This window comes from Manis javanica, unplaced genomic scaffold, assembly GCF_040802235.1.
Source record: "Manis javanica isolate MJ-LG unplaced genomic scaffold, MJ_LKY HiC_scaffold_29, whole genome shotgun sequence".
NCBI classification, from domain to species: domain Eukaryota; kingdom Metazoa; phylum Chordata; class Mammalia; order Pholidota; family Manidae; genus Manis; species Manis javanica.
Window position 1 is genome coordinate 671,259 of NW_027332175.1, and position 288,358 is coordinate 959,616.

Genomic DNA, 288,358 nt, shown 5'->3' on the forward strand with positions numbered 1-288,358 from the left:
GACTCATACACAATCACTTATCCACAATCACACACTTTCACCGACAAACATATTCACACAGAGTCAAAAACTTTCGCAAACACACATACACAGTGGCGCACACGCACACTTAATGCCTCACACACACTCACACACAGACACTGTCACACACTTGCACACACAAACTCACAGGCACTCAGAGGCTCACATGCACTCACACACACTGCCACACACTCTCTCACACCTACACAGACACAAACCCACACACTCACATGCTCATATGCACTCACACACACACTAATGCCCACACTGACACATGCACAGACATACCCTCCCACACACTCAGAGACTCACATGAATTCACACACGCAGTCTACCACACACACTCCCCACCTACACACAGGGACTCTCACACACAAACACACACAATCACACAATCAGAAGCACACTCACACACTAACTCCCACATCTTCACTCCAGGAACACACTCACACACTCAGAGACCAACCCAAACACAGCCGAACCCAGTTTCACACAAACACACTCACACCTGCCATCACACTTAACTCACACACCACAAACCCATGCACTGACACACTGAAGCACACTTATCACACACAATCACACTCATATACACTTTCACACATTCACACACGCTCACATGCCTAGACTCTCATAAACATTCAAACACACTGCCACTCTGACACCCACTCACACAAAACACTCTCACACACTGACTCACATGCACTCACACACACACACAAAATGTCAGTCACACACCTACACACAGACACACACACACAAACGCACTCACACAAACTCACACATGTCACACACAATCAGAAGCATACAATCACCAACTCACACCCACAAACCATCACACACACACTCACATATAAAAATGAAAATAGCACCCAAACCAACACACCTAAACACACACACTCAAGCACACTCACACACAAACACGAACTCACACACATACAGGGACAGGGACACACAAACACAATCATGCACAGACACACTATCATTCTCATACTCCCAAACAATCCCTCTCAGAGAGACACATTCACTCTCAGAAACACACTCACACACTCTACCACTGTCACAAACCCTCACACAGTCACGCACTGACAAACACACTGACACAACTACACACAGTCACACACACTGTCAAGCACAATCACACACAAGCAAATTCATAAACTTTTATGTACACACAGTCACTTGCGCTCTGCCATCTACACACTCACATAGACACTCACACAACCACTCACACAGCCTCACACTCTCACCCACACACTCACACTCTATCCCACGCACAAGAAACCTTTACACACATACACACACACACTCATGCAGACACACACCTTAACAAACACAGTCACACGATATGTCACACATGCTTGCAAACGTACACAGGCCTAAACACACAGAAACTCACACACCACATCACAAGCAATCTCAAACACCTGCACACATGTATGCACACTCCCACACTACCCCTCAAATACCTACACTCTCACATACAATCTCACGTACTCACACACATTAGAACTCACCCTAACACACACACTCACAGACACATGCCCACTCTCTCACATGCAATCACCCTCTAGTATACACGATTACACTCTCTCCCACTCACACACCTACACTCTGAGAAACACACACGCACACACATGCTGTCACAGACCCTCACCCACTCACAGACTCTCACATGCCTTCACACACGTACAGACACAGATACACCAATGAACTCACTGTCACACAAGCACACGCACACTCACAAATTGTCACACACATTCACACACCTACACACAGAGACACACACATTCACAGACATACAGGCAAACACACACACTAATACAGATTCACATACATCCATGCACCAACACAGACACACACACCAACAGAAACACACACTCTAAGATATACACACCAACAGGAGCTTGTATACACACTCAAGATCTCACTCCCACTCACACACCTACACTCCAACATACACTATCACATACTCTCACATAATGACACACCCTCAAACACACACTCACAAACAGACGCAATCCCACTCTCTCACACAATCACACACACGTATACAAAAGTTCACTCTCTCCCACTCACACAACTGCACTCTGAGAAAGACTCTCACACACTCTCAAACACACGTCACACACACTCACCCACTCACAGACCCTCACAAACACACACCTACAGACACAGAATCACCACTAAACTCACTGTCACACAAGATCACGCACACTCACAAAATGTCACACACACTCACACACCTCCGCGAACATACGCATTCACAGACATACACTCATGCACACTCACAAATACGCACACACATACATGCACACACCCTCACAAACACCATCTAACACAGGGACCCACACACACATAAGCGCACAAACAGGTGCTCATATACACACTCAAGCACTCACTCCCACTCACACACCTACACTCTCTGAGGCACCCTCACATACGCACACCCACTCTCAGACACCCTCAATATCACACATTCACAAACTGACAAACACACACACAGACACTCACACACTCACACAGTCAGACACAAACACTCATACTCACACTCACTAAATCCCACACACTTACACTCTCACAACCTTACAACCTCACACTCATTCTCATACCCGCTCACAATCCCACCAATTCACACAATCTCACACATACTGACATTACACACACAGACATACTCACACACAAAGACTCACATGCACTCAAACACTGTGACTCACTTATGTAAACACACACACTCAATCCCACACACAAACGTACAATATCACCAGCATACTATCACACTCACAGTCACTAACACACCTACACACACAGAACCACTCACACACTCATGCATGCTCACACACTGCCACACACACTGACAAAATTATACATGCAGTCACAGGTACACACACGCTCTCACACACACTCACTCTCAGACTCATTCACACTCTGTAGCACACTCACACATTCACACACTCTCATACAACCTCAGTCAAACACCATTATACACACAGACACTCCTACACACACTGTCACCCACAGAAACACAATCGCACACACTCACAGAAATTCTCAAACATGTATAGACACACTCACACACACTCAAATACACTCATGTAGACACACACACATGCTCACACTGCCTCACACTCTGACACGCACACTCACACACTGTAGCACATGGCACTCCGACACACACAGGGACACTCACACACACTCACAGACCCGCCCTCACACACTCACAGAAAATGTTGCAAACACTAACACATGTACACAGACTCAAACACCCAGAGACAAACTCACACACACCATCACACACAATCTCACATAAACCTGCACACTTGTATGCACACTCACACACTCACTCCCACTCACACACCAACACTCTCACATACACACTCACACACACTCTTTGGCTCACCCTCACACACACTCTCACAGACACAATGCCTCTCTCACACGCTCTCACACAATCATAGACACAAGTACTCTCTCTCCCACTCATATACCTACATTCTGAGAAAGACTCACCCACTCACACACGCTCACAAACACTCACACAACTACGGACACAGATATGCCTCTTTACTCACTGCCGCACAAGCACACACACACGCACAATGTCACACACACACACACATACACAGAGACACACACTTTAACAGACATACAGTCACACACACACCAACACTCTCACAAACACACTAGCACACTCAGTCCCTCACACACCTACATCCACAGACATGCGCTCACACTCATGCATGCTCACACACTGTCGCACACACTCAAACATACACAGGCAGGCACACCCACAGTCAGACACACAGGTACATCCACAATCTCACACACCCTCACACATAGTCCAACTCATATGCACACACACACATCTACACTCAGACACATTCACTCCAGTAGCTCACTCACACATTCGCACCCACTGTCACACACCCTCACACCCTCACACAGTCACACATCCTCACCCGCTGACACACAGGCGCACCAACTGTCACAATTACACCACTGAATTAAGTTACGCCGGCACACACACTCACACAATGTCACACACTCACACGCCTGCACACACAAACACAGACGTTCAGTCATGCAGGCACACATACACACACACATAAACGCACAAACTGGCACACACCCACACAGACACAAACACCAGCAAACGCAGGGACACTCACACAAACACATACACATACAAACACACACTCGTTTGCTTACTCACACTCTCACTCACACTCACAAACCTACACTCTCTCAAACACCCTCACATACTTGCACCTACTCTCACACACCCTCACAGTAACACATTCACAAACTGTCACACACACACATCTACACACGCAGACACACTCACAGACGAACACACTCATACACACTCACTTTTATACCTACTCACGCACTCACTATAGCTCACACACAATCTCACAAACAACCTCACCCTCTCAAAGCCACTCAGATACCCTCTCATACACACATATACACAAACACTCAAACACACTACTGACACAGACACACACTCAAACTCACACACTCTCACACACTCTCACTCATGTATACACACTCACACACTCCAACACACACACAAACACTCTCACCAACACCGTTCACACTCTCACTCACACACCTACACCCACAGACATGCTCACACACACTCACAGATACTCACAGTCACACACACTCTCACACCTCTACATGCAGGCACACCCACAGTTACATATGCACGGGTACACAAACACTCTCACACACACTGACATGCAATCTCGCACTGTCACACACACTCACACACCTGCAGTCAGAGACGGAACACATCCCTGCAGACACACACTATCACACGCATTCACACACACAATCACACACACTCACACTAAGACACATTCACTCTTAGAAACACATTCACACTCTCACAACCACTGTCACACAACCTCAGTCACACAGTCACACACTCACAGACACACTCACACACAATTACCACGTTTATACAAACTCACTCACTCACTATTACTCACACTCACTCTCACTCACACACCAACGCAATCAGAAACACCCTCACACTCAATGTCACACACCCTTGCACACATACGCACACTCGCACACCCAATGACACACTTTAACACACACTCACATATTTGCACACACAGAGACAATCACACACATACACTCACAAAACACACCACACACACTCACACACGCACTCACACACAGTGTTGAACAATGTCACACATCCTCACACACCTACACACACAGAACTCTCACACACAGACACACATGCACTCAAACACACTCTCACACTGTCACATGCACTCACACCTACACACAGAAGCACACTCAGACACTCATATTCACCCACACAATGTCATACACACTCACACAATAACACACAGACACACTCAAGCAAACACACTGACACACCTACACCCACACAGCCACAAAAATTTCCACACACACGTACACAGACCCAAACACAGACACACTAACACAAAATAACACATCTCCCAGAACCCCACACACACTCACAGACACATGCTCACACACACACTTGAACACTGTCTCACACAATCACACACCCACACCCGTGGACAGTCACGCACATTCAGGCTCATGGGACCTCACACACACACTCTCTCACACACACTCACTCACATACACCCGCAGACACATCCACACACTCACAAGCTCATATGCACTCACACACACAGTCACACTGACACACACGCACACAACTTCACACACGAATACACCCACACTCAGTCTCACATGCTCAGAAACACACGCCATCACATGTACACATCTTCACACACAACTCAGTCTCACTACCACAAAAATGCGCAATCACACACTAATATACATACTCACAAATGCACTCCCAATCACACACCTACACTCTCACAATTACATTCACACATTCACACCCACAAACACATTTTCACACTCACACAGTCACTCTGTGACACACATTCACACAAGTAAACACAGACACATTCACACACACAAACACCTTCCCCCACAGTCACACAAATTATCACACATACACACACATACACAGACCCAGAGACACACACATGGCATCACAAAATCTCACCCACACCGACACACACAGACTCATGTGCGCACACATACATGCACACTTTCCCACACACACGGTCGTATGCACTTTCTCTCAGTCCCTCTCAGAGCCACATTCTCTCACACACTCACACATACACTAACAAACTCCTGCTAACACAAACACACAGAATAACATGTGCACACCTCTCACGTTCTCACACACACACAAAGACCCTAACACTCCTACACACTCACACACACAGTCCCACACTCACCATTATACACACTCAAATTCTGACTCATACACAATCACTTATCCACAATCACACACTTTCACCGACAAACATATTCACACAGAGTCAAAAACTTTCGCAAACACACATACACAGTGGCGCACACGCACACTTAATGCCTCACACACACTCACACACAGACACTGTCACACACTTGCACACACAAACTCACAGGCACTCAGAGGCTCACATGCACTCACACACACTGCCACACACTCTCTCACACCTACACAGACACAAACCCACACACTCACATGCTCATATGCACTCACACACACACTCATGCCCACACTGACACATGCACAGACATACCCTCCCACACACTCAGAGACTCACATGAATTCACACACGCAGTCTACCACACACACTCCCCACCTACACACAGGGACTCTCACACACAAACACACACAATCACACAATCAGAAGCACACTCACACACTAACTCCCACATCTTCACTCCAGGAACACACTCACACACTCAGAGACCAACCCAAACACAGCCGAACCCAGTTTCACACAAACACACTCACACCTGCCATCACACTTAACTCACACAACACAAACCCATGCACTGACACACTGAAGCACACTTATCACACACAATCACACTCATATACACTTTCACACATTCACACACGCTCACATGCCTAGACTCTCATAAACATTCAAACACACTGCCACTCTGACACCCACTCACACAAAACACTCTCACACACTGACTCACATGCACTCACACACACACACAAAATGTCAGTCACACACCTACACACAGACACACACACACAAACGCACTCACACAAACTCACACATGTCACACACAATCAGAAGCATACAATCACCAACTCACACCCACAAACCATCACACACACACTCACATATAAAAATGAAAATAGCACCCAAACCAACACACCTAAACACACACACTCAAGCACACTCACACACAAACACGAACTCACACACATACAGGGACAGGGACACACAAACACAATCATGCACAGACACACTATCATTCTCATACTCCCAAACAATCCCTCTCAGAGAGACACATTCACTCTCAGAAACACACTCACACACTCTCCCACTGTCACAAACACTCACACAGTCACGCACTGACAAACACACTGACACAACTACACACAGTCACACACACTGTCAAGCACAATCACACACAAGCAAATTCATAAACTTTTATGTACACACAGTCACTTGCGCTCTGCCATCTACACACTCACATAGACACTAACACAACCACTCACACAGCCTCACACTCTCACCCACACACTCACACTCTATCCCACGCACAAGAAACCTTTGCACACAGACACACACACACTCATGCAGACACACACCTTAACAAACACAGTCACACGATATGTCACACATGCTTGCAAACGTACACAGGCCTAAACACACAGAAACTCACACACCACATCACAAGCAATCTCAAACACCTGCACACATGTATGCACACTCCCACACTCCCCCTCAAACACCTACACTCTCACATACAATCTCACGTACTCACACACATTAGAACTCACCCTAACACACACACTCACAGACACATGCCCACTCTCTCACATGCAATCACCCTCTAGTATACACGATTACACTCTCTCCCACTCACACACCTACACTCTGAGAAACACACACGCACACACATGCTGTCACAGACCCTCACCCACTCACAGACTCTCACATGCCTTCACACACGTACAGACACAGATACACCAATGAACTCACTGTCACACAAGCACACGCACACTCACAAATTGTCACACACATTCACACACCTACACACAGAGACACACACATTCACAGACATACAGGCAAACACACACACTAATACAGATTCACATACATGCATGCACCAACACAGACACACACACCAACAGAAACACACACTCTAAGATATACACACCAACAGGAGCTTGTATACACACTCAAGCTCTCACTCCCACTCACACACCTACACTCCAACATACACTATCACATACTCTCACATAATGACACACCCTCAAACACACACTCACAAACAGACGCAATCCCACTCTCTCACACAATCACACACACGTATACAAAAGTTCACTCTCTCCCACTCACACAACTGCACTCTGAGAAAGACTCTCACACACTCTCAAACACACGTCACACACACTCACCCACTCACAGACCCTCACAAACACACACCTACAGACACAGAATCACCACTAAACTCACTGTCACACAAGATCACGCACACTCACAAAATGTCACACACACTCACACACCTCCGCGAACATACGCATTCACAGACATACACTCACGCACACTCACAAATACGCACACACATACATGCACACACCCGCACAAACACCAACTAACACAGGGACCCACACACACATAAGCGCACAAACAGGTGCTCATATACACACTCAAGCACTCACTCCCACTCACACACCTACACTCTCAGAGGCACCCTCACATACGCACACCCACTCTCAGACACCCTCAATATCACACATTCACAAACTGACACACACACAGACACTCACACACTCACACAGTCAGACACAAACACTCATACTCACACTCACTAAATCCCACACACTTACACTCTCACAACCTTACAACCTCACACTCATTCTCATACCCGCTCACAATCCCACCAATTCACACAATCTCACACATACTGACATTACACACACAGACATACTCACACACAAAGACTCACATGCACTCAAACACTGTGACTCACTTATGTAAACACACACACTCAATCCCACACACAAACGTACAATATCACCAGCATACTATCACACTCACAGTCACTAACACACCTACACACACAGAACCACTCACACACTCATGCATGCTCACACACTGCCACACACACTGACAAAATTATACATGCAGTCACAGGTACACACACGCTCTCACACACACTCACTCTCAGACTCATTCACACTCTGTAGCACACTCACACATTCACACACTCTCATACAACCTCAGTCAAACACCATTATACACACAGACACTCCTACACACACTGTCACCCACAGAAACACAATCGCACACACTCACAGAAATTCTCAAACATGTATAGACACACTCACACACACTCAAATACACTCATGTAGACACACACACATGCTCACACTGCCTCACACTCTGACACGCACACTCACACACTGTAGCACATGGCACTCCGACACACACAGGGACACTCACACACACTCACAGACCCGCCCTCACACACTCACAGAAAATGTTGCAAACACTAACACATGTACACAGACTCAAACACCCAGAGACAAACTCACACACACCATCACACACAATCTCACATAAACCTGCACACTTGTATGCACACTCACACACTCACTCCCACTCACACACCAACACTCTCACATACACACTCACACACACTCTTTGGCTCACCCTCACACACACTCTCACAGACACAATGCCTCTCTCACACGCTCTCACACAATCATAGACACAAGTACTCTCTCTCCCACTCATATACCTACATTCTGAGAAAGACTCACCCACTCACACACGCTCACAAACACTCACACAACTACGGACACAGATATGCCTCTTTACTCACTGCCGCACAAGCACACACACACGCACAATGTCACACACACACACACATACACAGAGACACACACTTTCACAGACATACAGTCACACACACACCAACACTCTCACAAACACACTAGCACACTCAGTCCCTCACACACCTACATCCACAGACATGCTCACACACTCATGCATGCTCACACACTGTCGCACACACTCAAACATACACAGGCAGGCACACCCACAGTCAGACACACAGGTACATCCACAATCTCACACACCCTCACACATAGTCCAACTCATATGCACACACACACATCTACACTCAGACACATTCACTCCAGTAGCTCACTCACACATTCGCACCCACTGTCACACACCCTCACACCCTCACACAGTCACACATCCTCACCCGCTGACACACAGGCGCACCAACTGTCACAATTACACCACTGAATTAAGTTACGCCGGCACACACACTCACACAATGTCACACACTCACACGCCTGCACACACAAACACAGACGTTCAGTCATGCAGGCACACATACACACACACATAAACGCACAAACTGGCACACACCCACACAGACACAAACACCAGCAAACGCAGGGACACTCACACAAACACATACACATACAAACACACACTCGTTTGCTTACTCACACTCTCACTCACACTCACAAACCTACACTCTCTCAAACACCCTCACATACTTGCACCTACTCTCACACACCCTCACAGTAACACATTCACAAACTGTCACACACACACATCTACACACGCAGACACACTCACAGACGAACACACTAATACACACTCACTTTTATACCTACTCACGCACTCACTATAGCTCACACACAATCTCACAAACAACCTCACCCTCTCAAAGCCACTCAGATACCCTCTCATACTCACATATACACAAACACTCAAACACACTACTGACACAGACACACACTCAAACTCACACACTCTCACACACTCTCCCTCATGTATATACACACTCACACACTCCAACACACACACAAACACTCTCACCAACACCGTTCACACTCTCACTCACACACCTACACCCACAGACATGCTCACACACGCTCACAGATACTCACAGTCACACACACTCTCACACCTCTACATGCAGGCACACCCACAGTTACATATGCACGGGTACACAAACACTCTCACACACACTGACATGCAATCACGCACTGTCACACACACTCACACACCTGCAGTCAGAGACGGAACACATCCCTGCAGACACACACTATCACACGCATTCACACACACAATCACACACACTCACACTAAGACACATTCACTCTTAGAAACACATTCACACTCTCACAACCACTGTCACACAACCTCAGTCACACAGTCACACACTCACAGACACACTCACACACAATTACCACGTTTATACAAACTCACTCACTCACTATTACTCACACTCACTCTCACTCACACACCAACGCAATCAGAAACACCCTCACACTCAATGTCACACACCCTTGCACACATACGCACACTCGCACACCCAATGACACACTTTAACACACACTCACATATTTGCACACACAGAGACAATCACACACATACACTCACAAAACACACCACACACACTCACACACGCACTCACACAGAGTGTTGAACAATGTCACACATCCTCACACACCTACACACACAGAACTCTCACACACAGACACACATGCACTCAAACACACTCTCACACTGTCACATGCACTCACACCTACACACAGAAGCACACTCAGACACTCATATTCACCCACACAATGTCATACACACTCACACAATAACACACAGACACACTCAAGCAAACACACTGACACACCTACACCCACACAGCCACAAAAATTTCCACACACACGTACACAGACCCAAACACAGACACACTAACACAAAATAACACATCTCCCAGAACCCCACACACACTCACAGACACATGCTCACACACACACTTGAACACTGTCTCACACAATCACACACCCACACCCGTGGACAGTCACGCACATTCAGGCTCATGGGACCTCACACACACACTCTCTCACACACACTCACTCACATACACCCGCAGACACATCCACACACTCACAAGCTCATATGCACTCACACACACAGTCACACTGACACACACGCACACAACTTCACACACGAATACACCCACACTCAGTCTCACATGCTCAGAAACACACGCCATCACATGTACACATCTTCACACACAACTCAGTCTCACTACCACAAAAATGCGCAATCACACACTAATATACATACTCACAAATGCACTCCCAATCACACACCTACACTCTCACAATTACATTCACACATTCACACCCACAAACACATTTTCACACTCACACAGTCACTCTGTGACACACATTCACACAAGTAAACACAGACACATTCACACACACAAACACCTTCCCCCACAGTCACACAAATTATCACACATACACACACATACACAGACCCAGAGACACACACATGGCATCACAAAATCTCACTCACACCGACACACACAGACTCATGTGCGCACACATACATGCACACTTTCCCACACACACGGTCGTCTGCACTTTCTCTCAGTCCCTCTCAGAGCCACATTCTCTCACACACTCACACATACACTAACAAACTCCTGCTAAACACAAACACACAGAATAACATGTGCACACCTCTCACGTTCTCACACACACACAAAGACCCTAACACTCCTACACACTCACACACACAGTCCCACACTCACCATTATACACACTCAAATTCTGACTCATACACAATCACTTATCCACAATCACACTCTTTCACCGACAAACATATTCACACAGAGTCAAAAACTTTCGCAAACACACATACACAGTGGCGCACACGCACACTTAATGCCTCACACACACTCACACACAGACACTGTCACACACTTGCACACACAAACTCACAGGCACTCAGAGGCTCACATGCACTCACACACACTGCCACACACTCTCTCACACCTACACAGACACAAACCCACACACTCACATGCTCATATGCACTCACACACACACTCATGCCCACACTGACACATGCACAGACATACCCTCCCACACACTCAGAGACTCACATGAATTCACACACGCAGTCTACCACACACACTCCCCACCTACACACAGGGACTCTCACACACAAACACACACAATCACACAATCAGAAGCACACTCACACACTAACTCCCACATCTTCACTCCAGGAACACACTCACACACTCAGAGACCAACCCAAACACAGCCGAACCCAGTTTCACACAAACACACTCACACCTGCCATCACACTTAACTCACACAACACAAACCCATGCACTGACACACTGAAGCACACTTATCACACACAATCACACTCATATACACTTTCACACATTCACACACGCTCACATGCCTAGACTCTCATAAACATTCAAACACACTGCCACTCTGACACCCACTCACACAAAACACTCTCACACACTGACTCACATGCACTCACACACACACACAAAATGTCAGTCACACACCTACACACAGACACACACACACAAACGCACTCACACAAACTCACACATGTCACACACAATCAGAAGCATACAATCACCAACTCACACCCACAAACCATCACACACACACTCACATATAAAAATGAAAATAGCACCCAAACCAACACACCTAAACACACACACTCAAGCACACTCACACACAAACACGAACTCACACACATACAGGGACAGGGACACACAAACACAATCATGCACAGACACACTATCATTCTCATACTCCCAAACAATCCCTCTCAGAGAGACACATTCACTCTCAGAAACACACTCACACACTCTCCCACTGTCACAAACACTCACACAGTCACGCACTGACAAACACACTGACACAACTACACACAGTCACACACACTGTCAAGCACAATCACACACAAGCAAATTCATAAACTTTTATGTACACACAGTCACTTGCGCTCTGCCATCTACACACTCACATAGACACTAACACAACCACTCACACAGCCTCACACTCTGACCCACACACTCACACTCTATCCCACGCACAACAAACCTTTGCACACAGACACACACACACTCATGCAGACACACACCTTAACAAACACAGTCACACGATATGTCACACATGCTTGCAAACGTACACAGGCCTAAACACACAGAAACTCACACACCACATCACAAGCAATCTCAAACACCTGCACACATGTATGCACACTCCCACACTCCCCCTCAAACACCTACACTCTCACATACAATCTCACGTACTCACACACATTAGAACTCACCCTAACACACACACTCACAGACACATGCCCACTCTCTCACATGCAATCACCCTCTAGTATACACGATTACACTCTCTCCCACTCACACACCTACACTCTGAGAAACACACACGCACACACATGCTGTCACAGACCCTCACCCACTCACAGACTCTCACATGCCTTCACACACGTACAGACACAGATACACCAATGAACTCACTGTCACACAAGCGCACGCACACTCACAAATTGTCACACACATTCACACACCTACACACAGAGACACACACATTCACAGACATACAGGCAAACACACACACTAATACAGATTCACATACATGCATGCACCAACACAGACACACACACCAACAGACACACACACACACTAACATATACACACCAACAGGAGCTTGTATACACACTCAAGCTCTCACTCCCACTCACACACCTACACTCCAACATGCACTCTCACATACTCTCACATAATGACACACCCTCAAACACACACTCACAAACAGACGCAATCCCACTCTCTCACACAATCACACACACGTATACAAAAGTTCACTCTCTCCCACTCACACAACTGCACTCTGAGAAAGACTCTCACACACTCTCAAACACACGTCACACACACTCACCCACTCACAGACCCTCACAAACACACACCTACAGACACAGAATCACCACTAAACTCACTGTCACACAAGATCACGCACACTCACAAAATGTCACACACACTCACACACCTCCGCGAACATACGCATTCACAGACATACACTCACGCACACTCACAAATACGCACACACATACATGCACACACCCGCACAAACACCATCTAACACAGGGACCCACACACACATAAGCGCACAAACAGGTGCTCATATACACACTCAAGCACTCACTCCCACTCACACACCTACACTCTCAGAGGCACCCTCACATACGCACACCCACTCTCAGACACCCTCAATATCACACATTCACAAACTGACAAACACACACACAGACACTCACACACTCACACAGTCAGACACAAACACTCATACTCACACTCACTAAATCCCACACACTTACCCTCTCACAACCTTACAACCTCACTCTCATTCTCATACCCGCTCACAATCCCACCAATTCACACAATCTCACACATACTGACATTACACACACAGACATACTCACACACAAAGACTCACATGCACTCAAACACTGTGACTCACTTATGTAAACACACACACTCAATCCCACACACAAACGTACAATATCACCAGCATACTATCACACTCACAGTCACTAACACACCTACACACACAGAACCACTCACACACTCATGCATGCTCACACACTGCCACACACACTGACAAAATTATACATGCAGTCACAGGTACACACACGCTCTCACACACACTCACACTCAGACTCATTCACACTCTGTAGCACACTCACACATTCACACACTCTCATACAACCTCAGTCAAACACCATTATACACACAGACACTCCTACACACACTGTCACCCACAGAAACACAATCGCACACACTCACAGAAATTCTCAAACATGTATAGACACACTCACACACACTCAAATACACTCATGTAGACACACACACATGCTCACACTGCCTCACACTCTGACACGCACACTCACACACTGTAGCACACGGCACTCCGACACACACAGGGACACTCACACACACTCACAGACCCGCCCTCACACACTCACAGAAAATGTTGCAAACACTAACACATGTACACAGACTCAAACACCCAGAGACAAACTCACACACACCATCACACACAATCTCACATAAACCTGCACACTTGTATGCACACTCACACACTCACTCCCACTCACACACCAACACTCTCACATACACACTCACACACACTCTTTGGCTCACCCTCACACACACTCTCACAGACACAATGCCTCTCTCACACGCTCTCACACAATCATAGACACAAGTACTCTCTCTCCCACTCATATACCTACATTCTGAGAAAGACTCACCCACTCACACACGCTCACAAACACTCACACAACTACGGACACAGATATGCCTCTTTACTCACTGCCGCACAAGCACACACACACGCACAATGTCACACACACACACACATACACAGAGACACACACTTTCACAGACATACAGTCACACACACACCAACACTCTCACAAACACACTAGCACACTCAGTCCCTCACACACCTACATCCACAGACATGCTCACACACTCATGCATGCTCACACACTGTCGCACACACTCAAACATACACAGGCAGGCACACCCACAGTCAGACACACAGGTACATCCACAATCTCACACACCCTCACACATAGTCCAACTCATATGCACACACACACATCTACACTCAGACACATTCACTCCAGTAGCTCACTCACACATTCGCACCCACTGTCACACACCCTCACACCCTCACACAGTCACACATCCTCACCCGCTGACACACAGGCGCACCAACTGTCACAATTACACCACTGAATTAAGTTACGCCGGCACACACACTCACACAATGTCACACACTCACACGCCTGCACACACAAACACAGACGTTCAGTCATGCAGGCACACATACACACACACAAAAACGCACAAACTGGCACACACCCACACAGACACAAACACCAGCAAACGCAGGGACACTCACACAAACACATACACATACAAACACACACTCGTTTGCTTACTCACACTCTCACTCACACTCACAAACCTACACTCTCTCAAACACCCTCACATACTTGCACCTACTCTCACACACCCTCACAGTAACACATTCACAAACTGTCACACACACACATCTACACACGCAGACACACTCACAGACGAACACACTCATACACACTCACTTTTATACCTACTCACGCACTCACTATAGCTCACACACAATCTCACAAACAACCTCACCCTCTCAAAGCCACTCAGATACCCTCACATACTCACATATTCACAAACACTCAAACACACTACTGACACAGACACACACTCAAACTCACACACTCTCACACACTCTCACTCATGTATATACACACTCACACACTCCAACACACACACAAACACTCTCACCAACACCGTTCACACTCTCACTCACACACCTACACCCACAGACATGCTCACACACACTCACAGATACTCACAGTCACACACACTCTCACACCTCTACATGCAGGCACACCCACAGTTACATATGCACGGGTACACAAACACTCTCACACACACTGACATGCAATCACGCACTGTCACACACACTCACACACCTGCAGTCAGAGACGGAACACATCCCTGCAGACACACACTATCACACGCATTCACACACACAATCACACACACTCACACTAAGACACATTCACTCTTAGAAACACATTCACACTCTCACAACCACTGTCACACAACCTCAGTCACACAGTCACACACTCACAGACACACTCACACACAATTACCACGTTTATACAAACTCACTCACTCACTATTACTCACACTCACTCTCACTCACACACCAACGCAATCAGAAACACCCTCACACTCAATGTCACACACCCTTGCACACATACGCACACTCGCACACCCAATGACACACTTTAACACACACTCACATATTTGCACACACAGAGACAATCACACACATACACTCACAAAACACACCACACACACTCACACACGCACTCACACACAGTGTTGAACAATGTCACACATCCTCACACACCTACACACACAGAACTCTCACACACAGACACACATGCACTCAAACACACTCTCACACTGTCACATGCACTCACACCTACACACAGAAGCACACTCAGACACTCATATTCACCCACACAATGTCATACACACTCACACAATAACACACAGACACACTCAAGCAAACACACTGACACACCTACACCCACACAGCCACAAAAATTTCCACACACACGTACACAGACCCAAACACAGACACACTAACACAAAATAACACATCTCCCAGAACCCCACACACACTCACAGACACATGCTCACACACACACTTGAACACTGTCTCACACAATCACACACCCACACCCGTGGACAGTCACACACATTCAGGCTCATGGGACCTCACACACACACTCTCTCACACACACTCACTCACATACACCCGCAGACACATCCACACACTCACAAGCTCATATGCACTCACACACACAGTCACACTGACACACACGCACACAACTTCACACACGAATACACCCACACTCAGTCTCACATGCTCAGAAACACACGCCATCACATGTACACATCTTCACACACAACTCAGACTCACTACCACAAAAATGCGCAATCACACACTAATATACATACTCACAAATGCACTCCCAATCACACACCTACACTCTCACAATTACACTCACACATTCACACCCACAAACACATTTTCACACTCACACAGTCACTCTGTGACACACATTCACACAAGTAAACACAGACACATTCACACACACAAACACCTTCCCCCACAGTCACACAAATTATCACACATACACACACATACACAGACCCAGAGACACACACATGGCATCACAAAATCTCACCCACACCGACACACACAGACTCATGTGCGCACACATACATGCACACTTTCCCACACACACGGTCGTATGCACTTTCTCTCAGTCCCTCTCAGAGCCACATTCTCTCACACACTCACACATACACTAACAAACTCCTGCTAACACAAACACACAGAATAACATGTGCACACCTCTCACGTTCTCACACACACACAAAGCCCCTAACACTCCTACACACTCACACACACAGTCCCACACTCACCATTATACACACTCAAATTCTGACTCATACACAATCACTTATCCACAATCACACACTTTCACCGACAAACATATTCACACAGAGTCAAAAACTTTCGCAAACACACATACACAGTGGCGCACACGCACACTTAATGCCTCACACACACTCACACACAGACACTGTCACACACTTGCACACACAAACTCACAGGCACTCAGAGGCTCACATGCACTCACACACACTGCCACACACTCTCTCACACCTACACAGACACAAACCCACACACTCACATGCTCATATGCACTCACACACACACTCATGCCCACACTGACACATGCACAGACATACCCTCCCACACACTCAGAGACTCACATGAATTCACACACGCAGTCTACCACACACACTCCCCACCTACACACAGGGACTCTCACACACAAACACACACAATCACACAATCAGAAGCACACTCACACAGTAACTCCCACATCTTCACTCCAGGAACACACTCACACACTCAGAGACCAACCCAAACACAGCCGAACCCAGTTTCACACAAACACACTCACACCTGCCATCACACTTAACTCACACACCACAAACCCATGCACTGACACACTGAAGCACACTTATCACACACAATCACACTCATATACACTTTCACACATTCACACACGCTCACATGCCTAGACTCTCATAAACATTCAAACACACTGCCACTCTGACACCCACTCACACAAAACACTCTCACACACTGACTCACATGCACTCACACACACACACAAAATGTCAGTCACACACCTACACACAGACACACACACACAAACGCACTCACACAAACTCACACATGTCACACACAATCAGAAGCATACAATCACCAACTCACACCCACAAACCATCACACACACACTCACATATAAAAATGAAAATAGCACCCAAACCAACACACCTAAACACACACACTCAAGCACACTCACACACAAACACGAACTCACACACATACAGGGACAGGGACACACAAACACAATCATGCACAGACACACTATCATTCTCATACTCCCAAACAATCCCTCTCAGAGAGACACATTCACTCTCAGAAACACACTCACACACTCTCCCACTGTCACAAACCCTCACACAGTCACGCACTGACAAACACACTGACACAACTACACACAGTCACACACACTGTCAAGCACAATCACACACAAGCAAATTCATAAACTTTTATGTACACACAATCACTTGCGCTCTGCCATCTACACACTCACATAGACACTCACACAACCGCTCACACAGCCTCACACTCTGACCCACACACTCACACTCTATCCCACGCACAACAAACCTTTGCACACAGACACACACACACTCATGCAGACACACACCTTAACAAACACAGTCACACGATATGTCACACATGCTTGCAAACGTACACAGGCCTAAACACACAGAAACTCACACACCACATCACAAGCAATCTCAAACACCTGCACACATGTATGCACACTCCCACACTCCCCCTCAAACACCTACACTCTCACATACAATCTCACGTACTCACACACATTAGAACTCACCCTAACACACACACTCACAGACACATGCCCACTCTCTCACATGCAATCACCCTCTAGTATACACGATTACACTCTCTCCCACTCACACACCTACACTCTGAGAAACACACACGCACACACATGCTGTCACAGACCCTCACCCACTCACAGACTCTCACATGCCTTCACACACGTACAGACACAGATACACCAATGAACTCACTGTCACACAAGCACACGCACACTCACAAATTGTCACACACATTCACACACCTACACACAGAGACACACACATTCACAGACATACAGGCAAACACACACACTAATACAGATTCACATACATGCATGCACCAACACAGACACACACACCAACAGACACACACACACTAAGATATACACACCAACAGGAGCTTGTATACACACTCAAGCTCTCACTCCCACTCACACACCTACACTCCAACATACACTATCACATACTCTCACATAATGACACACCCTCAAACACACACTCACAAACAGACGCAATCCCACTCTCTCACACAATCACACACACGTATACAAAAGTTCACTCTCTCCCACTCACACAACTGCACTCTGAGAAAGACTCTCACACACTCTCAAACACACGTCACACACACTCACCCACTCACAGACCCTCACAAACACACACCTACAGACACAGAATCACCACTAAACTCACTGTCACACAAGATCACGCACACTCACAAAATGTCACACACACTCACACACCTCCGCGAACATACGCATTCACAGACATACACTCACGCACACTCACAAATACGCACACACATACATGCACACACCCGCACAAACACCATCTAACACAGGGACCCACACACACATAAGCGCACAAACAGGTGCTCATATACACACTCAAGCACTCACTCCCACTCACACACCTACACTCTCAGAGGCACCCTCACATACGCACACCCACTCTCAGACACCCTCAATATCACACATTCACAAACTGACAAACACACACACAGACACTCACACACTCACACAGTCAGACACAAACACTCATACTCACACTCACTAAATCCCACACACTTACACTCTCACAACCTTACAACCTCACACTCATTCTCATACCCGCTCACAATCCCACCAATTCACACAATCTCACACATACTGACATTACACACACAGACATACTCACACACAAAGACTCACATGCACTCAAACACTGTGACTCACTTATGTAAACACACACACTCAATCCCACACACAAACGTACAATATCACCAGCATACTATCACACTCACAGTCACTAACACACCTACACACACAGAACCACTCACACACTCATGCATGCTCACACACTGCCACACACACTGACAAAATTATACATGCAGTCACAGGTACACACACGCTCTCACACACACTCACACTCAGACTCATTCACACTCTGTAGCACACTCACACATTCACACACTCTCATACAACCTCAGTCAAACACCATTATACACACAGACACTCCTACACACACTGTCACCCACAGAAACACAATCGCACACACTCACAGAAATTCTCAAACATGTATAGACACACTCACACACACTCAAATACACTCATGTAGACACACACACATGCTCACACTGCCTCACACTCTGACACGCACACTCACACACTGTAGCACACGGCACTCCGACACACACAGGGACACTCACACACACTCACAGACCCGCCCTCACACACTCACAGAAAATGTTGCAAACACTAACACATGTACACAGACTCAAACACCCAGAGACAAACTCACACACACCATCACACACAATCTCACATAAACCTGCACACTTGTATGCACACTCACACACTCACTCCCACTCACACACCAACACTCTCACATACACACTCACACACACTCTTTGGCTCACCCTCACACACACTCTCACAGACACAATGCCTCTCTCACACGCTCTCACACAATCATAGACACAAGTACTCTCTCTCCCACTCATATACCTACATTCTGAGAAAGACTCACCCACTCACACACGCTCACAAACACTCACACAACTACGGACACAGATATGCCTCTTTACTCACTGCCGCACAAGCACACACACACGCACAATGTCACACACACACACACATACACAGAGACACACACTTTCACAGACATACAGTCACACACACACCAACACTCTCACAAACACACTAGCACACTCAGTCCCTCACACACCTACATCCACAGACATGCTCACACACTCATGCATGCTCACACACTGTCGCACACACTCAAACATACACAGGCAGGCACACCCACAGTCAGACACACAGGTACATCCACAATCTCACACACCCTCACACATAGTCCAACTCATATGCACACACACACATCTACACTCAGACACATTCACTCCAGTAGCTCACTCACACATTCGCACCCACTGTCACACACCCTCACACCCTCACACAGTCACACATCCTCACCCGCTGACACACAGGCGCACCAACTGTCACAATTACACCACTGAATTAAGTTACGCCGGCACACACACTCACACAATGTCACACACTCACACGCCTGCACACACAAACACAGACGTTCAGTCATGCAGGCACACATACACACACACAAAAACGCACAAACTGGCACACACCCACACAGACACAAACACCAGCAAACGCAGGGACACTCACACAAACACATACACATACAAACACACACTCGTTTGCTTACTCACACTCTCACTCACACTCACAAACCTACACTCTCTCAAACACCCTCACATACTTGCACCTACTCTCACACACCCTCACAGTAACACATTCACAAACTGTCACACACACACATCTACACACGCAGACACACTCACAGACGAACACACTCATACACACTCACTTTTATACCTACTCACGCACTCACTATAGCTCACACACAATCTCACAAACAACCTCACCCTCTCAAAGCCACTCAGATACCCTCTCATACTCACATATTCACAAACACTCAAACACACTACTGACACAGACACACACTCAAACTCACACACTCTCACACACTCTCACTCATGTATATACACACTCACACACTCCAACACACACACAAACACTCTCACCAACACCGTTCACACTCTCACTCACACACCTACACCCACAGACATGCTCACACACACTCACAGATACTCACAGTCACACACACTCTCACACCTCTACATGCAGGCACACCCACAGTTACATATGCACGGGTACACAAACACTCTCACACACACTGACATGCAATCACGCACTGTCACACACACTCACACACCTGCAGTCAGAGACGGAACACATCCCTGCAGACACACACTATCACACGCATTCACACACACAATCACACACACTCACACTAAGACACATTCACTCTTAGAAACACATTCACACTCTCACAACCACTGTCACACAACCTCAGTCACACAGTCACACACTCACAGACACACTCACACACAATTACCACGTTTATACAAACTCACTCACTCACTATTACTCACACTCACTCTCACTCACACACCAACGCAATCAGAAACACCCTCACACTCAATGTCACACACCCTTGCACACATACGCACACTCGCACACCCAATGACACACTTGAACACACACTCACATATTTGCACACACAGAGACAATCACACACATACACTCACAAAACACACCACACACACTCACACACGCACTCACACACAGTGTTGAACAATGTCACACATCCTCACACACCTACACACACAGAACTCTCACACACAGACACACATGCACTCAAACACACTCTCACACTGTCACATGCACTCACACCTACACACAGAAGCACACTCAGACACTCATATTCACCCACACAATGTCATACACACTCACACAATAACACACAGACACACTCAAGCAAACACACTGACACACCTACACCCACACAGCCACAAAAATTTCCACACACACGTACACAGACCCAAACACAGACACACTAACACAAAATAACACATCTCCCAGAACCCCACACACACTCACAGACACATGCTCACACACACACTTGAACACTGTCTCACACAATCACACACCCACACCCGTGGACAGTCACACACATTCAGGCTCATGGGACCTCACACACACACTCTCTCACACACACTCACTCACATACACCCGCAGACACATCCACACACTCACAAGCTCATATGCACTCACACACACAGTCACACTGACACACACGCACACAACTTCACACACGAATACACCCACACTCAGTCTCACATGCTCAGAAACACACGCCATCACATGTACACATCTTCACACACAACTCAGACTCACTACCACAAAAATGCGCAATCACACACTAATATACATACTCACAAATGCACTCCCAATCACACACCTACACTCTCACAATTACACTCACACATTCACACCCACAAACACATTTTCACACTCACACAGTCACTCTGTGACACACATTCACACAAGTAAACACAGACACATTCACACACACAAACACCTTCCCCCACAGTCACACAAATTATCACACATACACACACATACACAGACCCAGAGACACACACATGGCATCACAAAATCTCACCCACACCGACACACACAGACTCATGTGCGCACACATACATGCACACTTTCCCACACACACGGTCGTATGCACTTTCTCTCAGTCCCTCTCAGAGCCACATTCTCTCACACACTCACACATACACTAACAAACTCCTGCTAACACAAACACACAGAATAACATGTGCACACCTCTCACGTTCTCACACACACACAAAGCCCCTAACACTCCTACACACTCACACACACAGTCCCACACTCACCATTATACACACTCAAATTCTGACTCATACACAATCACTTATCCACAATCACACACTTTCACCGACAAACATATTCACACAGAGTCAAAAACTTTCGCAAACACACATACACAGTGGCGCACACGCACACTTAATGCCTCACACACACTCACACACAGACACTGTCACACACTTGCACACACAAACTCACAGGCACTCAGAGGCTCACATGCACTCACACACACTGCCACACACTCTCTCACACCTACACAGACACAAACCCACACACTCACATGCTCATATGCACTCACACACACACTCATGCCCACACTGACACATGCACAGACATACCCTCCCACACACTCAGAGACTCACATGAATTCACACACGCAGTCTACCACACACACTCCCCACCTACACACAGGGACTCTCACACACAAACACACACAATCACACAATCAGAAGCACACTCACACAGTAACTCCCACATCTTCACTCCAGGAACACACTCACACACTCAGAGACCAACCCAAACACAGCCGAACCCAGTTTCACACAAACACACTCACACCTGCCATCACACTTAACTCACACACCACAAACCCATGCACTGACACACTGAAGCACACTTATCACACACAATCACACTCATATACACTTTCACACATTCACACACGCTCACATGCCTAGACTCTCATAAACATTCAAACACACTGCCACTCTGACACCCACTCACACAAAACACTCTCACACACTGACTCACATGCACTCACACACACACACAAAATGTCAGTCACACACCTACACACAGACACACACACACAAACGCACTCACACAAACTCACACATGTCACACACAATCAGAAGCATACAATCACCAACTCACACCCACAAACCATCACACACACACTCACATATAAAAATGAAAATAGCACCCAAACCAACACACCTAAACACACACACTCAAGCACACTCACACACAAACACGAACTCACACACATACAGGGACAGGGACACACAAACACAATCATGCACAGACACACTATCATTCTCATACTCCCAAACAATCCCTCTCAGAGAGACACATTCACTCTCAGAAACACACTCACACACTCTACCACTGTCACAAACCCTCACACAGTCACGCACTGACAAACACACTGACACAACTACACACAGTCACACACACTGTCAAGCACAATCACACACAAGCAAATTCATAAACTTTTATGTACACACAATCACTTGCGCTCTGCCATCTACACACTCACATAGACACTCACACAACCACTCACACAGCCTCACACTCTGACCCACACACTCACACTCTATCCCACGCACAACAAACCTTTGCACACAGACACACACACACTCATGCAGACACACACCTTAACAAACACAGTCACACGATATGTCACACATGCTTGCAAACGTACACAGGCCTAAACACACAGAAACTCACACACCACATCACAAGCAATCTCAAACACCTGCACACATGTATGCACACTCCCACACTCCCCCTCAAACACCTACACTCTCACATACAATCTCACGTACTCACACACATTAGAACTCACCCTAACACACACACTCACAGACACATGCCCACTCTCTCACATGCAATCACCCTCTAGTATACACGATTACACTCTCTCCCACTCACACACCTACACTCTGAGAAACACACACGCACACACATGCTGTCACAGACCCTCACCCACTCACAGACTCTCACATGCCTTCACACACGTACAGACACAGATACACCAATGAACTCACTGTCACACAAGCACACGCACACTCACAAATTGTCACACACATTCACACACCTACACACAGAGACACACACATTCACAGACATACAGGCAAACACACACACTAATACAGATTCACATACATGCATGCACCAACACAGACACACACACCAACAGACACACACACACTAAGATATACACACCAACAGGAGCTTGTATACACACTCAAGCTCTCACTCCCACTCACACACCTACACTCCAACATACACTATCACATACTCTCACATAATGACACACCCTCAAACACACACTCACAAACAGACGCAATCCCACTCTCTCACACAATCACACACACGTATACAAAAGTTCACTCTCTCCCACTCACACAACTGCACTCTGAGAAAGACTCTCACACACTCTCAAACACACGTCACACACACTCACCCACTCACAGACCCTCACAAACACACACCTACAGACACAGAATCACCACTAAACTCACTGTCACACAAGATCACGCACACTCACAAAATGTCACACACACTCACACACCTCCGCGAACATACGCATTCACAGACATACACTCACGCACACTCACAAATACGCACACACATACATGCACACACCCGCACAAACACCATCTAACACAGGGACCCACACACACATAAGCGCACAAACAGGTGCTCATATACACACTCAAGCACTCACTCCCACTCACACACCTACACTCTCAGAGGCACCCTCACATACGCACACCCACTCTCAGACACCCTCAATATCACACATTCACAAACTGACAAACACACACACAGACACTCACACACTCACACAGTCAGACACAAACACTCATACTCACACTCACTAAATCCCACACACTTACACTCTCACAACCTTACAACCTCACACTCATTCTCATACCCGCTCACAATCCCACCAATTCACACAATCTCACACATACTGACATTACACACACAGACATACTCACACACAAAGACTCACATGCACTCAAACACTGTGACTCACTTATGTAAACACACACACTCAATCCCACACACAAACGTACAATATCACCAGCATACTATCACACTCACAGTCACTAACACACCTACACACACAGAACCACTCACACACTCATGCATGCTCACACACTGCCACACACACTGACAAAATTATACATGCAGTCACAGGTACACACACGCTCTCACACACACTCACACTCAGACTCATTCACACTCTGTAGCACACTCACACATTCACACACTCTCATACAACCTCAGTCAAACACCATTATACACACAGACACTCCTACACACACTGTCACCCACAGAAACACAATCGCACACACTCACAGAAATTCTCAAACATGTATAGACACACTCACACACACTCAAATACACTCATGTAGACACACACACATGCTCACACTGCCTCACACTCTGACACGCACACTCACACACTGTAGCACACGGCACTCCGACACACACAGGGACACTCACACACACTCACAGACCCGCCCTCACACACTCACAGAAAATGTTGCAAACACTAACACATGTACACAGACTCAAACACCCAGAGACAAACTCACACACACCATCACACACAATCTCACATAAACCTGCACACTTGTATGCACACTCACACACTCACTCCCACTCACACACCAACACTCTCACATACACACTCACACACACTCTTTGGCTCACCCTCACACACACTCTCACAGACACAATGCCTCTCTCACACGCTCTCACACAATCATAGACACAAGTACTCTCTCTCCCACTCATATACCTACATTCTGAGAAAGACTCACCCACTCACACACGCTCACAAACACTCACACAACTACGGACACAGATATGCCTCTTTACTCACTGCCGCACAAGCACACACACACGCACAATGTCACACACACACACACATACACAGAGACACACACTTTCACAGACATACAGTCACACACACACCAACACTCTCACAAACACACTAGCACACTCAGTCCCTCACACACCTACATCCACAGACATGCTCACACACTCATGCATGCTCACACACTGTCGCACACACTCAAACATACACAGGCAGGCACACCCACAGTCAGACACACAGGTACATCCACAATCTCACACACCCTCACACATAGTCCAACTCATATGCACACACACACATCTACACTCAGACACATTCACTCCAGTAGCTCACTCACACATTCGCACCCACTGTCACACACCCTCACACCCTCACACAGTCACACATCCTCACCCGCTGACACACAGGCGCACCAACTGTCACAATTACACCACTGAATTAAGTTACGCCGGCACACACACTCACACAATGTCACACACTCACACGCCTGCACACACAAACACAGACGTTCAGTCATGCAGGCACACATACACACACACAAAAACGCACAAACTGGCACACACCCACACAGACACAAACACCAGCAAACGCAGGGACACTCACACAAACACATACACATACAAACACACACTCGTTTGCTTACTCACACTCTCACTCACACTCACAAACCTACACTCTCTCAAACACCCTCACATACTTGCACCTACTCTCACACACCCTCACAGTAACACATTCACAAACTGTCACACACACACATCTACACACGCAGACACACTCACAGACGAACACACTCATACACACTCACTTTTATACCTACTCACGCACTCACTATAGCTCACACACAATCTCACAAACAACCTCACCCTCTCAAAGCCACTCAGATACCCTCTCATACTCACATATTCACAAACACTCAAACACACTACTGACACAGACACACACTCAAACTCACACACTCTCACACACTCTCACTCATGTATATACACACTCACACACTCCAACACACACACAAACACTCTCACCAACACCGTTCACACTCTCACTCACACACCTACACCCACAGACATGCTCACACACACTCACAGATACTCACAGTCACACACACTCTCACACCTCTACATGCAGGCACACCCACAGTTACATATGCACGGGTACACAAACACTCTCACACACACTGACATGCAATCACGCACTGTCACACACACTCACACACCTGCAGTCAGAGACGGAACACATCCCTGCAGACACACACTATCACACGCATTCACACACACAATCACACACACTCACACTAAGACACATTCACTCTTAGAAACACATTCACACTCTCACAACCACTGTCACACAACCTCAGTCACACAGTCACACACTCACAGACACACTCACACACAATTACCACGTTTATACAAACTCACTCACTCACTATTACTCACACTCACTCTCACTCACACACCAACGCAATCAGAAACACCCTCACACTCAATGTCACACACCCTTGCACACATACGCACACTCGCACACCCAATGACACACTTTAACACACACTCACATATTTGCACACACAGAGACAATCACACACATACACTCACAAAACACACCACACACACTCACACACGCACTCACACACAGTGTTGAACAATGTCACACATCCTCACACACCTACACACACAGAACTCTCACACACAGACACACATGCACTCAAACACACTCTCACACTGTCACATGCACTCACACCTACACACAGAAGCACACTCAGACACTCATATTCACCCACACAATGTCATACACACTCACACAATAACACACAGACACACTCAAGCAAACACACTGACACACCTACACCCACACAGCCACAAAAATTTCCACACACACGTACACAGACCCAAACACAGACACACTAACACAAAATAACACATCTCCCAGAACCCCACACACACTCACAGACACATGCTCACACACACACTTGAACACTGTCTCACACAATCACACACCCACACCCGTGGACAGTCACACACATTCAGGCTCATGGGACCTCACACACACACTCTCTCACACACACTCACTCACATACACCCGCAGACACATCCACACACTCACAAGCTCATATGCACTCACACACACAGTCACACTGACACACACGCACACAACTTCACACACGAATACACCCACACTCAGTCTCACATGCTCAGAAACACACGCCATCACATGTACACATCTTCACACACAACTCAGACTCACTACCACAAAAATGCGCAATCACACACTAATATACATACTCACAAATGCACTCCCAATCACACACCTACACTCTCACAATTACACTCACACATTCACACCCACAAACACATTTTCACACTCACACAGTCACTCTGTGACACACATTCACACAAGTAAACACAGACACATTCACACACACAAACACCTTCCCCCACAGTCACACAAATTATCACACATACACACACATACACAGACCCAGAGACACACACATGGCATCACAAAATCTCACCCACACCGACACACACAGACTCATGTGCGCACACATACATGCACACTTTCCCACACACACGGTCGTATGCACTTTCTCTCAGTCCCTCTCAGAGCCACATTCTCTCACACACTCACACATACACTAACAAACTCCTGCTAACACAAACACACAGAATAACATGTGCACACCTCTCACGTTCTCACACACACACAAAGCCCCTAACACTCCTACACACTCACACACACAGTCCCACACTCACCATTATACACACTCAAATTCTGACTCATACACAATCACTTATCCACAATCACACACTTTCACCGACAAACATATTCACACAGAGTCAAAAACTTTCGCAAACACACATACACAGTGGCGCACACGCACACTTAATGCCTCACACACACTCACACACAGACACTGTCACACACTTGCACACACAAACTCACAGGCACTCAGAGGCTCACATGCACTCACACACACTGCCACACACTCTCTCACACCTACACAGACACAAACCCACACACTCACATGCTCATATGCACTCACACACACACTCATGCCCACACTGACACATGCACAGACATACCCTCCCACACACTCAGAGACTCACATGAATTCACACACGCAGTCTACCACACACACTCCCCACCTACACACAGGGACTCTCACACACAAACACACACAATCACACAATCAGAAGCACACTCACACAGTAACTCCCACATCTTCACTCCAGGAACACACTCACACACTCAGAGACCAACCCAAACACAGCCGAACCCAGTTTCACACAAACACACTCACACCTGCCATCACACTTAACTCACACACCACAAACCCATGCACTGACACACTGAAGCACACTTATCACACACAATCACACTCATATACACTTTCACACATTCACACACGCTCACATGCCTAGACTCTCATAAACATTCAAACACACTGCCACTCTGACACCCACTCACACAAAACACTCTCACACACTGACTCACATGCACTCACACACACACACAAAATGTCAGTCACACACCTACACACAGACACACACACACAAACGCACTCACACAAACTCACACATGTCACACACAATCAGAAGCATACAATCACCAACTCACACCCACAAACCATCACACACACACTCACATATAAAAATGAAAATAGCACCCAAACCAACACACCTAAACACACACACTCAAGCACACTCACACACAAACACGAACTCACACACATACAGGGACAGGGACACACAAACACAATCATGCACAGACACACTATCATTCTCATACTCCCAAACAATCCCTCTCAGAGAGACACATTCACTCTCAGAAACACACTCACACACTCTACCACTGTCACAAACCCTCACACAGTCACGCACTGACAAACACACTGACACAACTACACACAGTCACACACACTGTCAAGCACAATCACACACAAGCAAATTCATAAACTTTTATGTACACACAATCACTTGCGCTCTGCCATCTACACACTCACATAGACACTCACACAACCACTCACACAGCCTCACACTCTGACCCACACACTCACACTCTATCCCACGCACAACAAACCTTTGCACACAGACACACACACACTCATGCAGACACACACCTTAACAAACACAGTCACACGATATGTCACACATGCTTGCAAACGTACACAGGCCTAAACACACAGAAACTCACACACCACATCACAAGCAATCTCAAACACCTGCACACATGTATGCACACTCCCACACTCCCCCTCAAACACCTACACTCTCACATACAATCTCACGTACTCACACACATTAGAACTCACCCTAACACACACACTCACAGACACATGCCCACTCTCTCACATGCAATCACCCTCTAGTATACACGATTACACTCTCTCCCACTCACACACCTACACTCTGAGAAACACACACGCACACACATGCTGTCACAGACCCTCACCCACTCACAGACTCTCACATGCCTTCACACACGTACAGACACAGATACACCAATGAACTCACTGTCACACAAGCACACGCACACTCACAAATTGTCACACACATTCACACACCTACACACAGAGACACACACATTCACAGACATACAGGCAAACACACACACTAATACAGATTCACATACATGCATGCACCAACACAGACACACACACCAACAGACACACACACACTAAGATATACACACCAACAGGAGCTTGTATACACACTCAAGCTCTCACTCCCACTCACACACCTACACTCCAACATACACTATCACATACTCTCACATAATGACACACCCTCAAACACACACTCACAAACAGACGCAATCCCACTCTCTCACACAATCACACACACGTATACAAAAGTTCACTCTCTCCCACTCACACAACTGCACTCTGAGAAAGACTCTCACACACTCTCAAACACACGTCACACACACTCACCCACTCACAGACCCTCACAAACACACACCTACAGACACAGAATCACCACTAAACTCACTGTCACACAAGATCACGCACACTCACAAAATGTCACACACACTCACACACCTCCGCGAACATACGCATTCACAGACATACACTCACGCACACTCACAAATACGCACACACATACATGCACACACCCGCACAAACACCATCTAACACAGGGACCCACACACACATAAGCGCACAAACAGGTGCTCATATACACACTCAAGCACTCACTCCCACTCACACACCTACACTCTCAGAGGCACCCTCACATACGCACACCCACTCTCAGACACCCTCAATATCACACATTCACAAACTGACAAACACACACACAGACACTCACACACTCACACAGTCAGACACAAACACTCATACTCACACTCACTAAATCCCACACACTTACACTCTCACAACCTTACAACCTCACACTCATTCTCATACCCGCTCACAATCCCACCAATTCACACAATCTCACACATACTGACATTACACACACAGACATACTCACACACAAAGACTCACATGCACTCAAACACTGTGACTCACTTATGTAAACACACACACTCAATCCCACACACAAACGTACAATATCACCAGCATACTATCACACTCACAGTCACTAACACACCTACACACACAGAACCACTCACACACTCATGCATGCTCACACACTGCCACACACACTGACAAAATTATACATGCAGTCACAGGTACACACACGCTCTCACACACACTCACACTCAGACTCATTCACACTCTGTAGCACACTCACACATTCACACACTCTCATACAACCTCAGTCAAACACCATTATACACACAGACACTCCTACACACACTGTCACCCACAGAAACACAATCGCACACACTCACAGAAATTCTCAAACATGTATAGACACACTCACACACACTCAAATACACTCATGTAGACACACACACATGCTCACACTGCCTCACACTCTGACACGCACACTCACACACTGTAGCACACGGCACTCCGACACACACAGGGACACTCACACACACTCACAGACCCGCCCTCACACACTCACAGAAAATGTTGCAAACACTAACACATGTACACAGACTCAAACACCCAGAGACAAACTCACACACACCATCACACACAATCTCACATAAACCTGCACACTTGTATGCACACTCACACACTCACTCCCACTCACACACCAACACTCTCACATACACACTCACACACACTCTTTGGCTCACCCTCACACACACTCTCACAGACACAATGCCTCTCTCACACGCTCTCACACAATCATAGACACAAGTACTCTCTCTCCCACTCATATACCTACATTCTGAGAAAGACTCACCCACTCACACACGCTCACAAACACTCACACAACTACGGACACAGATATGCCTCTGAACTCACTGCCGCACAAGCACACACACACGCACAATGTCACACACACACACACATACACAGAGACACACACTTTCACAGACATACAGTCACACACACACCAACACTCTCACAAACACACTAGCACACTCAGTCCCTCACACACCTACATCCACAGACATGCTCACACACTCATGCATGCTCACACACTGTCGCACACACTCAAACATACACAGGCAGGCACACCCACAGTCAGACACACAGGTACATCCACAATCTCACACACCCTCACACATAGTCCAACTCATATGCACACACACACATCTACACTCAGACACATTCACTCCAGTAGCTCACTCACACATTCGCACCCACTGTCACACACCCTCACACCCTCACACAGTCACACATCCTCACCCGCTGACACACAGGCGCACCAACTGTCACAATTACACCACTGAATTAAGTTACGCCGGCACACACACTCACACAATGTCACACACTCACACGCCTGCACACACAAACACAGACGTTCAGTCATGCAGGCACACATACACACACACAAAAACGCACAAACTGGCACACACCCACACAGACACAAACACCAGCAAACGCAGGGACACTCACACAAACACATACACATACAAACACACACTCGTTTGCTTACTCACACTCTCACTCACACTCACAAACCTACACTCTCTCAAACACCCTCACATACTTGCACCTACTCTCACACACCCTCACAGTAACACATTCACAAACTGTCACACACACACATCTACACACGCAGACACACTCACAGACGAACACACTCATACACACTCACTTTTATACCTACTCACGCACTCACTATAGCTCACACACAATCTCACAAACAACCTCACCCTCTCAAAGCCACTCAGATACCCTCTCATACTCACATATTCACAAACACTCAAACACACTACTGACACAGACACACACTCAAACTCACACACTCTCACACACTCTCACTCATGTATATACACACTCACACACTCCAACACACACACAAACACTCTCACCAACACCGTTCACACTCTCACTCACACACCTACACCCACAGACATGCTCACACACACTCACAGATACTCACAGTCACACACACTCTCACACCTCTACATGCAGGCACACCCACAGTTACATATGCACGGGTACACAAACACTCTCACACACACTGACATGCAATCACGCACTGTCACACACACTCACACACCTGCAGTCAGAGACGGAACACATCCCTGCAGACACACACTATCACACGCATTCACACACACAATCACACACACTCACACTAAGACACATTCACTCTTAGAAACACATTCACACTCTCACAACCACTGTCACACAACCTCAGTCACACAGTCACACACTCACAGACACACTCACACACAATTACCACGTTTATACAAACTCACTCACTCACTATTACTCACACTCACTCTCACTCACACACCAACGCAATCAGAAACACCCTCACACTCAATGTCACACACCCTTGCACACATACGCACACTCGCACACCCAATGACACACTTTAACACACACTCACATATTTGCACACACAGAGACAATCACACACATACACTCACAAAACACACCACACACACTCACACACGCACTCACACACAGTGTTGAACAATGTCACACATCCTCACACACCTACACACACAGAACTCTCACACACAGACACACATGCACTCAAACACACTCTCACACTGTCACATGCACTCACACCTACACACAGAAGCACACTCAGACACTCATATTCACCCACACAATGTCATACACACTCACACAATAACACACAGACACACTCAAGCAAACACACTGACACACCTACACCCACACAGCCACAAAAATTTCCACACACACGTACACAGACCCAAACACAGACACACTAACACAAAATAACACATCTCCCAGAACCCCACACACACTCACAGACACATGCTCACACACACACTTGAACACTGTCTCACACAATCACACACCCACACCCGTGGACAGTCACACACATTCAGGCTCATGGGACCTCACACACACACTCTCTCACACACACTCACTCACATACACCCGCAGACACATCCACACACTCACAAGCTCATATGCACTCACACACACAGTCACACTGACACACACGCACACAACTTCACACACGAATACACCCACACTCAGTCTCACATGCTCAGAAACACACGCCATCACATGTACACATCTTCACACACAACTCAGACTCACTACCACAAAAATGCGCAATCACACACTAATATACATACTCACAAATGCACTCCCAATCACACACCTACACTCTCACAATTACACTCACACATTCACACCCACAAACACATTTTCACACTCACACAGTCACTCTGTGACACACATTCACACAAGTAAACACAGACACATTCACACACACAAACACCTTCCCCCACAGTCACACAAATTATCACACATACACACACATACACAGACCCAGAGACACACACATGGCATCACAAAATCTCACCCACACCGACACACACAGACTCATGTGCGCACACATACATGCACACTTTCCCACACACACGGTCGTATGCACTTTCTCTCAGTCCCTCTCAGAGCCACATTCTCTCACACACTCACACATACACTAACAAACTCCTGCTAACACAAACACACAGAATAACATGTGCACACCTCTCACGTTCTCACACACACACAAAGCCCCTAACACTCCTACACACTCACACACACAGTCCCACACTCACCATTATACACACTCAAATTCTGACTCATACACAATCACTTATCCACAATCACACACTTTCACCGACAAACATATTCACACAGAGTCAAAAACTTTCGCAAACACACATACACAGTGGCGCACACGCACACTTAATGCCTCACACACACTCACACACAGACACTGTCACACACTTGCACACACAAACTCACAGGCACTCAGAGGCTCACATGCACTCACACACACTGCCACACACTCTCTCACACCTACACAGACACAAACCCACACACTCACATGCTCATATGCACTCACACACACACTCATGCCCACACTGACACATGCACAGACATACCCTCCCACACACTCAGAGACTCACATGAATTCACACACGCAGTCTACCACACACACTCCCCACCTACACACAGGGACTCTCACACACAAACACACACAATCACACAATCAGAAGCACACTCACACAGTAACTCCCACATCTTCACTCCAGGAACACACTCACACACTCAGAGACCAACCCAAACACAGCCGAACCCAGTTTCACACAAACACACTCACACCTGCCATCACACTTAACTCACACACCACAAACCCATGCACTGACACACTGAAGCACACTTATCACACACAATCACACTCATATACACTTTCACACATTCACACACGCTCACATGCCTAGACTCTCATAAACATTCAAACACACTGCCACTCTGACACCCACTCACACAAAACACTCTCACACACTGACTCACATGCACTCACACACACACACAAAATGTCAGTCACACACCTACACACAGACACACACACACAAACGCACTCACACAAACTCACACATGTCACACACAATCAGAAGCATACAATCACCAACTCACACCCACAAACCATCACACACACACTCACATATAAAAATGAAAATAGCACCCAAACCAACACACCTAAACACACACACTCAAGCACACTCACACACAAACACGAACTCACACACATACAGGGACAGGGACACACAAACACAATCATGCACAGACACACTATCATTCTCATACTCCCAAACAATCCCTCTCAGAGAGACACATTCACTCTCAGAAACACACTCACACACTCTACCACTGTCACAAACCCTCACACAGTCACGCACTGACAAACACACTGACACAACTACACACAGTCACACACACTGTCAAGCACAATCACACACAAGCAAATTCATAAACTTTTATGTACACACAATCACTTGCGCTCTGCCATCTACACACTCACATAGACACTCACACAACCACTCACACAGCCTCACACTCTGACCCACACACTCACACTCTATCCCACGCACAACAAACCTTTGCACACAGACACACACACACTCATGCAGACACACACCTTAACAAACACAGTCACACGATATGTCACACATGCTTGCAAACGTACACAGGCCTAAACACACAGAAACTCACACACCACATCACAAGCAATCTCAAACACCTGCACACATGTATGCACACTCCCACACTCCCCCTCAAACACCTACACTCTCACATACAATCTCACGTACTCACACACATTAGAACTCACCCTAACACACACACTCACAGACACATGCCCACTCTCTCACATGCAATCACCCTCTAGTATACACGATTACACTCTCTCCCACTCACACACCTACACTCTGAGAAACACACACGCACACACATGCTGTCACAGACCCTCACCCACTCACAGACTCTCACATGCCTTCACACACGTACAGACACAGATACACCAATGAACTCACTGTCACACAAGCACACGCACACTCACAAATTGTCACACACATTCACACACCTACACACAGAGACACACACATTCACAGACATACAGGCAAACACACACACTAATACAGATTCACATACATGCATGCACCAACACAGACACACACACCAACAGACACACACACACTAAGATATACACACCAACAGGAGCTTGTATACACACTCAAGCTCTCACTCCCACTCACACACCTACACTCCAACATACACTATCACATACTCTCACATAATGACACACCCTCAAACACACACTCACAAACAGACGCAATCCCACTCTCTCACACAATCACACACACGTATACAAAAGTTCACTCTCTCCCACTCACACAACTGCACTCTGAGAAAGACTCTCACACACTCTCAAACACACGTCACACACACTCACCCACTCACAGACCCTCACAAACACACACCTACAGACACAGAATCACCACTAAACTCACTGTCACACAAGATCACGCACACTCACAAAATGTCACACACACTCACACACCTCCGCGAACATACGCATTCACAGACATACACTCACGCACACTCACAAATACGCACACACATACATGCACACACCCGCACAAACACCATCTAACACAGGGACCCACACACACATAAGCGCACAAACAGGTGCTCATATACACACTCAAGCACTCACTCCCACTCACACACCTACACTCTCAGAGGCACCCTCACATACGCACACCCACTCTCAGACACCCTCAATATCACACATTCACAAACTGACAAACACACACACAGACACTCACACACTCACACAGTCAGACACAAACACTCATACTCACACTCACTAAATCCCACACACTTACACTCTCACAACCTTACAACCTCACACTCATTCTCATACCCGCTCACAATCCCACCAATTCACACAATCTCACACATACTGACATTACACACACAGACATACTCACACACAAAGACTCACATGCACTCAAACACTGTGACTCACTTATGTAAACACACACACTCAATCCCACACACAAACGTACAATATCACCAGCATACTATCACACTCACAGTCACTAACACACCTACACACACAGAACCACTCACACACTCATGCATGCTCACACACTGCCACACACACTGACAAAATTATACATGCAGTCACAGGTACACACACGCTCTCACACACACTCACACTCAGACTCATTCACACTCTGTAGCACACTCACACATTCACACACTCTCATACAACCTCAGTCAAACACCATTATACACACAGACACTCCTACACACACTGTCACCCACAGAAACACAATCGCACACACTCACAGAAATTCTCAAACATGTATAGACACACTCACACACACTCAAATACACTCATGTAGACACACACACATGCTCACACTGCCTCACACTCTGACACGCACACTCACACACTGTAGCACACGGCACTCCGACACACACAGGGACACTCACACACACTCACAGACCCGCCCTCACACACTCACAGAAAATGTTGCAAACACTAACACATGTACACAGACTCAAACACCCAGAGACAAACTCACACACACCATCACACACAATCTCACATAAACCTGCACACTTGTATGCACACTCACACACTCACTCCCACTCACACACCAACACTCTCACATACACACTCACACACACTCTTTGGCTCACCCTCACACACACTCTCACAGACACAATGCCTCTCTCACACGCTCTCACACAATCATAGACACAAGTACTCTCTCTCCCACTCATATACCTACATTCTGAGAAAGACTCACCCACTCACACACGCTCACAAACACTCACACAACTACGGACACAGATATGCCTCTTTACTCACTGCCGCACAAGCACACACACACGCACAATGTCACACACACACACACATACACAGAGACACACACTTTCACAGACATACAGTCACACACACACCAACACTCTCACAAACACACTAGCACACTCAGTCCCTCACACACCTACATCCACAGACATGCTCACACACTCACGCATGCTCACACACTGTCGCACACACTCAAACATACACAGGCAGGCACACCCACAGTCAGACACACAGGTACATCCACAATCTCACACACCCTCACACATAGTCCAACTCATATGCACACACACACATCTACACTCAGACACATTCACTCCAGTAGCTCACTCACACATTCGCACCCACTGTCACACACCCTCACACCCTCACACAGTCACACATCCTCACCCGCTGACACACAGGCGCACCAACTGTCACAATTACACCACTGAATTAAGTTACGCCGGCACACACACTCACACAATGTCACACACTCACACGCCTGCACACACAAACACAGACGTTCAGTCATGCAGGCACACATACACACACACAAAAACGCACAAACTGGCACACACCCACACAGACACAAACACCAGCAAACGCAGGGACACTCACACAAACACATACACATACAAACACACACTCGTTTGCTTACTCACACTCTCACTCACACTCACAAACCTACACTCTCTCAAACACCCTCACATACTTGCACCTACTCTCACACACCCTCACAGTAACACATTCACAAACTGTCACACACACACATCTACACACGCAGACACACTCACAGACGAACACACTCATACACACTCACTTTTATACCTACTCACGCACTCACTATAGCTCACACACAATCTCACAAACAACCTCACCCTCTCAAAGCCACTCAGATACCCTCTCATACTCACATATTCACAAACACTCAAACACACTACTGACACAGACACACACTCAAACTCACACACTCTCACACACTCTCACTCATGTATATACACACTCACACACTCCAACACACACACAAACACTCTCACCAACACCGTTCACACTCTCACTCACACACCTACACCCACAGACATGCTCACACACACTCACAGATACTCACAGTCACACACACTCTCACACCTCTACATGCAGGCACACCCACAGTTACATATGCACGGGTACACAAACACTCTCACACACACTGACATGCAATCACGCACTGTCACACACACTCACACACCTGCAGTCAGAGACGGAACACATCCCTGCAGACACACACTATCACACGCATTCACACACACAATCACACACACTCACACTAAGACACATTCACTCTTAGAAACACATTCACACTCTCACAACCACTGTCACACAACCTCAGTCACACAGTCACACACTCACAGACACACTCACACACAATTACCACGTTTATACAAACTCACTCACTCACTATTACTCACACTCACTCTCACTCACACACCAACGCAATCAGAAACACCCTCACACTCAATGTCACACACCCTTGCACACATACGCACACTCGCACACCCAATGACACACTTGAACACACACTCACATATTTGCACACACAGAGACAATCACACACATACACTCACAAAACACACCACACACACTCACACACGCACTCACACACAGTGTTGAACAATGTCACACATCCTCACACACCTACACACACAGAACTCTCACACACAGACACACATGCACTCAAACACACTCTCACACTGTCACATGCACTCACACCTACACACAGAAGCACACTCAGACACTCATATTCACCCACACAATGTCATACACACTCACACAATAACACACAGACACACTCAAGCAAACACACTGACACACCTACACCCACACAGCCACAAAAATTTCCACACACACGTACACAGACCCAAACACAGACACACTAACACAAAATAACACATCTCCCAGAACCCCACACACACTCACAGACACATGCTCACACACACACTTGAACACTGTCTCACACAATCACACACCCACACCCGTGGACAGTCACACACATTCAGGCTCATGGGACCTCACACACACACTCTCTCACACACACTCACTCACATACACCCGCAGACACATCCACACACTCACAAGCTCATATGCACTCACACACACAGTCACACTGACACACACGCACACAACTTCACACACGAATACACCCACACTCAGTCTCACATGCTCAGAAACACACGCCATCACATGTACACATCTTCACACACAACTCAGACTCACTACCACAAAAATGCGCAATCACACACTAATATACATACTCACAAATGCACTCCCAATCACACACCTACACTCTCACAATTACACTCACACATTCACACCCACAAACACATTTTCACACTCACACAGTCACTCTGTGACACACATTCACACAAGTAAACACAGACACATTCACACACACAAACACCTTCCCCCACAGTCACACAAATTATCACACATACACACACATACACAGACCCAGAGACACACACATGGCATCACAAAATCTCACCCACACCGACACACACAGACTCATGTGCGCACACATACATGCACACTTTCCCACACACACGGTCGTATGCACTTTCTCTCAGTCCCTCTCAGAGCCACATTCTCTCACACACTCACACATACACTAACAAACTCCTGCTAACACAAACACACAGAATAACATGTGCACACCTCTCACGTTCTCACACACACACAAAGCCCCTAACACTCCTACACACTCACACACACAGTCCCACACTCACCATTATACACACTCAAATTCTGACTCATACACAATCACTTATCCACAATCACACACTTTCACCGACAAACATATTCACACAGAGTCAAAAACTTTCGCAAACACACATACACAGTGGCGCACACGCACACTTAATGCCTCACACACACTCACACACAGACACTGTCACACACTTGCACACACAAACTCACAGGCACTCAGAGGCTCACATGCACTCACACACACTGCCACACACTCTCTCACACCTACACAGACACAAACCCACACACTCACATGCTCATATGCACTCACACACACACTCATGCCCACACTGACACATGCACAGACATACCCTCCCACACACTCAGAGACTCACATGAATTCACACACGCAGTCTACCACACACACTCCCCACCTACACACAGGGACTCTCACACACAAACACACACAATCACACAATCAGAAGCACACTCACACAGTAACTCCCACATCTTCACTCCAGGAACACACTCACACACTCAGAGACCAACCCAAACACAGCCGAACCCAGTTTCACACAAACACACTCACACCTGCCATCACACTTAACTCACACACCACAAACCCATGCACTGACACACTGAAGCACACTTATCACACACAATCACACTCATATACACTTTCACACATTCACACACGCTCACATGCCTAGACTCTCATAAACATTCAAACACACTGCCACTCTGACACCCACTCACACAAAACACTCTCACACACTGACTCACATGCACTCACACACACACACAAAATGTCAGTCACACACCTACACACAGACACACACACACAAACGCACTCACACAAACTCACACATGTCACACACAATCAGAAGCATACAATCACCAACTCACACCCACAAACCATCACACACACACTCACATATAAAAATGAAAATAGCACCCAAACCAACACACCTAAACACACACACTCAAGCACACTCACACACAAACACGAACTCACACACATACAGGGACAGGGACACACAAACACAATCATGCACAGACACACTATCATTCTCATACTCCCAAACAATCCCTCTCAGAGAGACACATTCACTCTCAGAAACACACTCACACACTCTACCACTGTCACAAACCCTCACACAGTCACGCACTGACAAACACACTGACACAACTACACACAGTCACACACACTGTCAAGCACAATCACACACAAGCAAATTCATAAACTTTTATGTACACACAATCACTTGCGCTCTGCCATCTACACACTCACATAGACACTCACACAACCACTCACACAGCCTCACACTCTGACCCACACACTCACACTCTATCCCACGCACAACAAACCTTTGCACACAGACACACACACACTCATGCAGACACACACCTTAACAAACACAGTCACACGATATGTCACACATGCTTGCAAACGTACACAGGCCTAAACACACAGAAACTCACACACCACATCACAAGCAATCTCAAACACCTGCACACATGTATGCACACTCCCACACTCCCCCTCAAACACCTACACTCTCACATACAATCTCACGTACTCACACACATTAGAACTCACCCTAACACACACACTCACAGACACATGCCCACTCTCTCACATGCAATCACCCTCTAGTATACACGATTACACTCTCTCCCACTCACACACCTACACTCTGAGAAACACACACGCACACACATGCTGTCACAGACCCTCACCCACTCACAGACTCTCACATGCCTTCACACACGTACAGACACAGATACACCAATGAACTCACTGTCACACAAGCACACGCACACTCACAAATTGTCACACACATTCACACACCTACACACAGAGACACACACATTCACAGACATACAGGCAAACACACACACTAATACAGATTCACATACATGCATGCACCAACACAGACACACACACCAACAGACACACACACACTAAGATATACACACCAACAGGAGCTTGTATACACACTCAAGCTCTCACTCCCACTCACACACCTACACTCCAACATACACTATCACATACTCTCACATAATGACACACCCTCAAACACACACTCACAAACAGACGCAATCCCACTCTCTCACACAATCACACACACGTATACAAAAGTTCACTCTCTCCCACTCACACAACTGCACTCTGAGAAAGACTCTCACACACTCTCAAACACACGTCACACACACTCACCCACTCACAGACCCTCACAAACACACACCTACAGACACAGAATCACCACTAAACTCACTGTCACACAAGATCACGCACACTCACAAAATGTCACACACACTCACACACCTCCGCGAACATACGCATTCACAGACATACACTCACGCACACTCACAAATACGCACACACATACATGCACACACCCGCACAAACACCATCTAACACAGGGACCCACACACACATAAGCGCACAAACAGGTGCTCATATACACACTCAAGCACTCACTCCCACTCACACACCTACACTCTCAGAGGCACCCTCACATACGCACACCCACTCTCAGACACCCTCAATATCACACATTCACAAACTGACAAACACACACACAGACACTCACACACTCACACAGTCAGACACAAACACTCATACTCACACTCACTAAATCCCACACACTTACACTCTCACAACCTTACAACCTCACACTCATTCTCATACCCGCTCACAATCCCACCAATTCACACAATCTCACACATACTGACATTACACACACAGACATACTCACACACAAAGACTCACATGCACTCAAACACTGTGACTCACTTATGTAAACACACACACTCAATCCCACACACAAACGTACAATATCACCAGCATACTATCACACTCACAGTCACTAACACACCTACACACACAGAACCACTCACACACTCATGCATGCTCACACACTGCCACACACACTGACAAAATTATACATGCAGTCACAGGTACACACACGCTCTCACACACACTCACACTCAGACTCATTCACACTCTGTAGCACACTCACACATTCACACACTCTCATACAACCTCAGTCAAACACCATTATACACACAGACACTCCTACACACACTGTCACCCACAGAAACACAATCGCACACACTCACAGAAATTCTCAAACATGTATAGACACACTCACACACACTCAAATACACTCATGTAGACACACACACATGCTCACACTGCCTCACACTCTGACACGCACACTCACACACTGTAGCACACGGCACTCCGACACACACAGGGACACTCACACACACTCACAGACCCGCCCTCACACACTCACAGAAAATGTTGCAAACACTAACACATGTACACAGACTCAAACACCCAGAGACAAACTCACACACACCATCACACACAATCTCACATAAACCTGCACACTTGTATGCACACTCACACACTCACTCCCACTCACACACCAACACTCTCACATACACACTCACACACACTCTTTGGCTCACCCTCACACACACTCTCACAGACACAATGCCTCTCTCACACGCTCTCACACAATCATAGACACAAGTACTCTCTCTCCCACTCATATACCTACATTCTGAGAAAGACTCACCCACTCACACACGCTCACAAACACTCACACAACTACGGACACAGATATGCCTCTTTACTCACTGCCGCACAAGCACACACACACGCACAATGTCACACACACACACACATACACAGAGACACACACTTTCACAGACATACAGTCACACACACACCAACACTCTCACAAACACACTAGCACACTCAGTCCCTCACACACCTACATCCACAGACATGCTCACACACTCATGCATGCTCACACACTGTCGCACACACTCAAACATACACAGGCAGGCACACCCACAGTCAGACACACAGGTACATCCACAATCTCACACACCCTCACACATAGTCCAACTCATATGCACACACACACATCTACACTCAGACACATTCACTCCAGTAGCTCACTCACACATTCGCACCCACTGTCACACACCCTCACACCCTCACACAGTCACACATCCTCACCCGCTGACACACAGGCGCACCAACTGTCACAATTACACCACTGAATTAAGTTACGCCGGCACACACACTCACACAATGTCACACACTCACACGCCTGCACACACAAACACAGACGTTCAGTCATGCAGGCACACATACACACACACAAAAACGCACAAACTGGCACACACCCACACAGACACAAACACCAGCAAACGCAGGGACACTCACACAAACACATACACATACAAACACACACTCGTTTGCTTACTCACACTCTCACTCACACTCACAAACCTACACTCTCTCAAACACCCTCACATACTTGCACCTACTCTCACACACCCTCACAGTAACACATTCACAAACTGTCACACACACACATCTACACACGCAGACACACTCACAGACGAACACACTCATACACACTCACTTTTATACCTACTCACGCACTCACTATAGCTCACACACAATCTCACAAACAACCTCACCCTCTCAAAGCCACTCAGATACCCTCTCATACTCACATATTCACAAACACTCAAACACACTACTGACACAGACACACACTCAAACTCACACACTCTCACACACTCTCACTCATGTATATACACACTCACACACTCCAACACACACACAAACACTCTCACCAACACCGTTCACACTCTCACTCACACACCTACACCCACAGACATGCTCACACACACTCACAGATACTCACAGTCACACACACTCTCACACCTCTACATGCAGGCACACCCACAGTTACATATGCACGGGTACACAAACACTCTCACACACACTGACATGCAATCACGCACTGTCACACACACTCACACACCTGCAGTCAGAGACGGAACACATCCCTGCAGACACACACTATCACACGCATTCACACACACAATCACACACACTCACACTAAGACACATTCACTCTTAGAAACACATTCACACTCTCACAACCACTGTCACACAACCTCAGTCACACAGTCACACACTCACAGACACACTCACACACAATTACCACGTTTATACAAACTCACTCACTCACTATTACTCACACTCACTCTCACTCACACACCAACGCAATCAGAAACACCCTCACACTCAATGTCACACACCCTTGCACACATACGCACACTCGCACACCCAATGACACACTTGAACACACACTCACATATTTGCACACACAGAGACAATCACACACATACACTCACAAAACACACCACACACACTCACACACGCACTCACACACAGTGTTGAACAATGTCACACATCCTCACACACCTACACACACAGAACTCTCACACACAGACACACATGCACTCAAACACACTCTCACACTGTCACATGCACTCACACCTACACACAGAAGCACACTCAGACACTCATATTCACCCACACAATGTCATACACACTCACACAATAACACACAGACACACTCAAGCAAACACACTGACACACCTACACCCACACAGCCACAAAAATTTCCACACACACGTACACAGACCCAAACACAGACACACTAACACAAAATAACACATCTCCCAGAACCCCACACACACTCACAGACACATGCTCACACACACACTTGAACACTGTCTCACACAATCACACACCCACACCCGTGGACAGTCACACACATTCAGGCTCATGGGACCTCACACACACACTCTCTCACACACACTCACTCACATACACCCGCAGACACATCCACACACTCACAAGCTCATATGCACTCACACACACAGTCACACTGACACACACGCACACAACTTCACACACGAATACACCCACACTCAGTCTCACATGCTCAGAAACACACGCCATCACATGTACACATCTTCACACACAACTCAGACTCACTACCACAAAAATGCGCAATCACACACTAATATACATACTCACAAATGCACTCCCAATCACACACCTACACTCTCACAATTACACTCACACATTCACACCCACAAACACATTTTCACACTCACACAGTCACTCTGTGACACACATTCACACAAGTAAACACAGACACATTCACACACACAAACACCTTCCCCCACAGTCACACAAATTATCACACATACACACACATACACAGACCCAGAGACACACACATGGCATCACAAAATCTCACCCACACCGACACACACAGACTCATGTGCGCACACATACATGCACACTTTCCCACACACACGGTCGTATGCACTTTCTCTCAGTCCCTCTCAGAGCCACATTCTCTCACACACTCACACATACACTAACAAACTCCTGCTAACACAAACACACAGAATAACATGTGCACACCTCTCACGTTCTCACACACACACAAAGCCCCTAACACTCCTACACACTCACACACACAGTCCCACACTCACCATTATACACACTCAAATTCTGACTCATACACAATCACTTATCCACAATCACACACTTTCACCGACAAACATATTCACACAGAGTCAAAAACTTTCGCAAACACACATACACAGTGGCGCACACGCACACTTAATGCCTCACACACACTCACACACAGACACTGTCACACACTTGCACACACAAACTCACAGGCACTCAGAGGCTCACATGCACTCACACACACTGCCACACACTCTCTCACACCTACACAGACACAAACCCACACACTCACATGCTCATATGCACTCACACACACACTCATGCCCACACTGACACATGCACAGACATACCCTCCCACACACTCAGAGACTCACATGAATTCACACACGCAGTCTACCACACACACTCCCCACCTACACACAGGGACTCTCACACACAAACACACACAATCACACAATCAGAAGCACACTCACACAGTAACTCCCACATCTTCACTCCAGGAACACACTCACACACTCAGAGACCAACCCAAACACAGCCGAACCCAGTTTCACACAAACACACTCACACCTGCCATCACACTTAACTCACACACCACAAACCCATGCACTGACACACTGAAGCACACTTATCACACACAATCACACTCATATACACTTTCACACATTCACACACGCTCACATGCCTAGACTCTCATAAACATTCAAACACACTGCCACTCTGACACCCACTCACACAAAACACTCTCACACACTGACTCACATGCACTCACACACACACACAAAATGTCAGTCACACACCTACACACAGACACACACACACAAACGCACTCACACAAACTCACACATGTCACACACAATCAGAAGCATACAATCACCAACTCACACCCACAAACCATCACACACACACTCACATATAAAAATGAAAATAGCACCCAAACCAACACACCTAAACACACACACTCAAGCACACTCACACACAAACACGAACTCACACACATACAGGGACAGGGACACACAAACACAATCATGCACAGACACACTATCATTCTCATACTCCCAAACAATCCCTCTCAGAGAGACACATTCACTCTCAGAAACACACTCACACACTCTACCACTGTCACAAACCCTCACACAGTCACGCACTGACAAACACACTGACACAACTACACACAGTCACACACACTGTCAAGCACAATCACACACAAGCAAATTCATAAACTTTTATGTACACACAATCACTTGCGCTCTGCCATCTACACACTCACATAGACACTCACACAACCACTCACACAGCCTCACACTCTGACCCACACACTCACACTCTATCCCACGCACAACAAACCTTTGCACACAGACACACACACACTCATGCAGACACACACCTTAACAAACACAGTCACACGATATGTCACACATGCTTGCAAACGTACACAGGCCTAAACACACAGAAACTCACACACCACATCACAAGCAATCTCAAACACCTGCACACATGTATGCACACTCCCACACTCCCCCTCAAACACCTACACTCTCACATACAATCTCACGTACTCACACACATTAGAACTCACCCTAACACACACACTCACAGACACATGCCCACTCTCTCACATGCAATCACCCTCTAGTATACACGATTACACTCTCTCCCACTCACACACCTACACTCTGAGAAACACACACGCACACACATGCTGTCACAGACCCTCACCCACTCACAGACTCTCACATGCCTTCACACACGTACAGACACAGATACACCAATGAACTCACTGTCACACAAGCACACGCACACTCACAAATTGTCACACACATTCACACACCTACACACAGAGACACACACATTCACAGACATACAGGCAAACACACACACTAATACAGATTCACATACATGCATGCACCAACACAGACACACACACCAACAGACACACACACACTAAGATATACACACCAACAGGAGCTTGTATACACACTCAAGCTCTCACTCCCACTCACACACCTACACTCCAACATACACTATCACATACTCTCACATAATGACACACCCTCAAACACACACTCACAAACAGACGCAATCCCACTCTCTCACACAATCACACACACGTATACAAAAGTTCACTCTCTCCCACTCACACAACTGCACTCTGAGAAAGACTCTCACACACTCTCAAACACACGTCACACACACTCACCCACTCACAGACCCTCACAAACACACACCTACAGACACAGAATCACCACTAAACTCACTGTCACACAAGATCACGCACACTCACAAAATGTCACACACACTCACACACCTCCGCGAACATACGCATTCACAGACATACACTCACGCACACTCACAAATACGCACACACATACATGCACACACCCGCACAAACACCATCTAACACAGGGACCCACACACACATAAGCGCACAAACAGGTGCTCATATACACACTCAAGCACTCACTCCCACTCACACACCTACACTCTCAGAGGCACCCTCACATACGCACACCCACTCTCAGACACCCTCAATATCACACATTCACAAACTGACAAACACACACACAGACACTCACACACTCACACAGTCAGACACAAACACTCATACTCACACTCACTAAATCCCACACACTTACACTCTCACAACCTTACAACCTCACACTCATTCTCATACCCGCTCACAATCCCACCAATTCACACAATCTCACACATACTGACATTACACACACAGACATACTCACACACAAAGACTCACATGCACTCAAACACTGTGACTCACTTATGTAAACACACACACTCAATCCCACACACAAACGTACAATATCACCAGCATACTATCACACTCACAGTCACTAACACACCTACACACACAGAACCACTCACACACTCATGCATGCTCACACACTGCCACACACACTGACAAAATTATACATGCAGTCACAGGTACACACACGCTCTCACACACACTCACACTCAGACTCATTCACACTCTGTAGCACACTCACACATTCACACACTCTCATACAACCTCAGTCAAACACCATTATACACACAGACACTCCTACACACACTGTCACCCACAGAAACACAATCGCACACACTCACAGAAATTCTCAAACATGTATAGACACACTCACACACACTCAAATACACTCATGTAGACACACACACATGCTCACACTGCCTCACACTCTGACACGCACACTCACACACTGTAGCACACGGCACTCCGACACACACAGGGACACTCACACACACTCACAGACCCGCCCTCACACACTCACAGAAAATGTTGCAAACACTAACACATGTACACAGACTCAAACACCCAGAGACAAACTCACACACACCATCACACACAATCTCACATAAACCTGCACACTTGTATGCACACTCACACACTCACTCCCACTCACACACCAACACTCTCACATACACACTCACACACACTCTTTGGCTCACCCTCACACACACTCTCACAGACACAATGCCTCTCTCACACGCTCTCACACAATCATAGACACAAGTACTCTCTCTCCCACTCATATACCTACATTCTGAGAAAGACTCACCCACTCACACACGCTCACAAACACTCACACAACTACGGACACAGATATGCCTCTTTACTCACTGCCGCACAAGCACACACACACGCACAATGTCACACACACACACACATACACAGAGACACACACTTTCACAGACATACAGTCACACACACACCAACACTCTCACAAACACACTAGCACACTCAGTCCCTCACACACCTACATCCACAGACATGCTCACACACTCATGCATGCTCACACACTGTCGCACACACTCAAACATACACAGGCAGGCACACCCACAGTCAGACACACAGGTACATCCACAATCTCACACACCCTCACACATAGTCCAACTCATATGCACACACACACATCTACACTCAGACACATTCACTCCAGTAGCTCACTCACACATTCGCACCCACTGTCACACACCCTCACACCCTCACACAGTCACACATCCTCACCCGCTGACACACAGGCGCACCAACTGTCACAATTACACCACTGAATTAAGTTACGCCGGCACACACACTCACACAATGTCACACACTCACACGCCTGCACACACAAACACAGACGTTCAGTCATGCAGGCACACATACACACACACAAAAACGCACAAACTGGCACACACCCACACAGACACAAACACCAGCAAACGCAGGGACACTCACACAAACACATACACATACAAACACACACTCGTTTGCTTACTCACACTCTCACTCACACTCACAAACCTACACTCTCTCAAACACCCTCACATACTTGCACCTACTCTCACACACCCTCACAGTAACACATTCACAAACTGTCACACACACACATCTACACACGCAGACACACTCACAGACGAACACACTCATACACACTCACTTTTATACCTACTCACGCACTCACTATAGCTCACACACAATCTCACAAACAACCTCACCCTCTCAAAGCCACTCAGATACCCTCTCATACTCACATATTCACAAACACTCAAACACACTACTGACACAGACACACACTCAAACTCACACACTCTCACACACTCTCACTCATGTATATACACACTCACACACTCCAACACACACACAAACACTCTCACCAACACCGTTCACACTCTCACTCACACACCTACACCCACAGACATGCTCACACACACTCACAGATACTCACAGTCACACACACTCTCACACCTCTACATGCAGGCACACCCACAGTTACATATGCACGGGTACACAAACACTCTCACACACACTGACATGCAATCACGCACTGTCACACACACTCACACACCTGCAGTCAGAGACGGAACACATCCCTGCAGACACACACTATCACACGCATTCACACACACAATCACACACACTCACACTAAGACACATTCACTCTTAGAAACACATTCACACTCTCACAACCACTGTCACACAACCTCAGTCACACAGTCACACACTCACAGACACACTCACACACAATTACCACGTTTATACAAACTCACTCACTCACTATTACTCACACTCACTCTCACTCACACACCAACGCAATCAGAAACACCCTCACACTCAATGTCACACACCCTTGCACACATACGCACACTCGCACACCCAATGACACACTTTAACACACACTCACATATTTGCACACACAGAGACAATCACACACATACACTCACAAAACACACCACACACACTCACACACGCACTCACACACAGTGTTGAACAATGTCACACATCCTCACACACCTACACACACAGAACTCTCACACACAGACACACATGCACTCAAACACACTCTCACACTGTCACATGCACTCACACCTACACACAGAAGCACACTCAGACACTCATATTCACCCACACAATGTCATACACACTCACACAATAACACACAGACACACTCAAGCAAACACACTGACACACCTACACCCACACAGCCACAAAAATTTCCACACACACGTACACAGACCCAAACACAGACACACTAACACAAAATAACACATCTCCCAGAACCCCACACACACTCACAGACACATGCTCACACACACACTTGAACACTGTCTCACACAATCACACACCCACACCCGTGGACAGTCACACACATTCAGGCTCATGGGACCTCACACACACACTCTCTCACACACACTCACTCACATACACCCGCAGACACATCCACACACTCACAAGCTCATATGCACTCACACACACAGTCACACTGACACACACGCACACAACTTCACACACGAATACACCCACACTCAGTCTCACATGCTCAGAAACACACGCCATCACATGTACACATCTTCACACACAACTCAGACTCACTACCACAAAAATGCGCAATCACACACTAATATACATACTCACAAATGCACTCCCAATCACACACCTACACTCTCACAATTACACTCACACATTCACACCCACAAACACATTTTCACACTCACACAGTCACTCTGTGACACACATTCACACAAGTAAACACAGACACATTCACACACACAAACACCTTCCCCCACAGTCACACAAATTATCACACATACACACACATACACAGACCCAGAGACACACACATGGCATCACAAAATCTCACCCACACCGACACACACAGACTCATGTGCGCACACATACATGCACACTTTCCCACACACACGGTCGTATGCACTTTCTCTCAGTCCCTCTCAGAGCCACATTCTCTCACACACTCACACATACACTAACAAACTCCTGCTAACACAAACACACAGAATAACATGTGCACACCTCTCACGTTCTCACACACACACAAAGCCCCTAACACTCCTACACACTCACACACACAGTCCCACACTCACCATTATACACACTCAAATTCTGACTCATACACAATCACTTATCCACAATCACACACTTTCACCGACAAACATATTCACACAGAGTCAAAAACTTTCGCAAACACACATACACAGTGGCGCACACGCACACTTAATGCCTCACACACACTCACACACAGACACTGTCACACACTTGCACACACAAACTCACAGGCACTCAGAGGCTCACATGCACTCACACACACTGCCACACACTCTCTCACACCTACACAGACACAAACCCACACACTCACATGCTCATATGCACTCACACACACACTCATGCCCACACTGACACATGCACAGACATACCCTCCCACACACTCAGAGACTCACATGAATTCACACACGCAGTCTACCACACACACTCCCCACCTACACACAGGGACTCTCACACACAAACACACACAATCACACAATCAGAAGCACACTCACACAGTAACTCCCACATCTTCACTCCAGGAACACACTCACACACTCAGAGACCAACCCAAACACAGCCGAACCCAGTTTCACACAAACACACTCACACCTGCCATCACACTTAACTCACACACCACAAACCCATGCACTGACACACTGAAGCACACTTATCACACACAATCACACTCATATACACTTTCACACATTCACACACGCTCACATGCCTAGACTCTCATAAACATTCAAACACACTGCCACTCTGACACCCACTCACACAAAACACTCTCACACACTGACTCACATGCACTCACACACACACACAAAATGTCAGTCACACACCTACACACAGACACACACACACAAACGCACTCACACAAACTCACACATGTCACACACAATCAGAAGCATACAATCACCAACTCACACCCACAAACCATCACACACACACTCACATATAAAAATGAAAATAGCACCCAAACCAACACACCTAAACACACACACTCAAGCACACTCACACACAAACACGAACTCACACACATACAGGGACAGGGACACACAAACACAATCATGCACAGACACACTATCATTCTCATACTCCCAAACAATCCCTCTCAGAGAGACACATTCACTCTCAGAAACACACTCACACACTCTACCACTGTCACAAACCCTCACACAGTCACGCACTGACAAACACACTGACACAACTACACACAGTCACACACACTGTCAAGCACAATCACACACAAGCAAATTCATAAACTTTTATGTACACACAATCACTTGCGCTCTGCCATCTACACACTCACATAGACACTCACACAACCACTCACACAGCCTCACACTCTGACCCACACACTCACACTCTATCCCACGCACAACAAACCTTTGCACACAGACACACACACACTCATGCAGACACACACCTTAACAAACACAGTCACACGATATGTCACACATGCTTGCAAACGTACACAGGCCTAAACACACAGAAACTCACACACCACATCACAAGCAATCTCAAACACCTGCACACATGTATGCACACTCCCACACTCCCCCTCAAACACCTACACTCTCACATACAATCTCACGTACTCACACACATTAGAACTCACCCTAACACACACACTCACAGACACATGCCCACTCTCTCACATGCAATCACCCTCTAGTATACACGATTACACTCTCTCCCACTCACACACCTACACTCTGAGAAACACACACGCACACACATGCTGTCACAGACCCTCACCCACTCACAGACTCTCACATGCCTTCACACACGTACAGACACAGATACACCAATGAACTCACTGTCACACAAGCACACGCACACTCACAAATTGTCACACACATTCACACACCTACACACAGAGACACACACATTCACAGACATACAGGCAAACACACACACTAATACAGATTCACATACATGCATGCACCAACACAGACACACACACCAACAGACACACACACACTAAGATATACACACCAACAGGAGCTTGTATACACACTCAAGCTCTCACTCCCACTCACACACCTACACTCCAACATACACTATCACATACTCTCACATAATGACACACCCTCAAACACACACTCACAAACAGACGCAATCCCACTCTCTCACACAATCACACACACGTATACAAAAGTTCACTCTCTCCCACTCACACAACTGCACTCTGAGAAAGACTCTCACACACTCTCAAACACACGTCACACACACTCACCCACTCACAGACCCTCACAAACACACACCTACAGACACAGAATCACCACTAAACTCACTGTCACACAAGATCACGCACACTCACAAAATGTCACACACACTCACACACCTCCGCGAACATACGCATTCACAGACATACACTCACGCACACTCACAAATACGCACACACATACATGCACACACCCGCACAAACACCATCTAACACAGGGACCCACACACACATAAGCGCACAAACAGGTGCTCATATACACACTCAAGCACTCACTCCCACTCACACACCTACACTCTCAGAGGCACCCTCACATACGCACACCCACTCTCAGACACCCTCAATATCACACATTCACAAACTGACAAACACACACACAGACACTCACACACTCACACAGTCAGACACAAACACTCATACTCACACTCACTAAATCCCACACACTTACACTCTCACAACCTTACAACCTCACACTCATTCTCATACCCGCTCACAATCCCACCAATTCACACAATCTCACACATACTGACATTACACACACAGACATACTCACACACAAAGACTCACATGCACTCAAACACTGTGACTCACTTATGTAAACACACACACTCAATCCCACACACAAACGTACAATATCACCAGCATACTATCACACTCACAGTCACTAACACACCTACACACACAGAACCACTCACACACTCATGCATGCTCACACACTGCCACACACACTGACAAAATTATACATGCAGTCACAGGTACACACACGCTCTCACACACACTCACACTCAGACTCATTCACACTCTGTAGCACACTCACACATTCACACACTCTCATACAACCTCAGTCAAACACCATTATACACACAGACACTCCTACACACACTGTCACCCACAGAAACACAATCGCACACACTCACAGAAATTCTCAAACATGTATAGACACACTCACACACACTCAAATACACTCATGTAGACACACACACATGCTCACACTGCCTCACACTCTGACACGCACACTCACACACTGTAGCACACGGCACTCCGACACACACAGGGACACTCACACACACTCACAGACCCGCCCTCACACACTCACAGAAAATGTTGCAAACACTAACACATGTACACAGACTCAAACACCCAGAGACAAACTCACACACACCATCACACACAATCTCACATAAACCTGCACACTTGTATGCACACTCACACACTCACTCCCACTCACACACCAACACTCTCACATACACACTCACACACACTCTTTGGCTCACCCTCACACACACTCTCACAGACACAATGCCTCTCTCACACGCTCTCACACAATCATAGACACAAGTACTCTCTCTCCCACTCATATACCTACATTCTGAGAAAGACTCACCCACTCACACACGCTCACAAACACTCACACAACTACGGACACAGATATGCCTCTTTACTCACTGCCGCACAAGCACACACACACGCACAATGTCACACACACACACACATACACAGAGACACACACTTTCACAGACATACAGTCACACACACACCAACACTCTCACAAACACACTAGCACACTCAGTCCCTCACACACCTACATCCACAGACATGCTCACACACTCATGCATGCTCACACACTGTCGCACACACTCAAACATACACAGGCAGGCACACCCACAGTCAGACACACAGGTACATCCACAATCTCACACACCCTCACACATAGTCCAACTCATATGCACACACACACATCTACACTCAGACACATTCACTCCAGTAGCTCACTCACACATTCGCACCCACTGTCACACACCCTCACACCCTCACACAGTCACACATCCTCACCCGCTGACACACAGGCGCACCAACTGTCACAATTACACCACTGAATTAAGTTACGCCGGCACACACACTCACACAATGTCACACACTCACACGCCTGCACACACAAACACAGACGTTCAGTCATGCAGGCACACATACACACACACAAAAACGCACAAACTGGCACACACCCACACAGACACAAACACCAGCAAACGCAGGGACACTCACACAAACACATACACATACAAACACACACTCGTTTGCTTACTCACACTCTCACTCACACTCACAAACCTACACTCTCTCAAACACCCTCACATACTTGCACCTACTCTCACACACCCTCACAGTAACACATTCACAAACTGTCACACACACACATCTACACACGCAGACACACTCACAGACGAACACACTCATACACACTCACTTTTATACCTACTCACGCACTCACTATAGCTCACACACAATCTCACAAACAACCTCACCCTCTCAAAGCCACTCAGATACCCTCTCATACTCACATATTCACAAACACTCAAACACACTACTGACACAGACACACACTCAAACTCACACACTCTCACACACTCTCACTCATGTATATACACACTCACACACTCCAACACACACACAAACACTCTCACCAACACCGTTCACACTCTCACTCACACACCTACACCCACAGACATGCTCACACACACTCACAGATACTCACAGTCACACACACTCTCACACCTCTACATGCAGGCACACCCACAGTTACATATGCACGGGTACACAAACACTCTCACACACACTGACATGCAATCACGCACTGTCACACACACTCACACACCTGCAGTCAGAGACGGAACACATCCCTGCAGACACACACTATCACACGCATTCACACACACAATCACACACACTCACACTAAGACACATTCACTCTTAGAAACACATTCACACTCTCACAACCACTGTCACACAACCTCAGTCACACAGTCACACACTCACAGACACACTCACACACAATTACCACGTTTATACAAACTCACTCACTCACTATTACTCACACTCACTCTCACTCACACACCAACGCAATCAGAAACACCCTCACACTCAATGTCACACACCCTTGCACACATACGCACACTCGCACACCCAATGACACACTTTAACACACACTCACATATTTGCACACACAGAGACAATCACACACATACACTCACAAAACACACCACACACACTCACACACGCACTCACACACAGTGTTGAACAATGTCACACATCCTCACACACCTACACACACAGAACTCTCACACACAGACACACATGCACTCAAACACACTCTCACACTGTCACATGCACTCACACCTACACACAGAAGCACACTCAGACACTCATATTCACCCACACAATGTCATACACACTCACACAATAACACACAGACACACTCAAGCAAACACACTGACACACCTACACCCACACAGCCACAAAAATTTCCACACACACGTACACAGACCCAAACACAGACACACTAACACAAAATAACACATCTCCCAGAACCCCACACACACTCACAGACACATGCTCACACACACACTTGAACACTGTCTCACACAATCACACACCCACACCCGTGGACAGTCACACACATTCAGGCTCATGGGACCTCACACACACACTCTCTCACACACACTCACTCACATACACCCGCAGACACATCCACACACTCACAAGCTCATATGCACTCACACACACAGTCACACTGACACACACGCACACAACTTCACACACGAATACACCCACACTCAGTCTCACATGCTCAGAAACACACGCCATCACATGTACACATCTTCACACACAACTCAGACTCACTACCACAAAAATGCGCAATCACACACTAATATACATACTCACAAATGCACTCCCAATCACACACCTACACTCTCACAATTACACTCACACATTCACACCCACAAACACATTTTCACACTCACACAGTCACTCTGTGACACACATTCACACAAGTAAACACAGACACATTCACACACACAAACACCTTCCCCCACAGTCACACAAATTATCACACATACACACACATACACAGACCCAGAGACACACACATGGCATCACAAAATCTCACCCACACCGACACACACAGACTCATGTGCGCACACATACATGCACACTTTCCCACACACACGGTCGTATGCACTTTCTCTCAGTCCCTCTCAGAGCCACATTCTCTCACACACTCACACATACACTAACAAACTCCTGCTAACACAAACACACAGAATAACATGTGCACACCTCTCACGTTCTCACACACACACAAAGCCCCTAACACTCCTACACACTCACACACACAGTCCCACACTCACCATTATACACACTCAAATTCTGACTCATACACAATCACTTATCCACAATCACACACTTTCACCGACAAACATATTCACACAGAGTCAAAAACTTTCGCAAACACACATACACAGTGGCGCACACGCACACTTAATGCCTCACACACACTCACACACAGACACTGTCACACACTTGCACACACAAACTCACAGGCACTCAGAGGCTCACATGCACTCACACACACTGCCACACACTCTCTCACACCTACACAGACACAAACCCACACACTCACATGCTCATATGCACTCACACACACACTCATGCCCACACTGACACATGCACAGACATACCCTCCCACACACTCAGAGACTCACATGAATTCACACACGCAGTCTACCACACACACTCCCCACCTACACACAGGGACTCTCACACACAAACACACACAATCACACAATCAGAAGCACACTCACACAGTAACTCCCACATCTTCACTCCAGGAACACACTCACACACTCAGAGACCAACCCAAACACAGCCGAACCCAGTTTCACACAAACACACTCACACCTGCCATCACACTTAACTCACACACCACAAACCCATGCACTGACACACTGAAGCACACTTATCACACACAATCACACTCATATACACTTTCACACATTCACACACGCTCACATGCCTAGACTCTCATAAACATTCAAACACACTGCCACTCTGACACCCACTCACACAAAACACTCTCACACACTGACTCACATGCACTCACACACACACACAAAATGTCAGTCACACACCTACACACAGACACACACACACAAACGCACTCACACAAACTCACACATGTCACACACAATCAGAAGCATACAATCACCAACTCACACCCACAAACCATCACACACACACTCACATATAAAAATGAAAATAGCACCCAAACCAACACACCTAAACACACACACTCAAGCACACTCACACACAAACACGAACTCACACACATACAGGGACAGGGACACACAAACACAATCATGCACAGACACACTATCATTCTCATACTCCCAAACAATCCCTCTCAGAGAGACACATTCACTCTCAGAAACACACTCACACACTCTACCACTGTCACAAACACTCACACAGTCACGCACTGACAAACACACTGACACAACTACACACAGTCACACACACTGTCAAGCACAATCACACACAAGCAAATTCATAAACTTTTATGTACACACAATCACTTGCGCTCTGCCATCTACACACTCACATAGACACTCACACAACCACTCACACAGCCTCACACTCTGACCCACACACTCACACTCTATCCCACGCACAACAAACCTTTGCACACAGACACACACACACTCATGCAGACACACACCTTAACAAACACAGTCACACGATATGTCACACATGCTTGCAAACGTACACAGGCCTAAACACACAGAAACTCACACACCACATCACAAGCAATCTCAAACACCTGCACACATGTATGCACACTCCCACACTCCCCCTCAAACACCTACACTCTCACATACAATCTCACGTACTCACACACATTAGAACTCACCCTAACACACACACTCACAGACACATGCCCACTCTCTCACATGCAATCACCCTCTAGTATACACGATTACACTCTCTCCCACTCACACACCTACACTCTGAGAAACACACACGCACACACATGCTGTCACAGACCCTCACCCACTCACAGACTCTCACATGCCTTCACACACGTACAGACACAGATACACCAATGAACTCACTGTCACACAAGCACACGCACACTCACAAATTGTCACACACATTCACACACCTACACACAGAGACACACACATTCACAGACATACAGGCAAACACACACACTAATACAGATTCACATACATGCATGCACCAACACAGACACACACACCAACAGACACACACACACTAAGATATACACACCAACAGGAGCTTGTATACACACTCAAGCTCTCACTCCCACTCACACACCTACACTCCAACATACACTATCACATACTCTCACATAATGACACACCCTCAAACACACACTCACAAACAGACGCAATCCCACTCTCTCACACAATCACACACACGTATACAAAAGTTCACTCTCTCCCACTCACACAACTGCACTCTGAGAAAGACTCTCACACACTCTCAAACACACGTCACACACACTCACCCACTCACAGACCCTCACAAACACACACCTACAGACACAGAATCACCACTAAACTCACTGTCACACAAGATCACGCACACTCACAAAATGTCACACACACTCACACACCTCCGCGAACATACGCATTCACAGACATACACTCACGCACACTCACAAATACGCACACACATACATGCACACACCCGCACAAACACCATCTAACACAGGGACCCACACACACATAAGCGCACAAACAGGTGCTCATATACACACTCAAGCACTCACTCCCACTCACACACCTACACTCTCAGAGGCACCCTCACATACGCACACCCACTCTCAGACACCCTCAATATCACACATTCACAAACTGACAAACACACACACAGACACTCACACACTCACACAGTCAGACACAAACACTCATACTCACACTCACTAAATCCCACACACTTACACTCTCACAACCTTACAACCTCACACTCATTCTCATACCCGCTCACAATCCCACCAATTCACACAATCTCACACATACTGACATTACACACACAGACATACTCACACACAAAGACTCACATGCACTCAAACACTGTGACTCACTTATGTAAACACACACACTCAATCCCACACACAAACGTACAATATCACCAGCATACTATCACACTCACAGTCACTAACACACCTACACACACAGAACCACTCACACACTCATGCATGCTCACACACTGCCACACACACTGACAAAATTATACATGCAGTCACAGGTACACACACGCTCTCACACACACTCACACTCAGACTCGTTCACACTCTGTAGCACACTCACACATTCACACACTCTCATACAACCTCAGTCAAACACCATTATACACACAGACACTCCTACACACACTGTCACCCACAGAAACACAATCGCACACACTCACAGAAATTCTCAAACATGTATAGACACACTCACACACACTCAAATACACTCATGTAGACACACACACATGCTCACACTGCCTCACACTCTGACACGCACACTCACACACTGTAGCACACGGCACTCCGACACACACAGGGACACTCACACACACTCACAGACCCGCCCTCACACACTCACAGAAAATGTTGCAAACACTAACACATGTACACAGACTCAAACACCCAGAGACAAACTCACACACACCATCACACACAATCTCACATAAACCTGCACACTTGTATGCACACTCACACACTCACTCCCACTCACACACCAACACTCTCACATACACACTCACACACACTCTTTGGCTCACCCTCACACACACTCTCACAGACACAATGCCTCTCTCACACGCTCTCACACAATCATAGACACAAGTACTCTCTCTCCCACTCATATACCTACATTCTGAGAAAGACTCACCCACTCACACACGCTCACAAACACTCACACAACTACGGACACAGATATGCCTCTTTACTCACTGCCGCACAAGCACACACACACGCACAATGTCACACACACACACACATACACAGAGACACACACTTTCACAGACATACAGTCACACACACACCAACACTCTCACAAACACACTAGCACACTCAGTCCCTCACACACCTACATCCACAGACATGCTCACACACTCATGCATGCTCACACACTGTCGCACACACTCAAACATACACAGGCAGGCACACCCACAGTCAGACACACAGGTACATCCACAATCTCACACACCCTCACACATAGTCCAACTCATATGCACACACACACATCTACACTCAGACACATTCACTCCAGTAGCTCACTCACACATTCGCACCCACTGTCACACACCCTCACACCCTCACACAGTCACACATCCTCACCCGCTGACACACAGGCGCACCAACTGTCACAATTACACCACTGAATTAAGTTACGCCGGCACACACACTCACACAATGTCACACACTCACACGCCTGCACACACAAACACAGACGTTCAGTCATGCAGGCACACATACACACACACAAAAACGCACAAACTGGCACACACCCACACAGACACAAACACCAGCAAACGCAGGGACACTCACACAAACACATACACATACAAACACACACTCGTTTGCTTACTCACACTCTCACTCACACTCACAAACCTACACTCTCTCAAACACCCTCACATACTTGCACCTACTCTCACACACCCTCACAGTAACACATTCACAAACTGTCACACACACACATCTACACACGCAGACACACTCACAGACGAACACACTCATACACACTCACTTTTATACCTACTCACGCACTCACTATAGCTCACACACAATCTCACAAACAACCTCACCCTCTCAAAGCCACTCAGATACCCTCTCATACTCACATATTCACAAACACTCAAACACACTACTGACACAGACACACACTCAAACTCACACACTCTCACACACTCTCACTCATGTATATACACACTCACACACTCCAACACACACACAAACACTCTCACCAACACCGTTCACACTCTCACTCACACACCTACACCCACAGACATGCTCACACACACTCACAGATACTCACAGTCACACACACTCTCACACCTCTACATGCAGGCACACCCACAGTTACATATGCACGGGTACACAAACACTCTCACACACACTGACATGCAATCACGCACTGTCACACACACTCACACACCTGCAGTCAGAGACGGAACACATCCCTGCAGACACACACTATCACACGCATTCACACACACAATCACACACACTCACACTAAGACACATTCACTCTTAGAAACACATTCACACTCTCACAACCACTGTCACACAACCTCAGTCACACAGTCACACACTCACAGACACACTCACACACAATTACCACGTTTATACAAACTCACTCACTCACTATTACTCACACTCACTCTCACTCACACACCAACGCAATCAGAAACACCCTCACACTCAATGTCACACACCCTTGCACACATACGCACACTCGCACACCCAATGACACACTTTAACACACACTCACATATTTGCACACACAGAGACAATCACACACATACACTCACAAAACACACCACACACACTCACACACGCACTCACACACAGTGTTGAACAATGTCACACATCCTCACACACCTACACACACAGAACTCTCACACACAGACACACATGCACTCAAACACACTCTCACACTGTCACATGCACTCACACCTACACACAGAAGCACACTCAGACACTCATATTCACCCACACAATGTCATACACACTCACACAATAACACACAGACACACTCAAGCAAACACACTGACACACCTACACCCACACAGCCACAAAAATTTCCACACACACGTACACAGACCCAAACACAGACACACTAACACAAAATAACACATCTCCCAGAACCCCACACACACTCACAGACACATGCTCACACACACACTTGAACACTGTCTCACACAATCACACACCCACACCCGTGGACAGTCACACACATTCAGGCTCATGGGACCTCACACACACACTCTCTCACACACACTCACTCACATACACCCGCAGACACATCCACACACTCACAAGCTCATATGCACTCACACACACAGTCACACTGACACACACGCACACAACTTCACACACGAATACACCCACACTCAGTCTCACATGCTCAGAAACACACGCCATCACATGTACACATCTTCACACACAACTCAGACTCACTACCACAAAAATGCGCAATCACACACTAATATACATACTCACAAATGCACTCCCAATCACACACCTACACTCTCACAATTACACTCACACATTCACACCCACAAACACATTTTCACACTCACACAGTCACTCTGTGACACACATTCACACAAGTAAACACAGACACATTCACACACACAAACACCTTCCCCCACAGTCACACAAATTATCACACATACACACACATACACAGACCCAGAGACACACACATGGCATCACAAAATCTCACCCACACCGACACACACAGACTCATGTGCGCACACATACATGCACACTTTCCCACACACACGGTCGTATGCACTTTCTCTCAGTCCCTCTCAGAGCCACATTCTCTCACACACTCACACATACACTAACAAACTCCTGCTAACACAAACACACAGAATAACATGTGCACACCTCTCACGTTCTCACACACACACAAAGCCCCTAACACTCCTACACACTCACACACACAGTCCCACACTCACCATTATACACACTCAAATTCTGACTCATACACAATCACTTATCCACAATCACACACTTTCACCGACAAACATATTCACACAGAGTCAAAAACTTTCGCAAACACACATACACAGTGGCGCACACGCACACTTAATGCCTCACACACACTCACACACAGACACTGTCACACACTTGCACACACAAACTCACAGGCACTCAGAGGCTCACATGCACTCACACACACTGCCACACACTCTCTCACACCTACACAGACACAAACCCACACACTCACATGCTCATATGCACTCACACACACACTCATGCCCACACTGACACATGCACAGACATACCCTCCCACACACTCAGAGACTCACATGAATTCACACACGCAGTCTACCACACACACTCCCCACCTACACACAGGGACTCTCACACACAAACACACACAATCACACAATCAGAAGCACACTCACACAGTAACTCCCACATCTTCACTCCAGGAACACACTCACACACTCAGAGACCAACCCAAACACAGCCGAACCCAGTTTCACACAAACACACTCACACCTGCCATCACACTTAACTCACACACCACAAACCCATGCACTGACACACTGAAGCACACTTATCACACACAATCACACTCATATACACTTTCACACATTCACACACGCTCACATGCCTAGACTCTCATAAACATTCAAACACACTGCCACTCTGACACCCACTCACACAAAACACTCTCACACACTGACTCACATGCACTCACACACACACACAAAATGTCAGTCACACACCTACACACAGACACACACACACAAACGCACTCACACAAACTCACACATGTCACACACAATCAGAAGCATACAATCACCAACTCACACCCACAAACCATCACACACACACTCACATATAAAAATGAAAATAGCACCCAAACCAACACACCTAAACACACACACTCAAGCACACTCACACACAAACACGAACTCACACACATACAGGGACAGGGACACACAAACACAATCATGCACAGACACACTATCATTCTCATACTCCCAAACAATCCCTCTCAGAGAGACACATTCACTCTCAGAAACACACTCACACACTCTACCACTGTCACAAACCCTCACACAGTCACGCACTGACAAACACACTGACACAACTACACACAGTCACACACACTGTCAAGCACAATCACACACAAGCAAATTCATAAACTTTTATGTACACACAATCACTTGCGCTCTGCCATCTACACACTCACATAGACACTCACACAACCACTCACACAGCCTCACACTCTGACCCACACACTCACACTCTATCCCACGCACAACAAACCTTTGCACACAGACACACACACACTCATGCAGACACACACCTTAACAAACACAGTCACACGATATGTCACACATGCTTGCAAACGTACACAGGCCTAAACACACAGAAACTCACACACCACATCACAAGCAATCTCAAACACCTGCACACATGTATGCACACTCCCACACTCCCCCTCAAACACCTACACTCTCACATACAATCTCACGTACTCACACACATTAGAACTCACCCTAACACACACACTCACAGACACATGCCCACTCTCTCACATGCAATCACCCTCTAGTATACACGATTACACTCTCTCCCACTCACACACCTACACTCTGAGAAACACACACGCACACACATGCTGTCACAGACCCTCACCCACTCACAGACTCTCACATGCCTTCACACACGTACAGACACAGATACACCAATGAACTCACTGTCACACAAGCACACGCACACTCACAAATTGTCACACACATTCACACACCTACACACAGAGACACACACATTCACAGACATACAGGCAAACACACACACTAATACAGATTCACATACATGCATGCACCAACACAGACACACACACCAACAGACACACACACACTAAGATATACACACCAACAGGAGCTTGTATACACACTCAAGCTCTCACTCCCACTCACACACCTACACTCCAACATACACTATCACATACTCTCACATAATGACACACCCTCAAACACACACTCACAGACGCAATCCCACTCTCTCACACAATCACACACACGTATACAAAAGTTCACTCTCTCCCACTCACACAACTGCACTCTGAGAAAGACTCTCACACACTCTCAAACACACGTCACACACACTCACCCACTCACAGACCCTCACAAACACACACCTACAGACACAGAATCACCACTAAACTCACTGTCACACAAGATCACGCACACTCACAAAATGTCACACACACTCACACACCTCCGCGAACATACGCATTCACAGACATACACTCACGCACACTCACAAATACGCACACACATACATGCACACACCCGCACAAACACCATCTAACACAGGGACCCACACACACATAAGCGCACAAACAGGTGCTCATATACACACTCAAGCACTCACTCCCACTCACACACCTACACTCTCAGAGGCACCCTCACATACGCACACCCACTCTCAGACACCCTCAATATCACACATTCACAAACTGACAAACACACACACAGACACTCACACACTCACACAGTCAGACACAAACACTCATACTCACACTCACTAAATCCCACACACTTACACTCTCACAACCTTACAACCTCACACTCATTCTCATACCCGCTCACAATCCCACCAATTCACACAATCTCACACATACTGACATTACACACACAGACATACTCACACACAAAGACTCACATGCACTCAAACACTGTGACTCACTTATGTAAACACACACACTCAATCCCACACACAAACGTACAATATCACCAGCATACTATCACACTCACAGTCACTAACACACCTACACACACAGAACCACTCACACACTCATGCATGCTCACACACTGCCACACACACTGACAAAATTATACATGCAGTCACAGGTACACACACGCTCTCACACACACTCACACTCAGACTCGTTCACACTCTGTAGCACACTCACACATTCACACACTCTCATACAACCTCAGTCAAACACCATTATACACACAGACACTCCTACACACACTGTCACCCACAGAAACACAATCGCACACACTCACAGAAATTCTCAAACATGTATAGACACACTCACACACACTCAAATACACTCATGTAGACACACACACATGCTCACACTGCCTCACACTCTGACACGCACACTCACACACTGTAGCACACGGCACTCCGACACACACAGGGACACTCACACACACTCACAGACCCGCCCTCACACACTCACAGAAAATGTTGCAAACACTAACACATGTACACAGACTCAAACACCCAGAGACAAACTCACACACACCATCACACACAATCTCACATAAACCTGCACACTTGTATGCACACTCACACACTCACTCCCACTCACACACCAACACTCTCACATACACACTCACACACACTCTTTGGCTCACCCTCACACACACTCTCACAGACACAATGCCTCTCTCACACGCTCTCACACAATCATAGACACAAGTACTCTCTCTCCCACTCATATACCTACATTCTGAGAAAGACTCACCCACTCACACACGCTCACAAACACTCACACAACTACGGACACAGATATGCCTCTTTACTCACTGCCGCACAAGCACACACACACGCACAATGTCACACACACACACACATACACAGAGACACACACTTTCACAGACATACAGTCACACACACACCAACACTCTCACAAACACACTAGCACACTCAGTCCCTCACACACCTACATCCACAGACATGCTCACACACTCATGCATGCTCACACACTGTCGCACACACTCAAACATACACAGGCAGGCACACCCACAGTCAGACACACAGGTACATCCACAATCTCACACACCCTCACACATAGTCCAACTCATATGCACACACACACATCTACACTCAGACACATTCACTCCAGTAGCTCACTCACACATTCGCACCCACTGTCACACACCCTCACACCCTCACACAGTCACACATCCTCACCCGCTGACACACAGGCGCACCAACTGTCACAATTACACCACTGAATTAAGTTACGCCGGCACACACACTCACACAATGTCACACACTCACACGCCTGCACACACAAACACAGACGTTCAGTCATGCAGGCACACATACACACACACAAAAACGCACAAACTGGCACACACCCACACAGACACAAACACCAGCAAACGCAGGGACACTCACACAAACACATACACATACAAACACACACTCGTTTGCTTACTCACACTCTCACTCACACTCACAAACCTACACTCTCTCAAACACCCTCACATACTTGCACCTACTCTCACACACCCTCACAGTAACACATTCACAAACTGTCACACACACACATCTACACACGCAGACACACTCACAGACGAACACACTCATACACACTCACTTTTATACCTACTCACGCACTCACTATAGCTCACACACAATCTCACAAACAACCTCACCCTCTCAAAGCCACTCAGATACCCTCTCATACTCACATATTCACAAACACTCAAACACACTACTGACACAGACACACACTCAAACTCACACACTCTCACACACTCTCACTCATGTATATACACACTCACACACTCCAACACACACACAAACACTCTCACCAACACCGTTCACACTCTCACTCACACACCTACACCCACAGACATGCTCACACACACTCACAGATACTCACAGTCACACACACTCTCACACCTCTACATGCAGGCACACCCACAGTTACATATGCACGGGTACACAAACACTCTCACACACACTGACATGCAATCACGCACTGTCACACACACTCACACACCTGCAGTCAGAGACGGAACACATCCCTGCAGACACACACTATCACACGCATTCACACACACAATCACACACACTCACACTAAGACACATTCACTCTTAGAAACACATTCACACTCTCACAACCACTGTCACACAACCTCAGTCACACAGTCACACACTCACAGACACACTCACACACAATTACCACGTTTATACAAACTCACTCACTCACTATTACTCACACTCACTCTCACTCACACACCAACGCAATCAGAAACACCCTCACACTCAATGTCACACACCCTTGCACACATACGCACACTCGCACACCCAATGACACACTTGAACACACACTCACATATTTGCACACACAGAGACAATCACACACATACACTCACAAAACACACCACACACACTCACACACGCACTCACACACAGTGTTGAACAATGTCACACATCCTCACACACCTACACACACAGAACTCTCACACACAGACACACATGCACTCAAACACACTCTCACACTGTCACATGCACTCACACCTACACACAGAAGCACACTCAGACACTCATATTCACCCACACAATGTCATACACACTCACACAATAACACACAGACACACTCAAGCAAACACACTGACACACCTACACCCACACAGCCACAAAAATTTCCACACACACGTACACAGACCCAAACACAGACACACTAACACAAAATAACACATCTCCCAGAACCCCACACACACTCACAGACACATGCTCACACACACACTTGAACACTGTCTCACACAATCACACACCCACACCCGTGGACAGTCACACACATTCAGGCTCATGGGACCTCACACACACACTCTCTCACACACACTCACTCACATACACCCGCAGACACATCCACACACTCACAAGCTCATATGCACTCACACACACAGTCACACTGACACACACGCACACAACTTCACACACGAATACACCCACACTCAGTCTCACATGCTCAGAAACACACGCCATCACATGTACACATCTTCACACACAACTCAGACTCACTACCACAAAAATGCGCAATCACACACTAATATACATACTCACAAATGCACTCCCAATCACACACCTACACTCTCACAATTACACTCACACATTCACACCCACAAACACATTTTCACACTCACACAGTCACTCTGTGACACACATTCACACAAGTAAACACAGACACATTCACACACACAAACACCTTCCCCCACAGTCACACAAATTATCACACATACACACACATACACAGACCCAGAGACACACACATGGCATCACAAAATCTCACCCACACCGACACACACAGACTCATGTGCGCACACATACATGCACACTTTCCCACACACACGGTCGTATGCACTTTCTCTCAGTCCCTCTCAGAGCCACATTCTCTCACACACTCACACATACACTAACAAACTCCTGCTAACACAAACACACAGAATAACATGTGCACACCTCTCACGTTCTCACACACACACAAAGCCCCTAACACTCCTACACACTCACACACACAGTCCCACACTCACCATTATACACACTCAAATTCTGACTCATACACAATCACTTATCCACAATCACACACTTTCACCGACAAACATATTCACACAGAGTCAAAAACTTTCGCAAACACACATACACAGTGGCGCACACGCACACTTAATGCCTCACACACACTCACACACAGACACTGTCACACACTTGCACACACAAACTCACAGGCACTCAGAGGCTCACATGCACTCACACACACTGCCACACACTCTCTCACACCTACACAGACACAAACCCACACACTCACATGCTCATATGCACTCACACACACACTCATGCCCACACTGACACATGCACAGACATACCCTCCCACACACTCAGAGACTCACATGAATTCACACACGCAGTCTACCACACACACTCCCCACCTACACACAGGGACTCTCACACACAAACACACACAATCACACAATCAGAAGCACACTCACACAGTAACTCCCACATCTTCACTCCAGGAACACACTCACACACTCAGAGACCAACCCAAACACAGCCGAACCCAGTTTCACACAAACACACTCACACCTGCCATCACACTTAACTCACACACCACAAACCCATGCACTGACACACTGAAGCACACTTATCACACACAATCACACTCATATACACTTTCACACATTCACACACGCTCACATGCCTAGACTCTCATAAACATTCAAACACACTGCCACTCTGACACCCACTCACACAAAACACTCTCACACACTGACTCACATGCACTCACACACACACACAAAATGTCAGTCACACACCTACACACAGACACACACACACAAACGCACTCACACAAACTCACACATGTCACACACAATCAGAAGCATACAATCACCAACTCACACCCACAAACCATCACACACACACTCACATATAAAAATGAAAATAGCACCCAAACCAACACACCTAAACACACACACTCAAGCACACTCACACACAAACACGAACTCACACACATACAGGGACAGGGACACACAAACACAATCATGCACAGACACACTATCATTCTCATACTCCCAAACAATCCCTCTCAGAGAGACACATTCACTCTCAGAAACACACTCACACACTCTACCACTGTCACAAACCCTCACACAGTCACGCACTGACAAACACACTGACACAACTACACACAGTCACACACACTGTCAAGCACAATCACACACAAGCAAATTCATAAACTTTTATGTACACACAATCACTTGCGCTCTGCCATCTACACACTCACATAGACACTCACACAACCACTCACACAGCCTCACACTCTGACCCACACACTCACACTCTATCCCACGCACAACAAACCTTTGCACACAGACACACACACACTCATGCAGACACACACCTTAACAAACACAGTCACACGATATGTCACACATGCTTGCAAACGTACACAGGCCTAAACACACAGAAACTCACACACCACATCACAAGCAATCTCAAACACCTGCACACATGTATGCACACTCCCACACTCCCCCTCAAACACCTACACTCTCACATACAATCTCACGTACTCACACACATTAGAACTCACCCTAACACACACACTCACAGACACATGCCCACTCTCTCACATGCAATCACCCTCTAGTATACACGATTACACTCTCTCCCACTCACACACCTACACTCTGAGAAACACACACGCACACACATGCTGTCACAGACCCTCACCCACTCACAGACTCTCACATGCCTTCACACACGTACAGACACAGATACACCAATGAACTCACTGTCACACAAGCACACGCACACTCACAAATTGTCACACACATTCACACACCTACACACAGAGACACACACATTCACAGACATACAGGCAAACACACACACTAATACAGATTCACATACATGCATGCACCAACACAGACACACACACCAACAGACACACACACACTAAGATATACACACCAACAGGAGCTTGTATACACACTCAAGCTCTCACTCCCACTCACACACCTACACTCCAACATACACTATCACATACTCTCACATAATGACACACCCTCAAACACACACTCACAAACAGACACAATCCCACTCTCTCACACAATCACACACACGTATACAAAAGTTCACTCTCTCCCACTCACACAACTGCACTCTGAGAAAGACTCTCACACACTCTCAAACACACGTCACACACACTCACCCACTCACAGACCCTCACAAACACACACCTACAGACACAGAATCACCACTAAACTCACTGTCACACAAGATCACGCACACTCACAAAATGTCACACACACTCACACACCTCCGCGAACATACGCATTCACAGACATACACTCACGCACACTCACAAATACGCACACACATACATGCACACACCCGCACAAACACCATCTAACACAGGGACCCACACACACATAAGCGCACAAACAGGTGCTCATATACACACTCAAGCACTCACTCCCACTCACACACCTACACTCTCAGAGGCACCCTCACATACGCACACCCACTCTCAGACACCCTCAATATCACACATTCACAAACTGACAAACACACACACAGACACTCACACACTCACACAGTCAGACACAAACACTCATACTCACACTCACTAAATCCCACACACTTACACTCTCACAACCTTACAACCTCACACTCATTCTCATACCCGCTCACAATCCCACCAATTCACACAATCTCACACATACTGACATTACACACACAGACATACTCACACACAAAGACTCACATGCACTCAAACACTGTGACTCACTTATGTAAACACACACACTCAATCCCACACACAAACGTACAATATCACCAGCATACTATCACACTCACAGTCACTAACACACCTACACACACAGAACCACTCACACACTCATGCATGCTCACACACTGCCACACACACTGACAAAATTATACATGCAGTCACAGGTACACACACGCTCTCACACACACTCACACTCAGACTCGTTCACACTCTGTAGCACACTCACACATTCACACACTCTCATACAACCTCAGTCAAACACCATTATACACACAGACACTCCTACACACACTGTCACCCACAGAAACACAATCGCACACACTCACAGAAATTCTCAAACATGTATAGACACACTCACACACACTCAAATACACTCATGTAGACACACACACATGCTCACACTGCCTCACACTCTGACACGCACACTCACACACTGTAGCACACGGCACTCCGACACACACAGGGACACTCACACACACTCACAGACCCGCCCTCACACACTCACAGAAAATGTTGCAAACACTAACACATGTACACAGACTCAAACACCCAGAGACAAACTCACACACACCATCACACACAATCTCACATAAACCTGCACACTTGTATGCACACTCACACACTCACTCCCACTCACACACCAACACTCTCACATACACACTCACACACACTCTTTGGCTCACCCTCACACACACTCTCACAGACACAATGCCTCTCTCACACGCTCTCACACAATCATAGACACAAGTACTCTCTCTCCCACTCATATACCTACATTCTGAGAAAGACTCACCCACTCACACACGCTCACAAACACTCACACAACTACGGACACAGATATGCCTCTTTACTCACTGCCGCACAAGCACACACACACGCACAATGTCACACACACACACACATACACAGAGACACACACTTTCACAGACATACAGTCACACACACACCAACACTCTCACAAACACACTAGCACACTCAGTCCCTCACACACCTACATCCACAGACATGCTCACACACTCACGCATGCTCACACACTGTCGCACACACTCAAACATACACAGGCAGGCACACCCACAGTCAGACACACAGGTACATCCACAATCTCACACACCCTCACACATAGTCCAACTCATATGCACACACACACATCTACACTCAGACACATTCACTCCAGTAGCTCACTCACACATTCGCACCCACTGTCACACACCCTCACACCCTCACACAGTCACACATCCTCACCCGCTGACACACAGGCGCACCAACTGTCACAATTACACCACTGAATTAAGTTACGCCGGCACACACACTCACACAATGTCACACACTCACACGCCTGCACACACAAACACAGACGTTCAGTCATGCAGGCACACATACACACACACAAAAACGCACAAACTGGCACACACCCACACAGACACAAACACCAGCAAACGCAGGGACACTCACACAAACACATACACATACAAACACACACTCGTTTGCTTACTCACACTCTCACTCACACTCACAAACCTACACTCTCTCAAACACCCTCACATACTTGCACCTACTCTCACACACCCTCACAGTAACACATTCACAAACTGTCACACACACACATCTACACACGCAGACACACTCACAGACGAACACACTCATACACACTCACTTTTATACCTACTCACGCACTCACTATAGCTCACACACAATCTCACAAACAACCTCACCCTCTCAAAGCCACTCAGATACCCTCTCATACTCACATATTCACAAACACTCAAACACACTACTGACACAGACACACACTCAAACTCACACACTCTCACACACTCTCACTCATGTATATACACACTCACACACTCCAACACACACACAAACACTCTCACCAACACCGTTCACACTCTCACTCACACACCTACACCCACAGACATGCTCACACACACTCACAGATACTCACAGTCACACACACTCTCACACCTCTACATGCAGGCACACCCACAGTTACATATGCACGGGTACACAAACACTCTCACACACACTGACATGCAATCACGCACTGTCACACACACTCACACACCTGCAGTCAGAGACGGAACACATCCCTGCAGACACACACTATCACACGCATTCACACACACAATCACACACACTCACACTAAGACACATTCACTCTTAGAAACACATTCACACTCTCACAACCACTGTCACACAACCTCAGTCACACAGTCACACACTCACAGACACACTCACACACAATTACCACGTTTATACAAACTCACTCACTCACTATTACTCACACTCACTCTCACTCACACACCAACGCAATCAGAAACACCCTCACACTCAATGTCACACACCCTTGCACACATACGCACACTCGCACACCCAATGACACACTTGAACACACACTCACATATTTGCACACACAGAGACAATCACACACATACACTCACAAAACACACCACACACACTCACACACGCACTCACACACAGTGTTGAACAATGTCACACATCCTCACACACCTACACACACAGAACTCTCACACACAGACACACATGCACTCAAACACACTCTCACACTGTCACATGCACTCACACCTACACACAGAAGCACACTCAGACACTCATATTCACCCACACAATGTCATACACACTCACACAATAACACACAGACACACTCAAGCAAACACACTGACACACCTACACCCACACAGCCACAAAAATTTCCACACACACGTACACAGACCCAAACACAGACACACTAACACAAAATAACACATCTCCCAGAACCCCACACACACTCACAGACACATGCTCACACACACACTTGAACACTGTCTCACACAATCACACACCCACACCCGTGGACAGTCACACACATTCAGGCTCATGGGACCTCACACACACACTCTCTCACACACACTCACTCACATACACCCGCAGACACATCCACACACTCACAAGCTCATATGCACTCACACACACAGTCACACTGACACACACGCACACAACTTCACACACGAATACACCCACACTCAGTCTCACATGCTCAGAAACACACGCCATCACATGTACACATCTTCACACACAACTCAGACTCACTACCACAAAAATGCGCAATCACACACTAATATACATACTCACAAATGCACTCCCAATCACACACCTACACTCTCACAATTACACTCACACATTCACACCCACAAACACATTTTCACACTCACACAGTCACTCTGTGACACACATTCACACAAGTAAACACAGACACATTCACACACACAAACACCTTCCCCCACAGTCACACAAATTATCACACATACACACACATACACAGACCCAGAGACACACACATGGCATCACAAAATCTCACCCACACCGACACACACAGACTCATGTGCGCACACATACATGCACACTTTCCCACACACACGGTCGTATGCACTTTCTCTCAGTCCCTCTCAGAGCCACATTCTCTCACACACTCACACATACACTAACAAACTCCTGCTAACACAAACACACAGAATAACATGTGCACACCTCTCACGTTCTCACACACACACAAAGCCCCTAACACTCCTACACACTCACACACACAGTCCCACACTCACCATTATACACACTCAAATTCTGACTCATACACAATCACTTATCCACAATCACACACTTTCACCGACAAACATATTCACACAGAGTCAAAAACTTTCGCAAACACACATACACAGTGGCGCACACGCACACTTAATGCCTCACACACACTCACACACAGACACTGTCACACACTTGCACACACAAACTCACAGGCACTCAGAGGCTCACATGCACTCACACACACTGCCACACACTCTCTCACACCTACACAGACACAAACCCACACACTCACATGCTCATATGCACTCACACACACACTCATGCCCACACTGACACATGCACAGACATACCCTCCCACACACTCAGAGACTCACATGAATTCACACACGCAGTCTACCACACACACTCCCCACCTACACACAGGGACTCTCACACACAAACACACACAATCACACAATCAGAAGCACACTCACACAGTAACTCCCACATCTTCACTCCAGGAACACACTCACACACTCAGAGACCAACCCAAACACAGCCGAACCCAGTTTCACACAAACACACTCACACCTGCCATCACACTTAACTCACACACCACAAACCCATGCACTGACACACTGAAGCACACTTATCACACACAATCACACTCATATACACTTTCACACATTCACACACGCTCACATGCCTAGACTCTCATAAACATTCAAACACACTGCCACTCTGACACCCACTCACACAAAACACTCTCACACACTGACTCACATGCACTCACACACACACACAAAATGTCAGTCACACACCTACACACAGACACACACACACAAACGCACTCACACAAACTCACACATGTCACACACAATCAGAAGCATACAATCACCAACTCACACCCACAAACCATCACACACACACTCACATATAAAAATGAAAATAGCACCCAAACCAACACACCTAAACACACACACTCAAGCACACTCACACACAAACACGAACTCACACACATACAGGGACAGGGACACACAAACACAATCATGCACAGACACACTATCATTCTCATACTCCCAAACAATCCCTCTCAGAGAGACACATTCACTCTCAGAAACACACTCACACACTCTACCACTGTCACAAACCCTCACACAGTCACGCACTGACAAACACACTGACACAACTACACACAGTCACACACACTGTCAAGCACAATCACACACAAGCAAATTCATAAACTTTTATGTACACACAATCACTTGCGCTCTGCCATCTACACACTCACATAGACACTCACACAACCACTCACACAGCCTCACACTCTGACCCACACACTCACACTCTATCCCACGCACAACAAACCTTTGCACACAGACACACACACACTCATGCAGACACACACCTTAACAAACACAGTCACACGATATGTCACACATGCTTGCAAACGTACACAGGCCTAAACACACAGAAACTCACACACCACATCACAAGCAATCTCAAACACCTGCACACATGTATGCACACTCCCACACTCCCCCTCAAACACCTACACTCTCACATACAATCTCACGTACTCACACACATTAGAACTCACCCTAACACACACACTCACAGACACATGCCCACTCTCTCACATGCAATCACCCTCTAGTATACACGATTACACTCTCTCCCACTCACACACCTACACTCTGAGAAACACACACGCACACACATGCTGTCACAGACCCTCACCCACTCACAGACTCTCACATGCCTTCACACACGTACAGACACAGATACACCAATGAACTCACTGTCACACAAGCACACGCACACTCACAAATTGTCACACACATTCACACACCTACACACAGAGACACACACATTCACAGACATACAGGCAAACACACACACTAATACAGATTCACATACATGCATGCACCAACACAGACACACACACCAACAGACACACACACACTAAGATATACACACCAACAGGAGCTTGTATACACACTCAAGCTCTCACTCCCACTCACACACCTACACTCCAACATACACTATCACATACTCTCACATAATGACACACCCTCAAACACACACTCACAAACAGACGCAATCCCACTCTCTCACACAATCACACACACGTATACAAAAGTTCACTCTCTCCCACTCACACAACTGCACTCTGAGAAAGACTCTCACACACTCTCAAACACACGTCACACACACTCACCCACTCACAGACCCTCACAAACACACACCTACAGACACAGAATCACCACTAAACTCACTGTCACACAAGATCACGCACACTCACAAAATGTCACACACACTCACACACCTCCGCGAACATACGCATTCACAGACATACACTCACGCACACTCACAAATACGCACACACATACATGCACACACCCGCACAAACACCATCTAACACAGGGACCCACACACACATAAGCGCACAAACAGGTGCTCATATACACACTCAAGCACTCACTCCCACTCACACACCTACACTCTCAGAGGCACCCTCACATACGCACACCCACTCTCAGACACCCTCAATATCACACATTCACAAACTGACAAACACACACACAGACACTCACACACTCACACAGTCAGACACAAACACTCATACTCACACTCACTAAATCCCACACACTTACACTCTCACAACCTTACAACCTCACACTCATTCTCATACCCGCTCACAATCCCACCAATTCACACAATCTCACACATACTGACATTACACACACAGACATACTCACACACAAAGACTCACATGCACTCAAACACTGTGACTCACTTATGTAAACACACACACTCAATCCCACACACAAACGTACAATATCACCAGCATACTATCACACTCACAGTCACTAACACACCTACACACACAGAACCACTCACACACTCATGCATGCTCACACACTGCCACACACACTGACAAAATTATACATGCAGTCACAGGTACACACACGCTCTCACACACACTCACACTCAGACTCGTTCACACTCTGTAGCACACTCACACATTCACACACTCTCATACAACCTCAGTCAAACACCATTATACACACAGACACTCCTACACACACTGTCACCCACAGAAACACAATCGCACACACTCACAGAAATTCTCAAACATGTATAGACACACTCACACACACTCAAATACACTCATGTAGACACACACACATGCTCACACTGCCTCACACTCTGACACGCACACTCACACACTGTAGCACACGGCACTCCGACACACACAGGGACACTCACACACACTCACAGACCCGCCCTCACACACTCACAGAAAATGTTGCAAACACTAACACATGTACACAGACTCAAACACCCAGAGACAAACTCACACACACCATCACACACAATCTCACATAAACCTGCACACTTGTATGCACACTCACACACTCACTCCCACTCACACACCAACACTCTCACATACACACTCACACACACTCTTTGGCTCACCCTCACACACACTCTCACAGACACAATGCCTCTCTCACACGCTCTCACACAATCATAGACACAAGTACTCTCTCTCCCACTCATATACCTACATTCTGAGAAAGACTCACCCACTCACACACGCTCACAAACACTCACACAACTACGGACACAGATATGCCTCTTTACTCACTGCCGCACAAGCACACACACACGCACAATGTCACACACACACACACATACACAGAGACACACACTTTCACAGACATACAGTCACACACACACCAACACTCTCACAAACACACTAGCACACTCAGTCCCTCACACACCTACATCCACAGACATGCTCACACACTCACGCATGCTCACACACTGTCGCACACACTCAAACATACACAGGCAGGCACACCCACAGTCAGACACACAGGTACATCCACAATCTCACACACCCTCACACATAGTCCAACTCATATGCACACACACACATCTACACTCAGACACATTCACTCCAGTAGCTCACTCACACATTCGCACCCACTGTCACACACCCTCACACCCTCACACAGTCACACATCCTCACCCGCTGACACACAGGCGCACCAACTGTCACAATTACACCACTGAATTAAGTTACGCCGGCACACACACTCACACAATGTCACACACTCACACGCCTGCACACACAAACACAGACGTTCAGTCATGCAGGCACACATACACACACACAAAAACGCACAAACTGGCACACACCCACACAGACACAAACACCAGCAAACGCAGGGACACTCACACAAACACATACACATACAAACACACACTCGTTTGCTTACTCACACTCTCACTCACACTCACAAACCTACACTCTCTCAAACACCCTCACATACTTGCACCTACTCTCACACACCCTCACAGTAACACATTCACAAACTGTCACACACACACATCTACACACGCAGACACACTCACAGACGAACACACTCATACACACTCACTTTTATACCTACTCACGCACTCACTATAGCTCACACACAATCTCACAAACAACCTCACCCTCTCAAAGCCACTCAGATACCCTCTCATACTCACATATTCACAAACACTCAAACACACTACTGACACAGACACACACTCAAACTCACACACTCTCACACACTCTCACTCATGTATATACACACTCACACACTCCAACACACACACAAACACTCTCACCAACACCGTTCACACTCTCACTCACACACCTACACCCACAGACATGCTCACACACACTCACAGATACTCACACACAGTCACACACACTCTCACACCTCTACATGCAGGCACACCCACAGTTACATATGCACGGGTACACAAACACTCTCACACACACTGACATGCAATCACGCACTGTCACACACACTCACACACCTGCAGTCAGAGACGGAACACATCCCTGCAGACACACACTATCACACGCATTCACACACACAATCACACACACTCACACTAAGACACATTCACTCTTAGAAACACATTCACACTCTCACAACCACTGTCACACAACCTCAGTCACACAGTCACACACTCACAGACACACTCACACACAATTACCACGTTTATACAAACTCACTCACTCACTATTACTCACACTCACTCTCACTCACACACCAACGCAATCAGAAACACCCTCACACTCAATGTCACACACCCTTGCACACATACGCACACTCGCACACCCAATGACACACTTTAACACACACTCACATATTTGCACACACAGAGACAATCACACACATACACTCACAAAACACACCACACACACTCACACACGCACTCACACACAGTGTTGAACAATGTCACACATCCTCACACACCTACACACACAGAACTCTCACACACAGACACACATGCACTCAAACACACTCTCACACTGTCACATGCACTCACACCTACACACAGAAGCACACTCAGACACTCATATTCACCCACACAATGTCATACACACTCACACAATAACACACAGACACACTCAAGCAAACACACTGACACACCTACACCCACACAGCCACAAAAATTTCCACACACACGTACACAGACCCAAACACAGACACACTAACACAAAATAACACATCTCCCAGAACCCCACACACACTCACAGACACATGCTCACACACACACTTGAACACTGTCTCACACAATCACACACCCACACCCGTGGACAGTCACACACATTCAGGCTCATGGGACCTCACACACACACTCTCTCACACACACTCACTCACATACACCCGCAGACACATCCACACACTCACAAGCTCATATGCACTCACACACACAGTCACACTGACACACACGCACACAACTTCACACACGAATACACCCACACTCAGTCTCACATGCTCAGAAACACACGCCATCACATGTACACATCTTCACACACAACTCAGACTCACTACCACAAAAATGCGCAATCACACACTAATATACATACTCACAAATGCACTCCCAATCACACACCTACACTCTCACAATTACACTCACACATTCACACCCACAAACACATTTTCACACTCACACAGTCACTCTGTGACACACATTCACACAAGTAAACACAGACACATTCACACACACAAACACCTTCCCCCACAGTCACACAAATTATCACACATACACACACATACACAGACCCAGAGACACACACATGGCATCACAAAATCTCACCCACACCGACACACACAGACTCATGTGCGCACACATACATGCACACTTTCCCACACACACGGTCGTATGCACTTTCTCTCAGTCCCTCTCAGAGCCACATTCTCTCACACACTCACACATACACTAACAAACTCCTGCTAACACAAACACACAGAATAACATGTGCACACCTCTCACGTTCTCACACACACACAAAGCCCCTAACACTCCTACACACTCACACACACAGTCCCACACTCACCATTATACACACTCAAATTCTGACTCATACACAATCACTTATCCACAATCACACACTTTCACCGACAAACATATTCACACAGAGTCAAAAACTTTCGCAAACACACATACACAGTGGCGCACACGCACACTTAATGCCTCACACACACTCACACACAGACACTGTCACACACTTGCACACACAAACTCACAGGCACTCAGAGGCTCACATGCACTCACACACACTGCCACACACTCTCTCACACCTACACAGACACAAACCCACACACTCACATGCTCATATGCACTCACACACACACTCATGCCCACACTGACACATGCACAGACATACCCTCCCACACACTCAGAGACTCACATGAATTCACACACGCAGTCTACCACACACACTCCCCACCTACACACAGGGACTCTCACACACAAACACACACAATCACACAATCAGAAGCACACTCACACAGTAACTCCCACATCTTCACTCCAGGAACACACTCACACACTCAGAGACCAACCCAAACACAGCCGAACCCAGTTTCACACAAACACACTCACACCTGCCATCACACTTAACTCACACACCACAAACCCATGCACTGACACACTGAAGCACACTTATCACACACAATCACACTCATATACACTTTCACACATTCACACACGCTCACATGCCTAGACTCTCATAAACATTCAAACACACTGCCACTCTGACACCCACTCACACAAAACACTCTCACACACTGACTCACATGCACTCACACACACACACAAAATGTCAGTCACACACCTACACACAGACACACACACACAAACGCACTCACACAAACTCACACATGTCACACACAATCAGAAGCATACAATCACCAACTCACACCCACAAACCATCACACACACACTCACATATAAAAATGAAAATAGCACCCAAACCAACACACCTAAACACACACACTCAAGCACACTCACACACAAACACGAACTCACACACATACAGGGACAGGGACACACAAACACAATCATGCACAGACACACTATCATTCTCATACTCCCAAACAATCCCTCTCAGAGAGACACATTCACTCTCAGAAACACACTCACACACTCTCCCACTGTCACAAACCCTCACACAGTCACGCACTGACAAACACACTGACACAACTACACACAGTCACACACACTGTCAAGCACAATCACACACAAGCAAATTCATAAACTTTTATGTACACACAATCACTTGCGCTCTGCCATCTACACACTCACATAGACACTCACACAACCACTCACACAGCCTCACACTCTGACCCACACACTCACACTCTATCCCACGCACAACAAACCTTTGCACACAGACACACACACACTCATGCAGACACACACCTTAACAAACACAGTCACACGATATGTCACACATGCTTGCAAACGTACACAGGCCTAAACACACAGAAACTCACACACCACATCACAAGCAATCTCAAACACCTGCACACATGTATGCACACTCCCACACTCCCCCTCAAACACCTACACTCTCACATACAATCTCACGTACTCACACACATTAGAACTCACCCTAACACACACACTCACAGACACATGCCCACTCTCTCACATGCAATCACCCTCTAGTATACACGATTACACTCTCTCCCACTCACACACCTACACTCTGAGAAACACACACGCACACACATGCTGTCACAGACCCTCACCCACTCACAGACTCTCACATGCCTTCACACACGTACAGACACAGATACACCAATGAACTCACTGTCACACAAGCACACGCACACTCACAAATTGTCACACACATTCACACACCTACACACAGAGACACACACATTCACAGACATACAGGCAAACACACACACTAATACAGATTCACATACATGCATGCACCAACACAGACACACACACCAACAGACACACACACACTAAGATATACACACCAACAGGAGCTTGTATACACACTCAAGCTCTCACTCCCACTCACACACCTACACTCCAACATACACTATCACATACTCTCACATAATGACACACCCTCAAACACACACTCACAAACAGACGCAATCCCACTCTCTCACACAATCACACACACGTATACAAAAGTTCACTCTCTCCCACTCACACAACTGCACTCTGAGAAAGACTCTCACACACTCTCAAACACACGTCACACACACTCACCCACTCACAGACCCTCACAAACACACACCTACAGACACAGAATCACCACTAAACTCACTGTCACACAAGATCACGCACACTCACAAAATGTCACACACACTCACACACCTCCGCGAACATACGCATTCACAGACATACACTCACGCACACTCACAAATACGCACACACATACATGCACACACCCGCACAAACACCATCTAACACAGGGACCCACACACACATAAGCGCACAAACAGGTGCTCATATACACACTCAAGCACTCACTCCCACTCACACACCTACACTCTCAGAGGCACCCTCACATACGCACACCCACTCTCAGACACCCTCAATATCACACATTCACAAACTGACAAACACACACACAGACACTCACACACTCACACAGTCAGACACAAACACTCATACTCACACTCACTAAATCCCACACACTTACACTCTCACAACCTTACAACCTCACACTCATTCTCATACCCGCTCACAATCCCACCAATTCACACAATCTCACACATACTGACATTACACACACAGACATACTCACACACAAAGACTCACATGCACTCAAACACTGTGACTCACTTATGTAAACACACACACTCAATCCCACACACAAACGTACAATATCACCAGCATACTATCACACTCACAGTCACTAACACACCTACACACACAGAACCACTCACACACTCATGCATGCTCACACACTGCCACACACACTGACAAAATTATACATGCAGTCACAGGTACACACACGCTCTCACACACACTCACACTCAGACTCATTCACACTCTGTAGCACACTCACACATTCACACACTCTCATACAACCTCAGTCAAACACCATTATACACACAGACACTCCTACACACACTGTCACCCACAGAAACACAATCGCACACACTCACAGAAATTCTCAAACATGTATAGACACACTCACACACACTCAAATACACTCATGTAGACACACACACATGCTCACACTGCCTCACACTCTGACACGCACACTCACACACTGTAGCACACGGCACTCCGACACACACAGGGACACTCACACACACTCACAGACCCGCCCTCACACACTCACAGAAAATGTTGCAAACACTAACACATGTACACAGACTCAAACACCCAGAGACAAACTCACACACACCATCACACACAATCTCACATAAACCTGCACACTTGTATGCACACTCACACACTCACTCCCACTCACACACCAACACTCTCACATACACACTCACACACACTCTTTGGCTCACCCTCACACACACTCTCACAGACACAATGCCTCTCTCACACGCTCTCACACAATCATAGACACAAGTACTCTCTCTCCCACTCATATACCTACATTCTGAGAAAGACTCACCCACTCACACACGCTCACAAACACTCACACAACTACGGACACAGATATGCCTCTTTACTCACTGCCGCACAAGCACACACACACGCACAATGTCACACACACACACACATACACAGAGACACACACTTTCACAGACATACAGTCACACACACACCAACACTCTCACAAACACACTAGCACACTCAGTCCCTCACACACCTACATCCACAGACATGCTCACACACTCATGCATGCTCACACACTGTCGCACACACTCAAACATACACAGGCAGGCACACCCACAGTCAGACACACAGGTACATCCACAATCTCACACACCCTCACACATAGTCCAACTCATATGCACACACACACATCTACACTCAGACACATTCACTCCAGTAGCTCACTCACACATTCGCACCCACTGTCACACACCCTCACACCCTCACACAGTCACACATCCTCACCCGCTGACACACAGGCGCACCAACTGTCACAATTACACCACTGAATTAAGTTACGCCGGCACACACACTCACACAATGTCACACACTCACACGCCTGCACACACAAACACAGACGTTCAGTCATGCAGGCACACATACACACACACAAAAACGCACAAACTGGCACACACCCACACAGACACAAACACCAGCAAACGCAGGGACACTCACACAAACACATACACATACAAACACACACTCGTTTGCTTACTCACACTCTCACTCACACTCAAACCTACACTCTCTCAAACACCCTCACATACTTGCACCTACTCTCACACACCCTCACAGTAACACATTCACAAACTGTCACACACACACACCTACACACGCAGACACACTCACAGACGAACACACTCATACACACTCACTTTTATACCTACTCACGCACTCACTATAGCTCACACACCATCTCACAAACAACCTCACCCTCTCAAAGCCACTCAGATACCCTCACATACTCACATATTCACAAACACTCAAACACACTACTGACACAGACACACACTCAAACTCACACACTCTCACACACTCTCACTCATGTATATACACACTCACACACTCCAACACACACACAAACACTCTCACCAACACCGTTCACACTCTCACTCACACACCTACACCCACAGACATGCTCACACACACTCACAGATACTCACACACAGTCACACACACTCTCACACCTCTACATGCAGGCACACCCACAGTTACATATGCACGGGTACACAAACACTCTCACACACACTGACATGCAATCACGCACTGTCACACACACTCACACACCTGCAGTCAGAGACGGAACACATCCCTGCAGACACACACTATCACACGCATTCACACACACAATCACACACACTCACACTAAGACACATTCACTCTTAGAAACACATTCACACTCTCACAACCACTGTCACACAACCTCAGTCACACAGTCACACACTCACAGACACACTCACACACAATTACCACGTTTATACAAACTCACTCACTCACTATTACTCACACTCACTCTCACTCACACACCAACGCAATCAGAAACACCCTCACACTCAATGTCACACACCCTTGCACACATACGCACACTCGCACACCCAATGACACACTTTAACACACACTCACATATTTGCACACACAGAGACAATCACACACATTCACTCACAAAACACACCACACACACTCACTCATGCACTCACACACAGTGTTGAACAATGTCACACATCCTCACACACCTACACACACAGATACTCTCACACACAGACACACATGCACTCAAACACACTCTCACACTGTCACATGCACTCACACCTACACACAGAAGCACACTCAGACACTCATATTCACCCACACACTGTCATACACTCTCACACAATAACACACAGACCCACTCAAGCAAACACACTGACACACCTACACCCACACAGCCACAAAAATTTCCACACACACGTACACAGACCCAAACACAGACACACTAACACAAAATAACACATCTCCCAGAACCCCACACACACTCACAGACACATGCTCACACACACACTTGAACACTGTCTCACACAATCACACACCCACACCCGTGGACAGTCACACACATTCAGGCTCATGGGACCTCACACACACACTCTCTCACACACACTCACTCACATACACCCGCAGACACATCCACACACTCACAAGCTCATATGCACTCACACACACAGTCACACTGACACACACGCACACAACTTCACACACGAATACACCCACACTCAGTCTCACATGCTCAGAAACACACGCCATCACATGTACACATCTTCACACACAACTCAGACTCACTACCACAAAAATGCGCAATCACACACTAATATACATACTCACAAATGCACTCCCAATCACACACCTACACTCTCACAATTACACTCACACATTCACACCCACAAACACATTTTCACACTCACACAGTCACTCTGTGACACACATTCACACAAGTAAACACAGACACATTCACACACACAAACACCTTCCCCCACAGTCACACAAATTATCACACATACACACACATACACAGACCCAGAGACACACACATGGCATCACAAAATCTCACCCACACCGACACACACAGACTCATGTGCGCACACATACATGCACACTTTCCCACACACACGGTCGTATGCACTTTCTCTCAGTCCCTCTCAGAGCCACATTCTCTCACACACTCACACATACACTAACAAACTCCTGCTAACACAAACACACAGAATAACATGTGCACACCTCTCACGTTCTCACACACACACAAAGCCCCTAACACTCCTACACACTCACACACACAGTCCCACACTCACCATTATACACACTCAAATTCTGACTCATACACAATCACTTATCCACAATCACACACTTTCACCGACAAACATATTCACACAGAGTCAAAAACTTTCGCAAACACACATACACAGTGGCGCACACGCACACTTAATGCCTCACACACACTCACACACAGACACTGTCACACACTTGCACACACAAACTCACAGGCACTCAGAGGCTCACATGCACTCACACACACTGCCACACACTCTCTCACACCTACACAGACACAAACCCACACACTCACATGCTCATATGCACTCACACACACACTCATGCCCACACTGACACATGCACAGACATACCCTCCCACACACTCAGAGACTCACATGAATTCACACACGCAGTCTACCACACACACTCCCCACCTACACACAGGGACTCTCACACACAAACACACACAATCACACAATCAGAAGCACACTCACACAGTAACTCCCACATCTTCACTCCAGGAACACACTCACACACTCAGAGACCAACCCAAACACAGCCGAACCCAGTTTCACACAAACACACTCACACCTGCCATCACACTTAACTCACACACCACAAACCCATGCACTGACACACTGAAGCACACTTATCACACACAATCACACTCATATACACTTTCACACATTCACACACGCTCACATGCCTAGACTCTCATAAACATTCAAACACACTGCCACTCTGACACCCACTCACACAAAACACTCTCACACACTGACTCACATGCACTCACACACACACACAAAATGTCAGTCACACACCTACACACAGACACACACACACAAACGCACTCACACAAACTCACACATGTCACACACAATCAGAAGCATACAATCACCAACTCACACCCACAAACCATCACACACACACTCACATATAAAAATGAAAATAGCACCCAAACCAACACACCTAAACACACACACTCAAGCACACTCACACACAAACACGAACTCACACACATACAGGGACAGGGACACACAAACACAATCATGCACAGACACACTATCATTCTCATACTCCCAAACAATCCCTCTCAGAGAGACACATTCACTCTCAGAAACACACTCACACACTCTACCACTGTCACAAACCCTCACACAGTCACGCACTGACAAACACACTGACACAACTACACACAGTCACACACACTGTCAAGCACAATCACACACAAGCAAATTCATAAACTTTTATGTACACACAATCACTTGCGCTCTGCCATCTACACACTCACATAGACACTCACACAACCACTCACACAGCCTCACACTCTGACCCACACACTCACACTCTATCCCACGCACAACAAACCTTTGCACACAGACACACACACACTCATGCAGACACACACCTTAACAAACACAGTCACACGATATGTCACACATGCTTGCAAACGTACACAGGCCTAAACACACAGAAACTCACACACCACATCACAAGCAATCTCAAACACCTGCACACATGTATGCACACTCCCACACTCCCCCTCAAACACCTACACTCTCACATACAATCTCACGTACTCACACACATTAGAACTCACCCTAACACACACACTCACAGACACATGCCCACTCTCTCACATGCAATCACCCTCTAGTATACACGATTACACTCTCTCCCACTCACACACCTACACTCTGAGAAACACACACGCACACACATGCTGTCACAGACCCTCACCCACTCACAGACTCTCACATGCCTTCACACACGTACAGACACAGATACACCAATGAACTCACTGTCACACAAGCACACGCACACTCACAAATTGTCACACACATTCACACACCTACACACAGAGACACACACATTCACAGACATACAGGCAAACACACACACTAATACAGATTCACATACATGCATGCACCAACACAGACACACACACCAACAGACACACACACACTAAGATATACACACCAACAGGAGCTTGTATACACACTCAAGCTCTCACTCCCACTCACACACCTACACTCCAACATACACTATCACATACTCTCACATAATGACACACCCTCAAACACACACTCACAAACAGACGCAATCCCACTCTCTCACACAATCACACACACGTATACAAAAGTTCACTCTCTCCCACTCACACAACTGCACTCTGAGAAAGACTCTCACACACTCTCAAACACACGTCACACACACTCACCCACTCACAGACCCTCACAAACACACACCTACAGACACAGAATCACCACTAAACTCACTGTCACACAAGATCACGCACACTCACAAAATGTCACACACACTCACACACCTCCGCGAACATACGCATTCACAGACATACACTCACGCACACTCACAAATACGCACACACATACATGCACACACCCGCACAAACACCATCTAACACAGGGACCCACACACACATAAGCGCACAAACAGGTGCTCATATACACACTCAAGCACTCACTCCCACTCACACACCTACACTCTCAGAGGCACCCTCACATACGCACACCCACTCTCAGACACCCTCAATATCACACATTCACAAACTGACAAACACACACACAGACACTCACACACTCACACAGTCAGACACAAACACTCATACTCACACTCACTAAATCCCACACACTTACACTCTCACAACCTTACAACCTCACACTCATTCTCATACCCGCTCACAATCCCACCAATTCACACAATCTCACACATACTGACATTACACACACAGACATACTCACACACAAAGACTCACATGCACTCAAACACTGTGACTCACTTATGTAAACACACACACTCAATCCCACACACAAACGTACAATATCACCAGCATACTATCACACTCACAGTCACTAACACACCTACACACACAGAACCACTCACACACTCATGCATGCTCACACACTGCCACACACACTGACAAAATTATACATGCAGTCACAGGTACACACACGCTCTCACACACACTCACACTCAGACTCATTCACACTCTGTAGCACACTCACACATTCACACACTCTCATACAACCTCAGTCAAACACCATTATACACACAGACACTCCTACACACACTGTCACCCACAGAAACACAATCGCACACACTCACAGAAATTCTCAAACATGTATAGACACACTCACACACACTCAAATACACTCATGTAGACACACACACATGCTCACACTGCCTCACACTCTGACACGCACACTCACACACTGTAGCACACGGCACTCCGACACACACAGGGACACTCACACACACTCACAGACCCGCCCTCACACACTCACAGAAAATGTTGCAAACACTAACACATGTACACAGACTCAAACACCCAGAGACAAACTCACACACACCATCACACACAATCTCACATAAACCTGCACACTTGTATGCACACTCACACACTCACTCCCACTCACACACCAACACTCTCACATACACACTCACACACACTCTTTGGCTCACCCTCACACACACTCTCACAGACACAATGCCTCTCTCACACGCTCTCACACAATCATAGACACAAGTACTCTCTCTCCCACTCATATACCTACATTCTGAGAAAGACTCACCCACTCACACACGCTCACAAACACTCACACAACTACGGACACAGATATGCCTCTTTACTCACTGCCGCACAAGCACACACACACGCACAATGTCACACACACACACACATACACAGAGACACACACTTTCACAGACATACAGTCACACACACACCAACACTCTCACAAACACACTAGCACACTCAGTCCCTCACACACCTACATCCACAGACATGCTCACACACTCATGCATGCTCACACACTGTCGCACACACTCAAACATACACAGGCAGGCACACCCACAGTCAGACACACAGGTACATCCACAATCTCACACACCCTCACACATAGTCCAACTCATATGCACACACACACATCTACACTCAGACACATTCACTCCAGTAGCTCACTCACACATTCGCACCCACTGTCACACACCCTCACACCCTCACACAGTCACACATCCTCACCCGCTGACACACAGGCGCACCAACTGTCACAATTACACCACTGAATTAAGTTACGCCGGCACACACACTCACACAATGTCACACACTCACACGCCTGCACACACAAACACAGACGTTCAGTCATGCAGGCACACATACACACACACAAAAACGCACAAACTGGCACACACCCACACAGACACAAACACCAGCAAACGCAGGGACACTCACACAAACACATACACATACAAACACACACTCGTTTGCTTACTCACACTCTCACTCACACTCACAAACCTACACTCTCTCAAACACCCTCACATACTTGCACCTACTCTCACACACCCTCACAGTAACACATTCACAAACTGTCACACACACACATCTACACACGCAGACACACTCACAGACGAACACACTCATACACACTCACTTTTATACCTACTCACGCACTCACTATAGCTCACACACAATCTCACAAACAACCTCACCCTCTCAAAGCCACTCAGATACCCTCTCATACTCACATATTCACAAACACTCAAACACACTACTGACACAGACACACACTCAAACTCACACACTCTCACACACTCTCACTCATGTATATACACACTCACACACTCCAACACACACACAAACACTCTCACCAACACCGTTCACACTCTCACTCACACACCTACACCCACAGACATGCTCACACACACTCACAGATACTCACAGTCACACACACTCTCACACCTCTACATGCAGGCACACCCACAGTTACATATGCACGGGTACACAAACACTCTCACACACACTGACATGCAATCACGCACTGTCACACACACTCACACACCTGCAGTCAGAGACGGAACACATCCCTGCAGACACACACTATCACACGCATTCACACACACAATCACACACACTCACACTAAGACACATTCACTCTTAGAAACACATTCACACTCTCACAACCACTGTCACACAACCTCAGTCACACAGTCACACACTCACAGACACACTCACACACAATTACCACGTTTATACAAACTCACTCACTCACTATTACTCACACTCACTCTCACTCACACACCAACGCAATCAGAAACACCCTCACACTCAATGTCACACACCCTTGCACACATACGCACACTCGCACACCCAATGACACACTTTAACACACACTCACATATTTGCACACACAGAGACAATCACACACATACACTCACAAAACACACCACACACACTCACACACGCACTCACACACAGTGTTGAACAATGTCACACATCCTCACACACCTACACACACAGAACTCTCACACACAGACACACATGCACTCAAACACACTCTCACACTGTCACATGCACTCACACCTACACACAGAAGCACACTCAGACACTCATATTCACCCACACAATGTCATACACACTCACACAATAACACACAGACACACTCAAGCAAACACACTGACACACCTACACCCACACAGCCACAAAAATTTCCACACACACGTACACAGACCCAAACACAGACACACTAACACAAAATAACACATCTCCCAGAACCCCACACACACTCACAGACACATGCTCACACACACACTTGAACACTGTCTCACACAATCACACACCCACACCCGTGGACAGTCACACACATTCAGGCTCATGGGACCTCACACACACACTCTCTCACACACACTCACTCACATACACCCGCAGACACATCCACACACTCACAAGCTCATATGCACTCACACACACAGTCACACTGACACACACGCACACAACTTCACACACGAATACACCCACACTCAGTCTCACATGCTCAGAAACACACGCCATCACATGTACACATCTTCACACACAACTCAGACTCACTACCACAAAAATGCGCAATCACACACTAATATACATACTCACAAATGCACTCCCAATCACACACCTACACTCTCACAATTACACTCACACATTCACACCCACAAACACATTTTCACACTCACACAGTCACTCTGTGACACACATTCACACAAGTAAACACAGACACATTCACACACACAAACACCTTCCCCCACAGTCACACAAATTATCACACATACACACACATACACAGACCCAGAGACACACACATGGCATCACAAAATCTCACCCACACCGACACACACAGACTCATGTGCGCACACATACATGCACACTTTCCCACACACACGGTCGTATGCACTTTCTCTCAGTCCCTCTCAGAGCCACATTCTCTCACACACTCACACATACACTAACAAACTCCTGCTAACACAAACACACAGAATAACATGTGCACACCTCTCACGTTCTCACACACACACAAAGCCCCTAACACTCCTACACACTCACACACACAGTCCCACACTCACCATTATACACACTCAAATTCTGACTCATACACAATCACTTATCCACAATCACACACTTTCACCGACAAACATATTCACACAGAGTCAAAAACTTTCGCAAACACACATACACAGTGGCGCACACGCACACTTAATGCCTCACACACACTCACACACAGACACTGTCACACACTTGCACACACAAACTCACAGGCACTCAGAGGCTCACATGCACTCACACACACTGCCACACACTCTCTCACACCTACACAGACACAAACCCACACACTCACATGCTCATATGCACTCACACACACACTCATGCCCACACTGACACATGCACAGACATACCCTCCCACACACTCAGAGACTCACATGAATTCACACACGCAGTCTACCACACACACTCCCCACCTACACACAGGGACTCTCACACACAAACACACACAATCACACAATCAGAAGCACACTCACACAGTAACTCCCACATCTTCACTCCAGGAACACACTCACACACTCAGAGACCAACCCAAACACAGCCGAACCCAGTTTCACACAAACACACTCACACCTGCCATCACACTTAACTCACACACCACAAACCCATGCACTGACACACTGAAGCACACTTATCACACACAATCACACTCATATACACTTTCACACATTCACACACGCTCACATGCCTAGACTCTCATAAACATTCAAACACACTGCCACTCTGACACCCACTCACACAAAACACTCTCACACACTGACTCACATGCACTCACACACACACACAAAATGTCAGTCACACACCTACACACAGACACACACACACAAACGCACTCACACAAACTCACACATGTCACACACAATCAGAAGCATACAATCACCAACTCACACCCACAAACCATCACACACACACTCACATATAAAAATGAAAATAGCACCCAAACCAACACACCTAAACACACACACTCAAGCACACTCACACACAAACACGAACTCACACACATACAGGGACAGGGACACACAAACACAATCATGCACAGACACACTATCATTCTCATACTCCCAAACAATCCCTCTCAGAGAGACACATTCACTCTCAGAAACACACTCACACACTCTACCACTGTCACAAACCCTCACACAGTCACGCACTGACAAACACACTGACACAACTACACACAGTCACACACACTGTCAAGCACAATCACACACAAGCAAATTCATAAACTTTTATGTACACACAATCACTTGCGCTCTGCCATCTACACACTCACATAGACACTCACACAACCACTCACACAGCCTCACACTCTGACCCACACACTCACACTCTATCCCACGCACAACAAACCTTTGCACACAGACACACACACACTCATGCAGACACACACCTTAACAAACACAGTCACACGATATGTCACACATGCTTGCAAACGTACACAGGCCTAAACACACAGAAACTCACACACCACATCACAAGCAATCTCAAACACCTGCACACATGTATGCACACTCCCACACTCCCCCTCAAACACCTACACTCTCACATACAATCTCACGTACTCACACACATTAGAACTCACCCTAACACACACACTCACAGACACATGCCCACTCTCTCACATGCAATCACCCTCTAGTATACACGATTACACTCTCTCCCACTCACACACCTACACTCTGAGAAACACACACGCACACACATGCTGTCACAGACCCTCACCCACTCACAGACTCTCACATGCCTTCACACACGTACAGACACAGATACACCAATGAACTCACTGTCACACAAGCACACGCACACTCACAAATTGTCACACACATTCACACACCTACACACAGAGACACACACATTCACAGACATACAGGCAAACACACACACTAATACAGATTCACATACATGCATGCACCAACACAGACACACACACCAACAGACACACACACACTAAGATATACACACCAACAGGAGCTTGTATACACACTCAAGCTCTCACTCCCACTCACACACCTACACTCCAACATACACTATCACATACTCTCACATAATGACACACCCTCAAACACACACTCACCAAACAGACGCAATCCCCACTCTCTCACACAATCACACACACGTATACAAAAGTTCACTCTCTCCCACTCACACAACTGCACTCTGAGAAAGACTCTCACACACTCTCAAACACACGTCACACACACTCACCCACTCACAGACCCTCACAAACACACACCTACAGACACAGAATCACCACTAAACTCACTGTCACACAAGATCACGCACACTCACAAAATGTCACACACACTCACACACCTCCGCGAACATACGCATTCACAGACATAAACTCAACCACACTCACAAACACACACTCACACACATGCAAACAACCCCCCAAACACCATCTAACACAGGGACCCACACACACATAAGCGCACAAACAGGTGGTCATATACACACTCAAGCACTCACTCACACTCACACACCTACACTCTCAGAGGCACCCTCACATACGCACACCCACTCTCAGACACCCTCAATATCACACATTCACAAACTGACAAACACACACACAGACACTCACACACTCACACAGTCAGACACAAACACTCATACTCACACTCACTAAATCCCACACACTTACACTCTCACAACCTTACAACCTCACACTCATTCTCATACCCGCTCACAATCCCACCAATTCACACAATATCACACATACTGACATTACACACACAGACATACTCACACACAAAGACTCACATGCACTCAAACACTGTGATTCACTTATGTAAACACACACACTCAATCCCACACACAAACGTACAATATCACCAGAATACTATCACACTCACAGTCACTAACACACCTACACACACAGAACCACTCACACACTCATGCATGCTCACACACTGCCACACACACTGACAAAATTATACATGCAGTCACAGGTACACACACGCTCTCACACACACTCACACTCAGACTCGTTCACACTCTGTAGCACACTCACACATTCACACACTCTCATACAACCTCAGTCAAACACCATCATACACACAGACACTCCTACACACACTGTCACCCACAGAAACACAATCGCACACACTCACAGAAATTCTCAAACATGTATAGACACACTCACACACACTCAAATACACTCATGTAGACACACACACATGCTCACACTGCCTCACACTCTGACACACACACTCACCACACTGTAGCACACGGCACTCCGACACACACAGGGACACTCACACACACTCACAGACCCTCCCTCACACACTCCACAGAAAATGTTGCAAACACTAACACATGTACACAGACTCAAACACCCAGAGACAAACTCACACACACCATCACACACAATCTCACATAAACCTGCACAATTGTATGCACACTCACACACTCACTCCCACTCACACACCAACACTCTCACATACACACTCACACACACTCTTTGGCTCACCCTCACACACACTCTCACAGACACAATGCCTCTCTCACACGCTCTCACACAATCATAGACACAAGTACTCTCTCTCCCACTCATATACCTACATTCTGAGAAAGACTCACCCACTCACACACGCTCACAAACACTCACACAACTACGGACACAGATAAGCCTCTGAACTCACTGCCGCACAAGCACACACACACGCACAATGTCACACACACACACACATACACAGAGACACACACTTTCACAGACATACAGTCACACACACACCAACACTCTCACAAACACACTAGCACACTCAGTCCCTCACACACCTACATCCACAGACATGCTCACACACTCATGCATGCTCACACACTGTCGCACACACTCAAACATACACAGGCAGGCACACCCACAGTCAGACACACAGGTACATCCACAATCTCACACACGCTCACACATAGTCCAACTCATATGCACACACACACATCTACACTCAGACACATTCACTCCAGTAGCTCACTCACACATTTGCACCCACTGTCACACACCCTCACACCCTCACACAGTCACACATCCTCACCCGCTGACACACAGGCGCACCAACTGTCACAATTACACCACTGAATTAAGTTACGCCGGCACACACACTCACACAATGTCACACACTCACACGCCTGCACACACAAACACAGACGTTCAGTCATGCAGGCACACATACACACACACAAAAACGCACAAACTGGCACACACCCACACAGACACAAACACCAGCAAACGCAGGGACACTCACACAAACACATACACATACAAACACACACTCGTTTGCTTACTCACACTCTCACTCACACTCACAAACCTACACTCTCTCAAACACCCTCACATACTTGCACCTACTCTCACACACCCTCACAGTAACACATTCACAAACTGTCACACACACACATCTACACACGCAGACACACTCACAGACGAACACACTCATACACACTCACTTTTATACCTACTCACGCACTCACTATAGCTCACACACAATCTCACAAACAACCTCACCCTCTCAAAGCCACTCAGATACCCTCTCATACTCACATATTCACAAACACTCAAACACACTACTGACACAGACACACACTCAAACTCACACACTCTCACTCATGTATATACACACTCACACACTCCAACACACACACAAACACTCTCACCAACACCGTTCACACTCTCACTCACACACCTACACCCACAGACATGCTCACACACACTCACAGATACTCACAGTCACACACACTCTCACACCTCTACATGCAGGCACACCCACAGTTACATATGCACGGGTACACAAACACTCTCACACACACTGACATGCAATCACGCACTGTCACACACACTCACACACCTGCAGTCAGAGACGGAACACATCCCTGCAGACACACACTATCACACGCATTCACACACACAATCACACACACTCACACTAAGACACATTCACTCTTAGAAACACATTCACACTCTCACAACCACTGTCACACAACCTCAGTCACACAGTCACACACTCACAGACACACTCACACACAATTACCACGTTTATACAAACTCACTCACTCACTATTACTCACACTCACTCTCACTCACACACCAACGCAATCAGAAACACCCTCACACTCAATGTCACACACCCTTGCACACATATGCACACTCGCACACCCAATGACACACTTGAACACACACTCACATATTTGCACACACAGAGACAATCACACACATACACTCACAAAACACACCACACACACTCACACACGCACTCACACACAGTGTTGAACAATGTCACACATCCTCACACACCTACACACACAGAACTCTCACACACAGACACACATGCACTCAAACACACTCTCACACTGTCACATGCACTCACACCTACACACAGAAGCACACTCAGACACTCATATTCACCCACACAATGTCATACACACTCACACAATAAAACACAGACACACTCAAGCAAACACACTGACACACCTACACCCACACAGCCACAAAAATTTCCACACACACGTACACAGACCCAAACACAGACACACTAACACAAAATAACACATCTCCCAGAACCCCACACACACTCACAGACACATGCTCACACACACACTTGAACACTGTCTCAAACAATCACACACCCACACCCGTGGACAGTCACACACATTCAGGCTCATGGGACCTCACACACACACTCTCTCACACACACTCACTCACATACACCCGCAGACACATCCACACACTCACAAGCTCATATGCACTCACACACACAGTCACACTGACACACACGCACACAACTTCACACACGAATACACCCACACTCAGTCTCACATGCTCAGAAACACACGCCATCACATGTACACATCTTCACACACAACTCAGACTCACTACCACAAAAATGCGCAATCACACACTAATATACATACTCACAAATACACTCCCAATCACACACCTACACTCTCACAATTACACTCACACATTCACACCCACAAACACATTTTCACACTCACACAGTCACTCTGTGACACACATTCACACAAGTAAACACAGACACATTCACACACACAAACACCTTCCCCCACAGTCACACAAATTATCACACATACACACACATACACAGACCCAGAGACACACACATGGCATCACAAAATCTCACCCACACCGACACACACAGACTCATGTGCGCACACATACATGCACACTTTCCCACACACACGGTCGTATGCACTTTCTCTCAGTCCCTCTCAGAGCCACATTCTCTCACACACTCACACATACACTAACAAACTCCTGCTAACACAAACACACAGAGTAACATGTGCACACCTCTCACGTTCTCACACACACACAAAGCCCCTAACACTCCTACACACTCACACACACAGTCCCACACTCACCATTATACACACTCAAATTCTGACTCATACACAATCACTTATCCACAATCACACACTTTCACCGACAAACATATTCACACAGAGTCAAAAACTTTCGCAAACACACATACACAGTGGCGCACACGCACACTTAATGCCTCACACACACTCACACACAGACACTGTCACACACTTGCACACACAAACTCACAGGCACTCAGAGGCTCACATGCACTCACACACACTGCCACACACTCTCTCACACCTACACAGACACAAACCCACACACTCACATGCTCATATGCACTCACACACACACTCATGCCCACACTGACACATGCACAGACATACCCTCCCACACACTCAGAGACTCACATGAATTCACACACGCAGTCTACCACACACACTCCCCACCTACACACAGGGACTCTCACACACAAACACACACAATCACACAATCAGAAGCACACTCACACAGTAACTCCCACATCTTCACTCCAGGAACACACTCACACACTCAGAGACCAACCCAAACACAGCCGAACCCAGTTTCACACAAACACACTCACACCTGCCATCACACTTAACTCACACACCACAAACCCATGCACTGACACACTGAAGCACACTTATCACACACAATCACACTCATATACACTTTCACACATTCACACACGCTCACATGCCTAGACTCTCATAAACATTCAAACACACTGCCACTCTGACACCCACTCACACAAAACACTCTCACACACTGACTCACATGCACTCACACACACACACAAAATGTCAGTCACACACCTACACACAGACACACACACACAAACGCACTCACACAAACTCACACATGTCACACACAATCAGAAGCATACAATCACCAACTCACACCCACAAACCATCACACACACACTCACATATAAAAATGAAAATAGCACCCAAACCAACACACCTAAACACACACACTCAAGCACACTCACACACAAACACGAACTCACACACATACAGGGACAGGGACACACAAACACAATCATGCACAGACACACTATCATTCTCATACTCCCAAACAATCCCTCTCAGAGAGACACATTCACTCTCAGAAACACACTCACACACTCTCCCACTGTCACAAACCCTCACACAGTCACGCACTGACAAACACACTGACACAACTACACACAGTCACACACACTGTCAAGCACAATCACACACAAGCAAATTCATAAACTTTTATGTACACACAATCACTTGCGCTCTGCCATCTACACACTCACATAGACACTCACACAACCACTCACACAGCCTCACACTCTGACCCACACACTCACACTCTATCCCACGCACAACAAACCTTTGCACACAGACACACACACACTCATGCAGACACACACCTTAACAAACACAGTCACACGATATGTCACACATGCTTGCAAACGTACACAGGCCTAAACACACAGAAACTCACACACCACATCACAAGCAATCTCAAACACCTGCACACATGTATGCACACTCCCACACTCCCCCTCAAACACCTACACTCTCACATACAATCTCACGTACTCACACACATTAGAACTCACCCTAACACACACACTCACAGACACATGCCCACTCTCTCACATGCAATCACCCTCTAGTATACACGATTACACTCTCTCCCACTCACACACCTACACTCTGAGAAACACACACGCACACACATGCTGTCACAGACCCTCACCCACTCACAGACTCTCACATGCCTTCACACACGTACAGACACAGATACACCAATGAACTCACTGTCACACAAGCACACGCACACTCACAAATTGTCACACACATTCACACACCTACACACAGAGACACACACATTCACAGACATACAGGCAAACACACACACTAATACAGATTCACATACATGCATGCACCAACACAGACACACACACCAACAAACAGACACACACACTAACATACACACACCAACAGGAGCTTGTATACACACTCAAGCTCTCACTGCCCACTCACACACCTACACTCCAACATACACTCTCACATACTCTCACATAATGACACACCCTCTAACACACACTCACAAACAGACGCAATCCCACTCTCTCACACAATCACACACACGTATACAAAAGTTCACTCTCTCCCACTCACACAACTGCACTCTGAGAAAGACTCTCACACACTCTCAAACACACGTCACACACACTCACCCACTCACAGACCCTCACAAACACACACCTACAGACACAGAATCACCACTAAAAACACTGTCACACAAGATCACGCACACTCACAAAATGTCACACACACTCACACACCTCCGCGAACATACGCATTCACAGACATACACTCACGCACACTCACAAATACGCACACACATACATGCACACACCCGCACAAACACCATCTAACACAGGGACCCACACACACATAAGCGCACAAACAGGTGCTCATATACACACTCAAGCACTCACTCCCACTCACACACCTACACTCTCAGAGGCACCCTCACATACACACACCCACTCTCAGACACCCTCAATATCACACATTCACAAACTGACAAGCACACACACCGACACTCACACACTCACACAGTCAGACACAAACACTCATATTCACACTCACTAAATCCCACACACTTACACTCTCACAACCTTACAACCTCACACTCATTCTCATACCCGCTCACAATCCCACCAATTCACACAATCTCACACATACTGACATTACACACACAGACATACTCCACACACAAAAGACTCACATGCACTCAAACACTGTGACTCACTTATGTAAACACACACACTCAATCCCACACACAAACGTACAATATCACCAGCATACTGTCACACTCACAGTCACTAACACACCTACACACACAGAACCACTCACACACTCATGCATGCTCACACACTGCCACACACACTGACAAAATTATACATGCAGTCACAGGTACACACACGCTCTCACACACACTCACACTCAGACTCATTCACACTCTGTAGCACACTCACACATTCACACACTCTCATACAACCTCAGTCAAACACCATCATACACACTGACACTCCTACACACACTGTCACCCACAGAAACACAATCGCACACACTCACAGAAATTCTCAAACATGTATAGACACACTCACACACACTCAAATACACTCATGTAGACACACACACATGCTCACACTGCCTCACACTGTGACACGCACACTCACACACTGTAGCACACGGCACTCCGACACACACAGGGACACTCACACACACTCACAGACCCGCCCTCACACACTCACAGAAAATGTTGCAAACACTAACACATGTACACAGACTCAAACACCCAGAGACAAACTCACACACACCATCACACACAATCTCACATAAACCTGCACACTTGTATGCACACTCACACACTCACTCCCACTCACACACCAACACTCTCACATACACACTCACACACACTCTTTGGCTCACCCTCACACACACTCTCACAGACACAATGCCTCTCTCACACGCTCTCACACAATCATAGACACAAGTACTCTCTCTCCCACTCATATACCTACATTCTGAGAAAGACTCACCCACTCACACACGCTCACAAACACTCACACAACTACGGACACAGATATGCCTCTTTACTCACTGCCGCACAAGCACACACACACGCACAATGTCACACACACACACACATACACAGAGACACACACTTTCACAGACATACAGTCACACACACACCAACACTCTCACAAACACACTAGCACACTCAGTCCCTCACACACCTACATCCACAGACATGCTCACACACTCACGCATGCTCACACACTGTCGCACACACTCAAACATACACAGGCAGGCACACCCACAGTCAGACACACAGGTACATCCACAATCTCACACACCCTCACACATAGTCCAACTCATATGCACACACACACATCTACACTCAGACACATTCACTCCAGTAGCTCACTCACACATTCGCACCCACTGTCACACACCCTCACACCCTCACACAGTCACACATCCTCACCCGCTGACACACAGGCGCACCAACTGTCACAATTACACCACTGAATTAAGTTACGCCGGCACACACACTCACACAATGTCACACACTCACACGCCTGCACACACAAACACAGACGTTCAGTCATGCAGGCACACATACACACACACAAAAACGCACAAACTGGCACACACCCACACAGACACAAACACCAGCAAACGCAGGGACACTCACACAAACACATACACATACAAACACACACTCGTTTGCTAACTCACACTCTCACTCACACTCACAAACCTACACTCTCTCAAACACCCTCACATACTTGCACCTACTCTCACACACCCTCACAGTAACACATTCACAAACTGTCACACACACACATCTACACACGCAGACACACTCACAGACGAACACACTCATACACACTCACTTTTATACCTACTCATGCACTCACTATAGCTCACACACAATCTCACAAACAACCTCACCCTCTCAAAGCCACTCAGATACCCTCTCATACTCACATATTCACAAACACTCAAACACACTACTGACACAGACACACACTCAAACTCACACACTCTCACACACTCTCACTCATGTATATACACACTCACACACTCCAACACACACACAAACACTCTCACCAACACCGTTCACACTCTCACTCACACACCTACACCCACAGACATGCTCACACACACTCACAGATACTCACAGTCACACACACTCTCACACCTCTACATGCAGGCACACCCACAGTTACATATGCACGGGTACACAAACACTCTCACACACACTGACATGCAATCACGAACTGTCACACACACTCACACACCTGCAGTCAGAGACGGAACACATCCCTGCAGACACACACTATCACACGCATTCACACACACAATCACACACACTCACACTAAGACACATTCACTCTTAGAAACACATTCACACTCTCACAACCACTGTCACACAACCTCAGTCACACAGTCACACACTCACAGACACACTCACACACAATTACCACGTTTATACAAACTCACACACTCACTATTCCTCACACTCTCACTCACACACCAACGCAATCAGAAACACCCTCACACTCAATGTCACACACCCTTGCACACATACACACACTCGCACACCCAATGACACACTTTAACACACACTCACATATTTGCACACACAGAGACCATCACACACATTCACTCACAAAACACACCACACACACTCACTCATGCACTCACACAGAGTGTTGAACAATGTCACACATCCTCACACACCTACACACACTGATACTCTCACACACAGACACACATGCACTCAAACACACTCTCACACTGTCACATGCACTCACACCTACACACAGAAGCACACTCAGACACTCATATTCACCCACACTCACACAATAACACACAGACACACTCAAGCAAACACACTGACACACCTACACCCACACAGCCACAAAAATTTCCACACACACGTACACAGACCCAAACACAGACACACTAACACAAAATAACACATCTCCCAGAACCCCACACACACTCACAGACACATGCTCACACACACACTTGAACACTGTCTCACACAATCACACACCCACACCGGTGGACAGTCACACACATTCAGGCTCATGGGACCTCACACACGCACTCTCTCAAACACACTCACTCACATACACCCACAGACACTCCCACACACTCACAAGCTCATATGCACTCACACACACAGTCACACTGACACACACGCACACAACTTCACACACGAATACACCCACACTCAGACTCACATGCTCACAAACACACGCCATCACATGTACACATCTTCACACACAACTCAGAATCACTACCACAAAAATGCACAATCACACACTCATATACATAATCACAAATGCACTCCCAATCACACACCTACACTCTCACAATTACACTCACACACTCACACCCACAAAGACATTTTCACACTCACACAGTCACTCTGTGACACATTCACACAAGTAAACACAGACACATTCACACACACAAACACCTTCCCCCAGTCACCCAAATTATCACACAGACACACACATACACACACCCAGAGACACACACATGGCATCACAAAATCTCACCCACACTGACACACACAGACTCATTTGCGCACACATTCATGCACACTTTCCCACACACACGGTCGTATGCACTTTCTCTCAGTCCCTCTCAGAGCCACATTCTCTCACACACTCACAGATACACTAACAAACTCCTGCTAAAACAATCACACAGAGTAACATGTGCACACCTCTCACGTTCTCACACACACACAGAGCCCCTAACACTCCTACACACTCACACACACAGTCCCACACTCACCATTATACACACTCAAATTCTGACTCATACACAATCACTTATCCACAATCACACACTTTCACCGACACACATATTCACACAGAGTCAAAAACTTTCGCACACACGCATACACAGAGGCGCACACGCACACACAGACACTGTCACACACTTGCACACACAAACTCACAGGCACTCCGAGGCTCACATGCACTCACACACACTGCCACACACACTCTCACACCTACACAGACACAAACCCACACACTCACATGCTCATATGCACTCACACACACACTCATGCCCACACTGACACATGCACAGACATACCCTCCCACACACTCAGAGACTCACATGAATTCACACACGCAGTCTACCACACACACTCCCCACCTACACACAGGGACTCTACACACACAAACACACACACAATCACACAATCAGAAGCACACTCACACACTAACTCCCACATCTTCACTCCAGGAACACACTCACACACTCAGAGACCAACCCAAACACAGCCGAACCCAGTTTCACACAAACACACTCACACCTGCCATCACACTTAACTCACACACCACAAACCCATGCACTGACACACTGAAGCACACTTCTCACACACAATCACACTCATATACACATTCACACATTCACACACGCTCACATGCCTAGACTCTCATAAACATTCAAACACACTGCCACTCTGACACCCAATCACACAAAACACTCTCATAAACATTCAAACACACTGCCACTCTGACACCCAATCACACAAAACACTCTCACACACTGACTCACATGCACTCACACACACGCACAAAATGTCAGTCACACACCTACACACAGACACACACACACACACGCACTCACACAAACTCACACATGTCACACACAATCAGAAGCATACAATCACCAACTCACACCCACAAACCATCACACACACACTCACATATAAAAATGAAAATAGCACCCAAACCAACACACCTAAACACACACACTCAAGCATACTCACACTCAAACACGAACTCACACACATACAGGGACAGGGACACACAAACACAATCATGCACAGACACACTATCATACTCATACTCCCAAACAATCCCTCTCAGAGGGACACATTCACTCTCAGAAACACACTCACACACTCTCCCACTGTCACAAACCCTCACACAGTCACACACTGACAAACACACTGACACAACTACACACAGTCACACACACTGTCAGGCACAATCACACACAAGCAAATTCATAAACATTTATGTACACACAATCACTTGCGCTCTGCCATCTACACGCTCACATAGACACTCACACAACCACTCACACAGCCTCACACTCTGACCCACACACTCACACTCTATCCCACGCACAACAAACCTTTGCACACAGAGACACACACACTCATGCAGACACACATCTTAACAAACACAGTCACACGATATGTCACACATGCTTGCAAACGTACACAGGCCTAAACACACAGAAACTCACACACCACATCACAAGCAATCTCAAACACCTGCACACATGTATGCACACTCCCACACTCACTCCCCCTCACACACCTACACTCTAACATACAATCTCACGTACTCACACACATTAGGACTCACCCTAACACACACACTCACAGACACATGCCCACTCTCTCACATGCAATCACACTCTAGTATACACGATTACACTCTCTCCCAATCACACACCTACACTCTGAGAAACACACACGCACACACATGCTGTCACAGACCCTCCCCCACTCACACTCTCGCATGCCTCCAGACACGTACACTCACAGATACACCAATGAACTCACTGTCACACAAGCGCACGCACACTCACAAATTGTCACCCACATTCACACACCTACACACAGAGAGACACACATTCACAGACATACAGGCAAACACACACACTAATACAGATTCACATACATGCATGCACCAACACAGACACACACACCAACAGGACACACACACACTAAGCTATACACACCAACAGGAGCTTGTATACACACTCAAGCTCTCACTCCCACTCACACACCTACACTCCAACATACACTATCACATACTCTCACATAATGACACACCCTCAAGAACACACTCACAAACAGACGCAATCCCACTCTCTCACACAATCACACACACGTATACAAAAGTTCACTCTCTCCCACTCACACAACTGCACTCTGAGAAAGACTCTCACACACTCTCAAACACACGTCACACACACTCACCCACTCACAGACCCTCACAAACACACACCTACAGACACAGAATCACCACTAAACTCACTGTCACACAAGATCACGCACACTCACAAAATGTCACACACACTCACACACCTCCGCGAACATACGCATTCACAGACATACACTCACGGGACACTCACAAATATGCACACACATACATGCACACACCCGCACAAACACCATCTAACACAGGGACCCACACACACATAAGCGCACAAAAAGGTGCTCATATACACACTCAAGCACTCACTCCCACTCACACACCTACACTCTCAGAGGCACCCTCACATACGCACACCCACTCTCAGACACCCTCAATATCACACATTCACAAACTGACAAACACACACACAGACACTCACACACTCACACAGTCAGACACAAACACTCATACTCACACTCACTAAATCCCACACACTTACACTCTCACAACCTTACAACCTCACACTCATTCTCATACCCGCTCACAATCCCACCAATTCACACAATCTCACACATACTGACATTACACACACAGACATACTCACACACAAAGACTCACATGCACTCAAACACTGTGACTCACTTATGTAAACATACACACTCAATCCCACACACAAACGTACAATATCACCAGCATACTATCACACTCACAGTCACTAACACACCTACACACACAGAACCACTCACACACTCATGCATGCTCACACACTGCCACACACACTGACAAAATTATACATGCAGTCACAGGTACACACACGCTCTCACACACACTCACACTCAGACTCATTCACACTCTGTAGCACACTCACACATTCACACACTCTCATACAACTTCAGTCAAACACCATTATACACACAGACACTCCTACACACACTGTCACCCAGAGAAACACAATCGCACAAACTCACAGAAATTCTCAAACATGTATAGATACACTCACACACACTCAAATACACTCATGTAGACACACACACATGCTCACACTGCCTCACCCTCTGACACGCACACTCACACACTGTAGCACACAAGCACTCCGACACACACAGGGAAACTCACACACACTCACAGACCCGCCCTCACACACTCACAGAAAATGTTGCAAACACTAGCACATGTACACAGACTCAAACACTCAGAGACGAACTCACACACACCATCACACACAATCTCACATAAACCTGCACACTTGTATGCACACTCACACACTCATTTTCCACAACACACACCAACACTCTCACATACACACTCACACACACTCTTTGGCTCACCCTCACACACACTCTCACAGACACAATGCCTCTCTCACACGCTGTCACACAATCATAGACACAAGTACTCTCTCTCCCCACTCATATACCTACATTCTGAGAAAGACTCACCCACTCACACACGCTGACACACACTCACACAACTACGGACACAGATATACCTCTGAACTCACTTCCAAACAAGCACACACACACGCACAATGTCACACACACACATACACAGAGACACACACTTTCACAGACATACAGTCTCACACACACCAACACTCTCACAAACACACTAGCACACTCAGTCACTCACACACCTACACACACAGACATGCTCACACTCTCATGAATGCTCACACACTGTCGCACACACTCAAACATACACAGGCAGGCACACCCACAGTCAGACACACAGGTACATCCACAATCTCACACACCCTCACACATAGTCCAACTCATATGCACACACACACATCTACACTCAGACACATTCACTCCAGTAGCTCACTCACACATTCGCACCCACTGTCACACACCCTCACACCCTCACACAGTCACACAACCTCACCCGCTGACACACACGCTCACCAACTGTCACAATTACACCACTGAATTAAGTTACGCAGGCACACACACTCACACAATCTCACACACTCACACGCCTGCACACACAAACACAGACGTTCAATCATGCAGGCACACATACGCACACACACACAAAACACAAAAAATGGCACACACCCACACAGACACAAACACCAGCAAACGCAAGGACACTCACACAAACACATACACATACAAACACACACTCGTTTGCTTACTCACACTCTCACTCACACTCACAAACCTACACTCTCACAAACACCCTCACATACTTGCACCTACTCTCACACACCCTCACAGTAACACATTCACAAACTGTCACACACACACCTACACACGCAGACACACTCACAGACAAACACACTCATACACACTCACTTTTATACCTACACACGCACTCACTATAGCTCACACACAATCTCACAAACAACCTCACCCTCTCAAAGCCACTCAGATACCCTCACATACTCACATATTCACAAACACTCAAACACACTACTGACACAGACACACACTAAAGCTCACACACTCTCACACACTCTCACTCATGTATATACACACTCACACACTCCAACACACACACAAACACTCTCACCAACACCGTTCACACTCTCACTCACACACCTACACCCACAGACATGCTCACACACACTCACAGATACTCACACACAGTCACACACACTCTCACACCTCTACATGCAGGCACACCCACAGTTACATATGCACGGGTACACAAACACTCTCACACACACTGACATGCAATCACGCACTGTCACACACACTCACACACCTGCAGTCAGAGACGGAACACATCCCTGCAGACACACACTATCACACGCATTCACACACACAATCACACACACGCACACTAAGACACATTCACTCTTAGAAACACATTCACACTCTCACAACCACTGTCACACAACCTCAGTCACACAGTCACACACTCACAGACACACTCACACACAATTACCACGTTTATACAAACTCACACACTCACTATTACTCACACTCTCACTCACACACCAACGCAATCAGAAACACCCTCACACTCAATGTCACACACCCTTGCACACATGCACACACTCGCACACCCCAATGACACACTTTAACACACACTCACATATTTGCACACACAGAGACAGTCACACAAATACACTCACAAAACACACCACACACACTGACTCATGCACTCACACACAGTGTTGAACAATGTCACACATCCTCACACACCTACACACACAGATACTCTCACACACAGACACACATGTACTCAAACACACTCTCACACTGTCACATGCACTCACACCTACATACAGAAGCACACTCAGACACTCATATTCACCCACAGACTGTCATACACACTCACACAATAACACACAGACACACTCAAGCAAACACACTGACACACCTACACCCACACAGCCACAAAAATTTCCACACACACGTACACAGACCCAAACACAGACACACTAACACAAAATAACACATCTCCCAGAACCCCACACACACTCACAGACACATGCTCACACACACACTTGAACACTGTCTCACACAATCACACACCCCACACCCGTGGACAGTCACACACATTCAGGCTCACGGGACCTCACACACACACTCTCTCACACACACTCACTCACATACACCCACAGACACATCCACACCCTCACAAGCTCATATGCACTCACACACACAGACACACTGTCACACACGCACGCAACCACACACACGAATACCCCCACACTCAGTCTCACACGCTCACAAACACACGCCATCACATGTACACATCTTCACACACAACTCAGACCCACTACCACAAAAATGCACAATCACACACTCATATACATACTCACAAATGCACTCCCAAGCACACACCTACACTCTCACAATTACACTCACACACTCACACCCACAGACACATTTTCACACTCACACAGTCACTCTGTGACACACATTCACACAAGTAAACACAGACACATTCACACACACATACACCTTCCCCCACAGTCACACAAATTATCACACATACACACACATACACAGACCCAGAGACACACACATGGCATCACAAAATCTCACCCACACCGATACACACAGACTCATGTGCGCACACATACATGCACACTTTCCCACACACACGGTCGTATGCACTTTCTCTCAGTCCCTCTCAGAGCCACATTCTCTCACACACTCACACATACGCTAACAAACTCCTGCTAACACAAACACACAGTGTAACATGTGCACACCTCTCACGTTCTCACACACACACAAAGCCCCTAACACTCCTACACACTCACACACACAGTCCCACACTCACCATTATACACACTCAAATTCTGACTCATACACAATCACTTATCCACAATCACACACTTTCACCGACACACATATTCACACAGAGTCAAAAACTTTCGCACACACACATACTCAGAGGCGCACACGCACACACAGACACTGTCACACACTTGCACACACAAACTCACAGGCACTCCGAGGCTCACATGCACTCACACACACTGCCACACACACTCTCACACCTACACAGACACAAACCCACACACTCACATGCTCATATGCACTCACACACACACTCATGCCCACACTGACACATGCACAGACATACCCTCCCACACACTCAGAGACTCACATGAATTCACACACGCAGTCTACCACACACACTCCCCACCTACACACAGGGACTCTCACACACAAACACACACAATCACACAATCAGAAGCACACTCACACACTAACTCCCACATCTTCACTCCAGGAACACACTCACACACTCAGAGACCAACCCAAACACAGCCGAACCCAGTTTCACACAAACACACTCACACCTGCCATCACACTTAACTCACACACCACAAACCCATGCACTGACACACTGAAGCACACTTCTCACACACAATCACACTCATATACACATTCACACATTCACACACGCTCACATGCCTAGACTCTCATAAACATTCAAACACACTGCCACTCTGACACCCACTCACACAAAACACTCTCACACACTGACTCACATGCACTCACACACACGCACAAAATGTCAGTCACACACCTACACACAGACACACACACACACAAACGCACTCACACAAACTCACACATGTCACACACAATCAGAAGCATACAATCACCAACTCACACCCACAAACCATCACACACACACTCACATATAAAAATGAAAATAGCACCCAAACCAACACACCTAAACACACACACGCAAGCACACTCACACACAAACACGAACTCACACACATACAGGGACAGGGACACACAAACACAATCATGCACAGACACACTATCATTCTCATACTCCCAAACAATCCCTCTCAGAGAGACACATTCACTCTCAGAAACACACTCACACACTCTCCCACTGTCACAAACCCTCACACAGTCACACACTGACAAACACACTGACACAACTACACACAGTCACACACACTGTCAAGCACAATCACACACAAGCAAATTCATAAACTTTTATGTACACACAATCACTTGCGCTCTGCCATCTACACGCTCACATAGACACTCACACAACCACTCACACAGCCTCACACTCTGACCCACACACTCACACTCTATCCCACGCACAACAAACCTTTGCACACAGACACACACACACTCATGCAGACACACACCTTAACAAACACAGTCACACGATATGTCACACATGCTTGCAAACGTACACAGGCCTAAACACACAGAAACTCACACACCACATCACAAGCAATCTCAAACACCTGCACACATGTATGCACACTCCCACACTCACTCCCCCTCACACACCTACACTCTCACATACAATCTCACATACTCACACACTTTAGGACTCACCCTAACACACACACTCACAGACACATGCCCACTCTCTCACATGCAATCACACTCTAGTATACACGATTACACTCTCTCCCACTCACACACCTACACTCTGAGAAACACACACGCACACACATGCTGTCACAGACCCTCACCCACTCACAGACTCTCACATGCCTTCACACACGTACAGACACAGATACACCAATGAACTCACTGTCACACAAGCGCACGCACACTCACAAATTGCCACACACATTCACACACCTACACACAGGGACACACACATTCACAGACATACAGGCAAACACACACACTAATACAGATTCACATACATGCATGCACCAACACAGACACACACACCAACAAACAGACACACACACGAACATATACACACCAACAGGAGCTTGTATACACACTCAAGCTCTCACTGCCACTCACACACCTACACTCCAACATACACTATCACATACTCTCACATAATGGACACACCCTCAAACACACACTCACAAACACACGCAATCCCACTCTCTCACACAATCACACACACCTATACAAAAGACCACTCTCTCCCACTCACACAACTGCACTCTGAGAAAGACTCACACACTCTCAAACACACGTCACACACTCACCCACTCACAGACCCTCACAAACACACACCTACAGACACAGAATCACCACTAAACTCACTGTCACACAAGAACACACACACTCACAAAATGTCACACACACTCACACACCTCCGCGAACATACGCATTCACAGACATACACTCACGCACACTCACAAATACGCACTCACATACATGCACAAACCCGCACAAACACCAACTAACACAGGGACCCACACACACATAAGCGCACAAACAGGTGCTCATATACACACTCAAGCACTCACTCCCACTCACACACCTACACTCTCAGAGGCACCCTCAGATACACACACCCACTCTCAGACACCCTCAATATCACACATTCACAAACTGACAAGCACACACACCGACACTCACACACTCACACAGTCAGACACAAACACTCATATTCACAGTCACTAAATCCCACACACTTACACTCTCACAACCTTACAACCTCACACTCATTCTCATACCCGCTCACAATCCCACCAATTCACACAATCTCACACATACTGACATTACACACACAGACATACTCACACACAAAGAATCACATGCACTCAAACACTGTGACTCACTTATGTAAACACACACACTCAATCCCACACACAAACGTACAATATCACCAGCACACTGTCACACTCACAGTCACTAACACACCTACACACACAGAACCACTCACACACTGATGCATGCTCACACACTGCCACACACACTGACAAAATTATACATGCAGTCACAGGTACACACACGCTCTCACACACACTCACACTCAGACTCATTCACACTCTGTAGCACACTCACACATTCACACACTCTCATACAACCTCAGTCAAACACCATCATACACACTGACACTCCTACACACACTGTCACCCACAGAAACACAATCGCACACACAGAAATTCTCAAACATGTATAGACACACTCACACACACTCAAATACACTCATGTAGACACACACACATGCTCACACTGCCTCACACTCTGACACGCACACTCACACACTGTAGCACACGGCACTCCGACACACACAGGGACACTCACACACACTCACAGACCCGCCCTCACACACTCACAGAAAATGTTGCAAACACTAACACATGTACACAGACTCAAACACCCAGAGACAAACTCACACACACCATCACACACAATCTCACATAAACCTGCACACTTGTATGCACACTCACACACTCACTCCCACTCACACACCAACACTCTCACATACACACTCACACACACTCTTTGGCTCACCCTCACACACACTCTCACAGACACAATGCCTCTCTCACACGCTCTCACACAATCATAGACACAAGTACTCTCTCTCCCACTCATATACCTACATTCTGAGAAAGACTCACCCACTCACACACGCTCACACGCACTCACACAACTACGGACACAGATATGCCTCTGAACTCACTGCCGCACAAGCACACACACACGCACAATGTCACACACACACACATACACAGAGACACACACTTTCACAGACATACAGTCACACACACACCAACACTCTCACAAACACACTAGCACACTCAGTCACTCACACACCTACACACACAGACATGCTCACACACTCATGCATGCTCACACACTGTCGCACACACTCAAACATACACAGGCAGGCACACCCACAGTCAGACACACAGGTACATCCACAATCTCACACACCCTCACACATAGTCCAACTCATATGCACACACACACATCTACACTCAGACACATTCACTCCAGTAGCTCACTCACACATTCGCACCCACTGTCACACACCCTCACACCCTCACACAGTCACACATCCTCACCCGCTGACACACACGCGCACCAACTGTCACAATTACACCACTGAATTAAGTTACGCAGGCACACACACTCACAATGTCACACACTCACACGCCTGCACACACAAACACAGACGTTCAGTCATGCAGGCACACATACACACACACAAAAACACACAAACTGGCACACACCCACACAGACACAAACACCAGCAAACGCAGGGACACTCACACAAACACATACACATACAAACACACACTCGTTTGCTTACTCACACTCTCACTCACACTCACAAACCTACACTCTCACAAACACCCTCACATACTTGCACCTACTCTCACACACCCTCACAGTAACACATTCACAAACTGTCACACACACACCTACACACGCAGACACACTCACAGACAAACACACTCATACACACTCACTTTTATACCTACTCACGCACTCACTATAGCTCACACACAATCTCACAAACAACCTCACCCTCTCAAAGCCACTCAGATACCCTCACATACTCACATATTCACAAACACTCAAACACACTACTGACACAGACACACACTAAAGCTCACACACTCTCACACACTCTCACTCATGTACATACACACTCACACACTCCAACACACACACAAACACTCTCACCAACACCGTTCACACTCTCACTCACACACCTACACCCACAGACATGCTCACACACACTCACAGATACTCACACACAGTCACACACACTCTCACACCTCTACATGCAGGCACACCCACAGTTACATATGCACGGGTACACAAACACTCTCACACACACTGACATGCAATCACGCACTGTCACACACACTCACACACCTGCAGTCAGAGACGGAACACATCCCTGCAGACACACACTATCACACGCATTCACACACACAATCACACACACTCACACTAAGACACATTCACTCTTAGAAACACATTCACACTCTCACAACCACTGTCACACAACCTCAGTCACACAGTCACACACTCACAGACACACTCACACACAATTACCACGTTTATACAAACTCACACACTCACTATTACTCACACTCTCACTCACACACCAACGCAATCAGAAACACCCTCACACTCAATGTCACACACCCTTGCACACATGCACAAACTCGCACACCCAATGACACACTTTAACACACACTCACATGTTTGCACACACAGAGACAGTCACACAAATACACTCACAAAACACACCACACACACTGACTCATGCACTCACACAGTGTTGAACAATGTCACACATCCTCACACACCTACACACACAGATACTCTCACACACAGACACACATGCACTCAAACACACTCTCACACTGTCACATGCACTCACACCTACATACAGAAGCACACTCAGACACTCATATTCACCCACACACTGTCATACACACTCACACAATAACACACAGACACACTCAAGCAAACACACTGACACACCTACACCCACACAGCCACAAAAATTTCCACACACACGTACACAGACCCAAACACAGACACACTAACACAAAATAACACATCTCCCAGAACCCCACACACACTCACAGACACATGCTCACACACACACTTGAACACTGTCTCACACAATCACACACCCACACCCGTGGACAGTCACACACATTCAGGCTCACGGGACCTCACACACACACTCTCTCACACACACTCACTCACATACACCCACAGACACATCCACACCCTCACAAGCTCATATGCCCTCACACACACACCCTTTCACACACGCACACAACCTCACACACGAATACACCCACACTCAGTCTCACACGCTCACAAACACACGCCATCACATGTACACATCTTCACACACAACTCAGACTCACTACCACAAAAATGCACAATCACACACTCATATACATACTCACAAATGCACTCCCAATCACACACCTACACTCTCACAATTACACTCACACACTCACACCCACAAACACATTTTCACACTCACACAGTCACTCTGTGACACACATTCACACAAGTAAACACAGACACATTCACACACACAAACACCTTCCCCCACAGTCACACAAATTATCACACATACACACACATACACAGACCCAGAGACACACACATGGCATCACAAAATCTCACCCACACCGACACACACAGACTCATGTGCGCACACATACATGCACACATTCCCACACACACGGTCATATGCACTTTGTCTCAGTCCCTCTCAGAGCCACATTCTCTAACACACTCACACATACGCTAACAAACTCCTGCTAACACAAACACACAGAGTAACATGTGCACACCTCTCACGTTCTCACACACACACAAAGCCCCTAACACTCCTACACACTCACACACACAGTCCCACACTCACCATTATACACACTCAAATTCTGACTCATACACAATCACTTATCCACAATCACACACTTTCACCGACACACATATTCACACAGAGTCAAAAACTTTCGCACACACACATACTCAGAGGCGCACACGCACACACAGACACTGTCACACACTTGCACACACAAACTCACAGGCACTCCGAGGCTCACATGCACTCACACACACTGCCACACACACTCTCACACCTACACAGACACAAACCCACACACTCACATGCTCATATGCACTCACACACACACTCATGCCCACACTGACACATGCACAGACATACCCTCCCACACACTCAGAGACTCACATGAATTCACACACGCAGTCTACCACACACACTCCCCACCTACACACAGGGTCTCTCACACACAAACACACACAATCACACAATCAGAAGCACACTCACACACTAACTCCCACATCTTCACTCCAGGAACACACTCACACACTCAGAGACCACTCAAACACAGCCGAACCCAGTTTCACACAAACACACTCACACCTGCCATCACACTTAACTCACACACCACAAACCCATGCACTGACACACTGAAGCACACTTCTCACACACAATCACACTCATATACACATTCACACATTCACACACGCTCACATGCCTAGACTCTCATAAACATTCAAACACACTGCCACTCTGACACGCACTCACACAAAACACTCTCACACACTGACTCACATGCACTCACACACACGCACAAAATGTCAGTCACACACCTACACACAGACACACACACACACAAACGCACTCACACAAACTCACACATGTCACACACAATCAGAAGCATACAATCACCAACTCACACCCACAAACCATCACACACACACTCACATATAAAAATGAAAATAGCACCCAAACCAACACACCTAAACACACACACTCAAGCACACTCACACACAAACACGAACTCACACACATACAGGGACAGGGACACACAAACACAATCATGCACAGACACACTATCATTCTCATACTCCCAAACAATCCCTCTCAGAGAGACACATTCACTCTCAGAAACACACTCACACACTCTCCCACTGTCACAAACCCTCACACAGTCACACACTGACAAACACACTGACACAACTACACACAGTCACACACACTGTCAAGCACAATCACACACAAGCAAATTCATAAACTTTTATGTACACACAATCACTTGCGCTCTGCCATCTACACGCTCACATAGACACTCACACAAACACTCACACAGCCTCACACTCTGACCCACACACTCACACTCTATCCCACGCACAACAAACCTTTGCACACAGACACACACACACTCATGCAGACACACACCTTAACAAACACAGTCACACGATATGTCACACATGCTTGCAAACGTACACAGGCCTAAACACACAGAATCTCACACACCACATCACAAGCTATCTCAAACACCTGCACACATGTATGCACACTCCCACACTCACTCCCCCTCACACACCTACACTCTCACATACAATCTCACGTACTCACACACATTAGGACTCACCCTAACACACACACTCACAGACACATGCCCACTCTCTCACATGCAATCACACTCTAGTATACACGATTACACTCTCTCCCACTCACACACCTACACTCTGAGAAACACACACGCACACACATGCTGTCACAGACCCTCACCCACTCACAGAATCTCACATGCCTTCACACACGTACAGACACAGATACACCAATGAACTCACTGTCACACAAGCGCACGCACACTCACAAATTGCCACACACATTCACACACCTACACACAGGGACACACACATTCACAGACATACAGGCAAACACACACACTAATACAGATTCACATACATGCATGCATCAACACAGACACACACACCGACAAACAGACACACACACGAACATATACACTCCAACAGGAGCTTGTATACACACTCAAGCTCTCACTCCCACTCACACACCTACACTCCAACATACACTATCACATACTCTCACATAATGACACACCCTCAAACACACACTCACAAACAGACGCAATCCCACTCTCTCACACAATCACACACACGTATACAAAATTCCACTCTCTCCCACTCACACAACTGCACTCTGAGAAAGACTCACACACTCTCAAACACACGTCACACACACTCACCCACTCACAGACCCTCACAAACACACACCTACAGACACAGAATCACCACTAAACTCACTGTCACACAAGAACACACACACTCACAAAATGTCACACACACTCACACACCTCCGCGAACATACGCATTCACAGACATACACTCACGCACACTCACAAATACGCACTCACATACATGCACACACCCGCACAAACACCAACTAACACAGGGACCCACACACACATAAGCGCACAAACAGGTGCTCATATACACACTCAAGCACTCACTCCCACTCACACACCTACACTCTCAGAGGCACCCTCACATACACACACCCACTCTCAGACACCCTCAATATCACACATTCACAAACTGACAAGCACACACACCGACACTCAAACACTCACACAGTCAGACACAAACACTCATACTCACACTCACTAAATCCCACACACTTACACTCTCACAACCTTACAACCTCACACTCATTCTCATACCCGCTCACAATCCCACCAATTCACACAATCTCACACATACTGACATTACACACACAGACATACTCACACACAAAGACTCACATGCACTCAAACACTGTGACTCACTTATGTAAACACACACACTCAATCCCACACACAAACGTACAATATCACCAGCATACTGTCACACTCACAGTCACTAACACACCTACACACACAGAACCACTCACACACTCATGCATGCTCACACACTGCCACACACACTGACAAAATTATACATGCAGTCACAGGTACACACACGCTCTCACACACACTCACACTCAGACTCATTCACACTCTGTAGCACACTCACACATTCACACACTCTCATACAACCTCAGTCAAACACCATCATACACACTGACACTCCTACACACACTGTCACCCACAGAAACACAATCGCACACACAGAAATTCTCAAACATGTATAGACACACTCACACACACTCAAATACACTCATGTAGACACACACACATGCTCACACTGCCTCACACTCTGACACGCACACTCACACACTGTAGCACACGGCACTCTGACACACACAGGGACACTCACACACACTCACAGACCCGCCCTCACACACTCACAGAAAATGTTGCAAACACTAACACATGTACACAGACTCAAACACCCAGAGACAAACTCACACACACCATCACACACAATCTCACATAAACCTGCACACTTGTATGCACACTCACACACTCACTCCCACTCACACACCAACACTCTCACATACACACTCACACACACTCTTTGGCTCACCCTCACACACACTCTCACAGACACAATGCCTCTCTCACACGCTCTCACACAATCATAGACACAAGTACTCTCTCTCCCACTCATATACCTACATTCTGAGAAAGACTCACCCACTCACACACGCTCACACGCACTCACACAACTACGGACACAGATATGCCTCTGAACTCACTGCCGCACAAGCACACACACACGCACAATGTCACACACACACACATACACAGAGACACACACTTTCACAGACATACAGTCACACACACACCAACACTCTCACAAACACACTAGCACACTCAGTCACTCACACACCTACACACACAGACATGCTCACACACTCATGCATGCTCACACACTGTCGCACACACTCAAACATACACAGGCAGGCACACCCACAGTCAGACACACAGGTACATCCACAATCTCACACACCCTCACACATAGTCCAACTCATATGCACACACACACATCTACACTCAGACACATTCACTCCAGTAGCTCACTCACACATTCGCACCCTCTGTCACACAAGCTCACACCCTCACACAGTCACACAACCTCACCCGCTGACACACACGCGCACCAACTGTCACAATTACACCACTGAATTAAGTTACGCCGGCACACACACTCACACAATGTCACACACTCACACGCCTGCACACACAAACACAGACGTTCAGTCATGCAGGCACACATACACACACACAAAATCACACAAACTGGCACACACCCACACAGACACAAACACCAGCAAACGCAGGGACACTCACACAAACACATACACATACTAACACACACTCGTTTGCTTACTCACACTCTCACTCACACTCACAAACCTACACTCTCACAAACACCCTCACATACTTGCACCTACTCTCACACACCCTCACAGTAACACATTCACAAACTATCACACACACACCTACACACGCAGACACACTCACAGACAAACACACTCATACACACTCACTTTTATACCTACTCACGCACTCACTATAGCTCACACACAATCTCACAAACAACCTCACCCTCTCAAAGCCACTCAGATACCCTCTCATACACACATATTCACAAACACTCAAACACACTACTGACACAGACACACACTCAAGCTCACACACTCTCACACACTCTCACTCATGTATATACACACTCACACACTCCAACACACACACAAACACTCTCACCAACACCGTTCACACTCTCACTCACACACCTACACCCACAGACATGCTCACACACACTCACAGATACTCACAGTCACACACACTCTCACACCTCTACATGCAGGCACACACACAGTTACATATGCACGGGTACACAAACACTCTCACACACACTGACATGCAATCACGCACTGTCACACACACTCACCCACCTGCAGTCAGACACGGAACACATCCCTGCAGACACACACTATCACACGCATTCACACACACAATCACACACACTCACACTAAGACACATTCACTCTTAGAAACACATTCACACTCTCACAACCACTGTCACACAACCTCAGTCACACAGTCACACACTCACAGACACACTCACACACAATTACCACGTTTATACAAACTCACACACTCACTATTACTCACACTCTCACTCACACACCAACGCAATCAGAAACACCCTCACACTCAATGTCACACACCCTTGCACACATACACACACTCGCACACCCAATGACACACTTTAACACACACTCACATATTTGCACACACAGAGACAGTCACACACATACACTCACAAAACACACCACACACACTGACTCATGCACTCACACAGTGTTCAACAATGTCACACATCCTCACACAACTACACACACAGATACTCTCACACACAGACACACATGCACACAAACACACTCTCACACTGTCACATGCACTCACACCTTCACACAGAAGCACACTCAGACACTCATATTCACCCACACTCTGTCATACACACTCACACAATAACACACAGACACACTCAAGCAAACACACCGACACACCTGCACCCACACAGCCACAAAAATTTCCACACACACGTACACAGACCCAAACACAGACACACTAACACAAAATAACACATCTCCCAGAACCCCACACACACTCACAGACACATGCTCACACACACACTTGAACACTGTCTCACACAATCACACACCCACACCCGTGGACAGTCACACACATTCAGGCTCATGGGACCTCACACACACACTCTCTCACACACACTCACTCACATACACCCACAGACACATCCACACCCTCACAAGCTCATATGCACTCACACACACAGTCACACTGTCACACACGCACACAACTTCACACACGAATACACCCACACTCAGTCTCACACGCTCACAAACACACGCCATCACATGTACACATCTTCACACACAACTCAGACTCACTACCACAAAAATGCACAATCACACACTCATATACATACTCACAAATGCACTCCCAATCACACACCTACACTCTCACAATTACACTCACACACTCACACCCACAAACACATTTTCACACTCACACAGTCACTCTGTGACACACATTCACACAAGTAAACACAGACACATTCACACACACAAACACCTTCCCCCACAGTCACACAAATTATCACACATACACACACATACACAGACCCAGAGACACACACATGGCATCACAAAATCTCACCCACACCGACACACACAGACTCATGTGCGCACACATACATGCACACTTTCCCACACACACGGTCGTATGCACTTTGACTCAGTCCCTCTCAGAGCCACATTCTCTCACACACTCACACATACGCTAACAAACTCCTGCTAACACAAACACACAGAGTAACATGTGCACACCTCTCACGTTCTCACACACACACAAAGCCCCTAACACTCCTACACACTCACACACACAGTCCCACACTCACCATTATACACACTCAAATTCTGACTCATACACAATCACTTATCCACAATCACACACTTTCACTGACACACATATTCACACAGAGTCAAAAACTTTCACACACACACATACACCGAGGCGCACACGCACACACAGACACTGTCACACACTTGCACACACAAACTCACAGGCACTCCGAGGCTCACATGCACTCACACACACTGCCACACACACTCTCACACCTACACAGACACAAACCCACACACTCACATGCTCATATGCACTCACACACACACTCATGCCCACACTGACACATGCACAGACATACCCTCCCACACACTCAGAGACTCACATGAATTCACACACGCAGTCTACCACACACACTCCCCACCTACACACAGGGACTCTCACACACAAACACACACAATCACACAATCAGAAGCACACTCACACACTAACTCCCACATCTTCACTCCAGGAACACACTCACACACTCAGAGACCAACCCAAACACAGCCGAACCCAGTTTCACACAAACACACTCACACCTGCCATCACACTTAACTCACACACCACAAACCCATGCACTGACACACTGAAGCACACTTCTCACACACAATCACACTCATATACACATTCACACATTCACACACGCTCACATGCCTAGACTCTCATAAACATTCAAACACACTGCCACTCTGACACCCACTCACACAAAACACTCTCACACACTGACTCACATGCACTCACACACACGCACAAAATGTCAGTCACACACCTACACACAGACACACACACACACAAACGCACTCACACAAACTCACACATGTCACACACAATCAGAAGCATACAATCACCAACTCACACCCACAAACCATCACACACACACTCACATATAAAAATGAAAATAGCACCCAAACCAACACACCTAAACACACACACTCAAGCACACTCACACACAAACACGAACTCACACACATACAGGGACAGGGACACACAAACACAATCATGCACAGACACACTATCATTCTCATACTCCCAAACAATCCCTCTCAGAGAGACACATTCACTCTCAGAAACACACTCACACACTCTCCCACTGTCACAAACCCTCACACAGTCACACACTGACAAACACACTGACACAACTACACACAGTCACACACACTGTCAAGCACAATCACACACAAGCAAATTCATAAACTTTTATGTACACACAATCACTTGCGCTCTGCCATCTACACGCTCACATAGACACTCACACAACCACTCACACAGCCTCACACTCTGACCCACACACTCACACTCTATCCCACGCACAACAAACCTTTGCACACAGACACACACACACTCATGCAGACACACACCTTAACAAACACAGTCACACGATATGTCACACATGCTTGCAAACGTACACAGGCCTAAACACACAGAAACTCACACACCACATCACAAGCAATCTCAAACACCTGCACACATGTATGCACACTCCCACACTCACTCCCCCTCACACACCTACACTCTCACATACAATCTCACGTACTCACACACATTAGGACTCACCCTAACACACACACTCACAGACACATGCCCACTCTCTCACATGCAATCACACTCTAGTATACACAATTACACTCTCTCCCACTCACACACCTACACTCTGAGAAACACACACGCACACACATGCTGTCACAGACCCTCACCCACTCACAGACTCTCACATGCCTTCACACACGTACAGACACAGATACACCAATGAACTCACTGTCACACAAGCGCACGCACACTCACAAATTGTCACACACATTCACACACCTACACACAGGGACACACACATTCACAGACATACAGGCAAACACACACACTAATACAGATTCACATACATGCATGCACCAACACAGACACACACACCATCAAACAGACACACACAGTAACATATACACACCAACAGGAGCTTGTATACACACTCAAGCTCTCACTCCCACTCACACACCTACACTCCAACATACACCACACTCACAAATACGCACTCACATACATGCACACACCCGCACAAACACCAACTAACACAGGGACCCACACACACATAAGTGCACAAACAGGTGCTCATATACACACTCAAGCACTCACTCCCACTCACACACCTACACTCTCAGAGGCACCCTCACATACACACACCCACTCTCAGACACCCTCAATATCACACATTCACAAACTGACAAGCACACACACCGACACTCACACACTCACACAGTCAGACACAAACACTCATATTCACACTCACTAAATCCCACACACTTACACTCTCACAACCTTACAACCTCACACTCATTCTCATACCCGCTCACAATCCCACCAATTCACACAATCTCACACATACTGACATTACACACACAGGCATACTCACACACAAAGACTCACATGCACTCAAACACTGTGACTCACTTATGTAAACACACACACTCAATCCCACACACAAACGTACAATATCACCAGCATACTGTCACACTCACAGTCACTAACACACCTACACACACAGAACCACTCACACACTCATGCATGCTCACACACTGCCACACACACTGACAAAATTATACATGCAGTCACAGGTACACACACGCTCTCACACACACTCACACTCAGACTCATTCACACTCTGTAGCACACTCACACATTCACACACTCTCATACAACCTCAGTCAAACACCATCATACACACTGACACTCCTACACACACTGTCACCCACAGAAACACAATCGCACACACAGAAATTCTCAAACATGTATAGACACACTCACACACACTCAAATACACTCATGTAGACACACACACATGCTCACACTGCCTCACACTCTGACACGCACACTCACACACTGTAGCACACGGCACTCCGACACACACAGGGACACTCACACACACTCACAGACCCGCCCTCACACACTCACAGAAAATGTTGCAAACACTAACACATGTACACAGACTCAAACACCCAGAGACAAACTCACACACTCTCACAACTCTACATGCAGGCACACCCACAGTTACATATGCACGGGTACACAAACACTCTCACACACACTGACATGCAATCACGCACTGTCACACACACTCACACACCTGCAGTCAGAGACGGAACACATCCCTGCAGACACACACTATCACACGCATTCACACACACAATCACACACACGCACACTAAGACACATTCACTCTTAGAAACACATTCACACTCTCACAACCACTGTCACACAACCTCAGTCACACAGTCACACACTCACAGACACACTCACACACAATTACCACGTTTATACAAACTCACACACTCACTATTACTCACACTCTCACTCACACACCAACGCAATCAGAAACACCCTCACACTCAATGTCACACACCCTTGCACACATGCACACACTCGCACACCCAATGACACACTTTAACACACACTCACATATTTGCACACACAGAGACAGTCACACAAATACACTCACAAAACACACCACACACACTGACTCATGCACTCACACAGTGTTGAACAATGTCACACATCCTCACACACCTACACACACAGATACTCTCACACACAGACACACATGTACTCAAACACACTCTCACACTGTCACATGCACTCACACCTACATACAGAAGCACACTCAGACACTCATATTCACCCACAGACTGTCATACACACTCACACAATAACACACAGACACACTCAAGCAAACACACTGACACACCTACACCCACACAGCCACAAAAATTTCCACACACACGTACACAGACCCAAACACAGACACACTAACACAAAATAACACATCTCCCAGAACCCCACACACACTCACAGACACATGCTCACACACACACTTGAACACTGTCTCACACAATCACACACCCACACCCGTGGACAGTCACACACATTCAGGCTCACGGGACCTCACACACACACTCTCTCACACACACTCACTCACATACACCCACAGACACATCCACACCCTCACAAGCTCATATGCACTCACACACACAGTCACACTGTCACACACGCACACAACCTCACACACGAATACACCCACACTCAGTCTCACACGCTCACAAACACACGCCATCACATGTACACATCTTCACACACAACTCAGACTCACTACCACAAAAATGCACAATCACACACTCATATACATACTCACAAATGCACTCCCAATCACACACCTACACTCTCACAATTACACTCACACACTCACCCACAGACACATTTTCACACTCACACAGTCACTCTGTGACACACATTCACACAAGTAAACACAGACACATTCACACACACATACACCTTCCCCCACAGTCACACAAATTATCACACATACACACACATACACAGACCCAGAGACACACACATGGCATCACAAAATCTCACCCACACCGATACACACAGACTCATGTGCGCACACATACATGCACACTTTCCCACACACACGGTCGTATGCACTTTCTCTCAGTCCCTCTCAGAGCCACATTCTCTCACACACTCACACATACGCTAACAAACTCCTGCTAACACAAACACACAGTGTAACATGTGCACACCTCTCACGTTCTCACACACACACAAAGCCCCTAACACTCCTACACACTCACACACACAGTCCCACACTCACCATTATACACACTCAAATTCTGACTCATACACAATCACTTATCCACAATCACACACTTTCACCGACACACATATTCACACAGAGTCAAAAACTTTCGCACACACACATACTCAGAGGCGCACACGCACACACAGACACTGTCACACACTTGCACACACAAACTCACAGGCACTCCGAGGCTCACATGCACTCACACACACTGCCACACACACTCTCACACCTACACAGACACAAACCCACACACTCACATGCTCATATGCACTCACACACACACTCATGCCCACACTGACACATGCACAGACATACCCTCCCACACACTCAGAGACTCACATGAATTCACACACGCAGTCTACCACACACACTCCCCACCTACACACAGGGACTCTCACACACAAACACACACAATCACACAATCAGAAGCACACTCACACACTAACTCCCACATCTTCACTCCAGGAACACACTCACACACTCAGAGACCAACCCAAACACAGCCGAACCCAGTTTCACACAAACACACTCACACCTGCCATCACACTTAACTCACACACCACAAACCCATGCACTGACACACTGAAGCACACTTCTCACACACAATCACACTCATATACACATTCACACATTCACACACGCTCACATGCCTAGACTCTCATAAACATTCAAACACACTGCCACTCTGACACCCACTCACACAAAACACTCTCACACACTGACTCACATGCACTCACACACACGCACAAAATGTCAGTCACACACCTACACACAGACACACACACACACAAACGCACTCACACAAACTCACACATGTCACACACAATCAGAAGCATACAATCACCAACTCACACCCACAAACCATCACACACACACTCACATATAAAAATGAAAATAGCACCCAAACCAACACACCTAAACACACACACGCAAGCACACTCACACACAAACACGAACTCACACACATACAGGGACAGGGACACACAAACACAATCATGCACAGACACACTATCATTCTCATACTCCCAAACAATCCCTCTCAGAGAGACACATTCACTCTCAGAAACACACTCACACACTCTCCCACTGTCACAAACCCTCACACAGTCACACACTGACAAACACACTGACACAACTACACACAGTCACACACACTGTCAAGCACAATCACACACAAGCAAATTCATAAACTTTTATGTACACACAATCACTTGCGCTCTGCCATCTACACGCTCACATAGACACTCACACAACCACTCACACAGCCTCACACTCTGACCCACACACTCACACTCTATCCCACGCACAACAAACCTTTGCACACAGACACACACACACTCATGCAGACACACACCTTAACAAACACAGTCACACGATATGTCACACATGCTTGCAAACGTACACAGGCCTAAACACACAGAAACTCACACACCACATCACAAGCAATCTCAAACACCTGCACACATGTATGCACACTCCCACACTCACTCCCCCTCACACACCTACACTCTCACATACAATCTCACATACTCACACACTTTAGGACTCACCCTAACACACACACTCACAGACACATGCCCACTCTCTCACATGCAATCACACTCTAGTATACACGATTACACTCTCTCCCACTCACACACCTACACTCTGAGAAACACACACGCACACACATGCTGTCACAGACCCTCACCCACTCACAGACTCTCACATGCCTTCACACACGTACAGACACAGATACACCAATGAACTCACTGTCACACAAGCGCACGCACACTCACAAATTGCCACACACATTCACACACCTACACACAGGGACACACACATTCACAGACATACAGGCAAACACACACACTAATACAGATTCACATACATGCATGCACCAACACAGACACACACACCAACAAACAGACACACACACGAACATATACACACCAACAGGAGCTTGTATACACACTCAAGCTCTCACTGCCACTCACACACCTACACTCCAACATACACTATCACATACTCTCACATAATGACACACCCTCAAACACACACTCACAAACAGACGCAATCCCACTCTCTCACACAATCACACACACGTATACAAAAGTCCACTCTCTCCCACTCACACAACTGCACTCTGAGAAAGACTCACACACTCTCAAACACACGTCACACACACTCACCCACTCACAGACCCTCACAAACACACACCTACAGACACAGAATCACCACTAAACTCACTGTCACACAAGAACACACACACTCACAAAATGTCACACACACTCACACACCTCCGCGAACATACGCATTCACAGACATACACTCACGCACACTCACAAATACGCACTCACATACATGCACACACCCGCACAAACACCAACTAACACAGGGACCCAAACACACATAAGCGCACAAACAGGTGCTCATATACACACTCAAGCACTCACTCCCACTCACACACCTACACTCTCAGAGGCACCCTCACATACACACACCCACTCTCAGACACCCTCAATATCACACATTCACAAACTGACAAACACACACACAGACACTCACACACTCACACAGTCAGACACAAACACTCATACTCACAGTCACTAAATCCCACACACTTACACTCTCACAACCTTACAACCTCACACTCATTCTCATACCCGCTCACAATCCCACCAATTCACACAATCTCACACATACTGACATTACACACACAGACATACTCACACACAAAGAATCACATGCACTCAAACACTGTGACTCACTTATGTAAACACACACACTCAATCCCACACACAAACGTACAATATCACCAGCACACTGTCACACTCACAGTCACTAACACACCTACACACACAGAACCACTCACACACTGATGCATGCTCACACACTGCCACACACACTGACAAAATTATACATGCAGTCACAGGTACACACACGCTCTCACACACACTCACACTCAGACTCATTCACACTCTGTAGCACACTCACACATTCACACACTCTCATACAACCTCAGTCAAACACCATCATACACACTGACACTCCTACACACACTGTCACCCACAGAAACACAATCGCACACACAGAAATTCTCAAACATGTATAGACACACTCACACACACTCAAATACACTCATGTAGACACACACACATGCTCACACTGCCTCACACTCTGACACGCACACTCACACACTGTAGCACACGGCACTCCGACACACACAGGGACACTCACACACACTCACAGACCCGCCCTCACACACTCACAGAAAATGTTGCAAACACTAACACATGTACACAGACGCAAACACCCAGAGACAAACTCACACACACCATCACACACAATCTCACATAAACCTGCACACTTGTATGCACACTCACACACTCACTCCCACTCACACACCAACACTCTCACATACACACTCACACACACTCTTTGGCTCACCCTCACACACACTCTCACAGACACAATGCCTCTCTCACACGCTCTCACACAATCATAGACACAAGTACTCTCTCTCCCACTCATATACCTACATTCTGAGAAAGACTCACCCACTCACACACGCTCACACGCACTCACACAACTACGGACACAGATATGCCTCTGAACTCACTGCCGCACAAGCACACACACACGCACAATGTCACACACACACACATACACAGAGACACACACTTTCACAGACATACAGTCACACACACACCAACACTCTCACAAACACACTAGCACACTCAGTCACTCACACACCTACACACACAGACATGCTCACACACTCATGCATGCTCACACACTGTCGCACACACTCAAACATACACAGGCAGGCACACCCACAGTCAGACACACAGGTACATCCACAATCTCACACACCCTCACACATAGTCCAACTCATATGCACACACACACATCTACACTCAGACACATTCACTCCAGTAGCTCACTCACACATTCGCACCCACTGTCACACACCCTCACACCCTCACACAGTCACACAACCTCACCCGCTGACACACACGCGCACCAACTGTCACAATTACACCACTGAATTAAGTTACGCAGGCACACACACTCACAATGTCACACACTCACACGCCTGCACACACAAACACAGACGTTCAGTCATGCAGGCACACATACACACACACAAAAACACACAAACTGGCACACACCCACACAGACACAAACACCAGCAAACGCAGGGACACTCACACAAACACATACACATACAAACACACACTCGTTTGCTTACTCACACTCTCACTCACACTCACAAACCTACACTCTCACAAACACCCTCACATACTTGCACCTACTCTCACACACCCTCACAGTAACACATTCACAAACTGTCACACACACACCTACACACGCAGACACACTCACATACAAACACACTCATACACACTCACTTTTATACCTACTCACGCACTCACTATAGCTCACACACAATCTCACAAACAACCTCACCCTCTCAAAGCCACTCAGATACCCTCACATACTCACATATTCACAAACACTCAAACACACTACTGACACAGACACACACTAAAGCTCACACACTCTCACACACTCTCACTCATGTACATACACACTCACACACTCCAACACACACACAAACACTCTCACCAACACCGTTCACACTCTCACTCACACACCTACACCCACAGACATGCTCACACACACTCACAGATACTCACACACAGTCACACACACTCTCACACCTCTACATGCAGGCACACCCACAGTTACATATGCACGGGTACACAAACACTCTCACACACACTGACATGCAATCACGCACTGTCACACACACTCACACACCTGCAGTCAGAGACGGAACACATCCCTGCAGACACACACTATCACACGCATTCACACACACAATCACACACACTCACACTAAGACACATTCACTCTTAGAAACACATTCACACTCTCACAACCACTGTCACACAACCTCAGTCACACAGTCACACACTCACAGACACACTCACACACAATTACCACGTTTATACAAACTCACACACTCACTATTACTCACACTCTCACTCACACACCAACGCAATCAGAAACACCCTCACACTCAATGTCACACACCCTTGCACACATGCACAAACTCGCACACCCAATGACACACTTTAACACACACTCACATGTTTGCACACACAGAGACAGTCACACAAATACACTCACAAAACACACCACACACACTGACTCATGCACTCACACAGTGTTGAACAATGTCACACATCCTCACACACCTACACACACAGATACTCTCACACACAGACACACATGCACTCAAACACACTCTCGCACTGTCACATGCACTCACACCTACATACAGAATCACACTCAGACACTCATATTCACCCACACACTGTCATACACACTCACACAATAACACACAGACACACTCAAGCAAACACACTGACACACCTACACCCACACAGACACAAAAATTTCCACACACACGTACACAGACCCAAACACAGACACACTAACACAAAATAACACATCTCCCAGAACCCCACACACACTCACAGACACATGCTCACACACACACTTGAACACTGTCTCACACAATCACACACCCACACCCGTGGACAGTCACACACATTCAGGCTCACGGGACCTCACACACACACTCTCTCACACACACTCACTCACATACACCCACAGACACATCCACACCCTCACAAGCTCATATGCACTCACACACACACACTGTCACACACGCACACAACCTCACACACGAATACACCCACACTCAGTCTCACACGCTCACAAACACACGCCATCACATGTACACATCTTCACACACAACTCAGACTCACTACCACAAAAATGCACAATCACACACTCATATACATACTCACAAATGCACTCCCAATCACACACCTACACTCTCACAATTACACTCACACACTCACACCCACAAACACATTTTCACACTCACACAGTCACTCTGTGACACACATTCACACAAGTAAACACAGACACATTCACACACACAAACACCTTCCCCCACAGTCACACAAATTATCACACATACACACACATACACAGACCCAGAGACACACACATGGCATCACAAAATCTCACCCACACCGACACACACAGACTCATGTGCGCACACATACATGCACACATTCCCACACACACGGTCATATGCACTTTGTCTCAGTCCCTCTCAGAGCCACATTCTCTAACACACTCACACATACGCTAACAAACTCCTGCTAACACAAACACACAGAGTAACATGTGCACACCTCTCACGTTCTCACACACACACAAAGCCCCTAACACTCCTACACACTCACACACACAGTCCCACACTCACCATTATACACACTCAAATTCTGACTCATACACAATCACTTATCCACAATCACACACTTTCACCGACACACATATTCACACAGAGTCAAAAACTTTCGCACACACACATACTCAGAGGCGCACACGCACACACAGACACTGTCACACACTTGCACACACAAACTCACAGGCACTCCGAGGCTCACATGCACTCACACACACTGCCACACACACTCTCACACCTACACAGACACAAACCCACACACTCACATGCTCATATGCACTCACACACACACTCATGCCCACACTGACACATGCACAGACATACCCTCCCACACACTCAGAGACTCACATGAATTCACACACGCAGTCTACCACACACACTCCCCACCTACACACAGGGTCTCTCACACACAAACACACACAATCACACAATCAGAAGCACACTCACACACTAACTCCCACATCTTCACTCCAGGAACACACTCACACACTCAGAGACCACTCAAACACAGCCGAACCCAGTTTCACACAAACACACTCACACCTGCCATCACACTTAACTCACACACCACAAACCCATGCACTGACACACTGAAGCACACTTCTCACACACAATCACACTCATATACACATTCACACATTCACACACGCTCACATGCCTAGACTCTCATAAACATTCAAACACACTGCCACTCTGACACGCACTCACACAAAACACTCTCACACACTGACTCACATGCACTCACACACACGCACAAAATGTCAGTCACACACCTACACACAGACACACACACACACAAACGCACTCACACAAACTCACACATGTCACACACAATCAGAAGCATACAATCACCAACTCACACCCACAAACCATCACACACACACTCACATATAAAAATGAAAATAGCACCCAAACCAACACACCTAAACACACACACTCAAGCACACTCACACACAAACACGAACTCACACACATACAGGGACAGGGACACACAAACACAATCATGCACAGACACACTATCATTCTCATACTCCCAAACAATCCCTCTCAGAGAGACACATTCACTCTCAGAAACACACTCACACACTCTCCCACTGTCACAAACCCTCACACAGTCACACACTGTCAAACACACTGACACAACTACACACAGTCACACACACTGTCAAGCACAATCACACACAAGCAAATTCATAAACTTTTATGTACACACAATCACTTGCGCTCTGCCATCTACACGCTCACATAGACACTCACACAAACACTCACACAGCCTCACACTCTGACCCACACACTCACACTCTATCCCACGCACAACAAACCTTTGCACACAGACACACACACACTCATGCAGACACACACCTTAACAAACACAGTCACACGATATGTCACACATGCTTGCAAACGTACACAGGCCTAAACACACAGAATCTCACACACCACATCACAAGCTATCTCAAACACCTGCACACATGTATGCACACTCCCACGCTCACTCCTCCTCACACACCTACACTCTCACATACAATCTCACGTACGCACACACATTAGGACTCACCCGAACACACACACTCACAGACACATGCCCACTCTCTCACATGCAATCACACTCTAGTATACACGATTACACTCTCTCCCACTCACACACCTACACTCTGAGAAACACACACGCACACACGTGCTGTCACAGACCCTCACCCACTCACAGAGTCTCACATGCCTTCACACACGTACAGACACAGATACACCAATGAACTCACTGTCACACAAGCGCACGCACACTCACAAATTGCCACACACATTCACACACCTACACACAGGGACACACACATTCACAGACATACAGGCAAACACACACACTAATACAGATTCACATACATGCATGCACCAACACAGACACACACACCGACAAACAGACACACACACGAACATATACACTCCAACAGGAGCTTGTATACACACTCAAGCTCTCACTCCCACTCACACACCTACACTCCAACATACACTATCACATACTCTCACATAATGACACACCCTCAAACACACACTCACAAACAGACGCAATCCCACTCTCTCACACAATCACACACACGTATACAAAATTCCACTCTCTCCCACTCACACAACTGCACTCTGAGAAAGACTCACACACTCTCAAACACACGTCACACACACTCACCCACTCACAGACCCTCACAAACACACACCTACAGACACAGAATCACCACTAAACTCACTGTCACACAAGAACACACACACTCACAAAATGTCACACACACTCACACACCTCCGCGAACATACGCATTCACAGACATACACTCACGCACACTCACAAATACGCACTCACATACATGCACACACCCGCACAAACACCAACTAACACAGGGACCCACACACACATAAGCGCACAAACAGGTGCTCATATACACACTCAAGCACTCACTCCCACTCACACACCTACACTCTCAGAGGCACCCTCACATACACACACCCACTCTCAGACACCCTCAATATCACACATTCACAAACTGACAAGCACACACACCGACACTCAAACACTCACACAGTCAGACACAAACACTCATACTCACACTCACTAAATCCCACACACTTACACTCTCACAACCTTACAACCTCACACTCATTCTCATACCCGCTCACAATCCCACCAATTCACACAATCTCACACATACTGACATTACACACACAGACATACTCACACACAAAGACTCACATGCACTCAAACACTGTGACTCACTTATGTAAACACACACACTCAATCCCACACACAAACGTACAATATCACCAGCATACTGTCACACTCACAGTCACTAACACACCTACACACACAGAACCACTCACACACTCATGCATGCTCACACACTGCCACACACACTGACAAAATTATACATGCAGTCACAGGTACACACACGCTCTCACACACACTCACACTCAGACTCATTCACACTCTGTAGCACACTCACACATTCACACACTCTCATACAACCTCAGTCAAACACCATCATACACACTGACACTCCTACACACACTGTCACCCACAGAAACACAATCGCACACACAGAAATTCTCAAACATGTATAGACACACTCACACACACTCAAATACACTCATGTAGACACACACACATGCTCACACTGCCTCACACTCTGACACGCACACTCACACACTGTAGCACACGGCACTCTGACACACACAGGGACACTCACACACACTCACAGACCCGCCCTCACACACTCACAGAAAATGTTGCAAACACTAACACATGTACACAGACTCAAACACCCAGAGACAAACTCACACACACCATCACACACAATCTCACATAAACCTGCACACTTGTATGCACACTCACACACTCACTCCCACTCACACACCAACACTCTCACATACACACTCACACACACTCTTTGGCTCACCCTCACACACACTCTCACAGACACAATGCCTCCTCTCACACGCTCTCACACAATCATAGACACAAGTACTCTCTCTCCCACTCATATACCTACATTCTGAGAAAGACTCACCCACTCACACACGCTCACACGCACTCACACAACTACGGACACAGATATGCCTCTGAACTCACTGCCGCACAAGCACACACACACGCACAATGTCACACACACACACATACACAGAGACACACACTTTCACAGACATACAGTCACACACACACCAACACTCTCACAAACACACTAGCACACTCAGTCACTCACACACCTACACACACAGACATGCTCACACACTCATGCATGCTCACACACTGTCGCACACACTCAAACATACACAGGCAGGCACACCCACAGTCAGACACACAGGTACATCCACAATCTCACACACCCTCACACATAGTCCAACTCATATGCACACACACACATCTACACTCAGACACATTCACTCCAGTAGCTCACTCACACATTCGCACCCTCTGTCACACAAGCTCACACCCTCACACAGTCACACAACCTCACCCGCTGACACACACGCGCACCAACTGTCACAATTACACCACTGAATTAAGTTACGCCGGCACACACACTCACACAATGTCACACACTCACACGCCTGCACACACAAACACAGACGTTCAGTCATGCAGGCACACATACACACACACAAAATCACACAAACTGGCACACACCCACACAGACACAAACACCAGCAAACGCAGGGACACTCACACAAACACATACACATACTAACACACACTCGTTTGCTTACTCACACTCTCACTCACACTCACAAACCTACACTCTCACAAACACCCTCACATACTTGCACCTACTCTCACACACCCTCACAGTAACACATTCACAAACTATCACACACACACCTACACACGCAGACACACTCACAGACAAACACACTCATACACACTCACTTTTATACCTACTCACGCACTCACTATAGCTCACACACAATCTCACAAACAACCTCACCCTCTCAAAGCCACTCAGATACCCTCTCATACACACATATTCACAAACACTCAAACACACTACTGACACAGACACACACTCAAGCTCACACACTCTCACACACTCTCACTCATGTATATACACACTCACACACTCCAACACACACACAAACACTCTCACCAACACCGTTCACACTCTCACTCACACACCTACACCCACAGACATGCTCACACACACTCACAGATACTCACAGTCACACACACTCTCACACCTCTACATGCAGGCACACACACAGTTACATATGCACGGGTACACAAACACTCTCACACACACTGACATGCAATCACGCACTGTCACACACACTCACCCACCTGCAGTCAGACACGGAACACATCCCTGCAGACACACACTATCACACGCATTCACACACACAATCACACACACTCACACTAAGACACATTCACTCTTAGAAACACATTCACACTCTCACAACCACTGTCACACAACCTCAGTCACACAGTCACACACTCACAGACACACTCACACACAATTACCACGTTTATACAAACTCACACACTCACTATTACTCACACTCTCACTCACACACCAACGCAATCAGAAACACCCTCACACTCAATGTCACACACCCTTGCACACATACACACACTCGCACACCCAATGACACACTTTAACACACACTCACATATTTGCACACACAGAGACAGTCACACACATACACTCACAAAACACACCACACACACTGACTCATGCACTCACACAGTGTTCAACAATGTCACACATCCTCACACAACTACACACACAGATACTCTCACACACAGACACACATGCACACAAACACACTCTCACACTGTCACATGCACTCACACCTTCACACAGAAGCACACTCAGACACTCATATTCACCCACACTCTGTCATACACACTCACACAATAACACACAGACACACTCAAGCAAACACACCGACACACCTGCACCCACACAGCCACAAAATTTCCACACACACGTACACAGACCCAAACACAAACACACTAACACAAAAAAACACATCTCCCAGAACCCCACACACACTCACACACACATGCTCACACACACACTTGAACACTGTCTCACACAATCACACACCCACACCCGTGGACAGTCACACACATTCAGGCTCATGGGACCTCACACACACACTCTCTCACACACACTCTCTCACATACACCCACAGACACAACCACACCCTCACAAGCTCATATGCACTCACACACACAGTCACACTGTCAAACACGCACACAACTTCACACACGAATACACCCACACTCAGTCTCACACGCTCACAAACACACGCCATCACATGTACACATCTTCACACACAACTCAGACTCACTACCACAAAAATGCACAATCACACACTCATATACATACTCACAAATGCACTCCCAATCACACACCTACACTCTCACAATTACACTCACACACTCACACCCACAAACACATTTTCACACTCACACAGTCACTCTGTGACACACATTCACACAAGTAAACACAGACACATTCACACACACAAACACCTTCCCCCACAGTCACACAAATTATCACACATACACACACATACACAGACCCAGAGACACACACATGGCATCACAAAATCTCACCCACACCGACACACACAGACTCATGTGCGCACACATACATGCACACTTTCCCACACACACGGTCGTATGCACTTTCTCTCAGTCCCTCTCAGAGCCACATTCTCTCACACACTCACACATACGCTAACAAACTCCTGCTAACACAAACACACAGAGTAACATGTGCACACCTCTCACGTTCTCACACACACACAAAGCCCCTAACACTCCTACACACTCACACACACAGTCCCACACTCACCATTATACACACTCAAATTCTGACTCATACACAATCACTTATCCACAATCACACACTTTCACCGACACACATATTCACACAGAGTCAAAAACTTTCGCACACACACATACACAGAGGCGCACACGCACACACAGACACTGTCACACACTTGCACACACAAACTCACAGGCACTCCGAGGCTCACATGCACTCACACACACTGCCACACACACTCTCACACCTACACAGACACAAACCCACACACTCACATGCTCATATGCACTCACACACACACTCATGCCCACACTGACACATGCACAGACATACCCTCCCACACACTCAGAGACTCACATGAATTCACACACGCAGTCTACCACACACACTCCCCACCTACACACAGGGACTCTCACACACAAACACACACAATCACACAATCAGAAGCACACTCACACACTAACTCCCACATCTTCACTCCAGGAACACACTCAGAGACCAACCCAAACACAGCCGAACCCAGTTTCACACAAACACACTCACACCTGCCATCACACTTAACTCACACACCACAAACCCATGCACTGACACACTGAAGCACACTTCTCACACACAATCACACTCATATACACATTCACACATTCACACACGCTCACATGCCTAGACTCTCATAAACATTCAAACACACTGCCACTCTGACACCCACTCACACAAAACACTCTCACACACTGACTCACATGCACTCACACACACGCACAAAATGTCAGTCACACACCTACACACAGACACACACACACCACAAACGCACTCACATAAACTCACACATGTCACACACAATCAGAAGCATACAATCACCAACTCACACCCACAAACCATCACACACACACTCACATATAAAAATGAAAATAGCACCCCAACCAACACACCTAAACACACACACGCAAGCACACTCACACACAAAACACGAACTCACACACATACAGGGACAGGGACACACAAACACAATCATGCACAGACACACTATCATTCTCATACTCCCAAACAATCCCTCTCAGAGAGACACATTCACTCTCAGAAACACACTCACACACTCTCCCACTGTCACAAACCCTCACACAGTCCACACACTGACAAACACACTGACACAACTACACACACTCACACACACTGTCAAGCACAATCACACACAAGCAAATTCATAAACTTTTATGTACACACAATTCACTTGCGCTCTGCCCATCTACACGCTCACATAGACACTCACACAACCCACTCACACAGCCTCACACTCTGACCCCACACACTCACACTCTATCCCACGCACAACAAACCTTTGCACACAGGACACACACACACTCATGCAGACACACACCTTAACAAACACAGTCACACGATATGTCACACATGCTTGCAAACGTACACAGACCTAAACACACAGAAACTCACACACCACATCACAAGCAATCTCAAACACCTGCACACATGTATGCACAATCCCACACCTCACTCCCCCTCACACACCTACACTCTCACATACAATCTCACGTACTCACACACATTAGGACTCACCCTAACACACACACTCACAGACACATGCCCACTCTCTCACATGCAATCACACTCTAGTATACACAATTACACTCTCTCCCACTCACACACCTACACTCTGAGAAACACACACGCACACACATGCTGTCACAGACCCTCACCCACTCACAGACTCTCACATGCCTTCACACACGTACAGACACAGATACACCAATGAACTCACTGTCACACAAGCGCACGCACTCTCACAAATTGTCACACACATTCACACACCTACACACAGGGACACACACATTCACAGACATACAGGCAAACACACACACTAATACAGATTCACATACATGCATGCACCAACACAGACACACACCAACAAACAGACACACACACTAACATATACACACCAACAGGAGCTTGTATACACACTCAAGCTCTCACTCCCACTCACACACCTACACTCCAACATACACTATCACATACTCTCACATAATGACACACCCTCAAACACACACTCACAAACAGACGCAATCCCACTCTCTCACACAATCACACACACGTATACAAAAGTTCACTCTCTCCCACTCACACAACTGCACTCTGAGAAAGACTCACACACTCTCAAACACACGTCACACACACTCACCCACTCACAGACCCTCACAAACACACACCTACAGACACAGAATCACCACTAAACTCACTGTCACACAAGAACACACACACTCACAAAATGTCACACACACTCACACACCTCCGCGAACATACGCATTCACAGACATACACTCACGCACACTCACAAATACGCACTCACATACATGCACACACCCGCACAAACACCAACTAACACAGGGACCCACACACACATAAGCGCACAAACAGGTGCTCATATACACACTCAAGCACTCACTCCCACTCACACACCTACACTCTCAGAGGCACCCTCACATACACACACCCACTCTCAGACACCCTCAATATCACACATTCACAAACTGACAAGCACACACACCGACACTCACACACTCACAGTCAGACACAAACACTCATATTCACACTCACTAAATCCCACACACTTACACTCTCACAACCTTACAACCTCACACTCATTCTCATACCCGCTCACAATCCCACCAATTCACACAATCTCACACATACTGACATTACACACACAGACATACTCACACACAAAGACTCACATGCACTCAAACACTGTGACTCACTTATGTAAACACACACACTCAATCCCACACACAAACGTACAATATCACCAGCATACTGTCACACTCACAGTCACTAACACACCTACACACACAGAACCACTCACACACTCATGCATGCTCACACACTGCCACACACACTGACAAAATTATACATGCTCTCACACACACTCACACTCAGACTCATTCACACTCTGTAGCACACTCACACATTCACACACTCTCATACAACCTCAGTCAAACACCATCATACACACTGACACTCCTACACACACTGTCACCCACAGAAACACAATCGCACACACAGAAATTCTCAAACATGTATAGACACACTCACACACACTCAAATACACTCATGTAGACACACACACATGCTCACACTGCCTCACACTCTGACACGCACTCTCACACACTGTAGCACACGGCACTCCGACACACACAGGGACACTCACACACACTCACAGACCCGCCCTCACACACTCACAGAAAATGTTGCAAACACTAACACATGTACACAGACTCAAACACCCAGAGACAAACTCACACACACCATCACACACAATCTCACATAAACCTGCACACTTGTATGCACACTCACACACTCACTCCCACTCACACACCAACACTCTCACATACAAACTCACACACACTCTTTGGCTCATCATCACACACACTCTCACAGACACAATGCCTCTCTCACACGCTCTCACACAATCATAGACACAAGTACTCTCTCTCCCACTCATATACCTACATTCTGAGAAAGACTCACCCACTCACACACGCTCACACGCACTCACACAACTACGGACACAGATATGCCTCTGAACTCACTGCCGCACAAGCACACACACACGCACAATGTCACACACACACATACACAGAGACACACACTTTCACATACATACAGTCACACACACACCAACACTCTCACAAACACACTAGCACACTCAGTCACTCACACACCTACACACACAGACATGCTCACACACTCATGCATGCTCACACACTGTCGCACACACTCAAACATACACAAGCAGGCACACCCACAGTCAGACACACAGGTACATCCACAGTCTCACACACCCTCACACATAGTCCAACTCATATGCACACACACCCATCTACACTCAGACACATTCACTCCAGTAGCTCACTCACACATTCGCACCCACTGTCACACAAGCTCACACCCTCACACAGTCACACAACCTCACCCGCTGACACACACGCGCACCAACTGTCACAATTACACCGCTGAAATAAGTAACGCCGGCACACACACTCACACAATGTCACACACTCACACGCCTGCACACACAAACACAGACGTTCACTCATGCAGGCACACATACACACACACAAAATCACACAAACTGGCACACACCCACACAGACACAAACACCAGCAAACGCAGGGACACTCACACAAACACATACACATACAAACACACACTCGTTTGCTTACTCACACTCTCACTCACACTCACAAACCTACACTCTCACAAACACCCTCACATACTTGCACCTACTCTCACACAGCCTCACAGTAACACATTCACAAACTGTCACACACACACACACCTACACACGCAGACACACTCATACACACTCACTTTTAAACCTACTCATGCACTCACTATAGCTCACACACAATCTCACAAACAACCTCACCCTCTCAAAGCCACTCAGATACCCTCACATACTCACATATTCACAAACACTCAAACACACTACTGACACAGACACACACTCAAACTCACACACTCTCACACACTCTCACTCATGTATATACACACTCACACACTCCAACACACACACAAACACTCTCACCAACACCGTTCACACTCTCACTCACACACCTACACCCACAGACATGCTCACACACACTCACAGATACTCACACACAGTCACACACACTCTCACACCTCTACATGCAGGCACACCCACAGTTACATATGCACGGGTACACAAACACTCTCACACACACTGACATGCAATCACGCACTGTCACACACACTCACACACCTGCAGTCAGAGATGGAACACATCCCTGCAGACACACACTATCACACGCATTCACACACAATCACACACACTCACACTAAGACACATTCACTCTTAGAAACACATTCACACTCTCACAACCACTGTCACACAACCTCAGTCACACAGTCACACACTCACAGACACACTCACACACAATTACCACGTTTATACAAACTCACACACTCACTATTACTCACACTCTCACTCACACACCAACGCAATCAGAAACACCCTCACACTCAATGTCACACACCCTTGCACACATACACACACTCGCACACCCAATGACACACTTTAACACACACTCACATATTTGCACACACAGAGACAGTCACACACATACACTCACAAAACACACCACACACACTGACTCATGCACTCACACAGTGTTGAACAATGTCACACATCCTCACACACCTACACACACAGATACTCTCACACACAGACAAACATGCACTCAAACACACTCTCACACTGTCACATGCACTCACACCTACACACAGAAGCACACTCAGACACTCATATTCACCCACACACTGTCATACACACTCACACAATAACACACAGACACACTCAAGCAAACACACTGACACACCTACACCCACACAGCCACAAAAATTTCCACACACACGTACACAGACCCAAACACAGACACACTAACACAAAATAACACATCTCCCAGAACCCCACACACACTCACAGACACATGCTCACACACACACTTGAACACTGTCTCACACAATCACACACCCACACCCGTGGACAGTCACACACATTCAGGCTCATGGGACCTCACACACACACTCTCTCACACACACTCTCTCACATACACCCACAGACACATCCACACCCTCACAAGATCATATGCACTCACACACACAGTCACACTGTCACACAAGCACACAACTTCACACACGAATACACCCACACTCAGTCTCACACGCTCACAAACACACGCCATCACATGTACACATCTTCACACACAACTCAGACTCACTACCACAAAAATGCACAATCACACACTCATATACATACTCACAAATGCACTCCCAATCACACACCTACACTCTCACAATTACACTCACACACTCACACCCACAAACACATTTTCACACTCACACAGTCACTCTGTGACACACATTCACACAAGTAAACGCAGACACATTCACACACACAAACACCTTCCCCCACAGTCACACAAATTATCACACATACACACACATACACAGACCCAGAGACACACACATGGCATCACAAAATCTCACCCACACCGACACACACAGACTCATGTGCGCACACATACATGCACACTTTCCCACACACACGGTCGTATGCACTTTCTCTCAGTCCCTCTCAGAGCCACATTCTCTCACACACTCACACATACGCTAACAAACTCCTGCTAACACAAACACACAGAGTAACATGTGCACGCCTCTCACGTTCTCACACACACACAAAGCCCCTAACACTCCTACACACTCACACACACAGTCCCACACTCACCATTATACACACTCAAATTCTGACTCATACACAATCACTTATCCACAATCACACACTTTCACTGACACACATATTCACACAGAGTCAAAAACTTTCACACACACACATACACCGAGGCGCACACGCACACACAGACACTGTCACACACTTGCACACACAAACTCACAGGCACTCCGAGGCTCACATGCACTCACACACACTGCCACACACACTCTCATACATACACAGACACAAACCCACACACTCACATGCTCATATGCACTCACACACACACTCATGCCCACACTGACACATGCACAGACATACCCTCCCACACACTCAGAGACTCACATGAATTCACACACGCAGTCTACCACACACACTCCCCAACTACACACAGGGACTCTCACACACAAACACACACAATCACACAATCAGAAGCACACTCACACACTAACTCCCACATCTTCACTCCAGGAACACACTCACACACTCAGAGACCAACCCAAACACAGCCGAACCCAGTTTCACACAAACACACTCACACCTGCCATCACACTTAACTCACACACCACAAACCCATGCACTGACACACTGAAGCACACTTCTCACACACAATCACACTCATATACACATTCACACATTCACACACGCTCACATGCCTAGACTCTCATAAACATTCAAACACACTGCCACTCTGACACCCACTCACACAAAACACTCTCACACACTGACTCACATGCACTCACACACACGCACAAAATGTCAGTCACACACCTACACACAGACACACACACACACAAACGCACTCACACAAACTCACACATGTCACACACAATCAGAAGCATACAATCACCAACTCACACCCACAAACCATCACACACACACTCACATATAAAAATGAAAATAGCACCCAAACCAACACACCTAAACACACACACGCAAGCACACTCACACACAAACACGAACTCACACACATACAGGGACAGGGACACACAAACACAATCATGCACAGACACACTATCATTCTCATACTCCCAAACAATCCCTCTCAGAGAGACACATTCACTCTCAGAAACACACTCACACACTCTCCCACTGTCACAAACCCTCACACAGTCACACACTGACAAACACACTGACACAACTACACACACTCACACACACTGTCAAGCACAATCACACACAAGCAAATTCATAAACTTTTATGTACACACAATCACTTGCGCTCTGCCATCTACACGCTCACATAGACACTCACACAACCACTCACACAGCCTCACACTCTGACCCACACACTCACACTCTATCCCACGCACAACAAACCTTTGCACACAGACACACACACACTCATGCAGACACACACCTTAACAAACACAGTCACACGATATGTCACACATGCTTGCAAACGTACACAGGCCTAAACACACAGAAACTCACACACCACATCACAAGCAATCTCAAACACCTGCACACATGTATGCACACTCCCACACTCACTCCCCCTCACACACCTACACTCTCACATACAATCTCACGTACTCACACACATTAGGACTCACCCTAACACACACACTCACAGACACATGCCCACTCTCACATGCAATCACACTCTAGTATACACAATTACACTCTCTCCCACTCACACACCTACACTCTGAGAAACACACACGCACACACATGCTGTCACAGACCCTCACCCACTCACAGACTCTCACATGCCTTCACACACGTACAGACACAGATACACCAATGAACTCACTGTCACACAAGCGCACGCACACTCACAAATTGTCACACACATTCACACACCTACACACAGGGACACACACATTCACAGACATACAGGCAAACACACACACTAATACAGATTCACATACATGCATGCACCAACACAGACACACACACCAACAAACAGACACACACACTAACATATACACACCAACAGGAGCTTGTATACACACTCAAGCTCTCACTCCCACTCACACACCTACACTCCAACATACACTATCACATACTCTCACATAATGACACACCCTCAAACACACACTCACAAACAGACGCAATCCCACTCTCTCACACAATCACACACACGTATACAAAAGTTCACTCTCTCCCACTCACACAACTGCACTCTGAGAAAGACTCACACACTCTCAAACACACGTCACACACACTCACCCACTCACAGACCCTCACAAACACACACCTACAGACACAGAATCACCACTAAACTCACTGTCACACAAGAACACACACACTCACAAAATGTCACACACACTCACACACCTCCGCGAACATACGCATTCACAGACATACACTCACGCACACTCACAAATACGCACTCACATACATGCACACACCCGCACAAACACCAACTAACACAGGGACCCACACACACATAAGCGCACAAACAGGTGCTCATATACACACTCAAGCACTCACTCCCACTCACACACCTACACTCTCAGCGGCACCCTCACATACACACACCCACTCTCAGACACCCTCAATATCACACATTCACAAACTGACAAGCACACACACCGACACTCACACACTCACACAGTCAGACACAAACACTCATATTCACACTCACTAAATCCCACACACTTACACTCTCACAACCTTACAACCTCACACTCATTCTCATACCCGCTCACAATCCCACCAATTCACACAATCTCACACATACTGACATTACACACACAGACATACTCACACACAAAGACTCACATGCACTCAAACACTGTGACTCACTTATGTAAACACACACACTCAATCCCACACACAAACGTACAATATCACCAGCATACTGTCACACTCACAGTCACTAACACACCTACACACACAGAACCACTCACACACTCATGCATGCTCACACACTGCCACACACACTGACAAAATTATACATGCAGTCACAGGTACACACACGCTCTCACACACACTCACACTCAGACTCATTCACACTCTGTAGCACACTCACACATTCACACACTCTCATACAACCTCAGTCAAACACCATCATACACACTGACACTCCTACACACACTGTCACCCACAGAAACACAATCGCACACACAGAAATTCTCAAACATGTATAGACACACTCACACACACTCAAATACACTCATGTAGACACACACACATGCTCACACTGCCTCACACTCTGACACGCACACTCACACACTGTAGCACACGGCACTCCGACACACACAGGGACACTCACACACACTCACAGACCCGCCCTCACACACTCACAGAAAATGTTGCAAACACTAACACATGTACACAGACTCAAACACCCAGAGACAAACTCACACACACCATCACACACAATCTCACATAAACCTGCACACTTGTATGCACACTCACACACTCACTCCCACTCACACACCAACACTCTCACATACAAACTCACACACACTCTTTGGCTCACCATCACACACACTCTCACAGACACAATGCCTCTCTCACACGCTCTCACACAATCATAGACACAAGTACTCTCTCTCCCACTCATATACCTACATTCTGAGAAAGACTCACCCACTCACACACGCTCACACGCACTCACACAACTACGGACACAGATATGCCTCTGAACTCACTGCCGCACAAGCACACACACACGCACAATGTCACACACACACACATACACAGAGACACACACTTTCACAGACATACAGTCACACACACACCAACACTCTCACAAACACACTAGCACACTCAGTCACTCACACACCTACACACACAGACATGCTCACACACTCATGCATGCTCACACACTGTCGCACACACTCAAACATACACAAGCAGGCACACCCACAGTCAGACACACAGGTACATCCACAGTCTCACACACCCTCACACATAGTCCAACTCATATGCACACACACCAATCTACACTCAGACACATTCACTCCAGTAGCTCACTCACACATTCGCACCCACTGTCACACAAGCTCACACCCTCACACAGTCACACAACCTCACCCGCTGACACACACGCGCACCAACTGTCACAATTACACCGCTGAAATAAGTAACGCCGGCACACACACTCACACAATGTCACACACTCACACGCCTGCACACACAAACACAGACGTTCACTCATGCAGGCACACATACACACACACAAAATCACACAAACTGGCACACACCCACACAGACACAAACACCAGCAAACGCAGGGACACTCACACAAACACATACACATACAAACACACACTCGTTTGCTTACTCACACTCTCACTCACACTCACAAACCTACACTCTCACAAACACCCTCACATACTTGCACCTACTCTCACACACCCTCACAGTAACACATTCACAAACTGTCACACACACACACCTACACACGCAGACACACTCATACACACTCACTTTTAAACCTACTCATGCACTCACTATAGCTCACACACAATCTCACAAACAACCTCACCCTCTCAAAGCCACTCAGATACCCTCACATACTCACATATTCACAAACACTCAAACACACTACTGACACAGACACACACTCAAACTCACACACTCTCACACACTCTCACTCATGTATATACACACTCACACACTCCAACACACACACAAACACTCTCACCAACACCGTTCACACTCTCACTCACACACCTACACCCACAGACATGCTCACACACACTCACAGATACTCACACACAGTCACACACACTCTCACACCTCTACATGCAGGCACACCCACAGTTACATATGCACGGGTACACAAACACTCTCACACACACTGACATGCAATCACGCACTGTCACACACACTCACACACCTGCAGTCAGAGATGGAACACATCCCTGCAGACACACACTATCACACGCATTCACACACAATCACACACACTCACACTAAGACACATTCACTCTTAGAAACACATTCACACTCTCACAACCACTGTCACACAACCTCAGTCACACAGTCACACACTCACAGACACACTCACACACAATTACCACGTTTATACAAACTCACACACTCACTATTACTCACACTCTCACTCACACACCAACGCAATCAGAAACACCCTCACACTCAATGTCACACACCCTTGCACACATACACACACTCGCACACCCAATGACACACTTTAACACACACTCACATATTTGCACACACAGAGACAGTCACACACATACACTCACAAAACACACCACACACACTGACTCATGCACTCACACAGTGTTGAACAATGTCACACATCCTCACACACCTACACACACAGATACTCTCACACACAGACAAACATGCACTCAAACACACTCTCACACTGTCACATGCACTCACACCTACACACAGAAGCACACTCAGACACTCATATTCACCCACACACTGTCATACACACTCACACAATAACACACAGACACACTCAAGCAAACACACTGACACACCTACACCCACACAGCCACAAAAATTTCCACACACACGTACACAGACCCAAACACAGACACACTAACACAAAATAACACATCTCCCAGAACCCCACACACACTCACAGACACATGCTCACACACACACTTGAACACTGTCTCACACAATCACACACCCACACCCGTGGACAGTCACACACATTCAGGCTCATGGGACCTCACACACACACTCTCTCACACACACTCTCTCACATACACCCACAGACACATCCACACCCTCACAAGCTCATATGCACTCACACACACAGTCACACTGTCACACACGCACACAACTTCACACACGAATACACCCACACTCAGTCTCACACGCTCACAAACACACGCCATCACATGTACACATCTTCACACACAACTCAGACTCACTACCACAAAAATGCACAATCACACACTCATATACATACTCACAAATGCACTCCCAATCACACACCTACACTCTCACAATTACACTCACACACTCACACCCACAAACACATTTTCACACTCACACAGTCACTCTGTGACACACATTCACACAAGTAAACACAGACACATTCACACACACAAACACCTTCCCCCACAGTCACACAAATTATCACACATACACACACATACACAGACCCAGAGACACACACATGGCATCACAAAATCTCACCCACACCGACACACACAGACTCATGTGCGCACACATACATGCACACTTTCCCACACACACGGTCGTATGCACTTTCTCTCAGTCCCTCTCAGAGCCACATTCTCTCACACACTCACACATACGCTAACAAACTCCTGCTAACACAAACACACAGAGTAACATGTGCACACCTCTCACGTTCTCACACACACACAAAGCCCCTAACACTCCTACACACTCACACACACAGTCCCACACTCACCATTATACACACTCAAATTCTGACTCATACACAATCACTTATCCACAATCACACACTTTCACCGACACACATATTCACACAGAGTCAAAAACTTTCGCACACACACATACACAGAGGCGCACACGCACACACAGACACTGTCACACACTTGCACACACAAACTCACAGGCACTCCGAGGCTCACATGCACTCACACACACTGCCACACACACTCTCACACCTACACAGACACAAACCCACACACTCACATGCTCATATGCACTCACACACACACTCATGCCCACACTGACACATGCACAGACATACCCTCCCACACACTCAGAGACTCACATGAATTCACACACGCAGTCTACCACACACACTCCCCACCTACACACAGGGACTCTCACACACAAACACACACAATCACACAATCAGAAGCACACTCACACACTAACTCCCACATCTTCACTCCAGGAACACACTCACACACTCAGAGACCAACCCAAACACAGCCGAACCCAGTTTCACACAAACACACTCACACCTGCCATCACACTTAACTCACACACCACAAACCCATGCACTGACACACTGAAGCACACTTCTCACACACAATCACACTCATATACACATTCACACATTCACACACGCTCACATGCCTAGACTCTCATAAACATTCAAACACACTGCCACTCTGACACCCACTCACACAAAACACTCTCACACACTGACTCACATGCACTCACACACACGCACAAAATGTCAGTCACACACCTACACACAGACACACACACACACAAACGCACTCACACAAACTCACACATGTCACACACAATCAGAAGCATACAATCACCAACTCACACCCACAAACCATCACACACACACTCACATATAAAAATGAAAATAGCACCCAAACCAACACACCTAAACACACACACGCAAGCACACTCACACACAAACACGAACTCACACACATACAGGGACAGGGACACACAAACACAATCATGCACAGACACACTATCATTCTCATACTCCCAAACAATCCCTCTCAGAGAGACACATTCACTCTCAGAAACACACTCACACACTCTCCCACTGTCACAAACCCTCACACAGTCACACACTGACAAACACACTGACACAACTACACACACTCACACACACTGTCAAGCACAATCACACACAAGCAAATTCATAAACTTTTATGTACACACAATCACTTGCGCTCTGCCATCTACACGCTCACATAGACACTCACACAACCACTCACACAGCCTCACACTCTGACCCACACACTCACACTCTATCCCACGCACAACAAACCTTTGCACACAGACACACACACACTCATGCAGACACACACCTTAACAAACACAGTCACACGATATGTCACACATGCTTGCAAACGTACACAGGCCTAAACACACAGAAACTCACACACCACATCACAAGCAATCTCAAACACCTGCACACATGTATGCACACTCCCACACTCACTCCCCCTCACACACCTACACTCTCACATACAATCTCACGTACTCACACACATTAGGACTCACCCTAACACACACACTCACAGACACATGCCCACTCTCACATGCAATCACACTCTAGTATACACAATTACACTCTCTCCCACTCACACACCTACACTCTGAGAAACACACACGCACACACATGCTGTCACAGACCCTCACCCACTCACAGACTCTCACATGCCTTCACACACGTACAGACACAGATACACCAATGAACTCACTGTCACACAAGCGCACGCACACTCACAAATTGTCACACACATTCACACACCTACACACAGGGACACACACATTCACAGACATACAGGCAAACACACACACTAATACAGATTCACATACATGCATGCACCAACACAGACACACACACCAACAAACAGACACACACACTAACATATACACACCAACAGGAGCTTGTATACACACTCAAGCTCTCACTCCCACTCACACACCTACACTCCAACATACACTATCACATACTCTCACATAATGACACACCCTCAAACACACACTCACAAACAGACGCAATCCCACTCTCTCACACAATCACACACACGTATACAAAAGTTCACTCTCTCCCACTCACACAACTGCACTCTGAGAAAGACTCACACACTCTCAAACACACGTCACACACACTCACCCACTCACAGACCCTCACAAACACACACCTACAGACACAGAATCACCACTAAACTCACTGTCACACAAGAACACACACACTCACAAAATGTCACACACACTCACACACCTCCGCGAACATACGCATTCACAGACATACACTCACGCACACTCACAAATACGCACTCACATACATGCACACACCCGCACAAACACCAACTAACACAGGGACCCACACACACATAAGCGCACAAACAGGTGCTTATATACACACTCAAGCACTCACTCCCACTCACACACCTACACTCTCAGCGGCACCCTCACATACACACACCCACTCTCAGACACCCTCAATATCACACATTCACAAACTGACAAGCACACACACCGACACTCACACACTCACACAGTCAGACACAAACACTCATATTCACACTCACTAAATCCCACACACTTACACTCTCACAACCTTACAACCTCACACTCATTCTCATACCCGCTCACAATCCCACCGATTCACACAATCTCACACATACTGACATTACACACACAGACATACTCACACACAAAGACTCACATGCACTCAAACACTGTGACTCACTTATGTAAACACACACACTCAATCCCACACACAAACGTACAATATCACCAGCATACTGTCACACTCACAGTCACTAACACACCTACACACACAGAACCACTCACACACTCATGCATGCTCACACACTGCCACACACACTGACAAAATTATACATGCAGTCACAGGTACACACACGCTCTCACACACACTCACACTCAGACTCATTCACACTCTGTAGCACACTCACACATTCACACACTCTCATACAACCTCAGTCAAACACCATCATACACACTGACACTCCTACACACACTGTCACCCACAGAAACACAATCGCACACACAGAAATTCTCAAACATGTATAGACACACTCACACACACTCAAATACACTCATGTAGACACACACACATGCTCACACTGCCTCACACTCTGACACGCACACTCACACACTGTAGCACACGGCACTCCGACACACACAGGGACACTCACACACACTCACAGACCCGCCCTCACACACTCACAGAAAATGTTGCAAACACTAACACATGTACACAGACTCAAACACCCAGAGACAAACTCACACACACCATCACACACAATCTCACATAAACCTGCACACTTGTATGCACACTCACACACTCACTCCCACTCACACACCAACACTCTCACATACAAACTCACACACACTCTTTGGCTCACCATCACACACACTCTCACAGACACAATGCCTCTCTCACACGCTCTCACACAATCATAGACACAAGTACTCTCTCTCCCACTCATATACCTACATTCTGAGAAAGACTCACCCACTCACACACGCTCACACGCACTCACACAACTACGGACACAGATATGCCTCTGAACTCACTGCCGCACAAGCACACACACACGCACAATGTCACACACACACACATACACAGAGACACACACTTTCACAGACATACAGTCACACACACACCAACACTCTCACAAACACACTAGCACACTCAGTCACTCACACACCTACACACACAGACATGCTCACACACTCATGCATGCTCACACACTGTCGCACACACTCAAACATACACAAGCAGGCACACCCACAGTCAGACACACAGGTACATCCACAGTCTCACACACCCTCACACATAGTCCAACTCATATGCACGCACACCCATCTACACTCAGACACATTCACTCCAGTAGCTCACTCACACATTCGCACCGACTGTCACACAAGCTCACACCCTCACACAGTCACACAACCTCACCCGCTGACACACACGCGCACCAACTGTCACAATTACACCGCTGAAATAAGTAACGCCGGCACACACACTCACACAATGTCACACACTCACACGCCTGCACACACAAACACAGACGTTCACTCATGCAGGCACACATACACACACACAAAATCACACAAACTGGCACACACCCACACAGACACAAACACCAGCAAACGCAGGGACACTCACACAAACACATACACATACAAACACACACTCGTTTGCTTACTCACACTCTCACTCACACTCACAAACCTACACTCTCACAAACACCCTCACATACTTGCACCTACTCTCACACACCCTCACAGTAACACATTCACAAACTGTCACACACACACACCTACACACGCAGACACACTCACAGACAAACACACTCATACACACTCACTTTTATACCTACTCACGCACTCACTATAGCTCACACACAATCTCACAAACAACCTCACCCTCTCAAAGCCACTCAGATACCCTCACATACTCACATATTCACAAACACTCAAACACACTACTGACACAGACACACACTCAAACTCACACACTCTCACACACTCTCACTCATGTATATACACACTCACACACTCCAACACACACACAAACACTCTCACCAACACCGTTCACACTCTCACTCACACACCTACACCCACAGACATGCTCACACACACTCACAGATACTCACACACAGTCACACACACTCTCACACCTCTACATGCAGGCACACCCACAGTTACATATGCACGGGTACACAAACACTCTCACACACACTGACATGCAATCACGCACTGTCACACACACTCACACACCTGCAGTCAGAGATGGAACACATCCCTGCAGACACACACTATCACACGCATTCACACACAATCACACACACTCACACTAAGACACATTCACTCTTAGAAACACATTCACACTCTCACAACCACTGTCACACAACCTCAGTCACACAGTCACACACTCACAGACACACTCACACACAATTACCACGTTTATACAAACTCACACACTCACTATTACTCACACTCTCACTCACACACCAACGCAATCAGAAACACCCTCACACTCAATGTCACACACCCTTGCACACATACACACACTCGCACACCCAATGACACACTTTAACACACACTCACATATTTGCACACACAGAGACAGTCACACACATACACTCACAAAACACACCACACACACTGACTCATGCACTCACACAGTGTTGAACAATGTCACACATCCTCACACACCTACACACACAGATACTCTCACACACAGACAAACATGCACTCAAACACACTCTCACACTGTCACATGCACTCACACCTACACACAGAAGCACACTCAGACACTCATATTCACCCACACACTGTCATACACACTCACACAATAACACACAGACACACTCAAGCAAACACACTGACACACCTACACCCACACAGCCACAAAAATTTCCACACACACGTACACAGACCCAAACACAGACACACTAACACAAAATAACACATCTCCCAGAACCCCACACACACTCACAGACACATGCTCACACACACACTTGAACACTGTCTCACACAATCACACACCCACACCCGTGGACAGTCACACACATTCAGGCTCATGGGACCTCACACACACACTCTCTCACACACACTCTCTCACATACACCCACAGACACATCCACACCCTCACAAGCTCATATGCACTCACACACACAGTCACACTGTCACACACGCACACAACTTCACACACGAATACACCCACACTCAGTCTCACACGCTCACAAACACACGCCATCACATGTACACATCTTCACACACAACTCAGACTCACTACCACAAAAATGCACAATCACACACTCATATACATACTCACAAATGCACTCCCAATCACACACCTACACTCTCACAATTACACTCACACACTCACACCCACAAACACATTTTCACACTCACACAGTCACTCTGTGACACACATTCACACAAGTAAACACAGACACATTCACACACACAAACACCTTCCCCCACAGTCACACAAATTATCACACATACACACACATACACAGACCCAGAGACACACACATGGCATCACAAAATCTCACCCACACCGACACACACAGACTCATGTGCGCACACATACATGCACACTTTCCCACACACACGGTCGTATGCACTTTCTCTCAGTCCCTCTCAGAGCCACATTCTCTCACACACTCACACATACGCTAACAAACTCCTGCTAACACAAACACACAGAGTAACATGTGCACACCTCTCACGTTCTCACACACACACAAAGCCCCTAACACTCCTACACACTCACACACACAGTCCCACACTCACCATTATACACACTCAAATTCTGACTCATACACAATCACTTATCCACAATCACACACTTTCACCGACACACATATTCACACAGAGTCAAAAACTTTCGCACACACACATACACAGAGGCGCACACGCACACACAGACACTGTCACACACTTGCACACACAAACTCACAGGCACTCCGAGGCTCACATGCACTCACACACACTGCCACACACACTCTCACACCTACACAGACACAAACCCACACACTCACATGCTCATATGCACTCACACACACACTCATGCCCACACTGACACATGCACAGACATACCCTCCCACACACTCAGAGACTCACATGAATTCACACACGCAGTCTACCACACACACTCCCCACCTACACACAGGGACTCTCACACACAAACACACACAATCACACAATCAGAAGCACACTCACACACTAACTCCCACATCTTCACTCCAGGAACACACTCACACACTCAGAGACCAACCCAAACACAGCCGAACCCAGTTTCACACAAACACACTCACACCTGCCATCACACTTAACTCACACACCACAAACCCATGCACTGACACACTGAAGCACACTTCTCACACACAATCACACTCATATACACATTCACACATTCACACACGCTCACATGCCTAGACTCTCATAAACATTCAAACACACTGCCACTCTGACACCCACTCACACAAAACACTCTCACACACTGACTCACATGCACTCACACACACGCACAAAATGTCAGTCACACACCTACACACAGACACACACACACACAAACGCACTCACACAAACTCACACATGTCACACACAATCAGAAGCATACAATCACCAACTCACACCCACAAACCATCACACACACACTCACTTATAAAAATGAAAATAGCACCCAAACCAACACACCTACACACACACACTCAAGCACACTCACACACAAACACGAACTCACACACATACAGGGACAGGGACACACAAACACAATCATGCACAGACACACTATCATTCTCATACTCCCAAACAATCCCTCTCAGAGAGACACATTCACTCTCAGAAACACACTCACACACTCTCCCACTGTCACAAACCCTCACACAGTCACACACTGACAAACACACTGACACAACTACACACAGTCACACACACTGTCAAGCACAATCACACACAAGCAAATTCATAAACTTTTATGTACACACAATCACTTGCGCTCTGCCATCTACACGCTCACATAGACACTCACACAACCACTCACACAGCCTCACACTCTGACCCACACACTCACACTCTATCCCACGCACAACAAACTTTTGCACACAGACACACACACACTCATGCAGACACACACCTTAACAAACACAGTCACACGATATGTCACACATGCTTGCAAACGTACACAGGCCTAAACACACAGAAACTCACACACCACATCACAAGCAATCTCAAACACCTGCACACATGTATGCACACTCCCACACACACTCCCCCTCACACACCTACACTCTCACATACAATCTCACGTACTCACACACATTAGGACTCACCCTAACACACACACTCACAGACACATGCCCACTCTCACATGCAATCACACTCTAGTATACACAATTACACTCTCTCCCACTCACACACCTACACTCTGAGAAACACACACGCACACACATGCTGTCACAGACCCTCACCCACTCACAGACTCTCACATGCCTTCACACACGTACAGACACAGATACACCAATGAACTCACTGTCACACAAGCGCACGCACTCTCACAAATTGTCACACACATTCACACACCTACACACAGGGACACACACATTCACAGACATACAGGCAAACACACACACTAATACAGATTCACATACATGCATGCACCAACACAGACACACACACCAACAAACAGACACACACACTAACATATACACACCAACAGGAGCTTGTATACACACTCAAGCTCTCACTCCCACTCACACACCTACACTCCAACATACACTATCACATACTCTCACATAATGACACACCCTCAAACACACACTCACAAACAGACGCAATCCCACTCTCTCACACAATCACACACACGTATACAAAAGTTCACTCTCTCTCCCACTCACACAACTGCACTCTGAGAAAGACTCACACACTCACAAACACACGTCACACACACTCACCCACTCACAGACCCTCACAAACACACACCTACAGACACAGAATCACCACTAAACTCACTGTCACACAAGAACACACACACTCACAAAATGTCACACACACTCACACACCTCCGCGAACATACGCATTCACAGACATACACTCACGCACACTCACAAATACGCACTCACATACATGCACACACCCGCACAAACACCAACTAACACAGGGACCCACACACACAGAAGCGCACAAACAGGTGCTCATATACACACTCAAGCACTCACTCCCACTCACACACCTACACTCTCAGAGGCACCCTCACATACACACACCCACTCTCAGACACCCTCAATATCACACATTCACAAACTGACAAGCACACACACCGACACTCACACACTCACACAGTCAGACACAAACACTCATATTCACACTCACTAAATCCCACACACTTACACTCTCACAACCTTACAACCTCACACTCATTCTCATACCCGCTCACAATCCCACCAATTCACACAATCTCACACATACTGACATTACACACACAGACATACTCACACACAAAGACTCACATGCACTCAAACACTGTGACTCACTTATGTAAACACACACACTCAATCCCACACACAAACGTACAATATCACCAGCATACTGTCACACTCACAGTCACTAACACACCTACACACACAGAACCACTCACACACTCATGCATGCTCACACACTGCCACACACACTGACAAAATTATACATGCAGTCACAGGTACACACACGCTCTCACACACACTCACACTCAGACTCATTCACACTCTGTAGCACACTCACACATTCACACACTCTCATACAACCTCAGTCAAACACCATCATACACACTGACACTCCTACACACACTGTCACCCACAGAAACACAATCGCACACACAGAAATTCTCAAACATGTATAGACACACTCACACACACTCAAATACACTCATGTAGACACACACACATGCTCACACTGCCTCACACTCTGACTCGCACACTCACACACTGTAGCACACGGCACTCCGACACACACAGGGACACTCACACACACTCACAGACCCGCCCTCACACACTCACAGAAAATGTTGCAAACACTAACACATGTACACAGACTCAAACACCCAGAGACAAACTCACACACACCATCACACACAATCTCACATAAACCTGCACACTTGTATGCACACTCACACACTCACTCCCACTCACACACCAACACTCTCACATACAAACTCACACACACTCTTTGGCTCACCATCACACACACTCTCACAGACACAATGCCTCTCTCACACGCTCTCACACAATCATAGACACAAGTACTCTCTCTCCCACTCATATACCTACATTCTGAGAAAGACTCACCCACTCACACACGCTCACACGCACTCACACAACTACGGACACAGATATGCCTCTGAACTCACTGCCGCACAAGCACACACACACGCACAATGTCACACACACACACATACACAGAGACACACACTTTCACAGACATACAGTCACACACACACCAACACTCTCACAAACACACTAGCACACTCAGTCACTCACACACCTACACACACAGACATGCTCACACACTCATGCATGCTCACACACTGTCGCACACACTCAAACATACACAATCAGGCACACCCACAGTCAGACACACAGGTACATCCACAGTCTCACACACCCTCACACATAGTCCAACTCATATGCACACACACCCATCTACACTCAGACACATTCACTCCAGTAGCTCACTCACACATTCGCACCGACTGTCACACAAGCTCACACCCTCACACAGTCACACAACCTCACCCGCTGACACACACGCGCACCAACTGTCACAATTACACCGCTGAAATAAGTAACGCCGGCACACACACTCACACAATGTCACACACTCACACGCCTGCACACACAAACACAGACGTTCACTCATGCAGGCACACATACACACACACAAAATCACACAAACTGGCACACACCCACACAGACACAAACACCAGCAAACGCAGGGACACTCACACAAACACATACACATACAAACACACACTCGTTTGCTTACTCACACTCTCACTCACACTCACAAACCTACACTCTCACAAACACCCTCACATACTTGCACCTACTCTCACACACCCTCACAGTAACACATTCACAAACTGTCACACACACACACCTACACACGCAGACACACTCACAGACAAACACACTCATACACACTCACTTTTATACCTACTCACGCACTCACTATAGCTCACACACAATCTCACAAACAACCTCACCCTCTCAAAGCCACTCAGATACCCTCACATACTCACATATTCACAAACACTCAAACACACTACTGACACAGACACACACTCAAACTCACACACTCTCACACACTCTCACTCATGTATATACACACTCACACACTCCAACACACACACAAACACTCTCACCAACACCGTTCACACTCTCACTCACACACCTACACCCACAGACATGCTCACACACACTCACAGATACTCACACACAGTCACACACACTCTCACACCTCTACATGCAGGCACACCCACAGTTACATATGCACGGGTACACAAACACTCTCACACACACTGACATGCAATCACGCACTGTCACACACACTCACACACCTGCAGTCAGAGATGGAACACATCCCTGCAGACACACACTATCACACGCATTCACACACAATCACACACACTCACACTAAGACACATTCACTCTTAGAAACACATTCACACTCTCACAACCACTGTCACACAACCTCAGTCACACAGTCACACACTCACAGACACACTCACACACAATTACCACGTTTATACAAACTCACACACTCACTATTACTCACACTCTCACTCACACACCAACGCAATCAGAAACACCCTCACACTCAATGTCACACACCCTTGCACACATACACACACTCGCACACCCAATGACACACTTTAACACACACTCACATATTTGCACACACAGAGACAGTCACACACATACACTCACAAAACACACCACACACACTGACTCATGCACTCACACAGTGTTGAACAATGTCACACATCCTCACACACCTACACACACAGATACTCTCACACACAGACAAACATGCACTCAAACACACTCTCACACTGTCACATGCACTCACACCTACACACAGAAGCACACTCAGACACTCATATTCACCCACACACTGTCATACACACTCACACAATAACACACAGACACACTCAAGCAAACACACTGACACACCTACACCCACACAGCCACAAAAATTTCCACACACACGTACACAGACCCAAACACAGACACACTAACACAAAATAACACATCTCCCAGAACCCCACACACACTCACAGACACATGCTCACACACACACTTGAACACTGTCTCACACAATCACACACCCACACCCGTGGACAGTCACACACATTCAGGCTCATGGGACCTCACACACACACTCTCTCACACACACTCTCTCACATACACCCACAGACACATCCACACCCTCACAAGATCATATGCACTCACACACACAGTCACACTGTCACACAAGCACACAACTTCACACACGAATACACCCACACTCAGTCTCACACGCTCACAAACACACGCCATCACATGTACACATCTTCACACACAACTCAGACTCACTACCACAAAAATGCACAATCACACACTCATATACATACTCACAAATGCACTCCCAATCACACACCTACACTCTCACAATTACACTCACACACTCACACCCACAAACACATTTTCACACTCACACAGTCACTCTGTGACACACATTCACACAAGTAAACGCAGACACATTCACACACACAAACACCTTCCCCCACAGTCACACAAATTATCACACATACACACACATACACAGACCCAGAGACACACACATGGCATCACAAAATCTCACCCACACCGACACACACAGACTCATGTGCGCACACATACATGCACACTTTCCCACACACACGGTCGTATGCACTTTCTCTCAGTCCCTCTCAGAGCCACATTCTCTCACACACTCACACATACGCTAACAAACTCCTGCTAACACAAACACACAGAGTAACATGTGCACACCTCTCACGTTCTCACACACACACAAAGCCCCTAACACTCCTACACACTCACACACACAGTCCCACACTCACCATTATACACACTCAAATTCTGACTCATACACAATCACTTATCCACAATCACACACTTTCACCGACACACATATTCACACAGAGTCAAAAACTTTCGCACACACACATACACAGAGGCGCACACGCACACACAGACACTGTCACACACTTGCACACACAAACTCACAGGCACTCCGAGGCTCACATGCACTCACACACACTGCCACACACACTCTCACACCTACACAGACACAAACCCACACACTCACATGCTCATATGCACTCACACACACACTCATGCCCACACTGACACATGCACAGACATACCCTCCCACACACTCAGAGACTCACATGAATTCACACACGCAGTCTACCACACACACTCCCCACCTACACACAGGGACTCTCACACACAAACACACACAATCACACAATCAGAAGCACACTCACACACTAACTCCCACATCTTCACTCCAGGAACACACTCACACACTCAGAGACCAACCCAAACACAGCCGAACCCAGTTTCACACAAACACACTCACACCTGCCATCACACTTAACTCACACACCACAAACCCATGCACTGACACACTGAAGCACACTTCTCACACACAATCACACTCATATACACATTCACACATTCACACACGCTCACATGCCTAGACTCTCATAAACATTCAAACACACTGCCACTCTGACACCCACTCACACAAAACACTCTCACACACTGACTCACATGCACTCACACACACGCACAAAATGTCAGTCACACACCTACACACAGACACACACACACACAAACGCACTCACACAAACTCACACATGTCACACACAATCAGAAGCATACAATCACCAACTCACACCCACAAACCATCACACACACACTCACATATAAAAATGAAAATAGCACCCAAACCAACACACCTAAACACACACACTCAAGCACACTCACACACAAACACGAACTCACACACATACAGGGACAGGGACACACAAACACAATCATGCACAGACACACTATCATTCTCATACTCCCAAACAATCCCTCTCAGAGAGACACATTCACTCTCAGAAACACACTCACACACTCTCCCACTGTCACAAACCCTCACACAGTCACACACTGACAAACACACTGACACAACTACACACAGTCACACACACTGTCAAGCACAATCACACACAAGCAAATTCATAAACTTTTATGTACACACAATCACTTGCGCTCTGCCATCTACACGCTCACATAGACACTCACACAACCACTCACACAGCCTCACACTCTGACCCACACACTCACACTCTATCCCACGCACAACAAACCTTTGCACACAGACACACACACACTCATGCAGACACACACCTTAACAAACACAGTCACACGATATGTCACACATGCTTGCAAACGTACACAGGCCTAAACACACAGAAACTCACACACCACATCACAAGCAATCTCAAACACCTGCACACATGTATGCACACTCCCACACTCACTCCCCCTCACACACCTACACTCTCACATACAATCTCACGTACTCACACACATTAGGACTCACCCTAACACACACACTCACAGACACATGCCCACTCTCACATGCAATCACACTCTAGTATACACAATTACACTCTCTCCCACTCACACACCTACACTCTGAGAAACACACACGCACACACATGCTGTCACAGACCCTCACCCACTCACAGACTCTCACATGCCTTCACACACGTACAGACACAGATACACCAATGAACTCACTGTCACACAAGCGCACGCACACTCACAAATTGTCACACACATTCACACACCTACACACAGGGACACACACATTCACAGACATACAGGCAAACACACACACTAATACAGATTCACATACATGCATGCACCAACACAGACACACACACCAACAAACAGACACACACACTAACATATACACACCAACAGGAGCTTGTATACACACTCAAGCTCTCACTCCCACTCACACACCTACACTCCAACATACACTATCACATACTCTCACATAATGACACACCCTCAAACACACACTCACAAACAGACGCAATCCCACTCTCTCACACAATCACACACACGTATACAAAAGTTCACTCTCTCCCACTCACACAACTGCACTCTGAGAAAGACTCACACACTCTCAAACACACGTCACACACACTCACCCACTCACAGACCCTCACAAACACACACCTACAGACACAGAATCACCACTAAACTCACTGTCACACAAGAACACACACACTCACAAAATGTCACACACACTCACACACCTCCGCGAACATACGCATTCACAGACATACACTCACGCACACTCACAAATACGCACTCACATACATGCACACACCCGCACAAACACCAACTAACACAGGGACCCACACACACATAAGCGCACAAACAGGTGCTCATATACACACTCAAGCACTCACTCCCACTCACACACCTACACTCTCAGAGGCACCCTCACATACACACACCCACTCTCAGACACCCTCAATATCACACATTCACAAACTGACAAGCACACACACCGACACTCACACACTCACACAGTCAGACACAAACACTCATATTCACACTCACTAAATCCCACACACTTACACTCTCACAACCTTACAACCTCACACTCATTCTCATACCCGCTCACAATCCCACCGATTCACACAATCTCACACATACTGACATTACACACACAGACATACTCACACACAAAGACTCACATGCACTCAAACACTGTGACTCACTTATGTAAACACACACACTCAATCCCACACACAAACGTACAATATCACCAGCATACTGTCACACTCACAGTCACTAACACACCTACACACACAGAACCACTCACACACTCATGCATGCTCACACACTGCCACACACACTGACAAAATTATACATGCAGTCACAGGTACACACACGCTCTCACACACACTCACACTCAGACTCATTCACACTCTGTAGCACACTCACACATTCACACACTCTCATACAACCTCAGTCAAACACCATCATACACACTGACACTCCTACACACACTGTCACCCACAGAAACACAATCGCACACACAGAAATTCTCAAACATGTATAGACACACTCACACACACTCAAATACACTCATGTAGACACACACACATGCTCACACTGCCTCACACTCTGACACGCACACTCACACACTGTAGCACACGGCACTCCGACACACACAGGGACACTCACACACACTCACAGACCCGCCCTCACACACTCACAGAAAATGTTGCAGACACTAACACATGTACACAGACTCAAACACCCAGAGACAAACTCACACACACCATCACACACAATCTCACATAAACCTGCACACTTGTATGCACACTCACACACTCACTCCCACTCACACACCAACACTCTCACATACACACTCACACACACTCTTTGGCTCACCCTCACACACACTCTCACAGACACAATGCCTCTCTCACACGCTCTCACACAATCATAGACACAAGTACTCTCTCTCCCACTCATATACCTACATTCTGAGAAAGACTCACCCACTCACACACGCTCACACGCACTCACACAACTACGGACACAGATATGCCTCTGAACTCACTGCCGCACAAGCACACACACACGCACAATGTCACACACACACACATACACAGAGACACACACTTTCACAGACATACAGTCACACACACACCAACACTCTCACAAACACACTAGCACACTCAGTCACTCACACACCTACACACACAGACATGCTCACACACTCATGCATGCTCACACACTGTCGCACACACTCAAACATACACAAGCAGGCACACCCACAGTCAGACACACAGGTACATCCACAGTCTCACACACCCTCACACATAGTCCAACTCATATGCACACACACCCATCTACACTCAGACACATTCACTCCAGTAGCTCACTCACACATTCGCACCGATTGTCACACAAGCTCACACCCTCACACAGTCACACAACCTCACCCGCTGACACACACGCGCACCAACTGTCACAATTACACCGCTGAAATAAGTAACGCCGGCACACACACTCACACAATGTCACACACTCACACGCCTGCACACACAAACACAGACGTTCACTCATGCAGGCACACATACACACACACAAAATCACACAAACTGGCACACACCCACACAGACACAAACACCAGCAAACGCAGGGACACTCACACAAACACATACACATACAAACACACACTCGTTTGCTTACTCACACTCTCACTCACACTCACAAACCTACACTCTCACAAACACCCTCACATACTTGCACCTACTCTCACACACCCTCACAGTAACACATTCACAAACTGTCACACACACACACCTACACACGCAGACACACTCACAGACAAACACACTCATACACACTCACTTTTATACCTACTCACGCACTCACTATAGCTCACACACAATCTCACAAACAACCTCACCCTCTCAAAGCCACTCAGATACCCTCACATACTCACATATTCACAAACACTCAAACACACTACTGACACAGACACACACTCAAACTCACACACTCTCACACACTCTCACTCATGTATATACACACTCACACACTCCAACACACACACAAACACTCTCACCAACACCGTTCACACTCTCACTCACACACCTACACCCACAGACATGCTCACACACACTCACAGATACTCACACACAGTCACACACACTCTCACACCTCTACATGCAGGCACACCCACAGTTACATATGCACGGGTACACAAACACTCTCACACACACTGACATGCAATCACGCACTGTCACACACACTCACACACCTGCAGTCAGAGATGGAACACATCCCTGCAGACACACACTATCACACGCATTCACACACAATCACACACACTCACACTAAGACACATTCACTCTTAGAAACACATTCACACTCTCACAACCACTGTCACACAACCTCAGTCACACAGTCACACACTCACAGACACACTCACACACAATTACCACGTTTATACAAACTCACACACTCACTATTACTCACACTCTCACTCACACACCAACGCAATCAGAAACACCCTCACACTCAATGTCACACACCCTTGCACACATACACACACTCGCACACCCAATGACACACTTTAACACACACTCACATATTTGCACACACAGAGACAGTCACACACATACACTCACAAAACACACCACACACACTGACTCATGCACTCACACAGTGTTGAACAATGTCACACATCCTCACACACCTACACACACAGATACTCTCACACACAGACAAACATGCACTCAAACACACTCTCACACTGTCACATGCACTCACACCTACACACAGAAGCACACTCAGACACTCATATTCACCCACACACTGTCATACACACTCACACAATAACACACAGACACACTCAAGCAAACACACTGACACACCTACACCCACACAGCCACAAAAATTTCCACACACACGTACACAGACCCAAACACAGACACACTAACACAAAATAACACATCTCCCAGAACCCCACACACACTCACAGACACATGCTCACACACACACTTGAACACTGTCTCACACAATCACACACCCACACCCGTGGACAGTCACACACATTCAGGCTCATGGGACCTCACACACACACTCTCTCACACACACTCTCTCACATACACCCACAGACACATCCACACCCTCACAAGCTCATATGCACTCACACACACAGTCACACTGTCACACACGCACACAACTTCACACACGAATACACCCACACTCAGTCTCACACGCTCACAAACACACGCCATCACATGTACACATCTTCACACACAACTCAGACTCACTACCACAAAAATGCACAATCACACACTCATATACATACTCACAAATGCACTCCCAATCACACACCTACACTCTCACAATTACACTCACACACTCACACCCACAAACACATTTTCACACTCACACAGTCACTCTGTGACACACATTCACACAAGTAAACACAGACACATTCACACACACAAACACCTTCCCCCACAGTCACACAAATTATCACACATACACACACATACACAGACCCAGAGACACACACATGGCATCACAAAATCTCACCCACACCGACACACACAGACTCATGTGCGCACACATACATGCACACTTTCCCACACACACGGTCGTATGCACTTTCTCTCAGTCCCTCTCAGAGCCACATTCTCTCACACACTCACACATACGCTAACAAACTCCTGCTAACACAAACACACAGAGTAACATGTGCACACCTCTCACGTTCTCACACACACACAAAGCCCCTAACACTCCTACACACTCACACACACAGTCCCACACTCACCATTATACACACTCAAATTCTGACTCATACACAATCACTTATCCACAATCACACACTTTCACCGACACACATATTCACACAGAGTCAAAAACTTTCGCACACACACATACACAGAGGCGCACACGCACACACAGACACTGTCACACACTTGCACACACAAACTCACAGGCACTCCGAGGCTCACATGCACTCACACACACTGCCACACACACTCTCACACCTACACAGACACAAACCCACACACTCACATGCTCATATGCACTCACACACACACTCATGCCCACACTGACACATGCACAGACATACCCTCCCACACACTCAGAGACTCACATGAATTCACACACGCAGTCTACCACACACACTCCCCACCTACACACAGGGACTCTCACACACAAACACACACAATCACACAATCAGAAGCACACTCACACACTAACTCCCACATCTTCACTCCAGGAACACACTCACACACTCAGAGACCAACCCAAACACAGCCGAACCCAGTTTCACACAAACACACTCACACCTGCCATCACACTTAACTCACACACCACAAACCCATGCACTGACACACTGAAGCACACTTCTCACACACAATCACACTCATATACACATTCACACATTCACACACGCTCACATGCCTAGACTCTCATAAACATTCAAACACACTGCCACTCTGACACCCACTCACACAAAACACTCTCACACACTGACTCACATGCACTCACACACACGCACAAAATGTCAGTCACACACCTACACACAGACACACACACACACAAACGCACTCACACAAACTCACACATGTCACACACAATCAGAAGCATACAATCACCAACTCACACCCACAAACCATCACACACACACTCACATATAAAAATGAAAATAGCACCCAAACCAACACACCTAAACACACACACTCAAGCACACTCACACACAAACACGAACTCACACACATACAGGGACAGGGACACACAAACACAATCATGCACAGACACACTATCATTCTCATACTCCCAAACAATCCCTCTCAGAGAGACACATTCACTCTCAGAAACACACTCACACACTCTCCCACTGTCACAAACCCTCACACAGTCACACACTGACAAACACACTGACACAACTACACACAGTCACACACACTGTCAAGCACAATCACACACAAGCAAATTCATAAACTTTTATGTACACACAATCACTTGCGCTCTGCCATCTACACGCTCACATAGACACTCACACAACCACTCACACAGCCTCACACTCTGACCCACACACTCACACTCTATCCCACGCACAACAAACCTTTGCACACAGACACACACACACTCATGCAGACACACACCTTAACAAACACAGTCACACGATATGTCACACATGCTTGCAAACGTACACAGGCCTAAACACACAGAAACTCACACACCACATCACAAGCAATCTCAAACACCTGCACACATGTATGCACACTCCCACACTCACTCCCCCTCACACACCTACACTCTCACATACAATCTCACGTACTCACACACATTAGGACTCACCCTAACACACACACTCACAGACACATGCCCACTCTCACATGCAATCACACTCTAGTATACACAATTACACTCTCTCCCACTCACACACCTACACTCTGAGAAACACACACGCACACACATGCTGTCACAGACCCTCACCCACTCACAGACTCTCACATGCCTTCACACACGTACAGACACAGATACACCAATGAACTCACTGTCACACAAGCGCACGCACACTCACAAATTGTCACACACATTCACACACCTACACACAGGGACACACACATTCACAGACATACAGGCAAACACACACACTAATACAGATTCACATACATGCATGCACCAACACAGACACACACACCAACAAACAGACACACACACTAACATATACACACCAACAGGAGCTTGTATACACACTCAAGCTCTCACTCCCACTCACACACCTACACTCCAACATACACTATCACATACTCTCACATAATGACACACCCTCAAACACACACTCACAAACAGACGCAATCCCACTCTCTCACACAATCACACACACGTATACAAAAGTTCACTCTCTCCCACTCACACAACTGCACTCTGAGAAAGACTCACACACTCTCAAACACACGTCACACACACTCACCCACTCACAGACCCTCACAAACACACACCTACAGACACAGAATCACCACTAAACTCACTGTCACACAAGAACACACACACTCACAAAATGTCACACACACTCACACACCTCCGCGAACATACGCATTCACAGACATACACTCACGCACACTCACAAATACGCACTCACATACATGCACACACCCGCACAAACACCAACTAACACAGGGACCCACACACACATAAGCGCACAAACAGGTGCTCATATACACACTCAAGCACTCACTCCCACTCACACACCTACACTCTCAGAGGCACCCTCACATACACACACCCACTCTCAGACACCCTCAATATCACACATTCACAAACTGACAAGCACACACACCGACACTCACACACTCACACAGTCAGACACAAACACTCATATTCACACTCACTAAATCCCACACACTTACACTCTCACAACCTTACAACCTCACACTCATTCTCATACCCGCTCACAATCCCACCAATTCACACAATCTCACACATACTGACATTACACACACAGACATACTCACACACAAAGACTCACATGCACTCAAACACTGTGACTCACTTATGTAAACACACACACTCAATCCCACACACAAACGTACAATATCACCAGCATACTGTCACACTCACAGTCACTAACACACCTACACACACAGAACCACTCACACACTCATGCATGCTCACACACTGCCACACACACTGACAAAATTATACATGCAGTCACAGGTACACACACGCTCTCACACACACTCACACTCAGACTCATTCACACTCTGTAGCACACTCACACATTCACACACTCTCATACAACCTCAGTCAAACACCATCATACACACTGACACTCCTACACACACTGTCACCCACAGAAACACAATCGCACACACAGAAATTCTCAAACATGTATAGACACACTCACACACACTCAAATACACTCATGTAGACACACACACATGCTCACACTGCCTCACACTCTGACACGCACACTCACACACTGTAGCACACGGCACTCCGACACACACAGGGACACTCACACACACTCACAGACCCGCCCTCACACACTCACAGAAAATGTTGCAGACACTAACACATGTACACAGACTCAAACACCCAGAGACAAACTCACACACACCATCACACACAATCTCACATAAACCTGCACACTTGTATGCACACTCACACACTCACTCCCACTCACACACCAACACTCTCACATACACACTCACACACACTCTTTGGCTCACCCTCACACACACTCTCACAGACACAATGCCTCTCTCACACGCTCTCACACAATCATAGACACAAGTACTCTCTCTCCCACTCATATACCTACATTCTGAGAAAGACTCACCCACTCACACACGCTCACACGCACTCACACAACTACGGACACAGATATGCCTCTGAACTCACTGCCGCACAAGCACACACACACGCACAATGTCACACACACACACATACACAGAGACACACACTTTCACAGACATACAGTCACACACACACCAACACTCTCACAAACACACTAGCACACTCAGTCACTCACACACCTACACACACAGACATGCTCACACACTCATGCATGCTCACACACTGTCGCACACACTCAAACATACACAAGCAGGCACACCCACAGTCAGACACACAGGTACATCCACAGTCTCACACACCCTCACACATAGTCCAACTCATATGCACACACACCCATCTACACTCAGACACATTCACTCCAGTAGCTCACTCACACATTCGCACCGACTGTCACACAAGCTCACACCCTCACACAGTCACACAACCTCACCCGCTGACACACACGCGCACCAACTGTCACAATTACACCGCTGAAATAAGTAACGCCGGCACACACACTCACACAATGTCACACACTCACACGCCTGCACACACAAACACAGACGTTCACTCATGCAGGCACACATACACACACACAAAATCACACAAACTGGCACACACCCACACAGACACAAACACCAGCAAACGCAGGGACACTCACACAAACACATACACATACAAACACACACTCGTTTGCTTACTCACACTCTCACTCACACTCACAAACCTACACTCTCACAAACACCCTCACATACTTGCACCTACTCTCACACACCCTCACAGTAACACATTCACAAACTGTCACACACACACACCTACACACGCAGACACACTCACAGACAAACACACTCATACACACTCACTTTTATACCTACTCACGCACTCACTATAGCTCACACACAATCTCACAAACAACCTCACCCTCTCAAAGCCACTCAGATACCCTCACATACTCACATATTCACAAACACTCAAACACACTACTGACACAGACACACACTCAAACTCACACACTCTCACACACTCTCACTCATGTATATACACACTCACACACTCCAACACACACACAAACACTCTCACCAACACCGTTCACACTCTCACTCACACACCTACACCCACAGACATGCTCACACACACTCACAGATACTCACACACAGTCACACACACTCTCACACCTCTACATGCAGGCACACCCACAGTTACATATGCACGGGTACACAAACACTCTCACACACACTGACATGCAATCACGCACTGTCACACACACTCACACACCTGCAGTCAGAGATGGAACACATCCCTGCAGACACACACTATCACACGCATTCACACACAATCACACACACTCACACTAAGACACATTCACTCTTAGAAACACATTCACACTCTCACAACCACTGTCACACAACCTCAGTCACACAGTCACACACTCACAGACACACTCACACACAATTACCACGTTTATACAAACTCACACACTCACTATTACTCACACTCTCACTCACACACCAACGCAATCAGAAACACCCTCACACTCAATGTCACACACCCTTGCACACATACACACACTCGCACACCCAATGACACACTTTAACACACACTCACATATTTGCACACACAGAGACAGTCACACACATACACTCACAAAACACACCACACACACTGACTCATGCACTCACACAGTGTTGAACAATGTCACACATCCTCACACACCTACACACACAGATACTCTCACACACAGACAAACATGCACTCAAACACACTCTCACACTGTCACATGCACTCACACCTACACACAGAAGCACACTCAGACACTCATATTCACCCACACACTGTCATACACACTCACACAATAACACACAGACACACTCAAGCAAACACACTGACACACCTACACCCACACAGCCACAAAAATTTCCACACACACGTACACAGACCCAAACACAGACACACTAACACAAAATAACACATCTCCCAGAACCCCACACACACTCACAGACACATGCTCACACACACACTTGAACACTGTCTCACACAATCACACACCCACACCCGTGGACAGTCACACACATTCAGGCTCATGGGACCTCACACACACACTCTCTCACACACACTCTCTCACATACACCCACAGACACATCCACACCCTCACAAGCTCATATGCACTCACACACACAGTCACACTGTCACACACGCACACAACTTCACACACGAATACACCCACACTCAGTCTCACACGCTCACAAACACACGCCATCACATGTACACATCTTCACACACAACTCAGACTCACTACCACAAAAATGCACAATCACACACTCATATACATACTCACAAATGCACTCCCAATCACACACCTACACTCTCACAATTACACTCACACACTCACACCCACAAACACATTTTCACACTCACACAGTCACTCTGTGACACACATTCACACAAGTAAACACAGACACATTCACACACACAAACACCTTCCCCCACAGTCACACAAATTATCACACATACACACACATACACAGACCCAGAGACACACACATGGCATCACAAAATCTCACCCACACCGACACACACAGACTCATGTGCGCACACATACATGCACACTTTCCCACACACACGGTCGTATGCACTTTCTCTCAGTCCCTCTCAGAGCCACATTCTCTCACACACTCACACATACGCTAACAAACTCCTGCTAACACAAACACACAGAGTAACATGTGCACACCTCTCACGTTCTCACACACACACAAAGCCCCTAACACTCCTACACACTCACACACACAGTCCCACACTCACCATTATACACACTCAAATTCTGACTCATACACAATCACTTATCCACAATCACACACTTTCACCGACACACATATTCACACAGAGTCAAAAACTTTCGCACACACACATACACAGAGGCGCACACGCACACACAGACACTGTCACACACTTGCACACACAAACTCACAGGCACTCCGAGGCTCACATGCACTCACACACACTGCCACACACACTCTCACACCTACACAGACACAAACCCACACACTCACATGCTCATATGCACTCACACACACACTCATGCCCACACTGACACATGCACAGACATACCCTCCCACACACTCAGAGACTCACATGAATTCACACACGCAGTCTACCACACACACTCCCCACCTACACACAGGGACTCTCACACACAAACACACACAATCACACAATCAGAAGCACACTCACACACTAACTCCCACATCTTCACTCCAGGAACACACTCACACACTCAGAGACCAACCCAAACACAGCCGAACCCAGTTTCACACAAACACACTCACACCTGCCATCACACTTAACTCACACACCACAAACCCATGCACTGACACACTGAAGCACACTTCTCACACACAATCACACTCATATACACATTCACACATTCACACACGCTCACATGCCTAGACTCTCATAAACATTCAAACACACTGCCACTCTGACACCCACTCACACAAAACACTCTCACACACTGACTCACATGCACTCACACACACGCACAAAATGTCAGTCACACACCTACACACAGACACACACACACACAAACGCACTCACACAAACTCACACATGTCACACACAATCAGAAGCATACAATCACCAACTCACACCCACAAACCATCACACACACACTCACTTATAAAAATGAAAATAGCACCCAAACCAACACACCTAAACACACACACTCAAGCACACTCACACACAAACACGAACTCACACACATACAGGGACAGGGACACACAAACACAATCATGCACAGACACACTATCATTCTCATACTCCCAAACAATCCCTCTCAGAGAGACACATTCACTCTCAGAAACACACTCACACACTCTCCCACTGTCACAAACCCTCACACAGTCACACACTGACAAACACACTGACACAACTACACACAGTCACACACACTGTCAAGCACAATCACACACAAGCAAATTCATAAACTTTTATGTACACACAATCACTTGCGCTCTGCCATCTACACGCTCACATAGACACTCACACAACCACTCACACAGCCTCACACTCTGACCCACACACTCACACTCTATCCCACGCACAACAAACTTTTGCACACAGACACACACACACTCATGCAGACACACACCTTAACAAACACAGTCACACGATATGTCACACATGCTTGCAAACGTACACAGGCCTAAACACACAGAAACTCACACACCACATCACAAGCAATCTCAAACACCTGCACACATGTATGCACACTCCCACACACACTCCCCCTCACACACCTACACTCTCACATACAATCTCACGTACTCACACACATTAGGACTCACCCTAACACACACACTCACAGACACATGCCCACTCTCACATGCAATCACACTCTAGTATACACAATTACACTCTCTCCCACTCACACACCTACACTCTGAGAAACACACACGCACACACATGCTGTCACAGACCCTCACCCACTCACAGACTCTCACATGCCTTCACACACGTACAGACACAGATACACCAATGAACTCACTGTCACACAAGCGCACGCACTCTCACAAATTGTCACACACATTCACACACCTACACACAGGGACACACACATTCACAGACATACAGGCAAACACACACACTAATACAGATTCACATACATGCATGCACCAACACAGACACACACACCAACAAACAGACACACACACTAACATATACACACCAACAGGAGCTTGTATACACACTCAAGCTCTCACTCCCACTCACACACCTACACTCCAACATACACTATCACATACTCTCACATAATGACACACCCTCAAACACACACTCACAAACAGACGCAATCCCACTCTCTCACACAATCACACACACGTATACAAAAGTTCACTCTCTCCCCACTCACACAACTGCACTCTGAGAAAGACTCACACACTCTCAAACACACGTCACACACACTCACCCACTCACAGACCCTCACAAACACACACCTACAGACACAGAATCACCACTAAACTCACTGTCACACAAGAACACACACACTCACAAAATGTCACACACACTCACACACCTCCGCGAACATACGCATTCACAGACATACACTCACGCACACTCACAAATACGCACTCACATACATGCACACACCCGCACAAACACCAACTAACACAGGGACCCACACACACATAAGCGCACAAACAGGTGCTCATATACACACTCAAGCACTCACTCCCACTCACACACCTACACTCTCAGAGGCACCCTCACATACACACACCCACTCTCAGACACCCTCAATATCACACATTCACAAACTGACAAGCACACACACCGACACTCACACACTCACACAGTCAGACACAAACACTCATATTCACACTCACTAAATCCCACACACTTACACTCTCACAACCTTACAACCTCACACTCATTCTCATACCCGCTCACAATCCCACCAATTCACACAATCTCACACATACTGACATTACACACACAGACATACTCACACACAAAGACTCACATGCACTCAAACACTGTGACTCACTTATGTAAACACACACACTCAATCCCACACACAAACGTACAATATCACCAGCATACTGTCACACTCACAGTCACTAACACACCTACACACACAGAACCACTCACACACTCATGCATGCTCACACACTGCCACACACACTGACAAAATTATACATGCAGTCACAGGTACACACACGCTCTCACACACACTCACACTCAGACTCATTCACACTCTGTAGCACACTCACACATTCACACACTCTCATACAACCTCAGTCAAACACCATCATACACACTGACACTCCTACACACACTGTCACCCACAGAAACACAATCGCACACACAGAAATTCTCAAACATGTATAGACACACTCACACACACTCAAATACACTCATGTAGACACACACACATGCTCACACTGCCTCACACTCTGACACGCACACTCACACACTGTAGCACACGGCACTCCGACACACACAGGGACACTCACACACACTCACAGACCCGCCCTCACACACTCACAGAAAATGTTGCAGACACTAACACATGTACACAGACTCAAACACCCAGAGACAAACTCACACACACCATCACACACAATCTCACATAAACCTGCACACTTGTATGCACACTCACACACTCACTCCCACTCACACACCAACACTCTCACATACACACTCACACACACTCTTTGGCTCACCCTCACACACACTCTCACAGACACAATGCCTCTCTCACACGCTCTCACACAATCATAGACACAAGTACTCTCTCTCCCACTCATATACCTACATTCTGAGAAAGACTCACCCACTCACACACGCTCACACGCACTCACACAACTACGGACACAGATATGCCTCTGAACTCACTGCCGCACAAGCACACACACACGCACAATGTCACACACACACACATACACAGAGACACACACTTTCACAGACATACAGTCACACACACACCAACACTCTCACAAACACACTAGCACACTCAGTCACTCACACACCTACACACACAGACATGCTCACACACTCATGCATGCTCACACACTGTCGCACACACTCAAACATACACAAGCAGGCACACCCACAGTCAGACACACAGGTACATCCACAGTCTCACACACCCTCACACATAGTCCAACTCATATGCACACACACCCATCTACACTCAGACACATTCACTCCAGTAGCTCACTCACACATTCGCACCGACTGTCACACAAGCTCACACCCTCACACAGTCACACAACCTCACCCGCTGACACACACGCGCACCAACTGTCACAATTACACCGCTGAAATAAGTAACGCCGGCACACACACTCACACAATGTCACACACTCACACGCCTGCACACACAAACACAGACGTTCACTCATGCAGGCACACATACACACACACAAAATCACACAAACTGGCACACACCCACACAGACACAAACACCAGCAAACGCAGGGACACTCACACAAACACATACACATACAAACACACACTCGTTTGCTTACTCACACTCTCACTCACACTCACAAACCTACACTCTCACAAACACCCTCACATACTTGCACCTACTCTCACACACCCTCACAGTAACACATTCACAAACTGTCACACACACACCTACACACGCTATCACACTCACAGACAAACACACTCATACACACTCACTTTTATACCTACTCACGCACTCACTATAGCTCACACACAATCTCACAAACAACGTCACCCTCTCAAAGCCACTCAGATAGCCTCACATACTCACATATTCACAAACACTCAAACACACTACTGACACAGACACACACTCAAGCTCACACACTCTCACACACTCTCACTCATGTATATACACACTCACACACTCCAACACACACACAAACACTCTCACCAACACCGTTCACACTCTCACTCACACACCTACACCCACAGACATGCTCACACACACTCACAGATACTCACACACAGTCACACACACTCTCACACCTCTACATGCAGGCACACCCACAGTTACATATGCACGGGTACACAAACACTCTCACACACACTGACATGCAATCACGCACTGTCACACACACTCACACACCTGCAGTCAGAGATGGAACACATCCCTGCAGACACACACTATCACACGCATTCACACACACAATCACACACACTCACACTAAGACACATTCACTCTTAGAAACACATTCACACTCTCACAACCACTGTCACACAACCTCAGTCACACAGTCACACACTCACAGACACACTCACACACAATTACCACGTTTATACAAACTCACACACTCACTATTACTCACACTCTCACTCACACACCAACGCAATCAGAAACACCCTCACACTCAATGTCACACACCCTTGCACACATACACACACTCGCACACCCAATGACACACTTTAACACACACTCACATATTTGCACACACAGAGACAGTCACACACATACACTCACAAAACACACCACACACACTGACTCATGCACTCACACAGTGTTGAACAATGTCACACATCCTCACACACCTACACACACAGATACTCTCACACACAGACACACATGCACTCAAACACACTCTCACACTGTCACATGCACTCACACCTACACACAGAAGCACACTCAGACACTCATATTCACCCACACACTGTCATACACACTCACACAATAACACACAGACACACTCAAGCAAACACACTGACACACCTACACCCACACAGCCACAAAAATTTCCACACACACGTACACAGACCCAAACACAGACACACTAACACAAAATAACACATCTCCCAGAACCCCACACACACTCACAGACACATGCTCACACACACACTTGAACACTGTCTCACACAATCACACACCCACACCCGTGGACAGTCACACACATTCAGGCTCATGGGACCTCACACACACACTCTCTCACACACACTCTCTCACATACACCCACAGACACATCCACACCCTCACAAGCTCATATGCACTCACACACACAGTCACACTGTCACACACGCACACAACTTCACACACGAATACACCCACACTCAGTCTCACACGCTCACAAACACACGCCATCACATGTACACATCTTCACACACAACTCAGACTCACTACCACAAAAATGCACAATCACACACTCATATACATACTCACAAATGCACTCCCAATCACACACCTACACTCTCACAATTACACTCACACACTCACACCCACAAACACATTTTCACACTCACACAGTCACTCTGTGACACACATTCACACAAGTAAACACAGACACATTCACACACACAAACACCTTCCCCCACAGTCACACAAATTATCACACATACACACACATACACAGACCCAGAGACACACACATGGCATCACAAAATCTCACCCACACCGACACACACAGACTCATGTGCGCACACATACATGCACACTTTCCCACACACACGGTCGTATGCACTTTCTCTCAGTCCCTCTCAGAGCCACATTCTCTCACACACTCACACATACGCTAACAAACTCCTGCTAACACAAACACACAGAGTAACATGTGCACACCTCTCACGTTCTCACACACACACAAAGCCCCTAACACTCCTACACACTCACACACACAGTCCCACACTCACCATTATACACACTCAAATTCTGACTCATACACAATCACTTATCCACAATCACACACTTTCACCGACACACATATTCACACAGAGTCAAAAACTTTCGCACACACACATACACAGAGGCGCACACGCACACACAGACACTGTCACACACTTGCACACACAAACTCACAGGCACTCCGAGGCTCACATGCACTCACACACACTGCCACACACACTCTCACACCTACACAGACACAAACCCACACACTCACATGCTCATATGCACTCACACACACACTCATGCCCACACTGACACATGCACAGACATACCCTCCCACACACTCAGAGACTCACATGAATTCACACACGCAGTCTACCACACACACTCCCCACCTACACACAGGGACTCTCACACACAAACACACACAATCACACAATCAGAAGCACACTCACACACTAACTCCCACATCTTCACTCCAGGAACACACTCACACACTCAGAGACCAACCCAAACACAGCCGAACCCAGTTTCACACAAACACACTCACACCTGCCATCACACTTAACTCACACACCACAAACCCATGCACTGACACACTGAAGCACACTTCTCACACACAATCACACTCATATACACATTCACACATTCACACACGCTCACATGCCTAGACTCTCATAAACATTCAAACACACTGCCACTCTGACACCCACTCACACAAAACACTCTCACACACTGACTCACATGCACTCACACACACGCACAAAATGTCAGTCACACACCTACACACAGACACACACACACACAAACGCACTCACACAAACTCACACATGTCACACACAATCAGAAGCATACAATCACCAACTCACACCCACAAACCATCACACACACACTCACATATAAAAATGAAAATAGCACCCAAACCAACACACCTAAACACACACACTCAAGCACACTCACACACAAACACGAACTCACACACATACAGGGACAGGGACACACAAACACAATCATGCACAGACACACTATCATTCTCATACTCCCAAACAATCCCTCTCAGAGAGACACATTCACTCTCAGAAACACACTCACACACTCTCCCACTGTCACAAACCCTCACACAGTCACACACTGACAAACACACTGACACAACTACACACAGTCACACACACTGTCAAGCACAATCACACACAAGCAAATTCATAAACTTTTATGTACACACAATCACTTGCGCTCTGCCATCTACACGCTCACATAGACACTCACACAACCACTCACACAGCCTCACACTCTGACCCACACACTCACACTCTATCCCACGCACAACAAACCTTTGCACACAGACACACACACACTCATGCAGACACACACCTTAACAAACACAGTCACACGATATGTCACACATGCTTGCAAACGTACACAGGCCTAAACACACAGAAACTCACACACCACATCACAAGCAATCTCAAACACCTGCACACATGTATGCACACTCCCACACTCACTCCCCCTCACACACCTACACTCTCACATACAATCTCACGTACTCACACACATTAGGACTCACCCTAACACACACACTCACAGACACATGCCCACTCTCACATGCAATCACACTCTAGTATACACAATTACACTCTCTCCCACTCACACACCTACACTCTGAGAAACACACACGCACACACATGCTGTCACAGACCCTCACCCACTCACAGACTCTCACATGCCTTCACACACGTACAGACACAGATACACCAATGAACTCACTGTCACACAAGCGCACGCACACTCACAAATTGTCACACACATTCACACACCTACACACAGGGACACACACATTCACAGACATACAGGCAAACACACACACTAATACAGATTCACATACATGCATGCACCAACACAGACACACACACCAACAAACAGACACACACACTAACATATACACACCAACAGGAGCTTGTATACACACTCAAGCTCTCACTCCCACTCACACACCTACACTCCAACATACACTATCACATACTCTCACATAATGACACACCCTCAAACACACACTCACAAACAGACGCAATCCCACTCTCTCACACAATCACACACACGTATACAAAAGTTCACTCTCTCCCACTCACACAACTGCACTCTGAGAAAGACTCACACACTCTCAAACACACGTCACACACACTCACCCACTCACAGACCCTCACAAACACACACCTACAGACACAGAATCACCACTAAACTCACTGTCACACAAGAACACACACACTCACAAAATGTCACACACACTCACACACCTCCGCGAACATACGCATTCACAGACATACACTCACGCACACTCACAAATACGCACTCACATACATGCACACACCCGCACAAACACCAACTAACACAGGGACCCACACACACATAAGCGCACAAACAGGTGCTCATATACACACTCAAGCACTCACTCCCACTCACACACCTACACTCTCAGAGGCACCCTCACATACACACACCCACTCTCAGACACCCTCAATATCACACATTCACAAACTGACAAGCACACACACCGACACTCACACACTCACACAGTCAGACACAAACACTCATATTCACACTCACTAAATCCCACACACTTACACTCTCACAACCTTACAACCTCACACTCATTCTCATACCCGCTCACAATCCCACCAATTCACACAATCTCACACATACTGACATTACACACACAGACATACTCACACACAAAGACTCACATGCACTCAAACACTGTGACTCACTTATGTAAACACACACACTCAATCCCACACACAAACGTACAATATCACCAGCATACTGTCACACTCACAGTCACTAACACACCTACACACACAGAACCACTCACACACTCATGCATGCTCACACACTGCCACACACACTGACAAAATTATACATGCAGTCACAGGTACACACACGCTCTCACACACACTCACACTCAGACTCATTCACACTCTGTAGCACACTCACACATTCACACACTCTCATACAACCTCAGTCAAACACCATCATACACACTGACACTCCTACACACACTGTCACCCACAGAAACACAATCGCACACACAGAAATTCTCAAACATGTATAGACACACTCACACACACTCAAATACACTCATGTAGACACACACACATGCTCACACTGCCTCACACTCTGACACGCACACTCACACACTGTAGCACACGGCACTCCGACACACACAGGGACACTCACACACACTCACAGACCCGCCCTCACACACTCACAGAAAATGTTGCAGACACTAACACATGTACACAGACTCAAACACCCAGAGACAAACTCACACACACCATCACACACAATCTCACATAAACCTGCACACTTGTATGCACACTCACACACTCACTCCCACTCACACACCAACACTCTCACATACACACTCACACACACTCTTTGGCTCACCCTCACACACACTCTCACAGACACAATGCCTCTCTCACACGCTCTCACACAATCATAGACACAAGTACTCTCTCTCCCACTCATATACCTACATTCTGAGAAAGACTCACCCACTCACACACGCTCACACGCACTCACACAACTACGGACACAGATATGCCTCTGAACTCACTGCCGCACAAGCACACACACACGCACAATGTCACACACACACACATACACAGAGACACACACTTTCACAGACATACAGTCACACACACACCAACACTCTCACAAACACACTAGCACACTCAGTCACTCACACACCTACACACACAGACATGCTCACACACTCATGCATGCTCACACACTGTCGCACACACTCAAACATACACAAGCAGGCACACCCACAGTCAGACACACAGGTACATCCACAGTCTCACACACCCTCACACATAGTCCAACTCATATGCACACACACCCATCTACACTCAGACACATTCACTCCAGTAGCTCACTCACACATTCGCACCGACTGTCACACAAGCTCACACCCTCACACAGTCACACAACCTCACCCGCTGACACACACGCGCACCAACTGTCACAATTACACCGCTGAAATAAGTAACGCCGGCACACACACTCACACAATGTCACACACTCACACGCCTGCACACACAAACACAGACGTTCACTCATGCAGGCACACATACACACACACAAAATCACACAAACTGGCACACACCCACACAGACACAAACACCAGCAAACGCAGGGACACTCACACAAACACATACACATACAAACACACACTCGTTTGCTTACTCACACTCTCACTCACACTCACAAACCTACACTCTCACAAACACCCTCACATACTTGCACCTACTCTCACACACCCTCACAGTAACACATTCACAAACTGTCACACACACACCTACACACGCTATCACACTCACAGACAAACACACTCATACACACTCACTTTTATACCTACTCACGCACTCACTATAGCTCACACACAATCTCACAAACAACCTCACCCTCTCAAAGCCACTCAGATACCCTCACATACTCACATATTCACAAACACTCAAACACACTACTGACACAGACACACACTCAAACTCACACACTCTCACACACTCTCACTCATGTATATACACACTCACACACTCCAACACACACACAAACACTCTCACCAACACCGTTCACACTCTCACTCACACACCTACACCCACAGACATGCTCACACACACTCACAGATACTCACACACAGTCACACACACTCTCACACCTCTACATGCAGGCACACCCACAGTTACATATGCACGGGTACACAAACACTCTCACACACACTGACATGCAATCACGCACTGTCACACACACTCACACACCTGCAGTCAGAGATGGAACACATCCCTGCAGACACACACTATCACACGCATTCACACACACAATCACACACACTCACACTAAGACACATTCACTCTTAGAAACACATTCACACTCTCACAACCACTGTCACACAACCTCAGTCACACAGTCACACACTCACAGACACACTCACACACAATTACCACGTTTATACAAACTCACACACTCACTATTACTCACACTCTCACTCACACACCAACGCAATCAGAAACACCCTCACACTCAATGTCACACACCCTTGCACACATACACACACTCGCACACCCAATGACACACTTTAACACACACTCACATATTTGCACACACAGAGACAGTCACACACATACACTCACAAAACACACCACACACACTGACTCATGCACTCACACAGTGTTGAACAATGTCACACATCCTCACACACCTACACACACAGATACTCTCACACACAGACAAACATGCACTCAAACACACTCTCACACTGTCACATGCACTCACACCTACACACAGAAGCACACTCAGACACTCATATTCACCCACACACTGTCATACACACTCACACAATAACACACAGACACACTCAAGCAAACACACTGACACACCTACACCCACACAGCCACAAAAATTTCCACACACACGTACACAGACCCAAACACAGACACACTAACACAAAATAACACATCTCCCAGAACCCCACACACACTCACAGACACATGCTCACACACACACTTGAACACTGTCTCACACAATCACACACCCACACCCGTGGACAGTCACACACATTCAGGCTCATGGGACCTCACACACACACTCTCTCACACACACTCTCTCACATACACCCACAGACACATCCACACCCTCACAAGCTCATATGCACTCACACACACAGTCACACTGTCACACACGCACACAACTTCACACACGAATACACCCACACTCAGTCTCACACGCTCACAAACACACGCCATCACATGTACACATCTTCACACACAACTCAGACTCACTACCACAAAAATGCACAATCACACACTCATATACATACTCACAAATGCACTCCCAATCACACACCTACACTCTCACAATTACACTCACACACTCACACCCACAAACACATTTTCACACTCACACAGTCACTCTGTGACACACATTCACACAAGTAAACACAGACACATTCACACACACAAACACCTTCCCCCACAGTCACACAAATTATCACACATACACACACATACACAGACCCAGAGACACACACATGGCATCACAAAATCTCACCCACACCGACACACACAGACTCATGTGCGCACACATACATGCACACTTTCCCACACACACGGTCGTATGCACTTTCTCTCAGTCCCTCTCAGAGCCACATTCTCTCACACACTCACACATACGCTAACAAACTCCTGCTAACACAAACACACAGAGTAACATGTGCACACCTCTCACGTTCTCACACACACACAAAGCCCCTAACACTCCTACACACTCACACACACAGTCCCACACTCACCATTATACACACTCAAATTCTGACTCATACACAATCACTTATCCACAATCACACACTTTCACCGACACACATATTCACACAGAGTCAAAAACTTTCGCACACACACATACACAGAGGCGCACACGCACACACAGACACTGTCACACACTTGCACACACAAACTCACAGGCACTCCGAGGCTCACATGCACTCACACACACTGCCACACACACTCTCACACCTACACAGACACAAACCCACACACTCACATGCTCATATGCACTCACACACACACTCATGCCCACACTGACACATGCACAGACATACCCTCCCACACACTCAGAGACTCACATGAATTCACACACGCAGTCTACCACACACACTCCCCACCTACACACAGGGACTCTCACACACAAACACACACAATCACACAATCAGAAGCACACTCACACACTAACTCCCACATCTTCACTCCAGGAACACACTCACACACTCAGAGACCAACCCAAACACAGCCGAACCCAGTTTCACACAAACACACTCACACCTGCCATCACACTTAACTCACACACCACAAACCCATGCACTGACACACTGAAGCACACTTCTCACACACAATCACACTCATATACACATTCACACATTCACACACGCTCACATGCCTAGACTCTCATAAACATTCAAACACACTGCCACTCTGACACCCACTCACACAAAACACTCTCACACACTGACTCACATGCACTCACACACACGCACAAAATGTCAGTCACACACCTACACACAGACACACACACACACAAACGCACTCACACAAACTCACACATGTCACACACAATCAGAAGCATACAATCACCAACTCACACCCACAAACCATCACACACACACTCACATATAAAAATGAAAATAGCACCCAAACCAACACACCTAAACACACACACTCAAGCACACTCACACACAAACACGAACTCACACACATACAGGGACAGGGACACACAAACACAATCATGCACAGACACACTATCATTCTCATACTCCCAAACAATCCCTCTCAGAGAGACACATTCACTCTCAGAAACACACTCACACACTCTCCCACTGTCACAAACCCTCACACAGTCACACACTGACAAACACACTGACACAACTACACACAGTCACACACACTGTCAAGCACAATCACACACAAGCAAATTCATAAACTTTTATGTACACACAATCACTTGCGCTCTGCCATCTACACGCTCACATAGACACTCACACAACCACTCACACAGCCTCACACTCTGACCCACACACTCACACTCTATCCCACGCACAACAAACCTTTGCACACAGACACACACACACTCATGCAGACACACACCTTAACAAACACAGTCACACGATATGTCACACATGCTTGCAAACGTACACAGGCCTAAACACACAGAAACTCACACACCACATCACAAGCAATCTCAAACACCTGCACACATGTATGCACACTCCCACACTCACTCCCCCTCACACACCTACACTCTCACATACAATCTCACGTACTCACACACATTAGGACTCACCCTAACACACACACTCACAGACACATGCCCACTCTCACATGCAATCACACTCTAGTATACACAATTACACTCTCTCCCACTCACACACCTACACTCTGAGAAACACACACGCACACACATGCTGTCACAGACCCTCACCCACTCACAGACTCTCACATGCCTTCACACACGTACAGACACAGATACACCAATGAACTCACTGTCACACAAGCGCACGCACACTCACAAATTGTCACACACATTCACACACCTACACACAGGGACACACACATTCACAGACATACAGGCAAACACACACACTAATACAGATTCACATACATGCATGCACCAACACAGACACACACACCAACAAACAGACACACACACTAACATATACACACCAACAGGAGCTTGTATACACACTCAAGCTCTCACTCCCACTCACACACCTACACTCCAACATACACTATCACATACTCTCACATAATGACACACCCTCAAACACACACTCACAAACAGACGCAATCCCACTCTCTCACACAATCACACACACGTATACAAAAGTTCACTCTCTCCCACTCACACAACTGCACTCTGAGAAAGACTCACACACTCTCAAACACACGTCACACACACTCACCCACTCACAGACCCTCACAAACACACACCTACAGACACAGAATCACCACTAAACTCACTGTCACACAAGAACACACACACTCACAAAATGTCACACACACTCACACACCTCCGCGAACATACGCATTCACAGACATACACTCACGCACACTCACAAATACGCACTCACATACATGCACACACCCGCACAAACACCAACTAACACAGGGACCCACACACACATAAGCGCACAAACAGGTGCTCATATACACACTCAAGCACTCACTCCCACTCACACACCTACACTCTCAGAGGCACCCTCACATACACACACCCACTCTCAGACACCCTCAATATCACACATTCACAAACTGACAAGCACACACACCGACACTCACACACTCACACAGTCAGACACAAACACTCATATTCACACTCACTAAATCCCACACACTTACACTCTCACAACCTTACAACCTCACACTCATTCTCATACCCGCTCACAATCCCACCAATTCACACAATCTCACACATACTGACATTACACACACAGACATACTCACACACAAAGACTCACATGCACTCAAACACTGTGACTCACTTATGTAAACACACACACTCAATCCCACACACAAACGTACAATATCACCAGCATACTGTCACACTCACAGTCACTAACACACCTACACACACAGAACCACTCACACACTCATGCATGCTCACACACTGCCACACACACTGACAAAATTATACATGCAGTCACAGGTACACACACGCTCTCACACACACTCACACTCAGACTCATTCACACTCTGTAGCACACTCACACATTCACACACTCTCATACAACCTCAGTCAAACACCATCATACACACTGACACTCCTACACACACTGTCACCCACAGAAACACAATCGCACACACAGAAATTCTCAAACATGTATAGACACACTCACACACACTCAAATACACTCATGTAGACACACACACATGCTCACACTGCCTCACACTCTGACTCGCACACTCACACACTGTAGCACACGGCACTCCGACACACACAGGGACACTCACACACACTCACAGACCCGCCCTCACACACTCACAGAAAATGTTGCAGACACTAACACATGTACACAGACTCAAACACCCAGAGACAAACTCACACACACCATCACACACAATCTCACATAAACCTGCACACTTGTATGCACACTCACACACTCACTCCCACTCACACACCAACACTCTCACATACACACTCACACACACTCTTTGGCTCACCCTCACACACACTCTCACAGACACAATGCCTCTCTCACACGCTCTCACACAATCATAGACACAAGTACTCTCTCTCCCACTCATATACCTACATTCTGAGAAAGACTCACCCACTCACACACGCTCACACGCACTCACACAACTACGGACACAGATATGCCTCTGAACTCACTGCCGCACAAGCACACACACACGCACAATGTCACACACACACACATACACAGAGACACACACTTTCACAGACATACAGTCACACACACACCAACACTCTCACAAACACACTAGCACACTCAGTCACTCACACACCTACACACACAGACATGCTCACACACTCATGCATGCTCACACACTGTCGCACACACTCAAACATACACAAGCAGGCACACCCACAGTCAGACACACAGGTACATCCACAGTCTCACACACCCTCACACATAGTCCAACTCATATGCACACACACCCATCTACACTCAGACACATTCACTCCAGTAGCTCACTCACACATTCGCACCGACTGTCACACAAGCTCACACCCTCACACAGTCACACAACCTCACCCGCTGACACACACGCGCACCAACTGTCACAATTACACCGCTGAAATAAGTAACGCCGGCACACACACTCACACAATGTCACACACTCACACGCCTGCACACACAAACACAGACGTTCACTCATGCAGGCACACATACACACACACAAAATCACACAAACTGGCACACACCCACACAGACACAAACACCAGCAAACGCAGGGACACTCACACAAACACATACACATACAAACACACACTCGTTTGCTTACTCACACTCTCACTCACACTCACAAACCTACACTCTCACAAACACCCTCACATACTTGCACCTACTCTCACACACCCTCACAGTAACACATTCACAAACTGTCACACACACACCTACACACGCTATCACACTCACAGACAAACACACTCATACACACTCACTTTTATACCTACTCACGCACTCACTATAGCTCACACACAATCTCACAAACAACGTCACCCTCTCAAAGCCACTCAGATACCCTCACATACTCACATATTCACAAACACTCAAACACACTACTGACACAGACACACACTCAAGCTCACACACTCTCACACACTCTCACTCATGTACATACACACTCACACACTCCAACACACACACAAACACTCTCACCAACACCGTTCACACTCTCACTCACACACCTACACCCACAGACATGCTCACACACACTCACAGATACTCACACACAGTCACACACACTCTCACACCTCTACATGCAGGCACACCCACAGTTACATATGCACGGGTACACAAACACTCTCACACACACTGACATGCAATCACGCACTGTCACACACACTCACACACCTGCAGTCAGAGATGGAACACATCCCTGCAGACACACACTATCACACGCATTCACACACACAATCACACACACTCACACTAAGACACATTCACTCTTAGAAACACATTCACACTCTCACAACCACTGTCACACAACCTCAGTCACACAGTCACACACTCACAGACACACTCACACACAATTACCACGTTTATACAAACTCACACACTCACTATTACTCACACTCTCACTCACACACCAACGCAATCAGAAACACCCTCACACTCAATGTCACACACCCTTGCACACATACACACACTCGCACACCCAATGACACACTTTAACACACACTCACATATTTGCACACACAGAGACAGTCACACACATACACTCACAAAACACACCACACACACTGACTCATGCACTCACACAGTGTTGAACAATGTCACACATCCTCACACACCTACACACACAGATACTCTCACACACAGACACACATGCACTCAAACACACTCTCACACTGTCACATGCACTCACACCTACACACAGAAGCACACTCAGACACTCATATTCACCCACACACTGTCATACACACTCACACAATAACACACAGACACACTCAAGCAAACACACTGACACACCTACACCCACACAGCCACAAAAATTTCCACACACACGTACACAGACCCAAACACAGACACACTAACACAAAATAACACATCTCCCAGAACCCCACACACACTCACAGACACATGCTCACACACACACTTGAACACTGTCTCACACAATCACACACCCACACCCGTGGACAGTCACACACATTCAGGCTCATGGGACCTCACACACACACTCTCTCACACACACTCTCTCACATACACCCACAGACACATCCACACCCTCACAAGCTCATATGCACTCACACACACAGTCACACTGTCACACACGCACACAACTTCACACACGAATACACCCACACTCAGTCTCACACGCTCACAAACACACGCCATCACATGTACACATCTTCACACACAACTCAGACTCACTACCACAAAAATGCACAATCACACACTCATATACATACTCACAAATGCACTCCCAATCACACACCTACACTCTCACAATTACACTCACACACTCACACCCACAAACACATTTTCACACTCACACAGTCACTCTGTGACACACATTCACACAAGTAAACACAGACACATTCACACACACAAACACCTTCCCCCACAGTCACACAAATTATCACACATACACACACATACACAGACCCAGAGACACACACATGGCATCACAAAATCTCACCCACACCGACACACACAGACTCATGTGCGCACACATACATGCACACTTTCCCACACACACGGTCGTATGCACTTTCTCTCAGTCCCTCTCAGAGCCACATTCTCTCACACACTCACACATACGCTAACAAACTCCTGCTAACACAAACACACAGAGTAACATGTGCACACCTCTCACGTTCTCACACACACACAAAGCCCCTAACACTCCTACACACTCACACACACAGTCCCACACTCACCATTATACACACTCAAATTCTGACTCATACACAATCACTTATCCACAATCACACACTTTCACCGACACACATATTCACACAGAGTCAAAAACTTTCGCACACACACATACACAGAGGCGCACACGCACACACAGACACTGTCACACACTTGCACACACAAACTCACAGGCACTCCGAGGCTCACATGCACTCACACACACTGCCACACACACTCTCACACCTACACAGACACAAACCCACACACTCACATGCTCATATGCACTCACACACACACTCATGCCCACACTGACACATGCACAGACATACCCTCCCACACACTCAGAGACTCACATGAATTCACACACGCAGTCTACCACACACACTCCCCACCTACACACAGGGACTCTCACACACAAACACACACAATCACACAATCAGAAGCACACTCACACACTAACTCCCACATCTTCACTCCAGGAACACACTCACACACTCAGAGACCAACCCAAACACAGCCGAACCCAGTTTCACACAAACACACTCACACCTGCCATCACACTTAACTCACACACCACAAACCCATGCACTGACACACTGAAGCACACTTCTCACACACAATCACACTCATATACACATTCACACATTCACACACGCTCACATGCCTAGACTCTCATAAACATTCAAACACACTGCCACTCTGACACCCACTCACACAAAACACTCTCACACACTGACTCACATGCACTCACACACACGCACAAAATGTCAGTCACACACCTACACACAGACACACACACACACAAACGCACTCACACAAACTCACACATGTCACACACAATCAGAAGCATACAATCACCAACTCACACCCACAAACCATCACACACACACTCACATATAAAAATGAAAATAGCACCCAAACCAACACACCTAAACACACACACTCAAGCACACTCACACACAAACACGAACTCACACACATACAGGGACAGGGACACACAAACACAATCATGCACAGACACACTATCATTCTCATACTCCCAAACAATCCCTCTCAGAGAGACACATTCACTCTCAGAAACACACTCACACACTCTCCCACTGTCACAAACCCTCACACAGTCACACACTGACAAACACACTGACACAACTACACACAGTCACACACACTGTCAAGCACAATCACACACAAGCAAATTCATAAACTTTTATGTACACACAATCACTTGCGCTCTGCCATCTACACGCTCACATAGACACTCACACAACCACTCACACAGCCTCACACTCTGACCCACACACTCACACTCTATCCCACGCACAACAAACCTTTGCACACAGACACACACACACTCATGCAGACACACACCTTAACAAACACAGTCACACGATATGTCACACATGCTTGCAAACGTACACAGGCCTAAACACACAGAAACTCACACACCACATCACAAGCAATCTCAAACACCTGCACACATGTATGCACACTCCCACACTCACTCCCCCTCACACACCTACACTCTCACATACAATCTCACGTACTCACACACATTAGGACTCACCCTAACACACACACTCACAGACACATGCCCACTCTCTCACATGCAATCACACTCTAGTATACACAATTACACTCTCTCCCACTCACACACCTACACTCTGAGAAACACACACGCACACACATGCTGTCACAGACCCTCACCCACTCACAGACTCTCACATGCCTTCACACACGTACAGACACAGATACACCAATGAACTCACTGTCACACAAGCGCACGCACACTCACAAATTGTCACACACATTCACACACCTACACACAGGGACACACACATTCACAGACATACAGGCAAACACACACACTAATACAGATTCACATACATGCATGCACCAACACAGACACACACACCAACAAACAGACACACACACTAACATATACACACCAACAGGAGCTTGTATACACACTCAAGCTCTCACTCCCACTCACACACCTACACTCCAACATACACTATCACATACTCTCACATAATGACACACCCTCAAACACACACTCACAAACAGACGCAATCCCACTCTCTCACACAATCACACACACGTATACAAAAGTTCACTCTCTCCCACTCACACAACTGCACTCTGAGAAAGACTCACACACTCTCAAACACACGTCACACACACTCACCCACTCACAGACCCTCACAAACACACACCTACAGACACAGAATCACCACTAAACTCACTGTCACACAAGAACACACACACTCACAAAATGTCACACACACTCACACACCTCCGCGAACATACGCATTCACAGACATACACTCACGCACACTCACAAATACGCACTCACATACATGCACACACCCGCACAAACACCAACTAACACAGGGACCCACACACACATAAGCGCACAAACAGGTGCTCATATACACACTCAAGCACTCACTCCCACTCACACACCTACACTCTCAGAGGCACCCTCACATACACACACCCACTCTCAGACACCCTCAATATCACACATTCACAAACTGACAAGCACACACACCGACACTCACACACTCACACAGTCAGACACAAACACTCATATTCACACTCACTAAATCCCACACACTTACACTCTCACAACCTTACAACCTCACACTCATTCTCATACCCGCTCACAATCCCACCAATTCACACAATCTCACACATACTGACATTACACACACAGACATACTCACACACAAAGACTCACATGCACTCAAACACTGTGACTCACTTATGTAAACACACACACTCAATCCCACACACAAACGTACAATATCACCAGCATACTGTCACACTCACAGTCACTAACACACCTACACACACAGAACCACTCACACACTCATGCATGCTCACACACTGCCACACACACTGACAAAATTATACATGCAGTCACAGGTACACACACGCTCTCACACACACTCACACTCAGACTCATTCACACTCTGTAGCACACTCACACATTCACACACTCTCATACAACCTCAGTCAAACACCATCATACACACTGACACTCCTACACACACTGTCACCCACAGAAACACAATCGCACACACAGAAATTCTCAAACATGTATAGACACACTCACACACACTCAAATACACTCATGTAGACACACACACATGCTCACACTGCCTCACACTCTGACACGCACACTCACACACTGTAGCACACGGCACTCCGACACACACAGGGACACTCACACACACTCACAGACCCGCCCTCACACACTCACAGAAAATGTTGCAGACACTAACACATGTACACAGACTCAAACACCCAGAGACAAACTCACACACACCATCACACACAATCTCACATAAACCTGCACACTTGTATGCACACTCACACACTCACTCCCACTCACACACCAACACTCTCACATACACACTCACACACACTCTTTGGCTCACCCTCACACACACTCTCACAGACACAATGCCTCTCTCACACGCTCTCACACAATCATAGACACAAGTACTCTCTCTCCCACTCATATACCTACATTCTGAGAAAGACTCACCCACTCACACACGCTCACACGCACTCACACAACTACGGACACAGATATGCCTCTGAACTCACTGCCGCACAAGCACACACACACGCACAATGTCACACACACACACATACACAGAGACACACACTTTCACAGACATACAGTCACACACACACCAACACTCTCACAAACACACTAGCACACTCAGTCACTCACACACCTACACACACAGACATGCTCACACACTCATGCATGCTCACACACTGTCGCACACACTCAAACATACACAGGCAGTCACACCCACAGTCAGACACACAGGTACATCCACAATCTCACACACCCTCACACATAGTCCAACTCATATGCACACACACACATCTACACTCAGACACATTCACTCCAGTAGCTCACTCACACATTCGCACCGACTGTCACACAAGCTCACACCCTCACACAGTCACACAACCTCACCCGCTGACACACACGCGCACCAACTGTCACAATTACACCGCTGAAATAAGTAACGCCGGCACACACACTCACACAATGTCACACACTCACACGCCTGCACACACAAACACAGACGTTCACTCATGCAGGCACACATACACACACACAAAATCACACAAACTGGCACACACCCACACAGACACAAACACCAGCAAACGCAGGGACACTCACACAAACACATACACATACAAACACACACTCGTTTGCTTACTCACACTCTCACTCACACTCACAAACCTACACTCTCACAAACACCCTCACATACTTGCACCTACTCTCACACACCCTCACAGTAACACATTCACAAACTGTCACACACACACCTACACACGCAGACACACTCACAGACAAACACACTCATACACACTCACTTTTATACCTACTCACGCACTCACTATAGCTCACACACAATCTCACAAACAACCTCACCCTCTCAAAGCCACTCAGATACCCTCACATACTCACATATTCACAAACACTCAAACACACTACTGACACAGACACACACTCAAACTCACACACTCTCACACACTCTCACTCATGTATATACACACTCACACACTCCAACACACACACAAACACTCTCACCAACACCGTTCACACTCTCACTCACACACCTACACCCACAGACATGCTCACACACACTCACAGATACTCACACACAGTCACACACACTCTCACACCTCTACATGCAGGCACACCCACAGTTACATATGCACGGGTACACAAACACTCTCACACACACTGACATGCAATCACGCACTGTCACACACACTCACACACCTGCAGTCAGAGATGGAACACATCCCTGCAGACACACACTATCACACGCATTCACACACAATCACACACACTCACACTAAGACACATTCACTCTTAGAAACACATTCACACTCTCACAACCACTGTCACACAACCTCAGTCACACAGTCACACACTCACAGACACACTCACACACAATTACCACGTTTATACAAACTCACACACTCACTATTACTCACACTCTCACTCACACACCAACGCAATCAGAAACACCCTCACACTCAATGTCACACACCCTTGCACACATACACACACTCGCACACCCAATGACACACTTTAACACACACTCACATATTTGCACACACAGAGACAGTCACACACATACACTCACAAAACACACCACACACACTGACTCATGCACTCACACAGTGTTGAACAATGTCACACATCCTCACACACCTACACACACAGATACTCTCACACACAGACAAACATGCACTCAAACACACTCTCACACTGTCACATGCACTCACACCTACACACAGAAGCACACTCAGACACTCATATTCACCCACACACTGTCATACACACTCACACAATAACACACAGACACACTCAAGCAAACACACTGACACACCTACACCCACACAGCCACAAAAATTTCCACACACACGTACACAGACCCAAACACAGACACACTAACACAAAATAACACATCTCCCAGAACCCCACACACACTCACAGACACATGCTCACACACACACTTGAACACTGTCTCACACAATCACACACCCACACCCGTGGACAGTCACACACATTCAGGCTCATGGGACCTCACACACACACTCTCTCACACACACTCTCTCACATACACCCACAGACACATCCACACCCTCACAAGCTCATATGCACTCACACACACAGTCACACTGTCACACACGCACACAACTTCACACACGAATACACCCACACTCAGTCTCACACGCTCACAAACACACGCCATCACATGTACACATCTTCACACACAACTCAGACTCACTACCACAAAAATGCACAATCACACACTCATATACATACTCACAAATGCACTCCCAATCACACACCTACACTCTCACAATTACACTCACACACTCACACCCACAAACACATTTTCACACTCACACAGTCACTCTGTGACACACATTCACACAAGTAAACACAGACACATTCACACACACAAACACCTTCCCCCACAGTCACACAAATTATCACACATACACACACATACACAGACCCAGAGACACACACATGGCATCACAAAATCTCACCCACACCGACACACACAGACTCATGTGCGCACACATACATGCACACTTTCCCACACACACGGTCGTATGCACTTTCTCTCAGTCCCTCTCAGAGCCACATTCTCTCACACACTCACACATACGCTAACAAACTCCTGCTAACACAAACACACAGAGTAACATGTGCACACCTCTCACGTTCTCACACACACACAAAGCCCCTAACACTCCTACACACTCACACACACAGTCCCACACTCACCATTATACACACTCAAATTCTGACTCATACACAATCACTTATCCACAATCACACACTTTCACCGACACACATATTCACACAGAGTCAAAAACTTTCGCACACACACATACACAGAGGCGCACACGCACACACAGACACTGTCACACACTTGCACACACAAACTCACAGGCACTCCGAGGCTCACATGCACTCACACACACTGCCACACACACTCTCACACCTACACAGACACAAACCCACACACTCACATGCTCATATGCACTCACACACACACTCATGCCCACACTGACACATGCACAGACATACCCTCCCACACACTCAGAGACTCACATGAATTCACACACGCAGTCTACCACACACACTCCCCACCTACACACAGGGACTCTCACACACAAACACACACAATCACACAATCAGAAGCACACTCACACACTAACTCCCACATCTTCACTCCAGGAACACACTCACACACTCAGAGACCAACCCAAACACAGCCGAACCCAGTTTCACACAAACACACTCACACCTGCCATCACACTTAACTCACACACCACAAACCCATGCACTGACACACTGAAGCACACTTCTCACACACAATCACACTCATATACACATTCACACATTCACACACGCTCACATGCCTAGACTCTCATAAACATTCAAACACACTGCCACTCTGACACCCACTCACACAAAACACTCTCACACACTGACTCACATGCACTCACACACACGCACAAAATGTCAGTCACACACCTACACACAGACACACACACACACAAACGCACTCACACAAACTCACACATGTCACACACAATCAGAAGCATACAATCACCAACTCACACCCACAAACCATCACACACACACTCACATATAAAAATGAAAATAGCACCCAAACCAACACACCTAAACACACACACTCAAGCACACTCACACACAAACACGAACTCACACACATACAGGGACAGGGACACACAAACACAATCATGCACAGACACACTATCATTCTCATACTCCCAAACAATCCCTCTCAGAGAGACACATTCACTCTCAGAAACACACTCACACACTCTCCCACTGTCACAAACCCTCACACAGTCACACACTGACAAACACACTGACACAACTACACACAGTCACACACACTGTCAAGCACAATCACACACAAGCAAATTCATAAACTTTTATGTACACACAATCACTTGCGCTCTGCCATCTACACGCTCACATAGACACTCACACAACCACTCACACAGCCTCACACTCTGACCCACACACTCACACTCTATCCCACGCACAACAAACCTTTGCACACAGACACACACACACTCATGCAGACACACACCTTAACAAACACAGTCACACGATATGTCACACATGCTTGCAAACGTACACAGGCCTAAACACACAGAAACTCACACACCACATCACAAGCAATCTCAAACACCTGCACACATGTATGCACACTCCCACACTCACTCCCCCTCACACACCTACACTCTCACATACAATCTCACGTACTCACACACATTAGGACTCACCCTAACACACACACTCACAGACACATGCCCACTCTCTCACATGCAATCACACTCTAGTATACACAATTACACTCTCTCCCACTCACACACCTACACTCTGAGAAACACACACGCACACACATGCTGTCACAGACCCTCACCCACTCACAGACTCTCACATGCCTTCACACACGTACAGACACAGATACACCAATGAACTCACTGTCACACAAGCGCACGCACACTCACAAATTGTCACACACATTCACACACCTACACACAGGGACACACACATTCACAGACATACAGGCAAACACACACACTAATACAGATTCACATACATGCATGCACCAACACAGACACACACACCAACAAACAGACACACACACTAACATATACACACCAACAGGAGCTTGTATACACACTCAAGCTCTCACTCCCACTCACACACCTACACTCCAACATACACTATCACATACTCTCACATAATGACACACCCTCAAACACACACTCACAAACAGACGCAATCCCACTCTCTCACACAATCACACACACGTATACAAAAGTTCACTCTCTCCCACTCACACAACTGCACTCTGAGAAAGACTCACACACTCTCAAACACACGTCACACACACTCACCCACTCACAGACCCTCACAAACACACACCTACAGACACAGAATCACCACTAAACTCACTGTCACACAAGAACACACACACTCACAAAATGTCACACACACTCACACACCTCCGCGAACATACGCATTCACAGACATACACTCACGCACACTCACAAATACGCACTCACATACATGCACACACCCGCACAAACACCAACTAACACAGGGACCCACACACACATAAGCGCACAAACAGGTGCTCATATACACACTCAAGCACTCACTCCCACTCACACACCTACACTCTCAGAGGCACCCTCACATACACACACCCACTCTCAGACACCCTCAATATCACACATTCACAAACTGACAAGCACACACACCGACACTCACACACTCACACAGTCAGACACAAACACTCATATTCACACTCACTAAATCCCACACACTTACACTCTCACAACCTTACAACCTCACACTCATTCTCATACCCGCTCACAATCCCACCAATTCACACAATCTCACACATACTGACATTACACACACAGACATACTCACACACAAAGACTCACATGCACTCAAACACTGTGACTCACTTATGTAAACACACACACTCAATCCCACACACAAACGTACAATATCACCAGCATACTGTCACACTCACAGTCACTAACACACCTACACACACAGAACCACTCACACACTCATGCATGCTCACACACTGCCACACACACTGACAAAATTATACATGCAGTCACAGGTACACACACGCTCTCACACACACTCACACTCAGACTCATTCACACTCTGTAGCACACTCACACATTCACACACTCTCATACAACCTCAGTCAAACACCATCATACACACTGACACTCCTACACACACTGTCACCCACAGAAACACAATCGCACACACAGAAATTCTCAAACATGTATAGACACACTCACACACACTCAAATACACTCATGTAGACACACACACATGCTCACACTGCCTCACACTCTGACACGCACACTCACACACTGTAGCACACGGCACTCCGACACACACAGGGACACTCACACACACTCACAGACCCGCCCTCACACACTCACAGAAAATGTTGCAAACACTAACACATGTACACAGACTCAAACACCCAGAGACAAACTCACACACACCATCACACACAATCTCACATAAACCTGCACACTTGTATGCACACTCACACACTCACTCCCACTCACACACCAACACTCTCACATACACACTCACACACACTCTTTGGCTCACCCTCACACACACTCTCACAGACACAATGCCTCTCTCACACGCTCTCACACAATCATAGACACAAGTACTCTCTCTCCCACTCATATACCTACATTCTGAGAAAGACTCACCCACTCACACACGCTCACACGCACTCACACAACTACGGACACAGATATGCCTCTGAACTCACTGCCGCACAAGCACACACACACGCACAATGTCACACACACACACATACACAGAGACACACACTTTCACAGACATACAGTCACACACACACCAACACTCTCACAAACACACTAGCACACTCAGTCACTCACACACCTACACACACAGACATGCTCACACACTCATGCATGCTCACACACTGTCGCACACACTCAAACATACACAGGCAGGCACACCCACAGTCAGACACACAGGTACATCCACAATCTCACACACCCTCACACATAGTCCAACTCATATGCACACACACACATCTACACTCAGACACATTCACTCCAGTAGCTCACTCACACATTCGCACCGACTGTCACACAAGCTCACACCCTCACACAGTCACACAACCTCACCCGCTGACACACACGCGCACCAACTGTCACAATTACACCGCTGAAATAAGTAACGCCGGCACACACACTCACACAATGTCACACACTCACACGCCTGCACACACAAACACAGACGTTCACTCATGCAGGCACACATACACACACACAAAATCACACAAACTGGCACACACCCACACAGACACAAACACCAGCAAACGCAGGGACACTCACACAAACACATACACATACAAACACACACTCGTTTGCTTACTCACACTCTCACTCACACTCACAAACCTACACTCTCACAAACACCCTCACATACTTGCACCTACTCTCACACACCCTCACAGTAACACATTCACAAACTGTCACACACACACACCTACACACGCAGACACACTCACAGACAAACACACTCATACACACTCACTTTTATACCTACTCACGCACTCACTATAGCTCACACACAATCTCACAAACAACCTCACCCTCTCAAAGCCACTCAGATACCCTCACATACTCACATATTCACAAACACTCAAACACACTACTGACACAGACACACACTCAAACTCACACACTCTCACACACTCTCACTCATGTATATACACACTCACACACTCCAACACACACACAAACACTCTCACCAACACCGTTCACACTCTCACTCACACACCTACACCCACAGACATGCTCACACACACTCACAGATACTCACACACAGTCACACACACTCTCACACCTCTACATGCAGGCACACCCACAGTTACATATGCACGGGTACACAAACACTCTCACACACACTGACATGCAATCACGCACTGTCACACACACTCACACACCTGCAGTCAGAGATGGAACACATCCCTGCAGACACACACTATCACACGCATTCACACACACAATCACACACACTCACACTAAGACACATTCACTCTTAGAAACACATTCACACTCTCACAACCACTGTCACACAACCTCAGTCACACAGTCACACACTCACAGACACACTCACACACAATTACCACGTTTATACAAACTCACACACTCACTATTACTCACACTCTCACTCACACACCAACGCAATCAGAAACACCCTCACACTCAATGTCACACACCCTTGCACACATACACACACTCGCACACCCAATGACACACTTTAACACACACTCACATATTTGCACACACAGAGACAGTCACACACATACACTCACAAAACACACCACACACACTGACTCATGCACTCACACAGTGTTGAACAATGTCACACATCCTCACACACCTACACACACAGATACTCTCACACACAGACACACATGCACTCAAACACACTCTCACACTGTCACATGCACTCACACCTACACACAGAAGCACACTCAGACACTCATATTCACCCACACACTGTCATACACACTCACACAATAACACACAGACACACTCAAGCAAACACACTGACACACCTACACCCACACAGCCACAAAAATTTCCACACACACGTACACAGACCCAAACACAGACACACTAACACAAAATAACACATCTCCCAGAACCCCACACACACTCACAGACACATGCTCACACACACACTTGAACACTGTCTCACACAATCACACACCCACACCCGTGGACAGTCACACACATTCAGGCTCATGGGACCTCACACACACACTCTCTCACACACACTCTCTCACATACACCCACAGACACATCCACACCCTCACAAGCTCATATGCACTCACACACACAGTCACACTGTCACACACGCACACAACTTCACACACGAATACACCCACACTCAGTCTCACACGCTCACAAACACACGCCATCACATGTACACATCTTCACACACAACTCAGACTCACTACCACAAAAATGCACAATCACACACTCATATACATACTCACAAATGCACTCCCAATCACACACCTACACTCTCACAATTACACTCACACACTCACACCCACAAACACATTTTCACACTCACACAGTCACTCTGTGACACACATTCACACAAGTAAACACAGACACATTCACACACACAAACACCTTCCCCCACAGTCACACAAATTATCACACATACACACACATACACAGACCCAGAGACACACACATGGCATCACAAAATCTCACCCACACCGACACACACAGACTCATGTGCGCACACATACATGCACACTTTCCCACACACACGGTCGTATGCACTTTCTCTCAGTCCCTCTCAGAGCCACATTCTCTCACACACTCACACATACGCTAACAAACTCCTGCTAACACAAACACACAGAGTAACATGTGCACACCTCTCACGTTCTCACACACACACAAAGCCCCTAACACTCCTACACACTCACACACACAGTCCCACACTCACCATTATACACACTCAAATTCTGACTCATACACAATCACTTATCCACAATCACACACTTTCACCGACACACATATTCACACAGAGTCAAAAACTTTCGCACACACACATACACAGAGGCGCACACGCACACACAGACACTGTCACACACTTGCACACACAAACTCACAGGCACTCCGAGGCTCACATGCACTCACACACACTGCCACACACACTCTCACACCTACACAGACACAAACCCACACACTCACATGCTCATATGCACTCACACACACACTCATGCCCACACTGACACATGCACAGACATACCCTCCCACACACTCAGAGACTCACATGAATTCACACACGCAGTCTACCACACACACTCCCCACCTACACACAGGGACTCTCACACACAAACACACACAATCACACAATCAGAAGCACACTCACACACTAACTCCCACATCTTCACTCCAGGAACACACTCACACACTCAGAGACCAACCCAAACACAGCCGAACCCAGTTTCACACAAACACACTCACACCTGCCATCACACTTAACTCACACACCACAAACCCATGCACTGACACACTGAAGCACACTTCTCACACACAATCACACTCATATACACATTCACACATTCACACACGCTCACATGCCTAGACTCTCATAAACATTCAAACACACTGCCACTCTGACACCCACTCACACAAAACACTCTCACACACTGACTCACATGCACTCACACACACGCACAAAATGTCAGTCACACACCTACACACAGACACACACACACACAAACGCACTCACACAAACTCACACATGTCACACACAATCAGAAGCATACAATCACCAACTCACACCCACAAACCATCACACACACACTCACATATAAAAATGAAAATAGCACCCAAACCAACACACCTAAACACACACACTCAAGCACACTCACACACAAACACGAACTCACACACATACAGGGACAGGGACACACAAACACAATCATGCACAGACACACTATCATTCTCATACTCCCAAACAATCCCTCTCAGAGAGACACATTCACTCTCAGAAACACACTCACACACTCTCCCACTGTCACAAACCCTCACACAGTCACACACTGACAAACACACTGACACAACTACACACAGTCACACACACTGTCAAGCACAATCACACACAAGCAAATTCATAAACTTTTATGTACACACAATCACTTGCGCTCTGCCATCTACACGCTCACATAGACACTCACACAACCACTCACACAGCCTCACACTCTGACCCACACACTCACACTCTATCCCACGCACAACAAACCTTTGCACACAGACACACACACACTCATGCAGACACACACCTTAACAAACACAGTCACACGATATGTCACACATGCTTGCAAACGTACACAGGCCTAAACACACAGAAACTCACACACCACATCACAAGCAATCTCAAACACCTGCACACATGTATGCACACTCCCACACTCACTCCCCCTCACACACCTACACTCTCACATACAATCTCACGTACTCACACACATTAGGACTCACCCTAACACACACACTCACAGACACATGCCCACTCTCTCACATGCAATCACACTCTAGTATACACAATTACACTCTCTCCCACTCACACACCTACACTCTGAGAAACACACACGCACACACATGCTGTCACAGACCCTCACCCACTCACAGACTCTCACATGCCTTCACACACGTACAGACACAGATACACCAATGAACTCACTGTCACACAAGCGCACGCACACTCACAAATTGTCACACACATTCACACACCTACACACAGGGACACACACATTCACAGACATACAGGCAAACACACACACTAATACAGATTCACATACATGCATGCACCAACACAGACACACACACCAACAAACAGACACACACACTAACATATACACACCAACAGGAGCTTGTATACACACTCAAGCTCTCACTCCCACTCACACACCTACACTCCAACATACACTATCACATACTCTCACATAATGACACACCCTCAAACACACACTCACAAACAGACGCAATCCCACTCTCTCACACAATCACACACACGTATACAAAAGTTCACTCTCTCCCACTCACACAACTGCACTCTGAGAAAGACTCACACACTCTCAAACACACGTCACACACACTCACCCACTCACAGACCCTCACAAACACACACCTACAGACACAGAATCACCACTAAACTCACTGTCACACAAGAACACACACACTCACAAAATGTCACACACACTCACACACCTCCGCGAACATACGCATTCACAGACATACACTCACGCACACTCACAAATACGCACTCACATACATGCACACACCCGCACAAACACCAACTAACACAGGGACCCACACACACATAAGCGCACAAACAGGTGCTCATATACACACTCAAGCACTCACTCCCACTCACACACCTACACTCTCAGAGGCACCCTCACATACACACACCCACTCTCAGACACCCTCAATATCACACATTCACAAACTGACAAGCACACACACCGACACTCACACACTCACACAGTCAGACACAAACACTCATATTCACACTCACTAAATCCCACACACTTACACTCTCACAACCTTACAACCTCACACTCATTCTCATACCCGCTCACAATCCCACCAATTCACACAATCTCACACATACTGACATTACACACACAGACATACTCACACACAAAGACTCACATGCACTCAAACACTGTGACTCACTTATGTAAACACACACACTCAATCCCACACACAAACGTACAATATCACCAGCATACTGTCACACTCACAGTCACTAACACACCTACACACACAGAACCACTCACACACTCATGCATGCTCACACACTGCCACACACACTGACAAAATTATACATGCAGTCACAGGTACACACACGCTCTCACACACACTCACACTCAGACTCATTCACACTCTGTAGCACACTCACACATTCACACACTCTCATACAACCTCAGTCAAACACCATCATACACACTGACACTCCTACACACACTGTCACCCACAGAAACACAATCGCACACACAGAAATTCTCAAACATGTATAGACACACTCACACACACTCAAATACACTCATGTAGACACACACACATGCTCACACTGCCTCACACTCTGACACGCACACTCACACACTGTAGCACACGGCACTCCGACACACACAGGGACACTCACACACACTCACAGACCCGCCCTCACACACTCACAGAAAATGTTGCAAACACTAACACATGTACACAGACTCAAACACCCAGAGACAAACTCACACACACCATCACACACAATCTCACATAAACCTGCACACTTGTATGCACACTCACACACTCACTCCCACTCACACACCAACACTCTCACATACACACTCACACACACTCTTTGGCTCACCCTCACACACACTCTCACAGACACAATGCCTCTCTCACACGCTCTCACACAATCATAGACACAAGTACTCTCTCTCCCACTCATATACCTACATTCTGAGAAAGACTCACCCACTCACACACGCTCACACGCACTCACACAACTACGGACACAGATATGCCTCTGAACTCACTGCCGCACAAGCACACACACACGCACAATGTCACACACACACACATACACAGAGACACACACTTTCACAGACATACAGTCACACACACACCAACACTCTCACAAACACACTAGCACACTCAGTCACTCACACACCTACACACACAGACATGCTCACACACTCATGCATGCTCACACACTGTCGCACACACTCAAACATACACAGGCAGGCACACCCACAGTCAGACACACAGGTACATCCACAGTCTCACACACCCTCACACATAGTCCAACTCATATGCACACACACACATCTACACTCAGACACATTCACTCCAGTAGCTCAGTCACACATTCGCACCCACTGTCACACACCCTCACACCCTCACACAGTCACACAACCTCACCCGCTGACACACACGCGCACCAACTGTCACAATTACACCACTGAATTAAGTTACGCCGGCACACACACTCACACAATGTCACACACACACACGCCTGCACACACAAACACAGACGTTCAGTCATGCAGGCACACACACACACACAAAAACACACAAACTGGCACACACCCACACAGACACAAACACCAGCAAACGCAGGGACACTCACACAAACACATACACATACAAACACACACTCGTTTGCTTACTCACACTCTCACTCACACTCACAAACCTACACTCTCACAAACACCCTCACATACTTGCACCTACTCTCACACACCCTCACAGTAACACATTCACAAACTGTCACACACACACACCTACACACGCAGACACACTCACAGACAAACACACTCATACGCACTCACTTTTATACCTACTCACGCACTCACTATAGCTCACACACAATCTCACAAACAACCTCACCCTCTCAAAGCCACTCAGATAGCCTCACATACTCACATATTCACAAACACTCAAACACACTACTGACACAGACACACACTCAAGCTCACACACTCTCACACACTCTCACTCATGTATATACACACTCACACACTCCAACACACACACAAACACTCTCACCAACACCGTTCACACTCTCACTCACACACCTACACCCACAGACATGCTCACACACACTCACAGATACTCACACACAGTCACACACACTCTCACACCTCTACATGCAGGCACACCCACAGTTACATATGCACGGGTACACAAACACTCTCACACACACTGACATGCAATCACGCACTGTCACACACACTCACACACCTGCAGTCAGAGATGGAACACATCCCTGCAGACACACACTATCACACGCATTCACACACACAATCACACACACTCACACTAAGACACATTCACTCTTAGAAACACATTCACACTCTCACAACCACTGTCACACAACCTCAGTCACACAGTCACACACTCACAGACACACTCACACACAATTACCACGTTTATACAAACTCACACACTCACTATTACTCACACTCTCACTCACACACCAACGCAATCAGAAACACCCTCACACTCAATGTCACACACCCTTGCACACATACACACACTCGCACACCCAATGACACACTTTAACACACACTCACATATTTGCACACACAGAGACAGTCACACACATACACTCACAAAACACACCACACACACTGACTCATGCACTCACACAGTGTTGAACAATGTCACACATCCTCACACACCTACACACACAGATACTCTCACACACAGACACACATGCACTCAAACACACTCTCACACTGTCACATGCACTCACACCTACACACAGAAGCACACTCAGACACTCATATTCACCCACACACTGTCATACACACTCACACAATAACACACAGACACACTCAAGCAAACACACTGACACACCTACACCCACACAGCCACAAAAATTTCCACACACACGTACACAGACCCAAACACAGACACACTAACACAAAATAACACATCTCCCAGAACCCCACACACACTCACAGACACATGCTCACACACACACTTGAACGCTGTCTCACACAATCACACACCCACACCCGTGGACAGTCACACACATTCAGGCTCATGGGACCTCACACACACACTCTCTCACACACACTCACTCACATACACCCACAGACACATCCACACCCTCACAAGCTCATATGCACTCACACACACAGTCACACTGTCACACACGCACACAACTTCACACACGAATACACCCACACTCAGTCTCACACGCTCACAAACACACGCCATCACATGTACACATCTTCACACACAACTCAGACTCACTACCACAAAAATGCACAATCACACACTCATATACGTACTCACAAATGCACTCCCAATCACACACCTACACTCTCACAATTACACTCACACACTCACACCCACAAACACATTTTCACACTCACACAGTCACTCTGTGTCACACATTCACACAAGTAAACACAGACACATTCACACACATAAACACCTTCCCCCAAAGTCACACAAATTATCACACATACACACACATACACAGACCCAGAGACACACACATGGCATCACAAAATCTCACCCACACCGACACACACAGACTCATGTGCGCACACATACATGCACACTTTCCAACACACACGGTCGTATGCACTTTCTCTCAGTCCCTCTCAGAGCCACATTCTCTCACACACTCACACATACGCTAACAAACTCCTGCTAACACAAACACACAGAGTAACATGTGCACACCTCTCACGTTCTCACACACACACAAAGCCCCTAACACTCCTACACACTCACACACACAGTCCCACACTCACCATTATACACACTCAAATTCTGACTCATACACAATCACTTATCCACAATCACACACTTTCACCGACACACATATTCACACAGAGTCAAAAACTTTCGCACACACGCATACACAGAGGCGCACACGCACACACAGACACTGTCACACACTTGCACACACAAACTCACAGGCACTCCGAGGCTCACATGCACTCACACACACTGCCACACACACTCTCACACCTACACAGACACAAACCCACACACTCACATGCTCATATGCACTCACACACACACTCATGCCCACACTGACACATGCACAGACATACCCTCCCACACACTCAGAGACTCACATGAATTCACACACGCAGTCTACCACACACACTCCCCACCTACACACAGGGACTCTCACACACAAACACACACAATCACACAATCAGAAGCACACTCACACACTAACTCCCACATCTTCACTCCAGGAACACACTCACACACTCAGAGACCAACCCAAACACAGCCGAACCCAGTTTCACACAAACACACTCACACCTGCCATCACACTTAACTCACACACCACAAACCCATGCACTGACACACTGAAGCACACTTCTCACACACAATCACACTCATATACACATTCACACATTCACACACGCTCACATGCCTAGACTCTCATAAACATTCAAACACACTGCCACTCTGACACCCACTCACACAAAACACTCTCACACACTGACTCACATGCACTCACACACACGCACAAAATGTCAGTCACACACCTACACACAGACACACACACACACAAACGCACTCACACAAACTCACACATGTCACACACAATCAGAAGCATACAATCACCAACTCACACCCACAAACCATCACACACACACTCACATATAAAAATGAAAATAGCACCCAAACCAACACACCTAAACACACACACTCAAGCACACTCACACACAAACACGAACTCACACACATACAGGGACAGGGACACACAAACACAATCATGCACAGACACACTATCATTCTCATACTCCCAAACAATCCCTCTCAGAGAGACACATTCACTCTCAGAAACACACTCACACACTCTCCCACTGTCACAAACCCTCACACAGTCACACACTGACAAACACACTGACACAACTACACACAGTCACACACACTGTCAAGCACAATCACACACAAGCAAATTCATAAACTTTTATGTACACACAATCACTTGCGCTCTGCCATCTACACGCTCACATAGACACTCACACAACCACTCACACAGCCTCACACTCTGACCCACACACTCACACTCTATCCCACGCACAACAAACCTTTGCACACAGACACACACACACTCATGCAGACACACACCTTAACAAACACAGTCACACGATATGTCACACATGCTTGCAAACGTACACAGGCCTAAACACACAGAAACTCACACACCACATCACAAGCAATCTCAAACACCTGCACACATGTATGCACACTCCCACACTCACTCCCCCTCACACACCTACACTCTCACATACAATCTCACGTACTCACACACATTAGGACTCACCCTAACACACACACTCACAGACACATGCCCACTCTCTCACATGCAATCACACTCTAGTATACACAATTACACTCTCTCCCACTCACACACCTACACTCTGAGAAACACACACGCACACACATGCTGTCACAGACCCTCACCCACTCACAGACTCTCACATGCCTTCACACACGTACAGACACAGATACACCAATGAACTCACTGTCACACAAGCGCACGCACACTCACAAATTGTCACACACATTCACACACCTACACACAGGGACACACACATTCACAGACATACAGGCAAACACACACACTAATACAGATTCACATACATGCATGCACCAACACAGACACACACACCAACAAACAGACACACACACTAACATATACACACCAACAGGAGCTTGTATACACACTCAAGCTCTCACTCCCACTCACACACCTACACTCCAACATACACTATCACATACTCTCACATAATGACACACCCTCAAACACACACTCACAAACAGACGCAATCCCACTCTCTCACACAATCACACACACGTATACAAAAGTTCACTCTCTCCCACTCACACAACTGCACTCTGAGAAAGACTCACACACTCTCAAACACACGTCACACACACTCACCCACTCACAGACCCTCACAAACACACACCTACAGACACAGAATCACCACTAAACTCACTGTCACACAAGAACACACACACTCACAAAATGTCACACACACTCACACACCTCCGCGAACATACGCATTCACAGACATACACTCACGCACACTCACAAATACGCACTCACATACATGCACACACCCGCACAAACACCAACTAACACAGGGACCCACACACACATAAGCGCACAAACAGGTGCTCATATACACACTCAAGCACTCACTCCCACTCACACACCTACACTCTCAGAGGCACCCTCACATACACACACCCACTCTCAGACACCCTCAATATCACACATTCACAAACTGACAAGCACACACACCGACACTCACACACTCACACAGTCAGACACAAACACTCATATTCACACTCACTAAATCCCACACACTTACACTCTCACAACCTTACAACCTCACACTCATTCTCATACCCGCTCACAATCCCACCAATTCACACAATCTCACACATACTGACATTACACACACAGACATACTCACACACAAAGACTCACATGCACTCAAACACTGTGACTCACTTATGTAAACACACACACTCAATCCCACACACAAACGTACAATATCACCAGCATACTGTCACACTCACAGTCACTAACACACCTACACACACAGAACCACTCACACACTCATGCATGCTCACACACTGCCACACACACTGACAAAATTATACATGCAGTCACAGGTACACACACGCTCTCACACACACTCACACTCAGACTCATTCACACTCTGTAGCACACTCACACATTCACACACTCTCATACAACCTCAGTCAAACACCATCATACACACTGACACTCCTACACACACTGTCACCCACAGAAACACAATCGCACACACAGAAATTCTCAAACATGTATAGACACACTCACACACACTCAAATACACTCATGTAGACACACACACATGCTCACACTGCCTCACACTCTGACACGCACACTCACACACTGTAGCACACGGCACTCCGACACACACAGGGACACTCACACACACTCACAGACCCGCCCTCACACACTCACAGAAAATGTTGCAAACACTAACACATGTACACAGACTCAAACACCCAGAGACAAACTCACACACACCATCACACACAATCTCACATAAACCTGCACACTTGTATGCACACTCACACACTCACTCCCACTCACACACCAACACTCTCACATACACACTCACACACACTCTTTGGCTCACCCTCACACACACTCTCACAGACACAATGCCTCTCTCACACGCTCTCACACAATCATAGACACAAGTACTCTCTCTCCCACTCATATACCTACATTCTGAGAAAGACTCACCCACTCACACACGCTCACACGCACTCACTCAACTACGGACACAGATATGCCTCTGAACTCACTGCCGCACAAGCACACACACACGCACAATGTCACACACACACACATACACAGAGACACACACTTTCACAGACATACAGTCACACACACACCAACACTCTCACAAACACACTAGCACACTCAGTCACTCACACACCTACACACACAGACATGCTCACACACTCATGCATGCTCACACACTGTCGCACACACTCAAACATACACAGGCAGTCACACCCACAGTCAGACACACAGGTACATCCACAATCTCACACACCCTCACACATAGTCCAACTCATATGCACACACACCCATCTACACTCAGACACATTCACTCCAGTAGCTCACTCACACATTCGCACCACACTGTCACACACCCTCACACCCTCACACAGTCACACAACCTCACCCGCTGACACACACGCGCACCAACTGTCACAATTACACCACTGAATTAAGTTACGCCGGCACACACACTCACACAATGTCACACACTCACACGCCTGCACACACAAACACAGACGTTCAGTCATGCAGGCACACATACACACACACAAAATCACACAAACTGGCACACACCCACACAGACACAAACACCAGCAAACGCAGGGACACTCACACAAACACATGCACATACAAACACACACTCGTTTGCTTACTCACACTCTCACTCACACTCACAAACCTACACTCTCACAAACACCCTCACATACTTGCACCTACTCTCACACACCCTCACAGTAACACATTCACAAACTGTCACACACACACACCTTCACACGCAGACACACTCACAGACAAACACACTCATACACACTCACTTTTATACCTACTCATGCACTCACTATAGCTCACACACAATCTCACAAACAACCTCACCCTCTCAAAGCCACTCAGATACCCTCACATACTCACATATTCGCAAACACTCAAACACACTACTGACACAGACACACACTAAAGCTCACACACTCTCACACACTCTCACTCATGTACATACACACTCACACACTCCAACACACACACAAACACTCTCACCAACACCGTTCACACTCTCACTCACACACCTACACCCACAGACATGCTCACACACACTCACAGATACTCACACACAGTCACACACACTCTCACACCTCTACATGCAGGCACACCCACAGTTACATATGCACGGGTACACAAACACTCTCACACACACTGACATGCAATCACGCACTGTCACACACACTCACACACCTGCAGTCAGAGATGGAACACATCCCTGCAGACACACACTATCACACGCATTCACACACACAATCACACACACTCACACTAAGACACATTCACTCTTAGAAACACATTCACACTCTCACAACCACTGTCACACAACCTCAGTCACACAGTCACACACTCACAGACACACTCACACACAATTACCACGTTTATACAAACTCACACACTCACTATTACTCACACTCTCACTCACACACCAACGCAATCAGAAACACCCTCACACTCAATGTCACACACCCTTGCACACATACACACACTCGCACACCCAATGACACACTTTAACACACACTCACATATTTGCACACACAGAGACAGTCACACACATACACTCACAAAACACACCACACACACTGACTCATGCACTCACACAGTGTTGAACAATGTCACACATCCTCACACACCTACACACACAGATACTCTCACACACAGACACACATGCACTCAAACACACTCTCACACTGTCACATGCACTCACACCTACACACAGAAGCACACTCAGACACTCATATTCACCCACACACTGTCATACACACTCACACAATAACACACAGACACACTCAAGCAAACACACTGACACACCTACACCCACACAGCCACAAAAATTTCCACACACACGTACACAGACCCAAACACAGACACACTAACACAAAATAACACATCTCCCAGAACCCCACACACACTCACAGACACATGCTCACACACACACTTGAACGCTGTCTCACACAATCACACACCCACACCCGTGGACAGTCACACACATTCAGGCTCATGGGACCTCACACACACACTCTCTCACACACACTCACTCACATACACCCACAGACACATCCACACCCTCACAAGCTCATATGCACTCACACACACAGTCACACTGTCACACAAGCACACAACTTCACACACGAATACACCCACACTCAGTCTCACACGCTCACAAACACACGCCATCACATGTACACATCTTCACACACAACTCAGACTCACTACCACAAAAATGCACAATCACACACTCATATACGTACTCACAAATGCACTCCCAATCACACACCTACACTCTCACAATTACACTCACACACTCACACCCACAAACACATTTTCACACTCACACAGTCACTCTGTGTCACACATTCACACAAGTAAACACAGACACATTCACACACATAAACACCTTCCCCCACAGTCACACAAATTATCACACATACACACACATACACAGACCCAGAGACACACACATGGCATCACAAAATCTCACCCACACCGACACACACAGACTCATGTGCGCACACATACATGCACACTTTCCAACACACACGGTCGTATGCACTTTCTCTCAGTCTCTCTCAGAGCCACATTCTCTCACACACTCACACATACGCTAACAAACTCCTGCTAACACAAACACACAGAGTAACATGTGCACACCTCTCACGTTCTCACACACACACAAAGCCCCTAACACTCCTACACACTCACACACACAGTCCCACACTCACCATTATACACACTCAAATTCTGACTCATACACAATCACTTATCCACAATCACACACTTTCACCGACACACATATTCACACAGAGTCAAAAACTTTCGCACACACGCATACACAGAGGCGCACACGCACACACAGACACTGTCACACACTTGCACACACAAACTCACAGGCACTCCGAGGCTCACATGCACTCACACACACTGCCACACACACTCTCACACCTACACAGACACAAACCCACACACTCACATGCTCATATGCACTCACACACACACTCATGCCCACACTGACACATGCACAGACATACCCTCCCACACACTCAGAGACTCACATGAATTCACACACGCAGTCTACCACACACACTCCCCACCTACACACAGGGACTCTCACACACAAACACACACAATCACACAATCAGAAGCACACTCACACACTAACTCCCACATCTTCACTCCAGGAACACACTCACACACTCAGAGACCAACCCAAACACAGCCGAACCCAGTTTCACACAAACACACTCACACCTGCCATCACACTTAACTCACACACCACAAACCCATGCACTGACACACTGAAGCACACTTCTCACACACAATCACACTCATATACACATTCACACATTCACACACGCTCACATGCCTAGACTCTCATAAACATTCAAACACACTGCCACTCTGACACCCACTCACACAAAACACTCTCACACACTGACTCACATGCACTCACACACACGCACAAAATGTCAGTCACACACCTACACACAGACACACACACACACAAACGCACTCACACAAACTCACACATGTCACACACAATCAGAAGCATACAATCACCAACTCACACCCACAAACCATCACACACACACTCACATATAAAAATGAAAATAGCACCCAAACCAACACACCTAAACACACACACTCAAGCACACTCACACACAAACACGAACTCACACACATACAGGGACAGGGACACACAAACACAATCATGCACAGACACACTATCATTCTCATACTCCCAAACAATCCCTCTCAGAGAGACACATTCACTCTCAGAAACACACTCACACACTCTCCCACTGTCACAAACCCTCACACAGTCACACACTGACAAACACACTGACACAACTACACACAGTCACACACACTGTCAAGCACAATCACACACAAGCAAATTCATAAACTTTTATGTACACACAATCACTTGCGCTCTGCCATCTACACGCTCACATAGACACTCACACAACCACTCACACAGCCTCACACTCTGACCCACACACTCACACTCTATCCCACGCACAACAAACCTTTGCACACAGACACACACACACTCATGCAGACACACACCTTAACAAACACAGTCACACGATATGTCACACATGCTTGCAAACGTACACAGGCCTAAACACACAGAAACTCACACACCACATCACAAGCAATCTCAAACACCTGCACACATGTATGCACACTCCCACACTCACTCCCCCTCACACACCTACACTCTCACATACAATCTCACGTACTCACACACATTAGGACTCACCCTAACACACACACTCACAGACACATGCCCACTCTCTCACATGCAATCACACTCTAGTATACACAATTACACTCTCTCCCACTCACACACCTACACTCTGAGAAACACACACGCACACACATGCTGTCACAGACCCTCACCCACTCACAGACTCTCACATGCCTTCACACACGTACAGACACAGATACACCAATGAACTCACTGTCACACAAGCGCACGCACACTCACAAATTGTCACACACATTCACACACCTACACACAGGGACACACACATTCACAGACATACAGGCAAACACACACACTAATACAGATTCACATACATGCATGCACCAACACAGACACACACACCAACAAACAGACACACACACTAACATATACACACCAACAGGAGCTTGTATACACACTCAAGCTCTCACTCCCACTCACACACCTACACTCCAACATACACTATCACATACTCTCACATAATGACACACCCTCAAACACACACTCACAAACAGACGCAATCCCACTCTCTCACACAATCACACACACGTATACAAAAGTTCACTCTCTCCCACTCACACAACTGCACTCTGAGAAAGACTCACACACTCTCAAACACACGTCACACACACTCACCCACTCACAGACCCTCACAAACACACACCTACAGACACAGAATCACCACTAAACTCACTGTCACACAAGAACACACACACTCACAAAATGTCACACACACTCACACACCTCCGCGAACATACGCATTCACAGACATACACTCACGCACACTCACAAATACGCACTCACATACATGCACACACCCGCACAAACACCAACTAACACAGGGACCCACACACACATAAGCGCACAAACAGGTGCTCATATACACACTCAAGCACTCACTCCCACTCACACACCTACACTCTCAGAGGCACCCTCACATACACACACCCACTCTCAGACACCCTCAATATCACACATTCACAAACTGACAAGCACACACACCGACACTCACACACTCACACAGTCAGACACAAACACTCATATTCACACTCACTAAATCCCACACACTTACACTCTCACAACCTTACAACCTCACACTCATTCTCATACCCGCTCACAATCCCACCAATTCACACAATCTCACACATACTGACATTACACACACAGACATACTCACACACAAAGACTCACATGCACTCAAACACTGTGACTCACTTATGTAAACACACACACTCAATCCCACACACAAACGTACAATATCACCAGCATACTGTCACACTCACAGTCACTAACACACCTACACACACAGAACCACTCACACACTCATGCATGCTCACACACTGCCACACACACTGACAAAATTATACATGCAGTCACAGGTACACACACGCTCTCACACACACTCACACTCAGACTCATTCACACTCTGTAGCACACTCACACATTCACACACTCTCATACAACCTCAGTCAAACACCATCATACACACTGACACTCCTACACACACTGTCACCCACAGAAACACAATCGCACACACAGAAATTCTCAAACATGTATAGACACACTCACACACACTCAAATACACTCATGTAGACACACACACATGCTCACACTGCCTCACACTCTGACACGCACACTCACACACTGTAGCACACGGCACTCCGACACACACAGGGACACTCACACACACTCACAGACCCGCCCTCACACACTCACAGAAAATGTTGCAAACACTAACACATGTACACAGACTCAAACACCCAGAGACAAACTCACACACACCATCACACACAATCTCACATAAACCTGCACACTTGTATGCACACTCACACACTCACTCCCACTCACACACCAACACTCTCACATACACACTCACACACACTCTTTGGCTCACCCTCACACACACTCTCACAGACACAATGCCTCTCTCACACGCTCTCACACAATCATAGACACAAGTACTCTCTCTCCCACTCATATACCTACATTCTGAGAAAGACTCACCCACTCACACACGCTCACACGCACTCACTCAACTACGGACACAGATATGCCTCTGAACTCACTGCCGCACAAGCACACACACACGCACAATGTCACACACACACACATACACAGAGACACACACTTTCACAGACATACAGTCACACACACACCAACACTCTCACAAACACACTAGCACACTCAGTCACTCACACACCTACACACACAGACATGCTCACACACTCATGCATGCTCACACACTGTCGCACACACTCAAACATACACAGGCAGTCACACCCACAGTCAGACACACAGGTACATCCACAGTCTCACACACCCTCACACATAGTCCAACTCATATGCACACACACCCATCTACACTCAGACACATTCACTCCAGTAGCTCACTCACACATTCGCACCACACTGTCACACACCCTCACACCCTCACACAGTCACACAACCTCACCCGCTGACACACACGCGCACCAACTGTCACAATTACACCACTGAATTAAGTTACGCCGGCACACACACTCACACAATGTCACACACTCACACGCCTGCACACACAAACACAGACGTTCAGTCATGCAGGCACACATACACACACACAAAATCACACAAACTGGCACACACCCACACAGACACAAACACCAGCAAACGCAGGGACACTCACACAAACACATACACATACAAACACACACTCGTTTGCTTACTCACACTCTCACTCACACTCACAAACCTACACTCTCACAAACACCCTCACATACTTGCACCTACTCTCACACACCCTCACAGTAACACATTCACAAACTGTCACACACACACACCTACACACGCAGACACACTCACAGACAAACACACTCATACACACTCACTTTTATACCTACTCACGCACTCACTATAGCTCACACACAATCTCACAAACAACCTCACCCTCTCAAAGCCACTCAGATACCCTCACATACTCACATATTCACAAACACTCAAACACACTACTGACACAGACACACACTCAAGCTCACACACTCTCACACACTCTCACTCATGTATATACACACTCACACACTCCAGCACACACACAAACACTCTCACCAACACCGTTCACACTCTCACTCACACACCTACACCCACAGACATGCTCACACACACTCACAGATACTCACACACAGTCACACACACTCTCACACCTCTACATGCAGGCACACCCACAGTTACATATGCACGGGTACACAAACACTCTCACACACACTGACATGCAATCACGCACTGTCACACACACTCACACACCTGCAGTCAGAGATGGAACACATCCCTGCAGACACACACTATCACACGCATTCACACACACAATCACACACACTCACACTAAGACACATTCACTCTTAGAAACACATTCACACTCTCACAACCACTGTCACACAACCTCAGTCACACAGTCACACACTCACAGACACACTCACACACAATTACCACGTTTATACAAACTCACACACTCACTATTACTCACACTCTCACTCACACACCAACGCAATCAGAAACACCCTCACACTCAATGTCACACACCCTTGCACACATACACACACTCGCACACCCAATGACACACTTTAACACACACTCACATATTTGCACACACAGAGACAGTCACACACATACACTCACAAAACACACCACACACACTGACTCATGCACTCACACAGTGTTGAACAATGTCACACATCCTCACACACCTACACACACAGATACTCTCACACACAGACACACATGCACTCAAACACACTCTCACACTGTCACATGCACTCACACCTACACACAGAAGCACACTCAGACACTCATATTCACCCACACACTGTCATACACACTCACACAATAACACACAGACACACTCAAGCAAACACACTGACACACCTACACCCACACAGCCACAAAAATTTCCACACACACGTACACAGACCCAAACACAGACACACTAACACAAAATAACACATCTCCCAGAACCCCACACACACTCACAGACACATGCTCACACACACACTTGAACACTGTCTCACACAATCACACACCCACACCCGTGGACAGTCACACACATTCAGGCTCATGGGACCTCACACACACACTCTCTCACACACACTCACTCACATACACCCACAGACACATCCACACCCTCACAAGCTCATATGCACTCACACACACAGTCACACTGTCACACACGCACACAACTTCACACACGAATACACCCACACTCAGTCTCACACGCTCACAAACACACGCCATCACATGTACACATCTTCACACACAACTCAGACTCACTACCACAAAAATGCACAATCACACACTCATATACGTACTCACAAATGCACTCCCAATCACACACCTACACTCTCACAATTACACTCACACACTCACACCCACAAACACATTTTCACACTCACACAGTCACTCTGTGACACACATTCACACAAGTAAACACAGACACATTCACACACACAAACACCTTCCCCCACAGTCACACAAATTATCACACATACACACACATACACAGACCCAGAGACACACACATGGCATCACAAAATCTCACCCACACCGACACACACAGACTCATGTGCGCACACATACATGCACACTTTCCCACACACACGGTCGTATGCACTTTCTCTCAGTCCCTCTCAGAGCCACATTCTCTCACACACTCACACATACGCTAACAAACTCCTGCTAACACAAACACACAGAGTAACATGTGCACACCTCTCACGTTCTCACACACACACAAAGCCCCTAACACTCCTACACACTCACACACACAGTCCCACACTCACCATTATACACACTCAAATTCTGACTCATACACAATCACTTATCCACAATCACACACTTTCACCGACACACATATTCACACAGAGTCAAAAACTTTCGCACACACGCATACACAGAGGCGCACACGCACACACAGACACTGTCACACACTTGCACACACAAACTCACAGGCACTCCGAGGCTCACATGCACTCACACACACTGCCACACACACTCTCACACCTACACAGACACAAACCCACACACTCACATGCTCATATGCACTCACACACACACTCATGCCCACACTGACACATGCACAGACATACCCTCCCACACACTCAGAGACTCACATGAATTCACACACGCAGTCTACCACACACACTCCCCACCTACACACAGGGACTCTCACACACAAACACACACAATCACACAATCAGAAGCACACTCACACACTAACTCCCACATCTTCACTCCAGGAACACACTCACACACTCAGAGACCAACCCAAACACAGCCGAACCCAGTTTCACACAAACACACTCACACCTGCCATCACACTTAACTCACACACCACAAACCCATGCACTGACACACTGAAGCACACTTCTCACACACAATCACACTCATATACACATTCACACATTCACACACGCTCACATGCCTAGACTCTCATAAACATTCAAACACACTGCCACTCTGACACCCACTCACACACTGACTCACATGCACTCACACACACGCACAAAATGTCAGTCACACACCTACACACAGACACACACACACACAAACGCACTCACACAAACTCACACATGTCACACACAATCAGAAGCATACAATCACCAACTCACACCCACAAACCATCACACACACACTCACATATAAAAATGAAAATAGCACCCAAACCAACACACCTAAACACACACACTCAAGCACACTCACACACAAACACGAACTCACACACATACAGGGACAGGGACACACAAACACAATCATGCACAGACACACTATCATTCTCATACTCCCAAACAATCCCTCTCAGAGAGACACATTCACTCTCAGAAACACACTCACACACTCTCCCACTGTCACAAACCCTCACACAGTCACACACTGACAAACACACTGACACAACTACACACAGTCACACACACTGTCAAGCACAATCACACACAAGCAAATTCATAAACTTTTATGTACACACAATCACTTGCGCTCTGCCATCTACACGCTCACATAGACACTCACACAACCACTCACACAGCCTCACACTCTGACCCACACACTCACACTCTATCCCACGCACAACAAACCTTTGCACACAGACACACACACACTCATGCAGACACACACCTTAACAAACACAGTCACACGATATGTCACACATGCTTGCAAACGTACACAGGCCTAAACACACAGAAACTCACACACCACATCACAAGCAATCTCAAACACCTGCACACATGTATGCACACTCCCACACTCACTCCCCCTCACACACCTACACTCTCACATACAATCTCACGTACTCACACACATTAGGACTCACCCTAACACACACACTCACAGACACATGCCCACTCTCTCACATGCAATCACACTCTAGTATACACAATTACACTCTCTCCCACTCACACACCTACACTCTGAGAAACACACACGCACACACATGCTGTCACAGACCCTCACCCACTCACAGACTCTCACATGCCTTCACACACGTACAGACACAGATACACCAATGAACTCACTGTCACACAAGCGCACGCACACTCACAAATTGTCACACACATTCACACACCTACACACAGGGACACACACATTCACAGACATACAGGCAAACACACACACTAATACAGATTCACATACATGCATGCACCAACACAGACACACACACCAACAAACAGACACACACACTAACATATACACACCAACAGGAGCTTGTATACACACTCAAGCTCTCACTCCCACTCACACACCTACACTCCAACATACACTATCACATACTCTCACATAATGACACACCCTCAAACACACACTCACAAACAGACGCAATCCCACTCTCTCACACAATCACACACACGTATACAAAAGTTCACTCTCTCCCACTCACACAACTGCACTCTGAGAAAGACTCACACACTCTCAAACACACGTCACACACACTCACCCACTCACAGACCCTCACAAACACACACCTACAGACACAGAATCACCACTAAACTCACTGTCACACAAGAACACACACACTCACAAAATGTCACACACACTCACACACCTCCGCGAACATACGCATTCACAGACATACACTCACGCACACTCACAAATACGCACTCACATACATGCACACACCCGCACAAACACCAACTAACACAGGGACCCACACACACATAAGCGCACAAACAGGTGCTCATATACACACTCAAGCACTCACTCCCACTCACACACCTACACTCTCAGAGGCACCCTCACATACACACACCCACTCTCAGACACCCTCAATATCACACATTCACAAACTGACAAGCACACACACCGACACTCACACACTCACACAGTCAGACACAAACACTCATATTCACACTCACTAAATCCCACACACTTACACTCTCACAACCTTACAACCTCACACTCATTCTCATACCCGCTCACAATCCCACCAATTCACACAATCTCACACATACTGACATTACACACACAGACATACTCACACACAAAGACTCACATGCACTCAAACACTGTGACTCACTTATGTAAACACACACACTCAATCCCACACACAAACGTACAATATCACCAGCATACTGTCACACTCACAGTCACTAACACACCTACACACACAGAACCACTCACACACTCATGCATGCTCACACACTGCCACACACACTGACAAAATTATACATGCAGTCACAGGTACACACACGCTCTCACACACACTCACACTCAGACTCATTCACACTCTGTAGCACACTCACACATTCACACACTCTCATACAACCTCAGTCAAACACCATCATACACACTGACACTCCTACACACACTGTCACCCACAGAAACACAATCGCACACACAGAAATTCTCAAACATGTATAGACACACTCACACACACTCAAATACACTCATGTAGACACACACACATGCTCACACTGCCTCACACTCTGACACGCACACTCACACACTGTAGCACACGGCACTCCGACACACACAGGGACACTCACACACACTCACAGACCCGCCCTCACACACTCACAGAAAATGTTGCAAACACTAACACATGTACACAGACTCAAACACCCAGAGACAAACTCACACACACCATCACACACAATCTCACATAAACCTGCACACTTGTATGCACACTCACACACTCACTCCCACTCACACACCAACACTCTCACATACACACTCACACACACTCTTTGGCTCACCCTCACACACACTCTCACAGACACAATGCCTCTCTCACACGCTCTCACACAATCATAGACACAAGTACTCTCTCTCCCACTCATATACCTACATTCTGAGAAAGACTCACCCACTCACACACGCTCACACGCACTCACTCAACTACGGACACAGATATGCCTCTGAACTCACTGCCGCACAAGCACACACACACGCACAATGTCACACACACACACATACACAGAGACACACACTTTCACAGACATACAGTCACACACACACCAACACTCTCACAAACACACTAGCACACTCAGTCACTCACACACCTACACACACAGACATGCTCACACACTCATGCATGCTCACACACTGTCGCACACACTCAAACATACACAGGCAGTCACACCCACAGTCAGACACACAGGTACATCCACAATCTCACACACCCTCACACATAGTCCAACTCATATGCACACACACCCATCTACACTCAGACACATTCACTCCAGTAGCTCACTCACACATTCGCACCACACTGTCACACACCCTCACACCCTCACACAGTCACACAACCTCACCCGCTGACACACACGCGCACCAACTGTCACAATTACACCACTGAATTAAGTTACGCCGGCACACACACTCACACAATGTCACACACTCACACGCCTGCACACACAAACACAGACGTTCAGTCATGCAGGCACACATACACACACACAAAATCACACAAACTGGCACACACCCACACAGACACAAACACCAGCAAACGCAGGGACACTCACACAAACACATACACATACAAACACACACTCGTTTGCTTACTCACACTCTCACTCACACTCACAAACCTACACTCTCACAAACACCCTCACATACTTGCACCTACTCTCACACACCCTCACAGTAACACATTCACAAACTGTCACACACACACACCTACACACGCAGACACACTCACAGACAAACACACTCATACACACTCACTTTTATACCTACTCACGCACTCACTATAGCTCACACACAATCTCACAAACAACCTCACCCTCTCAAAGCCACTCAGATACCCTCACATACTCACATATTCACAAACACTCAAACACACTACTGACACAGACACACACTCAGACTCACACACTCTCACACACTCTCACTCATGTATATACACACTCACACACTCCAACACACACACAAACACTCTCACCAACACCGTTCACACTCTCACTCACACACCTACACCCACAGACATGCTCACACACACTCACAGATACTCACACACAGTCACACACACTCTCACACCTCTACATGCAGGCACACCCACAGTTACATATGCACGGGTACACAAACACTCTCACACACACTGACATGCAATCACGCACTGTCACACACACTCACACACCTGCAGTCAGAGATGGAACACATCCCTGCAGACACACACTATCACACGCATTCACACACACAATCACACACACTCACACTAAGACACATTCACTCTTAGAAACACATTCACACTCTCACAACCACTGTCACACAACCTCAGTCACACAGTCACACACTCACAGACACACTCACACACAATTACCACGTTTATACAAACTCACACACTCACTATTACTCACACTCTCACTCACACACCAACGCAATCAGAAACACCCTCACACTCAATGTCACACACCCTTGCACACATACACACACTCGCACACCCAATGACACACTTTAACACACACTCACATATTTGCACACACAGAGACAGTCACACACATACACTCACAAAACACACCACACACACTGACTCATGCACTCACACAGTGTTGAACAATGTCACACATCCTCACACACCTACACACACAGATACTCTCACACACAGACACACATGCACTCAAACACACTCTCACACTGTCACATGCACTCACACCTACACACAGAAGCACACTCAGACACTCATATTCACCCACACACTGTCATACACACTCACACAATAACACACAGACACACTCAAGCAAACACACTGACACACCTACACCCACACAGCCACAAAAATTTCCACACACACGTACACAGACCCAAACACAGACACACTAACACAAAATAACACATCTCCCAGAACCCCACACACACTCACAGACACATGCTCACACACACACTTGAACACTGTCTCACACAATCACACACCCACACCCGTGGACAGTCACACACATTCAGGCTCATGGGACCTCACACACACACTCTCTCACACACACTCACTCACATACACCCACAGACACATCCACACCCTCACAAGCTCATATGCACTCACACACACAGTCACACTGTCACACACGCACACAACTTCACACACGAATACACCCACACTCAGTCTCACACGCTCACAAACACACGCCATCACATGTACACATCTTCACACACAACTCAGACTCACTACCACAAAAATGCACAATCACACACTCATATACGTACTCACAAATGCACTCCCAATCACACACCTACACTCTCACAATTACACTCACACACTCACACCCACAAACACATTTTCACACTCACACAGTCACTCTGTGACACACATTCACACAAGTAAACACAGACACATTCACACACACAAACACCTTCCCCCACAGTCACACAAATTATCACACATACACACACATACACAGACCCAGAGACACACACATGGCATCACAAAATCTCACCCACACCGACACACACAGACTCATGTGCGCACACATACATGCACACTTTCCCACACACACGGTCGTATGCACTTTCTCTCAGTCCCTCTCAGAGCCACATTCTCTCACACACTCACACATACGCTAACAAACTCCTGCTAACACAAACACACAGAGTAACATGTGCACACCTCTCACGTTCTCACACACACACAAAGCCCCTAACACTCCTACACACTCACACACACAGTCCCACACTCACCATTATACACACTCAAATTCTGACTCATACACAATCACTTATCCACAATCACACACTTTCACCGACACACATATTCACACAGAGTCAAAAACTTTCGCACACACGCATACACAGAGGCGCACACGCACACACAGACACTGTCACACACTTGCACACACAAACTCACAGGCACTCCGAGGCTCACATGCACTCACACACACTGCCACACACACTCTCACACCTACACAGACACAAACCCACACACTCACATGCTCATATGCACTCACACACACACTCATGCCCACACTGACACATGCACAGACATACCCTCCCACACACTCAGAGACTCACATGAATTCACACACGCAGTCTACCACACACACTCCCCACCTACACACAGGGACTCTCACACACAAACACACACAATCACACAATCAGAAGCACACTCACACACTAACTCCCACATCTTCACTCCAGGAACACACTCACACACTCAGAGACCAACCCAAACACAGCCGAACCCAGTTTCACACAAACACACTCACACCTGCCATCACACTTAACTCACACACCACAAACCCATGCACTGACACACTGAAGCACACTTCTCACACACAATCACACTCATATACACATTCACACATTCACACACGCTCACATGCCTAGACTCTCATAAACATTCAAACACACTGCCACTCTGACACCCACTCACACAAAACACTCTCACACACTGACTCACATGCACTCACACACACGCACAAAATGTCAGTCACACACCTACACACAGACACACACACACACAAACGCACTCACACAAACTCACACATGTCACACACAATCAGAAGCATACAATCACCAACTCACACCCACAAACCATCACACACACACTCACATATAAAAATGAAAATAGCACCCAAACCAACACACCTAAACACACACACTCAAGCACACTCACACACAAACACGAACTCACACACATACAGGGACAGGGACACACAAACACAATCATGCACAGACACACTATCATTCTCATACTCCCAAACAATCCCTCTCAGAGAGACACATTCACTCTCAGAAACACACTCACACACTCTCCCACTGTCACAAACCCTCACACAGTCACACACTGACAAACACACTGACACAACTACACACAGTCACACACACTGTCAAGCACAATCACACACAAGCAAATTCATAAACTTTTATGTACACACAATCACTTGCGCTCTGCCATCTACACGCTCACATAGACACTCACACAACCACTCACACAGCCTCACACTCTGACCCACACACTCACACTCTATCCCACGCACAACAAACCTTTGCACACAGACACACACACACTCATGCAGACACACACCTTAACAAACACAGTCACACGATATGTCACACATGCTTGCAAACGTACACAGGCCTAAACACACAGAAACTCACACACCACATCACAAGCAATCTCAAACACCTGCACACATGTATGCACACTCCCACACTCACTCCCCCTCACACACCTACACTCTCACATACAATCTCACGTACTCACACACATTAGGACTCACCCTAACACACACACTCACAGACACATGCCCACTCTCTCACATGCAATCACACTCTAGTATACACAATTACACTCTCTCCCACTCACACACCTACACTCTGAGAAACACACACGCACACACATGCTGTCACAGACCCTCACCCACTCACAGACTCTCACATGCCTTCACACACGTACAGACACAGATACACCAATGAACTCACTGTCACACAAGCGCACGCACACTCACAAATTGTCACACACATTCACACACCTACACACAGGGACACACACATTCACAGACATACAGGCAAACACACACACTAATACAGATTCACATACATGCATGCACCAACACAGACACACACACCAACAAACAGACACACACACTAACATATACACACCAACAGGAGCTTGTATACACACTCAAGCTCTCACTCCCACTCACACACCTACACTCCAACATACACTATCACATACTCTCACATAATGACACACCCTCAAACACACACTCACAAACAGACGCAATCCCACTCTCTCACACAATCACACACACGTATACAAAAGTTCACTCTCTCCCACTCACACAACTGCACTCTGAGAAAGACTCACACACTCTCAAACACACGTCACACACACTCACCCACTCACAGACCCTCACAAACACACACCTACAGACACAGAATCACCACTAAACTCACTGTCACACAAGAACACACACACTCACAAAATGTCACACACACTCACACACCTCCGCGAACATACGCATTCACAGACATACACTCACGCACACTCACAAATACGCACTCACATACATGCACACACCCGCACAAACACCAACTAACACAGGGACCCACACACACATAAGCGCACAAACAGGTGCTCATATACACACTCAAGCACTCACTCCCACTCACACACCTACACTCTCAGAGGCACCCTCACATACACACACCCACTCTCAGACACCCTCAATATCACACATTCACAAACTGACAAGCACACACACCGACACTCACACACTCACACAGTCAGACACAAACACTCATATTCACACTCACTAAATCCCACACACTTACACTCTCACAACCTTACAACCTCACACTCATTCTCATACCCGCTCACAATCCCACCAATTCACACAATCTCACACATACTGACATTACACACACAGACATACTCACACACAAAGACTCACATGCACTCAAACACTGTGACTCACTTATGTAAACACACACACTCAATCCCACACACAAACGTACAATATCACCAGCATACTGTCACACTCACAGTCACTAACACACCTACACACACAGAACCACTCACACACTCATGCATGCTCACACACTGCCACACACACTGACAAAATTATACATGCAGTCACAGGTACACACACGCTCTCACACACACTCACACTCAGACTCATTCACACTCTGTAGCACACTCACACATTCACACACTCTCATACAACCTCAGTCAAACACCATCATACACACTGACACTCCTACACACACTGTCACCCACAGAAACACAATCGCACACACAGAAATTCTCAAACATGTATAGACACACTCACACACACTCAAATACACTCATGTAGACACACACACATGCTCACACTGCCTCACACTCTGACACGCACACTCACACACTGTAGCACACGGCACTCCGACACACACAGGGACACTCACACACACTCACAGACCCGCCCTCACACACTCACAGAAAATGTTGCAAACACTAACACATGTACACAGACTCAAACACCCAGAGACAAACTCACACACACCATCACACACAATCTCACATAAACCTGCACACTTGTATGCACACTCACACACTCACTCCCACTCACACACCAACACTCTCACATACACACTCACACACACTCTTTGGCTCACCCTCACACACACTCTCACAGACACAATGCCTCTCTCACACGCTCTCACACAATCATAGACACAAGTACTCTCTCTCCCACTCATATACCTACATTCTGAGAAAGACTCACCCACTCACACACGCTCACACGCACTCACTCAACTACGGACACAGATATGCCTCTGAACTCACTGCCGCACAAGCACACACACACGCACAATGTCACACACACACACATACACAGAGACACACACTTTCACAGACATACAGTCACACACACACCAACACTCTCACAAACACACTAGCACACTCAGTCACTCACACACCTACACACACAGACATGCTCACACACTCATGCATGCTCACACACTGTCGCACACACTCAAACATACACAGGCAGTCACACCCACAGTCAGACACACAGGTACATCCACAATCTCACACACCCTCACACATAGTCCAACTCATATGCACACACACCCATCTACACTCAGACACATTCACTCCAGTAGCTCACTCACACATTCGCACCACACTGTCACACACCCTCACACCCTCACACAGTCACACAACCTCACCCGCTGACACACACGCGCACCAACTGTCACAATTACACCACTGAATTAAGTTACGCCGGCACACACACTCACACAATGTCACACACTCACACGCCTGCACACACAAACACAGACGTTCAGTCATGCAGGCACACATACACACACACAAAATCACACAAACTGGCACACACCCACACAGACACAAACACCAGCAAACGCAGGGACACTCACACAAACACATACACATACAAACACACACTCGTTTGCTTACTCACACTCTCACTCACACTCACAAACCTACACTCTCACAAACACCCTCACATACTTGCACCTACTCTCACACACCCTCACAGTAACACATTCACAAACTGTCACACACACACACCTACACACGCAGACACACTCACAGACAAACACACTCATACACACTCACTTTTATACCTACTCACGCACTCACTATAGCTCACACACAATCTCACAAACAACCTCACCCTCTCAAAGCCACTCAGATACCCTCACATATTCACATATTCACAAACACTCAAACACACTACTGACACAGACACACACTCAGACTCACACACTCTCACACACTCTCACTCATGTATATACACACTCACACACTCCAACACACACACAAACACTCTCACCAACACCGTTCACACTCTCACTCACACACCTACACCCACAGACATGCTCACACACACTCACAGATACTCACACACAGTCACACACACTCTCACACCTCTACATGCAGGCACACCCACAGTTACATATGCACGGGTACACAAACACTCTCACACACACTGACATGCAATCACGCACTGTCACACACACTCACACACCTGCAGTCAGAGACGGAACACATCCCTGCAGACACACACTATCACACGCATTCACACACACAATCACACACACTCACACTAAGACACATTCACTCTTAGAAACACATTCACACTCTCACAACCACTGTCACACAACCTCAGTCACACAGTCACACACTCACAGACACACTCACACACAATTACCACGTTTATACAAACTCACACACTCACTATTACTCACACTCTCACTCACACACCAACGCAATCAGAAACACCCTCACACTCAATGTCACACACCCTTGCACACATACACACACTCGCACACCCAATGACACACTTTAACACACACTCACATATTTGCACACACAGAGACAGTCACACACATACACTCACAAAACACACCACACACACTGACTCATGCACTCACACAGTGTTGAACAATGTCACACATCCTCACACACCTACACACACAGATACTCTCACACACAGACACACATGCACTCAAACACACTCTCACACTGTCACATGCACTCACACCTACACACAGAAGCACACTCAGACACTCATATTCACCCACACACTGTCATACACACTCACACAATAACACACAGACACACTCAAGCAAACACACTGACACACCTACACCCACACAGCCACAAAAATTTCCACACACACGTACACAGACCCAAACACAGACACACTAACACAAAATAACACATCTCCCAGAACCCCACACACACTCACAGACACATGCTCACACACACACTTGAACGCTGTCTCACACAATCACACACCCACACCCGTGGACAGTCACACACATTCAGGCTCATGGGACCTCACACACACACTCTCTCACACACACTCACTCACATACACCCACAGACACATCCACACCCTCACAAGCTCATATGCACTCACACACACAGTCACACTGTCACACACGCACACAACTTCACACACGAATACACCCACACTCAGTCTCACACGCTCACAAACACACGCCATCACATGTACACATCTTCACACACAACTCAGACTCACTACCACAAAAATGCACAATCACACACTCATATACGTACTCACAAATGCACTCCCAATCACACACCTACACTCTCACAATTACACTCACACACTCACACCCACAAACACATTTTCACACTCACACAGTCACTCTGTGACACACATTCACACAAGTAAACACAGACACATTCACACACACAAACACCTTCCCCCACAGTCACACAAATTATCACACATACACACACATACACAGACCCAGAGACACACACATGGCATCACAAAATCTCACCCACACCGACACACACAGACTCATGTGCGCACACATACATGCACACTTTCCCACACACACGGTCGTATGCACTTTCTCTCAGTCCCTCTCAGAGCCACATTCTCTCACACACTCACACATACGCTAACAAACTCCTGCTAACACAAACACACAGAGTAACATGTGCACACCTCTCACGTTCTCACACACACACAAAGCCCCTAACACTCCTACACACTCACACACACAGTCCCACACTCACCATTATACACACTCAAATTCTGACTCATACACAATCACTTATCCACAATCACACACTTTCACCGACACACATATTCACACAGAGTCAAAAACTTTCGCACACACGCATACACAGAGGCGCACACGCACACACAGACACTGTCACACACTTGCACACACAAACTCACAGGCACTCCGAGGCTCACATGCACTCACACACACTGCCACACACACTCTCACACCTACACAGACACAAACCCACACACTCACATGCTCATATGCACTCACACACACACTCATGCCCACACTGACACATGCACAGACATACCCTCCCACACACTCAGAGACTCACATGAATTCACACACGCAGTCTACCACACACACTCCCCACCTACACACAGGGACTCTCACACACAAACACACACAATCACACAATCAGAAGCACACTCACACACTAACTCCCACATCTTCACTCCAGGAACACACTCACACACTCAGAGACCAACCCAAACACAGCCGAACCCAGTTTCACACAAACACACTCACACCTGCCATCACACTTAACTCACACACCACAAACCCATGCACTGACACACTGAAGCACACTTCTCACACACAATCACACTCATATACACATTCACACATTCACACACGCTCACATGCCTAGACTCTCATAAACATTCAAACACACTGCCACTCTGACACCCACTCACACAAAACACTCTCACACACTGACTCACATGCACTCACACACACGCACAAAATGTCAGTCACACACCTACACACAGACACACACACACACAAACGCACTCACACAAACTCACACATGTCACACACAATCAGAAGCATACAATCACCAACTCACACCCACAAACCATCACACACACACTCACATATAAAAATGAAAATAGCACCCAAACCAACACACCTAAACACACACACTCAAGCACACTCACACACAAACACGAACTCACACACATACAGGGACAGGGACACACAAACACAATCATGCACAGACACACTATCATTCTCATACTCCCAAACAATCCCTCTCAGAGAGACACATTCACTCTCAGAAACACACTCACACACTCTCCCACTGTCACAAACCCTCACACAGTCACACACTGACAAACACACTGACACAACTACACACAGTCACACACACTGTCAAGCACAATCACACACAAGCAAATTCATAAACTTTTATGTACACACAATCACTTGCGCTCTGCCATCTACACGCTCACATAGACACTCACACAACCACTCACACAGCCTCACACTCTGACCCACACACTCACACTCTATCCCACGCACAACAAACCTTTGCACACAGACACACACACACTCATGCAGACACACACCTTAACAAACACAGTCACACGATATGTCACACATGCTTGCAAACGTACACAGGCCTAAACACACAGAAACTCACACACCACATCACAAGCAATCTCAAACACCTGCACACATGTATGCACACTCCCACACTCACTCCCCCTCACACACCTACACTCTCACATACAATCTCACGTACTCACACACATTAGGACTCACCCTAACACACACACTCACAGACACATGCCCACTCTCTCACATGCAATCACACTCTAGTATACACAATTACACTCTCTCCCACTCACACACCTACACTCTGAGAAACACACACGCACACACATGCTGTCACAGACCCTCACCCACTCACAGACTCTCACATGCCTTCACACACGTACAGACACAGATACACCAATGAACTCACTGTCACACAAGCGCACGCACACTCACAAATTGTCACACACATTCACACACCTACACACAGGGACACACACATTCACAGACATACAGGCAAACACACACACTAATACAGATTCACATACATGCATGCACCAACACAGACACACACACCAACAAACAGACACACACACTAACATATACACACCAACAGGAGCTTGTATACACACTCAAGCTCTCACTCCCACTCACACACCTACACTCCAACATACACTATCACATACTCTCACATAATGACACACCCTCAAACACACACTCACAAACAGACGCAATCCCACTCTCTCACACAATCACACACACGTATACAAAAGTTCACTCTCTCCCACTCACACAACTGCACTCTGAGAAAGACTCACACACTCTCAAACACACGTCACACACACTCACCCACTCACAGACCCTCACAAACACACACCTACAGACACAGAATCACCACTAAACTCACTGTCACACAAGAACACACACACTCACAAAATGTCACACACACTCACACACCTCCGCGAACATACGCATTCACAGACATACACTCACGCACACTCACAAATACGCACTCACATACATGCACACACCCGCACAAACACCAACTAACACAGGGACCCACACACACATAAGCGCACAAACAGGTGCTCATATACACACTCAAGCACTCACTCCCACTCACACACCTACACTCTCAGAGGCACCCTCACATACACACACCCACTCTCAGACACCCTCAATATCACACATTCACAAACTGACAAGCACACACACCGACACTCACACACTCACACAGTCAGACACAAACACTCATATTCACACTCACTAAATCCCACACACTTACACTCTCACAACCTTACAACCTCACACTCATTCTCATACCCGCTCACAATCCCACCAATTCACACAATCTCACACATACTGACATTACACACACAGACATACTCACACACAAAGACTCACATGCACTCAAACACTGTGACTCACTTATGTAAACACACACACTCAATCCCACACACAAACGTACAATATCACCAGCATACTGTCACACTCACAGTCACTAACACACCTACACACACAGAACCACTCACACACTCATGCATGCTCACACACTGCCACACACACTGACAAAATTATACATGCAGTCACAGGTACACACACGCTCTCACACACACTCACACTCAGACTCATTCACACTCTGTAGCACACTCACACATTCACACACTCTCATACAACCTCAGTCAAACACCATCATACACACTGACACTCCTACACACACTGTCACCCACAGAAACACAATCGCACACACAGAAATTCTCAAACATGTATAGACACACTCACACACACTCAAATACACTCATGTAGACACACACACATGCTCACACTGCCTCACACTCTGACACGCACACTCACACACTGTAGCACACGGCACTCCGACACACACAGGGACACTCACACACACTCACAGACCCGCCCTCACACACTCACAGAAAATGTTGCAAACACTAACACATGTACACAGACTCAAACACCCAGAGACAAACTCACACACACCATCACACACAATCTCACATAAACCTGCACACTTGTATGCACACTCACACACTCACTCCCACTCACACACCAACACTCTCACATACACACTCACACACACTCTTTGGCTCACCCTCACACACACTCTCACAGACACAATGCCTCTCTCACACGCTCTCACACAATCATAGACACAAGTACTCTCTCTCCCACTCATATACCTACATTCTGAGAAAGACTCACCCACTCACACACGCTCACACGCACTCACTCAACTACGGACACAGATATGCCTCTGAACTCACTGCCGCACAAGCACACACACACGCACAATGTCACACACACACACATACACAGAGACACACACTTTCACAGACATACAGTCACACACACACCAACACTCTCACAAACACACTAGCACACTCAGTCACTCACACACCTACACACACAGACATGCTCACACACTCATGCATGCTCACACACTGTCGCACACACTCAAACATACACAGGCAGTCACACCCACAGTCAGACACACAGGTACATCCACAATCTCACACACCCTCACACATAGTCCAACTCATATGCACACACACCCATCTACACTCAGACACATTCACTCCAGTAGCTCACTCACACATTCGCACCACACTGTCACACACCCTCACACCCTCACACAGTCACACAACCTCACCCGCTGACACACACGCGCACCAACTGTCACAATTACACCACTGAATTAAGTTACGCCGGCACACACACTCACACAATGTCACACACTCACACGCCTGCACACACAAACACAGACGTTCAGTCATGCAGGCACACATACACACACACAAAATCACACAAACTGGCACACACCCACACAGACACAAACACCAGCAAACGCAGGGACACTCACACAAACACATACACATACAAACACACACTCGTTTGCTTACTCACACTCTCACTCACACTCACAAACCTACACTCTCACAAACACCCTCACATACTTGCACCTACTCTCACACACCCTCACAGTAACACATTCACAAACTGTCACACACACACACCTACACACGCAGACACACTCACAGACAAACACACTCATACACACTCACTTTTATACCTACTCACGCACTCACTATAGCTCACACACAATCTCACAAACAACCTCACCCTCTCAAAGCCACTCAGATACCCTCACATACTCACATATTCACAAACACTCAAACACACTACTGACACAGACACACACTCAGACTCACACACTCTCACACACTCTCACTCATGTATATACACACTCACACACTCCAACACACACACAAACACTCTCACCAACACCGTTCACACTCTCACTCACACACCTACACCCACAGACATGCTCACACACACTCACAGATACTCACACACAGTCACACACACTCTCACACCTCTACATGCAGGCACACCCACAGTTACATATGCACGGGTACACAAACACTCTCACACACACTGACATGCAATCACGCACTGTCACACACACTCACACACCTGCAGTCAGAGATGGAACACATCCCTGCAGACACACACTATCACACGCATTCACACACACAATCACACACACTCACACTAAGACACATTCACTCTTAGAAACACATTCACACTCTCACAACCACTGTCACACAACCTCAGTCACACAGTCACACACTCACAGACACACTCACACACAATTACCACGTTTATACAAACTCACACACTCACTATTACTCACACTCTCACTCACACACCAACGCAATCAGAAACACCCTCACACTCAATGTCACACACCCTTGCACACATACACACACTCGCACACCCAATGACACACTTTAACACACACTCACATATTTGCACACACAGAGACAGTCACACACATACACTCACAAAACACACCACACACACTGACTCATGCACTCACACAGTGTTGAACAATGTCACACATCCTCACACACCTACACACACAGATACTCTCACACACAGACACACATGCACTCAAACACACTCTCACACTGTCACATGCACTCACACCTACACACAGAAGCACACTCAGACACTCATATTCACCCACACACTGTCATACACACTCACACAATAACACACAGACACACTCAAGCAAACACACTGACACACCTACACCCACACAGCCACAAAAATTTCCACACACACGTACACAGACCCAAACACAGACACACTAACACAAAATAACACATCTCCCAGAACCCCACACACACTCACAGACACATGCTCACACACACACTTGAACGCTGTCTCACACAATCACACACCCACACCCGTGGACAGTCACACACATTCAGGCTCATGGGACCTCACACACACACTCTCTCACACACACTCACTCACATACACCCACAGACACATCCACACCCTCACAAGCTCATATGCACTCACACACACAGTCACACTGTCACACACGCACACAACTTCACACACGAATACACCCACACTCAGTCTCACACGCTCACAAACACACGCCATCACATGTACACATCTTCACACACAACTCAGACTCACTACCACAAAAATGCACAATCACACACTCATATACGTACTCACAAATGCACTCCCAATCACACACCTACACTCTCACAATTACACTCACACACTCACACCCACAGACACATTTTCACACTCACACAGTCACTCTGTGACACACATTCACACAAGTAAACACAGACACATTCACACACACAAACACCTTCCCCCACAGTCACACAAATTATCACACATACACACACATACACAGACCCAGAGACACACACATGGCATCACAAAATCTCACCCACACCGACACACACAGACTCATGTGCGCACACATACATGCACACTTTCCCACACACACGGTCGTATGCACTTTCTCTCAGTCCCTCTCAGAGCCACATTCTCTCACACACTCACACATACGCTAACAAACTCCTGCTAACACAAACACACAGAGTAACATGTGCACACCTCTCACGTTCTCACACACACACAAAGCCCCTAACACTCCTACACACTCACACACACAGTCCCACACTCACCATTATACACACTCAAATTCTGACTCATACACAATCACTTATCCACAATCACACACTTTCACCGACACACATATTCACACAGAGTCAAAAACTTTCGCACACACGCATACACAGAGGCGCACACGCACACACAGACACTGTCACACACTTGCACACACAAACTCACAGGCACTCCGAGGCTCACATGCACTCACACACACTGCCACACACACTCTCACACCTACACAGACACAAACCCACACACTCACATGCTCATATGCACTCACACACACACTCATGCCCACACTGACACATGCACAGACATACCCTCCCACACACTCAGAGACTCACATGAATTCACACACGCAGTCTACCACACACACTCCCCACCTACACACAGGGACTCTCACACACAAACACACACAATCACACAATCAGAAGCACACTCACACACTAACTCCCACATCTTCACTCCAGGAACACACTCACACACTCAGAGACCAACCCAAACACAGCCGAACCCAGTTTCACACAAACACACTCACACCTGCCATCACACTTAACTCACACACCACAAACCCATGCACTGACACACTGAAGCACACTTCTCACACACAATCACACTCATATACACATTCACACATTCACACACGCTCACATGCCTAGACTCTCATAAACATTCAAACACACTGCCACTCTGACACCCACTCACACAAAACACTCTCACACACTGACTCACATGCACTCACACACACGCACAAAATGTCAGTCACACACCTACACACAGACACACACACACACAAACGCACTCACACAAACTCACACATGTCACACACAATCAGAAGCATACAATCACCAACTCACACCCACAAACCATCACACACACACTCACATATAAAAATGAAAATAGCACCCAAACCAACACACCTAAACACACACACTCAAGCACACTCACACACAAACACGAACTCACACACATACAGGGACAGGGACACACAAACACAATCATGCACAGACACACTATCATTCTCATACTCCCAAACAATCCCTCTCAGAGAGACACATTCACTCTCAGAAACACACTCACACACTCTCCCACTGTCACAAACCCTCACACAGTCACACACTGACAAACACACTGACACAACTACACACAGTCACACACACTGTCAAGCACAATCACACACAAGCAAATTCATAAACTTTTATGTACACACAATCACTTGCGCTCTGCCATCTACACGCTCACATAGACACTCACACAACCACTCACACAGCCTCACACTCTGACCCACACACTCACACTCTATCCCACGCACAACAAACCTTTGCACACAGACACACACACACTCATGCAGACACACACCTTAACAAACACAGTCACACGATATGTCACACATGCTTGCAAACGTACACAGGCCTAAACACACAGAAACTCACACACCACATCACAAGCAATCTCAAACACCTGCACACATGTATGCACACTCCCACACTCACTCCCCCTCACACACCTACACTCTCACATACAATCTCACGTACTCACACACATTAGGACTCACCCTAACACACACACTCACAGACACATGCCCACTCTCTCACATGCAATCACACTCTAGTATACACAATTACACTCTCTCCCACTCACACACCTACACTCTGAGAAACACACACGCACACACATGCTGTCACAGACCCTCACCCACTCACAGACTCTCACATGCCTTCACACACGTACAGACACAGATACACCAATGAACTCACTGTCACACAAGCGCACGCACACTCACAAATTGTCACACACATTCACACACCTACACACAGGGACACACACATTCACAGACATACAGGCAAACACACACACTAATACAGATTCACATACATGCATGCACCAACACAGACACACACACCAACAAACAGACACACACACTAACATATACACACCAACAGGAGCTTGTATACACACTCAAGCTCTCACTCCCACTCACACACCTACACTCCAACATACACTATCACATACTCTCACATAATGACACACCCTCAAACACACACTCACAAACAGACGCAATCCCACTCTCTCACACAATCACACACACGTATACAAAAGTTCACTCTCTCCCACTCACACAACTGCACTCTGAGAAAGACTCACACACTCTCAAACACACGTCACACACACTCACCCACTCACAGACCCTCACAAACACACACCTACAGACACAGAATCACCACTAAACTCACTGTCACACAAGAACACACACACTCACAAAATGTCACACACACTCACACACCTCCGCGAACATACGCATTCACAGACATACACTCACGCACACTCACAAATACGCACTCACATACATGCACACACCCGCACAAACACCAACTAACACAGGGACCCACACACACATAAGCGCACAAACAGGTGCTCATATACACACTCAAGCACTCACTCCCACTCACACACCTACACTCTCAGAGGCACCCTCACATACACACACCCACTCTCAGACACCCTCAATATCACACATTCACAAACTGACAAGCACACACACCGACACTCACACACTCACACAGTCAGACACAAACACTCATATTCACACTCACTAAATCCCACACACTTACACTCTCACAACCTTACAACCTCACACTCATTCTCATACCCGCTCACAATCCCACCAATTCACACAATCTCACACATACTGACATTACACACACAGACATACTCACACACAAAGACTCACATGCACTCAAACACTGTGACTCACTTATGTAAACACACACACTCAATCCCACACACAAACGTACAATATCACCAGCATACTGTCACACTCACAGTCACTAACACACCTACACACACAGAACCACTCACACACTCATGCATGCTCACACACTGCCACACACACTGACAAAATTATACATGCAGTCACAGGTACACACACGCTCTCACACACACTCACACTCAGACTCATTCACACTCTGTAGCACACTCACACATTCACACACTCTCATACAACCTCAGTCAAACACCATCATACACACTGACACTCCTACACACACTGTCACCCACAGAAACACAATCGCACACACAGAAATTCTCAAACATGTATAGACACACTCACACACACTCAAATACACTCATGTAGACACACACACATGCTCACACTGCCTCACACTCTGACACGCACACTCACACACTGTAGCACACGGCACTCCGACACACACAGGGACACTCACACACACTCACAGACCCGCCCTCACACACTCACAGAAAATGTTGCAAACACTAACACATGTACACAGACTCAAACACCCAGAGACAAACTCACACACACCATCACACACAATCTCACATAAACCTGCACACTTGTATGCACACTCACACACTCACTCCCACTCACACACCAACACTCTCACATACACACTCACACACACTCTTTGGCTCACCCTCACACACACTCTCACAGACACAATGCCTCTCTCACACGCTCTCACACAATCATAGACACAAGTACTCTCTCTCCCACTCATATACCTACATTCTGAGAAAGACTCACCCACTCACACACGCTCACACGCACTCACTCAACTACGGACACAGATATGCCTCTGAACTCACTGCCGCACAAGCACACACACACGCACAATGTCACACACACACACATACACAGAGACACACACTTTCACAGACATACAGTCACACACACACCAACACTCTCACAAACACACTAGCACACTCAGTCACTCACACACCTACACACACAGACATGCTCACACACTCATGCATGCTCACACACTGTCGCACACACTCAAACATACACAGGCAGTCACACCCACAGTCAGACACACAGGTACATCCACAATCTCACACACCCTCACACATAGTCCAACTCATATGCACACACACCCATCTACACTCAGACACATTCACTCCAGTAGCTCACTCACACATTCGCACCACACTGTCACACACCCTCACACCCTCACACAGTCACACAACCTCACCCGCTGACACACACGCGCACCAACTGTCACAATTACACCACTGAATTAAGTTACGCCGGCACACACACTCACACAATGTCACACACTCACACGCCTGCACACACAAACACAGACGTTCAGTCATGCAGGCACACATACACACACACAAAATCACACAAACTGGCACACACCCACACAGACACAAACACCAGCAAACGCAGGGACACTCACACAAACACATACACATACAAACACACACTCGTTTGCTTACTCACACTCTCACTCACACTCACAAACCTACACTCTCACAAACACCCTCACATACTTGCACCTACTCTCACACACCCTCACAGTAACACATTCACAAACTGTCACACACACACACCTACACACGCAGACACACTCACAGACAAACACACTCATACACACTCACTTTTATACCTACTCACGCACTCACTATAGCTCACACACAATCTCACAAACAACCTCACCCTCTCAAAGCCACTCAGATACACTCACATATTCACATATTCACAAACACTCAAACACACTACTGACACAGACACACACTCAGACTCACACACTCTCACACACTCTCACTCATGTATATACACACTCACACAGTCCAACACACACACAAACACTCTCACCAACACCGTTCACACTCTCACTCACACACCTACACCCACAGACATGCTCACACACACTCACAGATACTCACACACAGTCACACACACTGTCACACCTCTACATGCAGGCACACCCACAGTTACATATACACGGGTACACAAACACTCTCACACACACTGACATGCAATCACGCACTGTCACACACACTCACACACCTGCAGTCAGAGATGGAACACATCCCTGCAGACACACACTATCACACGCATTCACACACACAATCACACACACTCACACTAAGACACATTCACTCTTAGAAACACATTCACACTCTCACAACCACTGTCACACAACCTCAGTCACACAGTCACACACTCACAGACACACTCACACACAATTACCACGTTTATACAAACTCACACACTCACTATTACTCACACTCTCACTCACACACCAACGCAATCAGAAACACCCTCACACTCAATGTCACACACCCTTGCACACATACACACACTCGCACACCCAATGACACACTTTAACACACACTCACATATTTGCACACACAGAGACAGTCACACACATACACTCACAAAACACACCACACACACTGACTCATGCACTCACACAGTGTTGAACAATGTCACACATCCTCACACACCTACACACACAGATACTCTCACACACAGACACACATGCACTCAAACACACTCTCACACTGTCACATGCACTCACACCTACACACAGAAGCACACTCAGACACTCATATTCACCCACACACTGTCATACACACTCACACAATAACACACAGACACACTCAAGCAAACACACTGACACACCTACACCCACACAGCCACAAAAATTTCCACACACACGTACACAGACCCAAACACAGACACACTAACACAAAATAACACATCTCCCAGAACCCCACACACACTCACAGACACATGCTCACACACACACTTGAACGCTGTCTCACACAATCACACACCCACACCCGTGGACAGTCACACACATTCAGGCTCATGGGACCTCACACACACACTCTCTCACACACACTCACTCACATACACCCACAGACACATCCACACCCTCACAAGCTCATATGCACTCACACACACAGTCACACTGTCACACACGCACACAACTTCACACACGAATACACCCACACTCAGTCTCACACGCTCACAAACACACGCCATCACATGTACACATCTTCACACACAACTCAGACTCACTACCACAAAAATGCACAATCACACACTCATATACGTACTCACAAATGCACTCCCAATCACACACCTACACTCTCACAATTACACTCACACACTCACACCCACAAACACATTTTCACACTCACACAGTCACTCTGTGACACACATTCACACAAGTAAACACAGACACATTCACACACACAAACACCTTCCCCCACAGTCACACAAATTATCACACATACACACACATACACAGACCCAGAGACACACACATGGCATCACAAAATCTCACCCACACCGACACACACAGACTCATGTGCGCACACATACATGCACACTTTCCCACACACACGGTCGTATGCACTTTCTCTCAGTCCCTCTCAGAGCCACATTCTCTCACACACTCACACATACGCTAACAAACTCCTGCTAACACAAACACACAGAGTAACATGTGCACACCTCTCACGTTCTCACACACACACAAAGCCCCTAACACTCCTACACACTCACACACACAGTCCCACACTCACCATTATACACACTCAAATTCTGACTCATACACAATCACTTATCCACAATCACACACTTTCACCGACACACATATTCACACAGAGTCAAAAACTTTCGCACACACGCATACACAGAGGCGCACACGCACACACAGACACTGTCACACACTTGCACACACAAACTCACAGGCACTCCGAGGCTCACATGCACTCACACACACTGCCACACACACTCTCACACCTACACAGACACAAACCCACACACTCACATGCTCATATGCACTCACACACACACTCATGCCCACACTGACACATGCACAGACATACCCTCCCACACACTCAGAGACTCACATGAATTCACACACGCAGTCTACCACACACACTCCCCACCTACACACAGGGACTCTCACACACAAACACACACAATCACACAATCAGAAGCACACTCACACACTAACTCCCACATCTTCACTCCAGGAACACACTCACACACTCAGAGACCAACCCAAACACAGCCGAACCCAGTTTCACACAAACACACTCACACCTGCCATCACACTTAACTCACACACCACAAACCCATGCACTGACACACTGAAGCACACTTCTCACACACAATCACACTCATATACACATTCACACATTCACACACGCTCACATGCCTAGACTCTCATAAACATTCAAACACACTGCCACTCTGACACCCACTCACACAAAACACTCTCACACACTGACTCACATGCACTCACACACACGCACAAAATGTCAGTCACACACCTACACACAGACACACACACACACAAACGCACTCACACAAACTCACACATGTCACACACAATCAGAAGCATACAATCACCAACTCACACCCACAAACCATCACACACACACTCACATATAAAAATGAAAATAGCACCCAAACCAACACACCTAAACACACACACTCAAGCACACTCACACACAAACACGAACTCACACACATACAGGGACAGGGACACACAAACACAATCATGCACAGACACACTATCATTCTCATACTCCCAAACAATCCCTCTCAGAGAGACACATTCACTCTCAGAAACACACTCACACACTCTCCCACTGTCACAAACCCTCACACAGTCACACACTGACAAACACACTGACACAACTACACACAGTCACACACACTGTCAAGCACAATCACACACAAGCAAATTCATAAACTTTTATGTACACACAATCACTTGCGCTCTGCCATCTACACGCTCACATAGACACTCACACAACCACTCACACAGCCTCACACTCTGACCCACACACTCACACTCTATCCCACGCACAACAAACCTTTGCACACAGACACACACACACTCATGCAGACACACACCTTAACAAACACAGTCACACGATATGTCACACATGCTTGCAAACGTACACAGGCCTAAACACACAGAAACTCACACACCACATCACAAGCAATCTCAAACACCTGCACACATGTATGCACACTCCCACACTCACTCCCCCTCACACACCTACACTCTCACATACAATCTCACGTACTCACACACATTAGGACTCACCCTAACACACACACTCACAGACACATGCCCACTCTCTCACATGCAATCACACTCTAGTATACACAATTACACTCTCTCCCACTCACACACCTACACTCTGAGAAACACACACGCACACACATGCTGTCACAGACCCTCACCCACTCACAGACTCTCACATGCCTTCACACACGTACAGACACAGATACACCAATGAACTCACTGTCACACAAGCGCACGCACACTCACAAATTGTCACACACATTCACACACCTACACACAGGGACACACACATTCACAGACATACAGGCAAACACACACACTAATACAGATTCACATACATGCATGCACCAACACAGACACACACACCAACAAACAGACACACACACTAACATATACACACCAACAGGAGCTTGTATACACACTCAAGCTCTCACTCCCACTCACACACCTACACTCCAACATACACTATCACATACTCTCACATAATGACACACCCTCAAACACACACTCACAAACAGACGCAATCCCACTCTCTCACACAATCACACACACGTATACAAAAGTTCACTCTCTCCCACTCACACAACTGCACTCTGAGAAAGACTCACACACTCTCAAACACACGTCACACACACTCACCCACTCACAGACCCTCACAAACACACACCTACAGACACAGAATCACCACTAAACTCACTGTCACACAAGAACACACACACTCACAAAATGTCACACACACTCACACACCTCCGCGAACATACGCATTCACAGACATACACTCACGCACACTCACAAATACGCACTCACATACATGCACACACCCGCACAAACACCAACTAACACAGGGACCCACACACACATAAGCGCACAAACAGGTGCTCATATACACACTCAAGCACTCACTCCCACTCACACACCTACACTCTCAGAGGCACCCTCACATACACACACCCACTCTCAGACACCCTCAATATCACACATTCACAAACTGACAAGCACACACACCGACACTCACACACTCACACAGTCAGACACAAACACTCATATTCACACTCACTAAATCCCACACACTTACACTCTCACAACCTTACAACCTCACACTCATTCTCATACCCGCTCACAATCCCACCAATTCACACAATCTCACACATACTGACATTACACACACAGACATACTCACACACAAAGACTCACATGCACTCAAACACTGTGACTCACTTATGTAAACACACACACTCAATCCCACACACAAACGTACAATATCACCAGCATACTGTCACACTCACAGTCACTAACACACCTACACACACAGAACCACTCACACACTCATGCATGCTCACACACTGCCACACACACTGACAAAATTATACATGCAGTCACAGGTACACACACGCTCTCACACACACTCACACTCAGACTCATTCACACTCTGTAGCACACTCACACATTCACACACTCTCATACAACCTCAGTCAAACACCATCATACACACTGACACTCCTACACACACTGTCACCCACAGAAACACAATCGCACACACAGAAATTCTCAAACATGTATAGACACACTCACACACACTCAAATACACTCATGTAGACACACACACATGCTCACACTGCCTCACACTCTGACACGCACACTCACACACTGTAGCACACGGCACTCCGACACACACAGGGACACTCACACACACTCACAGACCCGCCCTCACACACTCACAGAAAATGTTGCAAACACTAACACATGTACACAGACTCAAACACCCAGAGACAAACTCACACACACCATCACACACAATCTCACATAAACCTGCACACTTGTATGCACACTCACACACTCACTCCCACTCACACACCAACACTCTCACATACACACTCACACACACTCTTTGGCTCACCCTCACACACACTCTCACAGACACAATGCCTCTCTCACACGCTCTCACACAATCATAGACACAAGTACTCTCTCTCCCACTCATATACCTACATTCTGAGAAAGACTCACCCACTCACACACGCTCACACGCACTCACTCAACTACGGACACAGATATGCCTCTGAACTCACTGCCGCACAAGCACACACACACGCACAATGTCACACACACACACATACACAGAGACACACACTTTCACAGACATACAGTCACACACACACCAACACTCTCACAAACACACTAGCACACTCAGTCACTCACACACCTACACACACAGACATGCTCACACACTCATGCATGCTCACACACTGTCGCACACACTCAAACATACACAGGCAGTCACACCCACAGTCAGACACACAGGTACATCCACAATCTCACACACCCTCACACATAGTCCAACTCATATGCACACACACCCATCTACACTCAGACACATTCACTCCAGTAGCTCACTCACACATTCGCACCACACTGTCACACACCCTCACACCCTCACACAGTCACACAACCTCACCCGCTGACACACACGCGCACCAACTGTCACAATTACACCACTGAATTAAGTTACGCCGGCACACACACTCACACAATGTCACACACTCACACGCCTGCACACACAAACACAGACGTTCAGTCATGCAGGCACACATACACACACACAAAATCACACAAACTGGCACACACCCACACAGACACAAACACCAGCAAACGCAGGGACACTCACACAAACACATACACATACAAACACACACTCGTTTGCTTACTCACACTCTCACTCACACTCACAAACCTACACTCTCACAAACACCCTCACATACTTGCACCTACTCTCACACACCCTCACAGTAACACATTCACAAACTGTCACACACACACACCTACACACGCAGACACACTCACAGACAAACACACTCATACACACTCACTTTTATACCTACTCACGCACTCACTATAGCTCACACACAATCTCACAACCTCACCCTCTCAAAGCCACTCAGATACCCTCACATATTCACATATTCACAAACACTCAAACACACTACTGACACAGACACACACTCAGACTCACACACTCTCACACACTCTCACTCATGTATATACACACTCACACACTCCAACACACACACAAACACTCTCACCAACACCGTTCACACTCTCACTCACACACCTACACCCACAGACATGCTCACACACACTCACAGATACTCACAGTCACACACACTCTCACACCTCTACATGCAGGCACACCCACAGTTACATATGCACGGGTACACAAACACTCTCACACACACTGACATGCAATCACGCACTGTCACACACACTCACACACCTGCAGTCAGAGACGGAACACATCCCTGCAGACACACACTATCACACGCATTCACACACACAATCACACACACTCACACTAAGACACATTCACTCTTAGAAACACATTCACACTCTCACAACCACTGTCACACAAACTCAGTCACACAGTCACACACTCACAGACACACTCACACACAATTACCACGTTTATACAAACTCACACACTCACTATTACTCACACTCTCACTCACACACCAACGCAATCAGAAACACCCTCACACTCAATGTCACACACCCTTGCACACATACACACACTCGCACACCCAATGACACACTTTAACACACACTCACATATTTGCACACACAGAGACAGTCACACACATACACTCACAAAACACACCACACACACTGACTCATGCACTCACACAGTGTTGAACAATGTCACACATCCTCACACACCTACACACACAGATACTCTCACACACAGACACACATGCACTCAAACACACTCTCACACTGTCACATGCACTCACACCTACACACAGAAGCACACTCAGACACTCATATTCACCCACACACTGTCATACACACTCACACAATAACACACAGACACACTCAAGCAAACACACTGACACACCTACACCCACACAGCCACAAAAATTTCCACACACTCGTACACAGACCCAAACACAGACACACTAACACAAAATAACACATCTCCCAGAACCCCACACACACTCACAGACACATGCTCACACACACACTTGAACACTGTCTCACAAAATCACACACCCACACCCGTGGACAGTCACGCACATTCAGGCTCATGGGACCTCACACACACACTCTCTCACACACACTCACTCACATACACCCGCAGACACATCCACACACTCACAAGCTCATATGCACTCACACACACAGTCACACTGACACACACGCACACAACTTCACACACGAATACACCCACACTCAGTCTCACACGCTCACAAACACACGCCATCACATGTACACATCTTCACACACAACTCAGACTCACTACCACAAAAATGCACAATCACACACTCATATACGTACTCACAAATGCACTCCCAATCACACACCTACACTCTCACAATTACACTCACACACTCACACCCACAAACACATTTTCACACTCACACAGTCACTCTGTGACACACATTCACACAAGTAAACACAGACACATTCACACACACAAACACCTTCCCCCACAGTCACACAAATTATCACACATACACACACATACACAGACCCAGAGACACACACATGGCATCACAAAATCTCACCCACACCGACACACACAGACTCATGTGCGCACACATACATGCACACTTTCCCACACACACGGTCGTATGCACTTTCTCTCAGTCCCTCTCAGAGCCACATTCTCTCACACACTCACACATACGCTAACAAACTCCTGCTAACACAAACACACAGAGTAACATGTGCACACCTCTCACGTTCTCACACACACACAAAGCCCCTAACACTCCTACACACTCACACACACAGTCCCACACTCACCATTATACACACTCAAATTCTGACTCATACACAATCACTTATCCACAATCACACACTTTCACCGACACACATATTCACACAGAGTCAAAAACTTTCGCACACACGCATACACAGAGGCGCACACGCACACACAGACACTGTCACACACTTGCACACACAAACTCACAGGCACTCCGAGGCTCACATGCACTCACACACACTGCCACACACACTCTCACACCTACACAGACACAAACCCACACACTCACATGCTCATATGCACTCACACACACACTCATGCCCACACTGACACATGCACAGACATACCCTCCCACACACTCAGAGACTCACATGAATTCACACACGCAGTCTACCACACACACTCCCCACCTACACACAGGGACTCTCACACACAAACACACACAATCACACAATCAGAAGCACACTCACACACTAACTCCCACATCTTCACTCCAGGAACACACTCACACACTCAGAGACCAACCCAAACACAGCCGAACCCAGTTTCACACAAACACACTCACACCTGCCATCACACTTAACTCACACACCACAAACCCATGCACTGACACACTGAAGCACACTTCTCACACACAATCACACTCATATACACATTCACACATTCACACACGCTCACATGCCTAGACTCTCATAAACATTCAAACACACTGCCACTCTGACACCCAATCACACAAAACACTCTCACACACTGACTCACATGCACTCACACACACGCACAAAATGTCAGTCACACACCTACACACAGACACACACACACACAAACGCACTCACACAAACTCACACATGTCACACACAATCAGAAGCATACAATCACCAACTCACACCCACAAACCATCACACACACACTCACATATAAAAATGAAAATAGCACCCAAACCAACACACCTAAACACACACACTCAAGCACACTCACACACAAACACGAACTCACACACATACAGGGACAGGGACACACAAACACAATCATGCACAGACACACTATCATTCTCATACTCCCAAACAATCCCTCTCAGAGAGACACATTCACTCTCAGAAACACACTCACACACTCTCCCACTGTCACAAACCCTCACACAGTCACACACTGACAAACACACTGACACAACTACACACAGTCACACACACTGTCAAGCACAATCACACACAAGCAAATTCATAAACTTTTATGTACACACAATCACTTGCGCTCTGCCATCTACACGCTCACATAGACACTCACACAACCACTCACACAGCCTCACACTCTGACCCACACACTCACACTCTATCCCACGCACAACAAACCTTTGCACACAGACACACACACACTCATGCAGACACACACCTTAACAAACACAGTCACACGATATGTCACACATGCTTGCAAACGTACACAGGCCTAAACACACAGAAACTCACACACCACATCACAAGCAATCTCAAACACCTGCACACATGTATGCACACTCCCACACTCACTCCCCCTCACACACCTACACTCTCACATACAATCTCACGTACTCACACACATTAGGACTCACCCTAACACACACACTCACAGACACATGCCCACTCTCTCACATGCAATCACACTCTAGTATACACAATTACACTCTCTCCCACTCACACACCTACACTCTGAGAAACACACACGCACACACATGCTGTCACAGACCCTCACCCACTCACAGACTCTCACATGCCTTCACACACGTACAGACACAGATACACCAATGAACTCACTGTCACACAAGCGCACGCACACTCACAAATTGTCACACACATTCACACACCTACACACAGGGACACACACATTCACAGACATACAGGCAAACACACACACTAATACAGATTCACATACATGCATGCACCAACACAGACACACACACCAACAAACAGACACACACACTAACATATACACACCAACAGGAGCTTGTATACACACTCAAGCTCTCACTCCCACTCACACACCTACACTCCAACATACACTATCACATACTCTCACATAATGACACACCCTCAAACACACACTCACAAACAGACGCAATCCCACTCTCTCACACAATCACACACACGTATACAAAAGTTCACTCTCTCCCACTCACACAACTGCACTCTGAGAAAGACTCACACACTCTCAAACACACGTCACACACACTCACCCACTCACAGACCCTCACAAACACACACCTACAGACACAGAATCACCACTAAACTCACTGTCACACAAGAACACACACACTCACAAAATGTCACACACACTCACACACCTCCGCGAACATACGCATTCACAGACATACACTCACGCACACTCACAAATACGCACTCACATACATGCACACACCCGCACAAACACCAACTAACACAGGGACCCACACACACATAAGCGCACAAACAGGTGCTCATATACACACTCAAGCACTCACTCCCACTCACACACCTACACTCTCAGAGGCACCCTCACATACACACACCCACTCTCAGACACCCTCAATATCACACATTCACAAACTGACAAGCACACACACCGACACTCACACACTCACAGTCAGACACAAACACTCATATTCACACTCACTAAATCCCACACACTTACACTCTCACAACCTTACAACCTCACACTCATTCTCATACCCGCTCACAATCCCACCGATTCGCACAATCTCACACATACTGACATTACACACACAGACATACTCACACACAAAGACTCACATGCACTCAAACACTGTGACTCACTTATGTAAACACACACACTCAATCCCACACACAAACGTACAATATCACCAGCATACTGTCACACTCACAGTCACTAACACACCTACACACACAGAACCACTCACACACTCATGCATGCTCACACACTGCCACACACACTGACAAAATTATACATGCAGTCACAGGTACACACACGCTCTCACACACACTCACACTCAGACTCATTCACACTCTGTAGCACACTCACACATTCACACACTCTCATACAACCTCAGTCAAACACCATCATACACACTGACACTCCTACACACACTGTCACCCACAGAAACACAATCGCACACACAGAAATTCTCAAACATGTATAGACACACTCACACACACTCAAATACACTCATGTAGACACACACACATGCTCACACTGCCTCACACTCTGACACGCACACTCACACACTGTAGCACACGGCACTCCGACACACACAGGGACACTCACACACACTCACAGACCCGCCCTCACACACTCACAGAAAATGTTGCAAACACTAACACATGTACACAGACTCAAACACCCAGAGACAAACTCACACACACCATCACACACAATCTCACATAAACCTGCACACTTGTATGCACACTCACACACTCACTCCCACTCACACACCAACACTCTCACATACACACTCACACACACTCTTTGGCTCACCCTCACACACACTCTCACAGACACAATGCCTCTCTCACACGCTCTCACACAATCATAGACACAAATACTCTCTCTCCCACTCATATACCTACATTCTGAGAAAGACTCACCCACTCACACACGCTCACACGCACTCACTCAACTACGGACACAGATATGCCTCTGAACTCACTGCCGCACAAGCACACACACACGCACAATGTCACACACACACACATACACAGAGACACACACTTTCACAGACATACAGTCACACACACACCAACACTCTCACAAACACACTAGCACACTCAGTCACTCACACACCTACACACACAGACATGCTCACACACTCATGCATGCTCACACACTGTCGCACACACTCAAACATACACAGGCAGTCACACCCACAGTCAGACACACAGGTACATCCACAATCACACACACCCTCACACATAGTCCAACTCATATGCACACACACCCATCTACACTCAGACACATTCACTCCAGTAGCTCACTCACACATTCGCACCACACTGTCACACACCCTCACACCCTCACACAGTCACACAACCTCACCCGCTGACACACACGCGCACCAACTGTCACAATTACACCACTGAATTAAGTTACGCCGGCACACACACTCACACAATGTCACACACTCACACGCCTGCACACACAAACACAGACGTTCAGTCATGCAGGCACACATACACACACACAAAATCACACAAACTGGCACACACCCACACAGACACAAACACCAGCAAACGCAGGGACACTCACACAAACACATACACATACAAACACACACTCGTTTGCTTACTCACACTCTCACTCACACTCACAAACCTACACTCTCACAAACACCCTCACATACTTGCACCTACTCTCACACACCCTCACAGTAACACATTCACAAACTGTCACACACACACACCTACACACGCAGACACACTCACAGACAAACACACTCATACACACTCACTTTTATACCTACTCACGCACTCACTATAGCTCACACACAATCTCACAACCTCACCCTCTCAAAGCCACTCAGATACCCTCACATATTCACATATTCACAAACACTCAAACACACTACTGACACAGACACACACTCAGACTCACACACTCTCACACACTCTCACTCATGTATATACACACTCACACACTCCAACACACACACAAACACTCTCACCAACACCGTTCACACTCTCACTCACACACCTACACCCACAGACATGCTCACACACACTCACAGATACTCACAGTCACACACACTCTCACACCTCTACATGCAGGCACACCCACAGTTACATATGCACGGGTACACAAACACTCTCACACACACTGACATGCAATCACGCACTGTCACACACACTCACACACCTGCAGTCAGAGACGGAACACATCCCTGCAGACACACACTATCACACGCATTCACACACACAATCACACACACTCACACTAAGACACATTCACTCTTAGAAACACATTCACACTCTCACAACCACTGTCACACAAACTCAGTCACACAGTCACACACTCACAGACACACTCACACACAATTACCACGTTTATACAAACTCACACACTCACTATTACTCACACTCTCACTCACACACCAACGCAATCAGAAACACCCTCACACTCAATGTCACACACCCTTGCACACATACACACACTCGCACACCCAATGACACACTTTAACACACACTCACATATTTGCACACACAGAGACAGTCACACACATACACTCACAAAACACACCACACACACTGACTCATGCACTCACACAGTGTTGAACAATGTCACACATCCTCACACACCTACACACACAGATACTCTCACACACAGACACACATGCACTCAAACACACTCTCACACTGTCACATGCACTCACACCTACACACAGAAGCACACTCAGACACTCATATTCACCCACACACTGTCATACACACTCACACAATAACACACAGACACACTCAAGCAAACACACTGACACACCTACACCCACACAGCCACAAAAATTTCCACACACTCGTACACAGACCCAAACACAGACACACTAACACAAAATAACACATCTCCCAGAACCCCACACACACTCACAGACACATGCTCACACACACACTTGAACACTGTCTCACAAAATCACACACCCACACCCGTGGACAGTCACGCACATTCAGGCTCATGGGACCTCACACACACACTCTCTCACACACACTCACTCACATACACCCGCAGACACATCCACACACTCACAAGCTCATATGCACTCACACACACAGTCACACTGACACACACGCACACAACTTCACACACGAATACACCCACACTCAGTCTCACACGCTCACAAACACACGCCATCACATGTACACATCTTCACACACAACTCAGACTCACTACCACAAAAATGCACAATCACACACTCATATACGTACTCACAAATGCACTCCCAATCACACACCTACACTCTCACAATTACACTCACACACTCACACCCACAAACACATTTTCACACTCACACAGTCACTCTGTGACACACATTCACACAAGTAAACACAGACACATTCACACACACAAACACCTTCCCCCACAGTCACACAAATTATCACACATACACACACATACACAGACCCAGAGACACACACATGGCATCACAAAATCTCACCCACACCGACACACACAGACTCATGTGCGCACACATACATGCACACTTTCCCACACACACGGTCGTATGCACTTTCTCTCAGTCCCTCTCAGAGCCACATTCTCTCACACACTCACACATACGCTAACAAACTCCTGCTAACACAAACACACAGAGTAACATGTGCACACCTCTCACGTTCTCACACACACACAAAGCCCCTAACACTCCTACACACTCACACACACAGTCCCACACTCACCATTATACACACTCAAATTCTGACTCATACACAATCACTTATCCACAATCACACACTTTCACCGACACACATATTCACACAGAGTCAAAAACTTTCGCACACACGCATACACAGAGGCGCACACGCACACACAGACACTGTCACACACTTGCACACACAAACTCACAGGCACTCCGAGGCTCACATGCACTCACACACACTGCCACACACACTCTCACACCTACACAGACACAAACCCACACACTCACATGCTCATATGCACTCACACACACACTCATGCCCACACTGACACATGCACAGACATACCCTCCCACACACTCAGAGACTCACATGAATTCACACACGCAGTCTACCACACACACTCCCCACCTACACACAGGGACTCTCACACACAAACACACACAATCACACAATCAGAAGCACACTCACACACTAACTCCCACATCTTCACTCCAGGAACACACTCACACACTCAGAGACCAACCCAAACACAGCCGAACCCAGTTTCACACAAACACACTCACACCTGCCATCACACTTAACTCACACACCACAAACCCATGCACTGACACACTGAAGCACACTTCTCACACACAATCACACTCATATACACATTCACACATTCACACACGCTCACATGCCTAGACTCTCATAAACATTCAAACACACTGCCACTCTGACACCCAATCACACAAAACACTCTCACACACTGACTCACATGCACTCACACACACGCACAAAATGTCAGTCACACACCTACACACAGACACACACACACACAAACGCACTCACACAAACTCACACATGTCACACACAATCAGAAGCATACAATCACCAACTCACACCCACAAACCATCACACACACACTCACATATAAAAATGAAAATAGCACCCAAACCAACACACCTAAACACACACACTCAAGCACACTCACACACAAACACGAACTCACACACATACAGGGACAGGGACACACAAACACAATCATGCACAGACACACTATCATTCTCATACTCCCAAACAATCCCTCTCAGAGAGACACATTCACTCTCAGAAACACACTCACACACTCTCCCACTGTCACAAACCCTCACACAGTCACACACTGACAAACACACTGACACAACTACACACAGTCACACACACTGTCAAGCACAATCACACACAAGCAAATTCATAAACTTTTATGTACACACAATCACTTGCGCTCTGCCATCTACACGCTCACATAGACACTCACACAACCACTCACACAGCCTCACACTCTGACCCACACACTCACACTCTATCCCACGCACAACAAACCTTTGCACACAGACACACACACACTCATGCAGACACACACCTTAACAAACACAGTCACACGATATGTCACACATGCTTGCAAACGTACACAGGCCTAAACACACAGAAACTCACACACCACATCACAAGCAATCTCAAACACCTGCACACATGTATGCACACTCCCACACTCACTCCCCCTCACACACCTACACTCTCACATACAATCTCACGTACTCACACACATTAGGACTCACCCTAACACACACACTCACAGACACATGCCCACTCTCTCACATGCAATCACACTCTAGTATACACAATTACACTCTCTCCCACTCACACACCTACACTCTGAGAAACACACACGCACACACATGCTGTCACAGACCCTCACCCACTCACAGACTCTCACATGCCTTCACACACGTACAGACACAGATACACCAATGAACTCACTGTCACACAAGCGCACGCACACTCACAAATTGTCACACACATTCACACACCTACACACAGGGACACACACATTCACAGACATACAGGCAAACACACACACTAATACAGATTCACATACATGCATGCACCAACACAGACACACACACCAACAAACAGACACACACACTAACATATACACACCAACAGGAGCTTGTATACACACTCAAGCTCTCACTCCCACTCACACACCTACACTCCAACATACACTATCACATACTCTCACATAATGACACACCCTCAAACACACACTCACAAACAGACGCAATCCCACTCTCTCACACAATCACACACACGTATACAAAAGTTCACTCTCTCCCACTCACACAACTGCACTCTGAGAAAGACTCACACACTCTCAAACACACGTCACACACACTCACCCACTCACAGACCCTCACAAACACACACCTACAGACACAGAATCACCACTAAACTCACTGTCACACAAGAACACACACACTCACAAAATGTCACACACACTCACACACCTCCGCGAACATACGCATTCACAGACATACACTCACGCACACTCACAAATACGCACTCACATACATGCACACACCCGCACAAACACCAACTAACACAGGGACCCACACACACATAAGCGCACAAACAGGTGCTCATATACACACTCAAGCACTCACTCCCACTCACACACCTACACTCTCAGAGGCACCCTCACATACACACACCCACTCTCAGACACCCTCAATATCACACATTCACAAACTGACAAGCACACACACCGACACTCACACACTCACAGTCAGACACAAACACTCATATTCACACTCACTAAATCCCACACACTTACACTCTCACAACCTTACAACCTCACACTCATTCTCATACCCGCTCACAATCCCACCGATTCGCACAATCTCACACATACTGACATTACACACACAGACATACTCACACACAAAGACTCACATGCACTCAAACACTGTGACTCACTTATGTAAACACACACACTCAATCCCACACACAAACGTACAATATCACCAGCATACTGTCACACTCACAGTCACTAACACACCTACACACACAGAACCACTCACACACTCATGCATGCTCACACACTGCCACACACACTGACAAAATTATACATGCAGTCACAGGTACACACACGCTCTCACACACACTCACACTCAGACTCATTCACACTCTGTAGCACACTCACACATTCACACACTCTCATACAACCTCAGTCAAACACCATCATACACACTGACACTCCTACACACACTGTCACCCACAGAAACACAATCGCACACACAGAAATTCTCAAACATGTATAGACACACTCACACACACTCAAATACACTCATGTAGACACACACACATGCTCACACTGCCTCACACTCTGACACGCACACTCACACACTGTAGCACACGGCACTCCGACACACACAGGGACACTCACACACACTCACAGACCCGCCCTCACACACTCACAGAAAATGTTGCAAACACTAACACATGTACACAGACTCAAACACCCAGAGACAAACTCACACACACCATCACACACAATCTCACATAAACCTGCACACTTGTATGCACACTCACACACTCACTCCCACTCACACACCAACACTCTCACATACACACTCACACACACTCTTTGGCTCACCCTCACACACACTCTCACAGACACAATGCCTCTCTCACACGCTCTCACACAATCATAGACACAAATACTCTCTCTCCCACTCATATACCTACATTCTGAGAAAGACTCACCCACTCACACACGCTCACACGCACTCACTCAACTACGGACACAGATATGCCTCTGAACTCACTGCCGCACAAGCACACACACACGCACAATGTCACACACACACACATACACAGAGACACACACTTTCACAGACATACAGTCACACACACACCAACACTCTCACAAACACACTAGCACACTCAGTCACTCACACACCTACACACACAGACATGCTCACACACTCATGCATGCTCACACACTGTCGCACACACTCAAACATACACAGGCAGTCACACCCACAGTCAGACACACAGGTACATCCACAATCACACACACCCTCACACATAGTCCAACTCATATGCACACACACCCATCTACACTCAGACACATTCACTCCAGTAGCTCACTCACACATTCGCACCACACTGTCACACACCCTCACACCCTCACACAGTCACACAACCTCACCCGCTGACACACACGCGCACCAACTGTCACAATTACACCACTGAATTAAGTTACGCCGGCACACACACTCACACAATGTCACACACTCACACGCCTGCACACACAAACACAGACGTTCAGTCATGCAGGCACACATACACACACACAAAATCACACAAACTGGCACACACCCACACAGACACAAACACCAGCAAACGCAGGGACACTCACACAAACACATACACATACAAACACACACTCGTTTGCTTACTCACACTCTCACTCACACTCACAAACCTACACTCTCACAAACACCCTCACATACTTGCACCTACTCTCACACACCCTCACAGTAACACATTCACAAACTGTCACACACACACACCTACACACGCAGACACACTCACAGACAAACACACTCATACACACTCACTTTTATACCTACTCACGCACTCACTATAGCTCACACACAATCTCACAACCTCACCCTCTCAAAGCCACTCAGATACCCTCACATATTCACATATTCACAAACACTCAAACACACTACTGACACAGACACACACTCAGACTCACACACTCTCACACACTCTCACTCATGTATATACACACTCACACACTCCAACACACACACAAACACTCTCACCAACACCGTTCACACTCTCACTCACACACCTACACCCACAGACATGCTCACACACACTCACAGATACTCACAGTCACACACACTCTCACACCTCTACATGCAGGCACACCCACAGTTACATATGCACGGGTACACAAACACTCTCACACACACTGACATGCAATCACGCACTGTCACACACACTCACACACCTGCAGTCAGAGACGGAACACATCCCTGCAGACACACACTATCACACGCATTCACACACACAATCACACACACTCACACTAAGACACATTCACTCTTAGAAACACATTCACACTCTCACAACCACTGTCACACAAACTCAGTCACACAGTCACACACTCACAGACACACTCACACACAATTACCACGTTTATACAAACTCACACACTCACTATTACTCACACTCTCACTCACACACCAACGCAATCAGAAACACCCTCACACTCAATGTCACACACCCTTGCACACATACACACACTCGCACACCCAATGACACACTTTAACACACACTCACATATTTGCACACACAGAGACAGTCACACACATACACTCACAAAACACACCACACACACTGACTCATGCACTCACACAGTGTTGAACAATGTCACACATCCTCACACACCTACACACACAGATACTCTCACACACAGACACACATGCACTCAAACACACTCTCACACTGTCACATGCACTCACACCTACACACAGAAGCACACTCAGACACTCATATTCACCCACACACTGTCATACACACTCACACAATAACACACAGACACACTCAAGCAAACACACTGACACACCTACACCCACACAGCCACAAAAATTTCCACACACTCGTACACAGACCCAAACACAGACACACTAACACAAAATAACACATCTCCCAGAACCCCACACACACTCACAGACACATGCTCACACACACACTTGAACACTGTCTCACAAAATCACACACCCACACCCGTGGACAGTCACGCACATTCAGGCTCATGGGACCTCACACACACACTCTCTCACACACACTCACTCACATACACCCGCAGAGACATCCACACACTCACAAGCTCATATGCACTCACACACACAGTCACACTGACACACACGCACACAACTTCACACACGAATACACCCACACTCAGTCTCACACGCTCACAAACACACGCCATCACATGTACACATCTTCACACACAACTCAGACTCACTACCACAAAAATGCACAATCACACACTCATATACATACTCACAAATGCACTCCCAATCACACACCTACACTCTCACAATTACACTCACACACTCACACCCACAAACACATTTTCACACTCACACAGTCACTCTGTGACACACATTCACACAAGTAAACACAGACACATTCACACACAAAAACACCTTCCCCCACACTCACACAAATTATCACACATACACACACATACACAGACCCAGAGACACACACATGGCATCACAAAATCTCACCCACACCGACACACACAGACTCATGTGCGCACACATACATGCACACTTTCCCACACACACGGTCGTATGCACTTTCTCTCAGTCCCTCTCAGAGCCACATTCTCTCACACACTCACACATACGCTAACAAACTCCTGCTAACACAAACACACAGAGTAACATGTGCACACCTCTCACGTTCTCACACACACACAAAGCCCCTAACACTCCTACACACTCACACACACAGTCCCACACTCACCATTATACACACTCAAATTCTGACTCATACACAATCACTTATCCACAATCACACACTTTCACCGACACACATATTCACCCAGAGTCAAAAACTTTCGCACACACGCATACACAGAGGCGCAGACGCACACACAGACACTGTCACACACTTGCACACACAAACTCACAGGCACTCCGAGGCTCACATGCACTCACACACACTGCCACACACACTCTCACACCTACACAGACACAAACCCACACACTCACATGCTCATATGCACTCACACACACACTCATGCCCACACTGACACATGCACAGACATACCCTCCCACACACTCAGAGACTCACATGAATTCACACACGCAGTCTACCACACACACTCCCCACCTACACACAGGGACTCTCACACACAAACACACACAATCACACAATCAGAAGCACACTCACACACTAACTCCCACATCTTCACTCCAGGAACACACTCACACACTCAGAGACCAACCCAAACACAGCCGAACCCAGTTTCACACAAACACACTCACACCTGCCATCACACTTAACTCACACACCACAAACCCATGCACTGACACACTGAAGCACACTTCTCACACACAATCACACTCATATACACATTCACACATTCACACACGCTCACATGCCTAGACTCTCATAAACATTCAAACACACTGCCACTCTGACACCCAATCACACAAAACACTCTCACACACTGACTCACATGCACTCACACACACGCACAAAATGTCAGTCACACACCTACACACAGACACACACACACACAAACGCACTCACACAAACTCACACATGTCACACACAATCAGAAGCATACAATCACCAACTCACACCCACAAACCATCACACACACACTCACATATAAAAATGAAAATAGCACCCAAACCAACACACCTAAACACACACACTCAAGCACACTCACACACAAACACGAACTCACACACATACAGGGACAGGGACACACAAACACAATCATGCACAGACACACTATCATTCTCATACTCCCAAACAATCCCTCTCAGAGAGACACATTCACTCTCAGAAACACACTCACACACTCTCCCACTGTCACAAACCCTCACACAGTCACACACTGACAAACACACTGACACAACTACACACAGTCACACACACTGTCAAGCACAATCACACACAAGCAAATTCATAAACTTTTATGTACACACAATCACTTGCGCTCTGCCATCTACACGCTCACATAGACACTCACACAACCACTCACACAGCCTCACACTCTGACCCACACACTCACACTCTATCCCACGCACAACAAACCTTTGCACACAGACACACACACTCATGCAGACACACACCTTAACAAACACAGTCACACGATATGTCACACATGCTTGCAAACGTACACAGGCCTAAACACACAGAAACTCACACACCACATCACAAGCAATCTCAAACACCTGCACACATGTATGCACACTCCCACACTCACTCCCCCTCACACACCTACACTCTCACATACAATCTCACATACTCACACACTTTAGGACTCACCCTAACACACACACTCACAGACACATGCCCACTCTCTCACATGCAATCACACTCTAGTATACACGATTACACTCTCTCCCACTCACACACCTACACTCTGAGAAACACACACGCACACACATGCTGTCACAGACCCTCACCCACTCACAGACTCTCACATGCCTTCACACACGTACAGACACAGATACACCAATGAACTCACTGTCACACAAGCGCACGCACACTCACAAATTGCCACACACATTCACACACCTACACACAGGGACACACACATTCACAGACATACAGGCAAACACACATACTAATACAGATTCACATACATGCATGCACCAACACAGACACACACACCAACAAACAGACACACACACGAACATATACACACCAACAGGAGCTTGTATACACACTCAAGCTCTCACTGCCACTCACACAGCTACACTCCAACATACACTATCACATACTCTCACATAATGACACACCCTCAAACACACACTCACAAACAGACGCAATCCCACTCTCTCACACAATCACACACACGTATACAAAAGTCCACTCTCTCCCACTCACACAACTGCACTCTGAGAAAGACTCACACACTCTCAAACACACGTCACACACACTCACCCACTCACAGACCCTCACAAACACACACCTACAGACACAGAATCACCACTAAACTCACTGTCACACAAGAACACACACACTCACAAAATGTCACACACACTCACACACCTCCGCGAACATATGCATTCACAGACATACACTCACGCACACTCACAAATACGCACTCACATACATGCACACACCCGCACAAACACCATCTAACACAGGGACCCACACACACATAAGCGCACAAACAGGTGCTCATATACACACTCAAGCACTCACTCCCACTCACACACCTACACTCTCAGAGGCACCCTCACATACACACACCCACTCTCAGACACCCTCAATATCACACATTCACAAACTGACAAGCACACACACCGACACACACACTCACACAGTCAGACACAAACACTCATATTCACACTCACTAAATCCCACACACTTACACTCTCACAACCTTACAACCTCACACTCATTCTCATACCCGCTCACAATCCCACCAATTCTCACAATCTCACACATACTGACATTACACACACAGACATACTCACACACAAAGACTCACATGCACTCAAACACTGTGACTCACTTATGTAAACACACACACTCAATCCCACACACAAACGTACAATATCACCAGCATACTGTCACACTCACAGTCACTAACACACCTACACACACAGAACCACTCACACACTCATGCATGCTCACACACTGCCACACACACTGACAAAATTATACATGCAGTCACAGGTACACACACGCTCTCACACACACTCACACTCAGACTCATTCACACTCTGTAGCACACTCACACATTCACACACTCTCATACAACCTCAGTCAAACACCATCATACACACTGACACTCCTACACACACTGTCACCCACAGAAACACAATCGCACACACAGAAATTCTCAAACATGTATAGAAACACTCACACACACTCAAATACACTCATGTAGACACACACACATGCTCACACTGCCTCACACTGTGACACGCACACTCACACACTGTAGCACACGGCACTCCGACACACACAGGGACACTCACACACACTCACAGACCCGCCCTCACACACTCACAGAAAATGTTGCAAACACTAACACATGTACACAGACTCAAACACCCAGAGACAAACTCACACACACCATCACACACAATCTCACATAAACCTGCACACTTGTATGCACACTCACACACTCACTCCCACTCACACACCAACACTCTCACATACACACTCACACACACTCTTTGGCTCACCCTCACACACACTCTCACAGACACAATGCCTCTCTCACACGCTCTCACACAATCATAGACACAAGTACTCTCTCTCCCACTCATATACCTACATTCTGAGAAAGACTCACCCACTCACACACGCTCACACGCACTCACACAACTACGGACACAGATATGCCTCTGAACTCACTGCCGCACAAGCACACACACACGCACAATGTCACACACACACACATACACAGAGACACACACTTTCACAGACATACAGTCACACACACACCAACACTCTCACAAACACACTAGCACACTCAGTCACTCACACACCTACACACACAGACATGCTCACACACTCATGCATGCTCACACACTGTCGCACACACTCAAACATACACAGGCAGGCACACCCACAGTCAGACACACAGGTACATCCACAATCTCACACACCCTCACACATAGTCCAACTCATATGCACACACACACATCTACACTCAGACACATTCACTCCAGTAGCTCACTCACACATTCGCACCCACTGTCACACACCCTCACACCCTCACACAGTCACACATCCTCACCCGCTGACACACAGGCGCACCAACTGTCACAATTACACCACTGAATTAAGTTACGCCGGCACACACACTCACACAATGTCACACACTCACACGCCTGCACACACAAACACAGACGTTCAGTCATGCAGGCACACATACACACACACAAAAACGCACAAACTGGCACACACCCACACAGACACAAACACCAGCAAACGCAGGGACACTCACACAAACACATACACATACAAACACACACTCGTTTGCTTACTCACACTCTCACTCACACTCACAAACCTACACTCTCTCAAACACCCTCACATACTTGCACCTACTCTCACACACCCTCACAGTAACACATTCACAAACTGTCACACACACACATCTACACACGCAGACACACTCACAGACGAACACACTCATACACACTCACTTTTATACCTACTCACGCACTCACTATAGCTCACACACAATCTCACAAACAACCTCACCCTCTCAAAGCCACTCAGATACCCTCTCATACTCACATATTCACAAACACTCAAACACACTACTGACACAGACACACACTCAAACTCACACACTCTCACACACTCTCACTCATGTATATACACACTCACACACTCCAACACACACACAAACACTCTCACCAACACCGTTCACACTCTCACTCACACACCTACACCCACAGACATGCTCACACACACTCACAGATACTCACAGTCACACACACTCTCACACCTCTACATGCAGGCACACCCACAGTTACATATGCACGGGTACACAAACACTCTCACACACACTGACATGCAATCACGCACTGTCACACACACTCACACACCTGCAGTCAGAGACGGAACACATCCCTGCAGACACACACTATCACACGCATTCACACACACAATCACACACACTCACACTAAGACACATTCACTCTTAGAAACACAT